This window comes from Lagopus leucura, unplaced genomic scaffold (genome assembly GCF_019238085.1).
Source record: "Lagopus leucura isolate 7727_CA_CO unplaced genomic scaffold, USGS_WTPT01 Super-Scaffold_100015, whole genome shotgun sequence".
Classification (NCBI taxonomy): Eukaryota; Metazoa; Chordata; class Aves; order Galliformes; family Phasianidae; genus Lagopus; species Lagopus leucura.
Genome location: NW_024962269.1, coordinates 5,340,037 through 5,628,394, shown reverse-complemented (window position 1 = coordinate 5,628,394; position 288,358 = coordinate 5,340,037). Strand labels below are relative to the sequence as shown.

At 36.4% G+C, this 288,358-nt stretch overlaps 1 protein-coding gene across 3 annotated transcripts; it reads left to right on the top strand.

Moving 5' to 3' along the window:
• Positions 1 to 50,663: 50,663 nt before the first annotated feature.
• On the top strand, positions 50,664 to 171,270 carry UNC13C (unc-13 homolog C). Of its 3 annotated transcripts, none has more exons than XM_042875885.1 (32): positions 50,676 to 53,655; positions 65,014 to 65,036; positions 65,556 to 65,620; positions 75,400 to 75,478; positions 77,296 to 77,301; positions 81,064 to 81,135; positions 87,128 to 87,347; positions 93,025 to 93,252; positions 95,261 to 95,402; positions 101,779 to 101,948; positions 103,077 to 103,192; positions 104,574 to 104,737; positions 110,380 to 110,530; positions 112,878 to 112,946; positions 114,265 to 114,354; positions 115,679 to 115,807; positions 122,981 to 123,114; positions 126,178 to 126,263; positions 134,990 to 135,116; positions 135,991 to 136,087; positions 136,503 to 136,646; positions 136,955 to 137,032; positions 139,714 to 139,791; positions 145,865 to 145,953; positions 147,699 to 147,848; positions 150,693 to 150,816; positions 152,703 to 152,759; positions 153,739 to 153,819; positions 154,787 to 154,934; positions 165,821 to 165,913; positions 166,918 to 167,077; positions 169,958 to 171,270. In XM_042875885.1, the coding sequence occupies exons 1-32, from the start codon at positions 50,679 to 50,681 to the stop codon at positions 170,241 to 170,243; spliced, it is 6,633 nt and encodes a 2,210-aa protein (XP_042731819.1). In that variant the 5' UTR covers positions 50,676 to 50,678; the 3' UTR covers positions 170,244 to 171,270. The 3 variants fall into 3 exon arrangements, with proteins under 3 accessions (XP_042731821.1, XP_042731819.1, XP_042731818.1); XM_042875884.1 differs by lacking the exon at positions 65,014 to 65,036 and adding an exon at positions 140,193 to 140,222 and having other exon boundaries at positions 53,525 to 53,655; XM_042875887.1 differs by lacking the exon at positions 77,296 to 77,301 and having other exon boundaries at positions 50,664 to 53,655.
• Positions 171,271 to 288,358: the final 117,088 nt, after the last annotated feature.

Genomic DNA, 288,358 nt, shown 5'->3' with positions numbered 1-288,358 from the left:
TGGGTTTTTTTATTTTGCTCCAAAAGCAAACTTCCTGCATTAAAGCTACAGTCCTTTTTAGTTCTATTTCTTGAATACTGTTTTCATGTTCAGTTACAGAAGACGTATGCTCTAAACTCAGCTCTTTTCCCAGTTTTCTGTCTGATGTACATACCACTTCATTTTACCTTTTTTTTTTTTTTTTTTGCTTATGTGTTTTTTTTATTCTTCTGTTGAAGAGAGCTTCTTTAAGTTCACTGAGTGCTTCATTCAGAAATGCTATGTTTATTGCCAACTTGGACACCAGGCTATGCAGAAACATCGTGCAGCTAGCTTCTACATCAGTGTCTTATTTTCCCAAACTGTAACTCAATTTATTATTATTATTGTAACCCAGTAACTAATTTCTCCAGCTTTATCTTCATCTCCCTAGAAGAACTTTCCCTTTTATTTGAATGAGCAGCAATGCAGCTTCTGTGAACTAAAGTATTCGTATGGTCTCATTTAGTAACCAAAGCTTGTTTTTGAGATAAATATGAGCAATTAGGGGTTAACAGCATTGACAGGTGTCATGTACCAAGGTGTGAAGCAGTTGTAGCTTAGATTGTGTTAGGACAGAGTTGTCAAGTAGTGAGAATTTATTGTATCAACAGATTTTATGTCAGCATTTCACATAATAAATGTCAAGTTTTGTAGCAACTGAGCTATTGTTTTGCTAAGGTAAGCTCTGGGTTCGTTCACCCCTCCTGGAGACTTAAGGATGCTGTTGATTAAATCAGTGCTTTTATGAGAATAAATGTGATTTCACAAATTACTATTGCATGAGCAGACAATGGAAGCTGCTACTTGTCACAGTATAGGATTAAACCAAGGCAAAGTTCAATCTCATGTCATCTCTTTTGGTTTGAAAAATGTATCTTATTGTTTCTTTCCCCCCCAGAAAATGCTTCCATCTCTAGGTCCGAAAGTATGATAGTACCGTGGTTGTTACTAATACGTGCGTTTCTGCTTGTTTGAGGTGATGGGGCATGAACTGAAATACGCTTTTTGTGACGCTAGAGGGAGCCAGGGGAGAAGATGGAGGAAAGCACTTCTGTTTAATTTTCCTGAGAAAGAGGGAACAAATTCGGTATTGTTAAACTGGTGTTTAAATAGATTAAGGCTTAAGTAGAAGCACACATCTTGCTTCTTTTATCTCAAAGCTACTTTAAAACCGTTTTGTTTGACGTATTTAGTTTTGTGTTTTCTTGAGGGAAGAATGTGAAGTTCTTATCTTTATAATAGTAAATCATAAAAGAATTTGTGGGGCCATTTTTCCCTTTAAAATTCCTCATGATGAACAACATAACTGCACCTTTCCCTGTAGTATCCCTGTAGCATCTAGTGCAATCATGTGACAAAGGCAAATATGAAAGCTATTTGTGTTACCAGGAGCTTTTCACATACTTTTCACATATTTTTGAGCAAGGAAAAGCATGGGAAAAAGACTTGTATTTCCCTTTTTCAGATGGGCAGGAAATATTAGTGCTTGTCTTTAGGGCATAAGGTGGTGTTGGAAACGAAGGCTGAAAGTGCAGATCTGTTACAGACAGATAGAAATGATGATTTTTAAAGGGAATGCTAAAAATCTAATCTCTTATGTTTGCTAAATAGAGGTATGCACAGGAGATGAACACTGATTGTTCAAATGCTTTTCTTGAATACAAGAATTCCAAAGCTAGTTGAAAAGATTGCAGTTCTGGAAAGACAAATGAAGAGGCCATGTGGTTTAAATGTGACCCCTGAGTGTCCCAAACATGGACAACTTTTGAAAGCACTAAGAGAACACACATGGAACTTACAGCACGTGCAACTAACTTTAGTCTGGTTTACAAAACATTCTGCTAAATCCCAGTATAGTCCAATTAAGGTTGTCAGACTTATCTGCCTGCTTATTTTTGTTTTCAATTGTATTTATTTTCATTGTTGCTGGAGGAGGTACCTTTTTGCACTATAATTCCACTGACACAACAGAGCAACTAGCACTCCACCTCTAATGCAGAAGGATGACTGTATAACTATATGTGTAAAAACAAAGAAAATGTCACCCACCTGAGATATATATTTAGGAGATAGACCATGTTAAAAAATGAACAAAACTGGGTGTCTGAAGACAAATCTTTTGAAAGCAGGGTACTACTTTTATGTTCGCTATTGAAAATAATTTTAAAAACAATCTAAATTTTTTTCTTCAGGATTATATTTAAATCAAAAAATCACAGAATCACAGAATTGTAGGGGTTGGAAGGGACCTCCAGAGATCATCGAGTCCAACCCCCTGCCAAAGCAGGTTCCCTACAGCAGGTAGCACAGGTAGGCATCCAAGCAGGTCTTGAACATCTCCAGAGAAGGAGACTCCACCACCTCCCTGGGCAGCCTGTTCCAGTGCTCCGTCACCTCACTGTAAAGAAGTTCTTGCGCACATTTGTGCAGAACTTCCTGTGCTCAGTTTCCAGCCGTTTCCCCTTGTCCTGTCTCCACTCACCACTGAAAAGAGTCCAAAAAAAAGAAAAGAGTCTTGAAAAGAGTTCACAAAATAATTTGGCTTTTTTTTTTTTTTTTTTTTTTCTCCCCCATGCCAGGCTTTTCACATGTTGTTTGTATTTCAGTGGTGTTTTAAGAGGAAAATAAGATGTGGAAACAATTGATGTTTGTTCTCTATCATGTTCTTGCAGTCCTCCAGAACAGATCAGGCATTCCACTAGGTGTCTGTAAATGTAAAGGAAAGGTCTAGGAAGTAGCTGTGTGTGTGCACATCAGAATGTATGAAACACCTGGAAGAGACTTGAAATGTTTCATTGGGCCTCTGGTGAGCCTGGGCCCTTTATTCCTCTGGAATGATAGTGAGCAGTTGAATTCCAGTAGGAGCAACTGGTTTTACACAGATCAAACTAATGATGAAATAAGAATTTTTTAGAAAATCAATGGTGACTGACAATAGATGCCAAAAAGCAGATATACTTTTTATTTTTTTAAATACTTTTTATTTTTTTAATTTTTTTATTTTTTAGTTTTATCTTTCTTTGTGTTAAGGCATATCTGTACCTCTACACAGACTTTCTGCAGTATGTGATTTCATATTTGTAAACAACTCCATCACTGCAGGGGCTTTCAGTCTGAAGAGTATCCAAGCTGCATAAACATAACCATCAGTATGGGATTCTCTTCTCAATCTGTACGTGGCTCAGAATAAGAATGGCTAAGAAAAGATGGCTTCATAATATTCATATAGAAATGCAGTTCAAGTATCAATTGAAACTTGGCTAAAAGTTTTTTTTTTTTTCCCCCACTGTTTTCTTATTATTTCTTATACCATGGAATTCTTAATTTTTTTGTTTTATTTTCCTTCTCTTGTGGGAACTGAGCAGTGATCTTCCAAATTCTGACACTCTCAAATATGCTTTGATCCTCATTCTCCTTATGTGACATGTTATAAATCATTTGTTTTTGACCATATTTGTTGCATTACAAATATCCTGTAGAGAAAGAACTTCCTGAGAAGAACAATGTGTGGTTCTAATGCCAAGTAGGTAATAATTAAACTGAAACCTCCTTGCTTTCAATGCTGAGCAGCTCCAAATTGTTATTATGTGCCATTTAAGTCAGTACAAAGAAATACTGTAACAAAAGTACTGCTAAAAAACAAAAAGCAACAGAACAGATTTCCATATGCTTTACAGAAGGTCACTCAGTGATGTCAAGTATCAGCTTGATATCTTAATAGGAGCATTGTACCTTGTTCTCTGTTTATACTTCTTACCCATTGTGGTTTTTACATAGTTTGACTAGAAATGCAAGGCAATTAATTCTGTACTTTTTAAAATATTTTCCTGCATTCTTGATTCTAGACACGGATCTGCATTTTGAGAACCTGTTATTTCAGGCATTAAGAAATGATAAAATGGAGGAGAATGTAGGGGAAGGAATGACTAAGTGATGAGATATTTACTTGAATGCACTGAAACTATTGACTAGTGAAACACACTTGTCACATTGCAGCTTCTGCTCTAGTCCTTCAGCCAAATGCTGTCCTGACTGCTTGTTTCTGCTCAGAGCTCTCTGCTTTGTTAAGCATAATGCTTTTTCAAAGTGAAAGGCTACCTATGCTAAACATATCTTCAATACATAGCAATGCTCTGCTTGTGTTCAGGTAGTCTCTGTGTATTTCCTGCTATGTAATCATAGCAGTTTTCCTAGTTGCTTTGACATCATGGCAAATAAACAATGACTTGGAGCTGCTGGAACCCAAGTATTCAAGAAACTAATTAGGGAACTGGAAGATTTAATTGCATGTATTTTCCATTAGTAGCTTGCTTCCATCTGTAAATGTAATCTTTCTTGTGATGGTCCTTCATGGGTGGGTTTCTTGGTCTTTTTCTGTTGTTGTTTTTGTGATTACTCACTGAAATTGAGTTATTTTCTAGGTTTTTTTTCAGTGTCAGTGCTGGCTGAGCTTTTCAAATTATATGCTTACATGCATGTTGTGCAGAAGTCAAAATGCTGGAGAACAGTGATTACACCTCTGTTTTGAGCAAATGCTTCTTAATTTGGTCCAAATTTGACATCCAAATTGGATTCTCTATTGAATGCTAGACCTAGCTGTGCTAATTTCACTGGAACTCCGTTTTTTTGCATAACGTTCACTCTGGGCAACTTATTCAAATAAACGGCATTCCAAGCAGAGAAGTGTAAGCATATTAGTCTGAAAACTAACTGTGACAGCTTTACATTATAATATAGTAGCGTAAAACTAAAGCCAGTGTTAGACACTTACATGGTACCAAAACAAAGACCAGGTACATCCTGCAGAGTGACTGCAGACTTTCATGGAGCAAGTTGTGCACCATATTTGATTGTGTCATACTTAACATAGAGTAGGCCATTGTGTTCTCGAATTGTTGAGGTTGGAAGGGAGACTTGAGATAGCTTAGTCTAGCATTTCTGCTTCCATGGGGCCAGTGAGAACAGGTTGCCCAGGATTGTGTATAGTCAGGTTCTGAGCGTCCCCAAGGATGGAGTCTGCACGTTCTCTCTGGACAAACCTCATTATTAAATTACCTTCATGATAAAATATTTGTACTGTTCAGATGAAATAATTAAAATTTGTGCTTATTATCTCCTGTCCTGTTGTTAGGGAACAATGAGAAAAGTTGGGCCCACTATCTCCTGTGTTTATAAACAGTGATAAATTTCCCCCAGTGGCTTCTTTCTCTTTTCTCAACATTCACCTTTCATTGAATTTCTCTTGAGCCTCAAACAACCTCTCAGTAGATCCTGAGCTGAAAGGTCTAAGTCTCCTTTTCTGCCCTGAGGATCTGATTTCTCTACTTAAGACCTAAGAACAAAAACCAGGTTGTATGGTACAGACTGAAAAAATTCAAGTTTTTCATCACTATATGAATATATATTAAAAAAATTTTAAAAACAAAAAACAGCACAGTTAATAACCCAATTAACAAGCACAAACAGTAAAAAATACCTCAGTTCTTGTAGTAATTTTGGTGTTTTGAGCGTGGTTTCAAAGTCAAAGATCACTGTGACAGATTATTTCTTATCAATGCAAAGTAACCGGGTATAACAATAGAATTACGAGTTCACGGGGTGCATTAAAATTAAGCTTGTCTCTGTGATATTTATTTGCTTTTTGTTTTAGTAAATTAAGCCTACTTTTACATAGCTGTAGATAATGCAGAAAAATAGAAGTTCTGACTGTGTGAACCAATGTGTAGAATACTTAGGTTTTTTCAACAAAGTATTAAAAATGAAAGTTCAAGAAATCCCAGAGTTTGTTCCTAATAAAATCATTTTGCCATGTTTGTTATTGCTGGACAGAGATGGCATTCAGAAATGTTATTTAGACTGGAGGCAGCTGTGTATGTCAGATAGACGCTAAGGAAATGAGGGAGAGGAAACAGCTGTAATTTTTCCATTCCTTTTCCATCTCTGGATGTTTATTGAAGCAGAAAGAATTTGTCACTGGTCTTTTAATTGGCTGGATTTTCTCCATGTAAAACATGGGAGGAGTGTGTAAGAAAAGTAAAACACGTAACACGCTTGTACTGAAGGAACAGGAGGTGAAGTGTAATTTCACGTTCACCCAGACAAACTGTTTAAAGTTGTCTCCTAAATTACCTTCCTTCTGGAATGGAACTTCTCTCTGTAAAAGGTAGGTTTTTCTTATCAAGCAGGCTTCTTCTCCTGTACAACAAACTTAGTAGTGGCTATTTGAGGCACCTTCAGAGACTGGGTGCACTGTTCATTTATGTGAAGGGGGGATCCTCCTTGTAGTGCTTTCTTCAAGGGAAGTCAAGCAAGTGCTGTGTGTAAATCCTGTGCTCCTGCAGTGTGATCAAACTGCTGCAGAGTTTGGAGCCCCAGTCTGCCTGTGGCTCAGTGACAGTTTGACAGTCTCTCTGTTTGCCCTGAAAGTGAAAGAAATCTTACCATGCAGAACACAGTGAAATTGTTTAGGTAGACGTTTTATAAGTAGGTAGCAATTCCACAGAGCACTTGAAGGTATTTAGGTAGATAAGCAGGTGGATGTCAAAAATAGGGCTAAGCTATGGGGACCTCAATAGTATAAAGCTAAATATTTAAAATTTGCTTTTTAAAATTTATTGGAATTAAATCAGAATTATACCATTGAAATGCATGATACAAGTGAAAATAGCAGGGCTGCAGTGTTGCTTCAGTCAAATATATCTGAACTGGCTTGCATGTGCTGATAGGGCAGGAAAAATAATGTTTATTTGGATTAAAGACTAAATTAAATGATATTTAATAGTCATATACCAGATCTGAAGTAATGAGCAGGTTTCCATGTGTAGGAAGAATCTATGTCAATTGCAGCACAATTGGTTCCAGGGAAGTGGGAGTGACACTACAGAGTGGAACTTACAGCTGTAAAATAAATGAATCAAAATTCAAGATGCAAGTTTTTAAATTGGTAAAGTGTTTGCTGCAGCATGTCTTTTCTAGCAGGCAGAATAAATACTGAATGAGAAGTACTACTTAATAGGCTGCTAGACATTAGCTTAGATTATGTGAAAGCTGTGAGCTTTATGTTAATTCTACTTAGAATTTTGAGCTGTCATTATGAAGTGAAGGGTAGTGGACAATAAAGAACAATCCAGTCTCCATTCTACCTTTATATGGGATCCATACATTTATTAAGCTCAAATAAGCTGTAAAACAAACTTTATCATTTTTTCCAAAAGTGTTTTAAGAAATGATATTACAGTGATGTTTATATGTGGAAGTGTCTACTTTGTTTTGTTTTTTTTTAAAACCATTGAAATAGCATTGTTTTCCTTAAAAAAAAAAAAAAAAAATATATTATTAATTGTATAATATCAAGGTATGAAATCTTTTTTCTTTTATAGTTAAAAAAGGAAGGTTGGATAAAGCAGCTGGTAAGTCTGAATTCCCTTTAAGTTTCTGCTGTAATTTTATTTCATATACTTCATAGTAAACTAAGTGACTGCCATGCATCTCAACAGGAGTTCAGCACAAAACAACTGAGGAAATAAAGTACTTTAAAGATAAAAATTAAAAAGCTATGGACTCTAACAATTTGTTATTTTAAGTTGCTAATGATTTTCTTTCAATCAAGTTAAGATATTCCCATTCTAAAAAGTAATTTTACTTAATTTGATCTAAACTGGTCACGAATCAAGAGAAGCTATTTAACTTCGCTTTCTTTTCTCACACAGTATTGACCAAAGGCTCCCATTTTTGATTGAGAATTGCAATAATAGATTTGTGGAAGCAGAGTTGGTTGTGTGTGAACAAAATCTGTGACTCCCTTCTTCTACTGGAGTAGCTGAGTAACAACAGTCTGTTTTGACAGTTATTCTTGAAGGAGAATGCACTGTCTGCTGTAATGTGGAAGGTGGCTCTTGTATTTTGTTACTGAACATAACCCATGAAATCTAAAGAAGACTAACTAGTAATAAAGCACTGAAAGACAGTGTCTGTATCCAGAGAAAAGCTAGAGAGGCCATGGAGCTCTTGGAGAAACAGTAGTTCTAAAGGGCAGATGACAAATTTTCAAGTAAGAAAAAATGATAATGCAGGTAGACAGATTTCTTTAGTTTTATGCTAGAAAATGAGCTGGGAAAGATAAAAGTAATCAGGATTTATCACTGTTTTCAGTGGTAATATGGTTCATTGCTCTATCTTCTCTATTGTTTCCTTTAAAGGAGATGAATTTTTATTTTGGGTGGGATTGCTGTGGAGTTGTTTCTTCCTAAGTTTAGAAATGGGTGCAGGTGTTCAAAGATGTTGGATTAAATGTTTCAGGTTGCTGTTTTTTAGCAAAATGATTTAATGGGAACTTGTTTTGAAAATTTCTCACAACTTAAGCTGCAAGCTTCCAAACCATATTTTTATTTTGCAGCTACAAAAGGTTTTGCAAATTTCACCTTTCATCTCTATTAAATGGAGTAATAGGATAGTATGGGAATCATGCATTGTTGACACCATTTCTCAAAAATAAGCTGCTGTTCTTCTACATCTGTACTGACTTTGTCAACAGTGTGTTTAAAGTAAGAATAAAATGTTTGAGAACAGTGATGTGCTACATTACAGAAAATATTGACAGCTGTTGGTTTTCTTTGGAAGAAATCGTTACTTAATACCTTTTATTCCTTTTGTCAAATATTATCAGTCCTAACTAATAAGATACACCTAGAGGGTAAGCAGACAGAGGCAAAGAGGTTGCCCTTCTCCTTCATGCGTTTTGGTAATTGCGATGTAATTTAAGACAACCCATTCAGGAGACCATTGTAGATGGAAACAGCTTCCCTCTTGCTTGGTGGCTGATTGACCTTTGTTAATACAGCCAGCTCAAAAACAACTTGTTTCTTGCCAATATTTAATGTATACCTTGACAGTAGGTTTTCTTTAAATTGCTGGTGTTCATCCATTTGTAGAATATTGGAGGCTAACAATGCTTGTTCCATGCATGCTGGCTGAAAAGACTTTCTGAACAGCTCAGCTCCATAAATCAAGACAACACAGTATGCCCTTTTACACCTTAGATTTCTGTGGGATGCCTTGTTGTGGATTTGCCTGGAGTAGAGTTAGTTTTCTTCACAGAGCTTTGTGTGGTGCTGTGTTCTGGATTTTTGATTTGAAATAGTGGTGGTAACAAAATGTTTCAGTTTTTGCAGAGCAGTGCTTACAGAGTATTTAGAGTGTTCCTACTTCTCGTGCCACAATGCTATTGAGGAGGCTGGAGTGCACGCAAGAGGTTGAGGGAACATAACCATGAGGATTCTTCCAAAGGGGCATTCCATAACTTACAATGTTGTGTTCCTCAATAAAAGCTGAGGTAAAGGCAGAGGAAATGAAGGATGTCTGGAGCTATGGCATTTTGACTTGAAAAGAAACTGTTATTAGTTGTGAATCCTGCTTTCCTGGAGGTGGCTGAACAGCTGTGTGCAGACAGGAAGAAGTGAAGAACTCCTTGTTTTGCTTTCCTTGCAGGCACAACTTTTGCTTGACCTAATAAACTGTCCTTAATCTCAATTTATAAGCTTTCTCACTATTACCTTTCTGATTCTTTTCCCTGTCCCACTATGGGAAGAAGTGAGAATGTAGCTGTTTGTACTCATCTTCCTCCTGGAGTAGGGAGCAACAGGCCCAGAATGGCAGAATAGTTCTGCTTTTCTGTCAGTGATAGTTTAAAAATTTCAGTTTTATCTGCCAGCTATTTAAGTCCCTTTTTATTATTATTTTAGAAAAGTGTTTGAGTTTCTTTGGGACAATATCTGAATCATATTTAACACTTGTAACTACACACAGAACTAGATTACCATACGAAGACATGACAGAACTGCATCATGACAAGTTTTTGGTTGTGCCTTACTTGAATATGAATGCCAAATAGTCAATCACCAATATTATTGTATCACTTGAAAATGGAAGAAAATTTGTGAAGAGTACATGCTGGTTTCATACAAAATCTGTCAGGGGAATTGGTAAATAATCTGGGAAGTCATGTCTGGAATCTGATCCCTATACAACTGCTTGCATCTAGGATTACATTATTTCCTACTTGTAATGGGATTTTTCTATTATAATATCATATATATATCATATATATAATATCATCATAAGGATTTCCTTCTTCAAGTCCATGTGTTTGAAAGCAATCACTGAACGTGTTCTATGAAGAAATAGTGAAGTCTCTGTAACCTTCAAATTGAATGTTTCTGGCTTTTAGAGTAAAAAAAAAAAAAATAAAAACAATTTAGGTCTGCAACTAATTGTTCTTGTTCTTTTACAGAGGCATTTGACACTTATGTTGTTTTGAAAGTTCAAAACCTGAAAGGCACTACAATAGAAAGAAGGGGAAGTGAACCTTGCTGGGAGCAGGACTTCATGTTGTAAGTTTCAGGCAGTCCTTACCAACTGACTGCATCTTTGGTGTTTTTTGTCTGAGCTATTGATATTGTGTGAGACAACTTACAACCTGTGAAAGCAGAGGAAAAATTACTCTAGTAGAATAGGCTACTTACTAGGAAGGCTACTGACAGCTGGAAATCGTCCCACATTTTTTTTTCAAGCATCAGTTTGAGGGGAAAAAAAAAAGCATTTGGGAACAATGACAATTTGACTGGCTTTTCCAGTCTGGTGCTTATATTATGCCTGGTATTTTGTATTCTGGGTATACTGAATATGAACCTCCTCTGAATGTGCTGTAAGACACTAACTGAAGGTACTATGATAAAGAGCCACCATTTTCAGTTTAATGGTTTGTGTATTCATTTTATTTTATTTAGTGAAATTGGTGCTGGTGAAAAAGGCTTCACTGTAGAACTGTGGAAGAAGGGTTTGCTCTGGGATAGCATGTTAGGAGTTTTATGGATTCCTCTTTTATCTGTGGAACACGCAACAGATGTAAGTTGACTCTGTGACAATACAAAAGAGTAAAATCCAATGAATTTCTTGGGTTTTTTAGTCTCAGACTAATGTAATGACATAATTGATGTAAATTTATAGTCTGCTTGCTTCAGTCTCTAATACTGAGGGTATAGAGCAAATGTGACTCAGTAACAGCTGATATCCATTAGCTGTTCATACCCTGGAGAACAGGCTCTCATACAGAATCAGGTGTAATTCAGTAAGTGGGTTAGAGTTCATTTGTACTCTAATTATTAGGCAGGAGCACTTTGGACTGTGGGATTTGAGCAAGGGAATTTCAAATTGCTGTTCCTGGCCTGACTTTTCACTGTGTGACCTGGAATAAGAATCTGTTAAAATGGCCAGAAAAACCCTGTTATGCTGTCCTGTGGGAATCGACTGCTGTGTCATAGAGGGGAAGAGAAATTTGCTCTATGGTAATAAGGAAGGAAATATTATAATGAGGACATAAAGAAATGTAAGTGGAGAAAACCCATCAGTCCCAGAAGTTAAGTATCTAGCACAGTCACAATTAGCCACTGGAGTAACCATGCTTGCTCTCAGGCTGGAAAATCAAGAGAAAGATTTCAAGGAGCAAGTAAATATTGAAGCAAACTGCAAGTGCTGTGAAATTGTCTGAAAGGAATAAAAGTAAGCAGAGATGCCTTATGCTAATACTCCTCAATTCTCACACCCATGCATCTCTTCTATGTAGTCTGTGGGGTCTGTTTTCTAAAAAGAAAGTAACCCTGAATTAGGGAAGATGGATTAAGTTCAGCACCTGAGCTGCCCTTCACCTGTTCCTTGCACATAAAAATAATTTGGCCTAGTAATTACTCTGTCCCTCAGTATAAGCTTTGTTCTTCCTTTTTTTTTTTTTTTTTTTTCCTGTGAAGAGTTAAGTGATAAGTTAAAGGAGAGTAAACCAGAAAAGCTTTCTTACAGCATCCCCCCAATAAGTTTCATAGCCATCTCTCCATAGGAAATAACATCTATACAAACTGACATTTTGATGATTCTACTTAAAGAATAAGGGCGGGGGGAAGGGGAAGTAAGGTGTCATAAAGGTATTCACATTGAATTAAGGGCAACTGGATGGAAAATGCTTAAAATCCTCTGTAGGCATATTTTTTGAATATTTTTCTTAGGAAGGTCCAGGTGCCTGGTGGACGCTGCATTCCAAAGTAATAAAAAATGGAATTGATATTCAAGGCACAAGAACCCCAACTTCACATGAGCTCTTACTGGACATCTACTTTGCAATACCATTTGGTGAGTTAAAGACTGGGAAGGATGGAAGGGAAGCATCTGCAAATACCATTGTAAAAAAAATTTATATGGAGATACTGAGAAGTACCTTTCAATGCCAGTTCTTAAACCATTCTGTTCTACTTTAAATTCCTAAAATAGAGTCAAATGGTAACTTTTCTATAGATTTTTAAATGGTTATTTGTCATGAAAGCATCATATAGCATTTCAAAAGCTAAGTCAAGTCATCTTAACATTGTGTTTTTTGTGGTTTTTCTGTTTGTTTTTTTCCCCATTGACCTTCCACAATTTTCAGTGTAGGATTTCCTTCCTTGCTCTTTGGTTATGCTTCTTTGTGACTGTATCTCTGTGTATCTCTGTGTATCTCTGTGTATCTCTGTGTATATATCAAACAAACAAAAAACAAACAAACAAAAAAAACCAAATCACTAGTGAAAAGCAATAGTGGGCTATAAAGATGATTGCAGAAAAAGACAGTATGCTCAATATCAGTAAAATACCTATTATACAAGGAGAGAAACTGGTACAACTGGAATTTATTATGTATATTGCATACTTGTTGAAATCTCCTTTGTATAAGTACAGCTTTCCTATGTAGAAACCTGATGGATGTCTTTGGGGGGGGGGGGGGCAACCAACAATCTCTAATTGTGTTTGCAAGCTCCAAATTCATGTTGTTAATGATTTCAGGCCGCTCTTAAGCAGGAATGTCAGTGTACTGCTACCAAATAAATAAATTTGAAAGAAATAGGGTTTTAGACTGTCCCCAGTACTGTAGATAGAGTGCTGAGGAAATCCTGTAGAGGTCACTCTTACACCACAGTTCTCCTTGCAGAGGGTGCACTTAGAAGCATTCTGTCTGGTACTGAGAAAGCTAGATGTTAATTTTCACCCCCCTACCTGGAGTTTAAATGAATTCATTACATTTTGATTACTTATTCTGTCGAATGACTTTAGTTCAGCTATCATCAACTGAGAATCTGTCTTTGACTTTGAGAATGTCAGTACTTCATCTGTGGAAGAAAAAATAATGTTCAGTAGAAATAAGAGCCCTCCAATGCTTTTCTTAACTTGTGATTTTGTGGAATTGAATTACTGCTTTTAGTATTGAATAACTTTTATTAATGGGTGCTTTTTTTCCATAAGTTAATGCTACTCTTGGTAGTAACAAGTGATCATTTCATCTTATTCTGTAAAAGCACTAAGTAAAATGGGAATCTCAAATTTGAATTTTGCATTCAAATTCACAGTAAGAAGCCTCTTATTTTTCTCTAACTGGACCTGCATTCTTTAAGTATAAAAATATAAGGAATTTTTTTGTTTACACCCAAGAGCAGGCCGTAATGTCTTAGAAAAGCATGATCTTGTAAAACAGCATGGGTCTGTGTATAGCTGAAAATACAATGAATGTGAAGTGCCAAGCATATGAAGCAATTGGTTTTTTGATAACAAATTATAGAAACATTAGGTCAAAGATGAACTTGTGATTGTTTAAATACATTTAAACAAGTTTTGCTGTTTCATTATATTACTTTAGGCTGAACACTGAACATCTTTACCTAGAAACTCAGCAGTTGTGTTGAGCTCATACTTAAGAAATGTTTTTGTCTTGTGAGTAGGAATACAAGCATGAGCAAGGACCTCCGGAAAATCAGTTAAACCTGCAAGTTTCCCTTAAGGGTTTGATCTCCGAAGCACTCCGTGTATATAGAGTAAAGTGGAGTGTATCTTCCAAAAGATTTAACGTGGCACAATACAAACAGAAGAGGATGGAGATAATTTCATTTAAATGAAATGGATTTGGCAATAGCTATAATTCTTGAAGTCATTTGTGTGACAAGTAGCCTACTGAACATCCCCTGGGCTGTAACCTCATGAGTTATCACCAAGGAATTAACAGGCAAAACAGATTTTTTCATAGTGTTTTTTTTATTTGCTTAAAGCGTGGTCCTGAAAAAATCAATGTTTGTGAAAACTCTTGCCTCAAAGCATGAAATTCCAAATATGAAATGCCTCAGTTTCTGCTTTAATTCATATGTGCGTAACCAGCCTAAAAGTTGGCGTTAATTTATGCAGTTGGAAAGCCACAGGATCTCATTGTTTTCCAGAGTGTTTTCTTCAACTTACCTTTGTTTCACGATGGTGTTGCTTTTATTATGAGCAAAATATTACTTAAATATTATCATCTTTGGCAGGTAATGAAATAAACTGTGAGAAGAAATGGATCAAAATACAGTACCTAGCACACAAAAAAAAAGTATCAAAAAATGGAAGAGAAGGGCACAGGAATTTTTCTAAGCATTATGAAAGTGAAACTTTTCAGGTTTGGATCAGATGGAATTTTTTTATTCACTAAAGCTCGTATGATGGTTAATGGAATAAAAAGCAGGAAATAACAGATTCTCATTGCAGTTGAGACTTAATAGGTTCCTCCAAAGGAATAACTAGAAACAAGGATGGTTCTAGGCCAATAGCAAATAGAGTTAAAGAAAAATATGATGTTTTTTTCTAAAAATAAAAATAAAAAAATTGGAATGCTATGCATGGACACAGAAGAGGTATAAGGACAGTTAAAGAGCAGTACTGGAAGATTAAGGTTTTGACTTCTTTCATTATCAACACTAATTCTCTTTTCAGTTTTGGAATAATCCTTTCCTAAGATTGTGTGTCATAAAGGGAACTAGCTTAGGTTAAGGTTAGGTAATGTTTTCAGAGCAACAGACAGAAGATGATTATTGTTGTAGGTCTTGAAAGCATTTCTGCTTTTCTTGAGAAAATTGAATTTAATTATAGTAGTATTTTGTTATCAACTTCATTGATTCTCAACTATCAAGTTTATTGTTTATGGGTAAATATTCACTTATTTTAGAAGCTCCTTCATTTCTTAAGATGGACGGAAATATTTCTATATTTCTCCTCCTCAGATGTGCATGAAGATTTAGATTACAGAGGCTGCAATAGGGGGATGTTACTTCAAGGAACAAAACATTCACATAAAGATGCATATGATGGTCTGTCATTGCTGGAAAGTGGTCTCAGCAAACAAGAAAACAAGTTAAGGTATGTTAATTTGTTATATCAAGCAAGTATCATATTTCTTTTTAATTTGAGTGACATTCAGTGATACACAGTTAATTTAAGCAAGTGTGTGTCTAGAAGTTTCATTAACCTATATAAAGCTATAAAAAAAACACCTTTTTATCTTTATGGTAGGACAGAGTATAATATCTTTATATTTTATTGGAAGTGTGAAGAATACAGTTTCCTGCTGTATTCTCTCATTGAATCACAGGTTGTCAGGAAAGGGGATTTTAGCCTGATAAAAATATAGGCATTAGAAGTGCATAAGAAATACTTATTTGGGAAATCCTTATAAAACAGTCCTCTGTTACTGATACAAAAGCAGTAAACACTTTAGAATCTGTGCAAGAGACTCTATACATGCTTATGTACAGATAGCTTCAGAAGCACAAATTTGTTAACCTTAATTTATGGTGATGCTTTTAAAGGACACTATTTTAAAGACAATATAGTCAGTCATTAGATTTTTAATGATAAATATATAGTAATTTTCTTTCAAATTAAGGAACATCTCACTAGAACTGGAAGTCATTCTCATGACCCATCCCTCTTTCCAACTCCTCCTACTCTTGCATTTCCTTCTAGTTGTCACCAGGTGGTTAATCCCATTTCCTGATCTTCATCACTTCTGGAACTGTTGTTTGTTGGAATGGACTCAGCCTTTTTCTGAATCAAAAAACAAGCAGCACCATTTCTCACTTGATTAAGTTTTTTTTGCCTGTCTAGTGAATCAAGTAGGTTCAGAGATGACTGGAATCTTTTTCTCCTCTCTGCCAGTGATTACCACTGTTCCTTGTTTTGCTCTCCTTTCTCCAGGTCATCACAACAGTTTATATAGCCAGTCAATAAAGCAGCCTGGGGAACCATTCTGTATGTAAATGGAGCATGTTTTGCCAGGTTAATTTTCATTCAGCCCAGCTCTGTAGCCCATTTGACTTGGCAGATGCTCAAATGTTTTGTGGCAGCATGAAGAAACAATAGGAATGAGCAGGGGCAGACATTGCTTACTCCAGCGTTTTGTCAGAGGCTCAACAAGTCTAAATAATGAGATGCACACTGAAGCACGGAACAGGTAAAGTTTCTCACAGAACTGTGAACCGATCTCTCTTGCAACAGGAGGAATTAAACAGTCTGTTACTGCTGTTTGCATTATCCTTATTTTCTGGTTCGTGGTTCAGAAGCAGTGTGCTGCCTGCATGATGCTTAATTTTAAAGTGTAGAAGGTGTTAAAGCTGATAACTGTAGGAAAAATGTAAGTATTTCTAAGAGTGCTTAAGTGGGACAGCAAAGTCAACAGACAGTTGATTTTTATTATGCTCTGGTGCAAAGTTCTATGTGGCTAAACATTGAGGTTACTTCAGTGGTGTTAAAAATTCAGAAACTTGCAGTGTTTGCTGTCAGAGAGAAGACAAAAGCTACTGTATTATTAAGGGATGTATTCTCTGAAGGTATAACGTGTACATACTTAAGACCTCTTCATGTATGGTAAAAGCTGTAGTTCTGATGTAGGTTCAAGCACGAGTTAGTAAAAATGTGATCAAGCTCATCAGTAGAAAGTATACATACGCAGGGTGCTACAGCATTATTTTTCTGGTTGTTATCTTTTCTTTTTGCATTTACCAGCAAACTCCTGCAGCATATTAGTGGATAAGTACAACTGCATCCTTAGTGTGAGGAATGTCAGTAATTCAAGAGCAGTTTCACTTTGTTTTTCTAAGAACGTGTGCAGTCATTAGCATATTGTCTGGGCTGATGCATCTTTTTCAACAGATCTGAGCCCTGAGCAGATTAATCTAAATGAAAGTAACTTAATCTGTCCTGATAACGAAATTGTTTCCTTAGCCTTTTTGTCCCAGATGATCTTTTTTGAATTAGCTTTTGTGTTACTAAATTAAGAATTATCAGTAAATTACAAGGTAATAATTTAAAACGGAAATGTTTTCATATACTTAGAGGCATCTTTCAAAGATTATCCAGAAAGGTTATACTAGTTTTAAAGATTAAAATAGCTGTGATTTATATATATATAAAAAAAAAAACCCTACATTTGTACTAATGAAATACATCAGATAACCCTGTGGTGAGTAATTAAATTAGATTTTGTTGTGAATGCACCAAATTGATTGTATCCTGTAAATACTTAAGGTTTTCTGTGTATAAAGCTCACTTTCTATTCTTTATATTAGTCCATTCTTTACCCTGGTTTGTCAGTCCTCTGGACTTCCATGCATACAGTGTTTATGGCTGTTGACTCTGGATATAGACTGCTAATTTAGTGTAACTGATCAGCTTTTTCCTGAAAGTCATAAACTAAACACATTTGGCTGTGTATAGTTACCATATGAGAAATCAATGTTTTCATTTTGTCTGTGGGGTTAGTATCTATTGCTCAATTCTGGTGCTAGCCAGAATATGGATATCATGGTAATTATTTTTCTGTCATTGAGATACATTGCGATGTTCTACATATATTTCTAGCCATGTGTTTTTTACAACAGAATGTCTGGAAAACAGCATATAATTTTAAAATACAAATTCTGGAGAACATCATAGTGAATAAGCTTTTCATGTAATTGTCTGCTGATACTTCAGGGAAGATACGTGTGTAAGTATGAGTTACTCTTCAATTATGCTGAATATACAATTCAGTGCAATTACACATATACAATATGTATGCTTCCTTTGTGTACTTAACATATAAATCTGTTATATTAACAGTATGTGATGATGTTACCCTAAGGAGGGGAGTTAGTACTGTAGATAATTGACTTAAGTACGTACCAGATTGAAAGATTGAATTCCTAAAGATCTTTACATCAAAGCTATACGTTCTATGCACAGAGGAGGTATACTGGGATAAAAAACATCTGTGCAGTACTGGGATCCTTGCAACCTAAAACATATGAAGGCTAAAAATTGCACGAGAGATGTTTGTATGTGCTAAGTTTATGGTGTCTCTTCAGGAGGCGCTTCATTTAACTGATGCTCTAGAATGGAAATATTCTTAGTAATTGAAATGAATCCTTTAATCAATTCATAATGCAGAATAATCAGAACAGTCTGTTTCTTACACTGTATGACTACTGTTTGAAACAAAAGAACTACAGTGAAGAGGTACACTAAATAAATGCTGAGCAATAAATAGGCCTTTGTCCTATTTACGAAAGAACTTAGTTATTCAGATTTAGGAAGTGTTAAACATGCAGTATTTTGAAAATAATAATCTAATATGTTAGATAGTGTTAATGCTGGGGTCAACAGCTAATCAGTTGAACAAAAGTACAGCACAGTTGTGAATCACAAACTGAAACAAAAGGCATTGCATTGACAAGGTGCATGTCCAAACCAACAAAAATTAAATGAAGTCTAAAGCATTAGAGTAACACAGATGAATATTATTGTAAAACAAAAATCTTTAACGTGTTCTCAATGCAGAAGTATAAATCACATGACAATGAAAAGGACTTGCTGATTTACATATAAGAAATAAAAAAAAAAGTTGTTCTTCAGGTTTATTATTCCACCTGCACAGACATCTGGGTAGATGTATGCATATCCTTTATTTCCATTATGAATATATGAATGCATAACAAAACCACAGCAGGCCTATGTAAACCTGATGGACAAAGTTGGGCCTGAGTATTTGGTTCTACAGCATTTGGTTTTCTGATTTTGTGTTTTCTGAACTAATGTGTATGAGATGAACTGCTGAGTGTTAGAGAGGTGTACTACCAAAACTGGGCGTCATTATCTCTGTGTTGATTTAAACGAGAACTTTGTTAAAATAGTATTCATTAAGCCAAGGTGATTAGATAGTAACATACTGATTATTTATAACATAGTTGAAAACTGAAAAGAATGCTTAAATGTGATAAATTCAAACTTAAAAAAAACTTTTAAAACTCAAACATCCTGAAAGGCATGCAGTCTCTTAAACATATTTAAAAATAAGGAAGACTTGCTTCTATGGGATTAGTATTTACTAAGGTCTGAATTCATTTGAAGTGATTGCTTTACATGCTTTACAGCCATTTGTCCAGTAAGCTGCTTAGTTATTCACATACAGATGACAAAATAATGCAGAGCAGGCAGAAAATTGTTGATAAACTGTGAAAATTTCTGCTTCTACTTCTTTGCTACACGTAAGGAACTTCTGAGATGAAAGCCATGTTTCCACTATGTACCCACAGCTGTTTAAACAGATGTTTGTCCACATAGCTTTTCTGTTGTGATCTTGTTCCTCAGAGTTACAGTTACAGAGTATACAGCTAAGAATAACTGTTATTCCATGATGCGTATTGTTTCATTTCATGTTTACTGCCAAAAAGGAGTAAGCCCTCATGCACCTACCCCTTACTGCCCCCCACTTCCCGCCCGGCTGCCCCCCCCCCCCCCCCCCCAAGAAAAAAAGGGCAGCTGATATCTTTAAGTGTATTTTGGTGATTGTTTTTTTTGCATTTAATTGCTATTCTGAGGCAGCTTTTCTAAAATCAAGGTGTGTTGTGATTGCATTCCACGTGCACTGCATTGCTCCAGTTGGATCATTGAGCTTTGCTTTCTTAGGACTGATGCTGTATTATTTTCAACACACTTAAAGAACAAAGCCATCACATCCAAGGACAACAGCTTCATCTGTTCTGGAGGGTTGTGAAAGGCATCTTATAACATGAGATTTTGTGGAAGACTTTAGTCTTTCTAAACAAGTGTTATTTAATATTCCCCGTGGTAACACAGTTCCATGTATAGCAGATGTTTCATATGGCCTTTAAAACGCCTGGGCTCATCTCAAGCGGCGTCTGAAGGCCACTGAATCTGAATTGGATTCTTTCTGCCTGTTTCAGAGATATATATCCACCATTTCAGTTGTCTTGGACACAACTTCTTGGAAAACGTCCTAGGAAAGCACATTGCTGTTCCAAAAACAAAAGATTTGAAAGAGACTTTATCCAGTAAGCATGTTTGCAGCCTACTTCTACTTTAAAGTGTTTGGGTAAGGTTCAGTCAGACCATGAATTGACTAGACATGCTTCTGATCCTTGAACTTTAAATATTGGATTAAAAATGACAAACTTCTTTTTAAAAGCACTTGCTTAAAATGTCCTTAGACACTGAGAAATGTCACCCAAAGGCATTCTGTCCATCAGCAATATCTGAGCAATTCAGTCAGCACTGAGATTTAATAGCCTCATGGAAAGCAATGAGATTTACTTGCTAGGTTTGTCAAGTTACAGCCTCAGGGACAAGAATTACCCAATTCTCTAAAAAAAGACAATATTAAAACTTACTCTTGCATTCCTCCTCAAAACCTCAACTAATGAGGAAAAATAATTCTAGATCTCAATTATAAATAATTGAGCTATATCAGATCTGTTTTCAGAATAGTGACTGAGCTTTGATACAGAAACTACAGTGGGCATGTGTGGAACTTCATTGTATATGGAACGAGAAAATGAGTGTCATCTTCTAGTTTACACAAACGAAACAATAGGCAGGTATTCAAGATGAAAACCAATATTTTTTTTATTTATTTCTGTAGTATTTAGCGTGGTGGGATCCGCGGTGCTTTCATAATACACTGTTATTGTGTGCTATTTTCCTTTGGCCTAAATTATTGTTTTCCAGTCGTGTTCTTCCAAATGCAAGTAGAAAATGTGATTTTCTTTTCTCATCCAGTGGGAAAGTAAGAACTGATCTGAACTTGAAGTATTGAAAACAGAAACAATGGATAGCCAGCAAAAACTCTAAGCAAGATGGCCTCAGACCAAGTATTAGTAATAGCTGTTGCATGTCTATCTTAATTGACCTTCATCTGATTTAAACTTGCATTTTTGCTCTAAGACGGTATTGCAGTATTGAATGCTTGATGGTGTTTGCTGGAAAAAAAATCATCTTTATAGAAAGTACCCTAAGAATAGAAAAACAAACCATATTGTCAGAATGGTCTGAAAGAATCAGGAATCTTGGTTAGTTATTGTTGCAGCTGTGCTTTGGCTTGCTTTTCTACTTAAGCTTTTTTTTTTCCCTAGGTAACTTTAATAGTTGTGCATTCCAATGGCAGGGTAAGATCACTGTTCACAGCTAGCTCCCACCAAGAAATCTACCCTCAATATGAGCATCTCTCACATGTTGAAAATCATTCCTCTGAGAATTTTGTCCACTTAGGCAGCGGTTTTGTACTTGAATTATAGAAAACATCGTGATTAGGAAGAGATTCTGCTTTAGGTGCTCAGTTTTGCCTTATAGAATACATTTAAAACTACATATAAATGATATTCATTTGTTTTATTACAGCAAGGTAGATCTTTTCAATATTAGATGATTGTTGTAACAGTGGCTTACACTCTTAATTTTATGAAGCCTTTTTGAGAGTACTGTAGTGCTGAGTTCATTCAATTGTTCCTCAGGCTTAATTCTCCTCTGTCACTCAAATTAGTACGCTCATTAATGGCCTTTTTGCTCTGCTGCCCTTGCAGAGTTCAGATTCAGCTTTTTTCAAAAATCTCCTTCCTTCAGTTTGCTGGAACTGTTTATCTTGAGTTAAATGTTATTTCAAAGTCTGTTTAAGAAAAAATCTTCACAGGGAATTCTAAGGAATGCTATGGTAGCTCTCCACAGCAGAGAAAGTATGGTCAATGTTCAAAATCAGAACTGGAGACTACTAACTACAGTAAAGATGGCAAATTTGAAGTTTAAGAGATGGAATTCTGTAAGATGCCCATACTTAATTTTTCTAATTGTGTTAACTGTGGGAATAAAATTACTAGCAGTTGTATATGTTGAAAGACTTTGAGTGAGAAAACTAACAAGGAAAAGAAGATAATTCACTGGGAGCTGTATGTAGAGAAAATGTACTCTGCAGCCTGAGAAAAAATGTGGGGAATTGAGCAATTATATTGAGGGAGTTAGCAATACTGTCACAACAACCAGCAGACTATATGTGAATCTGTTAATAGAAGTAGGGAACAAAAGAAATTTCCTGTGGCAAGGCAAATTGCAGATTAGAACAAATGATACTGAGTTGATATGATGTGTTGATGTATATATTTTTATGTATTTTTTTATATATTTTGAATATATTTTGATTTCTGTCTGAACTCAAAGTTATAAGTAGATTCAAAAATAGTTTTGAACAGTGCAATCATCTTTGTTGGAAGCATTTCTTTCTCTCTTGGATATCAAGGTTCAAGGTCAGAAAAGCTCTGTAGGTAGGGAGATGACAGGCAGCTCCTTTGTTCAATGGTGCAACAATTGCTAAAGGGCAAGGAAAACATCACTTAACTACAGACACTACAGGAATGGATTAAGTATGAGTTAAAACCTTCCACTTTCTGTGGTGTCAGGTTCTGTTCAAAGGGGACTGAAATATGATCAGATTACAAATAATTTGCAACAGATGTGTATTTTCCTTTTTTCAATAATTTATGCTAAAGATATCTATGACAGTTATCTATGATAGTACAGCCTTCTCATTACTCCTTATTTGTTGCAAATTGTATTGGATGGAAGGTAAACATAATAAAGAGCATTAGATTCCTAGAGTAAATCTTAGGGGATTTTTTTTTCCCCACTGATGTTATGAATCATGGTAAGACTAGTGCCCTGCTGTATTCCAACGAGTTTCTGGGAAACTTTATCTAGGTTCTGTTGCTGGATTTTTTTTTTATATTGAAAATTTTCAATTTTCAGAAAGAAACAGACAATTGTTCTTAATTCCACTCTATATTGACTGAAGAAGCTAGAGAAGATTCTTACTGAATAATGTGTATTAATGACACAGTTATGCTTTGAAGTAGAGGCTTGTTCTTATAACATTTTTGCATTGCACAATTCACATTATTGAAGACTATGTACAGCACGAAAAATAAAAAGCTGTTTTTTTTTTATGATCGTGTTTGTGGATGCAGATTTCATAAAGAAATATGCACGATTAAACTATATACTGAGAAGAGTAAAGTTGTAAAAATGTAGAGGAATTTGAAACAGATGAACTGGAGTTATAGATGTGACTGCAAATAAAATGCTTGTGCAAGAAATGGGGAAAATAAATACTTAGAGCTCTTCCATTGTTTTACTGTAAATAATGCTCTGACTTACTAATGTCCACTTGCCTAAAACTTGTGTAAAAGAATATTAAAACACCTCACTGTTACTTGTGCTAGGTGATGCTTTGTGACAATCAAGATGGACTAGAAGCTGGTGCTTCACTGGATAGTAGTAGAAAGGTGTCTTACTAGTATCCTATTCACTCTTATTATTGTATGTCTTTTCTGATTGCTTCTGGTCTTGTCCATCACTTCCTATCCTAATTGCATGTTCTTTTATTCTGATAAATGTCTTTCTCTTGAGAGAAGATGCATTATCTCTTCAGCACTGCAACAGTTATATTCATCTTGAGAGGATTTCTCAGTTAGCAAAACTGCCCTGCATTCATCAGGAAAGTTTGCAGGCAATTTGATTTACTGTCTGACATACTTTGGGGGAAAACAATACAGAATGTCTTCAAAGCTGTTATTCTACAGCTGTGTATGGGGATAGCATCAGTACTTACTGACACTGTACTAAGTACACTAAGACTGAAATTTTAAAAAGTCACCTATCGGAATGGCAGCTTTCAGGTGTTCAGTATCAATCCAAGTTTGAGTATAAACCATCTTGCCTTCTGTGGTGGTTTCTGATGGATTTCTAACTACTGAAGATTCACAAAGAGAAAATCTTTCAGCCCTTTGCTGTCAGAGTAGAATAGAATACCTCTATCATTACTGTGGACTTGTGCCCTGAAGAGTGTTTAGTTTGTCAGAACATGTAAATCGTGGCATAAATGAAGTTATGTCACAGAAGATCTAACAATAGGTCTTAACTTGCTTTAAGCCACTGCTTATTTTCATGTTAGGAAAAACAGGGAGGTGGGGATACTAAAAGCACTTACGCAAAGGTTGGAAAACTAACTGCTATCAGTTCCAGCTTAGTCCTTCCAAAATGCCATTTCCCAGTAAACGAAGTGTATGGATTATATCTCTGCTTCCTCCTTCAGTGTATCTGGTTTTTTTTTTTTTTTGGTTTTTTTTTTTTTTTTTTCAAATAATGATCACAAATATTAGTGGTAACTTCAGATTAATCCTATTCTGGCTGTTCTGAAACTTTCACCTTACCCTCTTGGAATATTTCCATCCTCCATTTTGGTTAGTGTCAAAAACGTTCATTTGAAAATGCTCAGAGCAGTAGATTCAGGGCTGATGACTGCAGGAACGTAACAAGATGCCTCAAAGAGGATTTGGAATGTTTCGAAGATCTTACTCAAAAGAAAGCAGTAAAACATGCACTAGCACTAACTTCAGTGTATCAAATCAGTGACTTTGCCACTTGCAGCAATTTAAGAAGTTATCTCCCTTCCCCAGTAACCATTTTAGCTTATTGGAAAACAGTTATTAAAATTAGCTGTGACTTCCTAAATAACAATCTGTAAACATACTGCCTTAAGGGTGAAATGCTAAGGAGAAGGAAGAAATAATCTTGCAACAAATGGTTAATTATCCCCAGGAAGAGGAGGAGTAACAAGGCTGCAGCTATTTACAGGGTACCCTTAGCAGCTGTGCTGATAATGCTGTAACTCAGGTGTTCTTTAGAACCAAGCAAGAACAAATAACTTCAGAAAAATGGAAAGATCACCATAGGGGCGAGTTGCTCCTGTGAAAATCTTAGGAAGAAGTAGAGAAAATATGTGGACTTGAGAAAAAAATATAGAAGTGAATTTTACTATAGGGATAAAAACATACCTGGGAACTTTGCTTCAGAGGTGAGTCAAAACATGAAGGCCTTGATATAAGATTTAACTTCTTAATGACTACGTAACCAACATTAAAAAAAAAAAAAGTGTGAGACAAAAATCTCTTAAATAATTAGTGAAGTTATACATATTTTTAAGTGACCTTCTTGTTTCTGTTCATGTTACTAAACGTTTGGGTTGGAATGGTTAATAGGTAGATGTCATTGCTGTACTAAGTTTTCAATTAGGCACATAGAAAAAATGATTTTGTAATCAGAAAATATTATTTCATTGGTAAAGAGAATGTTGCTTTCAAAATACAATATGGAAAATTGAAATCTGCCAACTTGTCCCAAAGTAACTCATGCTTTGAAGTTGTACATTCAATAGAAGGAAAGCCACCAAGAACCCAGAACTATAACTTTAAATTCTTGAAAGTGAATAAGGGTTCTAATATAAGCATCATGTGGGCAGATCATTAAAGATAATAGTAAAGCTTCTATAATTTGTTGATGGTGATATTAAGAAAGAAAATGCAAACAAAAAATGGTATACTCAAATTTAGAATGAAAATTTATTGTAGGAATAAGCGGCTGACCTAAGTTATTTCTCTGCTGTAACATTTGGAAATAAAATTATGAAGTGCATTTTAAGAATCTGAAAATAGAAACATGTAAAGGGATATAGATTTAGTGCTACAGGAAAGATATCTTACAGCAAAGTTTGCCTTCTGTTGTTACTAAGATGTAAGAGTAGGAATTGATATGAACTTGTACATATGCATGACATAGACAATGCTAAATCTTATGAATGTGTGGCATTTAATTTGGAAATATTTCTGTGATCTAGCTAGCTTTGGAATCCGTAGCTTTCTTCTTAATTCTCCTTTCAATAGTTTATATTTTGTCATTTCTTTTCAACATGTTGCAGCCAAGATGTGTGTGTATGACCTACAGTTCTTCACAGTGTTTTACTAAACTGTGACTCATTACACTGCTTTTTAATATTAGTGATTCTTTTAATCTGTACAGATTAGGGCATGGAAAAGCATTAAAATGAAATTATAGCTTTAAAGCATGATAATTCTTAATTCTGGGATACCATTTTTTTACAGGTTCCAAATTCTACACATGCTTTTCTACAAGAATAGTGTTCTCTTCTAAGTAGGAGAATTGTGTGAAAACTCCTGATACAAAGCACTTTGTTTTCAGCTGGAAACAATTTCGTTGTGGCCAGCTTCAGAGAAATTCTTGACAGGTGCCTTAACGAGACAAGGTTATTGAAGCCCAGGTGTGTGTGTAATTCAACTGTGTGGCAGTTGGCAGTGGAAACTGCTGGTTAAAAAGTGTCTCATAATACACATTTTTTAAGAAGGAAAAGACGTTGTAACTATTTCAATTTTTCTTCTGTTGTTCATTTCCAGTTGCATTCAGAGCTGACTGAATCAATATTAGTGATGAAAGTTAGAAATCAATGTAGGTATTTTAGGCTGTCTGCTGCAAACAAATAAGTATTCAGAGGATGTCATTATTTGTCTGGATGTGGTCATGCTGCAATTGCTCTATAATTAACTGCTTTACAACATGTTCTATTGTGAGATTTAACTTTACAGGAAATGTCATGAAAATGCAAGTTGTATTTGAAATATTAGACCACATTTAATGTACCTGGCCAACCTAATTGATAAGGGAAACATCTACTAAATAGAAGTATCAGTGTAATTTCTGTGCTCTGTTAAAAGTCCTTAGCTTTTGATTTGACTGTAAACAGCTTTTGGTTTTTATGTAGCCTGTGCATTCCAGTGTGTCTTCTGCTGGTAAATGAACTTCAGCTAGGGTGGTTGTTTTGATCCTTGCAAAATGGAAGTATGCTGTAGGAAACAGTGAAATAGTATGATTTTGGGTTTTTACTCTTTTTAAAGGATTGGTTTTTTACTAAGCTTTTTGGCTGGTCTACTAGGGGAATTCTGATTACTAGATAGGATTCCACTGTTTTCTGACTTCGTGCTCATGTAAAGATCTCCTAACTTGCTTTTTCAAAAACTATATCTATCTGGAACAAAATATGGCTCTTGTACTTAGTTCAATTAGCACTGCACATCACCTGACAACAGTTTCTGATGGTCTTTGTTACTCTGAACTTCTATAAAGTGTCACTTGTTGGCTTCATTCAGTGTTGAGAAGCTATTTCCTGCCAGGTAACTAGCTAGCTTTAATAGATCCAAACAGAAAATTACAATCACTGCTTATCTAAACTGGACCAGTATCTGTAATAGCAGGAAGAGGATGGATAAAAAAAGCTGTCTCTGCCCTGTCTCTGCTAAGATAATATCTGGCTTTTTGTGTTGGAATAAAGAGGAATGTGTTGAACAGCCTTATGTCTGCACTGTTGAGCAGCCTGGTCACAAATCAAGGACTTTGCAAAATTATCCAAAGCATCTAAATGTCTTTGTTTTCCTGCTTTTGTATGTTATTCTTCAAAACTTGAGAACAAACTTGACCCTACTTACTTTTGGTTAAGACAGTAAAAGGTGTTCCTATCTTTTCCTTCTGGAACACTGTCTGACCTTAAGGCTCATTACTTTTAAAATTCCTAATGTTATTTATTACCTAATATTTCCCATCTAGTCAACAGCTATAAGACAGTGTGGACTAATTACTAATATAACTTGGATGATTTACCTTGTAATAATAACTGAAAAAAAAAAGGTGTGTGTGGGGGGGGGGAATAAAATAGTAGATGTGAATAGAAAAAGGATTGAACCTGCAAATAGGCAGCCCCAAAGATGAGAGCAGGGTGAGACAAGCCTCTTCATACTTCATTTGCATCATGTTCACTCAGCTGTGCATATCAAAGAGAACATTTTTCTCCTCAAATAAAAGAACACTATTCCAAAAGTCCAAGATAATTATGTAGGCATAAAGCATAATATGAATACTCTGCAACCTTACTTAGTGGATAGGCTGCCATTGTCTTTTATACATTTTTTTTAATGTATGTAGGTGTATTTTACTGTATACTTTCAGTTTACTACTTAACAGAAAGTATCTTCTGAGTTAATCAGATTCTTGCCAAAGTCCTGGAGACCATACTAATGACTTTAACCTGTGCCTAACAGCCATGAACTGAATTAGCATAGGAGAACACAAACTGATGTTCTTCACAGCTGTGGTGAAACAGTTGGTTAATGGAGTTCCATTCTAATTGTCTTGTGCAGTTTCTGAATATGGGGGCATAAGATTTGTTTCAAAGATTTGTTAATAATGCTTATCTGAGCAAATGTAAGTTTTTCTTGTGCTGGCTTTCTTTTTCCATTGTAGAGGTTTAGACCATATCTCAAAAGACTTAAAAGGTAAATGGTTCCAAGGTATTTTATCAGTAACTCCTTTGCTGCAGTTCGCAAAGAGCAGATGATAGTGCTAATAATTCTGTCTTAAAAGGATTTATGTTTAGAGAGAAAATTCAGGGCATTTCTTTTAACTTTCCTCTTTTTTTCCCTTTTTCTCCCACAGTTTGATGCCAAAGGTTTTCCCATCCTGACTTATGTAGCAGTATAATGAGGAAACTTACTCCTTTGCCAATGCTTTTTTTATACCCTATTAATAATATTAGGGTTGGGATCATGTCTGCAAGCCAAGTATACTCTTAGAATTGCTGAAACTCCCTGTAATCCAAAGGAGTTATTGTGAGCCAGTTTTCTCTGCTTGAACGTAGCTTCAGAATGCCTGGATAGATAAGAATTGTTTCAGAACTGCAGTCTGATATTGCTTTACAGCAGGGAATGTCAGCGTATAGAGTTACTGGCGTGTTTGCTATGCTTGCTCTCTAGTACCTGCTTATTTTTCTCTGTGTGCTGAATCAAGTGTGCGTGTGTGTGTGTGTGTGTGTCACACAGTCACTTTACAGTTAAATCACCAGCAGATTTGAGGACTCTTCACTATAAACATTCCATTCTGTTTTATCAGCTGTCAGCACAAGTGGAGAGTGTCAGTGTAGGCAGAAATGAATAGGGAAAAGTGGAGAAAAATGTTTCCCTATCTTTATATACGATTGTAATAAAACTAAGACAATAGAAGTATTAATCATCAAGACATAATATTTTTATATGTAATGTTTCATTTTGACAATTAATATCTTTAAATATAAAGCTATTTAATAATGTTAGGTTGCTATAGATCGTTGCTTTATTTGCCTCTCAGAAAAAGCATGATAGATGATTTGTCTTTTAACCTGTTTATTGCCTGTAACAAGTATTGATCTAGTTCAAAATACATCAATCAGATATGAATAAAATAAGTATTCCAAGATGAGGGCTAAAGAGATCCTAATGAAGAGTTCCTATATTTTTAAACATAGTGTGTTTGAAATTGTAAGGGCAAAGTAAAGCTACTTATGAATCTACTCACTGATAGAATGTTTACTGTACAGGTTAATGTATTACGAAGTAGGAAGATAATGCTGTGTGATTTCAGATAAGCTCACTGCCTGCAAAGTAAAAAGTTGCCCTTACACTAATTACCAGAAAAAAAATTTATAAAATCCTTTTCAAGAATGACTTATGCAGAGTTAGTACTTTCTAGTATGTATCTAGTATATGAAAGATACTATATGCAGAAGAAATACTGGGAAAGCAAATAATAGCTGTACTTAGATTTGATCTATTTGTCCATGTCCTTCTCAGAGGTTTTTCAATTATTTCTTCTTTCTCCAGGAAAAACAACGATCAAATCGGAAGTAATTTTGCAAAAGCAATATGGGCCAGGGCTATTCAGAAGGTAAGAGCGAGCTCATCTTTAAATTATTGATGCTTCCGTGTAATTTGAAGAATTGAGGAAGAACTTAGTATAAGATTCCTTGTTTATTAGTTGCAGCAGAATTTGAGGAGCTGATTTTGGCATAGCTAATTCCTTCCATTGGTTCTCTGCATTCATGTGGTTACCTCTCCTCAGGTTTGGGTTGTTTTTTTTTTTCCTGAAACAGAAAGAAAAACATTCAGAATTAATCCAGAAATCATAACTTCATACATGTAATCCTGAGTAACTTTGATATTGGCAAAGTTCATTACTTCAGTGTTTAAAACAAATGTATTTAAGAAATGTTTAACTTATCCTAGAAAACTCTAATTTTGTACTGATTATATCATTGCCTAAACAGGTTATTTCTTCTTTACATGTAGTAATGAAGGGAAATTTTTATGACTTGCTTGGTTTCTGATCAGTAACACTCACAGTTACTAAATTGTGCAAACCGTTGCCTTGCATGAAGAGATGGGGATTTGCATATTATTTTTTTACCCAGGTTGCTTAGCAGTATTGCTTGTTGTGTCTGTTGCGTGCCTCTTGTGAATAAAGGAAAGGGAGCAATAACTTGTAACTTTTCTAACCTTTTTGTTCTCCATTAAACTGTTCTACTTTGACTGCTGGTAGTGTTTAGCATGGAGAAGTGAGCACTGTCCTTGAGTTAGTTGTGCATTCCCTCCACATAACTCTTTCTTGTAGGTCTGATTCTCTGTAGAACACAACTGTTCTAGAACTCCCCCTCCTTACTTTCAACCAGTTTTCCCAGTCTTTATGAAAGGGCTGTAGGTGCCAGGGAAGTTGTACTCTCAGTAGGAAGAGAATCTAATTGTCCTAAATTTGATAGCGCTGCCTGAACTTTTTTATTCTCATGAAGCACTTTTTTATTCTCATGAAATGGCAGAAATGGCAGTGGGATCAGTGAATATCACTGGTCAGGGCAAGAAGTTGCCTAAACTGAGCACCCCCAGAGCTCTTCGTAAGGCAATGATCATATAAAAACAATACCAACAGTAAAACTAAGTAACAAAATAATAAGGAAGCAGACAGAAATGAAAAATAATTTTACCCTTCTAGGAAAAAAAAAAAAATGTTAAAAGCAAGAAGTACTTACTGTCACTGACTGAAATCTTCTTGTAAGTATTGGGTGTATTTTCCTGTCGTTTTGTTGTTTACATTGGTTGATTGTGCTTTTTTTCTTTTCTGTATTTCCTTTTAATTACCTCCTTTTTTTTATTTCTGTAGCATAGATCTAGACTAGATAGTGGGAATAGATATTTTACTGTGAGTGTGATGAGCCACAGAACAACAGGTTACTCAAAGAAACTCTGGGTGCCTCGTCCCTGGAAGTGTTCAAGGCCATGCTTGATGGGACTTTGAGCAACCCGATCTGGTGGAGGGTGTCCCTTGCATGGCAGGATGATTGGAACTAGATGATCTTCAAGGTCTGTTCCAACTCAAATCATTCCATGACTCTTTCAAAGCAATTCTAATAAACCACAGCGCTTGAGTGAAAATTATTTCACAGAGTTTTTTCACATTGATTTGAAAGAAATTTAATATAAGCTGTGTGAGACTGTATTTTAACTTCCCTGAAGTCTAATAAAAACTTTGTTCCATTAAAATGCTTCTGCTCACTATTCACACAGTGACTGTTATGCAAGTGAAAACTACTTTGTAGATGGGAGTTGTGTGTTGAATTAGTGTAACACAGAAAAACATCGTCTGTCACCTTACAGCCTTGGCTGTACTGTAAACCTGCACCTAATAACTTCTGAGAAACACAATTTGTTTTTTGAAGTTTGTGTTGACCTAAAAATAAATTGGATTTTTTTTCCCTATCATCTGCATTTTGTGCACGTAGAAAAGCTCATGTAGCTGCCATATTGTGTGTCTTTATTGTATTGATAATAAAGGATGGTGACCAAGTCACTTCAAGACTATAACGAATTTTATAGTAAGACATATGGCAGATGTAAGGAAATACCCTGTATGCGGAACTCTTTTGTTTTAATAAATTGGAGAAATATTAAAAGGATCTTTCAGATTTTGAGATAAGCTTTCTTTGAACACCTATGTGTGATGAACTTTTGTCCTGATATGCTTCTAATTTTATGTTTAGTATGCATCTAGAGCATTGGAGGCTGTGTAAACACAGCTCCTGAATGGCTGGATCACTCTTGGAGAGAGTGATTTAGATATCTTCCTGTACTAGAAAATACATACAAGGCTTTGTAGCAATTCTGTGGAAAACCGAGTACTCTTCTGAAGGGCCTGAAGTTACATCAGGAATATTTGGGATGTATGCTTTTCTGTTAGTCTATGGAACTGAGAGATTGAGTTAGGCAGTTGTTATGATTAAATATGAGATGACAGCTAGTGTTTCACCAGAGGCATGGCAGCTAATGAATATTTACTCAAACACTGACCAGATAGGAAAATTGCCAAGCTATTGGTTTGGAGACTGACTTCTTACATTTAAAAAAAAAAAAAAAAAACCTGCCCCAGTTTCTGCTGGAAATAGCTAGGCCTTCTTGCAGTTGTTTAGAATACGGGAGTGCCAAATGTTAGGGAAATCCTTTCCATGTTGGGGAGGGAAGAGTAATTAAACACGAGGAGAAACTCTCATAAGGAGTAAGTTGCATTTTAAAAGACAGTGCAGGTTTAGATAGGGTCCTTTAACTGCTGCTCTACTTGTTGACTGGAAACAAAAATCTAAAATAGAAAACTAGGGAAAAGAAGAAAATCCTGTGTTCACTGTTTTGTGAACATAAAAATTAAAATACAGATATTAGGATGGGATTACAGAAATTCTAACAGATTTGAAATTGGTGCTTTTAAGTACTGGCAGCAATTAGGAAAAGATGTGTTTAGAAGTTTTTTTCTTGTAACTTGGTGTCAGCCTGAAGTATAGTGAAATAGATTTACCCTTTTCCTGCTTCCCACTCTCCACAGTATGTGTCACTGTGATTGTATCTTTTATTGGTAATCCTATGTACACTAGAGACACTTCTGCTTATGAAATGTAATCATCTGAATGAACAATTACTGCCTAGATTTTTTTAAAAATAAAATACTGAAAATAATAGTTGATTTCAAAAGCTAACATTAAACAGGAGACCATTGGTGTGAAGAGTTATACCTTGTACCATTCCACAGCACTGCTTATTAGTAACAGTAAGAATTTGGAAACAAAAGTTGGTGAGGTGCTGGCACTGTATTAACTGGTTCTATAACCTGCAGACGAAAAAATTGAGAGTGGCTTTGGCCAATTTTTCCTACATGCCTTATTTCTTAATTTGCAAAATGAGCATAGCATATCCAAGTGTCACAGTGTTCATACCTTTAAAATATTTAGTGTGCGTTCCACTGCTTACAAGATAGGATATAAAACTCAGTATTCACTGTGGGTTGTTTTTTTGCTGTTCTTTGTGATTTGAGGTTAACTGTGTGATAGAAGCAGTGATGTTCAGTGTGAAAATACAATAATGCTGTAGCCAGCATTATTGGTTTATTGTCTTATTCAGAAATAAAAATTGAAAACCTAATACAAAAGCAGAGCAGTGGGGGCTTGGGGCTGGGTAAGCAGACATCACTCTGTTTAGGAGCTGTGCTGCTATGAGATTAGTGGAAAGTTTCCCTCTGTAAGATTTTAACAGGCCCTAAGAACTGCAAATTAAAAAAATAAAAATAAAAAATCGTCCAACTGAACATTTTTTGCATCCCTGCATTCCATGCAGCATTTGATATATGTCTTTGAATGTGGATAAACAAATATTTCCCTTTTTAAAATTGTTAATGAATACCCATATCTCAACTTAATTAGAATGTAATTATAGTGTTTGAGTGACAATCAACATATTGATTAAGCTAAATGACTGTCAGCAAACTAGATGCATTTCTTATGTTTTGTGAATTTATTTCAAAGATCAGAATGCTTAAAATCACAAATGAAAAGACAATTTGAAAACAAAGAACTTGAAGTGTGCTTTCTTTTCAACTAACTGAACTTAGTGCAATTTCATCCATTTTAAGATTTAAACAATGGTTTAGAATGTTAACTGATGGTATGAGGTAGTTTAAAGTACTGGAGGGGATGAAAGACTCTGATGTATTTTCTTCATTAATCATTATTGATTGTGTTATTAATTGGGAAGAAAATTATTAAATAGTCATGTTAAGTAGTTTTATTTATGATAAAATCTTGAGTATCTTGTGTCAGAACTTTTTGAATGTACTTTAAGAAGGTAAAAGAGGCAACAAGAAGACATCAGACTAATGGTTCTGAGGTCACTGAATGGTTTTCTTTTGGTCTCCAAGATGAATTCAGTCAGCACAGAAAAGCTGTAGAATATTTATCACACTGATACATTTTGGCCTGTTGATAAAACTTCATCAACAAACATGCATGCAAGTGCTGAAGAATAAGGAAAATCTGGCCTTTATTGTCCAGTGTTAACTCTCAAAGAGGAAAAGGAAAGGGGGCACGAGCCTCTTGTGTTCAGCAGTTAAACACAAGAAAAATCATAAATGACAGCAGCCTGCAATATGTGATTATAAGTAGAGAAATAATGGATTAGAAATTGAGGTAATAAGTCAGGAATAACCCTCATGTCAAAAGTATGAAAGAAAGGCATGATAAGAAATAAATAGAGCAGTTGCATGGTAGTGATTGCAAATAATTTAACACAAATTACTAATATATTAATTACTAATAAAATACTAATTATAATTGGCTTATGTTTCAAATGAAATATTATTCCTTCATTTTGACGTCTGTCTCACGATTTATGTACAGTTTATATACCATCTAAAGGGGTAATTCTTTGATTTTATTTTTCCCCTTAAATCAATGTGAAACTCAAAAATTGCTGTCCTAATTTAATTGAAGGTGTTAAGAATGATAGACCCCAGGAAGAACCTTGATGAGTTGCTGTACCATTGTTCAAGATCAGTTATACAAGGATAGAAAAAGGTTGCTTTACTTTCCCCTTTTAAAAGTAAGATATAATGATTCACATCAAAAAAGAACAAGAAACCTTGTTGCTGCTCTTTTACAGAACATACTCTCTTCCACAATTAAACTTCAATTTTCTCTTTTGCTTCAGAGCTCAAGAGAAACCACTGATATTTTTTACCTTTCCCTGTTTTATCCATCTCCAGTAACCCTGTTACAGTGACATAAAGGGTGTCTTTGGACTCAGAGTAAATGATTTATTACTGGCTTTATTGATAGTCTGAGGCTAAGTTGATATACTACAGAATTATACTGCTCCTGCAGCATATTTGTAATTGAAGTGCATTTTGTGAACATGCGTGGTGATGCTTGAAAGGCTGAAATATAACAGTTCTAAGAGAAAGTTTACAGGGGAGAATGTGTTCTTCTCATAAAACAGTCAAAAATTACCTTGTTGATATGAATGAGCTGGAGTATCTTTCAGGAATACCATTCCGTGGGAGGAAAAAACTTTTGGAATGCAGTAAAGGTGAAGAAGGTGCTGAAGATGAAGTTTGGATTATTGAAGTCCAGGTTCCATTAAGTTATAAAGAGTTGGAGGTCTTAGTGATAAGAATTGGAGAAGTAGTCTCATAACAGCAATAAATGTAAGGAAGTCCAAGGGTGAGGAGGGGAGAAAAATACTGGTATGACCAGCAATTGTACCCACAGGAGATCTAGAATAGGAAAAGCATTGAAAGCATCTGAGGATGGAGCGCTGATGTAATCCTGGCAGAAGGAATGATAGGTAATAAAATCCTAATGAAAGATAACATTGGAATCTAAGCAGGTGCTTCAGAGAGAAGGATCAGGAAAAAACATCCGGGAAAAAAAATTGCTGTTTCCAGGCTTTTGTAATACATGATGCAGCCCTTTGCTCCAGCAGTCCCAGCACTGCGAGCAGGGCAGTTACAAACATTCAGCTTTTAGCATCATTGCAACTCCTGCATTAATTCCTGCCTCACTGTCACAGGTTTTCCATCTGATCTGTCTTCTCGCAATCCTTACTTATTTTCAAATGAGGCCATGTTTTAAATTCACTGCCAAATTTTTCTTGTGCAGTCTGGTGTTTGGTCTTCATTGCTGAATCTTTCCATGCTCCTATTGTTTGTGTCAAGAAGGCAAGCAAGTCTCATAAGAAAGCAAGCAAGTCTCAAGAAGACTCTTAATTACCACCATTGTTATGGATGTTGTTCATATACTTAATTTTAAGTGCATGACTGAGGCCTGCGTGGAATGGAGATACTTTCATACTAGGATTACTTTTTTTCCAAAGAGCTCTGCTCTTTGCTCTATATAAAAAGAGACTCTGCAAGCAGAATAAACATAACTTGAGAGCAAAACAACATTTTTATTTCATAATACAAATAATAGAAAGCTAGTATTAATAAATTACTAGGCTAATCACTAATATGTGCACCACCCTGATAAGACTATTTCTGTTTTGTTTTCATACTCCACTGGATGAGCAAAGTGGGGAAAGTTTGCTCTACTGCTTCTTGAAGTAGGCAGATACTTGCTGATATTGAGCTGCCATTTTCCAATTCTGTTTCCTACTGTCTCTGCCTCCCTAACCCTTAGATACCAGAAACCCCTGGCTGAAGGCAACAATCAGCTCCTCAGCTGGGACTGGAATGCATGCACTGCCAGAGCAAGGAGAGGTCTAGGAAAGGCTAATGTTATATCTCTAGTTATATTTATACTTAGTTATGTCTGTGGTAGTGCTAGCATAAAATATAGGTTATTTTGTCTGGAACTGAGTTGTAAAGAATCAATGGAAATAAATTACTTTTAAAGTAGGAATGGTAGAAAGACTTAAGTAATACGGCAGTGAGAAAAAGCAGACAAGCTTATTACTCTGAGCTCATCATTCTTTTATGCATTTGAAAAATAACTATTCAAAGATAAAAGAAAAAAATTCAAGATTGTCTCAAATATATATAAATATTTTGTGAGCCTTGGACCATTTTAAGTTAATTCCTGCAGAGATCAGCTTGTTTTTCTAAGTTTATTAAGAAGCTGCACAATTGGTAAGTTACATCACTGATATGAGCACTAATGCCAGATGTTCTGCTAACATGCTTAGTGTTTTCTTCCATAATTGGAGAGAGCTTAGTAGAGCAATGGTACAAATTCATACTTACTTTCTGTGATAATTGAAGAGATGCATGTATCAATAGTGGTATCTGAAGAGCTTAGTTACTGCAAAAAGTCTTGTAAGCACTGCAAAAAGTCTTGTAAGAACTGCAAAACTTAAAGGGATGCAGTAATAGTCAGCAAAATATCAAGCTAAAGTCAATTCCTTGCATGAAAAGTGGCAACTGAGTGGGACTTCTGGTTTTTAAATTTCTTTGGCAAGCATTCTGCTCTCTTAGGCAAGAAAGTCTAACAGTCTCTAGGGTGTCCCCTTTGCTGGAGGGAAACAGGGAGCAAGGAGAGTGCAATGCAATTGTGCTTCAAAGTGATGTACTTTATTCTTAAATGTCTACGTCTACATGTTGTCAATACCGTTATGACTTCAGGTGCTTTATATATCCAAATGGGAGAAAAATCATTTTCTCTCCTGAAATATGTTATGGTATTGGTCTATCCTGGTGTTTGCTTGTTTCTTTGGCTTACGTGCTGTGATTCTTTCAAAATAGGACCAGCTTCTGTTTAAATTGCAGTTGACCAAGAGCTGTTATGATTTAAAAAGTTTTTGCATGTTCTCTGTTAGTTTAAAAACCTCAATGAAAAGCCTTCACTTCTCTTAATGACATTTAAACTGCATAATTTCATAAATAGCATTGAAGGAACTGTGTTTGGATCTTTAGTGGAGTGTAAGTAATGGTCTGAGCCCTGTGTATTTTCAGAAACTCCAAAATACCTGACATTATATCCATCTAGGAAACTGACAGGTGGATCCCATCTACTTATGCATTATCAAGATTTGTGATTCACAAATTGCTTTCTTTTTCTTCCTAAAAGTAAGTCTTTATATCCAAATGTCAGTGAGGTTTATCATAAAGATAAAAAAAAAAAAAAACAAGCCTGTATGAGAGAACATATCTAAAACTCTGTATGTTCTCCCCAGTAAAATGGGATGTATTTAATACATTCTGTCGTATCTTGAGTGAATTAGAAATTATTTTAAGCATTGCAGACATGAGAACTTTCCATAGTTGTAAAAAAAATTATTATTATTATAAAAGCCATGTGGTACCTCCCGTAATTGTGCGGCTGTCTTAGCCCACGCAGCTACAGTGCTATTGGAAGCAAGCAGCGCCCGGCACCTGAGGGCAGCAGCGATGCAGGGCCGCCAGGCGGCCAGCAGGGGGCGCGCTGGGAGCGGCACGGCGGCTCTCGCCCCGCCCGGCGCAGCGGGCTACGTGCCGGCGGGCCGGCAGCGGCACCGAGGCGGATTGAGCAGTCAGTCCTTCCAGTGTAGAAGAAAAATCGAATCCCTCATTAGGCTTAGAACTGTATGATTTAGGAAGTGATTGATCAGATTTATTTCTAATTGACTCGGCGTAAGGATTGACACAGTTATTGCCTTTTTGTAACGAAAGAGAAGAAATATCCCTCCTCTCATCAGGCTGCGGAGGCAAAGGATGAGGCAGCTTAATTCTGTGGCAGCTTTTGCAAAGTTAGGCTAAGAGCTGTCATTAAATACAAATTGCTTCTAATTGGTTATAATTGTCATAATTTCAGTAAAAGTAGTGAGCAACAGAAGTAGTCCATTAATGCCCCCATAGGATTTATTTAACAGTGGCTTTATTACGTACAAATAGTGATGGATGTTACTGAAATATTTTCATTTGACAGACTGTTATTCCTAAGCAACAGGAATTGTTTTCTGTTGCTGAATTTTGTGCATGTCTGTGAAAATATATATATATATATATCTGTGTAGGAAAAGCTTTGTCCCATTTTCTTGGTATAATTGGGTTCCAAATATAAAACTGCTTTGTCCATGAATATTACACTATATTTCAAGTGGATTTGTTCTGCAGGCTGAGCTTGATATCCTGAAGTATAATTTAGCTTAAAGAATGTAGTAATTACTAGTATAGTTTGGGTGCAGATGGACTCAATTTTTTTATAAGCTAAGTCATAATGTAGGTTGACAAGACTAATAAATCTGCAGAAGTTTTTACTGTTTTGAATTACTAAATTCATTTTTCCCCCATAGAAGACTTCTGGAGTTAAATCTATTGAACCAGGCTCAGAGACTGCTACTACGTGTTTCCTCAACAGGATTTTGCTAAATCATAATAACTGTGAGAAAGATCACTAAATACATGGAAGCTGTGGTTTCAGAATTTTATTCATTTATAATAGTTATAATTTCACTTATATTTCAATCAAAAGAAGGGGAACAAGAATCAGGCCTTTTTCTAGAAAAAATGTGAAAGATTACATTCCCAGTGTGTCCTGCAGTTGTTGAAGTGATTTCTTTTGTCTTGGAGATGCAAAGGTGTGTGGAAGTATTCCTCAGGTTTAGCAGTCTGAGTTTCATCTGGTGAAACTCAGTGGCTACATTAGTAGTCATTTGATTAAGGAGTGTTTATAGTTTTAATCAGTTCTCCCTTTAGTAGTTGCCCATATTAGAGCTATCTTGGTACAAAGAAAATTACCTTTCTTTTATATATTCAACATTAAATGCACAACTTCAGAGTCTGCTCAGGTAGTGGTCACAGCACCGAGCTGTCAGGAGTTTGAGAAGTGTTTGGTTGATGCTCTTAGACATATGCTGTAGTTTTTAGGTATGCCTGTATGGATCAGGAGTTGGATTTGGGGAACATTTTATGTGGCTTCCAGCTCAGGGTGTTCTCTTCTGCTTTGTATGAATTAATGTTTTTACAAACCCGTGTATATGTTCCTGGAACTTTTTTTTAATCTCTTTTTCTACAAATGCAACTTAACTGGCCCTGTGTTCTTCATATCGAGAACTTTTGACCTTTGATGGATGGCTGCTTCAAGGAATTATCACTAGCAGTTGTGGTCACGAAATCCTGGAAATAGGCATACAGGGTAGCTGTTCTTTCCATGAAGTCTTTTAGATGCCTGCTGATGGTTGGATGGTTTTGTTTGTTGGTTTTGGGTGGCGTAGTGTTTTGTTGCTGTTTTTCTTCATGTGTGAGCTGGCTGGATAAAGTGGTTGCTGACACAACCAAAGTACAGGAGTTGGCTAGAATAGTGTAACAGAAATTACAACATGTGTATATAGTCTGTTAACTATACATGTGATAGCTGTTAGCAACTGGTATATTACATTACATCACTGTCAACTCTTAAAGGTGTACGTTTTAAGGCCAGCTTCATCAGTGTGTATGAACTAAGCAAATACAGATAGCCTATGTGTTAGCTAATTGAGAGTGGTATGGATGCACATCCCAGCTTTACTTCGGTCAGTACCATACAAGCAGTGTCCTAACAATGAACACCTAACAACATCCACACCCAGTGATCTCTCGAGGTCCCATTCAACCCCTATGATTCTGTGAACTTGCTCGATGCTGACTACATAAATTCACATGTTATGAGTAATGTTATTTACAAACATTTTTTATTAAATGAAAAATTATCCTTTTTTTTTTTTTTTTTTTTCTCAAAACATTCTCAGTTTCATTGCTTGTAGACACAAGAGTGTTTACTTAATCTTGATGAAAACACAGCTTATTTGTTACTGTCTTTCTATAGTTGGTGGCCATGCTTGAGTAAGCTGCCCAATTATTTATTTATTTTCACCCTAAATAAGCCATTCTATTGATTGAGGCACTATTGTTGCATCTCATGTGATTAGGACTATATTAGTGAAAATTTATATCAGATGTATATTTCCTATTGTGTGTCTATAAAGTTTTATTGTATTCCTGTTGGTATGCAACATGGTAGATCTGCAGCATCATTTTGTGTAAGTTTAGACAGAATATTAAGTAATCGCTATAGGTTAATTACTACAATAAGATTTGAATAATAAAGCTTTCATTAATCTGGTTCTTAGCTATAAATCTAATTAAAAGGAGTATTTATAGGCTGCATTCATTTCAAGAGAGCATAATAATGATCCATCATTATTTTATAATTATATGCAAAAAAAAAATCCAAACTAGTAGTTTTATCATGGGGGATGATGGTATTCTAGAACTGTTCCATCTGTAAATCATACTTCAAAAGCATTTTGTTGTAAGATCTCATTGCTAATAATACAGTGATTGCAGAAAATCCAATCTGCAACCAACAGAGCTTTAAATAACTATTACCAAAAACTGTTGAATATTTCCAAATGCTACCATTGACTCGAGGCATCATTAATGTCTCTTAGAAGCAAATAACCAAATTAGTAGTACTGTTGTTACCAGCGTGTCAACACTGACCAGAATTCTCAAATTGCATTTTTATATGGCATTTCAGTGCTGCTATCTCTCAAGATTGATGTGGTAACAATATACTTGTGGTGGTGTGCCTTTACACACGTTTAAGTAAATATTTACACTTGTTATATGGATACTGCTTTGTAAGCTGATGGTTTCATGAAAGATTGTCCTACAGTTCTTCATGTGTTAAGGTTTAGAACATACTTAATGTGCTGATTGTGACTTTACATGCACTGTTAAATCAGTTAACATTAAAAGCAATTACGTTTTGTAAAGGATAATGATTTACTCCCTGCATGAAGAACAATAATAATCTATTCTGCTGTTTGAATCCAAATAAGTGACCAAGTCCTACTGTCTAGGCATTAAATGAAAATATACAAAATACCGCGTGGGGGAAAAGGAGCAATGCTTATTATCTCAAGCATCCTTTAAATTTTAATTGTTATGAATCTGTGCAGCAGATTCCTTTATTAAATAGGAATTAAAGAAAATCAGCCCTTTGGGGAATCCCTGCTGAAGGAGAACAATTGTTTCTCTGGGCGTCGTGTCAGACTGATAAAGTGTTAGGTGAGCCATGGCCCTACCAAGCAAAAGATATGATCTGCCACTGTTATCCTTGTGGCCAGTGATGCACCTGCTGGCTCTCAGGGAACACTGCCTGTGCTGTTTCTGTGAGCGAGGGCTCTCTGTAAGCCTATTTTACTCCATCTGTGAAGCGAAGGGGCTGCCTTCCACGCAGGAAGGCTGTGGCTATTGCAGTGAATACTGCATACAGAAGCAGTGGCAGAAGAAAACAGCAATGGGTGAAGTTACTGGCACCAAAAGCACCAGGAGGATTGCTGTGCTCTCGTGTTGATGTTGTATTTGACCAGGAGTACAACGCTGACTCCCATCTTGCTATCACAGCGGAGAAATAAATCTGAATTAGTAGCTGCACTAGTAGCAGAACAAATTAGTAGCTATAAATACAACTGCTCATAGCTGTTAGAACAAGTTGTAGGAGGGTGGGGGGGGAAAAATGAGAGAGAAAGCCAGGGGATTGGGAGAAAGCGTTTAATGCTGCCTGGGGAATACGATGGAATTTTGAACAGATATTGTTGCGGACTAACAGCATGCCTGATTGCACTTGAGTTGAATCGCTGAGAAGCAGCCTCATGTCTGTACTGTACTGCTTTTAAGGCTGAAGGAAGAATGGGAAAACAGGAATGGATTTTTGCACGGTATTTCTTCATAGGAGGAAAATATAAAGATGGTGGTATGTAACTTGTATCTTATTGTTTTTAAGAAGAATTTAATCCAGGTACGTATCTTCATATTTTTGTAGTTAGTCTGCATCCGTTGGTCTGTTTCCTTTGTTTCCTTTCCTTATTTTCATTCTGAGTGTACCTCCTGCTGTTCTAGCTAATGGGATGCATTGATTTGGAACTGATTTTCTTTGTAATGCTACAATGTTGATGAAACTGTCAGGTCTGGTAAAGAATCAACAATTCTTTAGGAAGTCTGTGTGTGGGTTTGGGCAGGGGGAGTCTCATTTTGCAATGTTGGTAAGTTCACAGTGTAGAATTAGTACAGCGTTTGATTTAAAAATGAGTTGGAACATTTTAAATGATATAAAAAACTATGTTAAATAATTCAAATATGGATACGTGGTGAAAACATAGTTTGTTTTGCTTATTTCCCTTCATACTTTTTTTCCTAGTTCATCATAGGATTAGTAATAAATTGAGCTTTACAGATGCTTATGTATTTCTGGGTCTTGATTAATCTTCAAGATGAACAGCCTGCAGCTTGTCTTTGAAAAGACAGCTTGCTCAGAATACATGCTTAATTCTGCTCCAAAGCTACACCAGCCTGTTAGAATACCTTTCCTTATCTAGTGTCCAAGCCACAGGCTAAGAAAATGTAAAGCTCTTTAATACTTTTTTTGTACATCATTAAGTACACATTAATGTTCTGTTTCTGGCCATCTTAAAGGTTGATTTACAGAAACTGAAAGTGTTTTCTTACTGACAGACAGTGATACATTTTGTAGTAAGTAGGTAGAAGAACTATAAAAATATAAAAAATTCAATTGTATTAATTAAACTTCAACTTTCTTTAATCCTACGTGTCCTATTGCATTTCTGTCTAATAGACCAATTACATATAGTGAAATAGAAATACAATATAAAACAATGTCTTTAAACTAAGAACATGAATGTGTTTTAATAAATGTCTAGTAGGGAAAAAAAGCATACTAAAAATATTTAGGAATAAAATAATGCTTGTATGATTGCTTAGAAGTCCTGAGATATCTTAAAACATTCTCTCAAAGTATTCTGTTACGTTGGTAATTTGGCTGCAGGCTGTTTCAATAGTAATTTTCTATAATATCTTGATACAGAATGGGTTAATATGAGTTGTGACCTCTTAATATTGGAGTTAACCTTTAGCTGACAGGAATTATTGTGCCTTGAAAGAATTCTGTGGTGTTGCAGTAAATTGCTTTCTGATGTGAGAATTAACTGTTTATCATAAAGATCTTATCATTTTTCACAGAGGAGGTAAAGGTACAGTGCTTGTATCCTAAATGCAGCGATTACATAAAATAATGCCTTTAGTGTAATATGCAACAGTGATTTGACAATCAATAGCAAACAAATGAAATGAAAATTTGAAGTTATTTGAAACATCTGACTGTTCTGAAATTAGTGTTAATTCTTACCTTGTATACAATCAATGTACGGAGGAAAGTGTCGAGAGGACAGTGCTGAGGCTTGAAAGTGTCAAAACAATTTTTATTAACTGTTATTTTTTCATAGAGATTATGTTGAAGAATAGTCTCAAAGACACATTGCATAAAGAAACAAGCTGTAATACATATTTTTTTCAGTGGAATTTACACAACCTGCAGTTGTTTAAAGGTCTTCTGACACTACACTATTTACTTGATCCTGCACTGATGTCAACACAGCATTGTTATAATGGCTATATATGAGTGTGGGGGCACTGGGGAAGTCACAGGTGAAGCACTGAGACTCCAGAGCATTATCAAGCCGGAAGAGAAGGCAGATAGCTCAGAGTATCTCCCAGTTCATAAAAGTATCAAAGAAGGCTGAAAATTCCCAATTTTCCTTTAACTGTAGTGCTGTGAAAATCTAGGAAGAATGAAGTAGTAGATTGTCTCATGAAACCATTGCTGCAAAACTGAAGCTTTGAAGTATAAAAATTCTTTGGCACCTAAGAAGGTTATCGTGCAGGTTTTGTTTTTATCACCTATGTCATTAATTACATTCGTAGCTCTAAAGTAGGGGTGGAAATCTAACTACTGCTCTACAGATGTCAGTATTTAGAAGGAAAGGAAGAGGATATGTTCCCTTATTAATTAATTTTTGTGGCCACATTTAGAAACTTGGTTTATGTTTACCATTCCTGGTAGTGAGCATCAGATCAGGTGTTTGGCAAGCTCAGCTCATGTTTGCGTCTACTCTCTCTGGTGTATGCTAGGTAGTGTATGCTATCAACAGCAGCTGTGGTGGTTTAAGTTTGTGACCTTTTTCAAATGTAAAAAGCACAAGTGGTTGCTACTTTTCACCAAGTGAAATATCTTTATTAAAAGCTATTTCATACAGTGTATTATAAAAGTATGCCTAGTTACACTATCAGTATATTTTAGGAAATACTTAAATATTTTTGTGGTAGAAGTCAGTTTACATGTTGCATTATTTCACAGATACTTTTTGTAAGTAGCTTTAACCAGCAAGAGCAAAGGAGAAAAGAAAAAAGGAACACCAACCACCCTATGAAAAAATCCTCCAAAACAAATGAAATAAATCAGCAGTTTGAAATTATCCATACGATATGGATTGATTTAGGTCAAAGATGATCCAAAGCTCCATGGCAGAGTCTGCCCAGAAAGGGTCTAATTCACGGCAGAGAATTGCCTGTCCCAGGGCTCTTGCCTGTACAGTTAGAGGATTGAAGATCTATACCTGTGAGAAAGTGACTAATATGCCCATATTGACTTAGTAATACAGTTATTCCAATAATCTTAACAAATAACTTTCATTTTTAGGTTTTCTGTTCCTTCTGTAGCCTGCACTTAAACAGGAACAAGTTATTAAATACAATTGTCCATAAAGCTTTCCCGTTCCTGACATGAAAATATTGACTAAAATAAGATCAGGTAGGACAACATAACATTGTACAGCTGTAAAAAGGGGAGAAAGAACTTCCCGGCTCTGTTCTTCTTCTTTTTATACTATACTGTCTTTTATTATTTTTTTTTTCTACTTAAAAAAAATAAATAAATAAATTAAAGGAAAAGAGTTAGGCAGATAATATTGAAGCTGTGTTCCAATCATGTGCAGTCTACTTCTTAACTCTTGTGTGCATTAATATGTTCAACTACACTAAAATAAGTAGTCTACTTTCCTCCAGATGGAGCCCATTTTAACTTCAGGAATGTGTTCAGCATCTTTTTTACATTTAAACATTATTCTATCATATTGCATAAATCTTTCTTTTGTAGGTGTAGTTAAGTCATTGTGTTGTAATGAAGTAGTTTTGAATATATATTGATTCAAACATCATTTTCATGTTTGTGATATGAATACCATACTACACATTTCTTTCTCAGAAGAAAACTTATTAGAGAAATGCAAAAAAAATGAATACACAAAGCTGTGGAGAAAAGTGCAACTTAAAAGCAAAATAAAAATCCCACCTCTTTGGATGAGTTTCATACTTAATTGTATTGGTTACATGTCCTGTAATAGAATAGTAACGTGGCTGGTTAGATGGTGATTAGATACAGAGATAGCTGGATCCATAAAGAAATATCCGTGGATAAACAATATATGGTGAATTTCAAAATGGTATAAAGGACAAGAGGAATAGCTTTTTAGCCAAATGAAGTGAGTGCGACTCTTTGCCATTATTGATATTAGAATATTATTATGTATTTCACATTATCCAGCTAGCTTTCTAATGTTCGTAGAAGGATGTTGTGAAGCTTCAAGCCAAGGTATATATGGCATACATCACAGCTTCTGTGGCTGCTTTCTGACAGCCAGTTCGTTTTCTTTCTACTCCATTAGGACTGATGTTGTGATTAAGATTGATATTGTCCAGCTAAGATTATTTTGTCAGTATTGCTATAGGATAAGCAAGTCTGCATCCAGCTGAGGCATAAATTTTGTGTTCTGGTACCAATCCACACTCTCATTTGAATAGTGGGGAGAAAATCTCTGGGCTGAACGCTGCTGAGAAATTCCTGAAACGAAGGAGAGTAATCCAAAAGATTTATTGTTGTTAAGCCTCTCTTTGCCAGGGTGTGCATGCAGGTCAGCTACATATCATACAGCATTAGCATCCGTATTGCTTTATCTTGAGAGATTCACCAATAACACAAATCATAAATGTCAGTATTTAAGAAGAATATACGAAGAATTTAGAAGGAATATAATGCAGCAAATAATAGTTTCAAATTAAATTCTTACAAATTGTCATCTGAGATGCTTTTCAGTGCAATGTTATGGTTATTGTAAATTAATAAAACAATCTGGTGGCTATAAAATTTTTAGTGTAGGTTTCACCTAGCAGACATAAATACATTGATTGAAGTACAGTTATGTCAGAGTAGCCTTATTCCCAGGAGACTACTAAAAACCATACTTGATAAATCTGTAGGTCTGAACTACAGTTATCCTGCTACTGATTTCTTGTGTTCCTGAAAGTAACAAAGACTGCTTTGACCTTAGTTTCTGTAGCTAAAAAGGTAATATTTCCAGATTTTGTTTGTGATTATTTCTTAGAAGCATTTTATGTATCCCCAATGGATACCTTGGCCTATAGGCAATACTGACTGACTGCTTTGTTAGCAATGCAAACTGGCATTGCTGCCAAAAAGGGTTTTTGTTTTATTTTTTGCCTCTACTGTCTCAGTGTTGTGATCACCAACTGCTATGTGCCTTTTTAAAGAGGAGAGTTACTACTTCTCTGCCCACTTCCAAATACGTGCAGGCCCCTTGTAGCTGTGTAAAGCTGTAAAAGTTAAGTAGAGCTAAGGTCTTGTCTGTTTCTTGCTTCTAGTGTTCCTAATCCACAAACCTATCTCTGATTGGAAGAGGGATGCTACTGTACGTCTTCATTTATTGTAATGCAGCAGAATGTCAGCAGTGTTCTACTTATTTGTTTTGATTTGATAAAAATGGAAAAGTAAATCTCATAATCTATGAGGTTCTCATGTTTGGACTTGTGACCAAATACACTGCTTGCATTCTTTAATACTGTTATTTTAACTGATCCCCTGTGTCTCTTCAATCTGATGCATAAGTTTTAGCTTTGGGAATAAGACTGTTTATACCTGATGCTTCCAGCTGAAGAGCTGGACATTACTTTGCTATTAACAATGTTCTTAGAATCAATTCAATTTTCAAAATCTAGATGAATGATAAAAGCTTAAATTCAGACTTTCTAAAGGGAAAATATGGAAGAAAATGTCCTTGTCCTTTTTTTTTTGCTGTTGTTACTGAAGGAACACATTAATGACTTCATTTCTAATATCACAGTCTATATAAATTTCCAGTTTCCTGATCTAGCATTGTTGTTATACTTCTGTTAACTAACTTTACTGCTATAATGATTAAACATCTGAGAATGAATTCTTCTGGCTGGACTGATTTAATGGAACCCCTCTGTGATCAACTTTATCATATATGTTGGTTTATTGTAGTAACAAGCAGAAAGAGACTGAAAAATAGATTCATGTTGATTCATTAGAAAATTACTGAATGACAATTTGCCGCTCTTCCAAACAATTCTTTGTTCTACATGCCTCACAAATGACTGTTCCTTATTTCTCAGTGTTAACCTCCCTTAGTGCACTCATTTAAAATAGAAGTATGGTAATCTTTTCTTGACTAAAATAAATCTTGATTCAATGTAGGGAAACCTTTTTAGAAAACTAGTATTTAACAGAGCAGTGATAGGTTGTAAACTGAAAAATGGATCATATGACTAATAAAAGTGAGAACAAATGCAACTTGCATGAGGGAACATAAGTCTGCTCAATTTAGCAGATTTATGTGCATAACAGTACAACGTTTAATTTACAAGTATTTTAAATTGTCTCTGATAAAGAGTATAGGTCAGGCATTGGATAAAAGTGTGGCTGGCTATGAAAGCAAGGTTCTTCTACGAAGGAGTGATTAAACCTCATTTAAAATGAGCAAAATGTTTCAAATTACAATGATTACTTCATTGCTTCTTGTTGCTTTCTAGGGCGAGACAATAAGTAAGCTTGCTAGCTTGTTTATACGTTGTTGATATCTTTTCAAGGAAGTCTGAGTGACCTGAGAGAATTTTCTATGAGTGCACTTAAAATGATGTCAGTTGTTTGGGTGGAGGAGGCAGGCAGTCACTTCCAATCTTGTTCAAGAAATGGTTAGAAAAATTCAGTGTAAACTTGACTTTTTCTACTTCTAGAATTATGCCTTTGAGAAGTGTCCCAGGATAGTTCAACCCTCTAATAATATGTGAAAGCTAGAGAGGATTAGCCATAGAGAGGGAAGAGTTATCATATTCTGAGATGCCATTTGCATGCCTTAAAAGTTGTACGCAGCTGCACTGAGCCAGCACTTCTCTTCCAAACATTTATTGCCCTTATATGACTTTTAATACTTGGAAATCAGGCATAAACCTGAAAGAAGAAAAAAGTCATCAAAGCTATGTATGTTGAAGGATACTTCATTTTCCACAAATATTTTAGCTTTCATGAAACAAAAGTCAGCAACTTTAGAAAGGGTGAAGACTATTGTATATTATTTGTTTGCTTTTGCTCTGCTTCGTAATTTAGTTATTAACTGGATAAGAAATATCTTCTTACATCAACTGTTCTAGCACTCTGTATACCAACCAGACTTTTATCAGTTTGGTTTATCAGCTTGAATCAATTAAACACAATGCATCTTCCTGTTACTGCTTGAATAACTAGCTAAGGTACCATAAGGAATATAATTAATAATAAGCTCCATGAAGACAAGGCTTGTAATAAAGATGCTGTATACTAAGGCATGTGAACGCTCTGTAATGCTTCGTACATTACCATGCCATTTGCAGACTTGAAGGAGAATTCATGACTTGTATCCTGTACCCCTACTATGCTGCCACAAAATAAGTTTCAAACTTTGCGTAGCCTGCATTTATATAAACTTCTTATTCTGCCAAAGAATTTTTAGCTGGTTAAGAAACTGAAATAATCATTTTAAGAATTACTATTTTGAATTTTTCTAAGCTACTTGTCTTGATTTATCCTGAAGCTATGAGTATTATATGCTGAACAAAAAAGCAAACAAAAAAATACAACACAAGAACATCTGTAGGTCCATCTATAGGTCATTAAAATGTACTGACTGCATTTTTTATGGAATAGTAACTTCTCTGCAATAGGAAAGCAAGCCTCCAGGTATCTTCTTGAATCTTTTCTAATGTTTCTTCAGAACAAACTGCTTTCCTGCTATAATGCCACCTGTTTTTATCATGAGACTTGTGAACCACGTTTGTTTCTCTCTTACTTACTTATACGTACTTAATTATTTTTCCCCCATGACCAGTGCAGTTTAAAACTTAGTAACTAAATGAGACTGTTCCATCAGTTCAGCTTACTATTGTCTTTTACTTTCTTTTGTGGATTCTTTTCTTCCTTCTTGTCGAAAAGAAACCTAGAATGCAAACGCATTCAAAGTTCTGGCCTACTGTGACACATTAGTTTGGCAAAAAGCACAAGGCAACCATTTCTCAGACCATGTATGTGTACACACCAACCTAAAAAGAAAACAGTACTAAAAGGAATTTTTTCTATTTTCTATTTTACTGGCTAGGAACAACTTATTAACCTGTCTTTTTTTTTTTTTTTTTTTTTTTTTTTTTTTACCTTGCTGTTCATCATATAGCTATAAATTGAAATGTCATTACTCTGGGAAAAAAGCAGACAACATTAACATCAATTATCTCAGTAAATCACTGCAGAAATGTCTATAAACATACCTAATTCATTTATTTTAAACTCATTTGCTAAGAACCACTTTCAGCTTCAATATTTAAGTTATTTTCAGACAATTGTGGAGAAAGTATAGATAAATACTTACTTGCATTGTAGCCCAGTTAACGTTAGTGTTATTGAATGCTACTTGTGTGGCAGCCATAGTAACATAATTCCCTCCTTTTTAGACACTTCAAGATGCCACGTGCAGGAGAGTGAGATTATACAAGACAGACAAAAGGCCCTCAGGACTTTGTTTCTAACAAGAACATATGGCTTTTTGGTTGGGGGTTGTTGTAATTCTTGTTGGTTTCCTTTTCCTGTGAAGTGATACCAAAGCATCAGTAGTCTACAAGTCTAAAGTCTCTGTTGATGAAATACTGATGTTCCTGCTGGAGATGCAAATATTTGGCTGGATCAATAATTATGTTTTGTGGAAACGTATTTATATAAATTACACTCCATGGTTTCCTCCTGCTTAAAGAGCCTGATCTCATCTTACATATATAAGATTTGCAAAGGAATGTTTACAAAGAAATTGGGAAATAGTACAAAAAGGAAAGAGAGTTGTCAGAGCAAAAGGGAACAAGATTTAACTCCAACTGGACAAACAAAGAATCCAAAATTTTCAAATACTTTAAAAAGCACCGTTAAAAAGATTGCTAAGTGTCCATCTGCTCGCAACTTATCAACTGAAGAAGAGGAAAGTAATAGAGAATTTTCTCTTTCTCCGACATTCAGTTACAGAGTTGCTATTGCCAATGGACTGCAAAAGCATGTTTTTGTAACAAACAATAATAATGAAGATTTAACACAAGATCTGTCTTCAAATGATAGTTCATATTCTGATTCATTAAGTGAGGTAAAAAGTAATAGCAAGAAAAACGAGTACTTTTCACACACAATGCCTGTGAGACGCAACAGAAAGAGTTTAAGCAGCCTTGCGGCATCTGATGGAAGTTCTGATGGAGAACGTACTTTACATACACTGAAGCTTGGAGCTCTACGCAAACTGAGGAAATGGAAGAAGAGTCAAGAATGTGTCTCATCAGACTCTGAACTAAGTACATGGAAGAAAACATGGGGCTTGAGAAGTAAATCTCTAGATAGAACTGGCCGTCACCAGAAATCAAATACTCTTGAACCTGGCTTCAGTTCAACGGGTTGTATTAGCCAAACCCATGATGTCATGGAAATGATCTTTAAAGAGCTTCAGGGAATAAGCCAAATAGAAACAGAACTTTCTGAATTACGAGGGCATGTAAATGCTCTGAAACAATCAATTGATGAAATTTCCAGTAGCGTAGAAGTGGTGCAAAATGAAATTGAACAATTGCGAACTGGATTTGTACAATCCAGAAGAGAAACTCGAGACATACATGATTACATTAAGCAGATAGGCCATCCCGGAAACAAAGCAAGTCTTAGGTTTCTAAACGTGCCTGAAGAGAGACTTGAAAAAACTGAAAATATAGTTTATAAAATACTAATAGAAAAAATGGGGTTCTCAGAGGCACAAAGCACTATTAAAATTGAGTTTGCCCAGAGACTGGGGCAACAAAGAGACTGTCCAAATGCAAAGCCAAGACCCATTCTTGTTTACTTTGAGTCATCACAACAGAGGGATTTGCTTTTAAAAAAGTCTTATAAACTTAAGGGAACTGGTATTGGAATTTCTACAGATGTTTTTTCGCATGACATAAAAGAGAAAAAAGAAAGAGGGTTGCCTTCTTCTCAAACTTACGAGAGTATGGATATGAAGATTTTACCTGTGGAGACAAAAACTAAAATGCATGACTGGGAGTCACCTGACAGCGATAAAGACATGGAATCAGATATAAATAAGAACAGTTATGCAAAGGTATCTAAATCAGCACTTCAAATAAAAGCAAGCACTACAAAGGGGAATGTTGAGTCCCCAGATCATAAAGACATTAATAGAACTGCTGATAATAACACTTTTTCAAACAGAAGAAATTATGACAGTCAGTCACCAGAATTTGACAATGTGGAAAAGCAACCAAAGATGTATTATTCAGACATGACTCCTCTATGGCATTTGCAGAATGACTTTGCTGCACCTAAACTTAGCCGTTCAGAGTCAGATTTCTCAAAATTGTGTCAGTCCTACTCTGAAGATTTTTCAGAAAATCAGTATTTTAGCAAAACAAACGGTAGTTCATTGTTGTCTTCCTCAGATCGAGAACTTTGGCAGCGAAGGCAAGATGATTCTGCCAACTGGTATGGCAGTTCTCAGGAACAGACTTTTGCACAGGATGCACAACAGTATCCAGGGCAAAATGAAGTAGAGAATACAGAAACTGTTGACAGCGGATTAAGCAATGGAATAATGTGTGTATCTAGAGACAGAAGCCACTATAGTGATTCTCAGCTTTCTTTACATGATGACTTTTCACCGTGGAAGGATTGGAATCAGTTGGAACAAGGGGCAGATTTGGGCCTAGACTCATCTACACAAGAAGTTTTTGTGTATGATATGAGCAGCCCTTCAGATCAGCAGACAGATTTTGGAAAGTGCCAAAGTTCTGACCTACAGTATGATACTGAAAGCTATGATTATACCCTTGACGGAACTTCCCCATCATGTGCAGGCCTTGATAGTGAATCACAAAGTCAGTGGACTGGTCAATATGACGATTATCAGGAAACAAATTCTAAATCACCTTATCAGAATCAAAATCGATTGCCTATGATGTACCGAAGTCAGAGTGAACTACCAAGTGATGACTCAGAAGAAGCAGCCCCTAAGTCGTGGCACAGTAGATTAAGCATAGACCTTTCTGATAAGACTTTTAGCTTTCCTAAATTTGGATCTACACTTCAACGTGCTAAGTCAGCATTAGAAGTTGTCTGGAATAAAAGTACACAAAGTTTAAGTGGATACGAAGACAGTGGATCGTCTTTCATGGGAAGATTTAGAACTTTGTCTCAGTCTACTGCAAATGAATCTAGCACAACACTAGATTCTGATGTTTATGCTGAGCCTTATTACTACAAAGCAGATTATGAAGAAGATTTAATTGAACCACCTGGTGAAAATGAAACAGACTATGTTGAAGTAATGGAACAAGTCCTTGCTAAACTAGAAAATAGAACAAACAGTAGTGAAACAAGTGAGCAGGTCCAAGAATATGAACTGGGACAACCTCCACATGAAAGTCCTTATACAATACTTCCAGAGGAACAATATGATGGACAGTTTGATGGTTTGGTCATCGAAGAAGTTCTGGAAGTTGAAAGTGAGATGGATGCTCAAATGGATGCTCACGTGGAAATAAGGGAAGATGAAAATCAGAATGTCCAAGAGATGCTTACTGAAGCTCCAAAGAAAAAAAGAATACGACCGTCATTCAAAGAAGCTGCTTTAAAAGCATACAAGAGACAAATGAATGACTTGGAAGACCAAATTCTTTCTGGAGGTAAATTTAATATTTTTTATATTGTATTTTAGCAAAATGTTAGAATTGGTTATTAATTTCCGTATGGTATCCAATCCTGCTTCAGTTGACATTTGTGACAGAAGTTCTGCTTATTTCTGGTTTGGTTTATAAGGTGAAGCAGTCCCATGGAATTCAAAAAGCTATAATTATCCAATTTTCAGAGTACATTTATTCAAACATATATTTATGAGCAATTGCAGTGCTTCTAATTTGCTACTTGAAAATAAAAATTTCGCAAGACTTACAAAAAGAACCAAACAGTTTAGTATTCTTGATACAATTGCAGTCACAGGAGCAAAACATAGCATTCAGTGTTTCTTAACAGTTTTAAGATGCGTCTGTTTCTATATTCATCCTGATAAGTAGTGGTCCTCATTCTGTATGCAACATGTGCTCTCCAAAGCACATAACAAGGTACAAGTCAAATCTGATTTAAGTTCTGTCCTTAATTATACTGGCAAAATACCCTTAAATGAGTGATTTGTCCTGAAAGAAAAAAGGGGGGGGTGGGGGGGAGGAGAAAGGATTTGAAAGAGGGAGGAAGCATAACAGGTATCCATGTATAAGAATGTGTGCAGGAAATGAATTTAACTTATGGAGGCTGATAGAGATATTCGTTACAATCTTAACTTCCCTGTGAACAGACTTCAAAGCAGACAGCCATATGCATAATTTTAACACTTCTAGTAATACGCAAGTATAATGATCTTCAGTGTTAGCCTACACAAATTGTAATGTTATAATATTACTTGCTCTTTTAATTGGAATCACATAATTACTATAGCTAGCCAGATGGTAGTTGTCATCATGTCTGAATCTTTGCTTTCTTTATCAACCTTGCAAAAATATTCATCTGATACATTCATATTAAAGATGAAGAATTCTGCTTCTGGCTAAAGATTGTCGTAGTAGTAATTAGCATCCAAATCTTGAGGTACCATGGCATTTATTTTGTAAATGAACAAGCACTTCATGATAAAATTAGAGTGAAATTGGAAGTGTGTTCTACAAAAAATGACTAATTTGAAAGTCTATATTAAAGTCTGTTTTTATATTCAAACAGTGTAACAAAATTGTTAGGTATGTGTTTTGTGGATGCAGCTTTATGGTATTGTATATATATGTATATATGTATATATAGTATTATATAATATATACAGTATGATATTATGTCTTGTGTGGCCAGTACTTTTTTAATTCCTTTAACCCAGCAAGTGAAAAATTCTTTCAGTCTCTTACTCTACTGTCATTTTTTTCTTCTGAACTACTGAAGTTTTTCTTACACTATACTTACAGAGAAGACAACCAACCCCAAATCCTGTTCATAAAAGTGCACTGTTAGATATACGCTATAGGATTGAGTTTTTGCAGTGTTATAAGTTGTCATACTAGAACCTGAACCTTTTTTCCACTGAAATAAAGGTTAAAGGGAATTTACTGAAAGACAAGCTACAATAGTACTTCTGAGATTATCCAGACAATGACATGCATTGATTTTTTTATTTTATTTTGTTTTATTTAGTGGCAGGTCTGTTTTCTCTTCACGCTTTATTTTCCTGACAATTTTTTTCGACTCACTGGTCTCTGACTGGTTTGTTAAAAATATACTTTCATGTCTTGTAGTATGCATGGTGATGCTTACTAACAGTATAGTCTGACATGTTTTATGCCTAAATACACAAACTGTACAGTTTGTAGCCTCTAAGGTTTTCTACTCTGTCCACTCTCTTTGCAAGTGGGTTCATGCCTTTGGAGGTAGAATTGGAGAGTAAAAGGGCTAGATGACAGTGAACAATACCAGAACTGTTTAGTGGTGTGATTTAATTTTTGTTGAAAATTATTGCCTATTTTTTTAGTGACTTGTTTCATTCATTCATGTAGGCAAGGAAGGGAGGGTAGTAAGCAATCTGGACAATAAGAAGCATAGCTTGATAATATCATAGTTTCATTTCTCCAATCTAGTATTAAAAAAAAAAATTAGAATCTTTTCATCTTGTAACACTTGAGGTAAGGTCAATTAAACTTTGGTACGTAAATAATGTATGAGTGCACTAGAGTCCTATTGGATATCCCTCATCTGTGCTGCTAGCAGAAGAGAAAAAATATGCTATGGGCTGATTGCTTATGTATTATTTATTGCAACTTGGTTTTGGAGGCATACTGGAGTAAGTAATAGGATATGAGGGTGAGAGGAAACATGAGCAACATAGAAATAAACCTAGGATTTAAAGTTTTGTAAGGACATAGGAACATTGTAATTGTGTGAATATTAATTTTAGAAAAGAATATCAGAAATATTTGTAAGTGGTCTGGTTTTCTGTGCACCATAATCAAGAAAAACCTTTTTTTTATTCGTTCCAGTCTTCGCTTGTTACTTTCTCTCTTTTTAGTTTTTTCCCTACTAGTTTCTTTCATTCCATTTCTATTTTGTTCTCCTTATCTTTTGTAGATGCCTTAGATAAGTTTATCTCCTGATGAAACTATCATTCTGGCTAAGCTTCCTGACTCTTGCAAGTCACTTCCAATGACAATACAGACTTCTGTCTGTGAAGGGTAATTTACAACTAGTAGCTTCATGATCTTGTTGATGAAGATCTTGTTAATCATCTGGTGGCAGGACAGGTTTTTGTAAGCCTTTGGTCTAGATGTTTGTTTATTATTTTAAGATGGGTGAATGCATCCTACCCTATGCATACATATATTAGCAAGTCAGATTGCAGTGGCCAGGAACAGGAGTTCTCTTAAAATTGTATGACAGCTGCTTTTCTTGTTGTTTTATAGGAAGAGATTTGCATTATCTTTTTTGGTCTCTTACTAGAAAACTGAATTTACAGAAATTAGGATCAATAAGAGCCTCATTTTGTATAGAGAAGGGTGCTTATATTTTTCCTCCTTCCTTTGTAGAAGGAAATGTTAAGGCTTGAAACAAAACCACAGTGTGGTCATTTGGTTGCAGATTAAGAAAAGCTGTCAGTAAAAGAAGTATGTAACTTATACACATTCCAAACTCTGGCAATTTCAACTACGCTATCTGGAAACAAGTGTATTCTTTCTTATTTGGAAATATGAACAGAATGTATCAGATTATTTTCCCAAACAGTGTAGGCTTTAGAAAAATAATCTAGTCTCGTCGTACTCTGTGCTTTTTTTTTTTTTTTTTCCTTTTCCATCTTACCTCCACTTATTTTTATTGTACTTGTGAAGGTGCACACATTTATTATTAACTGACAATGTTAATGTATCAGTTTTGCTGTATGAATATGAATCTTGGATTTGGACTTCACAAGATCACTGCTGTGATTCACATGAAAATGAGTTAAAATACTGTTAATTGTTTGAACTTTTTGTGCGTGTTTTCTTGATTGTTTTGTTTGGTTTAAGAATAAAGTTTATTCTCAGTCAACTGATGTAGATTGTGTAGGAGAAGGCTTTCTAGTAGGATGGAGAAATTCTGGTTTGGTGTATAAAATAACACAACAATCAATGCTAATAGAATGTCTTTATCTGTGTGTATTATGCCAAAATGAGCTGCTAATTCTTTGACCAGCAGAAAGTTTAAGTACCATCAGTATTGTTGATACCATAGTGAAACAAGTGTCATTTGTGGGGGACTTTTGTCCATTTTACTCAGTCTTTTTTTGCTGTAACAGAAGTAACAGTTTGGAATCTTCAAAATCTTTCAGTTGCTCTGTTGTTATTACCTTCTCATCTCTTCAAGTATTTTGTTGCTTAAAAATATAAATATAAATAATAATATAACCTTGAGTTTATAGCTATCCTGTTTAGTTAAAGGTGTTGAGATGCCACTGAAGACTTAGATGTAATTAAATCCAAACAAGCTGCATTGAGCTAATCTCCGCTACCGTAAATCTTACAAGAACAGAAGATAATTTAACATTATTTTTACCAACTTTAGAATTGATGTAGATTGATTAGTATTTGTGAAATTTCCCTGCATTTTTATTTAAACTGATTCAAAATAAAATTTTTAAGAGCTCAGAGAAAATCTAAGCATAAATACCAGTTCAAGCATTTGTTTACATTGATTCTGCTGAGGAAATGAGGACAAATTAATATTTTATTATCCAGATTAAGAAATAGTTTCTCTTTTTCTCTAAAATATTTTAACTTTTTTTTTAGAGAACTGTATTTTAGAAGCAAAAAACTGCATACTTCTATAAAACAATGGTAGGATAAAGGAATTTTGTTAAAACAACTGACTGAAAAGTATCTAGATGTATATTTTGAAAAAGTATAATGTCTTGGAAGTCATCAGTTCATAAATATGCTCAAACCTTTTTCTGACCTATTGAGAAAGCAGAATATTGCAATAAAGTAAAAAGCTGGAGAGGTTTTCTCTTTTGCTGCCTAAGAATTTTGACTACTTTCATGCAAGAGGTGCCCAGCTTTCTCTTTATTCACATTTCCAGGTGATCTGTAGAAAATCCACAGAATTTCTCTTTGTACCTGCCTTGATGTGCAGACAGTATTCAAAAGATGGCTCGCATGATCAGAAATTTTGGTAAACTTAAAAATAAGGATAGAGTTTACCAATAAACATATGTGGGGTAAAAACAAGGTGCACGTACACTTCTTAATTTTTACAAATTTATTTCCTGTACTGGCCTAGCATGAAGTTCTTATTCATTCTGCTTCAATTTTACTAATTTTCATATTAAAATCCACAAAAATAACAGATTTTTCAGGTAGCCCTGAAAAATAGCCTTGTCTTCTATAGTTGTGTTGCTGATAGGGATGTTTATGAATGTCTTTGACACTCTCTATAATTAAGTGAATGGTGTATACAATATTAAATAGAGGAGGGAGGAAGAAAAAAGAGACCCTTGTAAATGGAGGTCTAATCAAGTAGTAGCAGACAACAAGCTACCAACTGGTAGCTTCTCTGCAGTTGACTAATGAAGGTAGTTATATTTAAATTTTTTCTTTTTCTGGCTCTCCAATTTTGTTTACTCATACTGTGATTCCAAATACAAGGAAAACCATTTCAGCTGATGTTTTTACAGGACTAGTGCCAAAGCACGTGAAGCATGCAAAGAATATTTTGAATTCTTTCAAATGTTTGAAACCTATTCCAGTTCAATATCTCCTACAGCCTGTATAAACTTCTGTTCAATTAAGTTGCTACTGAGAACGTAGCCTGAAATTTTCTTACATGATATAGTTTAATAATTCATAGATTTCTTCTACCCAAAGAATTATTCCCAAATATCACAGTGCAACTAAACATTATTTTCTATAATTTTTATCTTCACTCCATTTATCTTGTATGATAAACCGTATTAGCATTGAAGTAGTTCAAGTCTTTTTCTTCTCTCATTACTAGTTAAACAATGTTCCCACCAACAAATGAGCTTTCTTTGTCTTATGTCAGTAAACAAAAATGGCTGATGTCACCACCTTATTCTGCTGGTGCTTGTACATTCACTCACGTTTTCTGCCTCTACTAAGTCTTGAAATTATTCTGACTTATCTAAAGTTTTCCACTTGGTTTCAAACTTTTAAGGGTCATTTTTTTAGACATTTGAGACTATTTTAAAAGCACTCTTAAACTAAGCTAGGAAGCAAATACAAACACATAGGAGAAGAAACAATCAACAACACCTATGAACGCCGTAGCCTGTGGAGTACACAAGATTGTTATATAGTATTCCAAGTCAAATATATTGTGAATATGTTGGCTCTGTAGAATAATCAATTCTATATCAATATATAATCAATACATAATATCAATATTATATCAATACATAACCAGTGTTGATTTAATAGACTTGGTTCCTTTTACAGTTTTGATTTGTATTAAAAGAGATAAAATATTGCTTCTTATTCTCCACAGATTTTGTTTTACAATCCCTCTGCTTTTTGGATTTGGAAGAGTTCCTAAATGCACTCTGTATTTTACTGTAAGATCACTCTGACAAGAAGGAAACTGTCACGAAAGCCCAGCTGAGGGCTTTCTTGTTTGAGAACACCAAATATTTAGAAACAGTAATATCATTCCACATATCACTATCAAGTAGTTCTTGACAAAGATTTATTCAAGAGATAAATTTGAGAATAAATAGATGTATCCAGTAGCTCTTTGAGGATAAGTGAAGACAAGAGCCATTGTAAGTCTAACGCAACTCTATTTCTAAACACCAGAGATGTTTTTAAATCATGTCTTCTTGTTTCAAATTTTCAGACCAGCTTGTTTGTAAAGACACAGATGCAGTTTTTATCTTCACCAAGCTGACCTCCTGTTTTTGCTCTCAATGTACATGCTAGTAATTTTTCTACATCACTGCTAGTAAAGTGCTAGCAGCAATTCTTCCATTTCTCCTGTCAACCAAGTTTTATTCAAGTGTGACCTTCTCTCTGTCAGACAAGCATCACTCATCTCATGTGATGTGTTAGCTTTAAGACTACCTTTCAAACATTGCACAGTATCTCTTCCTCAAATATACCTTAGCAATACAGCATTCTCTAGGATCAGATTCTGTAATATTCTGTTCTGTACTGATAATTTCAGCTTTTCATTACTGTATTTACTGTATCAGCTTATCTTAATTTGTGTTATTATTTCAGACAACGTAGTGCACATCTTTTATTTTTGACACATCTTTTGCACATTTTTGCACATCTTTTATATTTTATTTGGACTTAGTTTTCATCATTAGTTTCCCTTTCTTAGCAGTTATATGCTACTTAGAATTGTCCAACTCAGACTATGCACTGCTTCTGACTGGGTGATTTTAGACATGTTATTTCCACGGACCAGCTGTGTTGGTTTTTTTTTTTTATCTATTTGAAGTATTTTGTCCAAAGGGTTTCCTTCCAGGAATTGCATAATTATCAGTCAGTTTGATGTTCTTGGAACAGTTTGCTAGAATTAAAGATTAAAATGTTACTTAAAAAGAATAATGAACTTTGTCATCTTCCAATTTAGTGTCATACAATTAAGCATAATTACAAGAGAGAAAAATTAAGATTGTATGCATAATAACATCTTGATCTTTCCTAATATTTTGATTTTTTTATGACCTTACTGCTGTTTTTGCGCTAGAGGGAGGAAGTTAAACTACATTTTTGCAGTCATGAAAGTGTATTATGATATTCCACTGCTCAGAAAAGTGCAAAAATTAAATAATGCCACAAGGCTTGAAGGATCAATATGACTTAAATAATAATATAATCTTTTATAATTATAAATAATAATAATAATCTTTTAAACATTTTTAATGGAATTATCGCTAAAGGCAAACTGATCAGGTTGTTGTCTTGGGTGTATGTTTGATTTTCTGATTGTCTCATAAAAGATGAGTTTTAGATTAGAAATAAGGAAAAAATATTTATAGTGAGGGTAGTTGATGCTGGAATAGTTAAACTAGAAATGTTGCAATTCAGATCACTTGTTAATTTGAAAACAATTGATTACTGGAAAGCTCAGCATTTATAAGATCTGTTGTTTTTCACACTGAGCTTGTATAGTAATTATGCAGCACTCAGACACTTTTTGAAAGTTTTACCTGACCTGCTTCAAACAGTGCAAACAGATGTATAGGCAGAAAGACACTTGTGGCCTCTTTTGAAGGAAAACCAAAAAGCTATTCTCACTTTCCCCTGTCATGGGAATAGCTTACCACAATGGTACATTTTCAACAGAAATCAGTATTTGGTGGAGATGATGAAAATTATGCAGCCTTTCAGTATTTTCTTATTGGCAGGATTTTAGCAAGTGATTATTCTGAATTTCTTGTTTACCCAAATGTTTGAGTCTGCTTGAGAAGCCTATGGAGTGATAGAGACAGAAGAAGGAATGAAGAATTAGATGAGATTGAGAGGGTTAGAGATTGCGGTAGAGCTGTAGAGAATATTCTACCTCAGCAAGAGTAGCACCTGAAAATATGGATTGCAAAGTATTCCTTAAGAGTATCCCCTCCTTTTTTTTGTTGTTGTTGTTATCAGCTATTAGGAATGCTGCATAGATCTGTGATAACAGATTGTGTATTCTCTGCTGCAGTTAGTGATATTTTCCCTTCTTTGTGTTAATTAAATTGTTGTCATTAGATAAATTTAAATGAAAAAGAGGGGCACTGTAGCACTGCAGTACCCTTAACCGAAGTTAAAGTAGGTTTTTCCTCTTGTTACCTAATTTACCTAATTATTATTGAGTTTGAAACTGTTAGACTAACAGAAATATGAAGAAATGTTTTTTTGCCTTTTCTGTTTCACGTTTGTAAATGTAATTTTCACTAGTAAGTAGTTGGATGACCATTCTACTGCACAGTTGTATGTATATGGAATATACTGGGCAGAAATAACGTATTTTGAAACTGTTACTCCCTGAATTTCCAAACTTGGTAAAATTCCCTGCATAAATAACAGAGTGTATAACAAGAAGTGTATATTTGGGTATATAGTGAATCTTCACATAAAACTTAGTATCAGTAGAGAGAAGCTAATTTAAATGAATTAAGAAACATCCCATAGGGTTAGCTAAATAAACCAGTGTCACACTGTTCTTAATACATTCATAAATTCTTTAATGTTTCTTGTTTGCCATGGGATGGGTAGGTGGAAGAGATGAGTTACATGAAGATAAGCTCTTTTAAGTAAATCACTGTCATTCTGCAGTATAATCAGAGATGTCTGCTTTCGTACCCTGAGACAAAAGTACATTCAGTGGTCTCTTACATAATCACAATTCACTTCCTATCTACATCAAAGTCTGTTCTGGCAGTCTAATGACTACCAAAGTGAATTGCTTAGTGATTGCACACTTCTTAACTTGGTGCTCTTACACATAGAAAACATTTCCTTAGCTCAGGGTGAGTTCAGAAGAAGCAATAAATGCTGAACTTTTCAGATCAATTTTATCTCTGAAGTTGCAGTCAATTCTCAAAATAAAATAAAAAGATGTCCTCAAAAGTTGTTTTGAGGAACTTTGTGCCAGTTGCCTGCTTCACAAAATTATTGTTGAAAAAGGAAATAGAAATGTATTTGAATTGAGAAATAAATACATCTTTTCTAAGTACCAACTGCAAAGAAGAACAAGTTAAAAAAACATTGTAGTACCTTGTTTCCCTTTCTAATTGTTGATTGTTACTCTCCTTCCTAGTTTTAGGAAAAAGCAAAATTAGGTTCCAGTAAAGGAAGTGTAGTGGATTTAGATGAAGCTGGCTGAAACCAAGGAGAGGTAAAGAAAATTTCCTATGTCCATCTCATGTTCCAAAACACAATATTCCATTTAATGTGGAATGCAAGTCTAAATATTTTTTTATTCTTAATATAACTTTCTGAACAAAAGCCATCTGAATTAAGCATAGAACTCATCATGATTCTTTAGGCGGCTAGTAACAAAATTTCTGCGAACTGCAAACTCCTTAAGCAACTGCAAATTATTTAAAAGTTCCCTTTTCCACACACAATCCTAAAATTTATTATGAGTAGTTAAATATGAATATTTAGTTATTATTAGATATTCTAGGAGGAAAATACAGATTGCATGAACAAATTATGCTGAGATTTCTTACCTTCCAAGTGTCTAGAACTTCCTGTCTTCTGTCTAAAACTTCCCTCAGTCCCAAAATTTCTCTTCACCTTCTGCACCATGCCTTTTCTAAGTTTGAGAATTACTTCCTTTTCTCTGATTCACCTGTCCAGATGCTGTTCCAATGCTTTGATGTAATTCTTCTTTTATTTAGTCCCCATAATCACATATCCCCCTCGCCCCCCCCCCCCCCCCAGATATATTTTTCTAAAAAAATAGAACTAAGAAATGATGCTGTGTCCCCAGTTGTATTTGGAAGAATGAATTTAGAAGGAATCACTTAATGGAAAGAAGATGCCATTTCTACATAAAGAACTTACTCTATTTTTACTAAATTACGGAAGATTTTAATGCTAGTAATAGTTATAATTTAATATTCTTTATAATTCATATTGGTTTTTCTTTAAGACAGTAAGCAGTTCATTCTCTTAGACATGCTCTTTCTAAATGGATTGCTCACAACAGATGTGAAAGAAAAGCTAATATCTGCAGGCAAGCATAAGAAAAGGGAAATTTTCTGGTGTCGCAATGGAGAAGGTCTGCTGCACAGTTAAATTTTCTGTGGGTTCATGTTTGGTGTTGGCACACTGATAATATGTAGTAGCCTGATCTCTCAATTTTTTTTTTAATAACATAAAATCAGATATATCTATCTGGTAAAAACACATTTCAAACAACTAACGTCCAGTTTCTATTCTGCCCATTCTTGTGTACATGGCTAGCCTTGACCATAAAGGTAGACTTTCAGATTAGTAGCACTACAATAGGCAGTGCTGGTGGCACAACAGTGGCCTTTGATTTTGCTGGATTGTCAATGCTTTTAGGAGTATACACTTTCAAATCTGACAATACCTTTTAAATAAATATATATATGAATGTGTTGTTTCCTTATAGATAAATTGTTCTAAACCATAAAACGTGATGTGATTAACACAAAAATAATCATTATGTAACATACATATTTTGGGGTATCTCCAAATATCTAAAAATAGTTGAACTATTTTGAGAGCCTGTAGAAAATATGTACTCTGCTTGTGGAAGAAAAATGGAAAGCTCAGTAAAGTGACAAAACAATGAGGTTTTGCATACGTACTGTTCTGTCTAAACAGAAGAGACAATTTATTGATGGAATACCGTACATAAAAACAATTTTAAATTTTCCTGTATTTCAAAATTGACAAGACAAAGTAAGGCCATGCATCCCTGTCAATAAGCACTTTTTATGTGATAAGAAATGTGAATGCCTCGCAATTTATATTAAACAGTTCATATACGTCATATCTTAAACTTGCACTGTTGTAATTCTTATGCAGTAAATTATAGCCTTTTTCATGGTAATTTTTATATCATTAAATGAGTAGTTGTATTAGAACAAAGTGAAATTCAGGAGATATGTATATCCTTTCAGAGAAAGTCTTTACTTAATTTTGAAAATAGAGCATCATTTTTTAACACTTCCAGAGTATTTTCTTATTGGTACTAAGCACATATATATATTTTAAAAAGCTAAAAATGCTTTGGAGAGGTGAGATTACAGAGATCATATGTTCTTTATACAGTCCTGCAGTATCCAACAGTGTCAGCAGGTCTTAGCTGCAGAAAATATCTTTGAATTTCTTTACAATGTAGAGAGAGTGATTGGACTACACTGAAACAGCTGAATAAGGTGTTCATGCAGTTTGTTTCTGCACTAGCAGATAAAAACTATGACAGTTTTTTGTAGCATTAGATACTTTTTCAGAATCTGTTTTGTCTAACCTATATTTCCCTTCTCAATTCTCTTTCAGATAGCGGTTCTGTGGATGAAAAGGTTTAAAATCATGTATTTGTGATAGGGATCATGCATTTTGTTGATACGTGTTTGTGACTTAGCTGAGCTGTTTTGTTCCTTCATTGTGAATTCAGTTGTGAAATTTGCATGTTTTTTTCCATCTTTTCACTGTTTTGTTTTCCTTTGAGTGTATTGCATTATGAGCAGGATATCCCTCGCTGTTGTGCTTGTTGTAATTGTGAACATAGGGGTCTGCTACTGTCAAACATTATATCTGAGATTTTTGCCTCAAATTATCATCTATGTTGCATACACTGTAAGACATGAAGAACAAGAATATTTGGGAAGTAATAGAAAATATTGCAGGTTCTCCCACTGTATGTCATTAAATGTTGAATGTGACTAAAATGTATTGAAAAGCAAGAGTTAAAATAGCTTTGGCCTGGAGCTGACCCATCTAAACATATTTTCACAGTAGATGTTAATGTTTGTCACAGTTAAATTTTGTCCAAGACTGAGAGCAACTGAGTAACTGTGATTTTCTGCTTTTCTTTAAAGGCTCGGATAGTAAGTGGAAGTTCCTTGGATGCTTCCAAGCTATATGCAATCCAGGCATTTAGTGGGTAAGTACTATATGAAGCTAGCTTGGGAGGGATATGAAGGATAGCTTGTGATATTTTTTACAAGTTTATATCTGCAAAATAGTCTCATAACATTACTGTAATTTTTTAAGATTTGTTCTTATAAGAAAATTGTTTGTTTGTTTGTTTTAAATTCTCTGAAGTCAAAATAAATTAATGAAATAATTCAACTGCAGAGGTCTATTTGAGGACAAAGGTTTTTGCCTCTTTGCTTACAAAGCTGTAGATTGATTTTGTGTCCTCATTTCAGTAAATGGGCCATAATGTAACAACATAGTCTAGTGTTTGAAATTTGAATGGAAAAATGAAAAAAAAACTCTTTCAGTGGCTGAAAGAGAATGAATGTGCAAGCTTTTGTTGTCTCCAGAAAGTTATCTTGAAGTCAGTCCTAGGGATCACTTCCTTCGTATTTGGCACACCTTTTTATCATTTAATTTGGAGGGGTGTGTGTGTGTGTGTGTGTGTGTGTAAACTTATTGATAAAATTTACCTAATTTATTTAACTATCTAAAAGAGATATTATGTTTATTGGTGTGCTGTTTGCTGTAGTTAAGTTACGTTACGAAGAGAACATGATATCACATTATATAATTTATTTTTTTTCACTTGAACATCTTAAAGACTTAGTCAACAGAATTATACAACAGCATCTAGATACTCTGATGTGTTTCCACTTTGATTGCTATGGCTTTTTTTTCTCCAAAAAGTTCTTGATGGTGTTTATGTGCTTAATATAATTTGCAAGATGTGGTATAGTCACGGTAACTTTTGTACTTCTGACTAGATAACTTCGGGCAAGCCTAGGAGCACTGTCCAGTGGCTTAAATAGTTCTGCATAGCTTGTCATATCTCCAAGCATTGCAATTTTACCTTTTCCAGACTGTAGAAACTTCTGGTGCCAGAGGTGACATTGTTCAGGATTAATGACTGAACTCGGTGCGAAAAAAATTTAAATATTGTGAGAGATAATTGCTGATTTTTTTGATTAACTTGCTTTTTGACATTGGAAAAAAGTTGTAGCGTACTTTTTTGGCTTGCAAAATGCACAGCCTGTTTGTTTTCACTTTCCTCAGCTGCAGTTTTCTCATAAGGCTGGAGAGAAGTCTGTCACAATTAGAACTATAGATTTTCACCTTATATATTGTCCAGCATTATTTATTACTGTGCCAAAACTACTCCTTTTCTAAGTACTGTACTATTCTGAATCCTCACAGCTCCCTTCATTTCAAAAACAGAAAAATATAACAGAAAAAACAAACCAGTGTATGTGAATTTTTTTCCTGACTTCTAAATAAAAACTTTTGGTGTTCATATTCAAGCGATATTGTCCATCAACAAGAAACTAGCAACATCGGAAACAGCTTTCTCTTGTTTAGACTACTGATTTGAAGACTTATTCATTAATGTATTAGCCTTGAAAACATTTACTAAAACTCGCTCTGTGTCAGTGTTCATCTAATTCTTGCAATAGGATGTTCCGTGGCTTTTAAGAGATTGCAGTTATGACAACAAATTGTGATGCTGAACTTTCAGTTTGATGTATGTCTGTATATCTGGTGGCTTCTTTGTTCAAGCATCACACAAGCAGCTTGTGATATTTGTTACAAGTTTTTTCTTTTCACGTCAACAGAAAAAGGTATATCTTTTTCTTTTTTTTTGCTATCCCACATCACTTTTTTTTCACTTGTTAGCCTCTGATTGGAGTAACTGAGGATATGAGGCACTACAAAAAGTATTATACCTCACTAATGAGAAGCAGGAATCTTACATCTTGACTAAAGTAAGCTGTGGCTTAGTTAAACTAAGACAATTTGAAGCATTAGTTTATAAGCCTAGCAAAAATGTTTTAGTCTGAAAAAAAATATTGCTGCTTATTACTTTCAGCAGTTGGTTCTGAGAAGTTTGATGTGTAGGTCACAGCATAGCTTTGAGAACTGGAAGGAGAATATTTACTACCAAAACCAGTTCAAATTAAGGGAACAGAACTGAGAAACTGTCATTTATAGATAATTTAATCAATGCTGTTCAGTGCAGAATTGTTTGTTACGTCCAATGCTACAGTTCAAGAATGAGTAGAAATGGTGTTGTTTTGTTTCCCTGTGAAAAAATCAGATGAAAATTGTAATAACAAAGCTGGTTCCTAACTGTCTTGGATTTCTTGTCCATGCTTTTTAATGTCCCAGTTTAATCACTGCATGTGATTGGACTTCCATTGCTTAAGTTGTTCATTGTTTCTTAATATAACCAAAACCTTAATGAGAAAAAGTTCTATTTCATATGAACTTTCATTGTTTTTTCTTCTATAAGCCACTTCTAGTTACTGTATTGCTTTTTATATATTGCCCCCTACATGAGCTAACTTAATAAGAACTAGCTCGTTCTCTCATGTTGCTTGCAACCTGCAAAAATGGTTTTTCCTTGTTCTTTGTTGGTTTAAAGGTTTAACACCTTGTTACTGTGTAGATTAGGAATGGCGTTTCATAAGCAGACTCTGTCAGTGCAGATACTGACAATGAAACATTGATTTTATGGCTGCAGAAAGCTCTGTGACCATGCAGTTTAGCTACGTGTTCCATTTTCTATTGCCAGTTACTTAATTTATTTGGGCAACTGTAATTATGTTGTAGGACATAGAAAACTAACATACAAGAATGTATAGAATCTGTATTCTAAAGTGTGTTGCACATTTGTAAAGCTAATGAAAGGACAAATATCCATCTTGTATGAATGACCTTCTGTCATTGACATGGACTTTTTAAATATAAATTGTTTTGTTTTTATTCACTCTGTTTCATTCGTAGGTGAAAAAGTTCAAACTATGAATCCTCTGAGGATAAAGTGTGTCAATTTCTTGTGTAGGCATCCTGTAACCAGAGCATAGGACCCCTTCAAATGACTGACAGTAGCTCAATACTAGATCATGTTCTTAGATTAAACTTTGCATCTTTTTCTGATAAAAATTTAGACTGGGCCTCTACTCCTTCTGCAAACCTATTTCATCAGGCCCCCTGAAAATGATAATACAATTTTCATTTAAGTTCTCATCAGGAGAAGAGTCACTGCAGTGGCTCTCTTTTAATTATACTTCCCATTCTACTCCTGCATTGAAAAATGAATCCTAAATGCTAGCATCCCTCAACCTGTTCACTGCTAGCATAACTGGCTGTAGCCATAGCTGTAATTTGTTTTTTTCCTTCCCACTGACTTCAGCCAGAAAAGTGAAGTGAGGGGAGATGGTAATGTCAGAAGCTGATCGTTTTACCAGATGGCCTAATTCATTCTGAAATTTGCTAATGGTGCACAGATGATTCTGCATATAAATGGTTACTCTTCTCCTTCAGTAATGTGTTGGCTATGGCAGCACTTGCTATGCACTATGCTTGCATTTTCTGACAAACTCAAATAAATTATAAAAGTTAGATATAAGACTTTGTTAGATTACACTTTGTCTCACAGCAGTAAAAGAACAAGATAATTTTGTGGGGTCAATATGAACTCATGGCATAATTAGGGTTAAAGTACACACAGAAATAAAAGCTATGAAGTACACATAATCACCTTTTCAACATTAGAAACCAAAACCAGTGGAAGTTGTTAGAATCTCAACTTTTTTTTAATAATCTTGACTATGCAACGGCTACATGTTGGGCAAAGAAGAAATAGAAAAAGTTGTCATCTGATATTCATTCTTATGTTCTGTGTTTGTCTTGTCACTGATTCATTGCTTAAAATGCAGATATTTTCCTTTCAAAATTGCTTTTCCCTAAGTTCAGGGTAGTTTCTTGAGTCTTTTAGTAGTATTCAGATATGAAGTATACTCTTATAATTTCTTATATATATGCAACTCTCTGACATTCCCATATTTAAGAAATTATAAGAGTTGCAAAGAAATTGCAGAACCTGTTGATAGAATACATATACTTCTGGTAGCTGCAGTACTGCACCAGTGCTGTTGGAGGAGATGGTGAAGTTCCTCCTACACTAAACATCTTTAGTATTTTTCAGATGAAAATGGAACTGATTCTTTGAAATAATTTTTAGAAATAATGAGGTGTGAATATCTTCACCATTTTTAACTTTTATGCAAATATTTTCAACATTGCATAGATGCACAGAAAGGAAATCAGATGCAGATATTTTTGCTTAGCTGAATTTGAGAAATCGTAATGAAAAGATTAGCAGAGGGAGAAAAAATACAGAGTGGGGAGAAAAGCAGTGATTTAAAGAGAAGAGGATTTGAATTATGGCAAATTTATGACTGATTAAGCGTGAATTACACCACTCATAACAAAATCTCCTTGTCCTATGAAACCATCAGTCTTGATTCTGTCAAGTCACATTATCAGTCTTACTGTTCCCTCAAAGTCTGTGTCATCTGTTTCTTACTTTGTCAACATCATCAGCATTCTTAATTCAGACATAATTTTTTCTCCTGGGAAATACTATTATTCATTATTGAATTTCAAGCATTTCTTTTCTTTGCTATAGGCTAGTCCTTAGTGATCAGTAAAGGAAGTTCAGTAAGGGCCTTGGTTTTAATCAGGTTTTGTGTTACAGAGCAGAATAAGAGATGGGAGTGAATTTAGAGCCATTTCTTCTCCAAAGTAGCCTTTTCTAGCATAAGAATGAATAAAACTCGTCATGTGTATAAAGCATTGGCAAATAATAGAGCCCTGAGAATCTCATGTATGTTCAATTTTCACAGCTTCAGAATGTTCTTTTAATTGCATCATGCTTCTGCTGAGATTTATGGACGTGTCTGGAAGGTGAATTTGGGGGGATCTACTTTGATCTTTATGTTCTTAACAGAAAAGAATTCTAAGATCAAAACTCATAAATCAAAGACTCCTGGTGTGAAAATATAGAAGAAAATCATAAGCAGTCCATGAATCCCTTTTCCTTTCTTACAGAGTGGTGGAGGTGCATCAGTAGGAGATATGGGAGAAACAGATTGTCTCCCAGATTTGTAGGATAAGAATTAGGATACTGCTTTGGAACACTGTGATGTTTGTAAGGTTAAAATGAACTCTTCTGTACTTTGGATAAGTTTTTACTCCACTTAACTAACAGAAGAGATTACTATTTTTTGCACTTGTAACCAGAAGGAATTCTAGGAACATAAATGGGATGCTTTGGGAATTTTGATGTGCCTAAAATTTTGGAATTTTTTGTGGGGAAAAAAAAAAAAAAAGTCACCTTATACAGTGCATTAGAAGAATAAGATGGCAATCCAGAATAATGTATTTTTAAAAAGAAATGTCCAAATTATTCAAATGGATATAAACTGGATATGAATTAAACTCTTAGAAAAATCAGCACTCCTTGTTTATCTGAAGAATTTCAGTAATAGCTTGAAGTCATTAAAACTACTTCCTTCTTCTTATCTTTCCAAGATTTTTTTTTCAAATTTTACAGGCCAAGAATGATTTGTTTAGAATTACTCTGATGTTCAAGTCTCTTATAGCCCGCTTACTAGCCACTGCCAAATCTTGTTAAAGTCTTCCTCTTTATTTTCAAGATTTTGTTCTTATCCTGTCTCAGATATCATCTCTGTTGCTCTCTACTTACATTTCACCCTTCATCTTAACTCAGGTAAATCGTGCTTTGTTTGTCAATCACACCCATTTGGAACTCTCAATCTCCCAGATTCCAAATATTTTCAGTGCTCTTCAGATTTACTCAATTCTCCTTATTTCTTGCTTAACTGTTCCATGAAGGACTTTCTAACCCAGCATTTGGTGTAAAAATAAATTTTCTTCATTTTATTGGCAAAGCTTTAATTTGGACGCCACCAGATGCAGATGTGTGTGAAGTTGGGAAATAATTGTAGTTGGTTGAGTTTTGTTTGTATGTTTGTTTGCTTTTAGGTTTAGGTTTTGCATTGGTTTGTGGTTTTTTGGATTTTGTGTTGCTTTTTTTTTTTCCCCCATAGTGCAGAGAGAGGAAAGGAAAAGAGTTTACAATTTGAAGTCTTGCTACTTTGAGGCTGCGTTGCCCAAAATCTGCCAGCATCAGCTTGCTGTTATGTGACTAGAAGCATAACAGGAGGAAATAAGGTTGGAACTCCTTTACAAGCAACACTATTTTTTCCAATAGCTCAACTGTCTCAAGAAACTGTTCCAAGTAATGTGTAAAGATGGTACCAAGGGACACGGTGTAGTGGGCAATTATTGGTGGTAGGTGGGTGGTTGTGTTAGATGATCTTAGAAGCCTTTTCCAACCTTAATGATTCTATGATTTAAGAGGACAGGGAATGTGTGCAGCAGTTTCTGTTTACCAGCTCAGTTCATTTCAGAAGCTCTTAAGAATGTACAGAAAATGAGAATTCTTTGTAAAAGTGATTTATAGCCTAGAATAAAATCAACCTCAGTGTCTGTGAGTTTTTCATTGCCTTCTTATACCTTTGATGGCCTTTTTATTAAGGCCGATATGTCTCAGAACTAGCTAAATAATATGAATGGAGTTCGGTGATAATGTTTTCAGTATAAGACAACCAGAACAACTTTGAGATGCTTATTGTTTTGTTGGGTTTTGTTGTTGTTGTTTTGTTTTAACAATGAAGAAATGGTGAGTACTTGTTTAACCAGAATTTGCAAGGGGAATATAAGTGTACACCAAAATGAAGGAGAGAGGCAAGAATCAAGAGGTTATATATACAGAATTACTCCAGAAAGCACTGCAGGGAGAGAAGTAAGATGTAAGAAAACTAGAGGAACTCTTTAAGGACTGCAATTTTTAGGTATTAATAAATAAAATACATAAAGAATAATAAGAAAAAAAAAATCAACAGAGATTCTGTCTATTGGTTCTGCAAATACATAGGTAAGAATTCTGCTAATCTTCCATGCAGACTTAGTACCTGTTTGACACATTATCTATGTAGGTCACACTGAAAGTAATGCCTCCTATTTATTTCCATGGAAACTACAACTGGTACAAAGAGAATAATAACACGGTTTGATAGAGCAAATTCTTAGCTACAAAACACTATTCTTTTACCAGTCACAACCGCTAGCTCATTTGGACAGATGAGCTGATTGGGGTGCTCTTAATTTCTTGGTGTGACAGCGGTGCATGGCTGTCAAGAACATGGCTTGTTTTTCACATTGTCACCACTGATGAAATGCACCACACACTGCCTCGCCATGCTCACATCCACTGTTTCATCTCCATAAACATTCAGCAAGTATAAATGAATGTCAGTGAGTCCCAATTTTTTCTGCATGAATGAATTCATTTCCACTCCTTTGCTTCCTCTGCACTTCCACGTTACACACCGTTCTGTCAGACTGTCCCTTGGCTGTCATTTGCCTCACAGCAACAAAGGGTGGAAAGGTTCAACCTCTACTGCCGTACCACCACCATCTGCCTCTGATGTCATGAGTCAACGTAACAAAATAAGAGACATTACTTTCAGAGCAACCCCTGAATGTCTTCTGCTTAGTGACATATTTTTTCAAAGATAATTAAAACAAGTTTGGTATTGTACAGGCACTGTATGTCATATTTTTAACTATAGCTCTTCTTTTTTATAGTTTTAGCCTGTTTCTCTTTGTTTTAAACATTGCCCTTGCACTTGCCTTCAGCATAATCTTTACTGGCTAGCAAGCATTTACTTAAAGATGGGTATTTTGTTCCCTCAAGGTGATACACATCTTTGCACTAGCAGACAATAACTTGCATGTTCCTGTATGCTGTCAGGGTTATTTTTCTTTTACTCAATTCGAGGGTCATAGATGGAAATTAGAATTAGAGAATGCTTCTCTGGGATTTCAGTCATAATGATTCTTTAGGGTAAAAGTAAATAGCTTTAAAATCCCATAATCTTCTATGCTCCCTATGACTCCAGAAATTGTTATTTCTTCACTAAAATTATGAAATATTAAGCATATGCCTGGTTCTAACAAATGCTGGTTTCCAAGGAAATGAGTTTGCATTCATTTTCACTGTCAGTGAAGTTCCTCTTACCAACTGACTGTTTGATCTTTATAATACATATTACTGTATCCCAGCTGAATCAAGATATTCAGATGAATGTCACTTAGAATAGAATTGCTTCATATTATTTTCTGTATGGGTTACGGATATTAAAGTAAAAAAGTGAGAATTTCTATTTCTGAGAACCATTTAGTAAATATAAGGTGAATCAAAATGCTAAATCGAGATGATGTGGGATGTGGTTCCAGCCTCCCAGTTCACCCAAAGCTGCTTCTAGACAATTAAATGTATCAAGTATACTACAGAGGATAACATACAGAGATACAGTTTCCAATTATAGTCTAGTTGCTGATTTCTCTGTTTATACGTTCTGAAAGGAAAATACATTTGAGCAAATAGTCATCAACGAAAAATGATATCTGTTTACATAAACATACATATCATCTGTCATCTTCTTCCCCCAGACAGGCTACTTACCAGTTACACAACAGAAGGTATTACGTGTTTCACTACCAGGATGCGTATCTGTATAAAATTGCCAGTCTCAGAGAAAAAATCAGATTTTATTGGAAGATATTGTTTTCATAAGAGTTCATTTTAGGTGCTTTGATTATAGCTTTCCAGTCCTATGTTTATCAGCAATAAAGAAGAAAGAATAATTTCACTTGAATGAACAGCATGGACCTGATGAAAGCTGGCAGCATCAGACTTAAATGGGATATTGTTGTTGCTGCTGTGACTAAATGAAAAGGATTTATTCTAATGTTTTAAAGTCATTCACGTGACTGACTTTAGCCTCTATCACAATCTTACTGAAAGCTTTTATCTCTGGGGAAATTTTTTCTTCATAACCTAAGTACAGATAGGCATGATCTTATTTTAAAATGTCATGTGACACCAAGAATAAGGCAGATCCAGTTCTTTCCAAAATCTTACTCCAGATCTGCACTCTCCTTCCATTAAAAATGTATTTATGCTTTTCTCTACTCTTCGTACTCTTGTCCCTTGGGTGGCATTTTGGACTTCAGAATTCTCCAGCTTCCAATTTAGTTTAATAAAAATAATAATAATAGTAGTAAAGAAAAAATATTATGTCCAAGTAGGAGAACCTTGGGTTGGTAAGACTAGAATAATCAGTTTTTTGTTGTCCTGTGTCTGGTGGATTTGAAGTGAAACCAGTTGATTGCATAGAAAGATACTTCACTGATGATTATTGGTGTGAGCTGAATGCATTGCTGTATTTTGAACAATATGTAAGAAAGGGGAAGTGGTTCTATACTAAAGACTGTGAAGCAATAGCTCAGGTAGAAGATATTATTCCACTGCAAGGCCATTGGTAGGAAGGCAGCTGGTAGTCATCCATTCCTTACTGCACTGTTGAATAATAATGTGACCTTCTAACATCAAAATATGACTAAAATGGTACAACTTCAGCCTTTGTTCCCTTAAAAGTCAAATAGATATATTTTCTAATCACCAGGCTACTTTAAAACAAAAACTTAAGTTCTTGTGATGAACTATTACAAATACTAACAATTTAGAGCAGAACTCTTCTGAAAGAACATTCTGAATTCTCTTCTGGTTATAGGGCTCTCATCAAGATAAGTGGCTGACAATTTTGTCAACTATTTGTTAGTGTTGGGGAAATTATTGGTCTCTCTTTTGTAAAGACTGCTTGCTAAACATTAATGTTCATAAGAATTACCAGTTTCCAGCTATAGGAAGTTATCTAATTTTAACTATGCACACTGATACTGTATGCACAACTTAAGAATGTAAGCATTTAAGCTCTAGATTTTTATTCACATTTTCATCTCCTACAGATCTGGCCGTGGACTATATGGAATTGACAGTATGCCAGACCTTCGCAGAAAGAAATCTTTCCCCATTGTTCGAGATGTGGTAAGTGACTTCTGATAACATGAAAGTGTCCGTTCTTTTTTCCCTTTGTCTAGATCTTACTTTTAATTACTGTTGTGCGAGGTGCATATCTGTCTACAATTGATTGTTTTTTTGGGGAAGAACTATCTTGAGAGAATGGATTGAGACTAGGAAAACTCAATGTTACTTTGTTATAGTGTAGTCTGAGTACTGTATACTGTAGTTGTTAGACTGTAGTCTTGAGTCTATCTCAGTGAGTGTTCAAGTAAAGCTTGTGGAGCCATGCAATGTGCATGTTTTGAAATAATAACTAATTTTAATGTTGAACTAGCTTATGTGAAAAGGCTGTTCTTGAGTGCTTGAGCTATTGACTGATTGATTTATTATGATACTGAAAGAGGAAAAACATTCTTCTTAAAACGTAACACTGACTTCAATATGAATATTTTAAAGATGTTTTCAGTGCAAGATGGATATGTTATTTTAGCAGTCACTGTAGGCAATAATGATCTAGGCAAATACATTTCAGAAAGTAGAAAGGAATGGAAGTTGCTTTAAGATTTATTTTGACTTATAGTCTAAACAAAATTTAGTAATATCTCTCTGAGCTGAAGAACTTTAAGTGCCATTCACATTTCCTTTTTTGATTTTCTGAAGTACAGAATTCATAATTCCATAAAATAAATATTTAGTCTCTGGCAGCAGCAAGCTCTCAAACCAGTTACTCATGGTAGAGAAATGAAGGAGAGTCAGCTAAAGTAAATTATAAATGTTTGTCTTCATCCTTTCCCAAGCTATCGCTTAGTTTTTTCTCAATCTCTCAGTTGATCTGCTCTGAGATATCATACAATCTGCAAGACAACAAGAAAGCATAGCAACAGTCTTAGAGTAGAATTCTTTCTGAAATCAATCGAAAGTTAAAATTGGTGGCATAGCAGAGCCTGTAATCATTGAAACCATCTTTTTTACAGTGGCTACTATGCTGCAAGTTGTGTTACACAAGTGTAATCTACAGCTGCATTGGAATGCATTTATAAGTAATATTTATAAATAAATAAAGCACTTTGCTTTATTTTTAATTGTTGGAAGTATTTACAGAAATTTTTCTCATTATAAGCTAGGGTATCAGAATCTTGAATATCCTTGTCTTTGAAAAACGTAATCGAAAACATCAAAATGGAATTAAAAAATGGCATTGTGTAAAAATGGAATAGAACCTGCATTTGATTGTTCTAATATAATTACAGGTATTGTTTACTGTTTTGGTGTCCAGTCATTCAAGGATAATTATTCCTGGAGAAATTCCATCTTGTAATTCTGACTGGAAGTAAGATTCGTAAAACTGCAACTTATTCTGGAATTCAATAATTATGAACATATAATTGCCTTTTAACAATGTGTTATCTAGCTGTATGTTATTTTAAAACAGCAACTCATTGTACATCTCAGTTTTTGCTGCTGTAAATCTAAAATAAATTTACCAAGTTATGAGAAACTTATTTCAGATCTAGGGTGAAATATTGAGATATTGCTTATATTTGAAAATACATGCATTACAAGCAAACTCCTTTTCAGCTTTGAGGTTTCATTAGTTTTATTTGAAAATAACTCATTTAATTTAGTAAATTAATTCTTGAGTTTTTCTAGGATGTGATACACTGTAAATGGTCTTTATGTTCACTTATGACTATTTCAGAGATATAAAAATAATACTGCTTGAAATGAATGCTAGTCTCTTCTGACAGTGAATGGGATAAATACCATTTGATATTTTATAATAAATTAGACAAATTATTAATGTTCTCTTATTTCTTTCCTATCACGTCTGGATTTTTCAGGCTATGGTAAGTGCTTTTATACTGATAAATATTCTAACATATAATAGGTCTCAGGAATTTCATGCATGTCCTTCTTTATGCTGGCCATTTATTGCAAAATAGAGTACCTATTTTATGACCAAGCATTTAATCCAAGTGAAATTATGGCTTATGTAGGTGTCTTGTCCTCCACATCATATATGCTAAAATTAGTAGGTAAAGTTCACATTTATCTATGTAATCCAAATATGCTTTCTGATAACGTAGGAAGATTGTTTGAAACCCAGTCATGTCCCTCTGGAACTGAACAACATTATTGAATGGCTAGAGGTTAGAAGTGTTCCCTAATTTGTAATACTTTTGTTTCAATCCATTGGATTATTTGTTCTCTCTTGTAAAATATATATTTCCCACCAGAGATAGACTCTTAGGTGTTATGGCTTAATTTAGTCTGACAACTAATTAATTGCACATGGAAATATTTTTTTTCCATTGACTTTTGTGTCTGTAAAGGTCCTTCCCTTTTCTCCTATTCCCTTTGCACTTTCTGTTCCTCTGCATAGTTTCCACGTTCTCAGCATATTATCTACGTTTTCAAAATAGTGTACAATTTCTTAAGACAATATCTTCTGCTCCTGCCTGCCTTTCCAAATAATGGAATCTAGATCTTTAGGGAAATGAACTTCCTCTACTTGCTCAAACAGACACAGTTATGAAATAGTGCAGCTTTTAAATGTTGAAAATGGAGTTTTGTGACACTCTTCTCCAGTGGATAGCTTCTGCTTTACATTAAAAAAGAAAAACAGTATTTGTAAAGCATTATCAAATATTTTGTTGTAAGTATGTTGATTCTTGGTGCAAATGATCTATAGATTCTGTTGAAGAAAAAGCTCGTGAAGGAAAAGATGAGCAGCAAAATTGAAATCAATTTCAAAAACAGAGGAATGAGTTTTGCATGGCACAGCCTACATATGTGAATAGCTGAAGAATGTTAGCTTGCCTTCTTCTTCCTCCCTGTTACTTTAGCTTTTCAAAACGCAGCTTTCTTCTATTTAGTCAAGACAGGTGGCTCTTTTTTCACCCACACAATTTTCATTTAACACTTAATTGTAGCTTTAGTCTAATCTTCTCGTGCTTATAGTTACAATTTTCAAAGAATTTGGTAGAATGATTTCTAGTCTATTAATTTATTTATTTAATCTGCTAAGGCAAATTTAGAGGTAATACATAAGATAGTGTAGTTATAAGTTTTTAGGAGGCGTGAAATTCATGAGCGCAAAGGGGAGCATAAGCTATTTTAAATTCTGTAGCAGGGATTTGTAAGAACATAAAAATTAAACAGATTATGTTCTCTTTTATAACCACCTTATTGTTTTGGGCTATTTGATCATTGGGTTTTTTTTTTTCCTTTATATATTTCTGGCAATATTCTCATGATGAAATAGTACCTACATAGACATTTTTTACTCTGTTAAACTCAAATTGTCATATAGACATGAGACGTGGTATCTGAACCATTTGATGGGGTTAGCAACTGTAAACTGCTGGACCAGTGTTATCTCCTTTCAAAGGAAAATAGTGTTTCTAACCCTGTTCTTCTGATATTCTGGCAATTTGGCCCTCTTCCCTGGAGGCTTGAAATGACTAGCTACAGGAACCTTTAATCCTTGCTTGTATTTGGGGAAGGGTATGGTGAAATATATTCTTTTTGGTACATTCTGTATCTGTCACCTTATTTCCCACAAGTGAATCTGGCAGCATCTTTCCATCCCTCTTTGGAAAATAGTCTCTTCTTGTTTCATTGCCTGCTTAAGAAAAGTCACCTAGCTATTTCAGTTTTGTACTTTAGCTGTTGATTTATTACCACCTAAAGCATTTGAGAACATAAACATTTTGTGTGCCTTCTCTTAAAGATGTATTTAATTCTGACAGAGATGTATAAATAGAAACAATCCCTTTTTAATCCATAATGGCTGTTAACTTTTCTGCTTTCTCACAAATCCTCTATTTTCTTTTATGCCCCAGCATTGCAAACTTCATTAAGAACAATCTAGTAATCTGTTTGTGTATAGGACATACAGGACACTGTACTGTGATTTTAGGCACACTTCGATTAAAGAGTAAAACTGTGAGTTACATGATTCCAGGCACAGCTCTTGGAGATTGAGACCTCGCAGACATGTGAAAGGATCAAAATTACTTCCCTAATTTGATTATTTTCTTACAGAAAAATAGCATGTAACTGTTGCTGTGTTGCTGGCTCACATACATTAACAGATAGATTGCTGAGAGCACAACGTAGTATGATTCACTGCTCTATATTCAAGATTAATGTTCTTATGCCTCTTATATTCCTGCCCTGATATGTAGTCCACACTGTCCTATAGGCCCCAGAATGGGTATCACTGTGTTTTTAGAACTAAAAGGATCAAATCACTTTCTGAGCGTACGGGATATGAATATTAGAGATAAAAACCATAGAAGCAATATACTTCAGGGAAGTAAATATAAATGGCTACTTTCCAAGACTTTGAGAAGAAACATATGCTTCAAGAGGGTTGGGGAGATAGTTATCTTTAATATTAGTCATTATTTTTAACCCAAACTTCTAATCATTATGAAAATTTTCTTTTCCTCTTGATGATCCTGTTTTGCTTGCCGTTCATCGCTTTGATATCTAGGTACTGTAGAGTTTGGTATTGTCACAGAAAGTCTGAAAAAGCAAGGTGAGAGTTTTCTCTCCTGTAATTTTTTTGATCTTGCTGGCCCAAACTGATAAGATTTGCCATATTTGCAGAAATAAAATCAAGAGATGGACATACAAGCAGAATTCTTTAGTCCTTAAGAATGATCTGGCTAAAGTGATAATAATTTAATATCATAGGTTTAGTTAACCCATTAACAGTTTAGCAGAAAAAAAGGCGTTCTACACATGTCATATTAACCATAATAGGACAACAAGGTTATAATCTTTGTACCAGAAATGAGCTGGCAGATATTAATATACTTGTCTTGTGATCAAGGGAATAGAGTCCGAGCCTTTTTCCTCCTAAGTTTAAGTTAGTTAAAGTTAGTTAAAGTTAACTAACTTAACTTTTGTTAAGTTTCTGCTAAACTTAACTAAACCTATGAAGAAATAACCTGAGTATTTCTTTGGATACCTACTCAGAGCACTGAATGAATGAGTGTGCCTATGAGGAAAAAAGTTTTAGGTTTCATTAAGACTTTTTTATTTAAGGCAGATAGAAATTTATACATATCTATGCTGTTTAAAAAAAGTGCTGACTGAATTACAAGATATTATCTGGAGTGACAACCTGAAATGTAACACTTGCAAAATGATCTCCCATGTTGCTGCAAGCACAGACAGATTCCAAATTAGGGCAGGATGCCTATCTTTTTACTTGACTTGACTGGTAAAGCAGAAAAAGTGACAGCCTGTGATTTAGGGAAAAAAAAACAAAAAAAAAACAAAAAAAAAACAAAAAAAAGTTTAAAAAAAAAAATGGAGCCAGAAACCCTGTATAACAGGTTAACAGGTTTTATATTAGAACTGGCAGCTCAGCTAGGCACTGCTGAAAGAAACAGTGATGATGTGAAGCACGCTTCCACTGTGTACTGAAAACTCAGAAGTTGTGCACTACAAACATTAGCTAAAAGTGTCTGTAATTCCTGCAGTTATGCTTAAGTATGATTAGTTTAGCATAATCTAATCTGCTTACCTTTCATTAGATTCCAAAGTTTATGTTGTAGTATAATTTTTAACTGTTTTTCATTTGCATTATACAGACGCTTGCAGCTCGAAAATCTGGTATTTCTATGGCCATGCTCATCCGGACATCAATAAACAATGAGGAAATGGTAAGTGCTTTCAGTGGCAGGTTTAATTCATTTAAATAATGGAGGTGTTTTTGTTCAGAGCTTCTTAGAAATTATTTCATTCTTAAACAGGGTAAAACTGCATGCATGTGCATTTCCTTAATTGTGCATGGACTTCTGGGGACCTTAATGGCACGAAGCTGCACCAATGGAGTTTCAGATTGACCATTAGGAAAAAGTTGCTTACTTTGAAGGTAGTCAAACACTGGAGCAGGATTTTGAGAGAGGTGGTTGTGTTCAACCATGCCTGTGTTCAAAAGTCATTTGAATAATGCACTTGATAACATGCTTTAATGTTTAGATCTTCCTAAAGAAGTTGGGAAGTTGGACTAGAAGGACTTTGAAGGTTCTCTACAACTGAATTTTTCTATTCTATTTACTATCTTGATCCACTGTGACAGAAATTGATTTTCATTTGTCAATTTGTCTTCTGCAAATGCCCCCATGTGCTGTGATATTTGCATTTCCCTCTCTAACTGCTGTTCAGAATCCTTCGCATTTAGAAATTCTGATCCTCAAAACTGAAGCCAAATGCAAAGAATTGCATGGAAATTCAGAGCATTAAATGGTGAGGCTATAGCATTTGGTGTCTCTGGTTGAAAATTAACACATGAGGAAAGAAATGTAATTAGCTGTTCAATCATGCAGTTTGTCTATTACTATTATCAGCACCATAAAAAATATATATATCTTGTTGTGGTTAGAGATACGTGTCTGAAAAGATAATTTAGTACCGAAGGCAAGTCAAAAAGACAAACAGAATGTTAAGAATTGATGGAAATGAACAGGAATATCCTAGGATTCATTATGCTGCTGCAGAGCCCATTGCATAGCTCAAAACACAATGCTAAGAATCACAAAAAGTATACTCAAGACATAAAAAATGCAGATGTAATCACATGCAAGAAAAGAACAAACAAATGAGGTCTGTTCTACATGGAGAGGAGAAGGCTAAGAGAAGACCTATGAATTCTGAATGATACAGTGAAAATATACCTGTAAAAGTTATTCACTGTTTCTCTTAACATAGAAATTTGTAGGTGTAAAACAGAAAAATAAAGTTGTCCTTAAATAACATGTTACTTTTTTGTTGCCAGAGTTAGCAGAAAGCATGAAAGTATTGAAAAATGTGGGGGGGAAACGGGGGGGAAAATGTGGGGGTTAGAAAAACTCCTGAATTAAAAACCTTTCATTGAGAATGAAATATGGGGATTTCTATGTCACCTTCTGCTAAGAAGTCTGGGAAAACAGTCTATTGTTTGTACAAATTCAACTCTTTGACCCAGACTTGTTTTTGAATGTTATTGTAAACCTTATACTGCAATCTGCCCCACGGTGATGATGGCTGAATTACTTCCAAGGTTTGCTTCTGCTGATGTGCATCCATGACAGTCAGAAATGACTGTGCAAAAAACCTTTGTTTCACAAAATAGTTTGGTGAAATTCGTAATTTTAGGGTGTCCAGTTTCACCATCCTTTTTACCTGCCTGCTATTAACATCTAAAGAGATCACGCCGTCAGTAAGAGTGAGATGACTCTGCAGTGTTTCTGTGCAGGCTTCTTTAAGTCCTTATGGATGACAGACATTCTTTGAATTTTGTTAATGTAATTCTTCTCAATAAAAAATGTGGTCCTAGTCAAAGATTTTACTTCATACAAGAGCTTACCTGGATTACTTTCTGAAAAAATCATGTTCTCATAGGTAGTAAAACCTAGCTGTTGTTATCCAATTTTTACTTCACTTAGATTTTGCAGAAGAGAATTATTTTGAACAAAAACAAGGCAGATGATATTTAGGGAATTTTTTGATTGTGATGCTTGCAAATTTATATGGCTGAGCTCATCATGCTTAAGAAGGGAAGTTGCTAATTTGAAGGAACAAAGGCTTCTTTTGTGTTCCTCAAAATCCTTATGCAAATAGAATCTTCTAGAACATACCTTACACTGAAAAAAATAATTAAAAAGAATAATTTTTCTCTTATTGTTGTTAATGTCCATAGCAGAATGAAAAAGCAGACTGAAACACACAGTGCAAGTGCAAGCACATTCATCAGGCCTCCCTGATTTGTTGTGAAACTTTTATGCTTATATGGTAATCGTAAAGGAATGGTTTGCTGATGCTCAGGGGTGGATTGTTGAGAGAGGAAGCAACTGTTGTTTGAGATGATTTTTCAGTGGAAACATTATTCATTTTGTTCTGTAATCTCAAAATAGCAAGAAAGGTTGATGGAACAAACTGCTGTGGGATCTTAAGAAGCAGCGGGAAGCAGAGGGAAAATTGTAGAAAACAGACTTCTGTCTAGGAATCAGCGGAAAAGAAAAGTTTTTCCAGCCGTGTTGTAGCTGACACAGAACTACCTGAGTTCAGTGGGAAGACCCTAGGATATTTCATATGTTTTACTAAATAATATCTACAAAGCGAGCAGATATCATTCATGAATATTACAATTTTTTTGCAGTAAGTTCAGGTTCAACTACTCACATACGTGTCAGCCCTCATGCAAAAGCTGTCATATTTAGATGCTAGGGGACTGAAAGTGTAAATTAATGGAGCCACTATAAATTGCTAGCAAGATACACTTGTAGATTCTGAATTAAGATGTACTATTCAGGAGAAAAAAAAGAAAAAACAACAGAAAATCTCAGGGGACAGCTCAGTGCAAAGATTTCTCCACTGCTTACTGTCAATCAGGAAAAACTAACGTACTGTGATCTATGATAGATGAAACTGAAAGGGAAAATATGCTGAATTTGTCTTTATGCTATTATTCTCTTCTAATTTCAGTCTGAGCCAGTCCACATGAAAAATTGTTTCAGAAACAGAAATTTCTTAAGAAATCTTTAAAGCATTAGTGGAGAAACAGACTACAAATATAATTTAGAAACAGAAATGTTTAAGAAGAAAAATATAAAAGGTTACCTCACAGAAGAGGTGAATAAGAAAAATCAGTCTTGTGCTATCCCTCTCTAAACATACTGAAATGCTCGTTCTACAGTAAATGTAATGATACAGATAAAACTGGCTTCAACATTGAAAGCAGGTGAAAATTAATATTTTTCTGCTTAGTCTGCAAATAGGCAGCAGAACTCAGTGCCCTAAGGCCCAATCAAAACAAAGTAGAGCAAGATACAGAAACAGAAAGATACTTTCAGAGATAAAACAACTCTTCAGATAATGTCCATGAAACCAGATGAAGCAGCATCCACTGCTGAACTTTAAGGAGGAAGGCTCTCTTCAGGCAAAGTATACTTCTAATTATGGCTTTTCTGTTTTGTTTTGTTTTGTTTTTTGTTTTTTTACTTTTCGACTTTTTCCAGAGGGAATGCTAGTGTCACTAATGAAAACAGGTTGTTTGGCTGGTGAAAATCATTATCAAAATGCCTTCAGTATAGGAATTACTGGAACTAATATTTTTTTTTTATATTTTATTTTAAAAAGATCCAATGTCACTTACTTAAAACATTAATAGATGAGGATAAATGCTGAGCCTTGCTGCCATACACCATTATCCTTCTAATGTAGCATATTAGTGAGCGCGTCAGTCTTAACACATTGAGTTTGTGTTTCCAAGCACTGATCCAAAGGCCTTTTAAACACTGTCAAAGTATTAAGTGAAACTGAAGCACGTGTTTGCTGTTCAGCATCCATTTAATTACTTTGCTGAGCAAAGAGGAGTGAAGAGATGGAGCAACAAGTTTGTGAAAATAATATGTTGGGTGACACTGATAAATCATCTGAAGTAAAATACAACAAAAATAAACATCACTTGGAAAGATAGATACATAGAGAATCCTCCTCAATGTGCTGTTACCATGCTTAGAGTTCAGTGAATGCACATGGTACATACTTTAAAATAGAACAGAGTATTAGGAAAGAAAGCCTCTGAACAAAAATATAAATAGAATTTTCCTTTACAACCATACTTTGTTTTATTAACAATAATTAGAAAGGGAAAGATCATGTTCAGCAGCAAAACTCATCTAAAGACTGTGTCTTTCAGCTGAAAACATCATTTACCTTCAGATGTTTATTTCAAGGCTGGTTCAGCTGTTGAGCTGTGCTATTTCATTACCTGCTGCCCTTTCAGAAGCAGATGAAAGTTGCTGGCAAAATTCCAAAATGACTTATATTTTATGAAAAAATCAGTGAAGTTAACAGGGTGAAAGCATAAGATTTATTCTCATATTACCAGAGTTCAGATGGGTAAGATTGATCTACACATGAATCTTCAAAGATGTGATGGCTTCTGATTCGCAAGAAACACAATTCCTCAGCAAGTGGAATAAATTAACTTTGGGTCATTTTTGAAGTTTTCTTTTTGGTCTCCACAGCCTCCATGGGAGGTGGGGATGGATACATGTACAAAGAAGTTGGATGGTTTGTGGCTACCCCAGTCCTTGCTAGAGTATTCCAAACTGAACCAAAGTGGACTTTGCTTGCTTTTTGAGAAGTTATTAGATGGCTGATGTTTTAGGAAAGGCTAAAGTTAAAATGCAGCTTTTGGTCATTCCTGTTGTATGTTCATGTCTTCTTAGTTTTACAGTGTTCTCAGGTGCTAGGATCAATGAAATGTCTGACATCACAGGATAGAAGCTGTTATTAGTACGTAACTAGCAATGTTAATCAGAGCTCTTGTAGCCTAAGCTACTTAACAACATTTGCTTTTATTACTTCTAGTGCTTGAACCTATGAAGTTCTGATTTATGATTGCAAGGCAGTAAATTCATTGTTTCATGGCTATGAATGTGCAATATTATGCAGATATATTTTTATAAGTTATTTTTAGCACGTTATCCCACATTTGAGGTGAGATGTAGCCATATAAATAGAAGAATTAAGTGCAAGAACATGTCAACATACTATTAGAGAGAGTAATACCTTGTACTTGAAATGCACTTCCCACTGCTGAGAAAATGTTAAAATTATGAGTGTTAATGAGCACTTAACAGAGTATAATCAATTGAAAACAACTGCAGCTACAACACTTCTTATGGAAGAAATACACAGTTCACAGAATAATTGTTGCACTTCATTGGCTCTAGTTTAAATTCTTTTTCTGTTTCTCTAGCTCCACAGTAAAGCTGTTTGTTGTTTCTTAAACTCAAGCTTTTGAATTCTGTTAATTCCCCTGAATTGGTATTCTGATCTAACCTTGCCTTTTTTATACTTATTATCAGAACTGTAAAAGTAGGGATAAAACACGCTGACAAATAATACCCATTCCAAAGTGCTTTTCCCTAGTTTGCTACAGCCATGCAGCCAGCATATGGCTGCCTTGGGTTATATCTGCAGAAGATGAATTGATGGCAGAACAGATGTTCTGAAATATCTTGTGCTGAAATATCTTTTACTAAGAGAGACAATTAACAGGTCTAGAGCTTCTAAAACATTTGTAGCAGGCACCTGTACATTTAATGAAAAAAAGAACCGGTCATATTTGTGTGTGGAGTCCAGTTTCTACTTATATACTGCTGAGTTTTTCTCATCTTCAACAAATCAATTGGATTTGAAAGGAAAAAAAAAGTGGCGGATCTGTGTTGCTGGAAAACCTTGAACAAGTAAATCAGATCACTGTTTCTCAGTGACTTTTTTTTTCTTTTTCTTTTTTTTTCTAGTTTTTAGCTCATTAAGCACTGTGGAGCTGATTTAGATCGTTTGTAATTCTAATCGGCAAATAACTGACTGTTCTCCTGCTAGAACTGAACATGGCTGCTAAGCCAAAGAAGAAGTCCAAAAAATGGGTGTATATTTTTAAGAGTATGAACCATTCTAGTTTATTAGGTAAAAAGAGTCAATAACAATAATGGAAGAATAAAATGAGAAAATTAGTATTTCAGAGATAAGTTCATACTTCAATGTCTATGACATTGTAAATGTAATAACATATACTTAATAAGATACAGTTTAACTTCAGTTCACTTGCATGAAGCAGTACTTCAGCTCAAGTCCTGATATATTTTTCTCACTCAACAGAAAATACATGTTTTCAAGAAGACATTACAGGCCTTGATCTACCCAATTTCATCAACTACACCTCATAACTTTGAAGTTTGGACAGCAACAACTCCTACATATTGTTACGAATGTGAAGGTCTACTTTGGGGCATAGCCAGGCAAGGAATGAAATGCACAGAATGTGGTGTTAAATGTCATGAAAAGTGCCAAGACCTCCTAAATGCTGACTGTTTGCAGAGTGAGTATTTTGTGGACAGCTAACACTTTGCAGTACTTGACACTGTTATTTTATCTGTACGATCAGATATTTCTTGAAGTGAAGGGCCAAATCATCAGATACTAGTGAAGGCATGTTGATTTTCAATGGCTTAGGATCTAGCCAGAAACTGTGAATGTTATTTTTGTCCTTGGAATGTATTGAATGTTGCTGGTCAGTAACAAAATTCTGTAGCATCAGTATATTATCTACTTTGCATTGCAAATGGCAACATCCAGGGGAATTTATTGTATGAGGTAACTCCTTGTTTCAACTCAAGATATAAGAAATGTCAGGGCAAAGGTAAAGGAAACAGTAGTGTGGTATTCATTGTAGTCATAGTAATGTGCTTTCAGTAATAAAAACACAAAAGTAAGAGTAAATTAGATCTTCCTCTTACCAAACAGTAATACAGGAACTTCTCTGGGACTAGAATTCAGATAAAATAGCCCCCTTTTTAAAATCTTTTTCTCCAGTCTCTAAGATTGGGAAACTATAAACAAGTCAATACAATTACAGTGTGATACCTTTTGTATTTGTGTTTACGTGACCTCCAATTTGGTCATATTTTACTTTGTGTTTTTCAAGGATACAGGAGCTGATTCTGAGTATTCATGTTGAAACCCATCTGTGGAGGGGCTAAGATCTTAGTATCACTCAAAACTGGTAATCCTTTACTTGGATATGCCACAACACCTTGAGTTAGTATTTTCATGCTGATCACAATTCTTCCTGCTCCACCTTTCCCACTGCTTACAAACTGATAACAGCTGAACTGCTTTTCTAGGTGCAACAAACTTGTTGGAATGAGATGTATCCATTCCTGTACTACTTAAAGCTTAGCCAAAAACATTGTGTAATATTAACTTTTTTTTTTTTTTTTTTGTACATTTCACTTCTTTGAAGCAAACCTCACCCCAGTTTTTTACTGGCTCACTGACTATTGCCAGCACTCAGCACAAAAATGGAAGTAATACTTCAGAGAGCCATACTGCCTTTTTACAATCTTTACAAATATGTTGGATGAGAACCTACAAAAATTTTAAAAAAGAACTGCTAGATTTTTGTGATAATAAGTCTGGAAACAGTGAACAATTTAGTTTTAAAAGAGTTTGTCTTCTGTAGAAGACAAACTGCACACCAAAAAAAATTGACACACCTGAAGGATCCTGGTCTTCACATCAGCACACAATAGTTTTTGAGCATCCTGTCATTGTGCATGCTTTTAACATCATCATCATTTTGGACATCGCATAATCACCAGGACATATTGGCCCCCAAACTTGTGGAGTTTTTTTGTTTGGGGGCTTTTTTGTCTGGTTAATTGATTTTTTTTTCTTGTTATTGTTGTGTTGTTTGGTGTTTTTTTTTTAATGTGTAGCTACTGGTAATATACACCATAGAAACAAATTACCATCATAAGCTCTGTAAGATCAATACCTTGTTTTAAATTAGGTTTAAAAAAATCAGTGCTATGTTCATTAGAGTTCTCTTATTCAACAAGATGCACCTTTCTAACAGTAGCTGCAATATTAAATCAGAATTGATTCTAATCTTGCTGTTTTTGTATTAGTCCCTAAGGTGGAAGGGGCTTGTTACCTTATTGTGCAGTGCAAGTTATATTGCCTCAATTAGTCTGATCAATAGTGCACAAATAAAGACGTTGCTAGCTGTCAGCAACATAAGATATAAAAGCTGTTGCAGTAAAAGTCTTGGTAGAAATTGAAAGATATGTTGATTTATTTATTTATTTTGACTATAACTTAAAACTTGCATTTTGAAGCATATTCCGATTTTATCTACAATGTCTCTAAAATCGGAAGATTTTCTGTGAGAATACACCGTTGCCATTCAGGACGTGTCCATGGTTCATGATGAGATATCCATGCTTTTTAAAGGACTGGAAGAGAAGATAGAAAATGTTGATTTCCTTCATCTTTCAGGAATGACTTGTCACAGTTTCCATATCAGCCCAGTGATCGTCTCTTGACATAAAATTACTAGATAGTTCTCCATCTGGTATTTAATTTCATGGTAGTATTAAGTTCTTTTTGTATTAATTCCTAATTTTTCAGTGTCCTGAATCTCCTCGTGGCTTATAAGAGTCTGAGGATACTTCATTTGTTTAGTCTGGAAAAAGTACTGCATTTGTTTAGTCCTGAGAAAGGGAAGCAGAGAGGGAGGTGCTGGTCTCTTTTCCCTGGAAACCCATAACAGTACACATGCGAATGTCACAAAGCTGCAGCAGTTGAGTTGAGTTGCAGGAGGTTGACTGGATATAAGGAAGCATTTATCTATTGTGAGAATGGCAAAACTGTGGAACAGGTTTCCTAGTGACATGTCTGAAGTTCCATGCTTGTCAGTGTTCAAGAGGTATTTGGATAATGCCTCCAGTAATATGGTTTAACTTTTTTATTAGCCCTGAAGTGGTCAGGTAGTTGGACTTCGTGATCTTTAAAGGTCACTTCCAACTAAACTATTCTATTCTATCACTTAAACATCAATTTATTTATTTATTTATTTATTTTAATTTAAGTGAATTAGACCAACAGATTTCCAGGATGTCTTGAGACTTACTGGCTATGGAAAATACTTTGACAGCCTTTTGGCTATTTGATATCATAAGTATCTGGAATCTCATCCTACATTTTTTCAATCTTATGAATTTATGCCATTCTCCTTTACTTTTTATATATATATATCTCTTTTTGCACATCAGAGGACATTTAAAAAAAAGAGAGAGAAGTGATGCTTCAGACACAATGAAAACAATAAAGAGAGCAAATTATAAGATTGCAGTTATTTAAGATTTTGCTGAGATCTTATGCTGAAAGATAATCTTTTCCAACTGTAGATGTATTGATAATTGATTCGGTACTCATTGCAAGCTGTGAGAATCTCAAAAAAGGCCATAAAAAAAAATTGTTGGTATTGTAGGAAGTGAACTGAGATCCTCTAAATTGAATAAAGCATTGAAATATCTGAATTGTAATTGAAGAGCAAGATGTTTAACATATCTTTGTCATAATTTGACTATCCGTTCAAAAGGAGCCATAATCCTTTGTACCTTTCATGAGCTGTGTTTAGAATGCTAACTAGGTAGTTTTTACAAACTTTTTGAAAAATGCTTGATGCTAATAGTGATAGTGATGATGATTATGATGCTCACTGCCACATATTCTGGAACAGCGTCTAAAACCATGAGCTAGAATTCAGTACTACTTTGGTCAAATGACAATATGACATTAATTATTATTATTTATTATTCTTGTATCTGGCCTTAGATTTCTATCAAGAATTGGAATAGCCAGCTTAGTATGGTGGGGGTTTCAGCTTATGCTTCAGCAGTTTGTAATACTATTCTGGCCAAATGTCTGAGTTCCTTTCCTCATACTCACCTGCAAAATAAGTATTGACACTTTTTTTCAAGAGCACACAAGTTAGTCCAATACAATATGTATTGCAGAGGCATTGATTGGGAACACTTAATCTGACAGAGAAATGACACTTTACAAGGAGAACTTTCTTTTGGCTTTAAAGTGACTCTGATATGGGTTATAATTTCAAGGCAGAAATCTCTCCAGAAATCTCCTGGGAAGAATAATGGATCAAACCCATAACAACAGGGTCTCCTTGTACAACACTGAAATACTGTTATATAGCACTAAAATCTGAAGTGGTTGGTCTGGGACTTCAAAACCAGCAAATTGCTTGACTATTTTTATTTCCTTTCTGGAATTATTTTATAGACTAAACCTGACATACCACCATAGATTAATATAGTCTAAAAGTTATTCTCATTTGGATAACATACTTCTATCTCCTCATATATTCACTGAAATTACCAATAACAAAAATGTTACTGAGAAATGGAATCTCTGTTCCATACTTGTAGTATATTCTTTGGCTGGGTGGTCACTCAGTAAGTGTTTTCCAAAGGACCATGAATTTTGATAGCACACAAGCTCAGGTATTGTGTTGACTGAGTTTTAATATCAAAATTTAGTGCTTGCCATTAAGTTTTGTTCCCATGTTTTTGACATTTGTTAGTGTTGTGAAAGCAACATGTGCCGTTATGATATACTCCAGACAAGACATGAATAATTACCAGGTATCAACACATAACGAGCAAGTGTTGTTCTGTCTTAAAACTGACAGTTCCATCATTGTAGTTTCTCTGTACTTGACACATGCCTTTGCAGCAACGCAATGCATATTGTTGCAAATATATTGATTTTAGTTTGAAGATTCTCTGCTTTCTTCTGCCCTGGTGTTTTTATCTATTAATACATCTGTATCTTTCTACTTATACTAGGAAGGAGACTACAAATCTCTCCCTTGAATCCTACCCCTGGCCTGCAGCTGTTAAGAGCAGGGTAATGGAGATTCACATAATTCTTAGTATGCAAAACTAGACTTCATAAAATTCTTTAACTCCATCTCATTTTTTCCTGATTCTCATTTTTCTATTAGACACAGTGTTCCTTCCCTGGATGGTCACAGTGTTGAAACTCTTGGAAAAACATTTCCTTTAATCTATTCAGCAGAAACGTGAAGGTCACATTCGCTCTGTTAGAGGCTGGACATGGAAGGATGGCTTCAATAGCTGCCAGAATTTCCTCTATTAGCATAGAGCTTGGTGAAACTCCTTTGCTCACTCATGGTGTTTAAAAAAAGGGAAACAATGTTTTGCACTCTGCTCTGGAGTGAGGATGTCAAGTCACGACTACTGACCTGTTTTGGCAGTTAGGGTAGTCTCAAGCTAATCTAAATGTTTAAGTTCAATGGATTCTGAATGCCTTAGTTAAAAGGATTTATGTGATAATTACAGTATCTACATATAAGCATATATATGAACGCTGTAAAAGGAGGGAATGAAAAACTTTCTATGAGCGTCAGCAAATGAGATGTATTTGGAAGTGGTCAAATAAGCAGCTATGGCTGGTTTTTTGTGTTTTTTTGTTTTGTTTTGTTTTGTTTTTCATTTTTTCATTAGATTTCCACTGCTGGAGAGCATAGTAGGAGTCCAGAGTAATCTTCTTACTGTCAAACTTAAATTCTCTGAAAAATGAAATAGGAACATTAGCAGTTTTAAATATTATTTTTGCTATTAATATTTTTGTTGTAATAGAACAAATATGTTTCCTGTATCATCCTGTTCTAGAAGGAGAAAGGGATGAAAATACTGCACTGTGCTGACTTAGAGAAAAAAGTACACGCAATTTGAAGAAGAAATTTTAAACACATTATGGCATTTCTGCTAATAACAAAGGCAAGATCAGAGCAAATAGACCCAGATACTGAACACTTCTGTACATGCTTCTGTAAGAATCAGCATGCCTAACCATATAAAAACCATTAGATATTCTGATGTTTTGACTACTGATCAGTACTGAATAGTACTGGTTCTACAAATATTTCTGCATATAACGTGTAACTGAATGAGGGTGTATATTAACTTCTCATGTTAAACTTAGGCAATTGCTAATTTTTAGATATTTCAAAGAATAATTATAAGTAGCTTGGTATTCCCATATGAAACATATACCTGCTTTGGATGCTGCAGTACCAAAAGAAAAGTTGGCTGAAGACTCTAAATGGGAGAAAGAACTAAGAGAGCAGTATTTTAAGAAATGTGTTGATCTTTTTCTCCTTTTAGGAGCTGCTGAGAAAAGTTCCAAACATGGTGCAGAAGATAAGACGCAGAACATTATTAGTGCTATGAAGGAAAGAATGAAGATCAGAGAGAAAAATAGACCAGAGGTGTTTGAAGTGATCCAGGAAATGTTTGATATTTCCAAAGAAGATTTTGTACAGTATACAAAAGCAGCAAAGCAAAGTGTTTTGGATGGGACATCCAAATGGTCAGCAAAAATAACTATCACAGGTAAATATTCTGAATCGTTTGCTGTCAGAGTTTTCTCCTTCCTGTTTTTCTTTGTTCAGGAATAGCATTTATTATAATTAGAATGGGATCTGCATGATAAATGGCATACTTGGTACATCTGTGAATGTCTGAACTTGTATCATCCAAACCTGGAAGAGTTTTAAGTTACAGCTATTAGCAAAACTATTTTATATTCCTCTGCTCTAGTTAGTACACTGGTCTAGATTATAAGGTAAGTAAAAGCTTTTATTCAGTTTCTTCTGCCTCCCACCAATAACTCTTGTGCTTGAGAAAATTTTTACCAAGTGTTGATAAGTTGCAAATGTTAAAGGTTGCCATGACTGACATGATATAAATGCTGCAGTGCACAATTCCTTGACCCTGCTGATCATGGGACTTATCCATTTTTATTTCTTGACTAAGGGTCAAGCAACTTCTCAATGCTTCATAGCAACCTTGCTAAAATGTATGTTTAAATCAATTCTGACTGTAGCTGGTGTTTCAGACCTGTCTGTAGGGTAATCTTCCCAACAGATTTTATAAGATATTTTTGAAACATTGTTTGTATGATCAAACATTCACAGCATTAAAAATTACAGGATTGTCCTCTATTGCTCTTTATAAACCAAGCAATTAGAATACTCAGGCATATGAAGGGCAATCTTAGCAAGTTACTCAGAAAATATACAAATACTTTGTCTGTCTATCTGCTGAGTAAATACCAGTTTACTACTGTTGGTTCGAAACTCGCATTGTTGAATGTTTGGTTCATCTCTTTTTAAAAGAAAAACCCATTGCTATTTTAGTTTTGCAGATTCAGGGCCTAATTATGGAATCACAGAGTAACATATGAAGTAATTTTAGAAGGGTAATCTCCAGTATATTCAAACCCTCTATTAAAAGTAGAACTAACTTGGAAGTTACACAGCTAAGGGCTTTGTCCAAACTAGATTTGAAAGAATGCAGATTCTGGGCAACCAGTTCAGTGATTCACCACTCACAGTGTGTTTGTTTTGTTGTTTCTTAACACTGAGCTAAGCAGGTATGGCTGATCTCCCACAGGGAGATGATGTGCTGAGTAAGAATACTCAGCCGTTTTTGTGTATCTGGTTTTCTGAGCACACTGAGGGAGCTTCATTATCCAAAATGATTGACATCAGAAAATATTTACTAAATGCTTCTGCTGAGACATTTTAAACAGTATGTGCAAAATAATGAAACCTAGCTCTGCAGATGTTAGGAGGCAACCACAAGTGTTCTAGCTGCAGCTTTCTGGGTTTGATGAGTTGCTTTTTGAGAATTTTGCTTTCTCCTGAGTTTTCCAGGAAATGATATGGATTTATGCTTGCCACAAAATGTGTATATACAACATTAATTAGCATAAATGCTGAAAAATACATAAACAGTTAAAGAAAAATGAATACAACTGTCACCCTGTTTATGGTAGAATGGAAATATTCTGAAAACCATCATAATTTGTCTTTCAAGTGAGAAAGAGAAATGGCAATCACATTACTGATGACTAGTTTCATAATCAACCATGCAGATTTTTGGAAGTTTGGGGGTTTAAAGTTTCCATATATCTTTTGCATATTTGCAGATAAAAAGAATTTATTTTGAATTTTGAAAAAGAAATTTTATGATTTGAGGTATCATAATATTGAAGCCCAATTATGCAACAGTATTATGTTGCCATGCTGATTAAATCAAAGTTTGAGTATCTGAATTATGCATGGAAAGAAAAATACTTGTTTTTGTGCTTTCTACTGACTCATTCAATTATTCTTCTATCAAACTATTTTTGTAGATTTTATTCAGTCCAACAAAGTAGTTAGAAAAATCTTATTTATCTCCGGAGGAACAGAAGCTGGGAAAAATGACCTAGAAATTTTTGTTTCAGCAGCCCTCATTCTGAGGGCTTTGTTTCCTGTTGCTGCTGTCACTATCTCATTTATTTATTTGCAATAAAGGCTATGAGGGCTAAAGTACATCTCTCCTTTTGTTGCAGTGCTTTGTGCTCAGGGCTTACAAGCTAAGGACAAAACTGGCTCAAGTGACCCATATGTTACTGTGCAAGTTGGCAAAACCAAACGGAGAACAAAGACTATTTTTGGAAACTTGAATCCAGTATGGGATGAGAAATTCTATTTGTAAGTATAGAACATCACATTGTTTCTTACTTTTCTATGTTACATTTAGGTAATATAATGCTGCCAAGTGGAAAACTTACTTAATTTGAAAGCATTTGTTGTCTGTACCATGCATGTGCGTGATACCATGTATTAATAAACTAGCTTTAAATGGGGAGAGCATAGGAGTTTTTACAGATGTATCTACAGAATACATACAACTTGTATCTGTTGGGGAATCTATTGATGGTGTCTATTTGGTTCCTTATTTTATAAGGAACTTTGATAACAAGTTATTCAGACTTTCACCTTAGGTGCTAAAAGATGTAAATGCATTCCTGGGCCTCGGGCACTGGCTATGAGAGTTAAAACATGGCTTTATTGGACATCATGATTACCCTAGGTGAAACTGGGGCATTGACCTTACATAGTACACTTCAGAGACTGGGCTGAGTTGTTCATAATGGTTATCCTTTCCAAGGCTGGGTGTTGTCTAGAGGTCAGTTCTGAAGAGTCTGATAGGACCCGTCTGTCTCCTTTCCTTGGCTACAGCCCTGGAACTGATAATGGTGTCGTTTGTTGTCAGCACATTACTGAAGTTCAACCCTGACCACAAAGTAGATGTTCCAATCTGTAATAGGTTGACTAAGGTTTCAGTATGACTTTGTGCCAGTTGTAATTTTGGCAGCATTCCCAGAGCCTCTTTCAGAAAGGGATGTTACAGTAGAGGAAATTCCAATTCACATGTACTGTATTGTCCCTTTCCTTGAAACGTTGTTTTAGGGCACAGCACGTTCCTGACTGAGAACTGTACCGATCTGATGACAGTATCAGTTTGCTTAGTGTTCTTCCTCTGCATGGATCAGAAGTGTTTCAGCAATTATTTTTTTCTCAGTTCGTCTACTATGTGCCACTGTATTTGATGTGCACTTAATTACTCTTAATTACTCAAAGTCAGCGAGGGATTCTGAAAGGCTAAAATAAGCTCTAGCTTTGTTTAGAAAATTTTATGTGAAAGGGAAATGTTCGTTTTGACAGATGTATAAATTTTCAGTAAAGTTCTTGTCAACTCTGAAAGCACCTATAATAATATCATATAAAATTAGTAGATAATTTGTGGAATAAACACAGTAGTAAATTATGGAAAGATAAAATCATAATAATTTTTGAAATGATATGAAATTCCAGTCTTTGTTAAATAAAAAACAATCTTATTTGTGTTCTTACTGAGAGTATACTCAAACAGGTAATACATTATAATAGTCTATGTTATAGAAACCTATTGTACTTTTCAAAACTGGATGTTAATTTGGTACCACTTACCCAATGAAACCCTGTACCAGTGATTATAAAAGCAATGTATCATCTTTATAAGCATCTGTGAATTTATTAAACAGTTTACAGGACTGCTAAGGATCCTGCACACTGACCAGTGAGGATTATGAACCACTAGTTTCTCAACATATGCAATATACAATTTCACAATTGCCACTCACCACAATGAAAAGTAACTGTCTTCAGGCTGTAATGTTGTTTAATTTCTTCTCCCTTCCTTTCTGAAGATCAGTTCTCATTATTTCTGTCCATATAAAACATGGAGGGAAAAATCTGAACAAAAAATGTTCAGGTTCTTGAACATTAAAAGGATCTGGAAAAAAAAATTTTGTTTTCTTCAAGAAGGTGCAGTGTTGTCATGTAGCACAACAACGATTTTATCTCCTCTGCTCTTTGACTAAAATCTTTTGCCTTAGGTTGGGGAGATCATCATTCCACTTGTGAGTTTGAAAGACATATGACCCAAGGTGCCACTTTTACTTCTCAGAGAAAAGTCCATCTGTGTTAAACAGTGTATGCCCCTTCCTTGCACAGATTCAAAGGCCAATATTAGAAATCAAAAATTAATTCAGAGCACATTCACACTCAGAAGCTTTTTACCAGCTACTTGTATATCGACAGTGTTTTCTTTATGGGGATTTCACGACTCCAATAGCTGTTCAAGTATCATATCTTATTGAATGACTGTAATATAAGGTAGAAGAATAATTACTTTCTTGTATTTAAATATATGAATTGTGTAATATCTAGAACTGGATGAGCTACTTGATATGAAATTCTGAATTTATTTTCTCAAATATGTAAGCAGAGCTACCAGAAAATCACTGGAAACTTGAAATTGTTATTTTTTTTTCCACCCAGAAATTATAATCTGCTGCCCTAGTAATAATGTTAAAATAACAACAACAAAGCTACTACAGCTTAAATCTCCTGAATTTGAACTATATACATTTGAACTGATTTGAACTTATATGCATTTTCAATCATTTTTGACAGTTGCATTTTCTACAAGGGTTATCACTCTGACTTATTTAATTTCAATTAAGGGAATACCTGAAGTGTATTAAGCACACTATAAATATTTAATCATAAGATTTAAATTTGAAGTAGTCAGTATAACCATTTAATTGACTCAGGATTTTTCACTTAAAATTGGCTTTATTTGTGGTCTTTGTCAGTCCTGAATATAATTGAACACTAATCATCCTTACAATTCCTAAATGCTGAATTCAGAGATTAAACATATCACAAAATCTTACCACTGCGTATTTAATCATAACACCGAGACATTCATTTAAATTTCCCAGTGTGTGCTAAAACAAGGAGTTGGAACAAATGTTGGCTCCCCAGCGCTCATTTGCTCTATCATAGCAGAGTGAGGGCAGTATTCAAGCTTGTAGAATTACACATAATCCTAACATAATTGTATGGTTAGCAGAGAGTGAACGTTTCTAACAGCATATTCAATAGAGCTCTGCTAAACAACCATGATGCAGAAATATGGGATAGATTTAAGTGTGAGGACTCATAGATTATGATTAAAGGGGAGCATGTGTACACCTGCATGCAATTCAGCAAACAACCAACTAAAGACTATCAGAGGAAGAATCTTTCCTTGGAATGTGTGTTTTTTGTACACAAGCTAAGAAAGTAAATAGACCTATAGACGCCCCTTTAAATAATGTATTATAGGCAGCAATGGCTTTTTATTATCTTAATGAGTAACAAAGCATCGTGATTGGTAATTTTTTCAACCTTAGAACAAATGAAGAATCCTACAGCTGTCTGCTTTCTACCTTCTTCTGATGGTGTTGAACAAAACAAACAAGAAAAGGTTGCGTTTTTTTCTCAGTTACAGGGGAGAAAAATATTTTGGCTGTATAGTTTTCAACTTTTTACAGACCTCTAGGTCTGTCAATATTTTACCTGCATCCAACACTCTAATGGAGTCTTCTCCACTCTTATGATTTTCTTGACTATTTTCAACAGTTGATTCAGATTGTTAAAATCTTCCTCTGACAGTGTTAGCTAGCAAAACTACCTCCCCAGACAGCCTTGCAGACTCTGCAGGGATCGTGTTCCTCTGATCTCTCATTAAGTTAACACCTCAGCTATGATTGTATGTTCCAAAAGCTTTTCGTATAACTGGATGATTATTTTATATTACTAATTCTATTTTGGTTTTCACTAGACTACCATTTGTCTCCAGTAAACAGTTTTGTTGGGTATCTGTTACCCTATTCAATGCACGAATACATATGCTATTTGACTTAGATCAGTGAAAAGGTTTTTGTGAAGACAACAATTACCATCTGGACAAGATCTTGGTCATCACTAAACAGTTACAATTTGTCTAATGTCTGATATTGTTGAGATTTCCTCCTGGTATACTGCAAATGCTATTGAAGATACAAAATCCAATTGATTGTGTCTGGGAAGATTTCCAACAACTCTTAAGGGAGAAAAATTTATCTTTGTTCGAACTAGATTGTTCCTGAGTTTTCTTATTGCTGTATGGCCAATCGTAATGAGAAAAAGTATCTTCTTGCCCTGAATGGCATTCAGGTAGGTTAGATGCAATGATAGTTGGTCTCCATTTTAGTCAGAGAAGCTGTTCAACTGCTTCATATTTCAGATATTTCATTCTAGAGTTACTGATGAACTGAGACATTTAGGCAATTTCAGGCCTCCAGTTCGATGTTGTTTAGAATTCCCCTAAAGAGCAGTATTTGCACAGTTTAATAGATACAGCCAAAATTTCTGTGCTGATTGCTTGCAGAATTTCACTGTGATAGAATATTGGAAAGTTATAGCAGTATCACTTTAGAATGGGGAAAAAAACTCTCTTAACAGAAAGTCTAAAGCATGTTCATCTCATTATATAGTGCTATACCTGAGAGGGTGCTTCTTTACAGGTAAGCAAATTATACAGAGAAAGCTCTGTAAGCTTAATGGTAAACCTTTCTGGAATCTAACTGTTGCGGGGTAGGCCAGTAGAAATAGGTGTTTATCCACCCAGCCTCTTTTTGCATCACAAGTCTATACAAGTTTGCAGGCCTTGCATATGAAGTTTGCAAAAAAACATAGAAGCAAAGCTGATTGATTAATAAAGGTTTAGAGAAGATGAACTTGTGAGCAAACATATAGGTAGCAATAGGTATCATCATGCTTCAATGATGGAAAAAAAATGTGATAAGGATGAAAGGATATCGAGGAAAAGTACATGATTCCTGACCATCTGAAATTCCTTAATCAGCTAAGTGTACATCAGAGGGAAATATATGCTGTAGCAGGAGAATAAAATATATTATTTGTAATGCCATTTAATGACTTTCTATGTGTGTTACCTCCCCAAGAAACAAAATGGGAGCAAAACCTACTCATGAGCATAGATGTGGTGATTAGAGTCACATAAGTGCCTCACCAGTGTTAGATCTCCCTATATCACAGAAAATTCCTGTTTAAAGTTTAAACTGGATGCATAATTAAATGTGGTTCTGGACTGTGTCAATCAGTAATTCAAGGCTACACGTGAGGAACATCAGATGGTTTGATTCTGGGATTAGTCTGATTTCTTAACGTAAAAATGTTTAATTGATCCATCTTCATCTGATTTTCCTATCTTACTCTGTCCTTGTTAATAACTTCTGAATTTTTGCAGTCAGAAAAATTTTAGATTGCCTAACAGTGGTTCTGTCACATTCTCAGAAAAGCAAAAGACAGTCTAAGAGATGAGGTCCTAAGAGTGTCCTCAGTATGAACTCACCCTATAATAGACCCTAGGGAGTCCATATGAAGGGATAATTTATGAAAACCCCAATTATGGGAGAAGATTCAGTTTATGATTGCAGTTTGTTAGATGTCAGGAAAGGCAGTCATAAGACAAAAGGAAACCAGGCTTCATTAGTCTTGCTAATCACAGAATAATGTATTTTTTAATTACCAGAGATATCTTTAGTGTTAAAATTTGGAATATGGACAGGCACAAGTATTTCTGTGATTCTGAATGATGTCATAGTGAGATGTGAATACCATTTTTAGTGACTGATCAGCCCTGACAGTAATAATGACATTTAAAGCACTTTGTACTTCTAAAGCCTGTTACTACTGCTAATTAATTCTTAGAACAAACCCTAAGGGGTGCCAGTTGGGAGATAAGTTATAGTATTACTGTTTTAATGCTGATATTGCTGAAATAGATCATTAAGCAGTGTTAGAATTCAAACAAGAGCTCAAACTAATATCATGAAGGTAGGTCTGAAAAAGTTTGTCCATTTGGGAACTCTTGATGACAAGTGAACCACCTCACTCATCCAGAAGTCCAGAAATTTCTAACATCAGCTTAACTCATGGGAGTTTAATAAGCCACTTGAATTTGCAATTCTTTACTATACAACAGTCTGTCACTGTCTCCTGATGATGGAAATGGAGACCTAGGATGACAGTAACATATCTTTTAAATAAAGCAGTGGTGGCGGTGGTTTGGGGTTGGTTGTTGGGTTGGTTTTTTTTTTTTGCTTGGTTGGTTTAGTTTTTGGTGGGTTTTGCTGTTTTTTTTTTCCTTTGTCTTTAGCCAAATTCATGCATGCTTTTTGGGCTTTTTCATTGCAAATTCAAAAGTATTGTGCTGCGTATTAAAAATATTAGGATTTTCTCACATTTTTTATTATTACATTATAGGCTACTACTTTTCTGGCCTACTAGAAGGACCACATAACATTTGTAAATAAATAAACCCTATCTGACTTTAACATTCAGAAGGTGTTTTTAAAAGTATTGAGAAGTACATATTGTAAACATGCTAATAATTTCAACAAGAAGTTCATGACATTCATAAATGCAATCCTTATGTATATGTGATTCATTCAAGTTAATCTCTTTACTTTCTACATGTAGTAATTCTACCTTTTTCCCTAGCAGTGTGCTATGGCCATCTGTTTTGCTGAATATTGCACATGTAGGTATTCTATCACTTAAAATGTTTCTACAGAAGTCAAGCTCAATGAATAGCAGTACAAAAGTAATAACTGACTTATAGATTTTATTTTGTTATTTTTTACAGTGAATGCCATAATTCTACAGATAGAATAAAAGTGAGAGTATGGGATGAAGATGATGACATCAAATCTAGAGTAAAACAACATTTCAAAAAGGAGTCCGATGACTTCCTTGGGCAAACAATCATTGAAGTAAGAACACTGAGTGGAGAAATGGATGTGTGGTATAATTTAGGTATGATTCTTTTTGATTATTATTTTTTTAAACAAATTTAGTACAATCTCAGCATCTGTGCCTTAGGGAATTCAAAATACACAGCTTTAGTACTGATATGCATGTTTTTAAATCCCAGATGTTACAGGTCACTTTGAAAATTGTGGATCTTCTCTGAGTTTTGGTGAATTACAGAAATTGAGCTAGTCACAGCAACACCAAAGACAAATATTTGGTTTTAATAAAAGAGCAAAACTGTGTAAGAAAAGCCATCACTCCAGTCTAGTCTATTCACAGCAGCATTGGCAAACATACGGTAAACAGTTCCATCAAGACGCATAGAAAATCCTAGCAAGTATTTTCCTTCTGCACATTATTTTCCTTGTGCACTTTATTACATTTTTTATGCCTAAGTAAAGTAAATAAATAAATAGGGATGTATCTGGAAATGTTTTTGTCTTCTTTACAATTACAGAAAAGTCTTGCTTTATTTCCTTTTTTATAATGAGGTTTGTTTTTATTAGAAACGTGTCATCACGTTTTCCAAATGTTAACACTTCAAACATTTTGTTGGATTAAGCTGTTGTAAAGATTTATATAAATAATAACACTTAGAAAAAGTCAATCAGTATCTAAAAAGAAATATCAGTAAATGGAATTTAACACTCTGAAAAAGACTGACAACTTTTAATCTGATACATGCACCTATTGACACACAAGCAGTATATTAGTATCACATCACTCAGAGCGAAGAGGCGTGATTTTGTTTTTGACCATTTCAGATTTAGTCTTCAAAATTGGTGGCAGATATTAATAACTACAGTTGTTATTATTATTAGTTCATATACGAAATAGGCAATGGAAAATTGTTTGTATTGAAAAGACAAATGTGTTGCTTAACGTGGTATGCAGCCTGCTTTGAATTTGTCAAATAAAAGAAGAAAAGATTCTTAATAACTTAATGTCCTGCTTTGTGGCTTGAAATCTATGGGACATACTTAAAAGGTATTCTCTGTTCTCAACAGCAGTACTTTTTAGCTTTGAAATGAGTGTATTTTGTGTGACTGTATGATATATAGGTGTATATATATGACTGTATGACATATATGTGTGACTTGGTGGTTACTAACATCATTTTTCTGCTTTCAGAAAAACGGACAGACAAATCAGCTGTCTCTGGTGCTCTTAGATTGAAAATCAATGTTGAAATAGAAGGAGAGGAGAAAGTTGCCCCATACCATGTGCAGTACACCTGTTTACATGAGGTATGTTGCAGAAGTTAAAGGAAGCAAGCTAAATAGAAGTTAGTATTCAGTTGTTGCAGAGATAAGGAAAAAAAAGAGGTGAGAAAATATTAGAGCGCTGATGCAAATAACTGCTCCTTCAGGACAAGTTCATTTTTGGTTTCTCTTTTTGTATCACTGATGGCATATCAAGGTTTGGAGTCAAAGATGGTGCAATGTAACACTGTCAGATCATTCTGGCTAAAAGGAGTCAGAAGAGGAGATGAAGTCATGGAATTTTCTTATAACAAACATGATTGCTAACATCAAGATGATACAACCATTTCTGCATACTACTGAGATATTACTATTAATTGAAAAGGACATAATTCCTGCTACAGTTATCCATAATTTGGAGATGGGGGGAATGAAGAAAAAAAACAAACAAACAAACAAGGAAGCACAGAAATTTGAATATTTGTTCACTGGCATAAATTGCTTTTATCAATAATGAAAAGCAAATCTTAACTGATTTGTATCTTTTAGAGATTCTCTTTGTATTTGATTCCTCTTCCCTTAAGCAGTGGTCCACACTGAAGTTTTATTCTAAATTTTCTGAGAACTTACAGCTAAAAGTTCATCCCTAGTATGCATCTGCAAAATGCTGTTGTTCACCATGTGTAAAACTGAATTTTTACAGCATTTGTGCCCACAGATATTCTTGTTCTTGTAGAATAATCCCCAAAACTCTTATGAACTAATTTGAACATTTTAAATTATTTCAGAGTTTTAAGACTTGGTTTGTTGTTTGGGGTTTGTTTGTTTTCCAGTGAAAGCAGACAGGAAATCGAATCTGCAGTTTATGGATACTTACAGAGTTCAGTAATCTGAAAAGCATTCCATGACTTTGCCTCTAAATAAAATAACAGGTTTGGCTTACAGTTTGCTAAACTTGAACATTATTGCACATGTTTCAGTGCTTCAGTGGCTTCTTCCATATTTCTAATTGTTTCCCTGCAGCATATTTTTTTAAATTGTGAATTTGAAATTTAAAGTTACAAATCCAATTCCTGTTGAAAGACTCCCCAGTGAGCATTATAACATCAGGATTAGCAAGAGAATTTAGGAGAGGAGTTTCTGCACTATTTTATGTTGCAGTCTCTCTGTGCCAGTTCTCTGAGGTGACCTTATGTCAAGAAGATAGATCAAAGTGCTGAATCATGGGCCTGCACTACTAGAGTTCAACAAAAGCATTTAGTATCTTGGGTATTTTGTTTGCCAGATGATGGTTCATTGATGCCAGCCTTCAAAGGAAAAAAATAAAAATTTAAGTGAATGAGCATATGGCTGATTATATAAAATATACTTATAGAATGTCATTTAAAAACTTCATATTCCTATTTGAAAAATTTCTTGCATTTAGAATCTATTCCACTACTTGACAGAAGTTAAATCTAATGGTGTGGTAAAAATCCCTGAAGTTAAAGGTGATGATGCCTGGAAGGTGTACTTCGATGCTGCTGCACAAGAAATTGTAGATGAATTTGCGATGCGTTATGGAATTGAATATATTTATCAAGCTATGACGTAAGTATTTTCATGTTTGTCTTTTTTTTCGTTTTACTCTACTGTCAAGAACGTGTTTGAGGGAACTGATGAGTTCCAAGACTTTGTGACTCTGTTGTCCATTTCACACTTGCTCTTGAATCTGAATTCTGACTGTCCTTTGTGCCCCTCTGACTCACTGAAGGGCTGCTTAGCTGCACCAGCATTGCGATGTTTTATAAACATTTTATAAACTATTACTGGTATTATCACTAATGCATTACTTAATCCTTATGATATTGAGCAAGGATCAGGGACACTTCACCTTCCTTAACTGGGGTTGGGTTACTTTGCTAGCTAGAACAGAGTCTAACAAGCTGTGTACCCCTCCCCAGGAATACAGAAATTATTTACAGAATGCCAGCAATGGATATAGTAACCTTCCATATCAAATGTAAATAACTAATGCAAGCTGCTTTTAATGGTATTAGAACATATCTCTACATCCTTCACATTGAAGTAGCTATGATTACTTTAGAACACAGCACTTCTGAGCTTAGTTGGAAGCCTGGGGATACAAAAGCTATATCATACAATCTTGACTTGTCCAGAGGAGAGTTTTCTGGTGAAAAGGACTATGTTCTGCTCCTATTGCAACTGTAGGAAAGCAGAGGGCTCCAAATGAGTACATTATGACTTCAGAAAGCTGACAAGGAACTTTTAATCGGAATATTTATTTTGTTTCTTCCATCGCTTTACAGTCCAACCTAAAAATATGATCCTCTTCTGTAGAATGAAGGTACATAAACACAGAAAGTTTTCTTTTTATTGCAAGATGTAAGGACAAAATCTGGTATTGCAACAAACGTGTCCTTCACTTCATTGTGAGTTACTGTATTGTGCATCTAATAGGAAAGTAGAGGTGTCTTTGCAATATATACTTGTTTAATGGTATTCCTCCAAAGACCTCAAACAACTTTTCACAGAAGAATTTAATTAAGCCTAACTCTTCTTGTGTGGTACTGTATATTCACACTACATATGGAGGAACACATGCAATAAGTTTCGTGAATAGAAATTGGAATTTCCAATTCCATTTTCTTTGCTTTGTTTGATTTTTCATGTTTGCCTTTCCATCAGGCGTGTATGTCTTTATATCTTATATTTGTAGATTACTGGACTGTGCAAATCAATCCAAAATATATCTCAATTATGTTGATGTTCTCCTTTGGACACTGTACCCCAGTAATACCTTAGGATGAATTGAAGTATGATTGAATCCTGGTGTTAGAGACAGACAATCCACATTTTTACCAGAAAAAATGCAGACAGTTCTTTCCTGAAGGATGCCCAATTAGAAAGGCTTATTCTCATTTCAAGATATAGCTATCAAGATATATAACTATTCCCTTTCTAAACAAGGGAATCCAAATGTGGAATTCATGTGAAAGAAAAAAACAATCATTAACCCAAACCAAAAACTAAGGTAAAACAAAAAGGCTGTTTGTGTTGCTACAACTGAAGCTCTTTGAAAAAAATTGACTTTATAGGTTCTATAATTCACCTTTTATTTTTAAAATTAGTTTATTTTTTTTCAGTTGGATAAAGAGATGATAAATGATTGGGTTGGAAGAGGAAGAAAATTTATTTATTCTTCTAGCAGCCAAATAAGAATAGTTAGCTATGCTAATGTTATGCATATACATGAATTCAGAAGAAAATGAAAATAGGTACAAAAAAAAAACAGATGAAAAAAGCAACATATCAGTGATCCAAATGGCCTTTGTTTTGATGACTCCAGTGATGGGTGTAATTTATGTTGTGATTATAATGTCTTGAAGGAGTCATACTGGAAGTTTTTTTACCTACTCATATTAAGTAACGTCCCCATCAGCAAGGAAGAATTTATTTTCTATCATTCCTCTTCCAGTGTAATTTATTTCTCTTTGGAAGACAAGAAATAGGGCACATACTGAAATGGTTTTGACTAGATAATGAAAGTATACATAGCATCACCATCCTAGATCTACTCTGTAGTAGAGTCAAGTGCAGTGAAAGCTCAATTTTATCTTGCTGGCAAGTCACTACAGGAAGCTTCAGTGCTTCTGAATCAGCAACATTTTTCTTATTCTGGAAAGTTGATAGGCATTAACTATGCCATCTTGTTTTCCAAAAGGCACACAAATCATCAGTTGAAGTAATTTTCATTGATAGCTTTTGCTTACAAGCAGTGTGTGTTAATGAGCCTTCTTTCTTTGCCTGTTCACACTACCAGAAGTACTGGAAGACTCCCAGGCAGTGAGGGATCATCAGGAATCGACATAGTAAGAAAGTTGCAAGATAAAGCTGGCAGACCTGAATTAAAATATATGACTCTGGGTTAAACAATGCAATATAAACTCTAAAATATGTGATGCTTGGTAATGTTTGCTGTGATATACGTGCCCATTGGAAAGAGTTATTACTCATGCTACTGGTTGCTGTTTTCAGGGATCGACAAAGACAAGCAAGGAATTTCCTTGATATATTTTTTAATTTATTTCAGCAAGCAGAAACAAGCTTTCAGATTTCTTACCTGGTTTACCAGCACTCTCAGAGTTATGGCCATTCTTAAGTGTGATAAATGTAATAGGCTCTGTGAACTTTACAGATTTTATTTAATGACACAAATAAAAAATTCACGTAACCTTGACAGTGATGTTGTCATCAACATCACTAATCAAATTACTGGTGGAATGGAGTAGTGATCTAAATAATGATGTTTATAAACAAAATTATATTTATGGGTTTAATTTTTCCTTACAACAAATAAATATAATTTGATTCTATTTTCAAGATAGGAGCTCAAACCAGGTGTTGGATAGTTCAGTGTGTGTATTCATTAGAAGAACCTGCAGAAGTGACCTCACTAAACTCAAATTTTGACACAATTTTTCCACAGTCTGTCTTGTCTCCTGTGGACAGTTATCATAATGGATTTTCCTATAGCAACTGCTGGTGATTCCCTTGAGCAGAGCATATGCTAGAAGTACGATTCCTAAGGGTGAATAATGACTGCCTTCATATCTCCAGCTTAAGGTTTTTCATGTACTGTGGATCTTTAGGTCTATTACAAAATTTTTTGAAATTGTAAGTCAGTTTTAAAATCATATGTTAATTATTTTGGTGTCAATTAAAAAAAAAAAAAAAGAAAAGAAAAAAAAAAAGATCATCAAAGGATTGTAGCAGTTGGAAGGGACCTCTGGAGATTATCTAGTCCAATCTGCCAAAGCGGGTTCCCTACAGTGGGTTCCACAGGAAAACATCCAGGCAAGTTCTGAGTGTCTCCAGAGAAGCAGACTCCACAATCTCCATAGACAGCCTGTTCCAGTGCTCTGTCACCCTTGAAGTAAAGAAGTTTTTCCTTGTGTTCATATGGAACTACTTATGTTCCACTTTGTGCCAATTTCCCCTTATCAGCATCGCTGAAATGAGCCTGGCCCCATCCACTTCATTCCAGTCCACTGCGTATTTATAAGCACTGATAAGACCCCTTCTCATCCTTCCCCAGGCTGAACAGCCCCAAGTCTCTCAGCCTTTCCTCATAAGGGAGATGCTTCCAAGCCCCTCATAATCTCTGTTGCCATTTACTGCACTCTCTAGAAGTTTCCTATCTTTCGTGAACTGAGGAGCCCAGAACTGAATGCAGTACTCCAGATGTGGCATCACCAGGGCAGAGTGGAGGTGGGGGAATCACCTCCCTTGACGTGCTGGCCATGATTTTTTTATGCACCCCAGGATACTATTGGCCACAAAGGCACACTGCTGGCTCATGGTCAACTTTTTGTCCCCAGTACATCCAGGTCCTTCTCAGCAGAGCTCCTTTCCAGAAGGTCAGCCCCTAAACTGTACTGACGCATGCAGTTATTCTTCCTCCAGTATAGGACTCTGCACTTGCTCTTGTTGAACTCCATAAAATTCCTTTCCAACCTGTTCAGGTCCCTTGGAATGGCAGCACAGCCTTATGTGTCAGCCACTCCTCCCAGTTTTGTATCATCAGCAAGCTTGCTGGGGGTGAAGCATGTGTCGCTACGTGTATTTCTCAAAATTCATGTGATGAATAGATCTGGTGACATTTCTTTTACCTTTAATTTTACCTGCAACTGGGGAATATCACCTAGTATCACTATTTTATACAAAGGAAATTGTTTTTCCAATTGTTTATAGTAAACATGTGATCTGCTGAAAGATTTTCTTAATTAGATAGCTGGGTTCCTTTTTTAAAGATTCATACTACAGTATTTAAAAGCACTTCAGAAAAGCACTGGCAATTAATGAAATGGTATTATTCCAGTCAGCTGGGAATGTTGACTTCTATTACCTGCTCATGTGATTGATTTGTTGTGGAGATGAGCAGTTCCCTGGAATTTCATAAAATTTGGGTAATAGCAGCTAAAGATATACCTTAAAGGAATGCTGAGAAATGTTTGCAAAACACTTTGAATGTGACCAGGACGATATGAAATTTACACATCAATACAGATCACCATATTGATATAATTCTGAGCCTGTGATCTATAAGCTGAACATGAAAGTATTCCAGTGAGTCTAATGCTAGAGAAAGCCCAGGGAGTTGGTCTCCTGTCTTGGCCTCAAAATGTTTCAGATAGAAAGGAACCTCTCAAACACACACTGAAGCTGTAGATTCTCTTACATATGAAGCCTGCCTCTTCTACCTCCCAGTTGGAGCTCTTTCCTTCCAGACTCTTTGCCCAGTCAGATAAACTAGAAAATCCAGCAATTATTCACCTTCTTAGTCTAGCTTTGGGAGGGATTAAGGCCTTGATTCATCACACTATCCCTTTCTGCTGTAATCTTATTTCCTTAACCATTCCAAGATTTTGGACAAAAATGAATATGAATACTTGGATTTTCTTTAGATGTTTGTATATATGTAATTAATGACTCATTCTTTTTTCTTGAAACTTGATTTAAATTATAAGAGGATTTATCGTGAGATGCAAAAATGTTTGAAAATTACAATTTTCCAGCCAGTTGCATTTCAATTACAGAATAAATTGCTTTCATCTTTACAGTAAATTACCTCATGGATCACACATGCTCTTAAGTACTCATTGGTTATTACATCCAGAATGAGTTCAAGACTTGTCCTATATTGAGCACAGTGATCGTCGAGCTGTAGTGATGGATGGATGCGTTTAGCATCACTTTTATCTTGCCAGTAGTTGATTATACCTAGAATGTCTTTGTATGTCTTCAGATATACAAGTTCTGTTAGAGGTCCCATTGACAAAGAGTATTGTGGAGAATAGGTTGACCAGTGATTTTATAGAGCCCATTTATCTAGGTACTGAATGGAAGATAGCAGCTATCAGGTTTATTAATGAAGGTTGATTCATGAGCCTGGACATCTGCAGAGTTTTGGAATTTTCTTTTTTTTTAATGGGTATGTGACCTAGCACAGATTTCTGAAGTAAAATTTGCAATTTAGATGTCTCATTTATGAAGTAAATGGAAGTGTTGGAGAGGGCTTAGTTTAGAGCAATGTGAGGTACTGGCAGCCCAGAGCATATTTTTAAGCTCATTTCTGAATCTGTAATGAATGCAACTGAAAAGAAATTATAATGACAGAAAGTGCAGACTCCTTGCCACCTTTAATAACTGTCAGTTTGTTTGAATTATAGGCACTTCTCCTGCCTGTCTTCTAAATATATGTGCCCTGGTGTTCCAGCAGTTATGAGTACATTGTTGGCCAATATAAATGCTTTCTATGCTCATACTACAGCAACAACAAATGTATCTGCCTCAGACAGGTTTGCAGCTACTAACTTTGGGGTAAGTAGACTTCTTTTTTAATAGAATAGTACCCCTTACTTTCCAATATATGATAAAATAACAATTTCTGAATTCTAATTTTAAAAAAGTTGATCATTTAAAAGAATGAGTTGCTGTACGCTTTCAAAGATTTTACCAAGTCTTTACAATCAATCACTATTAAATCTGTGGAAGGTAGGGTATAAATCATCTACTGTATATGTATAGAACTAAAATGTTTATAAATCAGTTTTACTTTTTTATTGCAGTGGGTCCTACAGACTATAGAAACTGCATAAGCTAAGTACAGTTTGCAGTTGCTTGCTGGGTATGTCATTAGCAAATTCATTAACCTAAAAGACCCAGGCATAAATAATTGTAGACAATAACTTATATATAGATAGATAGATAGACAGACAGATAGATATCCACTGTTACAGACATATATTTTATGAAATAGTGCTGAATTGACCAAGCCCTGGCTTTATGCATCAGAATTTTAGGCAGAATTTCAGACTCTAACGTGGTAGCACTTTGTTGTCATTGTTAACTCTCCTTGTGTGGACTTATATCTCACACTGGAAATATAAATGATTTTTAAAAAAGAAATTCACAGTATATTCTAATCTACTTCCCTCCCTTCACTGTGGGTGTGAGAGCAGGAAGGGGGAGGATTATGAATGTTTATGAACATAAAACCAAATACTAAGCAGTTAAAAATAACTGAGTACGAATTATAGTGATATGAAGTAGTGTCAGAGGTAGTGAAGCTCTTTTATATTTTAAGGTTCGCTATGAAATGTGAGTATTAAGTTTCCTTTATATGTATTATGAAAATCAGAATATTTATGATTTAATTACTGGAATATTGCTCTGTACTTATTCTAGTTTGTATAAACTAATTGATGGCATACTGTGGAATGAAACTACATCTTTTTGAAACAAGACAACTCGCTCCATGCTTGAGCCCTATTCGACTTGACTTTTATCCAGCTTTTGAAATGTAGACTGTTTCATTGTGTTTTCCATTCTTTCCTTCCATTTTGCTAATGATCTGAATTACTTTTTTTCATCCTCAGATTGGAGAGAGATTAAATCCTCTCTGACGTTAATGCCAGTGTTTACCTTTGACACAATTTCCAATGCAATTCATGGTTCAGCAGATGGATAGAAAGACAGAGTAGTAAGCATCACTAACAGAGATTTTTGAGATCTTTCTTTAAAAAATTGGCTTATAAGCAAAAAGTTATTTTACTGTCTTGTTCAAAAGGCGTTTGTTAGTGGATAGCTGCACATCATTCATCAAGAACATCTCATTTCAAGACCTTAGGCTACAGCTGGGAAGGACTTGGCTGACGGAATACTTTAATGCAGATTTATAGCATGACAGAAAAAAGTCCTTTTGATTGATCCCTTAAGGGAACCATGCCACATTGGTGGCTTTAGGTGTAGGTTAGTGTTCCACTGAGGGATAGGAGATAGTGCACAAAGGGCTCTGTTTTATTATTAGTGCATATCCTATTTCACAGGTAGCATTATGAGAGCTATTGGATTTCGCTACTTCCAACATTCTGCTGCTTTTGCATATGTTGGTAAGAATTTATGCACTGCATTGGTGTATGTTCTAATATGAAGAACAGCAATTAAAAACTCTCATTAACATTGCTTGGGAATGGCACAGATTAGCTGATTATCTCATAGCAAAATGCTTTCACTACAACTCATCTATGACAATGACAAGGTAATCTTAATGTTTAAAATGTAACGGCATAGATTACTTGGTTTATTCTTCCAAAAGCCACTGTTTCTGAATTGTTTATTTTCAATCATACTTTTACATCAAATTCTGTTGTAAATGAACATCATTTCTTCAAGAGTATGAGTAATTGCAAGGCAAATATAAAAAGTTTAAGAAGCTCATCTGTTTCAGTAAGCCCTGATAACATAGCTGAAAACTTTGGATTTTTGTCACAGACAGCAGATGACATTTTTCAGTTCTTAGGTGGTTTGTCTGGGTTATTTAACAGTGTGTCAGAAAGGTAAATACTGTACAGGAAATCCTCCATCATCTCTGTAATGCATTGCATGGCAGCACAGTGTTGAATGCGTACAAGGTAAATGGCAATACAAAATAAAAGCAAAAGCACAGTAGTAAAAGATGCATTGCCTGCCTCAAAGCCCAGATATCTTGGACAGTACTCTTATATGAAAGAATGGAAAATAATCTATCTTTCAAATGAATTAAGAATATAAACAGATTAAATGATTTCTTAGAAATTTGAAAAGAAAAAAATTGAGTTGTAATTTTACCCTTGTTTACAAAAATGTGCTAGTTCTTATGCAAAGTATTCTCGTTTTCATTTTACAGAGGGAAAAGTTCATTAAACTTCTGGATCAATTGCATAATTCTCTGAGGATTGATTTATCTAAATATAGGGTAAGTTTATCATATTTTACCTAGATGACCCAAATGTGTTTTCCTACAAACATCCTTGTGCACTTTATCTGCTTTAAAGAGGTTTTAGAGATTAATTCTTCCTGTGGTATAGAAGCTGTAAAAGAGTGCTAATAGAAGACCCCAAATCCTTAAGATCAAAACCTGCGGTGTTTAAGCATTTTAACTATTTTTCCAATTTGATTTTTTTTTTTCCCCAAAAGCTACTAAAGAAAGTCAGGGGATGAGCAGACATTCAGGAAAGTATAGGATTCAATGACTTCAGTAAGTTAATTCACCATTTAATTCAACTGGGATTTACCTTTCACTGATGTACTGTAAATTGCAGTTATTGATGGATCTATTTTGAGAGGTGCTACAGCCACTGAGATTAGATCCTAGGAATGCTGAGAGTTGACTCTTCATTTTTCTAGATGATAGGAATTCTAATTTTACTTATGCCATATAGAAGTTCTTTCCACTGAGTCGTGCCCAAACCCATCCTTCTCTGGAAAGAGGCATGCATGAAAACCAGCCACTTATCATACCATTCTCTCTCTATCTCCATTTCACTGGATCATGATGTTTTTTAATGAACAGTAATTAATAAGGACTCCACCAGCTTTAGCTCTCCTTTCAAATTCTAGGAATGGCAGCACAAAGCTCAGGATTGTCTTTGTTCAATCTGGCTTGCTTTTAAAATGGAAAGATGGAGAGAATATTTAAAAGAACCCTAAGGCATGAGAGATCACAGAAGCTGCATATACTCTGTGTTTAAGACCTAACCCTTTGCAGTTAACTGAGTTATTTTAATGTTGAAGAATGTTATTCAGGTTATACCGGGGCATAAAGATGTTTGGCTGATGTTTCATTATCATGAATCCTTTTAAGTAACAGTACTTACCATCAATCTTCCTGCAAACCTAAAGATCACAGCATAAATTTCATGAATGATTCCTTCAGTAAGCTTACTGAATCTATGGTCACCAGTGAATTGTGTGCTGCAGAAAATGCGTGAATGATTTTCATTAGCAACACTTCCCCAGATTTCTTGTTGTATTTTTATTATTAATGTTTTGAAATCATCACAGTAATTTAAATAATTCATATTACAGACCCAGTAGTACTATCAGAAGTGCTCCTATTCATGTGAAAGGAGATATTTATTCCTAGCTTCCTCATAGGCAGAATTAAGGCAGCAGTGAACATTTCTAATCCTTCCAAGCATCACTTTTCTTTTTCCAGATAATTTTTTTCCTAGTTTTTCAATTATCTTACCTTCAACTTCCATTTCACAATTCCTCTTTTCCTCACTCACCAGGATAACTTTCCTGCCAGCAATTCTGAAAGACTTCAAGATCTGAAATCAACTGTGGACCTTCTTACCAGCATCACTTTCTTTCGAATGAAGGTATTGTCCTTTATTTGCACTTCAATTATCTAGGAAGCTAGTATTATAATTCTCTTGATCATTTCTTAATCAGTTCATCTCCTGCAGTTTTTCAGTCTCTAGATTTCCCAAGATCACTGTTGTAAACATTAGCAGATCACACTAACAATGTGGTAAAAATAAACCCATTCTCTTTGAAAAATTTTCAGCTACCTTTTCCCTTCCTAATAATTACTTTACATGTTCTGAAGGAAACAAAACCAACAACAATTAAAAACAACATTTTAATTAAAGTCAAGACAAATAAAGGAAAATCAATTTCCTTAAGAACATGAATTATCCAGACTGTGCTCCTAGTAATATCACATGTGAAATAGAAAAACATATCTGATAACTCTTATTTCTTTCATCAATCTAGAGATTCAGATCTAAGTGATAGAGTTTAGAATGAAGAGTGTCAAATTGATATTACTGGATGGGAATACTGAAACACTAAATGGAGTTTGTAACAACAGATTGTGATTTCACTGTGTTAGGCACAACATAAAGAGAATTAAAATGACTAATTAAATTGGAATTCAGATTAATGTTTCCTAAAGTGGAGTAAAAAGCTAGAGTTTTTGCTGTAAAAAATGAAAAGCAATTGGGCTGGTATTCAGAGAAAATCACATAATCAAAGGCCTAATGTTATCTTAAAGAGGAAAATTTTAAGGGAAAGAAGGAAAAATCAATCAAAAAGAGGAAAATCAAGGGAGCACATAAACAGGAGGGGGAATGGCTGTTTACAAGGGTGTATAGTGACAGGACAAGAGGGAATGGTTTTAAACTGAGACGGGGAGGTTTAGGCTAGATATTAGGAGAAGGTTTTTCACACAGAGGGTGGTGAGGCACTGGAACAGGTTGCCCAAGGAGGTTTGTGCATGCCTGGAGGCATTCAAGGCCAAGCTGGATGTGGCTCTGGGCAGCAGAGTTTGGTGGTTGGTTTGGTGGTTGGCAACCCTGCACATAGCAGGGGGTTGGAACTAGGTGGTCATTGTGGTCCTTTTCAACCCAAGCCATTCTATGATGATATTGTGATGTTTAACCTTGGGTATGGATGTTTCTTCCATTCTATGAATAATTTCATTTAAATAACATGTGGTGATATCACTTATTTGCTTAGCTGAAGTATGCTTTAATGCATCTTTAAATTTAGATCAGTGTGAAGTCAATGTGAGTTAATACATTATCATTACTGTATTTCAACACTTGTGTTCTTGTATTTCAAAACCACATTCATTGCAACATTTGGATTTTCTCTATTCCACCTGATTCTGAAATTGTCATTTATGAAATGTTTTCTTAGGTCCTTGAATTACAGAGCCCACCTCGAGCCAGTACTGTGGTGAAAGACTGTGTGAGAGCCTGCCTGGACTCAACATACAAATACATATTTGACAATTGCTATGATCTTTATTCCCAATTAATAGACCAGGTAAGGCTCCATGCTTCACTCAGTCGTTCCAGTTGGCTTGCAGTAAGTAAATACACAAAATCCCTGCATTGTCTGATATGAAAGCACTTGAGTTATTTTATTTTCATGAAAAAGAGCATAATATAATAAATAAATCCGCAGACAAATGTGAACTCCTAAATGGTTCGCAAGATGAGTTTCAAAATGAAAATGTCAGCCTATAAATTAGACTTCCCATTGGACACAGCAATAAAATCGTCCAATGACTTTAGGGAAGATGAAATTTAATTGCTTACTGTTCATTTATGATTCGTAATTGGAAAATAATTTTTAAAAATTCAATATTGCACTTCAGTGGTTGTAGGAAAGAGGTATTATACTCTGTGGAAAATAATATACTGCCGTTCCAGGTTAGTATTTTATCACCTGTGATGCATACTTTGATTCAGGCTTTAGAAGCAGAGGATAATCATGTAACATTTCTAAATAATAGTCTATCAGGGTGAGCTTTCCATGCAAAGTAATTACAGCATTTGTCATGTTCAAATGTTATGCAAAAGCCTCAAAAATGCTTTTTTTTTCTATAACACCGACAGAATTTATTCTATAAATAATGCTAAAATAAGGAAATTTGCAGAATTAAGCTACTGTCTAAAAGGAGCATCACTGCTTTATCACATTACCTCCTGTTCACTAGCTTTGCCTTCTGGGTGATACATTGGAAAAAATGGTATTTTGGTGACTACTGTCCTGGAAATGATGAGTTATGTTCTTAGGCAAATACATATTTGCTGTGTAGTGTATCATAAATATAAACATTTATACTACATGATATGAGACATGAAATTTAATTTGAAAGCACATCTCAACTGAATTAAAAAGCTGAATACCTGCATTCTAGAAGAGGAAATATATCCATTCTACTTTATCAAATGAAAATGTTTTTTCTAATGTTGGATTCCGAACACATGAGAAGCTTATCTCTAGTTTTCAAACTTTTAGTGTAAGAAACTCCAACCAACACCTGTAGGCAGAACTCTTCTAGGAAATCAATTGTATTTATTCAGCTGTAGCAATGACTGTCCAATAAATACAAAATTCAGTAACTTTAAGGCTTTGTGATTCTGCAGAAGCATCAAATCACAGTAAATAAGAAATCTCTGAAAGGTGATTTGTCGTAGGCTCATATTGATTTTTGCTGATGGGTAACAGGAAACAGTTAAATTATTTGAATTTCTAAGTGCCTGAAATTTATCTTGCTGCAGCTACCTTGATACTACTGAAAACAGATGCATATTGTAGGTATTAAACAATGTAAAGTACAAACTATATGTATTGCTTTTATAACAGTACAAATGATTACACAGGTGATTTGTCTTTTTCCCCTATTTTTCATACAGCTTTATTTTCATATTGTGGTTAATGAATTATTGCAGAAGGAAGTTTTCTACAGAATTCCTTGGGGGCTTTTTATTTGTTTGTTTGTACAGAGATGAATTACATTTATTCAATTTTCTGGAGAAGAAAAGTTAAATAAACATAGGAGGAGAAAGGGATTGTGTAAAGAAAGTCTGTAGGGAGAAGGGGGGGGAAATGATAGTCAGGCTCTCCTGAAACTAACCTGACTTAGCACGTTTTCATTAGCTTTATCTTTGAGAAGAAGGGATGTGTAAGGCTTCCCAATTTCCTGCATGCATTTTTGTTGCTTTTATACTTCTGCATTTCATTTCTTCTCCATGAGACACCATTTTTTCTTGTTCTTATGTTACACTTTCATCATGCAGAATTGTTTTAAAATTGTTGTTGTCTGTTTTCTTCTAAAGGATGTTTGTTCTTTGTTCCTGTGATAACCTTGAAAAAGAGCATGTTTAGTCAAAGAGCACTAACCTGCTAATTATGAGCACAGGCTGGTGATTTTAATTTTATCCATTTTACTCACATGGCTGCAGGTAGCACAACACCCATTTCTGCAGGCAACTTTTACCCCCAAATAATCAAGAAGCACACTCTGAAGGGTTCATGTATACATTTATTCTCCAACAGAACGTACTGCAAGCTGAAGACCATTGTGAATCAGTGGGAGCAGCAACTTCAAGCATCACATCATTTGCTTTACCAACAGCTCTGATGTTGTTTTGTTTGGGGTTTTTTTGCAAACATTTACGTTGCAGGAATTTGAATTTGTTTGTTAAACATAGTATGGGCAATTGCTAGCCTGGATATTGATAAGTCTGCAGAGCTTATCAGCAAAAACTTGAGTTAACAGGTAAATGTGGAATACGATATAATCTTCTGCACAGCACTGCAAAACCTACAGTAGCAGATAGTCTAAAATGCAAGGATGTTGTAGACTGCTTTGGTGGAGAATGTAAAGCAGGTTTAAATTGATGTGTCTCTCCAGATTAGCTTTTTAGAACAGAAGGATGAGTGAGGCCTTGTTACATTATTCATGTCTTACATAATTATTTTGACATCCTGTACTTACTGATAGAATGGTATGAAGTCCTTAAAATAATAATAATAGTCTGCAAATATTCACTCAGCTGCAAAAACAAATTAACTGCAGCTTCCTCATAGTGACATACCTTGTCTGCTCCCTTTCAGCAAGCATCCAGCAGGTGAGTTTCTATGTCAAAAATTTTTGAAGGCAAGTGTCAAACTATAAACTGATAATAACCTAGCAAATGTGGGAATTTTAGTGAAAATTAGAAGAAAGTACAATAGAAATTGTATAAATAGACAATATACAAAATAACTCATCAGAAATCAATCGCATGCAATCTTAACTGAGGGGAAAAGTTTCTGTTTCATGGCAGGTGGTAGGTAACTGAGGAAATATAATTAATTAGCTTTAGTAAAGAAATTAATAAGATGATTCAGATTAGAGCCTAAATTCTGCATCAGCTCTAGAGTAGTACTCATTGTCCTCTTACTGTTTGCCATCAATACATCTGCACACAGAACAGCTGCTAAATACAGTTTGTTGGAATCCAGAGCTTTGAAGGATTTCTGGTGAATCAAGGCATATTGCAGACAGATTTGTGGCAATGCAAATATCATCATGAAGCAGAAAACAATAATGTAATTAATATTTTATTAGCATTATTTCAAAAACCTTTATTCCAGTTACCATAGATTTCATCATTGAGCCTTCTTCATTAACCATTCTCTTATCTCTGCTTGCTTTCCTGTTCAATGGAGGCCTCCTCCAAAAGGAAACTGAGTTCATGGTAGCATGGTGGGGAGCAAAGGAGGCTCACGTTTTAGCTGCACAGCTGAGATTTGAGCTGTGAGGAGTGAGAGCTGAAACCAATGAACCCCAAAGCAACAAGACATGGTTTGTATATAGGCCACCACCTGCTCTCACTCAGGGGAAAGACTGGCAGCTGCTGTCTTGCTGAAGCCCACTGCAGGCTTGGAGCTTTACAGTGCTTCACTTCTTGCCTGAATCATCCTGTAGACGGCATTACCGTTACTTAAACAGTAGTATTTCCATCTGCACAGAAGTGGTAGGTTCCTGCACATTATACTACTATGTGTGCAACCCATGTTAATCACCTCCTACATTTCCCCTTCTCTACAACCTGAAATTCTCAAAGGCACTTCCACAGTATTACTAGAAAATATGCTGTCTGAACATGTGTAATTCTCTGATTGTAGAATGAAAATGAAATAAATGTTGTAAAAGAGGATGGTTAGGGTGGAGATTGGAGAGTTTCCACTGCAAGAGGAATGAGCAGAAAATCACTGAATATGCTCAGCAATCTTTGCTTCCTCTTTTTATTACCTTCATGTCAGACAGCCAGCCACAGTTGGAAAGCAAATGTCTTGCAGCAAAATATCACTCTCCGGGAATAACAGTATTTCCTGGAGTGAAGCATGGCAAATGCTAACAGTATGCAAAAATGTCACCCTACCTTTTCATAGCAAGATAAAAAAAACAGCTGATTAAGAATAAAATAAATAAACAACAACAAACGAATACGAGAGAAAGTAGAACATGACACTGACAATCTTACAAATATTTATTACAGTTTTCATTATTTGAGACAGCATTTCAATGAGGAACTGTCTAATTCCTTATGCAGCAGATGTAGTATCTTCTGTTGACACTGAGCTCAGGGAAGAGCTAGATGTCTTATGCTGAAAAAAATAATGCTGTCAAAAGCCAGTTTAGGAAGAATATTGCTAACTTTCTGCCTTAGTTTACAAATATGTTGCTGTTTCTACTTTAAGGAAACAAGTAAAAATTTCCAGAATTTTTTTTATGTTCTCAATAAATGAAGTTCCTTCAGGAATCCTCTTGCAGTTTTGTCCTGAGAGAACGTATGCAATGTAAGTGTGAAAGTATGAAACAGAAAATAAAGTTATGCAGTAGCAAAAACTGTTTTCCTCTCTGAATGCCACTTTTCAGGAGAACCATTTCAGTGTAATAAGGCTGTGAGGGATTCATCCTATTTACACACTGATTTAGACAGTATGTAAATACTGCACGGATACTGTTACACTGTAAAGGTACTAAGTTTTCTTCTAATTTCCTTTTCCCTGAAACTGATCAAAATTTTAACCCAAACCTCTTAGTAAGCTTGATACAATGTGAGTGATTTTATTTTGCATTAATCCTATGATGCTTTTTTAGATTTTCTTTTCCAGTAGGTGTGAGATCACTGCTCAAGTCAGTGTCAGCCTTGGCTCTGCCTGCTGTTAGGACTTTCTCCCATTTCATGGCTTCCAAATAAGTTGTCATGCTTCTAATTAGTGTTAATATACTGTTGTGGAAATTTATTCTGCTAATTGATTCATGACAGCATTACTGCCCAGTGTGAGAGCAATCCTTGATTTCAGCTTGTTCAGTGAATTATGCATCCACCAAAAATGAAAAAGAAACTTCAGAAAATGACTTTTGAAAAGTAATGAATCATGAACAGTAGCTGTTAACTGCTGACTTTTCTTCTTTATATACTTGAGAATTTGTTTTCCTTGACTTTTTAAATGTATTCTTAAAAATCTCCTTATGACTACTATCCTCTACAACAATAGGCAGTATTCATTGGCTTATGTATCTTTTCACTGTATTTGTGCATTTGTGTGTAAACTGAGTACACTGGGTATTTGGTTCACATTTTTATACTACTTTTTTCTTGATGTACATAACTTGAGTGAATGGATTACTGATATTGAGATAATAATGGCAGCAACCATTACAGTGCAAAAATAACTTGAATGGCTTTGATCCTTTCTAACCTATCTGTCAGATTTTAGGATTCAGAATGGAAATTAAAACTGGGTGTGTGCAAAGCATATGCTTTTATTTCAGAGCATAAAATACATATCTTAATATCAGACTGCTTAAAAAATTACTCTTTGGGGCAATTTTGTAGAGGTCATCTTTACTTTTAGAAGATTTCTGCACTCGAGCTTTTGTGGAAAGCACTTCTTGTGCTACTCAGACTTTGTGAACTAGATATATTTTTCTACCTATAATAAAGCATAGAATTTCACATTCTGTGATTAATTTTCACAGTCCCAAAACGTAGTTTCAGCTGCATGGCATGGTAGATTTTTGCTGTGAAATGCAACTTTTGGATAGGATGTTGGACTAAACGTGAACCAGCTTTATCTTATCCAAGTACCTCTCAGTTATCTTGCCTGAAATATTATCTAGCTTCTGAGAAACATATATAAATACTATTTGAAAAATATCTTTCTTATGGAAACAAAATCTTAATGTACACCAGGGAAAGGCCTTGTGAGTGACACTAATGCTCCAATATTCATTTCTGTTTTGAAAAACTTCTCTGTTTGCAGAGGTGGTTGCTGATATTAGTCATACCCCACTCACTGTAACTGCTTCTGAGCCTTACCATTATTTCAGCTGTGTTAGACACTGAAGCTGCAGTATTTGTAGATGAACTCAGTTTGCAGCGCGGTTATCTGAGATTCTCCAGAGGCTGCAAAAACACTTTCAGTTATGTGTTGTTGAAATTCCCTTTTTGACACTCTAGATATTGTTAACAGATAAAAGTTAATTGAGGTTAAGATAACGTTTAATTAATTCACTATGACACTAATAGAGGTCTAACCAAAGAGAAAAAGGATTCACTGAAAAGGTCTTATTTGGACTACAAGTGAGAAGTACAGAGAATGCATTCTTAAAGTTAATGCAAATTTCAGTGAGGTGAAAATTAATAAATTCTCAGGCAAAGTTTCTAAGTGGTGAGTATTAATACATACTTACAGCAATATTAAAAGGTGCAAAGGGCAGGCTTTCAGTCAAAAAGCATATAAAACACTGCATTACTTGCCAAATTTTTATCAATGATTGGAGAGTTCTGTTGGTAATTCATCTGACATGTCAGTATCTCATGTCCTTACGTGGTCCTTACAGAAATATAATGTGGCTCCTCAGGCTGTTTTGGATGCAAGCCTAGTTGTGGTTCTTTTCATTTACAAAAGCATACAAAATTCCATTTCCCCAAAATAAAAAAGGAATAAACTACGTGTCTGGGTTTGCTCATGTTTATAAATCCCTGGAGAGATAACATCCTTCTTGAATATTCTGAGGTACCTTTTCCTAGTGTATCTCCAGGTTGTTTTTTTCTTCCTACTCTGCACTGTTTTCCTTTGCTTGTCTTAAATGCACATGTTGTGGTTCTTGTCAATCTATCAGACCCTGTAAAAATGTCTGTGCAAAATACATTGGGCAATAGCTTTTGTTATTTTTGTTACTGCAAAATAAATTAAAGTGTAACTGTTTCTTTATTTAGAGTGAAGAGCACAGACAGTATTAGACCCAATAACTTTGGCATAGTTTAATCCACAACAAAACAAGAAATATTTCTCATTATTAATTTATTCAGTGTTTATTATTTAGAGTATAAAAGTTCTATTTCAGCAGATCATTTTACCTACACTCTGTTTCCGCACAACAAAAACTTGAAGAATGAATTTAATGAAAGTATGGATATGCACAAAATGTAAAATCTGCTCTTGGCTGACTTGGATGCCTTAGTACTATGCCTGCAGCCACGTACAGGCTATTATGCAGTTTACTTTAGTCTGGTTAGGTTGAAGACAGTGTTTATCCAATTTTTTTAGGATTCTTAATATGTCTAAGTAATAAGCTGTAGGTGGAAATTACCTAATAGTTTCTCTTTTTCTAATATATGCTATATTAAAATCTTGTTTTAACAGGGTAAGAAACAAGAAGTTCCTAAAGAAGAACAGGGACCAACAACAAAGAATTTGGATTTCTGGGCACAGCTTATTACTCTGATGGTCACTATTATAGATGAAGATAAAACAGCATACACACCTGTCTTGAACCAGTAAGTAACTACTTTCCCTATAAAAAGTAGGAATCGTTGATTTATTAAGAACAGGAAAAATACACCAAAACAGTTGTATTTTAAACATTATTTGATTATGGAGTTTTTAAATTTTTTTTTAAAGCCTATAGAATTGATTGTTTGCATTCTAGTCACTGGAAAGAAAGTCTTTTGTTTTAGGAACACCGGAGGCACGTGGTATGTGCACCATCCCAAAAAGTCAAAAAAGTATTACGCAAGAGAACTAAACAGGTAGACAGAAAGCAAAGATCACTGAAACAGTGTGAGTGCATTTGTTATCAAATGTCTTGGTACATAAGTTGTTTAAACGATGACGAGACTTCTCTTAGGAATTGTAACAGAGTTTTCTGAAAGGGGGAAAAAAGTACTGAACTTCAAAAAAGGGACACTCTGAATTTATGACTGGTTGGAGAGAAAGCTTAACTTAACTGACTTGAAAGTTCTAGAAACAGAGCAGTATCTTGAGCTTGCCACAGGTGGAAGTTAGTTTCTCAGAACTCAAGATATAATATGCAAGGAAGGAACAATCAGTAACCAAGACAAATGGAATAACTAATCACTGGCATACTTGTAGAGAAGAGCAAGCCAATCGATTGACATGAGAGAGGAAAGGTTTTGAAAATGAAATATATGGAGAATGTCAAAGAACATGCCTCACATATCAAGACTGAAAAAATGTAATGGTGGTAGTTGAAATGTGTCATGGCCTACAGAAGTGTTTTAGCTCTTTTAGCTCCTTAGGGATATCTTGCAGAGTCTACAGATTCTGAGCATCATCTCATTGTGATGATTTATACTAAAAGTTAAAATTGCATCTTAGACCTGTGTTACAGCTAAACCTTTAACAGAGGCATCTGCAGTGGCAGAAGAAATTTAATAGAATGGTCTGAAAGGGAGCAAGAATGACTCTTTCTTTCAGACAACATTTGACAGATACTGAAAAGCACTCTATACAGGTAGATGTACTTGTCTGCAGACCCAGAGAGTTCAGACTTACTCTTCAGTGTAATTACCAAAGAAACCTCCAGGTCATAACCACAAACTGGAAAATTTTTACCTTCTCATTCCAGTAATTCCTTTAAATAAATGAAGAATTGTCTCAGCCCTGGGGAATAAGCAGCTCTGAGCAATCATTTCCTTCACTGACCTTATTAAGGAACAGCTTTCTATCCAGAAGAAGAAACAAAATATTTTTCCTGCTTACTCCATTTACACAGTCTAGTGTGAAATTCCTGGTATCTACTTGTTTCTCATGAATCTTCATGAGATGAGATGAGATGTCTTCATGACATGTATCTCACACAGTAAAACCAGATTAGCTAGACAGATTGTATAAATGGCTAATTTATTTGTCGTGAAAACCTAGCATATTCTATTTATTAAGAAGTCTCACAAATAGCACTGTTTGGCTGATTTATGACTTGAGGATAAGAGACTGTCATGTGGTGTGGAAGTTGATTTTGACAGCGATGTTTTAGATAAACTGTGATTTTACAGTATTCCTTGAAGAATGACAGAAACTGGGAAAATTAGGACCTACAAGATAGAAATAACTGTAGCAAGAAAAACAAAGTGACTCATTGAACATCCTCCTGGTTGTCCTTTTGCTTCCCTAAGAAATGTGGAGATCATGGCTTTTACAAAGACTAGAAATGTGATATGTAGAGTTTTGCTTGGGAAATTTCTCTGACATTTTGTTGCTTAGGGATTAATTTCTGAAATTGTTCAGAAAAAATATTTCAACATAGCAATAAAATAGAAATAGTACAAAATTCCTTATGTGCACAGGTGCTTTAGAATTTAACCTTTAATTATCAACTGCCACTGTTACAATTTACCTTCAACATAAGGATTTCTTTTACAATTCTTTTGTATGTTAAACCTTGTTAGCTTCTCCCAGATTTGCAGCACTGAAACAATGGTATTTGCATAATTCCTATGACAGCTGCATAATGCCCACCAGTCTCTAATTGCTTTAAGTATGGAAACAAGAGTAAGTTTTGGAAAGGAAGTTCAGAGAGAACTGGGAATTAAGCATTCATCTTCCACAGCCATTTTTTTCTTATTACAAATTTTGAAATTCCAGCACAGTAATCTCTTAAACCTATTAGAAGCTTCTAAGTGCAACAGTAGTGTAAACAATAAGCTACTCTGACAGGAGTAATCTTAGAAATATGAGTAACCAAATGAACATTAAATGTGGCTATTCACATGTAAAGCTATCTCTGAGGGTAAATTGTGGCTGGAGTGGTGCATGCCTTAGTGATACCAGCTACTGCTTCCCACAGGAAAAAAGGAGAGCACGTGTATGTACAGCTTACCTGCAGAAAGTCTTGGTCAGTTTGTTGAAGTCTCAAGTTTTGTATATGCCCTTATTTCTTAAATGAATGCTCAAATGGTATTATGGGGTAGATTGTTTAAAATACATGTTAGGAAGATTGAAAACAGGTATATTTGTTTAAATTAGGACCTAGATATGACACAATTTTTAGCCATTCCATAACCTTAAGTATTATAGATTTTATTGCTAGTTCTATCAAATTTTCCTTTGTTCCCAATCTTTCTTTGACAGTGAGAACTTTACAATTCTGAAGTTTTACTTTAAAAATTACAACATATTTTCTGAATTTGATTAGTGCTTCAATAAAAATACTTTAGATCAAATTCTTTGCTAGCATCAAGTGGTGTAGCAAACTCAAGACAAAAGGCACACAGCTCTGCATGTTTCTGCATGAATTTGGTCTTTGATTTTATAAATTTATGGTGAACTGCTAGTGCATCCTCACTGCACCACAGCAGTGTTAAGGATTGTTTTATTACTCCAAGGTTCTGTGCAGTACTTCCAGCTCTTTAGCTGGGTGCCCCACTTAGGTCTGCTTCTGTGCCCAGACAATCATACAGAACAGAGAATACAGTGACTGCGTCGTAAGGGAGTTATTTAGCAGAAAATAATTTCCTTGTGGAAATATTTGCCTTTCTGTTGTGCAGCTGTAAGAATAATTTCTAGCAACAGGCTAACTGATGTAATGTGATTAATTGTAGGTTCCCTCAGGAGCTGAACATGGGAAAAGTTAGTGCTGAAATCATGTGGACTCTGTTTGCCCAGGACATGAAGTATGCTCTGGAAGGTAACTGTAAAAAAAATTATGAATTATACTAGAGAGTTCACCCAATGATCTCCATTACAAATCACACCTGTCACTGCATTTTCACAGGTGGAAAGAGTTTTCTGATATACTTGAAATTATTCACATGGTAGCAGGAATACATTGTAAAGGAAGAGATTTACTGATGCTATATGAAGTAAACTCTGCAACCAGGAGGCAAAAGAACTGTAAACTGGAATGCAAATTCTAATTATCCAAATATCCAAAAATCATCTTCAATGTCCAAAGAATCAAAAATATGCCATTATAGGTATTCCCAATTTTCTTACCAGCTGAAAGTCATTTGCTTGGCCCTAAGAAATATTTACAGAATGAAGTAATGGAAAAAGTGCATACAGGTAGAAAAACTGTCTTCAGAATGTGAAAACAGTTTTGTTATTCCCAACAGGATCAGATGCAGTTCTCTTTCACTCTTTAGGATAGTAAACCACAGGTGAAATATATATTTTTCTCCACAAGAGTTAAAATCCAGACAATCTGCAGACTCATTAAAGTATGATTATTGCAGAAATCCCAAGTAAAAATTACTGCATGAAACATTAAAAATACTGAAGAGATGGTATTAAGGGAATAGGCTTAATAAATAATGGAAATATTGCCAGCCGAAGTACACATAATCATTCTTTTAGGTAATTGTTAAAGCCATCTCTTCAGCACAAATTTTTCAAACTGTAATGTGTTTCTCCAGAACAGCAACAACAAAAAGCGTTAAATTAATTTCACTCTTAAACAGAGCTCAGATTTAAATCTGGAGTATCTGCAAGCAGATTCCAAATAAATTGAAATGAAATGGATCAAAACGGGATTTGACCAGAAAAACAGTTTTTTGCAATATAATGCAATGATATGTAATGGAATGTATTCCATTCGTCTTGACCCCTTTTTTTTTTTTTTACTTGCACTCTAACGAAAGTAGCTGATTAGAATAAGCCAGATGCTGTGACTTTTAGGAAAGTAAACTCATACATTGTCTTCAGCCAAGCCTGCTGCTGACTACAGGGCATCTCTTCCAGGGTGAAATTATGAGGTCAGACTTTAAGGAAAAAGCAGTGTTTGAAGATTAATTTCTGCAGTATTTTCTCCAGAATGTGATAATGGGATACTATGGTGATGATACAGACTTTCATCATGATGAGCAGAGAAAAAACAAGTGACTAAAGCATTTATTAATGGAAGAATTAATTTGTTCATCTTCTGTGGTATTGCTTAGTTATTTGAATTCTGGAATTTGCACACTAATCAGAAAAAAAAAACCAACACATTAAAAATGGGAAGGAAGGAAGGAATTACAGGAGCAGTGATTATAATATGTATAATGTCACAAGAAGATATAAAAAAAAAAATCTAGAATGTGGGTAAGAGAAGATTTGAAAACTATTATTAGAAGCCAATGTTCTATAGGCATTTTAGAGAATCAAAAGGACTAGACTGAGAAAGCTACTGTCAGGCAGAAGATAACCCTTTAAGAGTGATCAATGAAGCTGAAAGCCACCAGAAACTGAGAAGCAGGAAGACCAAATGAAAGCCATGATTTTGGGTTAGAACACGTTCCTGGAAACATGAGTGGTAATAGCCTTCTATCTCAACAAGCTATAAATCAGGAGTAGGTATCAACAGAAGAGTGTACAGCAACTGAATTTTCTGATCATAACATCACAAAGATTCATAAGAATTTCTAATAGCCATTATATATTGTCAGGCTCCCATAATTTTGAATGTATAGTTGGTGCACAGATAGCCATAAGCACCTCCCATTCTTGTAGAGTTTTAGTCATTCAACTACAAACATTTCCTACAACAGAAAGTCTATTCACCCGAGATCACTCTACTTGCCAGGCAGAGTGTATCTGATCCCACAAAAGCAGCTCTAGATCAAGTAAGGGTTTGTATTCCGGTTGTGAAGAACAGGACAAGAAGTTCTTGAGGAATACAGGAAGTACAGAAGGTTTGAGTGGGTCAGGACTTGAAAACAAATATTAATGTCTAAACATGATTAATATATTATGTATGTCCTAACTGTTCAGAAAGAGGTACAGAGGATTAATTAGGAGGCATGTGACTTTTAAAATCTATTCCAAACCAGACCCTGTGTTTGGCCTTGTCTCTGTGCTGCTATGGATACTCTCTGAGAGGAGCAAATGCCATTTTTCTAATGAAACATCTCAAATCATTCCCAGAATCAACAGTGAAATAATTTCTGTACGTAAAGAATAAGTAAAGGAAACTGAGTTTAATTACAAATTAATTAATTAATTACAAATAAATGTATATAATTTCCATCCTGCAGCAGAATCTTGATAAATGTAGTCACAGAATATAGATCAACATGCTCCTCTATCCAAATTTACTGTTCTTTAAATCAGTATTTCCCCAAATCCTCTATAAACTGAATTCAATTCTGCAATTGTTAATGGCAGGAAGACCTTTTAGTGTGAATTCTGCAAAATTACAAGTAAACCATTAAATATGGTCAACCTCGATCCATACAGTTTTTTAATGGTATTTATCATTAAAATGTATCATATTCAGCTATGCAAGTCTAGCTTTCCAAATTATTAACACAGGCTGCCATCTGCTCAAATGTAGAGTAGTCCAGGGTTGTTGCAAACTCAGCTGGATCCAATTTAGTATTAATCTTCTCAAGCATCATCTTTATTGTAAAGTTGATTCCTTCCTGTGTCTGATCAAGAAGCTATGACATAGTCCAGCATCATTTGAAAAAGGATCACTGATGTGGTTAAAAAAAAAAAAAAAAAAAAAAGCCACCTAAGATCCTGTTTCTGTTCTTTTTCTCACTTCATTAGTTCTTACCCACTAACTCCCATAAACGTAAATTCAGGGAATCAGTATGTCCTATCTCTGTTCTCTAACAGAAGATGAATACTGAAACATCTAGCATCTGTTTTCACTTTTTCCTGAGAGCAGAGAGAATGGCTGTCCAGGGCCTGTCCTCTGACTGCACAGCTGAATGCTTCATCTGTCCACTCGGGGATGCAGGGAGCTGCACCTGCTGGTGTTGCTCGTCAGTAGTGCTGTCTGACCCCATTGCAATGAGAACCAGTGGGTGCTAGGAGGCGGGAAGCAGTCACTACACCTCTCCATCTTGTCTTTCCCTCAGTTCTTGCATAGGAACAATCCAGCCCTTTGTGATGGGAAGGAAGGGACCTTGAAAGCTGCTGCTGTGTAACTGAGAAGACAGAACAGCAGCCTCCACAGCAGTGGCCTTTTGCTCAGTTGCAGTGGCTGCATGATGGTACAAATGCTAAGGTAGCATATCAGCGTGACAGGATAGATTTTTGCTGTCAGTTCAGTCAGTTCAGTCAGCTCTCTTTATGGGTGAGGGGAAAAGGGCATCCCAAAGGACAGATCCAGACTCCACGGCTGCTGAGACCAGCGCTGCACTGTTCCAGGTTGACATGACTTGCAAACAAGAGACTGCAATAATATCTAGCATTGAGCTAATTGTTTTATTCTAGATTTTCTTCCATTTCAGATTAATAACAATGTTTAGTCTTTGGCTAGTATTAAAAGTTCTATACAAACTTGAGCAGATTCATCCCACTCCAGTTCTTATTTTTTTTCTAATCTGAAGCTATTGGGATTATTTTCACGTACTGATGCTGCATGGAGAAGGTATCAGATATTTCTCTTTGAGAACTCACTGCGTTAGGTTTGGCTTTTTTTCTTCTTTGTGAGTTATCTTTGAGAGGTAGGAGTGATTTGCAAGATTGATTGTATGTTGTTGTTTGGCATTTAGTTTATACAAGCCCATCTGAGTTCACAAGATGTTTAAATTTGTTCTGTCTGGTCATTGAAATATTCTTTATTTATGGTATGAACAAAAGAGAACACAGAGAATTCCAGCAGCAGTGCAAGTGATTTGTTACTGACTTCATATGTTAACAAATCTTTTTTTTTCTAAGCAGGAAGGCATAAAGGTTGGAAGATGATAAGAGACTAACCGCTGAAATGTGACATACAATTTGAAAAGTATCTTTTTTAACCTATGTCCTCAGAAATGTCTTTCTCTCATAGTTTGCATCTCTGAATTTTGAATAGATCAGATCAAATGTCCAAAGCTATCCAGACTGTCAGAAATAGAGCACTCTAATTGCTGTTATTATGATTATCTAATTCTGATAGTGGCCAGAAGTCAAGATCAGGATCAGGCCAGAAATTGGCGCCTGTGTAGATACAGCAGGAGATCACCTCAGTTCTGCAGAGATGATATTCTGAGTTGTCAGACCTTAAAAATATAGAAGCGGAGAGAGAGTGTTTCACCATTTTATGCACTACATATAGGTTTCATATAGGATATTTCAGAAGTAATGCCTCCTATACATTTCCATGGAAACTACACCAGATACAAAAAGCAAAAATAACACCATCTGATAGAGCAAATTCTCAGCTACAAAACACTCTTTCTTAACACAGTCACCACCATCTCCACACAGAGAAACTCAATTCTACTCCTTTTTTGCATCCACACTTCCACGTCAGACACCATTCTGTCAGACTGCTCCTCTGCTGCCATCTGTCACACAGCAACAAAATGTAATGGAATATTGGTGCAAAGGTTTACCCTCTACTGCTCTATCACCATCTACCTCTGACATTAGAGACAAACATCTAAAAAAAAAAAAAAAATAGGAGGCATTACTTTTGGAGTGGCCTTGCAGAATGCTGTTGTCCTCAGTGCACAAGTAAATATCTTTTTGTTTCTCTGACAGATTCCTTGTTCATTAGAGAAACTGATAAATGATGTGAAAGAGGCAGTTAGTGAGTCGATTCCAAGCACGGTGCCAGCATAGACAAAAATAATAATGCTGCCCACAGAAAGGTCACACCACTTCATGGCAGATTTCAAATTAGTTTTCACATCAGCTTAATTTACAAATTTCCCCTTAAGACAGGATATACCCTTGTCTTAGATGAAGACTACATAGCAGATTTGGGGTGAGGAGGGTAGTGAGGGCAGGTTATTGGAAGAAAAAGAAAGTTGGCACCCTCCAGAACGCTGCATTTCATCAGGGTATCCATCAAACTATTGAACTTCTTGATTTTAGTAAATCCTGTTCTGTATTCAGGTACTTCAGCAAATGCGTCTTCTATCCTCATTTCTCCTAAGACCTTAGGAATGAGGAGTCTAATGCAGCCTCATGGGGAAATCAGAGAGAAAGGGCAAAGAGGAGCAGATTACTACTGGGGTTAATTAACAATTTTCCTTTGGTAGATAATCAGTTAAATTGAATATGTCATGATCAGAAGATCAAGGAACTTAGAAATGTTATTTGGTCAGCATAATTGGCAATGATGACAATAACAGCAGCAACATTCTGTGCGTACTGGAGGGGTGCCTGAGCTTTTTGAGTACAGCAATCCAGTTGATTATTGATCTCAAACGACACAAAGATCCCAATTCTTGTCTAAAAAGCACTGTAGCCATACTAAATGGCACTACTTTGTTGAAGTTAATTAGACACACTAATTAAGACAGATAAAGTGAACAGAACTGTTCCCAGGGGCTAATTTAATACTTCTTCATGGCATCATATTGTGCTGTATCATTGTGTGATCTTACTTGCCATTATATCTCAGAGATGGCTAGTATGGCACTATCTTACTACTTGGAGATATATCTACTGTATCTCTGGGTCATTCCCTAAGCCATTTTCTTCAATTTTGCAAACTGAACCATAATTAGAACTAGAAGTTCTACTGTTCAGCTGAATGCTTCATCTGTCCATAGTTCATATTAACTTGTTTTAAAGCTTCATGTGCAATTTCTGAACATCTCTGTTTCTCCCTTTGCTACAGAGGCAGATCTGGATACAATGCTATTAATAATTAAAGTCTTGCATTTATCTTTCTGCCTGATTCCTCCAGTTCTGAAGTTTTTTCCACTAATTGCTTATAAAATACTACCATGAGTGTTTTATACTCAACTTGCACTCTTGTGGTAAATCAAAGAGGAGTGCATCAAGTCCAGGTGTTTCCTTCATGGAAGGAGGTATTTAAAATTGCTGTTGGAAATGTTAAGCTGAAATGATATACAACACAATTAAAACTACCTTTATTACCTTTATTCTCTATTTCCTCCCAAACTGAAGCATTATAGTATCGCATTTAATGAGGTAAGGGTTTCCAAAACGTGAATATATGCTCTACTTGTTTCACAAGTATTGGCATGTATTAGAGATCTATGAAAGCCTAATAACTGTAAAGGGAATTCCTATACCAGCATTAATTTTCCTCCTACATGTAATTACTATGTAATTATATGATTACTTTGCAACAATGTTGAAGCTTCGGTATTTGCAATTTCCATCATATGTTTCACAACCAGAGCTTTAATCATTGTCATGGATCTCGCACCTGATAGAATGGACGATTTCTTCAGGTCCATTCACAGTCTGCCTTCCTTAGGCCTTCTATGATCAATTCATGTACAAAGAATCCCACTAACAGTAAAAAAGGACAATTCAAATTATTTAGCTTCTTGGAAACAAGTGCTTATTTCCTTTTGTAGTCAATATTAGCTGTGTATACCCAACGGCAGAATTTTGTGTTTGAGTGCTTGTTCTTTGGATTTTATCGATCAGTTTGGCTTTATAGTGCAGATTTTAATCTGATGTGATACTGAAGGGCAGAAGCTATATTGAGGTTGATTATTTGCTATACTGGTATTTTTATTTTATTCTTCTATTTTAGTTGCAAGCAGTGCAGAGCAAGCTTGTGCTTCGTCTGTTTTGTATCTTTGAATTGTTCTGTTATGACTCACCTATCCACTTCTGGTACTTTTTGAGAAGTATTTGATGTTGAATAAGTAATTAACTGATGCGACTAATAAGCTAAATTTTCAGTAAGGGGTAACAAAGGAGTTCAGTAACATTGGGAAGATATCAAAGTTCACTTGTCAAAAGTAATTTGAAATGTTTCAAGTATCAGTGTAACACAGCAGGGATCAAATGACAAACACAATGTTTTATAGTTCAAAATAAACTGTTTTTTGCAGCAGATTCACACATCCCCACATGGTATCACATGTTATGTCCCTTAGATATTATGCAACATTATTGTTTTATGCCCTTGAAGTCCCCATAAGCAGTTTATCTCTCCAGGAAAATAATGCACATCTCTGTCTTTTCGGATGCTAGGCAGCTGGCCCTAAAGTCACTCCTACCTCTTGTGAAACCTGAAGCAAAGTAGAGCTCTCTGACAAACAGATTCTCCTTTTGAAAGCTCCTCCTCTACCATAAAGGGCAATGTCAAATCAAATATAAAGCACTCTGTGTTGTCAAGGATTGACTATTTCACTTCTGCTGCTGCTAAGAGAAAAAAAAAAAAAAAATTGTAAATCTTTTTTTCCTCTCCTACTTTCTGTTCAGTGAGGAAATACGACTCTGTGGTTAAGAAATCTATGAACAAAATCTATGCTGCTGTTTCATATTTTATGTACATTCCCTTAGTAAAATGTATGGTTCCCCATCTGTAAATTGTGAATAGCACTACTTAATCATCTTATAGAAATGTTGAAAGTGGAATCCTTTACATTAGTGAAGTGTTCAAAGATATTTTGATGAAAATGTCCGAGCAAATACAGTGGTAAGACTGAACACCTAGAAGCCTCTTGTGAAAGGATATATTTTTAACAGTACTAGAAAATGTTCCTTTTCTTAGCTGCAAATCAGTTGTAGTAAATGAAAAAAAAAAAAAAAAAAAGGCAGAACAAGTTTTTCAGGGTTAGTTTTCAGTTTATTTCATTTACCCTGACACAAAGAGCCCTTTCAGAAAGGTCAGTAGTATTTCACATTATCAAAATAAATGTAAATTACACATAATTATCAATTAGTTGGCTTTCTTTGTATTTCAGATAATAACTGCTGACTTCCATTGCCTTTAGCAAAGTATAAAAATACTGGGGTGAGATGTGAAGTAGTACATAAATACGTCCTTCTAAATCAGTGATGAACTTTGCATTTTTCTTCATTTGTGGCCTGATCCAATATATTGCATTCAATCATACTATTTCATTTCACTTCAATGTTACAGGGATTAAGAGTAGACACTGAAAATACACTGCCTGAGCTGATTCACATTTGCAATGACTTGTGCAAATTTTTTTAGAAAGTATCTATAGGTTCAAATCTCAATTAGAACACCAACAGTGATGTTCTTGTGTTTTCTCACCTACATTCATGGTGGATAGTGCCATCTTGATCTTCTCATAGGTTAATATTAGGAACTTAGGATGTATTTTTCAGCTACATGTAGCTGCAAGTTACAGCTGAGAGATTTGTGAAAGATTCTTTCCCTTACAAAAAAGGGAAAAAAAAATTAAAAAAAAAAAAAAAAAAGAAACTGCTCATGAAATACTTTCATGTTCATTTCTAATATGTTAGATCTTAACTTCAAAAACAAACTTTAAAGGGATGGAATTGTATAAATGGTGCCCTCCTGCAAACATCTGCCCATCATTTGGCAGCAGCTCATTTCTAGAAGTGACCTGCTCTTTGGTTTGTATTTCCTAAGGATATTCAGAAACTGCAGTTGCTCCTGCCTGTAAATAATCAAACCGATTCTCCTTCAAAATGCAAGTATTGTATCACTACTTCACTGAGGCAGAATAATGTCATTTACTGTTAAAATGTTATTAAATGCTTTTATTTCCACTCCTTTTATTACAGAACATGAAAATCAACGGTTATGCAAGAGCACAGATTATATGAATTTGCACTTCAAAGTGAAATGGTTTTATAATGAATATGTGCGAGAGCTCCATGCTTTCAAGGATGCAGTGCCTGAATATTCTCTGTAAGTAGTGTGTAGGGAAGGCTTCCATGAGTTTGGGCTTGGTATAAGGTTTATTTCCTTCAAAAAATGTATGCTTAAGTTTATGCAAGATATCAATATACACAGCACTAATGTTAAATACATATTTTATACTTCATCCTCTTTAATTCTACAATTTGTAAAGTAATTACTAAAACTGTTATTAGTTGTTTCATATAACAGTATATCTGCCTGCTATAGCAGCTGTCATTTTCACAGATTACAGAATATTTTGATCAGAAAATATGTGAAAAAATAGGAAATGTTGGAAGAACAGCAATGTTGATCATTGGTGAACATATTATTTCATACATTTTTCTTATTTCTGGATCAAGGCACAATGCCAATGAGACACATTACTGAAATGAATCTTAGTGCATTGGGTTAATGTTCTTTTGATGTTTTAAATTTCAGTTTTTCTTATGCAATCAATACATTCAATTCTATCCTTTTGTATGAGAAATCTTTATTCACATCTTTAATCTACAAGTTCTGCAGATTTTCCAAACTGGTTTGGTGGATGTCATTGCTTCAAAAAAAAATCTAAATAAACGGAAGGATTAAACATCTGATATTTTATTAAAGAAAAGCAAGTAAATATTAAAAAGGAACCAATAATGGAAAATAAATATAAATAAACACATAAATATGAATAAGATCCTCTGCAAAACATGAGTGTATTTCTCTGATGGCACTGCAATCTCTACATCACTGGGGAAGACCAGATTGAATAGCACAGTTAAGCTGAAATCTGTTTTGTTAGCCACAGTATCTTACAGCAACTAGAATAGACATGAAGACACAGTGACAAATCTTTAAGGAATATACTTACTTTAGAAAACTTTTTAACTTTCAGATGGTTTGAACCATTTGTCATTCAGTGGCTGGATGAAAATGAGGATGTCTCAATGGAGTTTCTTCATGGAGCACTGGAAAGAGACAAAAAAGATGGGGTAAGTGCATATTTTTTAAAACAAAAAGTACTAAGGCAAGGCAGTTAATTAGTGTTGCAAAACAAGAAGTACACTTGATCCCGCAGTATCCTCATTAAGACCTCCCAAGATGCACAGTAAATAACAGTATAAAAAAATAACCCTGTGCACAAATTCCTGCTCTAATTTCACCTGTCTAAGCTCCCCACTGACTTCCATCTCGAGTTTTGTTAAACTCTGATGTGGTTCTGATGTCACGAAAGAGAATTTTTCTTTTATTTCTATGGGGACTCAAAGTCATATCAAGGTGAAAAGTCTCTGTATTAGCAGTAAGATTTTAATACTTTTTCTGTCTCTAGAAAGAATGTTAAAAGTAGGAAAATGAGTTTATACAGTTTGGACAAGTATTAACTATTTGAATGTTTTCTTTCTCTAGTTTCAGCAAACATCAGACCATGCCCTTTTTTCGTGTTCAGTGGTTGATGTCTTCACACAGCTCAATCAAAGCTTTGAGATTATCAGGAAACTGGAGTGTCCTAATCCAGAAGCACTGTCTCATTTAATGAGAAGATTTGCAAAGGTAGATTAAAATTAATGCATTTCAACTAAATTTCAGAGAGTGACATTCTGTTGCCATTGTACTTAGATGCTAATTCCAGTGTTGTTCAGAAGCAATATCTCTGCTATTGAAAACTGCACTCCATTAAGAATAGCGTAGAGACTTTACTGCATGGATTTGAAAGTATGTTCACAGGATAGTTTACATGAAAGTAAAATAAGATACACAAAATGTGTAAGCACCTGTAAAACCTACAGTTAAAAAACCTTTGCTCTTTTTTTTTGTTTGTTTTACACGATGAAATTTATTAGTTTCTTCTCTTCTCCTAGACTATCAACAAAGTGCTGCTTCAGTATGCTGCAATTATTTCAAGTTACTTCAGTTCATACTGTGACAAAGAAAATGTGGTGAGTACAAAGCTGTGTTTTGTTTCTACCTACATGTCTTACACAGTGGTATACTCCAAATATGAGAGTCATCAATATGCCGTCCCACATTTTATCTCCAATTTTCCAGCAAAAAAAAAAATATATATTTTCTTTATCTCAGCTTTCATTCTGTATTGGCTTGCTTCTTTTTATGAATGATATTCCTGGAAGTTTTCTATGCAAAGAATATGTGCTGACTTTTCTGCTAATGCCAATCTCCATGCAGCAGTGAGAAAGACATGTGCTGTTCTGTTGCCTCACTGCCTGCAAGGGCTGGTGAACCAGTATGAGCCGTAACTATTCTATAAATTTAATGTAAAATGAACTAAAACTTGTAGCTGTATTTTCTACTTCTTCCATTTTAATACTAAAAGTAAATCTAATTTACCATTTTCTGTAAGAAATGAGCTTTAAGGCATAGAGTTCTGTCACTGAGTCCCACTGTCTGTGTAGACTTTTGGCCTGTACAACAGGATTTTTTTAATAGTAGCTGATTTCTGAAACCAATCTAGGATGCCAAACTTTTCTGTGGATTTAGATGGAAGAAATACAATTATGTTATCGTAATATTTTTTTTAAAAAAAGCTTAAAGCATTATAAAAATGCCTTTAGGGGAGATAACTTTTAATAGAATCTGTTTTTTTAAAACACATGCTTCTAGTTTAATAAAGGATCATTTGATCTGGTGAGTTCAGTTATATTAAAAGTCCATCTTCTCCTTTTGGTTTGACAGAAGAGATTTGAACAAATATTTCTCATAATTATAATTAGATTCAAGTCAGTATTTTTACTGTTTTTACTATGCACTATTACATGTATGTGTCAATTGTTTAGATGAAAATATACCAGAGGTGTTTTTCATAAAGAAGTATATAATGTAAAAAGATCCCCTCATCTTCCACCTCTTGCCAGAGTTTACAAACAAACCTGATTTTTATGCATTGTAGTCACTATTCTCTTTTGCATGTTGTTGCACCTGTCTGATTCCTACAATTCACTGCAAAGGGTATTCTGAAGGACATAACATATTGAAGTAAAAAATCAGTTTTTGAGCTCTAGTTCTGTTATTTACTAACAGCAATAGATATTTTGCATTGGTCTGAGGTAGGTTTAGGCTCTGAGAGAGCCATCTTTGTCAGCCTGAAAGAAAATGTTTAAAATGCCGCATTAACAAAGTATCTATCTCATAGCTTCTCTATATTGGCAGACATTTCCATTTGCTTTGAACAAAAAGAACCCTGACATTTTGTTCAACTGTTCTTTCTCTCATCAGAAATCATTATCAATGGTGCATCAATATACTGCATATAGTCTAGAATAATGACTACGGTAGAGAGGAAGAGTATGATAGAAACTAAGGAGAGACAGACACAATTTTAGTCATTTGAAATGATCAGAAGGTAGATAAGAAACTAGAAGTGGGGTTTGTGGATTTCTGAAGAGACTGGAAAGAGGCAGTATTTCAACCATTACATTCCACCCACTGTTTTTAGGTGGAGGGCAAATAGCATGTTTTACTGAGAAACAGTAATGCAAGTTTAAGAAGTTAGATCAGATTTCTCTTTTTACTTCAATTGAGAAGAGCTTACGACCCTGAGTTCCTCTGAGTATAATTGCAGACGATAGTTAAAGCTAAATTTTGTACCTGATTTTTTCAGTACGAAATATAATCCTACCACATTTCAGCGCTACGCTGCAACATGCTACTAGCTAGAAAGGTACGGATGATTATCCGTTGCTCAAATTGTTACTTTATCTTCTTGTTTGGAAAAGTGTGTATCTATTTCATTAAAATATATTACTTCAGTGTCTCAGTTATCCAAGTTAAGCGCTAGAACACACTGTCCTTGGCCAAGAGAATTACTTTAACAGGTGCTGTCTTGTTGCTCCTCCCACACAATTCCAAACTTGCTTATAATGTCATCCAAATAACTAAAAATCTATCAAGAGGTCATTTCTTCCATGTTTTTGTAATAAGATGCTTAATCTCATCCACGCTTTACTGTTTACCTTCTATTTATCAAACAATTGCCATCTTTTACACTGTGATTTTGTTATGCCTTAATTAGTTTAAGCAGCAATATTTTTAGACTAAAGTGTTTACTAAATTGTATTGCCTATTCACTGAATTTTGGGCCAAGAGAAGTAGTACTCTTCTGGAATAATATTCTGTTCTTGAAAGTATTGCCTGTTGATTTATTCATATACTTGTGCATCAGCCTTTTTCTGAGTTACAGTGCTGTCACAGCTTTCTGCAAAGACTGCATCTAGAAAGTAATCTAGTACTCCCTCTCTTCTCATCTATTTTCACTCCCAAAGTACTTTGGCCATTATCGCATCTGTTCTCAAATAGATAACAATGCAGTTCTTGGTTAATTGTACTTAATTGAATGCAGTTGATGAAATCTGAAAACTGTCCAACTGCTTGGGAGAAGGGATTCAGTCTCCTGTGGGGCAACATTTTCTTAAAGGCACAATGGGCAGTCACTGTCAGAGTGGGTGTACTGACTGGGCAAGTGTGAAATAAAGCAGGAAGCAAAAGTTGCAGATGTCAAGAGAAACAGATCCTTTTCTAAAAGCACAGCTGCATGAAAATAACACACCTATTTCTCATATCCTTTTTTTTTTTTTTTTTTTTTTTTTTTTTTTTTTTTTTGTAGCCCTGTATCTTGATGAACAACATTCAACAGTTACGAGTGCAGCTTGAGAAAATGTTTGAGTCCATGGGAGGGAAGGAGGTGAGTGGTAACTTTTCCTGGTTCATTCGATGTTCCTTAGAGATCATTAGCACCATGTTTTCAATCCAGCAACAGCCTTCGCTTCTGCTTGCAAAGAAAATCAAAATTTAGAAAGCAGTATAAGCAATAACTGTTTAATGTTCTGACAATGCCAGAAAGACCTAACATTATTTCACAGAAACATGCTAATGATCTGTAAAGTTCTACCAGCAGTGGGTGTTCTGTGTTGCAGTGTGTAGTGCCAGCTTTACTTTAATGTTTGTATTGGATCATAATTTGCCTCTTTATGTATCAGTATGTTTTGCCCATATCTGAATATTGTGCAGAATATGTGCCTTGTGCTTTGTCTGTAATGTGTCATGTCTTTGTCTAATGCCTTTAACCTGCAATCCACTGAGCAGAAGAAAGAAGGAGAGAGATTCTCTTATGAGGTTTGTGATAGTAAGCATCTTTTATTATTCCTGACCATATTTTCTAAAACTAAGAACAGTCACATTTCCTACTAATCTTCATTGATGCATTTGTGTAATTCCCTATCAACTAAAATCAAAAAGAGCTATGCTTGGGCATTCGAGACTCTACACTGAAATGTTTTGCTAGGCAGATAGTGTGAAGACTTTCAGAATTTCTAAAAAGCTATAAAACATTCTTCTAAGTGCTCTTCTAAGTATCTCTGAGGGCTTACTTGTATCCAAGATTAGACACTTATTTCAGCAAGAGCAACAGCTATTCAGTATTCCAGTATATGCTTAGCTTTATCTCCTTTCATATTTAAGAAGACTTTATAAGTATCTCAAGTCTACTCAACAGTAAAGCAACATAAATGTGTGTTTCAATATTTCACTAATCTTAGCCTTTAGTTCTCATGTCAAATGATCGTAGGGATGAGTAAAAAATTAGTTCTGCACCTGTTAGGAATTATTTTTAGCTAATTAGAATAAACACTGATTTATTCCTTTTCAAAGTAATGCCATTTTGGTGATGACAGAATTGACTTTGAAAGCCTAGCTGTTGGTTTCATTCATTTTAGTTAAATAGCACAAAAACCAAGGTAACAATTGCTTCCCTGGCCCCCTGCTAGTCTGCTATGTAAACACTTCAAAAGGTGCCATATGTGTTTATTTTAATAAGATCATGTTTACTTGACTAATGTGTTGGAAAGCATTCTGAAATTATGAGGATCGCAGACTGATTTTTGCAATTCATCTTCCACAGATAAGTACATGAGTATGCAGTTGGTAGTCACAAATGTGTTACTGTTTTGAACTACTTGTTTTGAAAGCTTATGAAGAAATTGACATCTTTTCAAGGCATTGAAACCTGTCTTGTTAAAATGTAGTATTTGGATAATGAATATACTAAGTATTGAAGAGTACAGAGACATGAATTGTAGCAGTTGGGTTTGTTTGTTTGGTACTTTTTAAATTAAAAAACAGAAACAACAACAGCAACAACAACAAAAACTTGAAAGCAAGTTATGTGCAACAATATAACATCCAAGTCTTTGATTTGATGACAATGGTCCAGACCCACAAAGGATTCAGGCCAAACAGTTCTGAAGCATCCAAATTAGATTCACTGTACCTAGGACAATCAGCTGGGTGGTCATGGTAGAGAAAGGATGAGGATGAGGTCTGTTACAGACAAAAAGAACCACTGAAGTGCCAGATTTGATAAATACCCGTCACTTCCCTGTTTGTAACTATTTTATGTAACATTTTTTTTCTGAATTGAAGTAACAAGTTAGTCTCATTAGGAAAGCATAAACAAGCTATTCAATCTGTGAAATTACAGATAAATGCAGTAAAATGGAATTCAAATTAGAGAGGTTCCACTTAGCACATGCAAAAGTAACTTGCACATCTGTATTTTCCTTTGGAAGCTGTAAAAATAAAAGAAAGAAAGAAAAAAAAAATTGCAGTTAGCAAGATTTTCTGTGCATTAAATTACAGCATAGAATAGCTCAATCTAACACTTTAGATAGAAAGCAGTCCAATTCATCAGAACTTTAACTCATTTACAGTATTTAAAAAAGATTTTTAAACAGCATTTGGAAGCAATGGTATAAAAACATATTTTTAGCTGTTCATTGAAAGTATTCTACACTTTTGGGTGGTGCGTTTCAGTAGTGGTGACAGGGCCAGTGGATGAGTTCCACTGGCGCAGATTGTTATGAGAGTGGTGTGCTGGCCCTTGTTCATAGCTGGCAAACATGTAGCTGATGGTGGTGACTGTGTTAAAAAATAATATTCTGTGGCCGAGACCTTGTTCTATCACACAGTGCTGTTGTGCTCTTTGTATCTCTTTTAGTTTTCATGGAAATAAACAGGAGACATTACTGTCAGAGCAGCCTCACATTTTAAGGCTAGACTGCACATTCATGTCACAAATTGTAAATGCAACCCAAGAAAATAAGATAAATGGTCTTTCTGCTCTTTCAATTCTTAGATTAGTTATGGCATATTATTTACAAACCTTTTTCCCTCAACAATTATCTATTCAGTTAGTTTTTATTTTCCTGAAAAAAATATATTCAGGTTGTTGGCTGTTATTTGATTGGCTTTTATTATTTATCAGATACCATGAGAATACATAAGGCTTGAAGAATAACAGTCCCAAATACTGCAGATGCTTCATCTACATCCCCATATAAAGTAATCTCAGACCATGATCACCATATTATTTTGCCTCCCTTTCATCATTTTTTTCATTCTAGTTGATTGCAAAGTAGGGTAATGTTAGGGCTAGATTAGACTTAACATTCATCATCTGACTGTGGTTGAGATTTCTGCAGCTGAATATATTTCTCTCAGTTTTCTTAGATTGCTACTAATAAAAACTAGGAATGAGGAATTCAATTTCTCACAGACTTCCCTTTGCATAATAACTGCACTGTCAGATGTGGAGTAATCTAGCAGCAGATCAGCACATGAAACAGATGGTAGTTTTCATCGTTACTTTCTAGTGAGATAGCAATGGCAGGCCACAAAGCTCAGAACTTCTCCTGTTTACTGGAAAGCCTTGGATAAATGTCTCTGCTTCATAGTAGTTTTACATAGTAATAGCTATGTGTTTCTATCTCAAGTAATGTTGTGATGTCAACCTATGTAAGTTTTGCAGCATGCCAACTTCATTAAGCTAAATTGCACATCTCTGTGCATTTCCCACATGATGCTTTCCTGTGAACAAGCAAATTTGGTTTAAAAATTAAAAAAAAAAAAAAAAAAAAAAGCAGGAACTGCATGCATAATTGCTAAAATACTGTCTTCTTCAAAAGCAAAAGCACACACCAAAAATGTCCCTATTGAGATGTTTGTGACTTTCTGCTGTCAGCATTGTGTCATTTTTGAAGTGCAGATAGGCTCTGATCAGCGGATTTATAGATTATTTTAGAGGGAAACAGTAACACTTTCTGTGTGTGGACAACAATCCATAGTAATTAGTGTGCAATGTGCAGTAGCACCAGAAGTTGCTGCATCTTATTTCCATTGTGTAAGACCATTCCAAACCATCTTCACCAGTAGGGTATTCCCCAAAGATTTTAAGTATAGAAGTATCACAATTGATCCCATGTCAGCTCTACCATATCAGAGAAAATGTGGCTTAAAGGTGAGGTATATTTGCATTATACTAGTCAAGGACTCTCTGATTCGCCCTTGGAATGCACGGGCATTTACCAGGACACCTGGTAAAGAAAAGTGCACATTTTACTTTTGATGAAGCACTCAAGCTATCACATTGTCCTGTAGTTAAACAAAATTAATAACAGCACTTAGAAGTATTGCTGAAATATTCTCAGTCATCACAGCACCACCAGGTATTCATCACCCAAACAGTCAGCCTGCATACCTCTTTATTCCACTCCTCCCTGCGATGCTGCACTACTAAGCATGAGCATGTGCATACCCAAGGCTGGATGTCCTGCCAACTGCCTCTAGCTGTGCTCACAAATGCGTTTGTGCAATTTTTGAGCATAGTGCTCACTTCAGGCACTTGCATGCACTTCCTACAATGTGTTTTGTTCACAATCCAATATCAGTAAATGACAAAAAGTTGAGTAAGTCCAATTTCAGGTGAATTTAACAAATGTACTACTGGGGTTTCACAACAACCTCTGATAGGATGTTCCTACATTTGTAGTCCTACTAAGAAGATTCTCTAGCTTGTGCGTAACATAAGAAATTTTGAGACTTCTGCCTGCACAGCATTCTGTGTTTTCTCCAAAGTGTACCATATTCAGTGTGAATGCTTTTGTGTTCTGTTGTTTGTTAAACATGCTAACGTTCTAGTGGAGTTCCTCAGTTTGTATTCCATACACATCTTACCAAAGGGGTGGCACAATTCCATAGAGAATTGCACTTCTAGTAAAAACCAGTGCCTTTGTTAGTCAACTCTAACTTTGCTAATACAGATATTTACGTAAAATTCACTTTTTAATCTCTGCTTTTCACATGATGGAAAGCAATCACTTTAAGTGTCTGAACTGTCAGAGCTTATCTACCAGGGAAATTACTAGGACATAAAGTGGAGAAGCAACAGAACGTCTCAAAATGCAAAAACTAAATCGCTGAGTATTCACAGGGTTAAAATAGCAGCTTCTCAGATTAGAAAAGTACTGCACATCACTGGGTATTTACTAAAGGATGTATGCTAATTACACTGTTCATCTATTTCAGATTTTTGTTGAACTGTAATTGAAAAGTCAGATTTTTCTAAGCTTTTAAACCACAAGTAATCTTTAAGGAGAGAAGGAATACCCTGATCCTAGAACACAGTCGATCTCTGGGGGTGTTTCAGGATTTGTGCTTTCCTAATTTTGCCTTAGAATTTCTGTGTAGTCTTATGTAAGCCATCCAATGTGCTGTGGCACAGCTTCCCCTGTGGCTGAAGTATGATTAAAAATGCTGACCTATTAAACCACAGCACTCTGAAGCATCAGATAAAGAGCAAGCACTAAACACTCATGGAGTTGAAAGATATGAAAAAGCAAATACAAACATGATTATGTATTCCAAAGGCAAAATTTTCTTTGAATTTGTCTGAAAATCTCTATCTGACATTACTGCAGAAATGAGCCTAGAATTTGAAGATTATAACTGAAAATCACCCCCCCTCTAACGTTGTTATATAGGTAGCTCAAAGATGAGGAACGTCACCTATTAAATTATATTCAATTGTTGATCCTGATGACCACCAATCATACCCTACAATGGACTGTAATTATTTTCCTAAACACTCAAGTAGGAAAACAAAAGTCATTGTGATTTGGAAAAGAATGCATAGCAAAAAAAACCAAGCTGCTGATCAATATCAAGAGTACCTTTTTGATTAAATATACATGCATGGATCCTCACCCTTGTAAATGTAAAGTTACATTTCTTCCCTGCATTTTCTCTTTTCCTATGTTTAGAAAACCTGTATCAAAGATACAGGAGCTACTCTCCCTGTACATCAGAATGTGTTGCGCTGAGCTTGAATTACCGATGTCTTAATGGCTTTTAGATATAGAAACACTGAAATACAGTGGATCCCTTTCCTTCATACCGTGTCAACAGAAGCAGCATGGATAGTCTTCAAGCCATCTTTTCCAGTGCAAGCTGTCCACTTTCATGCTGCATTAATGGGAAAATGGAAACATCTTCCAAGGGAATCACAAAAGTAATTAATAAAAATGCCATAGGTAAAATATATACACAAATTAAAAATAATAACAATAACATAAGCACTGATTCCTCATGCATCTTTGTTTCGATGTGCTTTGTAAATACTGCTGGCCTGATACGGTAATTCTATTCTGACACAACCTGCACTATCTCACAGAAAGTCATTGCACAGTGGAACTGTTTGATTTCCAACATTATAATCTTTTCACTACTGCAACCAAATGTTTTACTCTAATTGGCAATTGGATTTTTAGGTTCATTAAATAATCCTGTGTTGTAACAGGTGTTTCCATATTTGGTTTTCCATAGTGCAGTATATCATTGCATATAATTCCAAGTGTGCTAATTTAACAGAAAACCCAAGACATATTTTATTAAAAAAAAATATAGCATTACTTCTCTCTTTGCAGTTGGATCAAGAAGCTAGTACTGTTCTAAAAGAACTTCAAGCAAAACTTAGCAACGTATTGGATGAACTCAGTGTAACGTATGCCACAAGGTAGTCACTTACTTTACTTCAAATCTTAGAGACATATTTCTGTTCATAAGCCTGCCTCATTGCCTGTCTTGATGGCTGTTTGTACTTCCTGAGATACAGTTCATTCCTATCCTGATCAAGTAGTGTGCATTTGTGTATGTGTGTGTGTGTCAGACACTGACACATGCAGCGGTAATCTCTCTGCAAGGAAAAGTGAAAATGGTCTGTGGGCATAAATGTGTTACAGAAGTGAGGCTCTGAAATTTGGTTCTGCATTTTAGAAAACAGAAAGTGCTGGTCTGTGCTTGCGTGATGCTGTGTTAAACTTTTCTCTCTGGCCATGTTCATGTTACCCCCAAAGCTGAAAACTTTTTCTACATGGTCTGTGAAAACCAGAGATATCTGCCTGTGTTGAGCCTGCTTCAAATGGTCACTGTAATTGGGCAGACCCATGGCTCTGCAAGAACTAATTCTCAAAATCTTTGATTACTCAGTGTGAACTCTTGAATGAGCGTGGTCCTGCGTCAGTAGTGCGCCTCTGCTATGAGAAACTGCAAGTTATTTTTGCTTCAAATTAGAAAAGAATTTAACAGAGAGTGATTAGTGCTGTAATCTAAAAAAAAAAAAAGTCTGTTTCTATTGGAGGGACTGGTCCCAAGTATTTACATGAGCAGCTTCAATAGCACATTTATAGTTAATCTTTGCCATTTATCTTTTCCTGTTTAAATGCTCAGTATATTTATGGCCTCTGTTTTGCAGTTCTGTTCACAAACTAATTCTAAAACAAATTACTACATGTGCAAAGGCCTTATTCAGCCTCTGAACTGCTGATTCTGAATAACTTGTTCTGCAGTGTTTAAATGTATTGACTGAAGCCTGCATCACATCAGTGATACTAGAACATAACCCAGATTTGTCTGCTACGTTGATTAGGAAACTGAATGGTTTGCACATAAGCTGAAATGACCCAAACCTGAGGAGCAACAACTTGTTCACACACACCTTCAAGTAGAAAAGATTATTTCAAAAGGTGTCTGTATCAACTTCTAAATGTTGTTGGGTTTTTTTTGTTAAAAGATGATTTTAAACAGTTTAAATGTTTCAACTGTGCCAACTTGCTGCAAAGAAGTAAAGTTTCTGGTAGTACTGACTGTGTGAAACCTAGGAAAATGGCCAATGAGCCAAGTAGGGCAAAATCAACAGAAGTTTTCTACTTGTCCTCAAGAAAAATATCAAAGCTTGTTTCATATTAGCCATTAAAAAAAAAAAAAAAAAAATTCTGGTCTCCTTTTCCTACTGTGCTTTCACACACACACAAAAAAAAAAGCCTGGAGTTGTTGCCAGCTTGTAGTCTACCGTATCCTAAATTGCAGATTCTAATACATCTATTGCTTCCAGAAAATAACTACTTAACATCACCACAAGGGCATGAAAAGCGTAATGACAGAACTGAAACAAGAGAAATAAATCAAAATAATAGTTGCATTAATTACACAATGCACAGGAGGTGGAGTTTTCAGACTGTAGCACCTGAAGTATGTAGTGTTTGGGAAAATATTCATTTTCACTGTAGAAGAAAGATTCTTGTTGAAGAACCTGATGCAAAAAGGTAAATCACAGAACAGTAGGAGTTGGAAGGAATCTTTGGAGATCATCCAGTCCAACCTCCCTGCTAACGTAGGTTCCTTAGAGTAGTTTACTGTCTTGTCTTCTCTCCCAGAATTCTTCCATTCTCTTTTTTTTTTTTTTTTCCCTTTCTCCTATAGTTTCCAATCTATTATAGAAGATTGCATAAGACAAATGAGCTCTGAACTCAGTCAAATGAGAGGAAATGGGACTGCAGCAGCCAATAAGAACAGCGCAGCCATTGATGCAGAGATTGTACTTCGGCCCCTCATGGATTTCCTGGACAAAACGTAAGTGTGACACATTAATGTGTGTGTGGCATGTTAGAAATATCATGCTAGTCAAGGATATATACTTGGCCGTACCCTGAAGCATGGATAATACTAGAAACTGTTTGCAGTATTTTTAATATTTGTAGTTCACATGTGGACAGGATGCTATACTTATCGTGTTTATTTACACTAAGAAACTTTCCCATAAATAATATATATATGTCTATTTCTAGTCGTGTTCTGAGGCACTGTAACAGAGCTAGTGTCTGCTCTGTGCTCCATGAGCAGTTGTATAAAGAAAATTGTGCTGAAAATAGTATATTCTCTATCTTGAAATGTCTTAGCATGTTGACTAGGCTGGCACCCAGGGTCTCCTGCTTATTTATAAGTACTTCCACAATGTTAAAAGCTTAGCCACTATTGAAAGATTTCCAGAATAGCTTAATTTTTATACTTATATATACTTTATTTAGCATGTCTCTTTTCCTCACCATCCAGTAGTGACAGGATCAGCTGTTCAGAAAGGCACGTGCCTGAGCTGTCTGTAAGCACCCTGCTGTCCTTGGTCATAACAGACACAAACTGGAGCATAGAAAGTTCCATATGAACAAGAGGAAAGTTCAGAGGAAAGAAGGAAACTTCTTTACTGAGAGGTTTACAGAGCATTGGAAGAGGCTGCTCAGAGAGGTGGTGGATTCTCCTTCTCTGGAGACATTTAAAACCTACCTGGATGCTTTCCTGTGTAACCTGCTCCAGGGAACCTGCTTTAGCAGAGGGCTTGGACTGGTGGATCTTCAGAAGTCCCTTCCAACCCCTAAAATTCCGTGATTCTACATATTACTAGCATTTGTGAAACAGCAGTGGCCTAGAGACCAAGCAACATGACACTGATCCTGAGCTTCATACCCTGAGTTGCATAAGTACACGTGAACCTTTAAGCATAGGAGTTAGTTAGTTACCCTTTTAACACTTAGGTTCTTTATGTATATTTCTCCAAGGCAGAAATTTTCAAAGTGAAGGTGGAAAAAGGTGTGCTTAGGAGTGAGTATCATTCTTGCTTAAAGTAGAACAAGAAGCATAACCAGGAGGAATTGGTTGGATAGAATTGGTGTTAAAGTTGGAGCTGTGCTGAGAAGATTTGAGAAAGGCGCCGAGCAAAGAACGGGCTCAAGGAAGCCAGTGGCTTCCAGAAGTCATTATGTGAGATAAAAAGCCCTTGTTTGTAGGATGCCTGCTAAGTCTATCCTGTTAAGTCCTTGTCTGGAGAGACTGAGGCAGTAGAACAGGTTCAGTATTCCTGCCAGCTTCTGGGGTCTGTTTCTTCTCAGGCTCTGCACTCTCTCATCCCTGAACATTTTTTTTTTTGCTCTGACCAGCTCTGCATGTTCTCTGCAGAACACATGTACAGCGGCAAGGAGTGCTTCTTTGTTTTCTGCACTGGAAGTTAGTCTGTTTCCATTATTTGTAGAGCTCTATGCTCAAGGCAGCGACTGGGATTCCAAAATACTTCCCTGGGTTACTAGTAAGAGCTGAATCAAACACATTTAAGAATACATTTAGAACTGGCTTTTCTCTCTCTGTTAAGTAGTAAGGTTACTACTTAACAGTTACTAAAAATGGGACAGATGGGGTTGCTGTCTTGTAGTCATGACTGGAAATCACTGCTCCCAATTGTAATATGCATAGCCAAAATATAAAGTGGACCACAAAGGGTGGGGGAGGGAATTAAAAGAGATATAGATTTGTATTTCAGGGTTTCTTTCTTCTAGGCTTCATTTTTGAGGGCTTTACAAGTTATGTGAGTTTTATGTGAATTTCATTGCCAAAAGGCAATGGGCAAGGACTTATTTAAAGTGTTTATGATAAGAGTTGACTATTGCTGTAATGCTGTTGAGGACAGCACACAATTTCCTGACTTGGCAAAAAAAAATTGTAGCTTATAAATTTATATGCTAGCCTTTTACCTTTGGCAGTCTACCCAGCTCTACAAGCTAATTTAGCCAAGGGTTATGTGCTAGTAGAGGGCTATATATACAATAAGATTATAAACATTTATTAATATGATTTAGTTTTTAGTAATTTTGTGATTCTTTTGATTACATACTTGCTAGTGATTTGGTGATTTGATATATCTAATGACTTTACAGTAATTCTTTTTAATGTGAATAGATCAGAAATTGTTCTGTGAAAATTCACCCATGTTTGCAATGCATAGTTTTCAAATGTTTTCTTACACCTGTGAACTGCTGCACTTTATTCGTGAAAATACTCACGATGGTATCATTATATATGATAGTTTCAGACCATATTCTTAAAGAGACAAATGTACTCAAAGATGCAAAGCCTCTAAAAACTTAGCTTGACCATCTAAGTAATAGACAGTATGATTGCACAGGTATGCTGAGATGTAGAAATTAATGCTGCCAAGTGGTAGCCCTGGATTTGTATCAGAACAACATCTTGTCCTATGTCAAACTGTATACACAGAACAACCTTTCTTTCTTTTGTACTTTAGGGCTCAACATTATATGTCAAAACATAAAGCTAGGGACTTAAGAGGTGTTAAATCACTTCACCCATCAAATCTCACACGTCATTGCACATGTGCATTTTCAGTCAATACATACTGGTAATATATTAAGCAATAAAAAGGATAGTCTGGATTTACACAAATCCAGAAAACCTTTTATTAACCAAAAGTATTTATTTATAAAAGTATGAAATAACTAAACTTTTGAGAAACAATTCTTGGTACAGAAATGCTTAACCACAACGGCCATTAATCTGAAGATACAGTGGCACAGCACCTCTGAAGTCTTGATGCTGGTTTTGGAGACCTGTCCATGTTTTCTTTTGTTCCAGTTTAAGCCTCTCTGCAAAAATCTGTGAGAAGACAGTCCTGAAAAGGGTTCTAAAAGAGCTATGGAAGATAGTATTGAACAGAATAGAAAAACAAATTGTACTTCCACCGCTGACAGACCAAACTGTAAGTGTATACAGTATATAAAGGGTTCCAGTAAATCAGTATGAAATCTAATTGCTGAAGGGCGGGAGGGGGGGTGGAGTGGAATTTAACATGGTATGGGAAGATTGTGCTAAGGTAGAAGTTAAATATAAGCTTTTAGTAATTTTGGAGTAAAGCTGATTCCACCAGCCCAGCCAGGCCTCTGTTTATTAACAAATTCAGCAGTTATTACACGTGCACAATCAGAAACAGGCTGTCTTTCACTGGCTATGTCAATTTTTTATTTCAGATATTTTGAACTTGCTTTTCTAAAATTTCAGTGCAAAACTTTTTTACTTCTGTATAAGTAGTGCTTAAATGTGGAAACATTTTCAAACAGGAGTTTTGCTATTGTTTGTTTGCTTTATGCAACACCAGTTGTTACACAATGAATCACAGAACAGTATGGTTCAGTGTTGAGGAGTTTTTTTGCTGCTCTTCTTAATCGGTTGCCAAGAATGCAGATTTACCAATCTAAGGCTGAGTAAGCCCACTGGGGTAACAGGATGTATCAGTTAGTTAGGATTATAAAACAACATTTTTGGACAGATATCCCCTGAACAGCTTGAAAATTGACCTCTATTTAAAAATTAATTATTTGTCCACTAACTACAGCAAAAAGAACCTCTCACTGCCACCTGAACTCACATTTCTGTTTATCTTTTGCAATTTGTGAGTACTGCTGTTGTCTTTACTGATGTTCAGAATCACACTAAGCAGTAACTTGTGATGCTAGTTACATCCCATTTCGGAACAGCTTGTTTAGCAAACTGATACTTTATTAAGCTGTGGGTGGACATCTGGAAAACAGAACATAGGAGGAGTAGTGCAGAAGCAGACTGGCAAAGGCAGAGACTGTTCCATTTGTTTTGCTACTTCTAGATACAAGTGAGTACACAGTTAAAATCAGTGAAAGGTAGGATACTGTAAAAGAGATTTTCCTTTTTGCAGACTTGAGTATTACTCTCTCTCTGAAGGTGAAAGGCATTCAGAAACTAGAGTTTATTTTTTAATTTTCTCATTTACCTTACTATTCTCCCTACTAATAAATAATGAAAAATTGAGATGTAGCTCTATAGCTGTAATCCTATATTGCATATGTACAGTGAAACAAGATCTGGAAACAGAAACCTTTAGGAACAGAAAATGAAAAATTGCTTTATATTACACCATGTAATTTGTACTGGAAACCAGACATCCAGAGCTATGTCCTGTTCAGCTGCCAAGTAACCGCAGTATTTATTATGTTTCCTGGAGTACTTGTGATAAAATTGTGATCACAAAATTGTAGTAGGATACTGTTTATTTCATGCAAAAAGTTAGTGACTAACAAGAGTTAGTTTGGTATCACGCCAGCATTTGGCTTTGTAATAATACAGGTTTAAATTCACAACAGTACAGTACCCTTAAAAAAGTAGCTTTGGCATGATGCTAGATCATTATCTTATGTGTTTCACAGTAAGGATTTCACTTTAACTCTGAGTTAAGCTTTTGCAGGTTCTTCAGTTTGTTCCCTTCCATTGCGATTATCTACATTAGCATAGCACTTACTTATGGACATATTGACACTGACACACTGCATAAAATAATCCCAGCTTTAGTTTAAAAATATTAGACAAAACTAGATAGCAGACAGAAGCAGAAGAAACTGCTATCAGAAAGTCAATATTTGTATCAAGTATCGTGCTGAAGGGATTCAGCTACTTCTTATCAAAATTATAAATATGTCTTCTGTGTAATTTAAGTTTTCATTTAGCTTTGCAAAACAGTGATTTTGGCTAACATCCTAGCAGAAAACAAGATCTGTTGCCATACAAAGCAACTACACTGTATTGATTCTGGTTCCTGAACTTTCAATGTGATTGCAGGGGCCCCAGATGATATTCAGTGCAGCCAAAGATCTTGGACAACTCTCAAAACTCAAGGTAATGTAGCCAAATGAAGCAGTGAATGGCTTGCTCTAACAGAAAACCAGATGAAATATTGGTGACTGTGAGGCCAAAATTCTTACTCTTATTTACTGTAGTAAACTTGAATGTAGCAGTAGCTGTTCATAGACTAGTAATGATTTTACAGTCTTATCCAAATAGATTAAGAATAAATGATGATATGCTTATGTGATAAAGTGATGATCACTAGCTGGGTCAAGATGATACAACTCCCATGCTGCACAACTTGGCCTTATATGCATTAAATATCACAGAATAACAAATTGAGATTTCTGTGTTCCCTCCTGGAACAGTTCCCTTCTAGAACTTCTGGAAGCAATTTTAAGAAAAGATCTGAGTACTTGTATATTTGTTCTGCATATTACTGAAAATAGGCCTTGAAAAAGGACCTCTGCAATAAAGTCATTGGCACCACATCACTGAAGTCCATATTGTCATGTCACAGAGACCTTAGATGTGCGATACTAATGTCAGTTGTTTACTAATCAGTTTTCCCAACTTCACTTCAGATAAAGTTCACAGGCATATAGTTTCTTTATGACTATTTAACCGGTTTTGTAGTAAGAACCCTTTTTAATATGGGGCATTAACCAACATTAGTTAACATTTCAAGTTTTTTAATACGATGAATTGTTTCAGTAACATCGAATATAATTTTTTGAACTTGAAACCTATTCACCTGTCTCACAGAACACAAAAATATTCCAGTAATTAAAGAAAGTGATACAGGTATTGAGTATTAAGAATTGGATCTTTTTCCCTACAGTCTATGTTTTCAAGGAACAGCACAATTGTTTTAGGTTATAATTTGGTCTAAAATAATCCTGAAGTTGAATTAATCCCTGTTAAACATGGAAGTTTGGAGAGTACCTGGAAGTTCTGCTTTTCCAAAGTTAGACAGGTCACAATGCTGTCTCTCTTCCATAATGAGCTACGTTCTTAACTCCTTTTGCAGGACCATGTGATTCGAGATGATGCCAAAAGCCTGACACTGAGGCAGTGCGCAATAATGGAAGTAGCACTAGCTACTATAAAGGTACAGCTTTACATGTTTTTCCATTCAGTGTTGGAATGAACAAGTATGTAATTACATAACAGTAGATTCCAATGTAGAATGGTCCCCTAGAACCGTGAAGATTACTGTAATATAGCAAGAGCCATTTGATCCTAAGCTCTTCATAGTGACTTGAAAGCAAACGTCAGGTAGTGATTGCAGCAAAAGCTATAAAAATTATTCAACCCAAAATTAATTCACTGAGCAACTTACAAACATAATCTATTATATTTTAACTGCATTACTGTTTAGGAGAGAGTAAAATAAAAGGATAAACTTTTACCTTAAGTATAACATATTATCATTTTGTAAAAAAAAAAAAAAAAAAAAAAATCTTAGCAAATAGGTTACCAAAAATGAAACTCTTTCTGGCCTCGATTATCTCTTCTATCTTATTATCTGAACTTACAGATGATTTTCATTCATTATATCATTCTAGTCTAGTTCCCATTTTGCAGGGGTTTTTTTGTTTTTTGTTTTTTGTTTTTTGCAAGAACTGTGTGTAGGAAATTTACAAAGTAAAAATACCATTCAATGTGACTTACATTTGTCAAGTTTTGACTGAGACCGCAGCATTGATTTCCATATTGGTGACATTGTACTTGTGTTTGCACACTTCACTTGTCAGTGTGACTGACTTTTAAGAATATATTCCTTACCCGTGGAGTAAACTGTGCCTTAATTTTAGATATTTTTTTAGATAGAAAAAAGTTAAAAACTAATTCTGTATTCTACAACCTAAAAGAACCTTACACATGTAATTTTTCCAGCAATCTTAAATTTTCCCTTTCAGAAAGAAAAACAATTGCAGAAATGATAATAGTTCACTGCAACAATCACAAATCTAACTGGCTCTGCCAATGTTATTTTTAAAGGCAAGTTGGAATTTTACTTTTTTTCTTCTTTTTTTTTTTTCTTTCTTTTTTTTTTTTTTTTAAATACTTTTTAGCAATACTTCCACGCTGGAGGAAGTGGGCTGAAAAAGAACTTCCTGGAAAAGAGCCCAGACCTACACTCTCTGAAATATGCTCTTAGTCTTTACACGCAAACTACTGATGCCTTGATAAAGAAATTCATAGACACGCAGAAGTCTCAAAGTAAGTGATCTTTAAGAATAATGCAGATCTATCAAACTTTAGCAACCAGTCATTTAGAACATTTAATCACAGTCTCCAAACACCAGTATTTTAGAATTTATTGCCACAAATCTGCCCAGGTGATGTTATCCTACATCAATCACTGATTTCAAACAGTGGAGGTCTGATTACCATCTGTAGCTATCATCACATGATCAATTAAGCAAAGACTGTCACTTGTGACTAGATCCCATAGCTCTACATGACCACTGCATATCAAGGTTACTTACAGAAGCACTCCATATGCAAGCAGGGTTGCAAAGGACATAGCAGAGTGAATGTTATAATTCCATAAACAGAACAAATTCAAAGAGAATATTAGTATCTTGCAGAACTGATTGCTATTAATTACTTACCTCAGGTAATTGCAAAAAAGCATGGCATATCCCTTAAGGTTTCCTTTTTGAATTAAGAACAAGGGACTGTAAGTAATGCGGCCTTACTGTAGTACAATGATTCTGTATTACAGAACCCTCACTTCTCCCTCTAGAAGGCCATCTATGGCTTCCAAAAGAATAGAAGGTTTCAGGAGGCTAACAGTACAGCATTATCCTCCCTAATTGTGTGCATGCATATTTCAGAATATAGACTTAAAACCATTCTGGCTGAGAACATCACATCATTTTCCATGCCTGCTTATCAAAGGTCAGTTCTGGCCCCCTCCCAAAAGCCAGCAAACGTGAAAGGATGTTGTATCAAGTTAACTGTGAAATCTGAACATCACCAGCATAGAAGCTCCTGTTTTCTGCTCTGGAAATTTGGTGTAGTGCACCCTAAAAACCTGAAACATACATATACCATTCATTAATGGTGTATTTGCAGAAGAGGACTTACATTTCAATAAGAGGAGAAGTGTTTAGGTTGTTCTTTTAGGCAAAGATGCTTTCTTTCTGTCAAAAAGAAGCAATTATTTACCTTTTTCGGTATTGATATAGGTTAGTGTTTTCATATCTCTACAGTACATATAGGAACTGGTTTTATATGGATAACATGCATTATATTCCAAACCAAACAGTTGTTATTTCATTTTAGGAAGTGTAAAGTTTTGCAATTTTTAAATGCAATGGACATCTTTTAAAACAGACTGCCATTTAGCAACTTTGACAAATAACGCGGTTTGATCGTACAGACATATCTACCCTGCTCCTGCTCATTAGAACTGTAGAAGTTTTAATTGCACAGCTAAGCTAGAAATTGATTACTTTCACCTCCGACACACATTATGTCACGTTATAAAAAGCAAGAAACACTTACTTTGCAGCTGGCCTCAAAGATTAATTATAAAGAATGAGTTTCTGGACAACTCCCATATTAGACTGAGGATCTTTGTTAATAATTCATATAAAGTTGTACAGCTATTTTCTCAGTTATAAGGAGTAGACATTTTTCCCCCTTTCAGAAATGATTAACAATATGGATTTAGGCTGAACATTATTAATCACTAATATGTTTTGCTTTTTCTCTTGCATTTTCATTGTAACAAAAGGAAATTATCCAGGTTGTAGCCATAAGCTACATAAGCTAAGATATCCTTTATGATCTCTGAATGGCAAACATAAATTTTCTGATTTTCATCACGGTTTCTCTCTCAGGTCTGTGCTCATTTCTATACAGGTCTATATTTGCACACCAGTGTTATTAAAGATATAGCCATTGGGAATGAAAGCTAAGGAAAAGCAACTCAAAGCTTTTCATCATCTTTTAACATTTCATTAAAAGAACTAACAAATGTATCTATAACAACTTCCAGTCTCACAACTGTAGCTGTACCATTACCATGCAGTTACAATGAATGAGCCTTTGTAGATTTAGAAACTGAAGTTGTATATAAAATTAAAAAGCTAGAGAGAAGGAGTTCAGCTGGCTCATCAAAATTTTCATGCAGAAGTTCCATGGTAACAGAGCAAGAGTGGACTTGCAATTTACCTGTAATAACTCATGCACATACCTGAGGTGAAAGACATATTCTACCATCTATTCATTTGCATACTATCAATCTACCTATTAAATATATTAAGACATTGCAATATATGATGCAAGGGATACATTTTAACTAGATTTTAGCTTCACTGATTAGATTATCTAACATTCACAGTATAGCCAGTGATTCTTTCCTGAAGCATTTCTTGCAGTCAGATCCTGCTATATGCCACCCAGAATTAGATGGCTAGAGAAAATTGATGATAAGAACTCTACTGTCATATCAATATACAAGAGTCAACTATTTTTCTAGTCCCTGTTGAACCAGCCTTTACAAGCTCCAGCACCATCGCCAACATGTTAAGTGTTGCCTTCTCTCTTTACATACAGCTGTGTTTCAATTTAACTTAAATATGACCTCTGTACAAGGAAACACATTCACTGGTCATCTACCAACTACAAAATAAAAATACATAAGTAGCTCCAGAAATAACAAGAGTGCAGCATCCACTAGTGTTACGCTATGACAACTCATCCTGGAGAGACATCCATTACAATGAAAATAACACCTCTACCCACAGTAGTTATACTAGAAATGCACAACTGTCACATGAGAATAGCTGTTTGAGAAGTGTTTCTTCTTTAAAAATCCATGACTGCTTTTAGATCTGATTTCAATACGGTAATAAAGCATTTTCAAAATAACATCCAGCCACTCAATAATTTATGTGCACTGATCACACTTGCTGTGCCCTCTCAGTATTTACTGTACACTATCACTAAACTATAAGTGAATAAAAATCAGGCTTACCTTTTAACCACAGATAATTTTTTCTCCACTTGCCATGATGAAGCTGCACGATTCTCAGGAAGAAAAAAAAAAAGACATTCAATCAGTACAAGAAGCAGAAATTAGACTTTTTCCCTACAAAGGGCAAGACTTATGTTAAATTTGTATGCTCTGGCACCTGATATTATCTTCTTGTATATGCAGGGTTATTAAATTCAGTAGGAACATTCAAATACACCAACCAATAAGCATGCTTTTGCACCAATTCTGAACAAGAATCTGTAGTTTTGATTCCAACACTTTGTGTCTACACATTCCCAAAGAGCTTCCTGGAAACAAGGTTCCTATGGGCAATACTAATAAAAACATTCCTAAGTTGCAGAATAACCACCCAGTGATATTTGTAGTTATTCATGTGTTTTCCATGTACTTCACTAAGTACTTGAAAGCTAACCTCTTTCCCTACTGCTGTCTCCAAATATGCCACAAGACTAGACTGTTACTAATCCATGCTTTAAAAGCAAACTATCAAGAAAGTGAGACAAATAAATTAACTCCCACAATCTTAATCTGATGGATTTTCCTTTTCAAAGTGCTTCTATAGCCTCAAGAGCATACTCAAAACAATGAGACAATTCTGAACACAAAGCAGCAGCAGCTTTTTGAATAACTAATGATATCTCAGTATATTTATATATTTTTTTTTCCACTATTTTATGGGATTATTGAGATAAATATCATAAATTCAGTCCTCACTCAATGTTGTGAAAACAAGTCTTTAACTACACCATGAAAATGGAAAATGAAAATGTTTTCTGAAGCAACTTTATTTGTTAGATGTACAGATACCAAGATCAGCATACTGGCATATCTTAAATTCAGTCAGATGCTACCTTATGAAACATCTGTCTTTCTGCGTGGCACAGGAGGAGAGAGAGATTTCTCTAACTACATCTATGCTGCTATCTCACACCTGCCACATGCTTTCACATGTTTGGAAATTAAATACTACTGAGATTCAGATTATTATGAATTTTAGCATTGGTATTAATAAGATAAGGAGGGAGATAATTACCTACATTTGCCCCATAGTATAAACAATTTTTTTTTTTTTTAAGGAATTCTATTTCCAGAAAAATGAACAAAACCTGCCAGCATCTAAACTACTTCAATCTCAACTCCCAAACGCAAGACTAATAGAGCGGTATTCTCTTTTGCAAATAAATTATTGGTTGGTAGAAACACTTCTACAGTTTAACATGCAACAAAATAGAAACTGCTAAAGAAATTTAGTTACACTTTTCTGAAACTCAGGTGCAATATCAGGTAACTGCAGCACGAGACACCCTGTTGTAAGCACGTTCTCCTGATACTAGAGTTAACACTGCCAAAAGCCATTTTCTGAAGCAGGTAGCATTCAGGGTCTCTGTTAAAAAGATAAAAGAACGTCTACACAGAACTAACAGACTTTGAAGACCTGATATTAGTTTAGTGAAGAAGTGTGCCTCTTCAGCATCAGTACAAGACTACACCCTGAGGTTCAGAGCTCTGATTCCGCTTCCATTGGACTTTGATCTCCTGGGGATTACCATCTTTGGATTGGACACCTTAATATATTCCCCCCCCCTTCCTGATTCTTATAAACTCAGCTATAGGGTAACATTTCTTTATCAATTCAGACTAAAACTCAGATATATGTATTTTATTTTTTTTTAAATCACCTTTTGCCACCAAACATAATCAAATGTGCATAATAGACCTGTGCCAAGCATTAATCAGTTCTAGAACTGCAGTACACTGTCCAGCCTGAACTGCAAAACCCTTCTCAGATGCAAGACTTGGAGTTCAGTGCTGTATGACTAAAACACACCACAGTGGCTGATAGCTATGTGGGGGTCAGTAGGTCAGCACAGAATAGCATGAAGAAAAGCCCCGAGGTTTCCACGAAATAAAAAGACATATATATATATATATATATATATATATATGCACATACACAAGAGATAGCTTAACATTACTATACATTAGCTATCTTAATTTTGTAAACTACATAACAAGACCTCACCTCAAATATTCTGGTGTCCTGAATTTGATCCTGTTTCTTACCAGTAATTTCTCCAAAGTAAATGCCAGTGTTGTAGGTGCCAGTTGTTGTTGTAGCAACAGGTACATATCAGAAATACCCATTGTACTATAATTTTTATACATATACAGCAGGTTCACTTTATAAGCCTCAAAAGGGAATGCTAGCATTATTGCAAAAGTTCCGTAAAGATGAAAGAACTGCAATATGTTTTTTAGCTTGACTTTAAAGAGTTTGTACTGCTTAAGGAGAAAAATCAATACTCATTTAGTAACACAGAACTACATTCCCACTTGAGTGTTTAAATGGCTGCAGAAAAAGGTATTCTTTCACATCAGTTGATTTGTATTGAATTTCTTTGTTCTCATGATAAACAACTGAAAGCTGAAAGAGGAAGAAGCATCCGAAGATGTGAAATGATTATATGTAGAAAGGAAAATATTTATCTAATTAGAATGAACAACTGTAACTCCTCTTGCAAAGCCACCAACACTGGGAAGGAAATTACATGCTCAAAAATAAAGAGAAATGATTTCCAAATACCAAGCAACTGTGCTCCTCTGCAGAAACTATTCTCTTTAAACATATGGAATCAAGTTCAAATACTAATTCAAAAATTAACACAGACAGTAGTAAACTTAATACAAACTGAAATAGCTTAGAGAAGCAGTTAAGCATCATCACAAACTACAGTAAAGAAAAAAATAACTTAGCAGTCCTTATATGTGGAAAAAGAGAAGTTTGCCTGCCCCTTTCCATTTCAAAACTGCTGCATTATCAATTTTTGAAAATTGTTCTGGTATTTCATTATGAACTTTAATTCCTGTACAATTCCAGTTCTGCCATAACCTGCAATGTAATGGAATGTAATGGAATGCAATCCTTGCTTCATCCATTGTATTTTCAAATCAAGGCTTCAATCACATGCTAAACAAATTACATAAAAGAAAAAAAAAGTGCTTGAAAAGAGAACTTGAATCAAGATCAAAAAGATTAATTATTGCTTACTAAAAGGACTTAATATCACAAACTTTTGCTGCAACATCTGTTACAAACACTTATTACAGTTGGAAAGCTGCAGAATTTCAGACTAATATCACAAAGAATAGACAGTAAATTACAACAGAAAAAAATGAGCACAATATTGAGGCTTATAGAATGACAACTAACAGAAGTACTGCAGTGTGTTTTTATAGCAAAATAAATGCATTCAGAAACAAGAAAATTAATACTTTAAAAGTTCAAATAATGGAGCTGCTGGTAAAGTGTAACTACTTCTACAAAGCATTTACCTGACAGCCTGTTGTGACAGAAAAATTCTTCAGGTGTTCTTTAACTGAAATAAGTGCACCTTTCTAAATATGTAATTTATACATTACAATTTTTCTTAAGTCTTCAAGAAAATGAAAAAAAGTATTCAAAAGGTATCAATGTTTTGTTAATAATGTGTAACAAAGTCATCATTTATACGTCATCATCTTAAAAAAGGATGTTTTAGTGTCATCAGTGGTCTGTAGAATACAAATGAAGACCTATAAAGAGGCTACACGCCTCTGTGCAGCACTGCTTGAGACACACAGATACATCTGGATGTTGCTAAATGAACTTCCCAGACAAAAGCTGGTTCATCCATGTTTTCTCATTGATCAAACTCACAGAGGGCTAAATAAAACACAGGGACATAGCAGGGTTACACATTTTCCAGCCCCTCTCTCATCATGCATTCAGAAGGATGGCCTATATTAGGCAGAGATGAAGCAGCTGGTTCCAGCCTGGTGCTCAAACGACTACCTTATGCTTAAACCTATAATGGCATGCTTTGTATTATTTTCCTCAGAATTCTTCACCATGTGACATTACAAAATATCAAACGGGTAAGAACGTATTTAATAGCATGGCTTCAAACAGTTGGGAAATGTACAAACACTGCAGAATCTTCCGTCAACCTTAATACCTTCACACAAAATAATCCTTAGGATAAATTATTTATGTCTTCTAGTCAAATACGACCTCCTAAATCCTTTCAATCCTTTCGTGGAAGCCTGGTTAAAGAATGGCTGCTTAAAGTCAGTCATCACATAAATAAGAATTCTCCCCATAAGTCATCAATTAGCAATAGTTTATAAAAACAGCTTAAATTCAACCAAAGCATGTTTTATAGTTAGCCTGGTTATCATTACCAATTCATGTGCGATGAAGAATGCAGCCCTGGACAGGGCTATAACAGTAAAATGTACATGTCCTTAAGTTACCTGAAAAGCCTTTCCCAGACTGTGCAACAACAACTAAAAGCTTTCTGCCCTTCCTGCAACCATCAGCCCAGTAGCTACTCAGACCTCATAAAGTAGCGTTTGCTGCTCACAGCCAAGTGCTGTATGTGGTTTCATAGTCACAAACAGCACAGCTTCTTCATCTCGCATTCAGTAGCATAGATGAAATCTCTCTCCTTTTTCATTTGTGCACTGAGAGTACGGGTATAACCGTTCTCTCACCAGTCCCATGCTTTCTTGCATTAGGAGTAAGCCATCTTCCTCCACAGTACACTAGGAGAAAAAACATGCTCACTGATTGCCTTCTTCCTCTCTATATATACAGAAAAAAAAAAAAAAAAAAAAAAAAATCTTTCAGCTTCCTACATCCAGAGAATTCATCTTTAATTTACTCTTTGTATTACATAAAAAATTTTAAAACAGGCACTCCAGATTTTCTTCCAAATTATTCAGCCTTCGGATTCCATGAAAAATAAAACAATAGAATGACTATCCAAGCTGAATACATCATCTAAGAAATTAGGAGAACAACCTTAGGAAAATATAATGGCTGCTCCAGAAGTAATGTATCATTGCGTTCTTTGCATCTGTTGTAGTTCACATGGAAACAATTAGGAGGCATTATTGTTAGAGATCTACATGTACATAGTTTTTGGCATTAATCAGAAGAAGCCCAGTGTATGTCTAATTAATGTGTTGGTTTCACAGCTTATATAATTCCTGTAGCATCACGCTCTGAGGAACCCTGAAGATATGTCCAACTTTTTCCTTACAACTTATACAATAAACGAGGTGAAAACCTTGGTACGGTATTTCATTAAATAGTGAGATTTATGCTGAACAGGCCTGTTAGGCAAATGGGGTAGGATAGGGTTACCACAGAGTAATGCTGCTAGTTCAGCTGTTTTTATTGCCTGACTCCCAGTGCTTAGAGAGCTTTTCTGTCTCAGGTACTTAAAACATATCATGCATGATGATTAGCTTGTAGCTAGTTGTTTTTCTTTTAAACTAGATTTCTAATCCCTAGAGAGATAAAGACCTGAAAACCAGAGTAAAATAAATAAATACATGTGAACCATCATAAATTTAAGACCTTTTAGCATATTTTTGAAGACTATTTCAGAGCCTAGCTTATTATCTTTAACTGTTTTGAAGCCAAGGCACTACAAAATTCACCAACTTTTGTGACTGGATGGGAGGAGGAAAATGTCAAGAAGCCACAAAACTCCAGAAGTTTTTAAAAGAGCATCTAGCTCCAGAACTACAAACTGCCCACAGACAGAAGAAGGAGGCATTATAGGCAGAGGAGGACTTACCAAATAAAGTTAAAGGAAAAGCTGAAAAATCTCAGTAAGAAAGGACCACCTTTCATTTGGGATGCAAGATCGGGAAATCAGAGAGCCAGGATGCTCAAGTAGAGCAGGAAGTTATAGCCTGAATAATTCAAAGTTGAGTATAGATCCATTGAAGACAAGTAACAAACACCTGCATGGTAATGCAGAATGAGACAACTGTGAAATTTCAGATGAACAGAAGAGAAAAACAGTTTTTGTCAAATCCCATCTTAATTTGGGCACAAAAAACGGTCACAAGTATTTAGTACATGAGTTTCTGCTTTAGCTGCAGAAAACATAAGTGGGTCTCTTTCCTCCTTATGTTCTGTCAGATATTCTCTACCAGAGTCCACAAGTCCCCATTTTTCCAAAGGTACCTGCTAAAGACTAGACTTAGTTGTCCACTGAGGAGCAACCTGGAGGAAGTGCACCTTACAGCCTTTTGTTGCAATGGAACGACTGCAGTCTAAATGAACATAGGTGATCGTTTTAAAACCCACCAATGTGAGGATGTTGTCTTTTACTTCATTTATATTGGGAAGCAAATAAATTCTAAAGCACAGTTTAGAGCTGGAGCAGTAGCAGATAAGCAATCGTAATGTTTTCCAACATAAAATAGAATTATTTGTATATTTGTTAAGTCTCTAAAGTACAGTACTAAGGAAAGAAAACTGCAGTTGTCCTCTGTGGTACAGGGCTAGATTTTTTTAGTGTTAAATCGATCTTAAGTGTAGGAGGAGGAAAGGACCTTTCTTTAGAGCAATCAGAATCATTAATCGCTGCTATGACAAAGGCTGGTAGCAAGGAGAAAATGCAAAACAGCAGACAGATCTGAGACTTCAAAATGAAGTTTCAGAGTTCCTCAATATCAACAAAAACTGATATAAGCAAATAGTGAATGTTCTGGAATTGTAACTTTAGTTTGTTCAGGAGATCAGTGAGAGCAAACATGCAAAATGGACGTACTGGTAAACTACAGGAAACAAAGCTCATATTCTGAATTCCATTAGAAGCTGCCTCTACTAGCTGAGATGTTCTGCTGCACAAATTTTATAGGGTCATTTAACATCAGCTGCTTTCAATATAAAACTATGACATTTCACACAGATTTCTTTATAACCATATCAAACAGTACTGCACACAAGACTGATCCCAATATATATTTGCAGTATTGCTTAGAGCACTGCTGTGAATTATACACCACTAAGAAAAAGGAAGAAAAGGATCAATTAGAAGCTGTTTGCAAGGAAATACTTTGCACAGTTAAAAAAAAAAAAAAAAAAAAAAAACAACTTTAAAAGCAAAGACTCATCTCTTAAATTCATAGATTTGATATTGGTAGCATCTAATGAGCCTTACTAACAGCGTGCTCTCCATTATTAACACCACCCATAGGTTGCTGCACATCCAACCTAATGAAAATGCTAACCATTTTCTTCCAAAGCATTCCTGATTCCTGCACGTAGGGTTAAAGCTAAAGCTAAATCAATTAATTGACACTTGCTGATATTTTCAGTGATCCTCAGGATCACCTTGGCTCACCTTCCACTGCACTCAGGGTAAATTGTTTACCTCTTTGAATGGGAGAATTTGGAAAGATCATTATTTGCTCCAACTGTAATTAACATTACAGTTTCTTTTTAAATAATAAATAAAATTTCAAGAAGCAGAAATTTCTATTAGTCCTATACTACTCAAAGATACAAGTTTCAATGATAACACGCAAGGAAAAAAAAAAAAAAAAACATCATCTCAGAATTACTTTACCTGGTTGATACTGGAATCATTTAGCTGCAAATTTTTTTTCAGGTAACCTGCAATTCAGTAGCTGCAGCTATGACCGGATTAAGACACTACGTTGTGCATTTTTGCTAAAACACTCAAATTCTAAAAGTTAATTTGTGGCAATTCTGTGCAAAATTCACTTGAAAGCAGAAAACACGGAGCTATATTCAAGGATTCCAAACAACTTAATTGAGCACTGAATTTCTTCACCTTGATGTGTCAGGAAGAAATCTTGTTCTCTGAAGCGGTAACACGGGCTTAGAGTATTTAATTGACCTTGCAATGTTCAACCACTGTAGAGAATGTCATTACAGATTACACCAAAAGGATTCATCGATAGCAATGCAGAGATGTTTGCAGCAGGGTTCGTGAAAGAAAATATTTACAACACCACAAACTTTTGTGTATCAGGATGCATGCGCATCTAATGGCAACAAGAGCAGATAGTTCCTAATGAACGATTTTTCTTGTTTTACTGAGACATTTCATAGAAACCTTCAATTGCTAGAGGCACTTCTGTGGCAAAATCACTTATCAATAGCCGATTCCCATCTGAATATGAAAGGCATGTCAAATTCCTTACAAATATCATTCATCTTTCACTTTCTGTTTCTCTTGATATGCCAAGAAGCCAAGCATGCTAACCTACGCATTATTATTTTCAGGCCAAACCACTAATAATTCAGTGGGTGAAATATCTGTACAGGTGGATCTTTCTACGCATCCTGGAACTGGTGAGCATAAAGTTACTGTAAAAGGTAAGTTTCAAACAGCTAATTTTAGAAGTAAAGCAAAAACATCTAAAATTCCCAGGCATTAAATCCTAATTAAAACACACCAACAGTGAAATAATAAGTGATAAGTGTTGCAGTACTTGTAAAGCTGTGAGTATGCTTCAAGTGATTAGGTTTGTACTTCCTTGCTCAACATCAGCACAAGCCAAGTAGCACTGCCTATGCTTCCCAGTGTAGACAAGATCTGTTATACAAAGTTACGCAGTTATAAATTCTAATTTGACAAATTACATCTCTGAATTACTTGTATATAATTTTCCAAAATATACTTCTGAATAAGTTGTACATGGTTTAATTCTCCACAAGCTCTAGGAGAGGTGGGTGGTAACTCACTGCATAATATTTAAAGCACTGCCTTTTTAACAAACAAAATTCTTTTGTTCTGCACAATACAAACTCCAAATCAAACCCAGCATCACAGAGATTATTGAAGGTTGATTTTTGAGTTACAGCGAACGTAGCAGAGAAGAGAGCCGTTGATGTAAATTATTCATAAAATGGTCATTTGTCTTAGCTGCTGCTATAACTGGAAACATACACATATAAATATATATGTGTTTATGCAGTTACATGTAACAGTCAGGAGTTGGCAGAGAACAGGCAAAAGTTCTCCGAGGCTTGCCAGGCAGAATCATAGAATATCCTGAGTCAGAAGGGATTCATAAGGAAAATCAAGTCCAACTCCTGGCTTCACAGAAGACCACCCAAAATTCAAACACCATGTCTGAGAGCACTGTCCTAATACTCCTTGAACTCCATCAGCTTGGTGCCCTGGGATGCCTGTTCTATGCCTGATCACTCTGTTCATGAAGAACCTTTTCCTAACACCAACATGATCCTTCCCTGATGCAGCTTCCTGCAGAAGAAAAGCTCTCAGGTCACCTTTTGCTAGGTACACAGTCATACTGAATAATTAATTGAAGTCCTTCTAATGGACTTTCATTTTCCTTGTTTCTTCCCCCCTCTAGTTGTAGCAATTAATAATCTCAACTGGCAAACAACAGCTATGTTCCGGCCATTTGTGGAAGTCTGTGTATTAGGTCCTAACCTAAGTGACAAGAAAAGGAAACATGGAACCAAGACAAAAAGCAACACCTGGTCACCAAAATACAATGAGACTTTCCAATTGTAAGTTTTTTGGTTTGTCGCTTTTTTGTTGTTGTTGTCTGTTAATCCATATTTCCTGCAAATTTTGTTTGAATTTCTTGCAATTTTACACAAAAATAACCTTAAGGGTAAGGCTGTATATCACAGTCCATAAAGACAAGAATCACTTAAAAACTATTTATTAATTTATAACTGTTCTACATAAAGACAAATAACAACCACTGCGCTTTCAATCTTCTAAAAGCTGCTTAAAAGGTGCAATTCATTTTCACATGTAGGAATAAGTATCTGTGTTCCTAGGAAATGATTTACCTAAATAGTTATCTGGACTGATGTATTAACTCTTACAGCTAGGCCGTTATCTCTATTGATATACCTAAATATTTAAAATGTTGTGTATGCTTTTGTGAATGGTTTTATCTTTACTTAATGCCCAAAGCTCTAAATACCTGAAGTTTTAAATTTAGTATTTCCTCACAGTGCATCCCTTTAACCTGTCCACTCATCCCCCTATTTATTAACTGAAACTGATTCATTTTCCAAGCACTGAATTCCCACACACACAGTGGGGGGACAGAGCTCACTTTCTTGTGTATGACCATGAAGCTGTTTTTCAGGCTGGTTGCCAATAATTTTATTTCTCCCAGTGCTTTATCTGTGACAGTAAATGACCTATAAGGATACTGAGCAGCAAGCAGGCTGAGACTGCTTTTATGTGAACATAAAAGGACAAGGTGAAGAAGAAAGCCCTAGGAAAAATGTGAGCAAAGTAGGGTTCGTGTCCAAGCTCTCCAGTCAAATATTTCTCACAACCTCTTCAGAACAGTTTCCCAGACTAGCTGGGAACCTCAGCTCCTCAGAGCTGCCTGGGAAGAATGAGGGGCATCACCTGCAATCACACTGTATGATTCAAACAATTTTTTTTTTCCAGAAAAATGATATTAAATGCACTGAGATTGCAAATGGAAGTAGCAACCTATGAAACGTAGAGAAAGAAAGTGTTTCCTTTACTTGTTTGTGGCTATTAAAATCGCACAAAATTTACAATGTCGAGTTTCATATACAACTACATGGATAGAAGCAACTAAAAATTAGATTAAATGGGAATAGTTGCAAAAATCCAAATGAAATTACAGTAAATTATGTACAGCCTTCTTCGTTCTTATGAATACTGCTCTCTCCTAAAAGCTAAACACACATTCACCTTTATGATGAGCTGGGTCTTCTTTCTGAAGCTTATGACAGCCTTATTTTATAGATATGCACAGATCTTTCCTATGATTACAGCTTAAATATTTATTTTCACATAAATCAAAACCTGAAATCCCATTTGAATGACTGTGTTGCACAAGGGTTAACACTGTCTATCAAATACCTTTATATTTACATTAAATCAAATGATATTGTAAACCTGCTGTCTCAGAGATACCCTGTCCTGCTCATGTGATTCAGAACAGAGTAAAGGACGTGAAGAATTAAAATAAAATACTTGCTGATTGTTAGGAAACAAGCCCCCTTCGTATCTATGGCAGCAAGCATAACTGCTCTCCTTTGTAAGGGATTGCAGCGACCTGCAAAATGAGCTCTGACTTCAGACAGGATGAAGACATAAGCAGGCCATGGTAGAATTCCCACTGCAGCAATTGCGTAACAGGGAAAATTCTCCCCAGTTTGCTTTGGTTTTTCAGTAGGTACAATTCTAATTAAATGTAACTAGCCCCTAAGCTCATGGGGATATCTGCTGTCTCACATGTGCTATATATAGCTTTCAGGCCAGATTTTAATACAGCATAGAGGATCCCTAATAGTCTTGGAAGGGAATAAATTTTACTTTTAAAAACAAGCTTGCAGAGCTTCTTGTTTGGTTGGGCTTTTAAAATCCTCCATTAAACTTTAAAAACATCTCAGATGTATTGGATGAAAGATGCTAAAAGCAGGTTCTTGCAGTCATTTCAAAATTACTGTGATAGTTTAAGTTTCTTTCTTTTCTATCTAGGAGCTACAACACTGGCAGTAAGTAAATACAAAGTGTGAGACTGGTACGTAAAACAGTTGTGATAAGATGGCAGTTATTTAAATCAACTGACACCAAAGGAAATGCTTCCTATTAATTTCTCAGTGCAACATCTGTGTTACATTAGGAATCATATTGATAGATACTAAATACAGAACTTCGAGCAAACAGAAGTGTACATCCTCAAGCCAATTTGGTCCTGACAAAACAAAAAGAAACAGAAGATCAGCTCAGATACATTTTGTGAGCACAGAACTCACTTTAAGGAGACTGAAAAAATCCAGGTGCCAACTCACAGCAGGGGGAAGACAGCAAGGACAGAAGCAGCAGCAAAAAGTGGTGTAGGACTTTACACTGCAGGCATAGAATTTACATTCAGAAAATAATACATGATAGCAGAGAAACTGCTTCTCCCTGGTTGCACAATTCAGAACTACTCAGCTGGGAAAAATAATGAGCGAAATCTTTAAGTAAAAAAATTTATTCCTACCTATGAAGAAGGTAATCCCCCTAAACAGAAGCCATCTATGATTTAAGGATGCCTGTGTAAGTATTTTTATATTTATGATAGTTGAGGAAATAGTTGCACATTTGAGGTGTTTTCTGGGGAAAGGTAACAGCAGTACAGATGCTGAAGGAACTGCTAAATTCCTTCCATTTCTGTTCAGCCCTGTGGGAAAAAGGACTGCATGATCAGCAGCACATGAGATATTAATGTGCAGAAGGTTCAAAACTATATGATAATCTGTTGTAAAAAAAAAAAAAATGAACCACAAAAAAAGCCGCCACCACCATTTTCATAGTGACAACACTTCTAGAGCACACTCATCTCTCAGGGGAATGAAACTAAACTTCTTGTTCCAACTTTGTGTTCTTATTTCTTGCAGCACTTTGAGTAATGAAGATAAACCAGGAGCCTATGAACTTCATCTGTCAGTGAAAGATTACTGCTTTGCTAGAGAAGATCGCATCATAGGAATGACGGTTATTCAGCTGCAAAAAATAGCAGAGAAAGGTAGTTGTGCATCCTGGTATCCTTTGCTGAGAAACATCTTTGTAGATGAGACTGGGTTGACGATTCTTAGGATACTTTCTCAGAGGACCAATGATGAAGTTGCTAAAGAATTTGTAAGACTTAAATCAGAAACAAGATCTGCCGAAGAAACAGCCTAAATTAGTCAAGTAATGCAAGACTATCACTGTAAGAACATAGATTCAGTGCTGTTGTCTGAATAGTGCATGCATGTGCAAATTTGTGGGAATGTTTAACCATGTTTTCAGTGTTTGCCAGTACTTCTGTACTATACTTGCAAAGTATGTCAAGGAGCTGTATATCTTTTCTACATATTTTGGTCTTTGTTAAAGTAATTGTTCCAATGAAGTGCCAAAACTAAAACTAACATTAAGAGTAAATGATATAGTATATATTTTAAAACGCTGATTTTGCCTCATCTCGATCCCTTTATTTTATAACATTTATAAATAAATAGCTTTTTGAATTGATTACTAGTCTGTCTCTCTTAAACCACTGTGTTGCATATTTTAACTTAATTTATGTCCCATTACTTAAAGAAATAGCTAATTTACTTCAAATCATCATTTTATGCTAGCCTCATTTTAGGTATCTTACTGATAACTTTTTCTATCATTACTACAGATGCAGTTACTTATAGAAGTGTTTGTAATTTTATAATTACCAGTATAAAGTAATGATTTTTGCATAAAAATGAAAAAGGATGGAAATATTTTATGCTAATCTTTTTCCAACCTTTCATAAATATCACTGTGAAGAAATGCTGTTTAAGCAAGTTCTCAAGAAGCTGTGCTTATTAGAGTTTGTTACTGATGTTTGATATCTTGAAATAACTTTGTTCTTCAAAACTGCCAAGGTAATATCATATTTCTATTAAAGGGGTATCTGTAGAATAAGACTGTCATACAGTACAGTATATGTGCATTCAAAAACCATTTTTAAATGATAAGGTACTGCAGAAGGGTTAATAGTTTGGAATACAAAGCTGGTTTGTGGTTTGTTTCCAGGAATTGTTTCTGAAAAGTAACAATGCAGGTAGCATTTTCACTCAGTTACTAACATTGCTTTACATACTTAGCTGTAACTTCAGTTAAATGCTGTATTTCTTTTGTTTTGGAGACTTTTTAGCTTTGGCTTTTTTTTTTTGTTGTTTTGTTTTGCTTTGGTTCAGGGTTTTATGTTGGGTTTTGGGTGTTTTTTCTTGGTTGTTTTTTTTTTTTTTTTTTTTTTTTAAGAGAAGTTCAACAGTTTGTACTTATGCAACATTACTATGTATTGCACTAATCAAACTCTGTGTCCTGTAAATATATTTAGTGATAAATTGTAAAATAAAGTATGAAGAAACCGCTTCTAGTCATATTATTTGATACTGTTTGTGTTCCTATAGATTTAAATACCAGTGAAGCCGGCGGACAGGTTACAATACAGCACATCACAGTACGATGTCTAGTGCTTAGCATTTGGCTCTTTTCTAAGCGTAAGATGCATGTCAAGGTCACAGAAATTCATGATCAGTGATGCACACATTTTGTTAATGTACATGGACATAACATTCTGTAATAATGCAACACACAGCATTCTGCAGTATACTATGTGTATTATGACTGAACATTATATGCACGTCATTATTGCTAGCTACAAGTTTCCAACCCAAGTTGGAGTTTTCAGCTCAGAATAAAAATAAACAAATGGAATGAAGGATATAGAGCTAGTACAGACTTGATTCCAGTCATTTAAAACACAGTATGTGACTTCACATAGGTAAAACAAAAATTCTTGCCAGGATATGCTCCCGTGACATATTAGCATGAAAGAGCAATTTAAGAACATTTTTTTTTAACCCTACATCCTCCTGAAAGCTAAGAATTAGATTTCCCAGAAATATATTTACACCTTTAGAAAAGACAGGTTAAGTTTATCAGCACTGATCGCTATGTATTGCAGAATTTGTACGACAGATTTTGATGAGTATATTTTTTCCTCATCACTTCAAAAAGGCATTTCTCTATATGAAGAGAAATGATAATTTTACAAAAAGCAGTTCATAATTTTAGGCATTAAATGATTCCCAAAATGTTTCTAAGAATGCTACCTCAATAATACCTACTAAAAATAGGTTTCACGTAATCGCAAATACTTGCAAAACTCTCAAAAATTTGGAACAAATTCAAGAACCTAATATTTCAGGTGTGTTTTGTGCGTTACTTGAAAGCAATGTCCATAGGTAGGCATCAGTAACATGAACAAAATTAAAGATCTTGAGTCCGCATAATACCTCCTCCACAGCAATAGCCACTTGTGTGTGCAAGTCACACCACTCCTCAGCTGTATCTCTGCACAGTACAGATCAAAGCTTCTACAGTGGACGACACTTAAAATACACGATCTATTAACAGTTAAGAATTAATGCAAGAAATCATCAGCAGATTTGGTCTCAAAAAAAAAAAAAAAAAAAAAAAAAAAGAGGGAGGGAGGGAATTCTCAAGGGATGAGGTTATTCCTGCAGCATAAGAACAAACATTATAGAATCAAAGAAAGATCTAGGTTGGAAAAGACCTTCAAGATCATCTAAGTCATCTAATCATCACCTAACACTGCCAAGTCCACAACTAAATCACATTCCTTACTGCCACATCTACATATCCCTAAAATACATCCACTGTTGGGGACTCCACCACTTCTCTGGGCAAAATTATTGTAGAAACTACCAAATTTTTAACATACCTTCCAAACTAAATCATCCTATGATCACAGAGCAGATCCTCCTGGATAACATGTTAAGGCACATACAAGATGTGGAGGCAATCTAAGACAGCCACAGCTTCCCCAGTGGCAGATCATGCCTGACCAACTGGGTGGCTTTCTATAATGCAGCAAACAAAGTAAGATGCCATTCACCTGGATTTGTGCAAGGGCTTTGACATGGTCCCACACCACATCCTTATCTCAGAGAAATATGGATTTAAAGGCTGGATTATTCTGTGGATAAAGAGTTGGTCAGATGGCCGCAGTCCAATTGCAGTTGTGCTCAACAGCCCTATGCCCAATTAGACAGAAGTGATGTCTTCCAGGGACGAGTCTTGGGATCAATATTCTTTAACACCTTTATCAATGACAGACTGTGAGATTGAGTTTACCTTCAGAAAGTTTGCTGATGACACCAAGCTGAGTTGTGTAGTTGACAGAGTAGAAGGGAGGGGATGCCATCCGGAGCAACCTGGACAGGTTTGAAAAGTGAGCCCGCATGAATAGAATGAGGATCAACAAGGCAATCCCAAGTATGAGTACAGACTGGGAAAAGAAATCTTTGAGAGCAGCCCTGCTGAGAAGGACTTGGGTGTCCTGGTGGATGAAAAGCTAGACATGATCCAGCAGTGTGCAACTGCAGCCCTGAAAGTCACCTGCACCCTAGACTGCACCAAAACAGAACTGGCTAGCAGGGTGAGGGAGGTGATTGTCCCCCTCTACTCTGCCCTTGTGAGGCCCCATCTGGAGTACTGCACCAAGGCTCAGGGCCCACAGCAGGAGGATGTAGAGCTGTTGGAATGGGTCCAGAGGAGGGCTATAGGGACAATTAGAGGGCTAGAGCACTTCTCCTATGGAGAAAGGCTGAGGGAGTTGGGCTTGTTTAACTCAGAGAAGAGAAGGCTCCAGGGAGGCCTTGGTTCAGTCTTCCAATACCTGAAGGGAGCTTATAAAAAAGAGGGATACGAGAAGGAATAGCTTTAAAACTAAAACAAAGGAGATTTAGGTTAGAAGTTAAGAAGAAATCTTTTACTCAGAGAGTGATGAGAGGCTGCCCAGAGAACCTGTGGATGCCTGATCCCTAGAGGTGCTCAAGGCAAGGATGGTTGGGGCTGTGAGCAGTCCCACCAGGTAGCTGGAACTAGCTGGGCTTTCAGGTCCCTTCCAACCTAAGCCATTCCAGAATTCTATGACTGTAGATAACATGAAAAATTATTACACAGTAAATAATGTCTGGTTCCATTATTTAAAAATGATAAGGCTAGGGAACGTGACTTGTGTTTCATTTTTGCATTAAGCACTTAGCACATTTCTGTTGTTTATTCTACTATAAAACAGCATGCATTTTGGTCTGCAATATATTCAGCATCCACTTAGCACTCATACACACCAATACAGAAATAGCAACCGAACTTGTCAAGGAAGTCAGTCGCTGTCCACAGTGATAAATAGTCTGGTCTCAGCTGCACACACCAGAAGCAATCAGACAACCTGGCAAAATAAACCCTTATAACTAACAGCTTTAAAAACTAGGCACTAATATTGCACTATTTTTAACAGATTATTATTTACTTCCTGCATCTACTCTTCTGAAAGATGAAAAGAATATTGTAACATATCACAGGACAGTTACAAATGGAAACGCAAGTAAATGCAATGGTGTAACACAACTAGGTAAATTCAAACATTCTAAGTTGTGAAAGTCCATTGATGTGGAAAAGTCTCTAGCACTATTTTATAAGAAATTATGTTATCTTTTTACTTAAAAAAAAAAATATAACTTTTCTAATCCCTGAATTTTTATTTACAAGAACATTTTCTGAACTCTAATGAACTAATGTAAGTGCAGTGACAGCTATTTATTTCCATTTCACCTCTCGGTGACAGTTGAACTGATGTAATCAGAACTCAAGTTGGAGCTCCATTTGTGTTTGTTACTATAGAGAGCAACTTATACACATTGGGAAATAAAAAGAATGAAAGAGGAAAAAGGCAAAATTGATTTAAGCACAGGTTTTCTATTCTGTTTTCTATCCCATTCTTTTACTACATGGAAACTACCTGACATGCACCTAGAAAAACAAATACATTTATAGAAGCCTGAGCTATGACAAAACTTCAAATTAACCAGCATAGAAACAGCATGATAACTCAGTTCACCACAGCTTAAAAGAGACTTCTTTAAATTTAGTTTTATGAGATGGAAACATATTAGCCAATTATAAGGAACTGCATTAAATTTTCCTCAGTGAGCTTCACTGCTAATATCTGACAAAAAAAAAAAAATTAGCAGCACTTCAATTAAATACATAAATATTCAGTAAAGGAAACATTCTTAAACTTAAAGGAGCAGATTTAAAACAATTTTATTTAGCAAGGAGCACAGGCTACAGCACCACCTTCAACCTCCAACTCCTATGAAATATATCACAGGCCCTAAAACTCCACATAGATAAACATCAAGCAGGATCTGTCTAATGCCATTTTTCAAATGTACCCGTGTTAAGATGACAGCATTTGAACTATAGCATTTGGCCTTTCATGTGGGACTCTATACCCAGGAAACTGAACATACGAAGGGAAACATCTACCAGATAGAACTTCACATGCATGGTTCTTCATATGCTGTATCTCTATGGGAGAGTTATTAGCATCAGAATAATAAAAACATAGTTGTTGGATTATCAAAGTCTAAGCACTGAACTATGAAACTATTTTTCACATTACTTCCTCCCTACTGGTTGTTATCTAGGTTTTGATTGTGCTCTTTACTCTGTCTAGATGTATTGGCAATGAAAGATTTTAGTTTCCTTTCAGGTCTTGTACGTTCCATCACTGAAGATTCCCCTAAGACTAGACTGTAAATGATTGTAACAAAAAAAAAAAAAAAAAAAAAATATTTGCACCCTTGAACAGTATCCAATCAGGAGATCCCTTATGAAAAATTCAGAAAGTATTTCTCTCATTCTGTAAACTGTAATTCTCTCATTTTGGTCTGGCCTACAAGAGGACACCTATCAGCAATTTAATTGTTGTTTGTTTGTTTAATGTAGAATTTCAGTATCACACCATTTTATCTTGGAATCTCATCTGGAATTGTACAACAAATGATCGTTTCTTGTTTTGGTGGTCCTGTGTGGAGCCAGGAGTTGGACTCAACGTTCCTCATGGTCCTTCCCAACTCACAATATTCTACTGTCCTAGAACCACATTTCACATGCAGTTTCTGATAAACGCACTTACTACTCATGAGCTTATGCACCACACCTGTCCTCAACCTAGAAATGAACATATCTAGGACAGCCACCTCAGCCATGGCCCGACCAATCACACAGTTCATTAAGGTGCAGACAGTGGGAACAGCTCTACAGAAACAAATGCCATCCCTCAGAGCTCTGCTAACCCACACAATTGCAAGTGCTCTCCAAGGTACAAACAAGGCATTATCTTCTAAATTGCTTTCACACTCTTGGCAAGCACTAAATGTCACTGTCAAAAGAGACTTGATTTGCATTCTAATCCACCCTATCAAATGGTAGTTCTTCTGTATTTTTTAAATACACCAAAAGGCCTAAACCACCCTAAGAATTGAATTTAGCCAAACACTTGAACACCAAGCACTCACCACCTTCCTGCATAATAGCAGCAATCACAACTTTCCCTACAGAGCTTCACTGCCAAAAGTAGTGAACTCCATTCTTCATTACACACATAGTCCATTCACAATCAGCTTTTTTTATGCAATAGGGAAGTTAGTCTTTATTCAGGAAGCTAGTGAATCCATCCATGAAGCCAGTCAGCCATATCTAGAAAAGCCAATATAAAAATCATGCTATAAACCCATTTCCTCACATATTGTGCCACGCACATTGGTTGGATTCAATATACTTAATTGAACTAGTCTGTTCTGGCAAGTTCTATTTGCATTTTCTCTGTAAAGCCAGGACATTGCTGTTACAGGGTGCAAATTCACTGAATTCATTTGATTTCCCTTCCTTAGGAGCTGGGTATGTTTTATTGTCCATCACTGCTCCCCAGTAACTAGGAGTGACAGAGAACAGATTTAGTTTTGATCATATGTAAGGAAAAAAAAAACTTCCCAAAAATCATATGCTGCTATCTGAATTTCTACATTATCTACTACATTCATTCTAATACTAAACTTCTATACTTACACTTCCAGCAGCAAAACAATTCCAAAATTTTTAATTGCAGTTGACTGTAACCTCTCCAGCAAACAGCACAGCTGATCAACAACCAAACAGAAGATTTTGAGAACAAAAATCTGTTCTTTCAGCACTTCATTTGAGTTGAGCCATTTAGCTCAAGTTACTTCTACCATCCTGGATCTGCTTTTCCAGTTTGTGGGCAGAAGGTTACTTGTTGAATGGGACTCTGAATTTCAGCAAAAAAGAAGATGCACCAAATCAAAAACATTCAGAGGAAACATAAACTTCTCTTTTGAGGTATTGACATTTTTTAGAATAAAAGATGTCTTGTCAAGACTTCTTGTATTACTAGCTAAGATTTACACAGAAGGGACAAAGGTACCAAATGCATGTTTTAGAATCACAAAATAAGTTGGGAGAGAACTTCAGAGAGCACCCAGTCCTACCCATCCCTAACACTGAGACAACAAAAACAAGCTGTTACCACAGAGAACTGCAGAAGCAGATAGATGTACCTTCAGGTTTCACAACAAGCATAGTTAAGAGGGTAGACTAAGACATAGCTAACAAATAGCTCGGTTGTAGCTGCGAAAAAAATGCAAATAGGTCTTATGAATAGTAGCTTCCATGGCACTGCAATTAACTCGAATTGGAGTGGGCCTCAAAATTAGCATCTTTGTTTTTTAATATTGATAATTACATAATCTTTACTGGGTCTTCGCATAAAGATCCTTGATTACTAAAACATGTTAATAAAATGAGAACACTTGTACATGTAATCATTACAGTTAACACTAGGATATAATTATTATTTTGGTTTAAAACTCCCTAATAACTCACAGCTGTCCAGAGACAGCTACAAAATGGCACATCTACTATTTTACAGTGAAAAGAGATAACACTTTTTTGTAGAGACATTTCATCCTTTCTGCATGCCCTTTGTCCTGTGGATGCTTATTTACATGGCATAGTCAGCCAGAAAGTTACTGCATCAAAAGAAAGAGACATGATTCAAGTTCTCACCTCCCTTTCAAATTGAGAAGAAAAAAAAAAAAAACCATATCAGATGTGTGTGACAGGAGACTAGATCTTGACATCTAAAATGGCAAATCTGGGGAGATGGCAATCTACCATACCGAAAAAGAAAAGAAGTATTTTTTCCTGAGCAAGAGAAACCCAACTTCAACTTTTGGAGTCAGTATCAGCAAGAAGTTCTGGACCACGCAGTGTCCCAGCATTTAGTTGGCCCACTAATTTTCCACACTAATATAAAATGAGAAAAAAATCCAAGAGATTATCAACAACATCAATTGAGAAACTTAACAATAAATAATAAAACAAATATTTTCATGGTTTCACTTCTCTTAATCTATTTTACTGGTTTTCATCAATATTCTCATGCAGTAACTGCAGAAATAAAAATCTGTAGGCAAACACTGAAGACAAAGGGATAATTTACTGTTACTTCATTAGTCTAAATTAAAATACCCATTTCATGCAAATCCCTTGAAAACTAAATAAAACAGCTGAACAAATGTGACAAACATAAAGTTATTGTATTAATTTAAATTCAACTGACAGACATAATTAACATAAATGGATTCAGTATTATTTACAGACACAGCTGGGCATGTCTTGGAAAGTATTCTGTGAACACCATTCAGTTGTTTAGACCTGCTTATTTCAATAGCATTTTCCTATCATCTATGTGCACCTTTTGGTAATGTGTACACATTATGGAGTTGCACTACCAAAAATTCAAGAAAATGACTTCACAGGAAAAAAATCCTAAGTTACTTCAGAAGTAACAATCAACTTCAGATTGCTACCAATGAGTAGAACTGGAATACAACAAAAAGATGTCGCTGAAGGTATCAGTTGATACATAGAAACATTAGAACATGTACTTGGAGAATATACCTGTGCACATAGAGTATAAGTTAATTTCTAAGAGATTCATCTATAAATTCCTACAAAATCTAATTTGAGGACAAACCTCAGTCAAGAAGATGACAAACAAAAGGATCTTCCCAAAATGATTCTATAGCTCAAAGCTCATTTACACAAACTGCTCTGAAACACCTTATGGTTTTCAACTGATTTGAAGGGCAGCTTTGAAAATCAACTACACTCCCAAACTCAGGAATGTTAATGCATAAGGTTCATGATTTAATTCAACAACATAACAGACAGAGTATAGTGTTGGATACTACAAATAAAGATTTGAAGCTCTGAAGTTATCAACAAGAAAAAAAATCTGCTCAGACAATAGGAAAGCATGTTTTCTATTGATGGTAACAAATTCAGTTCACCTTATTCCTTGATACAGTATAACACTGCCTGCAAACAGCATGCTGTATGCCAGATCACAGAGCTCTCAATTCACATTAACCGTAAGTATTAAGCCCTGGCTGTAAAAGACTGCCCAAGACAGCCATGCTGGGCCTTACTTTCCAGACTCCATGCAAGAACGACTCAAAATCCTGAAGGTGACACATGCCATACACTAAATGCCCACTGTAAAGATTTGCACGAGGACTAAGAGAAACTTCAGTGATGCTACATTAACTTGGGACCCCCAACAAATACTCTTCTCTCTAAGTGGTCTTCAGTTTCACAGGGAAAGAGAGCAATCCAGAGAGAACTACTGGCCATAGAAACCACTCACAGCTTTGCTCTGTAAGCTGTGTACATGCTCTTGTTTGACTGGACACAGTGTATAAAACATACACTGGTGAGTGCAACCGACTTTATCAGAATTGCAACCGAACAGTCTCAGGCAGAAATCAGAAGTGTCTTCACTTGCACTTCACTTACTGGAGTTTGCTAACAGTGCTCTTGTTCTTGGCAATTCCTCTGATGGTCAATGAAGCGGCTCTATCTTTCATTCTTCTGATGATTAGGAGGCCCCACACATTTTATTCAACAATGCTTATCCATTTAAGCAGAAGTTTTTTTTGTTACTGAGTGATGACAGTTGACTGCAATGTGAGTTAAGCCTTAGGCCTGAGGTTACAGCACTATGAAAACAAATGTCAGTGACTGACTAGCAGCACACAAAAAAAAAGGAATTGCCAAAATACACGCTGAATAGTACAACACTAATGGAAAATTACTGCACACTGAATAAGCTCCCTTCCCCTAGATAACAGTCTCCTATGTTTCTTCTGAGTAAAGAAGTCACTGTAGCTACACCATGCCTGCTAGCTTGATTTTAGCTTTTAAGTAGATGGCAGGGCTTTGTCCGTAAAACCATACAATTCATACACAACAGCCACACATCAGCTGTAATATACATGTAAGCTGAATAAATACAATAGCTGCACTGTTTTGTAATTCCCTGTGACCACTATTTTAAGATTTGAAAGAGAGAAACAAATGCAAGCCATCAGTTTGCCTTGCTTTTGCAATTGAAATGACATAGTACAGATAGTTCGAATATGTAACTGTGATCATCAGCAGTGGGGTAGAAGGACAAACCTTGGAAGACCAATTGGTTTCTGAGGAAGAGTGAAGAGCTTCAGCAAGAGAGATGATCAATATAGGCAAAATGGCATAAGAGGATATTTTACAGAGATGGTAGAGGGAAATATGATCACCTCCATAATCCAATCACCCACTTAGGTATCTTTTTACCTGGTAGCCTTCACTGCATTTTCTCCCAGCAATAGGGAGAGAGATTCAGAAGAAAGAAAAGCAGGACAAGAGGGATAGATATAGAGTCGGGCTGACGTGCCATCCAGCCTTAGACTGTATTCCTTAACTGAGAGCAGAACCAGAATACAATAGGTGTGACACTGATACAACAGATAAAGACAGGTAGAGCTCTCTATTTTTGTCATGTTCTACTCTAGTTCAAGTTTCCTTCTGTTGACTGCCACTTCATTAGTGGTAGATTTTGATCTGGGTCTCCTCACTCCTCTTGTACCAAGTGAAGCCTGAGTACATGGGCTCTGTACTTCACTATCCTTTGTTTGTTACAAGATGATAAATATTTTCCCAGCCTGGAAAAAACAAATTCAAACTAAGGATTCTGAGAGATCATTTCCCTGACTAATGCACAGGCAAGAGACAATACCATTAACTAGGTAGAATGTTCTCCTGAGGAGCTTGAGAAACAACAGCAATTTTCATCTAATGATGCATCAATGTATCAACATGCTAATTTGCACCTAGGTGGCAATATTAAATCAATACACATTTTAAATGGTATCACCTTTCCCTATGTAATTTGTGAGAATAAGCTCACATCAGACTAAGCTTTCCCTGTACCCTGACTGCTAGGAAACTGAATTAAGGCTCTCGTTCTTCCTTACACAGCTTGACATTAGAAACAAAACATTGCAGGAGCCACTGAAGTCAACAGCAGACGTGAACTTAACTCCTATCAACAACTGTGCTCTATAATGTTCAATAGCCCATATAATTACAGCACATCTCTCTAATGCAGAGGATTTCATTTCTGATCAGGGAGACACTGCACAGCAGAAAAAAGAAAAGAAACCTGTAACACTGCTTACATTTACTATTGGCTTACTGCATTTTTTGCTAGTTGGAAACAGTGAAGAGTATTATTCTGAATCTATATCCTTCACTGTCACACACAAAGTAAACAAAGCTTACGTACAACATTTATTGTAAGTATCAAATCTCTTCTCTATTTACAAAGTGCTTATATGCAGCTTGCAATTTTGATAGGTCTTATTATTTAAGACTGACTACCTAAATCTGTGAGAAGTGGTTAAACCTTTGTTATTAGCCATTTAGGCTAGCTCCAACCAAAAGAGTCCTATTTGGATGAACGTAATAGTTACACTTAGCTTATTGAAACAGAAGTGGTCTAAAATCCACTGCTTCGGATAATGTTTTTACCAGCAAACACAATTAACTGGAACAGCCAGAGCACATCTGTCTATGCAGAAGACAAGCGAGCAAGCACATCAGGAAATAAAACTTACCACTAGAGGAGAAAAGCTTGGCAAGGTAATTGATATTTCAAGGAACGGTTTGCATCTAGATGACAGTATCAAATAAAGTATCACTGAAAAAGGGGATACCTCAAACAAGATATATTGCCACAAAACAGAGAAAAAAGGGCAAAATTGAAAGAGAAAGGCCTTTTTTTTTTTTTTTTGTGCAACACAGACTGCACTTCTCTAAATCAGACCTGTCAGCTGGAGAGTCCTTTGAGATTGTTACAATGTAAATTATTTAGACAACTGACTGGCAGAGAATAATTAGCAGATATCTGTGCCAAGGTGACCATAACAACAAAACCCCACAACTCTTCAGAGCAGATTGTGAAGGAGATCGAGCAGGAGGGGTGAAGCTCTAGATGCACTTGGAGAGTCCATGACAGGAACAAAATTGATTAGATATAAATCAAGTACCAAATATACTTTCAGTGATCCTTTTGTTAACACTCAACAGTGGAACAACTGGCTTTTCCTACTCTTCCTGCCCACAGCTCATGCTCCCAGAAGGTTTGTTATCTGAGCACTGAATGAAATTTAGAAAACTATTGAAATCAGGAATAACAAATGCCGCGCTCTGCAATGCATTTTACACTACTTAAAAATCAGTCAGCCAATACCATAACATCAAAAAAACCAAGATACACTGCACACAAATTAAACACTGATCTACTAACGTGGGTTGGACTCAGTTCTGCCATAGTTGAGAGCGAAACAAATGCACTATCTGTTAAGATTATTAAACTGCTGAACCAGCACTATTGCAGTTTTGGGCTTATGCAGCTTTCTAACCTGGGAATGCAAAGGGTCATGCCCTCATTTCCAAGCAAGCTTGAAGAAGGCTCGGTTTGTGTTATTCTTCTTTCATTATTAATGCAAAGAAAATAGTCCAGCTGGTGAGGCCAATTGCACAGCAGAGGTTTGCAGCAGCCCTAAGGCTTGAGAAGGAATCATTGTGGCACAGCAGTCCACTTATCAAACCAAATTTAAATTATAAAGACAAAGTGAGAGCTCAATTTTTTCTCTAGTGTTATAACTTCAACAGTTTATGATTAAACCCATGCTACTACAGTAGTACTCATGGAGCAGTCACAATCAGGTAACCACCAAAAAAGGTTCAGCAGCAAAACTGACCTTGGACCAAAGCTGGAATTGAGCAACTATTTTTCAAAAGTCTAGTAAAGCAGATGTAGAGGACCATTAAAACAAAAGAACATACCAAAAAGCTTGATAAAATTAACTGTAAGGTATTTATCCAGAACATAATTTCATTAACAAATGTGATTTACAAGAAGAAAGCATTCTCAATGAGATTTGTGAACTGAACTATAGTGGAATAAGCTCTGTAAGATTCTGTCATTAAGGACAAATTGGTGCTAAAAATAGAGGAAGAAAAAAATTAGAGTCCAATAAACTCAAGGGGTTAAAATGACCTTTGGCTGCCAGCTTATATCAGATTGTTTTAAATAATTCTGATATCACATTTCAGTGTTAATTTATTTAAATAACATCAAATTCTATTGCAGTTTGCCAAAAAAAAAAAAAAAAAAAAAGCTGTTTCTTTGTTTTTAATTCTGAAGCATCAGATTTTTTTAAAAAACAATAATATTACATTGCTATCCAGCAGCTTTGTTATAAAGCCAAAAAAGGTGATCCATCTGCAGCAAATTAAATTTTCCTCCTTTGAAAGGCATCAGATTTCAGAATTTTCCATGTCTTTTTCTTCCTTAGGCCTGATTCATAAACCACTGAAAACAATAGGAGTTTTTACATGTGGAATTCCATGTACTTTACAGTTCTCCCTACAGAAATAGACGCGCCAAGCACAATGCACAGGAATGCTTGCATAAAAGCACGTCTTCAGAGAACAAGATTACACACAGTCCCAAGTGCACATTAATTCACTTGTAGTCTCCACTACAAATGCATGCATTGCTCTAGAAACAGGAATTAAAAAAAAAAAAAAAAAAGAAGGAGACTGCCTGTTTCTTGGTGGTATTTAAGAACGGATTTCTGAGTGGGCAATCAGCCAAAGCTGACAAGTCAGCATTGGAAGAACAGCCCCTCGGTATTCATCTTGTGCTGCTGATCTACTCCATTGCAAGCCTCTGAGGAATGATTCTCATCATAGTTACTCACACACAGAGAACTGAGAAAGCAGGATTCAATGATTTGTTTAAACTACAGAGGGCCAGTGACAGAATGAGAATTGCTGTTCAGGCAGCCAGATTTGCTCCCTGTTGCACTTTGTGTTTTTCCCAAGGCACAACATGGGGCACATCCCTGCCTGTGATTCTGGGTGCTTCAAAGTGTCTCACTGATTTTATTAGACCAAGAAGGAAGATTTCAACAGACTTTTCAACTCAGCTGGCCCTCTGGTAATTGCAGGTAGTAAATGGAGGGGAAAAAAAGGCACATGAAGAATCCAACTTTCTAAAATTTCTGGAGATATCAGTGTGAAAAGGAAATCTATTTTCATTGTGCTGAAGGATATCAATATGCACAGGCAGAAGAATTATTAATTCACAGCTTAAAGTCACTTGCTGAAAGTGTTTCCAAGTGCTATTTGCCTATGTATCCCATACTTGCTTAAAAAATAAAAAAAAAAAATTTTCAAGAGCTATAAATAAACAAACAATCCAGGCAAATTAAGCAGGTAAGTTAGCAAAGTCAAACCTTAAAGTCACTTGTAATTCAGTAACTTCCACAGCTGCCACTTGCAGCCAGAATCATCTTTGCCAACTGAAAACTACTAAGCTTCACTTAGAACTAGGGCTTGGAAATTGTACACCCACAGCCAACGATTCATAAATCTTTGCTAACTACTAGTAAAACTGCCTGAGATCTGATCATATTAGGACTCAGAAGAAGAAACAACACCAGCATTCTGTCACTTGTGCCCATTACAGTGCCCTGTGGGTTTAAATATAATCATTTCTCCTTCATATTAATTTTTCTGTTGACTTGATTTATATATGAATTCATGTGCTCACTGTCAGTATCCTTCAGTAAGGTATTAACAGGACTTCTCAAGTTTTCACCATTAAAATAGTAGGCATCTTTTATGCTTTCAGAAATGCTATGTATTTATTTATCTGAAAAATATGTCACATCATCTGAAATTATTTGAATTTCTCTCACAGTTTTTGTTTTTGTTTTTCCAAAAGGGGTTCCTCAGTAATTTCCTACCTTTTCCCAGCTAAAAAAACGCAGCTGTTGCTAGGAACTAAAAGGTGTTAAATGCACTGAAGCAATCAACAATTCTGCAAGACACTTAGCCAGTTAATAACTTTCTGTTAATCTGTGAATAACAAGATTACACAAGTGCCTAATTATTTCAAAATAAGATCTCATTACACCTCAAGAAGTGAGAGTTGTTCCCAGAACTAATGAAGTCCACAAAAAAGGAACATCACAAAACAAGATGTTCAGACCCTTTTCAGATATTATTGCATCTGAAATCCTAATGTCTCTATGTTTACTAACAGTAGTTATCAAAAAGGCAAGTCCAAAGCAAAAATCCAAATATCCCAGAAGACTGAGTACTCTCCACATTTAAGGGGCTATTAATTCATGAATCTAGAAGTGCAAACTGAGATACAAATTTAAAATTCAAAGCTGGCAAGCTTTTAATTCAGACTTAACATACTGCCTGTTCTATGATTATACTGAATTTACAATTAAGTTACAAAAAACTATGTAAAGAATCTTCCTCTAAGAAAAAGTAGGAAAAGTAGGAAAAAGTTATCTGCTTACATTTGCATTTTATTAGACTGTTTTATACTATATCTGGCACAGATGTTCTTTTTAAATTCCAATTGTTATCTCAAAAAAATACAGTCAGGAGCAGATACTTCTTGCTGCAAACAGATTATCAGAACAGATACAGCACACTGGGAAAAGGGAAAACAAAGCAGAGACAGCTGTCTAAGGTCATATGATATGTCCATGCCAGAACAGGGAACAGAGCCAGGCTTCGTATGTGCCAATTAGGTAATTTACCTGCAGGCTTCATTCCTCACATTTCTACAGTATTATTTTGAATAACTAATTAGGATCTCAAGAAGCAGAGGTTTTTGATTTACTGGCAACTGGCTGCACTATATGTAAACTATTAATCGTGATGTTCCTAAAACTATTCAGAAATGTGAAGAGGCAGAGAATCAAGGGTCATTTGGAAATACCACTGTGAACTACAAGCTGCTCACAGTCACACAGCTTTTTTATTAAATAAATCTGTGCCTGCATTGAAAGTGTAAAATTAGGACTTGAAATCTCATTAGCCTCAATTTTTCCCAAACCAATTTCATCACTCTTGATGAAACCACCCAACATATGCATATCTTACACCATCCTTTAGCTCAGTCAATTTTTATTAATTAATAAAAGACAATTTTTATTATTAATCTTGGATTTGCTCAGTGATTAAAAGATAACAGAGATGGACACAGGATTCAACAGAAGACATTCTAAATAAAAATATACAATTTTTAAGTTATTAGCCAGGAACTGTTTTTATGTTATGAATTAAACTTCACAGAGAATGGCTTAGATTAGATATAAGATTTCTTCAATCATCAGTGAAGTAATTAATTCCTATCAGATGGTCCCAGGATAGCACAATACATATGTATGAGAAAGGAGCAAAGGCTACTACTTAAGTGCTATCAAGGTTGTTCCAGTAGCTAGCATGGAGCGATAAAAGCAAAAGATGTTTTTGAGAAGAATTTTATTTGAACTTACTTCCCTTAAATTTACAAAAACTTCTGCATTTGTAAGACTGACACAACTACTGTTTGAGTATTTAGGTTCTTCTAGTAAAATGTATTTAACATACAACTTGAAAAAATCTTTACATAAAGTAGATGGGGCCCTGAGCAATCTAATCTAGTACTTGATGTAGAGGCTGGCAACTCACCCTGTAGCAGGGTGGTTGGAGCTTAATGATCCTTAAGGTTTCTACCAACTCAAGCCTTCCTATGATTCTAACTCCTAACTAACATTTTAAAAGGTATGTGTTGGTAACGTAGAGTTTATGTATACATTTCCTAAATGTGAAGGAGAAATAAATATTGGAAGAGAAATATTTTAAGCAAAGGTCAACCCAAGCACTTGAGAACGATGACAAGAAACTAAGCTCAATTTGAAGCTTGTTATCAAGGATACTATGCAGAAGGAATTCTAAAGATGCCTCATTTCCAAATATACTGAATTATTTAGTAGCTAGATCTTGTGTCTTCTTCTTTAGTAGATAAAAGAAAATACAAAATCTATTGCAGCATTTTAGAAGGTATTACACTGTCACCCTTCCTCCTCCATCACTACCAGAATTAGACAAGTAAACATTCCCATTGTGAGGGAAAACCTTGTTTGCTGTCTTTCAGATTGCCAAGTTTCCATTCCACCACATACAACTGGCCTTACAAATCTAATATCACAAATAGCATTAGAAGAGAAACACCTGGTCTCTAATGAACTTTCTTACACAAAGTTACTATCAGTTAAGCACAGCTTCACAACTTCATTTTTTGCCTCTGCCCATAAAAACCGTACCCAGCCAGGCATTCCTGCTCCTTTCCTGTGATAGCAGCAGTGCTTGCAGAGCCTATGGTGAGTTAGTTACATTAGCTCTTAGTTCAGTATTTCTTCCTATTAAATGAGCTGTCATTAAGTCATGCATCAGTTTCTTTTAATCACAACAACACAACGTTCCCATGTTTTCACAAGAGCTTTTAGTTCTGGCTCAGATGCACAAAAGCTCTTAACAGACACTTAAAAGCAATAAATGAGTCAATACAGACTATCAGTCTCTTAAGTAATTATGCTTACCATCCTTTTGCTAACAGTTGGAATCTACAGAGCTTAGCAGTGCTGAGTAAGACTGCGTACAGCAGAAAACTCATTCATAATCATTCACCACTGCTTACACAGTTTCACCTCTCCTGACTTTGGGATCAGTAGGTAAATTTTGCATTTCCAACTCATACAAGTCATATATGAGATGACATTACGGAGTTACATTCTGAATTCATGCTCTTCAGAACACATGCACGAAAAATGCAAAAATACTCAGAATCAAAGCATTATTTTTACCCTTTAACAAATAAACACAAACTAAATGTCTGTGTATGAAGTTCACAAGACACAACCAAGTTCAACTGTGGAAAAAAACTATCACCTGATCAGCCAGCAGACATTTGTACACCACTGAGAGGTTGCTCTGAATCCATACACCAAATCTCCAAGGAGCACAGAGAAGCCCCTGCACTCAGCTACTAGGCGTTCTCAGCACTTGCTCAGTGAAGACCAACTGGATGTTACCCTCCATCCATCTTGTTAAAGACCATACAGCTAGGATTTTTTTTATTTTTTATTTTTTTAAATATACATGGCCATACCAGTTGCTAGTAAAACATTAACAGGAAATTTTAAAAAGTCTCTTGAAAAGAGATTCAGTTCTTTTTTCTTTTGTCTTTAAGATCTCCACTCCAAGAAATACATTTTCCCAAATCAACATTTCTCAATAAATGTTCTCAAGAATTCTCAAAAACTAAAAATCTCTGGGATTAGAGCAAGTTATTTCTGTAAAACACAAAGGTGCTTTTTCAGTCAGTAGAAGACAGGAAAAAAAAAAAAAATGAAACATCTAAGATAAAAATACAAAGATCAACACCTTTCCCTTTCTCCTTTGTATTTCCTGACTGAAGAAGATGCACTGAATAGCATTCAGTTAGAAAAATGCAATAGAAACTGACTTGGTAGTACTTCTTAATGCTTTTAGCACTAAAGCTCTGCACAGTGTAGCCCTTAGAGAGAAGGGCAGCTATTTATAGAGAAATGTGGATTTCAGAAGGTGGGTTGGTGTCTTGCTCTGACTTCTGGGGCACAGGAAAAACACAACTCTTCCATTTGCTCACTCACTGAAATGAGATTATGATCCCTGTCATCACAAACTGCTCTCTGCTAGATCGCTGACACGCCACTAAACCACTTCTAAGCATCCAGCGCTTAATACAGCCCGATTCTTCCCACTTCAGAAATCTAGCATCAGTACCAATAAGCGTAAGAGAATATTTACTGAATTCTTAGACTTTGCACTTCACACAGCTAAGGGTAACTGTGTAAGAGAGAAAAGCAAAAACATACAGTCACGTCACTGTCATAAAGCTGGCTTTCTAACTTTAGCAGCTGCCTATTGGCATATCTGGCAGTGATATTTCCTGTCTATTTCATTTTGAACACTTCCTATGCTAAAAATGTAACTCATGTACTACACCTTTTCAAGAGATCTGAGAACTGTTGCTTCCTTGCTCAATCTCCCAACATTACTCAGTTTCACCCCCACTGTTACCCTGGAAAACCAAGGCACTCACCAGGAAACAATAAGTAGGTTGAGCCAAAAAGAGCATTAACAGTACTGCTGAGCATCCTGCAAGCTGGGTGAATTCATGCTGTGGTCTAAATAGTGCCAGAAGCAAATGTCACATTCCACCTACAGTAATGACAGTTATAAAGGTAACAGAAACCTGAGTTCAGTAATTAAACCACAGGAAGATGAAAGAACCTAAGAAGGACTTGAAACAAATGCCTTTTATCTTACTGAATTCATGCTAAGACATTCTCCAGTTAGCTCTCCTTGAATCTCTCCTATCATGCTCTTAACAGGCCATGAATATGCTCTCCTATGACTGAAGTGAGACAAGTGGCAGAACAGAATGAATTTGGAAGTGCAATAAGCTTTTACTTCTATTGTTTGACATTCATCTAATCATCACTCTTACTACTTGACATCATCACCTTAGTTGTTTGACCTGCCTTAGTACTTCAGACACAACCTCTCTTAAGTTGAATCTTCCCATTAGAAAAAACACTGAATTTCAGCTCTGAGATCAAAGTGCACTTTGAGACCACAGTTTCACATTACAGATCCTTCACTGTTAATGATTTAGGAATTCCTAATCGGTAGAGACTGCATGAATAAGAAGATAAAGTGTGGGTGTACTCCTTCCAATAAGTCACTCACACATTGTGAGCCCTTTCAGTCCTTGTCTGTTCATTACCACGTCACTACAGAGCAGATCTGAATGCGTTACAATGCTTCTAGGTTCAAAGCACCACCTTAAAGTGAAGATAATTAATTTACTTTTCACCCCTTAACCAGACCCTATTTGTGGGAAATTACACCCACAAAAAAAACCACCCAGAAACACTGCTGTGTATCACAACACAGAATCTCTGCATATGCAAGTAAATTTCTGGAATTTAAGTGGATAATATACAGAAAGTATGTTTTAGTTATTGATGCTGCTGTATGGTGTTACACTACAAAGAATGATAATGAAATGGAACGCTATTGTCCTGATGTTCAGAGAAAGTCAGAACATGAATAGAAGTCACATACCATCTCAAGTGGTTTCCCCTTCATTCCTGACACAGTACTCACTACTTCATACCTGACAAAAGCAGCTCCAGCCATTTATTGAACAGACAACTTGTTGCTTATTGCTGTGACAAATCTTTATCCTCTACACTCCCTATGTGCTGTGATAACACACACATGCTTAAGAATTCCTCCTTCTGCAATGTGTTATCACAATGTCCTGGAGGGGGAAAAAAAAAAAAAAAAAAAAAAAAACACCACCACACACTTGTGAGGTTTTGAAATTTGTGATTCTCATATTTTAAGAAGCAGGTTAGAAATACAGCAAGGGCAGCAATCTTGTGCCTTTCGATATTGTGCACTACAACACTTTTTAGATGTCAAGGACATTATCAAGGACAATGGAAACTTATGCAGAAATTTTTATAGTGTTTTTCAATTAAAAAATAAAGAAAAACATACACTTGTAGTAGTAACATCCCAAAGCCATACACTTATCTGCCAAAACAAACACTAGATTTGTTTGGATGCAGGAGCCTTTAATCAAAGATGTAATCAATTAATTTTCTATATAATTTTCTATAATCAGACCTCACGTGGAAGTCAAAGGATCAAGAGTTCAGGACTGTCCTTCCACTTGGCATTCTCATCATTTGATTTATGATCTAACCAATCCTGGCAAACACCTGCCACAATAGATTATCTTAGGCATTCTTGAAATCACAGCAATAGAACCAATTCTTAATTAGGTTCACCACAGTTTGAGAATTTCACTGTCATTTGATATTCATTCAGCCTTGAAGTCTGTCCACAGAGAATGAGATTTGCAGCACCAGGTCAGTTACCAGCTTGGAAGAAACCTGAATACACAGCACCTTCTCTCCCCCACTGCTCCTTGTCCCCCCTGTCTCTTCTTTTAATCTTATTTTGCATGATTAATCAGACTCATAGTACATGGCTTTCTACAGACTGCAAAGCAAAGCCTTAGCTACCATAAAGTCTTAGTTTTGCAGAATCACAGCACAACACTTCACGTGCCATTTGTCTTCACTATGCAGCTGATAAGCGTGCATGCTGACTGACCATTACAAAAATAAGTTTTGGAGCATCCAAGTATATTGATATAAATAATTTGTTTTATATTTAAAGTCTTATTTATAATATATTAGTCTGTTTTGTGATAGTATATACCCTGAAAACATACACCAGAAGCAGCACAACTTGCACATTTTTTCATCTGATCCAAAGCCATCAAATAAAGTTAAAAATACTTTGTTTAACCACTTTATTTCATCTTTCTTCATGTAGGATTTTTATCAGTATATAGTTCATCATACAAGTGGTTCCTGAGATTTCTGGTGGCACCTGTATCTTTCACGAATATTTATACACTATTTCCACTAATGATGTTTGAGAACCTGATCAATCTACATCCATACTTTCTCACTTTCTTTTATCCTCTCAGAATTGCTTTGTAATTTTCCAATATCCTCTCAAGAACACCCTTGCAATGCTCTGTGTAGCAACTCCACAGAAACAGATTTAGCTGTTGCTGTACACCTAACTTTACGTAAACTAGCAAAATTAATTATCCATACACTTGAACTGAATAACAGGATGAACCAACAAGCTCTTCTCTGCCATAATGAACAGCTAAAGAAAGTGAGCTAAAAAAGAAATAATTTCACATTTATTTTCTGCACTAGAGTCAGGGGATGCAGAAAAGATGGTAAAGACAAACTCAGCAGAGCCAGAGCTGCGATTAAAACATACGACACCGATCAAACACTTGTGAGGGAGTTGCTATGAATCAGATATTCTACATTACACTAGTACAGCCCTTCGCAGTTGGGTTGGGGAGATTACATGCTAATTTCGTTGACATTTAAATGCTACGCAGCCTCCAGATCACAGAGAACCAAATACAATGTCAGTTTCTAACTATTCAATATGGGCAACATTTTACAAAAAGCTCTGGCAGAAGCACACTGCATTTACCATTTACTGGTATGAAAATCTGGTTATGAGGTTCCCCAAGGAAGAAGCACCTATTAGATGGTGACACTATGATATCCTGCAGGGCCTGCTTAGACACAAAGCCTTCTGAAGTAAACATAGTTCTTCCTGAGTACAGAATCCTATTTAATCAACCATCAGGTATTCACAGAGTGAATTCAGTAATCACAGATTACTTATAGCTGAGTAGAGGGGAGGACTGAAGTAATTCAAAAGGTGACAACAATTAAATATCCCTTCAAAATTAAAACCAGCCTCAGGGAGGGGGCAGGAGGTAGAATGCCCCACAACTGAACTGAATCACTGCCAGATCTCTCACTTCCCAACTGAAAGAAATATTGTGGTAGTAATGAAACTGTATTTCCATCTTGCATTTCTTGACAGTATTACATAATGTTGCACAGAAAAAATGGTTGGCTGAACAAGTTTTCATGCAATTTATTCAAAATCTGTGAACATTTAGCACCCTCTTAAGATAACTGCTTCTCAGAATCTGAAACATTCCTAAATGTACAATCGAGCAGGCAGACAAGGGATTTAATGCTTCTGAAGAACTCAGAAAGAAGAATTTACAATTAAATCACCAATCTGAATGGGGCTTCCAAGACTTCAATTTAGAAAAGTATAAATCCAAAGCACCTCTAAGAAGCAATCATCACTACCAGTCTCAGCAAAATCCCTTCATCTGAACATGACAAATTTACTACTGATGACTGCCTGTTCTGAGACTCCCTAGAACCCATTATCAAAGAAAAGAGGATTGTAGTGCTGATAGGGACACTGGTCCCTATCAGCACTAAAAAGCTGAAAAAGACAGCTTTTATTTTGCTTTCAGCATAATAGATGAATCAGTTGTTTGTGGTTTTTGTTCTGATGGTTTTGTTTTGTTTTCCTGCTTCACAGTTTTGAATTATAATTCGTTCCTTTTTGGATTTTGTCCTCGCAGCACTTGTGAACATTCATCTCAACTCCCCAGGTACCCATTACCCACACCGAGCTTCCCTTCCTGAGCTTTACTCTTCTGCAAGCTTCAGACTTTAGCCTCAGGAGCTAGGTAAACTTAAACAGTCACACTCCATCTGCGACTTTCAGCCTGCGAGTTCGTGTTCCAGATAGTAATTTTAAACCTCAGCTGATGTACCGTATTACCACAGAGAAGGAGAGGGCATAAGGCTGAAACAGCAGCAACGTGTAGGGTAAAAATCAGAAACCATCATTACACAACACAAAATGAGTAAGAAGAGAAATATACATGCTTTACTCTTTTGTCTCAGGAACATGCGCTACCTTCATTTCTTCCCAAGGCTGATTTTGTGACCCACTCCCAGAATGCCTTTTGTTTGTAAGCATAGTTTTAATCAGCACATTTTTCAAAGCGAGAGAACTTGTGGCACACTTCTTCCCTAATACCTACACATCTTAACCAAGAAGTTCTATTTGCCTGTATTGCCAAGCCATTCTATAAACATAAAAAAGTTAGCTCTCCAGAAAATACATCTGTACAGCTGCTTATCTTTCTTCATTTTCTCTATTTACAAAAAAAAAAAAAAATAAGCTCCATGAAATTTGTCAAACACATCATTTGAATGAAATACCATCCACAAGCGTATGCAGAAGTAAGAAATACTTTGTTCCATTTCCCTTTCCCCCCCACAGCAGCATCCATCCTGACACTACCCTTCTGTATGATGGCGTATGTCTGGGGCCTTTCACATTAGCTTCTAATGGGGAAAAAAAAAAAAAAAAAAAAAAAACAATGACATCAAATCTAGGTATAACTTTAACGTAATTTGTTCTATTTCTGCAGAACCTTTGTTCAAATTTGGAAGAGAAAAGATCAGATAGCCTAGAGGCAGTCTCTTCAATAACATGCTCAATAGCAGCAGGAAGTTCTCAAGGAGCAGCTCTGCCTCGAGAATTTAATCTAATCAGAAGCAAGGACAGAGTTAGTTCCACTGCTCTCATACGCCCTCTCCAAAAGACCTGCCATTATACTGAGACTTGCATAACCAAAGCTGACAGCAACACAGCACGTCTTCCCAAGACTGAACATATGTTCGTAAGCTAAGAAAAAAAAAACACTACTCGAAAGACTGCATGTAGTTGTACCATCTGCTGACACCTACCATTTACAAGAGACGACACCTACAGGTCAGTAAGTTTGAAGCTTTGTTGTGCTAGGCTTCCTGCAATTATAAGAAAAACAACAACCTCGCTGAACAGTCATCCGTAACACAGAAGTGCCAGCAATTAGTGGAAAAAAAAGGGCAATCCTGCAAATTCTGCATCAAGAAGTTCTGAAAATGTATTTTCAGAAGCAGCATTTTATGTTTCTAAGCCCTTAATGTTCAGGTTAAAATTCCAAATGAACAAAACTAGAACTCCTCTCTTTTGACAAGCTCATAATAAATGAGAGAAATAATATTTATAGCAAGATCACCAGCCAGTATCGGAGCTAAAGTCACAGCAGGCATCCATTGAAGATCGTCATCTACCAAGCTATGTCAAATGAGGACAAAGCAGGTGGAAAACATGCAACCACAGAGGCAGAAACACAGCTGAGGAATGACGCTGGCTACGCTGAGAAAAATTATTCTCCCTGCAGAATGAGAGCATCAGGCTGGAGCACTATGCTAATAACAGCAGCTCCTATCAAAAAACAATCAAAATATTTGAGCCCAAGTGGAAAAGAGAAAGGAAATCAAGTATATCTAATAGACTTTGCTAATCTGAAAATTTAAAAGCATAAAAATAGTATTTAAAAAAGATACATTAACTCAAAAATTACACCAAGAATTATAGTCAAATGCTTACAGACTGACTCTAACAGTCCAACACCTTTCCACACTTCATACCTTCATGAATTGGACTTCAAAATTTAAATTTCTCCACAATAATCTGAAGACTAAGAGTGGTCCATAAAAAGCAATCAATGAATATATTTCTGTTTTTGCCTCATTATCCAGCATAACCTAGCCCCATTCCTCAAGCATTAATTATTGTTGAGTATCTTATTTTATTATGGAGCTTATCGATAAGTAAGATTGCACTGAGAAATAAACAAGATCCTGACCATCTGTAGATATCTGACATAGGAAATACATTTCCAAAGGGGGAAAAGGGAGATTGGAGGGAACATAGTACCTGTAAAACGTCACAAAGAGGAATGAGGAAAACGTTACCTTCTCAGTCATTCTACTGAGAATTACAACTGCGCACTAAAATCAGTAATGTCAGATAAAACTAGAATCCTTGTTTCTAATCTCATCCAAAGGATTTACATAAACACACGACATTAACATTACAGGAGCCTCTAGTTACCAGCCTTCCCATATTTCAGGGGAAATACATTTACAGATAAAGACACAGGACAACAAGAGAGGCTAGAATGACATACAAATCCTCATGCATAAAAGTTACCTAGAAAAACCTGTAAACTTCGGGGTAAGAGTATTTGAGTATTTCATCAAGATCCCTTTATGTATAGAGATCAGTTGTCTAGAGAGAAAACATGCTTAAGCAAAAAAAAAAAAAAAAAAAAATATTACTTAAAACAGAGTTGTTTTTTCTTTTCTTATCAGCTTTAGAAAAACAGGGATGTTCTATGGCAATCAGCTGAAATCCCCAGTATCACTGCAGCAACTTTAGGTTCAAAGCGCTCAGGTAAACATATAAAAATACATTGACTCATGGTCTGTTTATAGGATATATACTTTTTTTTAAATAAAAAAAGTACACAGAAAAGGTCCTCCCCCCATTAAAAAAACAACTCAGTTTATATTTGGGGTTTGTCTCAGAATCACTAGTGCTAAAAATAGTAATATAATGTATTAAAAAATAACAGTGGTGTGTTTAAATATACTTCCTTTAGCTGCATTCACTGTTTGACACACTTTGAAAGAAAAAAACAACCATACGTTTCACTGAATCAACCATCTGACAGAAATAAGGCACAGATGGAGAACAAGACTGTTTCAGTGCGCTCACAGATGGGGGGGGATTTTAAATGATATATCCAAGATATTATACAGCACTCTCTGTTTTTAGTAAACAATGAGATAAGACACCAAAAGGCTATCACTGCTGTTGGAATAAGCAACAATTTCTATCTGCAGCACTGCAGTACTCAGAACACCTCACCCTGAAATAGTTTTAAATTACAAAAAGCCTTCCTTCTTCACTTACAAAAGATTGGTTTTCAATAACTACTGGATATAATAGCTTAACCTTAATCAACACCAGATGAATTAGTAATAGATTCCTAGAAGTGTCTCATTAACTGTCAGATGAAGCAATGTCAGCAGTACTAGCCAAATAATTGGATATTTTCAAAATTTTCATAGAAAGACTTCCTACTTTAAGTGATGAGATTATGTGACCCCAGGTGGAAAAAGATTGAAATAATTGAATGAATTTAATTCAGCTACAAAACAAACCACTAACTTGAGTTTCACCAACTTCAGATTTTTTATGTAATATTACTGTCATATTACTTGTGAGTGAGAAACAGCATGCAGAAATTTCCTCTCACAAATCAAACAGAAGCAATTGCAGCTCAAGTGAGACTAGTAATAATGGCTCATTCCAACCATAATTTTAACTTGCTTCTTCATGAGATAAAATAGCTTTATAAATGCAAACATTTAATGTTTTGTTGTAGATAGTAATAGTGTCAAAATTCTAAGCACCAAAATGGAGATACTATCTAATATGAAGACTTTTTCTTTTAAAAAAAAAAAAGGAAGAATCTTTTCCCATTACTGTGTAAAAATGCAAAATGATGGAGCTCCGAATAAAGATTAAGTTCCATTACAGTTCTAATCTATTCAGATTTAATAACAGTCTCCATTCACTATTAAAGGAGTATTATTCAGTTTCATAATGAAATACACTATAAAGAGATGGTACTAAAAAAGATAATTGGTGGTCCTCCCGATTTCTAAGTATGAAGTGCTAGCTCTTGTTCATACCTTTACTACAGAAATCCAGTTCCACGATTAAATGTACACTTCCCAGAAACAAGGAGATAACTGGTCCAGCTAAACATGGCATTCTGCTGGGCAGTGTTTGAGGATTCACCAATACTGACATCCTATACTATAGTCCTATTCATACTTCCCTGGAATAGCCACACAAGTAATCTCTGAGTAGTCATGTTTCTACGTATCAAGTAAAAAGCTGAGTACTCGATGATGTTTACGAGGAAGAGAGAATATTCAGGCAAATAGAAGCAGAATTAAATTGGATGATATCCTGAAAGTTTCATATAAAAATTCTTTCCTCTTCCCACTGAGTAATCTGAGTAACAGTAAAGATTCCATACACAATTGACAGATCATGCTTAAGTAATAAAAACACATTTATGTAGCACAGCTATACTAAAATCTGCTTTAGTTTAGACTTCTCTCACTTTTTGAGCATATTCTCAATGGAACTCTAAGAACCTACAGTTGGAGTCCAGAACAGATGACCATTAACACTCCACTTAAACAAGTCTCTGAGTTGCGGTGCAGACATGAACTGCTGATTCCCAGATGCACACGGGGAAGAAAAAAAAAAAGCCAGTAAATCAGTCTGGGGCCAGATCAGTGTGTAGGTTTACATGGTACAGCTGCACCTATCTCACATTCAGACGTGAGTACAAAGAGAGAATTAGAAGTTTTCAGTAGTCTCCTATGTCATACAGCAGATAGTCTCCTTACCAGTCTGGGTGCTACAAGAAGAGTGATAGTACAGAACCACTGTCACATGCTTATTTCAAGGTATAAAACACTTTGGTGTATGCTCAAAAATAGAGACCCGTGCACAGATCATCCAAATTCATGACGCCCTGGACACACTTTAAGAACAGCACAATATCACAAAACTCAGTATGTCCTTGAAAGGACAGTATATGGAGTGAAAGAAATACATATTTAGAAAAATACATACAGTCAAGCTAAATATAAATAATGTCACATAATACAAATAAGGATACAGTCACTTTCTAAATTCATCACCTAAATTTCAGATCCAGGGTTATAATAGATCATTTCTTCAAATTGCCAAATAACTGTTCAATGGCAGTCAAAAAAGCACATTTAATTCTTGGGCAGTATTGTGAAACGAACAAAACCCAAAACATTTACATGCAGTCCAAAGTGGACTTAGTCTTACATGCCATTAACCTTTGATCTTATTGTCCTCAGAAATAATAAAATAGAAGGTACAAGAAGGAGTGACAAAGATTACCCAAACTATAGAGGTGTTCTGTATTAGAATCAACAAGGACTTCTCAGCCTTTAAAGAGCAATGGAAAATTTTTATGGGGATGTTAAAAAAAAAAAAAAAAAAAAAAAAAAAAAAAAACCCAACACAAAAACAGCTTGGAAAATAAAGCATGCCAAATGACACAGGCAGATGGCAGCTTGCAAACAAAGTATGTGGTCATTCACAATATTCAGTAATTACACTAAGAAGGAAAAAAAAAAAAAAGTGTTTCTTCAGTTATATATGCTCAATATGTTGAGTAAACCTCAGAGAAAACTGAATCAAGCAAGACATGAGCAAATTCAACAGGAAATAATAGATCAGTAAAATTAGAAGGATTTATTAAAAAAAAAAAAAAAAAACAGACTAGCTTCTATTGCAGTATTAATCCTCTTCTAAGTATGAGTTGCTTTATCTACATTTTGCTTTCTTTCGTTACAAAGGTCTTCAAGTATCATGTATTGTTTCATGCAAAAAAAAAAAAAAAAAAAAAAAAAAAAAAAAAAAAAACCACATATTATTGTCTAAGTAGTCCAAACAACACAGAGCTGTATTCCAGCATTGGAAGGTTTTCTCAAACAATGAAAAAGGACACACATGTGTACATACAGACACACACACTTCATAGGGAGTCACTGATGAAGCAGAACAAATGGGTCACACGGCATTTTTAAAAGTCTATTACTGTGAAAGTACATGCACACTAATGGGATGTAAAACCAGGTTCTCAGTAAGTAGGTCACACAGCATTTTTATAGTCTATTAGAATACACACATGCATACTAATGGATACGAAACAGGCTTCAGTAAAAGTAAGAAGATTAGAGAGACCAGAAAAATCCCATGACATGGACAGGGTCTGAGGAGGTTGCTCTATTAGACAGCTGTATACATTTGTCAGGGATAATCTGTTTCCCAAAATATTTCTGTCTTTTTTCTTACCAAGTTGCTTGCAACAGCCTCTAGGGGAATCATGCTTTTCTGTTAGCCCACAGCCATAAAAACACAGCTCAGTTTTATAACTTGATGTTAGAAAATAATGCTGCCTCCAGAGAACTTTATATTAAGCAGCCCAAAGTTTGATAAAAGGAAGCGATAAAATGACAGAAACAAGCCTAAGCATAAAGTTGTTTTTAAAGATAGCACTCATCCTCCACTTGTATGATTTTCTTGAAAGACTAAGTGAGCTTAGTCAAAAAAAGTGGGAATAACTTTACTACATATTAGACATAACAAGTACATAACAAATTATATATACTATAGAAAGGATGAAAAAAAAAAAAAAAAAACAGAGGGCCTAAAAATACAGAAGAATGGATGGTTATATTTTAATCTAAGAATGCAAAATATTTAACGCTTATATCAATTTATTTTGTATCAAAATATCTTTGAAAACTACAAGACCAACTCCCTCTTAATTCCTACTCCTAAACATAATTTATCACAACAAAATCAAGATCTGGGGAAGAGACTTTGGAGAAGTACAGCCCCATTTTCAGAAGCACACCGTGCACCTCAGCAGCCAACACAACGCACTGATCTGAAACTCACACCTTTACGCTCTAGGCAGCAGCTGCACTGTGATCATAACTACATGAGCACCAAAATACATTCACTACTTAAACATAGTTGCAGCAGACAAGTTTCATGCCTTCATCTCACACAATTTTTTTTTTATTATTATTATTTTATTTTGAAGCGGGTTGCTCTGAACATAAGAAATAAGTAATACAGCACATTCTTTTTCCTTCCACACAGGAGGCTTGGTGAGGCCCCAACAAGAGATCAGAGGAAGAAACCCTAAGTTTCCTACTATAGAGGCTATTTTTTTTTTTTTTTTAATCCCAAAGCTATCTTCCTCATTAAGAAGAGGAAAAAAAAAAAAAAAAAAAGAAGAAAAAGCCATACCAGATTCCAAAAGAAGATGGCTGTCTCTTCCTTCATGCCACCATTTTCCTCAGCTCCTCACCACCCTACTGCTGGCAGTTCCTCCCCACACACCTTTTATCCTGCTCTCAGAGCAGGTGCTACCCACCACCAATTAACACTTCCAGACCCCCCCTATTGTATGGGGCCTCAGGTGTTCGGCAGTGGGTCAGCTGACGTCTTCTCCTTCATCAAGTCCCTGAGATAAAGGAGACTTTGCATTTTAAGCAAAGATTCAGAGGAACTAAGGCCAACCACTGAAGATTCAAGTCTTACTAATAGACAGTATAGGGACCGACCTGCAGCTCTGATGAGCCATCTGCCCCTGCTACAGCTCCCAGCCACACCCTACAAGCTCTAGAACCTGCTCCTGGCTCTAGAACCTGCTCCTCAGCCCTGCTGTTCTCCTCCTGCCCCCTCTGAGGGAGCCACCTCTCACAACTCTGTTCCCCACTCAGCAGAGCTCACCTCGCTGCCCCCAGCTGCCTGACTGGCACTGCTGAACTTGTCCCAGTGCACTGGGCCCCACACACACAGGTGTTTCACATGTACAGTTGAGTTCAGCTGCAAACAAAATTAGGCATCCATGGACCCTGTAGCAGCTAGACATACCTCGCACAGCTTCGTAGCTAGAAAGCAAAAGAAAAGAGTCCAGATGCTTTTGGTTTAGGGAGATTATGCTTTCATTTGTTTTTAAACTCTTAATGTGTTAGCAAGGTGGATAATATTCCGTTCTGCCTTGGTGTGAAGTTTTTATGCTGCTGTGAGGCAATTAATCATTTGTATTTCTTTAACCTAAAACAGTAAATCTTGTTTCCAGTTTACCTTCTTGTTCTGATTCATACATTCTTCTAAGTGCCATCAGTGCTATTTAGCAGCATCAGGCTTCTAACTTGTTTCTTTAGTTGTTTTACTTTTTGAGGATTTTTTTAAGTATGGAAGTCAGAGTGAAGACTAATGCAATGCAATTGTAAAAGCTTTAAAAAATTCAAATAACATAGAAAGATTTATATAATTATAACATGAAGGGAGCAATAACTGAGGAAATTGACTACAAACAAAATGCAGATTGTATCTACTGATGTATACTGAGGTTTGGGTTCAACTTCGGTTACTACCACCAGCCACAGGGAAAATTTGCAGCATGCAACACCATTTGTTTAAAGCAAACACACAAAAAAGGAAAAAAAAAAAAAAAAAAAAAAAAAAAAAAAAAAAGCTTTCTGTTCTGTACCTTGATTTTGATTTTTGAGAAGGGCTTCATGTACTGCTTGGCAGCGTAGGGCCCTTTCAATTTTCTCCTACAAGTCTGATTTCAATAGAATTCCCCAAATAAATACCTTCACAAGAGTTCTGACTTTCCACAGCTACAAAAGTGAGTTTTAGTGTTGACATCAATAGAATAGAAAGTTTTCATCAGAAATGACCTTCTAATTTCTTTAAGCCTTCATCCTGAGCAGCACGCCTTAGCTACAGAAGAATATTAGTATCCACTCAAAAATCTTTTGAATTTGTACTTTTGTTTTGGTCTGACAGAGGTTTTGAGATGCCAAGAAATACCAATTTCCATGTTACCTCTAGTTCTAAGGATAACAGAATAATTAAGGAAATAATAATATTTAATTAAAATTCAAGAAGTTATTTTGAAATTCACATCAGGTTGTCTTTTTATTCTGCTGCTAAACAGTGGCTAAAATAATACATCTCAAATAACATTAAAATTGCAGCTGTTGACTGGAAATAAAGTTGTCTGAATAGTATATGAAAGCTTGCTAGTGTTTTTTGTACTGCCTGTGGTTTCTCACTCATGCTGGAGATATTTCAGTATCAGCTGTGTCACAGAAGAGCAGAAAGCATTCTGGAAGCTACAGAGTCTAAATGTGCCATTTCTTTTTTATACTAGAGAATCAGAGAAAATTCCTCTAAGAAATAATTTGTACATAAATCCTATTAGTTGACCCTTATGGAGTCATCTTACTCACACCCTATGAGTTTTCCAGAAGAGTTCAGGCCATCTAAAGCATATAGTTATAAAAGGCTTTGGTTTTCTTTCTGGACTGTAGTTGATTCCCAACCTTCCTGCCTGAAGGTGACCCTGAGGCTAAATAGCAACAGCTGCCCAACTCCTAATTCTCACAGGCGTACTTTAGAAATGCAGCAGAAATATAGCCTGTGTGAAAAACTTGTTATACTCCTTAAGTCATTTCTCAAAGGAATGTAATGACTCCTAATGCAATAGCACCCTTAAAAATCAACAATATTCTTATAGGCGCACAGCATTACTACATAATTCCCAAGTAGGCTGACTGGAAAATAATTTTTAACAAATATTGACTTTTGATCAGATAGCATTTACATTAAGCAACATTTCCAGTATCTCACTATAATTTATGCTGCCTACCAAAAGTTGTTTCTTTAGAGAAGTTTTTGATTGACTTTTGGTTTGCTTTTTCAGTCTGTCTTGACAACAAACATCTTTGTGAGGCAAATATCATTTATGCACATTTAATGCTAAAACTCTTTCCAAGAGTAAAATACAAGATAAAGTCAAAGTTACACCTGAGTAGAGAATAAAACAACATTCAGTACAAAATACGAAAGAAAAAAACCAACCATATTCAGCCCAATCAGTTTTCAAAATTCTCATTCATGGCATAAATACCAACCAGATTTCTAAATGTTTTTGTACTACTTCGCTTAGGATAGTTGAAGCAAGGAATAGAGGATTTGGGTTTTGGTTTAAAGGAGAATTCTCATTTATTTATTATTGATTTATTATTTATTAAGTAACATCTGAAAAACACAAGGTCAATTTAAAAATAATTTTAAAAGTTACTATTCCTGTGAACCTAAAGTAATGACCTGAGTTTTTGGAAAAAGTGAATTCCACAAAGACTTCCTGTATCATCACAAATATCCATTTCAACATTTAAATCTCTGAAGTTGCTAACCAAGAATGATTACATTGGTCTTAAATTTGTAACAAGTGATTATAAGAATACAAGATTATTCAAATTATGTTTAATAAGAAGTTCCCACTGACCTCATTAACTCAATTACCAAGAAATGGCCTCCAGTTCATATTGATTTAAACAAGGAGGTGGGTGCCTGTCCATCTGGTTCCTCAGCATGATATTATTTGCCAAAGAGCCCAGTTCACAATAGTCACTCTATCACAGGAAAATTCCACACACATTTTGTGAACTAGAAATATAGCAAATTTTGAATGTGACTGCTCAAATCCAACTTTAGTAAGTGCAAATGCAAGGTACAAAAACCTGAAACATTGTACAAAGCAGACATCACAGAATATGCAGCAAAGAAAGAACATTCATATTTTAAATAGCTTACTAAGAAAGAAATGAAAAACAGAAGGTGTAGACTGACAGCAAAGGAAATTGGTCATGATGGGAGTCCTAACACAAAACTGCATTGGCTTTTGCTCAGATGAAAAAAGAATATTCATGCTCGTTTATAATGTCGAAGAGTGATATTGGAGAAAGTTGCAAGGAATAATCGTACTGGTTACTTCCAGTTGAAATGTTTACAAGTGTATATGATGAAGAGTAATCTGTCATTCCCTCTCAAAAGAAAAAGGCGGTTTGTAAACAGCATTTCTAACACCAGGTATTATAGTGCCAGAAGAAAGCAGAAAATTTGAAGCCAGGCATTACACCTTGCAGAGCCACAGGCTGCCAAACACTACAGCAACTATCAGAGATCCCAGGAGAAAAGCTGGCCGGCTAAGTGGAAGAAATTAGCCCAGAGCAAAAGCCTTTCAACAAAACATGTATAAACAGAAGAGATCATCTTGTATTCATTTTCTTATCAACAATGGTGAGGAGTGTGGAGAAGGAAGGAAAGCTTTTCTCTGAAAGACAAGAAGGAAACACAAAGCTCAGTACTGAACGAACTGTACATACACGTGACATTTCAGTGGGTATGTCAAAATCATGTCTTTCAATAGGAAATCCAAAAAATATAGATGATCCCACAAACTTGAGAACAGTTTCCAGTATCTCTGCTTACTGTGTTCATCTCTCCAGTGTGTGCTGGGGCAATCTCAGGAAACAGCCCTTCCTTAATGCTCCGTTCACAAACATGTGAGACTATTGTCCAGTAAAGTAGAAATTTAAACAGCACTCTGAAAGTGTCACAGTACTCTTCTTCACTGAATGTGTCACAGTACATTCAGTAACCTATACCTTAATCTAGGTATAGATTAGGAAAGAATTATGTAGAAGGAAAGAGAATGGTCTCACCATAAGACCCAAATCTTACTACTGTCCGAGAACAACCCAGTAAGCTGAACTGAAACACGCACTGCACATTTCCAGAGACTTAGCATTATCTGAAACAATCCCCAATTGCTATTGATTACAATGAAACATATATACAAATATATGTGTGTGTTTCTGACTCTTTGACTTCAAGACAAAAGCAGACTATGAGCACAATGAAGTGGCTAGCAAATATCCTTTGCCAGGGGCCATAAATCTAAATACCAAACACAGATTTCAGAAACACTTGAACACAAAATGAAAAAGGCAATAATAATTTTCACTATTTCCTCAGCCATTGATTTTTCATTAGTAATATTTAAGACCAGTATCATTCAAGTATGAATTGCAAGGAAATTAGATGTGCCAAGAAATGCAGTTTTTCCTTGCAGGCTTTAAGATCTGTTTAAAAATTAATTTGATGTTCCTGACAAGATTTTAACAGATGGGGCTCTCTTGTGGCAGACAAGGAATATGTTGAAAATAGTTTGTAGTGCTTTGTATGCTTCCCAGTTATATATGGAGAGCTTCTTTCTGTTTTTTTCTAACAGAGAATTAATGAAAGTCTTTTAAAGACACACTCTGGACTTGTTTTTCAGCTATTTTTAGTTTTCACTGCTTATCAGTATGAACAGCCATGTCACGTAGGATTTATACAATACTCTTTGGAAATGCCCTCACAAAGTTTTGAAGCTTTTTTCTTAATCTAATCTGCTACTGTGCTACAGAGATCAATAACAGCATACTTTTATACTTGTAGTTATGGTAGCAGTATGAGTTAGCACAGTGGCATACAGAACTATCTGGCCTACTTCAAACATGCTTTTTCTGACAACAGAAATATATCTGCATTTTCCTGGCTGTTTATGTCCCTCCCCCCTTGTAGATCTCTTTTCCCTTTCTATCCTGAGGAGAAGCATATAAATTCTTAGCATCAAGAAGGAAAAGAAAACAGAAAAATAATAATAATAGTAATAAAATAAGACACTAATATGAAGCAAGAAACAAATTATCATTTCTTTGTTCAAGATTAGTCCCTTGTCACCTGGAAGCACAGCCACAACATTTAATGGCATTTTCTGGACATTCTACTCTCCTACTGAGTTTCCTCAAATAACTTCGACAATTCTTCTCCCCCAAACAAAGCCTGATGAACAATCTGGGTTGGCAAAAAATCCCAACCATCTACACCTATGACCACCAAAACCAACCGCTGCAATGCTTCTATACAGAAACTTATTAAACCTGTTTCAGGACTCCAGCTATATGTTTGAACAAAGCTAAGTTACATGCTCTCAAGTTCATTTGTTTGTTTTTTGAAGAAAAAAATAAACGCTTAGAGAAATAAGCTCTTTGACATTAATTTTGTAAGTGCTTTCTTTCAGCTACATCTTCAGCTAATTGAGTTGTACACTAATAATGGAATACAATAGTTATAGTAATGCATTTTGAAAATTACCTTTAGTAGTTGTCATGCATTTATAGATCATTAAATACTAGTAAATAAGGAGAGAGAAAATTGTGAAAATATCTCAGTGGTCACACCTCAGTCAATTAATAGAAAATCTGTCTGGTAAGCAATATATACCATGAAAAATCCATTTTCCTTCTGAGCTTTTCAACTGTTCTTTGTGCTACAAGTATTAGAAATGTCATCCAATGAAATTCTAGGAACTGAATTTTCCCCGTGGTCAGTACACCTGGCTTTAAAGCCTGAATAAATGTTTTCCATGAAAACATTGACTTAATTCTTGGCATCACTCTCTTTTAATTTTCTATGAACCAGGAATGATGAGAAAATTCTGCCCTGAGAACACTGAGAGTAATATTCTGAAAACTAACATCTTAAGGTCATAGCAAGATAACAAGACAACGTTGCCTGTAGAACCAATGAAGCACAGGAGGCCCTGCACAGCATAGGGCTCCTCTTACACTGTTGCCTGGGCAGAGGACAGTGCTCTGCATAAGATGAACCCTAGGACTGCAAGGGGCCAGGATCCTTGCAGCCCAACCTTACCATGATTCACTGCAAATGACAGCAGGATTCAGACAGTACCCTTTATCCCTTTATTCCCTGACAACAGGATTCAGCACATTCAGAGACCAAACCTCTGGAGAGTACTTATCATGGGAAATTTCTATAGTCCATATATATACTATACTGTAGACTTGAAGTTCCCACGGTCCATCAGTGAGACGACCCACTAGACTCATGTAGTGAAGGAAATACCTAATGTTTGGTAACTACTAGGAAGTTTTCCAATAAGATAATACAGCCTCTGGTTCTTGTAGCCAATTACCTCCCAAGCGATAGACAAATTCAAAGAAAAACAGCCCTATAACTGCAAGCCACTGCAGCCGTTCTAGTTAATGCACAGTCTGTCTAAGATGAGGCAGCCTACGCACCATTCATTAGCCCCATCTGGGAGCTCACACAAAGGCTCTGACAGCAGAACACCAGCTACGAGACTGCCCCAGGCAGAACATTTGGATCCTTTCTTGAATAGAGGGGATCTGTAATCAGCTTTTTGTCAGAAGCCAGTGGTGTATCAGGCATGGAAATCAATAACAATTTCCTACTGCTGCCCAAGCCCTTATTACATTTATATTTTAAATGAAATAGAACTTCATCTGAATTGCTGCCTACAACTATGTTCTGGTATATAACATCATTTGAGAATCTGTCTTTTGCATCTCAGTGGGATGCCATGTAGCATGTAGAGAGACTATACTCCTACACTGAAAATGCTTTTGTTGTGCAGGCACAATAAAACACATTATTTGCATATAAAAGTTCATGGAAATCAAATAATACCTTGAATTGAATTTTTTTCTAATCAGTGAAAAACAAGTTAAACCTAATCATCCATTTCCAAAGGTGATTTAGAAGCATTTTAATATAACTAGGTATAGCCCACTGGTGTCTTTCACTTCTGCTTCTTGGGGTCTGAAAACTCAATAGAGTATTTCTCCTGGCCATGCACTGAGATATCAAAATAAAAACATGTTTTCTATTCCTAGACTTCCATTTCAGTAGGGATCAATTTAGACTGTGCACATGCATTTATTAAAAGTCAGATTGAATCAGAGATAATCTAAAAGTAAAAGCTTCTAATGCAGTTTTAAACTTTAAAGTACCTCAAAAAAATGCATTTGTCTTAAGCTGAAAGATGTGTAATCTTTTTATTTGTGTACGTTAATCTGTCTTATGAAAACACACAGGAATTTTTGTAATTATCTGCTCCGGGAAACTTTCACATTCACTTTAGTGGAAATAGAAGAGGAGCTTTACCTCAAATTATTTTCTTAGAAAAAACTTCAGTGCTTTTTCAACAGGTTGAGTTCCAGAGGCCTTAATGCTGATGCCAGAGCCAGTGAGTGATACTCATGGTGATGTATGCTGGAGTCCACAGAGCCGCTCTTCACAAAGCACTGCAAGGTCCATCATTTTATTGAGGTGTTTTCAAATATAAGACCAAAAACAAAATACTCACCTGAACTGTGTGTATGGACATCTGGACACCATCATGTTTACACACTAAAAAAATAAATTTGGAAAAAAAAAAGGCATTACTGTAAGTCTCCATATAAATTGCATTCACTTTACCTTTTTTTGGATTCATACTTAGCATTAAATCCAATGTTATAAGAAAACGTTGCCTTTACTGGTTTGGGGTCTTATCTGCAGTACTAATATATATCATCAGCAAATTTACGTTTACATCAGAAATATGCTTTGAATTCAAGTCATCCCTCAGAGATACAACAGATAAATGTCATTACTTTTGCTGTACACTACATATTCCTAGTACTAAATATACCTATAGGTCATTTCTGTGCAATTAGGTGAAATTAAAAATTATTTCATTTGAACATGACACCTGAGAGACAGAGAAAGGTTTCATCTAGGACAAAATTAGGTGACAAATCTAACTCTAGTTCTTCTAGTATTTTAATAACACATCATTCATAATGCAGTTGGGGTTGGATGCAAGGAGTGATAAGCAGCTGCTACAAACTGCTTTCCTTGGCCTTGGCACTGGACAAGGTAAAAGCTCACTGAGAGTAATTCACTGTTATAGACAGGAAGACAAACACACATCCATTATTTTATACTTGGTTTGCAATACATGTTCAGTACAATATTTTCCATATTAAAAAAAAAAAAAACAATGTTGAAGGGCCTGGAAAGTTGAATAACAAAAAACTCTATATTTTTTATTCAATAAAAATACACTGTAAGATAGAAACCTGAAAGTTTAAATGTTCTGAGGAAATTAATTGAGTTACAGAAGGATTTAGATAAAGAAATGTTCAGGTGGAAAGACTAGAAGAGTTTTTTTGGTTTGTTTTTTTTTTTTTATAGTGAAGCCTCTTAGCAATGAGATCATATCACCATTACTGCTTTTGGAACATTGCCATATTGATTACTTCTCACTAGAATGCATTAGTAGTGTCTGATAAGGAACAATTTTACTTGAGAGGTGAGATTAGACATTTTTCCAACTTAAATCTGTAATTTAAAAATGATGGACATCTTCTTGTCTTAATGCTGAAGATGAATTACAGTGAATTTCTATTGCATTCTCTGTATCTAAATTATATACATAAATCAGATGAAAAAAAATTTCTCGCTTAATGGAACACCCAGCTCAGTATGGACTACGCCAAGGCAGAAGACTGAACCACCAGACATGGCTCCATTGTATTAATGATGTTAAATATCATTTCTTAGTTTGTAACTTCAATACAGTAGTTGTACGTATTTGTGTAATTTTGAGTACAAGTAATGAAATACGATAGCTGTGTATTTATCCTATTGGGCTTGGATGTCAAATCAAAGCCAAAGAACCAACTCCTCTACTTAAAGGTTCAAATAGAGTAATTCTACAGCATTTCCCTGCATAAAACGTATTCCAGAATGAAAAAATAAATAAATAAAAAAATAAAAATCAGAAGAATAGTACATCACTAATTTTCACTCAGAAGTGCTTCATTCCCTTTCAGTGTCAGTAACTTTTTTGCCGAACTTCTTTTCCAAATTGATTAGGCTTTCAATCAGTCATTTTTAAGTATGGTTCAGTTCTTAAAAGGATTTTGAAGATAGTTTTGGGTGTATAATTTCACCGAATGTTTCTTCTTGTTATGTACATTAGTTTCTTTAAATTTGAAATCTTTACTGAAAAATACCCTTGTATAACCTCATTAGGAATATGCTTACACTATCTTCCCAGCTGAATGACAAATCCGTAAAACTTTCATGAGCATTTCATTGTATCAATAAGGGCTTCATATCCTTCATATACATCTTGCATCATCAAATTACAGCATATTTATGAAGCAGACATGATCTCATATTGTAGCATTCCATCACACTCATGGAACTAGAAATAACATATTATTTCATTTACAGACTTTGAATAAAATCTCAGAGCTCCTTGCTCTACAAAACATACATGCACTTTCAAGCCTCTTCTCGTTATTCAAAGTTACCAAAAAAACCTCTGCACCTAAGGATCTGCTAAATATTTCAGGCAATGCCCCCAAAAGCCTGAAAATTCTTCCTAAAAGCTGAAACATTCAGTAAATTAGATTATATTCAGTGTCCTAAAGTAGATTACAGTAAATTTCAGTGTCCTATATATTGCAAAACAGATTGCTATATGGTTAGAGAGCAGATGGTATATTCTTAAATGAATAGTTTTCAGGAGAAAACTACTTGGTGTTATGATTTTCAGACAGTAATACAGTTAAATTTTTTAAATTATTTAACAGGAGACATTTTTAAGGTTTTTTTTTTTTTTGTTTATAATATGAAGATTTAGATTGAGGAAGAAAAATATATTTCTTTTTAAATTATTCAGTTTGAACAGTAACATAACATAAAAAAAGAGATGATGTGTGCTGTGATATGGAATGTTCTCAAGGCAACATGCTAGCATGATCAATTGTTACAATGTTAATCTACATTAACATTACCATTTCATTACTTTAACAATATTAAAACAATACTTGGGTTAGCTTCCCTTCTCAGTGCCTAATCCAGGTCAGACACTACCACCTTGACAAGTGTATGGCCTATAGTCTCCTACCCATCACTGATTTCCAGCCATTGCTCCAATGTCAATAGCTTTTCTGGGCCTCTTACAAATTCTGGACATGAAACCAGAATACAAATTTCTGATACTGGCTAATTCTTGTGGGAACCCTCAAGTGTAGAATCCTACTCACTTAAGGAAATCAATATGAGTACAACCTATTTTAACAGGTTTGGGGCTCTGAGAATTCTCAACTTTCCATGCTCATGCTCTCAAAGCAGTGAATCATCAGTTTCCCATCAGCAAGTTCTGTATGAAAAACCCAGCTCACAAGTTTATCCTGGGCTTGATCTTACATGAGTTGGGCACATAACCTGGAGGAAGGCACTAAGCACCCCACACACTGAGTGAGGGAAATGCACGAGAGAGAAAACTAAAACTGACCAATAATACTCCAGTTTCTGGTACAGACTGTAGTAGATATACAGTCCTGACACGTGGGGGGGGGGGTCCCGCCCCCCCGCCAAGTCTGAAGATTTCACTTCTTGAGGAAAATAATGATAAACTCTGTACCATTAAATGCTGCTACAATAGAATGAGGATGCAGATGGTATTTTATAGCTTAAAGAACTTCCCTATGTTACATGTTTTCAAAGCAATGGGCATCACTGAAATTTTATGTCCTAAAAAATTATATTCCTTGGTGTATATTAAAATGAGTGAAGAAAAAATTTTGGAAAAGTATGTTGGATAGCCAAAGTAGAAGTCTTGTTCTGCTATAGATCTTCTGCATTTTTACTTTGTTATAAAGAATGCACAGAGGAATCTTTTCAGCCTTCTCCATAACAGCTAGAACTTTTGCAAAGATTTAAGAATTTGATTATATACTTACAATGCAGCCAAAATCACGACTTATCCATTATTATTTTGCTGATCTAACTCTGAATATTTTAGAATATAGAAATCTTAAAACACATATTTATATATCTTTGCTACTGCATTCAGCTCTGAAAACTTAAAATTGAAGGCATCAGGTTATAAAGATAGAATTGGTGGGTAGACTATGAAATTGATATTGTGATGATACAGTCCTCCACATATTATACTTTAACATAGCTATCATGAAAATCTACTGTCACCACCTTACAAGGGAAAAACTCAGCCATGGCTCTAAGTGAAAACTAGTTTTCAGCATCATTATCTGTTATTGTAATTTACCCTTCATTTTCACTTAGCAAATACAATTTTCTAACATAAAATTGACATGTTTCATAACATCGTGCAGCCTGAGTAACTGTACCATTTATTTGTTCGTGCTTGTATGTGCTTACACACTTTTTTAAAAATTAAACAAATAGCACCAATTTCTATGTGACTTCAATACCAAAGTATCCCAGCAGAACTGTAATGAAAACAAATGCATATGAAGATTGGCCATTAGTTAGTCAAAATAATCACAAACGACTTTTCTTTACGCAGAAACTGTGAGCAAGTCAGTAGTTAGAATGGAAATTTCTAGATAGAAACAGTTCATGAGATGTAAAGGGTTACAGAAGGTAAAAGAGAGCACTGATTATCTCACAGGATGACATCAAGAAATGAAAAACAGATGTTCAGAATCGCCTGTGTGGAGCTCAGCCAGTGTTAATCGCAGTTCAGTACCGCGTGAGATGGGCATGTAATTAATGCTCCCAGCATTCAGTCGCCAAGTGAGTCCTTGTAACTCTCCCCTTGCTTTGGCCTTGTACTCATGTCTTACATTGCATGTTTTTGGTAGCTATTTACAGTGCTTTGAGGAGAGATATTTCAAAAGCTGACATGAACTGAATTTCAGCCCACAACTGAATCAAACCATTGCCTAATGTTAAAGAGAAGAGTTAATTGCAATTGATATGTTATTCTTTTGTGACCAGTTTGGAAAACAGCTATTTAAAATGTCCAAACGGTCACTAGGAAACAACATTTTGGCAAGAATCTGTTACCCAAAGCTGGGAAAAGTTTACCCTTCAAAGATTTATTTATTTAAAACTGGATAACTGGAAATAAAAGTCTTCAATTTACAACTTATTTAATATAAAAATACATTACTTTGAAGAGGACATGATCTATTCTAGGAAATTCAGCTCGTCTAAAACCAACTAGTGCTCCCTGGGTGCTTGAGTTTACTGCTTACCTTTTAGGCATTCTTTTTTGAAAATGCTGAGAGTGGTTGTAAATGAGCAAATGTACCTGTGGTACAGAAATCAATCTACAGCCCATCAGGCAATTTGGAGACCTGCAGAGAAAAGAGAAAATCTCAGTCTCAGAGAGATTGAAAAATGTTTGGAAACAGAGAAGAGGAATAAGATTGCTTTTAAATAAGGTAAAAATCAAAGAACAGTTGTGTAGAATTGGTTGCACTTTGAGTTGCTTCTATTTTATCAAGAAATTCTCACATCTTGACATATCTGCTGCTAAAAGTTGATGACCAGATGGATTTATACCTACTCATTACTTATTAGATGTAAAAACAGGATATATATAAAAAACTATTTTTATTTGATCATTCATATATACAAGTACTGGTGGGAGAAATGCTATTTCAGGTGTCCAACTGCAAGGAAGTGTTAATAGTAAATCGAATAAGATCTATTATTTTAACCTGTTCAGATATCAGTGACTGTAGTGTTTTCTTGATATGTGGTTGTCCTTAAAAAATGACATCAGACTGTGTCCCTGGTCACTCATCTGCCCTGATCTTATTGGTTCAACTAAAACACTGAGTGCAGCAGAATTTGGCCCTAGCAAGAAAGGAAATGCAGTGACTTAAATGGCACCTTGTTTGTAGATACTGAAACTACAACTGAAGTAAAGCTGATTTAAAAAAAAATACATTTGTTTTGTGAGCCCCACATAGCGTGTCTGATCCAGTGCTACTTCTATCACAGCAAAGACACTTTATATAAAAGGGACATATCTAAAAATATCTTATCATGAACTCCATTCAATATGAAAAAGAGCCTCAGAACACACCTTACTTTTCTTTAACTATTATTTTTTTCTAAATATTAGTTCTTTCAAGTCAAAGAATATTACACTTAAAGGCCACAGATTAAACCTTAAGCCCATAATGTTCACAGAAATTCTAGAGTCATAATAAAAGGTATCTGATGTGATGAGTGCAATTATTAAATGTGAAAATATTTAATATTCGTACACCCATATATATATTTCAAAAAAGTCCAATTTTAAGATGTAACCTTACCAAACCTCTGCTTACTGCTTCAGTCTGACAGTGTCTTCATCAAAATTTCCATTGAAATCATTAGAAATATTTTTATTGTTAATGTATGTTTAAATTAGAGCTGAATAAATCATTAACAAACTTTTTCAGTTATGATTATCTCTGTAAGAAGGCAGCAAATTCATTGGTTCATTTTAGCTTAAAGCATTCAAAAACTTTTGCAAATGATTGTAAATGTTCTGAGTATGATCTGTTGTCCTTGGAGACGAAAACAGCAATTATCAAGGAAAATAATTACACCAGCATTTAACTACAACCATTGATTATATTCATTTATTTAAAAAGCCTCGTTTGTCCAGACACCCATCTATTAAAATACTGGGCCTATTTCAATATTATTTTAGATTAAATTTGATATTGTGCTACAAAATGTGTTTTCTAGTGACTGATTTCTGAGTGTTGCTGTATTCTTTTTTAGATCACAGGGAACCACTTATAATTCATTGCAATACCACTAAAATGGCTGACAAAATCCTACTTGTAGAATCCAGGTTTTAGTACCTGTGCTGTTCTCAGACTGAACATGACTGCAACTGACTTTCCATTCAGACAGAGTCTTAACCTTCTGTTAAAAAGACATACATGAATTCAGAATGAAGGTGTATATACAATAACAGTTGATCAAAGTTAACCACTGCTTTGTAGAAGTCTTCTTTTCAGAAGATCTCACTTTGTTGTGAGATTTCTGGAAGCAGCCATGTTACAAATGTCACTAATCATAAAATTACACTATTTCCCATTTAAAGTTCCCTGTTATGGTACATTGTTCAGGAGGTTATTTTAAATTTGGCTTGCTTTGGCTTTGACAAAATACACAAATTATAAATCAGGCATTTTGTCACTGTTTGCAGCTTCAAAGTCCTTCCATTTCAGACAGGAGAACTACCCTGTAATGCAATCTCTCTCTGCCACTCTGATGGATTTTCACCAGATTTCATCTTCAAATACCTCTCTGTGGTTTCCAGGTAAGCTTCAATTTCATTTCTCATCTTGACAGACAATGAAAAGAACATTTCTTGGAGGTTTTGGGATGCTTTTTTGGTTTTCAACATTTGGGGGGGGGTTGGTGGGGAATCTTAGGAAGAACAGGTTCACAGTGCTTGTTCAGCCAATTGGTGATTCTTCCACTTTGTTCTAAATAAACATATAGTGCTTCTCAAATATTAACTTGAAGTAAAAGTGAATAAATCTTCAGCTTGAAAGACTCTTCAAAATCATTCAAGCAGTGAAGCCATTTTGTAATATGAGACTCACAAACTATTAAAATTGACTGTATTCCCATCTTGCTTATTAAAAGGCATCAATGCTTTTAATGCCTACAAAGGGATAGAAAAGAGACATGTCTGTAAGAAAAATACTTCAAAAGAAAATAATTTATATACATCCAAATGAGACTTAGGCACATCTGCCTCCTGAGATGCACAAAGGCTGCTGACAGGTTGCTTTCCTTTCTATCCAGCTGCAATTTATCCCTTTTCCACTTTCAAACCTATTCCCTAGCATTATGCAGCTGGTGGTGGCAGTAGGCAGCTTTATTCTTTAACCCCTAGCCAAGGCATGCAGGGTTTGTATTAAACCATTATTTTTAATATTTACTTTAGAAAAGCACAGCTTTTTAGCTGATGCAGTCTATTCTAAGAACATTAAGGTACTTCTATATAACCAAGATAGTCCATGAAAATTTTGGTTACATTCTGCACTTAGAAAACATTTTCTCACCATTAAACTTAATCTCAAAAGAATAAATGTGTTAAAGTCATTTGTAAACCACTAACATACATAAGCCTACGTGAAAGACATTACAGAGGGACAACTAAATAAATGGCTACTATTTATTATCCTTCCGTTCTTCAATATCCATGACAAGCATTCTCTGCATCCCATAGAGAAAATCACAAGAGATGTCACTTTAGAGACTCAGAGAGAGGGGTAGGAAATATATAAACAGGCAGTATTATCCATCAGTGACAATTATGAAGGTTCATGAATATATATGCTCCTCAGTCTTAAGACTACTGAAATTCATAGTTGCTTTCGCATATTTACAGCCTGAAAAATTCACAGCAGAGGACAATCTTTTCTTAGGAATGTTAGAAACAAAATGTTAATCAGTTGTCATTTTCATTCAAACATTATTTTCGCCAAAAAAAATCAAACACTATGAGCACTAAAAGGTTTCAGTTATGACTGATTAATCAAATCTGACTTTCTTAAGGTCTCACTGGTGTACTTCAATTATTTGCACGATTAACTTTACATACATATTGTTTAAGGATTTGGTGTGTAGCTGGAACTCTGTTAGAAAGTAATACTTTGTTTTATTGGAGGTGTGGAAAAAATACCAACATAGAAAATCAAAGAAGATAGTCCTAGAGATCAGCTGAGGAGTTTCAGATCTTACACAGGAAAAGGTTAAGTGTAATCTCTTAATTTACAATTATTGGAGCAGTCAGAGAACAAGGAAACCTCACCTCCCCCATTTCAGAGCATGGACAACTTGCACCTTTCTCAGGTATGCAAGCTTTCATAAATCTCCTACTTCACTGGTAGATGATAAATCAAATTACTAACATCTCTGCTTAGACAGAAACAAGGCAAAGATGTGCAGTGCTAACAGACACTCTGAAACCCAACTCCAAATGTGCTACCAAAGACTGCTCAGAGTCAATGAAAGAAATGGTATGGAGGGACCATGTGCTACAACACCCATGGGAAAGCAACTAATAGGGAGTAAGTAATTCTGGAGTGGGTAGTTCTTAAACAATCTTCCATCTTTGCAGTTTAAATAATATGCAGTTTTAAAAATGAATGAAGAAATACATAAAATTAGCCTACGTTCATAGACTGTAATTGTCATCTTTCTTTTACTCCTTTCCGAAATGTGTTTTAGCCTACATCTTTTTTTTTCTAGACACAAACACACAGAAAATGTTATAATGAGAAAATTTCCTTACCAAAACTATTCAATTAGCACTTGTAGCACTGAAACTTTAGGCAAAAAGTTACATATGTGCTCAGTTAATATATGGCAAATGACATATTTTAATGACAGAAACTGCTTATGCTGCATAAAATGAGCCACATAAGCGCACAATTGCAAGACCAAGTAGCAGATGGTAAAAACAGATTGTTCTCTCCCTTTCCATTTCTATAGCACATAATATAGTAGAACTTTGTCTCCAAGCAAGGTACTTAGGAGTGAATGGAATACAAAATAAGTAATTGATTAAACAAAGACTTGATAAATGTTAAATTTAATTCAGAACTTTGGAGATCACTATATAAATTAATAAAAAATTCAAATCAAATATTTACCTTCATGCTTTTTTCCCATTTTCATTTCAATAAAAAACAGTAAATTTCATGAGCTGAAATGAAATAACGGACCAACAAGACAGCCTCTCTTACTTGCACACACAGACTGTACTAAAGATCATTTTAGTACAGAAGTAAATATACTCCTCATGTAAATTAGTCCAACAGGCTTTAAAAAGCTGATACTGAAATCTCAAGAGTTTGTAGTAAAATAGGTGATTTGTGGTGTCTGCTTTCAGGCAGATGCTAAAATTGATTTGTTTAGACCAAATCTCATGGTGGAAAAAAAAAATGGATTTCAATGAATGAAGCAATTTGGTAAAGTTTCATATCTCACAATCTAAAAATCAAAGTAGTGTGGATAAGAATCCACTCTTAACTATCTATGCTGAACAATACTATTTGATACTTATTCAATGGTTTTAATATCATGGAGATGAATACTTCAAAGTTTTGCACTTCAGGGATCAACATCGTATAAATCAGCACAGCCCACTCTATTGTCATCCAGGGATACACTGTGCCGATTTTAATGGTTTTATTTTAGATTCCAGTGCTTGCACACCACTTCAGGATGAAAATGGAGATGAAAATGCATGTGACCAATGCCTTGATCTGCCTTCCTTATATTACTGCAAGCCTTGTTTGCTTTAATAATATCCAAAACATGCAGTTGCCCAATAACAAAGTGTCTAATGAGACAGGCAACAGAATTTTGAATTACCCTCTGTAAGAACCATACTGCTCCAGGTTCAAACTAACCCCTGGGAGCTCCCTTGAGTTGTCATCAGTGCAGAGAAATCTGGGACGCGGTGGTTTACAGGTGTCCAAGACAGTGTTCTGGTCTGAAGGATCTTTTTATGTAAACCGCTCATTCCTAGTGGAAGATGTGATCAGTGAGGGGCTGTGAGGATTGGGATCAGTGATGCAGAGTTTAGTTAGGGGGTTGTAGCTAGCAGCATTCCCCAGGCATCAGTACTGGGTCCAGTCTTGTTCAACATCTTTATCAATGACCTGGATGGTGAGATAGAATGGATCCTCATCAAATCTGCTGATGATACAAGCTGGGAGGAGTGGCTGACACACCAGAAAGCTGTGCTGTCCAGTGAGACCAGGACAGGCTGGAGGGATGTGGAGAGCAGAACTTTATAAAGTTCAACAAGAGCAAATGTAGAGTTCTACACCCAGGGAGGAATAACCTCATGCATCAGCACAGGTTAGGGGCTGACCAGTTGGAAAGTAGCACTGCAGAGGAGGACCTGAGTGTCCTGGTGGACAAAAGGGTTGACCACGATGCATGTCCAAGAAGGCTAATCATAACTCGGTGCGCATTTAAAAGATCGTGGCCAGTAGGTCAAGGGAGGTGATCCTCCTCCTCTCTTCTGCCCAGGTGAGGCCACATCTGAAGTACTGTGTCCAGTCCTGGGCTCCTCAGGTCAAGAAAGTGCTCAGGATAGAGTCCAGTGGGCTACAGAGATGAAGAGAGGCCTGGAGCATCTCACTTTTGAGGAAAGCCTGAGAAACCTGGGGCTGTTCAGCCTGGAGAACACAGAGGGGATCTTATCAGTGCTTATAAATATCTAATGAATGAGTCAGGTGGTTCCAGTTTCTTTCCAGTGATGCCCAGTTACAGAACAAAGGGCATTTCACTGAATTATGCCTCCAAGACGAAGTAATAGTTTACCTTACTCCTGCAAAGTAATCTTATTGCAAAGACATTCCAGACTATCTTTTCTCCAACATTTAAATACACATACACAGTTTATCTTTCATTCAAATGCTTAAAGATCCATCCCAGTCAAAAAAGAAGGAAAATATCTAGCAAATTACTTCAATGACTAAGATTTGGGATGAGAAAAATGTGTAAAAGAAGAAGAAAGGACATTGCTAAACCATTAAAACAGATCACAAGTCTGCTATGTTGTAGATCTTTATCCCCCCGCACTGTTTCATAGAAGAGAAATTACTACTGCAGTCTCACTAAAGCCATCCTTTTAACTCAGGCCTTCTTTTTAGCATTATTAAACAAGCCTCACTTGCAATTTAAGCAGAAGGTCATGTTCAATAGGTTCTGCTAGTTCCTTGAAAAGTACTTGAGTTGCACTGGTGTCATCCTTCTCCTGTCATACCTTGTAACACAGAGATCTTCTCTGAACAAATTTCTTCTCTGAGGATGCTCTTAGCTTACACTGTTTTGTTCTGTTTTGAATTCTCCTTATACAATGCAAACCTCCATGAAGATTTCACTGGATACAAAATTTTCCAGCTAAATTCAGAGTGACTTTTCTACATTCTGATTACTCAATTTGTGATTTCTTTTGAAGTTAGTCACCACATTTGAATACCCATCTTAAAATTTATATAAAAGTATTTATAAAATTTGCTCATCCAAACTAGAAGTAATCCTTCAAAAATGGCAATGTTACTATTTCACGCATTCAATCGTTAACTGGGGGAAAAGCAGTTCTAGAAGTGAATCAGAACATCATCTTGCATTTTCTGTGTTACAAAAATACTGTATGGCTATGTCATTATGCTTTACCCTAGAAATAGGCTTATGAAACAATCACACTATTGTCACTGGTTTTCAGAGCGGCCCACAGCTTATTAAAAAAAAAAAAAAAAGAATCATATTCATGAGTGAAGCTGTTTGGGAGCATCTTTAAATGCTTATAATATGCAATATAAAAAAATAAACTGCCTGTTTTTTCTAACTGTTACCACCACTATGACCTTAGGCCATTTTCAGTGTCTCTGTTTCCACATTATATTGTCCCTGAAATAACTCTAGCATCATGGAAGCATAAGAAATGAGTAACTACTGTAATATCAGTTTTGCTGCTGCTACCCAGAGTACATGCCTAACTAAGCTTTAAGGTGGAATTTTTGATCCAAATATCCATATTTGAAATTCAGCACTGTTTATCCCGGAACAGGAATGATAGTATTCTATTCTGTGATGGGCAATCAGAGTTTTTGGTTTTATGAAATCACGTCATTAAGCTCAATCCCCTTGAACAAGATCAGAAGAGCTGTCAATTTCCAAGCAGAGAGGCCAATGGCACAACCATATGATCATGTCCCTCTGCTGTAGGGGTTATCATATCTGTAATTATCATGTCTCTAATTATGTTTTGTAACTCCAGTTAAAGTTAGCCTTATTGGATACAACTCCGCCACCCCACTGGAGCTCATTTATACCAGCATGTGCAAGCCAGATCAAGCATACAATACATTGCAGACCAGTTACAGCACAAGAGGTGTTCACAACACAACTAGGCTCATGAGGTTTTGGACAAAACAAATAAACAACCCCACTGACAATAATTAAACAAAGAATTTTGCAAGGGAGAGCTATCATAGTTACTTGCATTTGTGGAGTTATTTTTGTATCTTACATTAAGCTAAGGAGTAGATATGCTAAACTTATATGTACTTGATAGTGTACACAAGGGGATCAATGTATATAAAATTGTTCTTCTTATATTTGACATTGTTTTACTGCTGTGATTTTCCAGACAATAACCTGGATAGTTGGACTGCTAATATAAATAAAGGTGACTATTTTTATTGCTAAATTCAAATTTTTCCTATTTATTAATGTAGTATATTTTTCTCCTAAATAAAATGAGTAAGAAGAATGAATGTCAGAAGTTTACTTAAAAAAAAAAAAAAAAAAAAAAAAAAAAAAAAGGAGCTTTTTTTAGGTTTGGTTTACATTTTCTATTTGATCATATCTTAAATTGGAAAATTTTCCCCAAGCAGCTTCCTTCCTTAGCTTGTAAAAGTTCAGAACATTGATATTCTAGCCACCAAAATTCAAGCCTGCCAATCAGAAATGTTTAAAGTTAGAAAAACCCATAATTTCTGTGAGGATCTGAGTAAGTAGGTTACTAAAAATGTAGCATTTCTGGGCTACGTGAGACTGATCATTCAAGGGTTTAAAACCTATTTTTTCATTAAATGGAGACTCATATAAATTGAAAATGACTCCATAACAATGCTGGCAAAGAATGGCTCTCTGCTACCTTCCACACAGGTGCACTGGAGGAGAGGTGTTGGAAGTTGTCCAGTATTGCACAACAATCTGCCTCCATCTGCAGTTTCCAGAAAATGATTGTGAGCTTCTGTGGTGTGCAGACAAGGTGCCTTTCACACATACAAAAATCTTCTCCACCGTTTTAACTGCTGAGGAAAAAGGAAGTTTTATTCAAAAACTGGTTTGCTTGGGCTAGCCAGCTAAACAATTTTACCTTTTGTGGAGGCTTATAATTTATCAAAGCCAGGGGAGAAAATTATGTAAAATTCAATCCCTGTTTGAAGTTCAAATTATTTAAATTTCAACATACTAAAGACAACTTCTAAACTGAGAAATCTCTGCATTTAACTGAGAATTAAGAATTGGTTCATAGCTCCTGGAAACCTGAGGCCTGAATGACCAATCTCATAGGGAGTTAATTAGGCACTATAAAGATAAATATAGACTCAGGATTTTATTATTCAGTGCAAGCGTTCCAATTAGAAGAGTTTAATGTATTTAACAGCTAGTCCAGCAAGTTTGCACTGTGACTTTTTTCTATCTACAGTAGACATTACGTGACCAGCATTGCAATCATCTTGCAGGGGGCAGATACAGACTTACAAAGGCTCCCCGCAGAGAGTCCCAATTATGTATATTTGAGTAGAGGCCCCCCAGCTAAAACATCCTCCTCAATTATTGCAGACATGCTGATGGATGGGCTTAACAGGATGGAGAAGTACTGTGAAGACATACGTTCATCATTTCCACAGGATCTCTCAGCAGAAAGTACAGACCCTTTAGGGTTATGCTGACAAGGTGTGCACAGTCACCCCTAGCAGATAACTGGGACAGAGATTCAGCGCTGGATGGACCTCAGTATCTGTGAGATTTAGAAGCAAGTCCATCAAAGGGCAACAGAAATTCAGCTGAGAGAGCATCAAGGAGATAGCTGTGCTAGGGAAAGGAATTACCATGGATTGTTCCTCTCCCGAGTTTTTTAGTGCAAATTGAGAAAAAAAAGTGAGAGCAGTACTAATTATGCCCTTCCAGCTTACCACTAAGCCAACAAACCTTCTCAACATCCAATTGAGACAGTCATTCTATAGGGGGGGATGCTGAAGTGCAGGAAATTAAAAGTCATACTTCAAAAATACCTCATATTTAATTACTTGATTCTTGATTTTCAGCTGTTTGGTTTTTTTTTCTAGAAATCTCAAATATGTTTTTAAGTAGTAGTTGATAGAAAAAATCAGGTATTGAATCCTCTTGAATTCAGAAAAAGCCAATGACTATTGTTCGATATGTATGTGTCGAGGACCTAAAATTGGAAGCCATATTTGAAAACAGAAACTTCAGTCATTTGCCCAAAGGCCAGTGTTAAGCTTATAATTGAGAAGATTTTTGTTTCCCATAGCTTCTGTACATACATCTTAATATCATCATACATATATGATATGTATCATACATATATGATATGATATGATATATTATGACTTTGCCAGAGATGTAAATGGCAGAGGTAGTTCAGTAATGGACTTTCCTGGCTGCACCAACCAGGCAGGACTTTTCAATTGATTAATGTGTACTTTTTGGTTGAACTTCATTTCCTTTGTCTGAAGAATGCAGACACGTTTACCAGGCTCTTAAAAGTTACCACTCTTGCACTGTAAAATGACCACCACTTTCCAGTCACTTCCAAACCAGTCAGACATTCCTGGTTCACATCTAAGACAGAAGCTTTCCCTTGGCTGAAAATGATCAGTACAGTTATCTCTCCATAGATGATGTGACAAAACTCATTTTGTACAGCTTGTGATATATGCATTGCTGTCAGTCAGCACATTGGTATCTCCTGGGATAACTAAAGTGTTCCTTATGTGCCAAAGGAAATACCAACTAAGCAACAGAACATTGAATCTGTAGGAGGCTTTACAGTTGCAGTGCCATACATGCATTTCCATCACAAGAGAAGCTGTAATCGTAATTCAGCATCAGCTTTACATTGCTAAGGGGACTTGAATCAGCTAATTTAACCAGAGGCTATATAAATGACTTAGAACAATTCTGTTCCTCAAACAATGGAGGATTTTCTTGCTCCAGAAAATCCTCAGTTTTGCCATCCTAATTCAAGCGAAAGCAATGATATTCATTACATTGCTAAATGTTAATAAACTGTTTTCTTTAAAACAGTAATCATTCCAATGGCATATTTTCATGGGCCAGATGGCATTCCTTATGCTTTTATTTCTCAGAGATAATACCTATTCCAAACAAACAGCCCAAGCTCTATTTCAGTTATCCTGTACTAATTTTCACAAAATTACAGACGGGTTGAGCTTCAGGTTGGAAGGGACTGATGGAGGCCATCTGGTCAAAACCCTTTGCTAAAGCAGGCTGCCCGGTTTTCAAAAAATTTCCTGTCCTGAGACAACTGCAAACATACCAATCTAGTACTGAAATGTATGAGGTTATTGCAGAACATTACATCTGAAAGGTTTCTAGCAAATGGAGTTGTTTTCCACTGAGTTTTTCGAAGCATATTTTGTGATGGCGGCTCTCATGAGACAATGAGCAATGAGACACAAAGACAGCTATTTGCAATAACAGAATGAGCAGTGTTGCTGTCACACTGTAAACCTTCACATTACTTAGCAATTTGGAGATGTTTTACACATGGATTGTTTCCAAAATTAGACATAAAAAACCTTCAGTCACAATATGAGTGAAGTTAGAAGATAAATAAGTCACAAACATTTCCAAGAGGATAGGGCCACTCTTTAGCAGTGCCCAGTGACAGGACAAGGGACGACAGGCACAAACACAGGAAGTTCCATACAAACAAGAGAAAGAACTTCTTTCCTGTGAGGGTGACAGAGCACTGGAACAGGCTGCCTGGAGAGGTTGTGGAGTCTCCTTCTCTGGAGACATTCAAAACTGACCTGAATACTTTCCTGTGTAGGGAACATAAGAAGATTACAGTTTCAAGGACGTCCTGACCTTAAGTATTCATCACTGTCTACCCTGAACTATATAGACTCTTCTTTTTTTGTGCTCCAAGTCAAGTGGATGGGAGAAAGAGACGGGAGTCAGCTTCGATGCACTCATGGTGTAATGCAGCTGCATTAGCAGGACACTGAGATAATATACAGTGCCTCTTGTCAGCTTATTAACGTTACTCTAACAAGGCCAGCAGCTTTCTACACCAGACTTGGTTCACATCTGTACAGTCTAGAGAAAGGCAGACACAAGCAGCGTGTTTACAGCCCTTTTAACAGTAAGCTTCAGACTCCTTAATTCTGAAGGCTTCAAAATGCCAAAGGGGATTGTTCTTTTTTCTCCAAACATGCTTGAGAACAAGCACTCACCATCTGAGTTTCAGTAGATGTACAGTACTATTTCTAGACTGGATCACCACTGTGACTCTGGATATAAAACTCTCAAAATGCAGCTGTAAAATTTCATGCCAGTTTTTGAGTCCAGTCATTTCTCTGTGACACTGTGGCAGTGATTTGCAACTCCGTGTATGGTGGGATGCACGCTCATGACTTTTTACAAGGGTGGGGTAGCAGCTGATCAGAAACAAAACAAGAAAGCCAGATTGACATGCACGTAGCAGAGAAAACAAGTTATCTGGGTTGCTGTTCAGAGCAGCGAACATCTGGAGGGTTCCTATGACAGTACTATTCTTTGAAAGGGAGGAACATGAGAAATTGCATCAGAATTAATGCACAGGAAAAAAAATGCTAAAAAGTGTATGTGTGCAGAGGGAGGGTAGAATCACTGGGACCAAAAAACATTCCCCCAAAAGATTTTTTAAAAAGGCGTAACTTATGGTGTAAGTCTTCCAACCAGAACAGTAGAGACGAGATTGGCCAGTATTAATGTTCAAGGAATAGAATTTAAATTCTAGACAGATATGATGAGAGGACAGAATAGAGTGGAAATACAAGAACAGACATTCCAATGCAGAGAAAACTGCATATGTGGTACTGAGAAGGTTTACAGGAAGTGACTTAACAATGCAAGCCAGAAAGCAGGTTAAAAAGTGCACAGTTTTGTACAGTGAGGATATATACAGTGCACAATTAAACAAGTTTTAATGGTCTGAACGAGGCCAGGTATATTCTACAGACAAAAAGAGTAATGAGATAAGTTACTAAAATGGGTTTGTTAGCTGTATTACTTACAGAAGACGATACAGAACTGCAGCTCAGGAAGACCAAAATGTTTTCCAAGAAGTGCAGTTACCTGCTATTGTTTTCTCTTGGACACAACAGACAGAGCTTTCAGTCTGGCTAATACATTACTTATGCTCCTGCATCATACTCTAAGTACCTTGCATTGCCATCTGTACCATACACGTGCAGTGAAAGTTTGCTGCTATTGCATATTCTACAACTTAAACTAAGTTTCCTTTTTGCAAAACTTCAACTGGTAATTCTGCTAAAAGCATTAGATCTCGTCAAGTCAAAATTTCCTTCCAATCTTAGTCAACAGACATAATTAGCAAGTGCTGCTCTCCACAGATCTCAAATCACAAAACAGCAATCCATGCAGTAAATTCAATCTGGTCAGCTCTCAATCAGATGACATTGTCTTTACTGTCTCTAAGCTGTATCACAATGTCATAAATAGAACAAACAATTTTAATATCAGCTAGAACTTTTTTCCACTGCAAGTTCAGAAACTGAGAAACCTTATTTAATACACTTGAAAGGGATTCTGTATTAATCAGTTCCTTGAATTCCCTCCTGATTCTAAGATGAGAATACAGTTTCACTTTCAAAGGAGTCAGTTGCTTCACCTTTTTCTAATTTCCATGACTCTGTGCTTAGTTGGGAAGTTAAAAGTTAAAAAGTAAAATCATAGTCCTGAATTCACTCTTTTCATCCAGAGTAAAATCTCTGTTGTATAACCAGCCAATTTTTCAAAGTTTATTTATGTAAGTTGTTTCTTCTTGGTTTCATATGTTTTTGCATTAGTTTTATTTATTACTACAGCCAATGTACTTTTAAGTTCTCTCTTTAGGAAAGAAAAAAAAAAAGAAAAGAAAAGAAATAGTTCTCTCTTAAAAAAAAAAAGAAAAAAAAGAAAATATTTATAAAGCACAGATCTCCTGAAATCTTTCTCTTTTTCAACTCTCATGTGTATGTAATAGCAAAAGCAATATCACCCTTGAGAGCACCATATTTCAAATTGAAAACCCGAGTAAAATTCCTTCTGGATGTCAAAAAAAACACGCTTTCACAAACTGAAAAATGTGCCATATTTAAAAACAAGGGGAATGAAACATACTTCCAGTTACATCATCAGTAAAACAAACTAGCATAAAAAAGGAAAGATGCACAAGGAAAAATGCTAATAGCCATGTTATAAAGTTTACAGTGCAAATGAATATGGTACAAGTAGCAAGTGAGGTCACAGATGATGAAAACCTACTCTTAGAAACAATTTCTGAAAAAGAGGAACTCATCAGCAAGGCACATCGTGCTTTATACAGTTAATAAAATCAAATACCAATTCATGGAAGGAAGATAAGTCTCTTAATTCATTGTCCTATATTTAAAAGAGTGCAGTAAAACACATTTATCTTACCTGACTGTGACTAAATCAGAAATGTATGACCTGTAATAAAAGACAAAAGGTAGCATCTGAGGAAGTGTCATAGTTTCAAATCAACAGGCCAAGATAATTAGCTGGGAATCTCTCTGAACCACTGATAACTTTTTGACATATCTGAAAATCAAAGGAAATTCTCAAGCACAGAATATTCCCAATATATTTGCAGTGTTTACAAGCAATAAAAGGGATGACAGTGAAATTAGACCGGAAACTGGTCAGCCCAGTGGGAAGCCCAAAGCAATTAGCTAGTAACTCACAACGGAGATTCAAATATCATCAATGTCAGTCAGCAGCCTACCCATTACAACTGATGTTTTCTAAGTAAGCTGGTCTTGTTAAAAGAACCTCTTAGCTTGTTCAGAAAGATGCAAAGGAGCCTGATAAAGAGAACTGTGTCAATACCGTCCCTTTGGGCTTCTCCAAGGTATTCGTCTTAAAATGGAAATTTACATGTGGGAGGTTGCAAAGATGCTATTGAAAGTTTTTATAGTTTACTTAAGAGATCTCCCAGAGTGTAAGTAAGGGCAGACCACTGACTGTAAAATCTGCACAGGAATACTTTTGAAAATGGATAAGATTTTTAGGAATGGTAGAAGATTTTTCAGAAATTCACAGATCTTTGGTTGGATGGTAAGTGATGGTTTATGAAAGAAGACATTCAACTGTTAGAGCTAGCTGGGTGATCGCAATCTAATCAAAGGAATCTTAATCACGCAAATGCAAATTGACACACCTGGGAATAAAGAGCTCAAAGAGGTCAAGAGCTTGCATTTCACAGCAGTGACTCAGAAATGAACACAGAAATCACTGAAAATTCATGCCTCAATGTGTGCCTGGTGCTATGCTGAGAAAAGGGATATATGAAACATTGGAACGTTAAGAACATTGCCTTGGAACTACAACTCTTTGCACCAACAGAACTTGTACAGCTCCCACCACTCACGTTCCTACAGCGACTCAGAAATACTGGAAAGAAGATCACAAAAATAACGCAGGACTGAAATAAATAAATGACTTCAATCTTAAGGATGATGGAACTCAAACAATTCAAATTACTGAAAAGGGAGTTGTCAAGAGACTTGATCTCTGCATCAGTGAACAATTGCAGGAATAATATATCTGACTGCATGACAAGTTATCTGCATTGTGAATAACATCACTAGACAGAGGTGAAATTGTAGAAGCTTAGCTTTGAAATATGACACAATTCCATTGGATAAGGTTAATGACATACTAGAAGAGACAAGACTGTAAACACTCCCTTGGTTATAATTTTCTTATCTTAATTAAATGCACTTCTAAATATGTATATATATATATATATATATATATATATTATTCTTACTTCCATGAAAACTTACAGGATCTACACATTCCCAAGGTTAAAGATTAATACAGAAGCTCTGCCACTACAAGGAAGGCATTGTTTTCATCCATAGTAACTTTAAAATGATTTTTAAATTGACAGGGAGCAGTTGAGTTTCTAAAAAGATACATTTGACAGAAAATCTTTCTGGTTGCACTACTGTAGGTTAAAACAACCTTCTGTTGAAATAAGAAGTATTAATAAGAAGAAATATACACTTTTGAGAAAATTTATTGCTTTCTTATTACGTAAGCAAAACACTGTTTAGTGCAGTGCTCAGAAAAAGGAAGTCAGTTATGACATATTTCTAGAAGCAGCACAGAAAATCGATACCCAAATCACTTTTGTGCTGGAAAATTCATTTTTTGTATTCCTACCTGTAGTAATTTCAGCGTGTCTCTAGATTCATGATTTACATTTCAGCAACAGGAGAAAGCGAACAGATATTTGGTTCAGTGCTCCAACATATGGATTTTTTGTTAAACAGCTTAGTCTATGTCATGTTCTACTAGCATAAAACCCAACGGTAAATTCTACCGCTAGCAGTAGTGATTGAGCAGGGAGCCTTACTTCTTTCTTCAGGTAACTTCCATTCAAGGGTGTGATCTCTCAAGCACTGCCCATAATTCACAGTGCTTTTAACAGAGATATAATGAGCGACTCAAAAGAAACCAGAACACTGTGAAATGAAAATATGTATTCAATTGCCATAGCAATTTCCATGGAAAAAATACTTTCTTTTTTAATGTTGTCTTTTTTTTTTTTCTTTTTTTTCTTTTTTTTTTTTTTTTTTATGGGGGGGAAGAAATACTTTTTTGCTGTGGTTTTTTTTTTACTGTTTTTTTTTCTTTTTGTTAATATAAATTGCACTTAATAACAAACACAGTGTAATGTAATCTGCTGTAATTCAATCACTCTCCTCAGCAAACTGAGGCAAGGTCCTCATCAGCAGACTCTAGGGATTTAAAGATCTTGTTACAGCCATTCTCAGTTGCTCTCATTTCTGGAAAAGCCCAGTTTTGCTTTTTCCCAGCTCTTGGTGTAAGATAGAATTAGGCTGTTTCATATATACAGTGTCTTCCCATCACTCTTGCAGAGACTTTTACCAGCACAGCATACAATGAATTAGCAATTTCAGAACATCTTCTAGTCCATGACAGGCACTCAAAATCAGAACAAAACCCAACGTACCAAGAACATGAAAGAAGGTAGTCTTTGAGCGTCGTATTTATTATACCCCTCCCACAGATTCCCAAAAGAGAAGATTCCAGCTGCCTATTTCCAGTAGTTATCCTGTTTTTAGTTGTAGGAAAGGGTTAGATCAAGTGTTGCTAATTTGTCCAAAACACATAATGAGCCATATGTAAACAGCAAATATTATGTTCATCTAGAAGTCCGTTCTCAGCTCAGTCAGAATGGTGTTCTGACAAACCTTTAAGTCAGAAGGATGTTTTTTTCTAGCTACTTGGGAAAAGTTGTTTTGAAACAACAGAGCAAGCAAGTAAACAAACAGACCCACTATAGATGTAAATTCTCATGTCTCAAAAGTCTTTGTCAGTAGATGGTATCACTGCGACAAAACTCAAATACTGATGTGTTCAATCCCCAGACATTAACAGTCATACCAAAGAAATCATCTTGTAGTGTCTGGAAACACTACACAAAAAAACTGTAATGATAAAACACTAAAGGAAATTGCAGAAGTTGCCTACATCACCAGGAAAATGACTTCATCTGCAGGAAAAATGAGCTGGTTTTCTATTTGATGCATTCTCTCATTAACAACATCCCTGCATTTCCATAGTCATAATAATGCTCTGCTTGCTGTCAAATAAGTAACACAGATCAGTCCCATTTTCCTTTTCTAGCTAGTGCTGTCTTTGTAAATCTCAACTTTAATCCGCTTTATTGACCTGCTTCTGTTATTCAAGCACAGCAAGTAAAGATGGTTTAATATTGCCATGTAATGTGCAGTGTCACACTATAAAAACTATGTTGCTCTTATAGAACAGTCCAGGAACTGAGCTTTAATAACAACCAGATTGACTTGAGAAACTAACACATTCACTGGGTTCTTAGAAATAACACCCTCTAACAGTCAGCACCAGAACAGAAACAGCAAAAGATCCATTCACCCATTTCACTTAGTCTAAATGCTATTTAAAATGCCTGTGATCTTTCTTGTTCCACTTTTTTTTTTTTTACAGTCTTTCTGCACTCTCTCATTATACATTAACATGACAATAATAATATAGTAAAATCCCAGAAGGTCTGAATTTAATGGATGAGGATGCAAAGAAGGGTGAGGGTAAATGTGCCTTTTTTCTGCTAATGTGCTGCTGAACTACCAGCTCAAAGGGATACAGTTCTGACTTTCGAAAGAATTGAATTTTTCTTCTGATCTCTCAATATGTAAACGTGTGATTAACTTGCACTGCTTTTTTAAAGAGAAAGAATACATCTGGGCTGTAATGTGTTGAACAGGAGAACAACAAGGGTCAAGCAGGAAGCTGTGCGTTTGCGGAACCTTATATAAAAGTGCACCAGAAAGTGCAATGGGAGGCCTGTAACTGCTGCAGCTGCTGTGAGCAAAGAAGCAGTGCAGAAGAAACTGCCAAGAGGTCTGAGAACTGTCAATGGATCTAAAATATATTTTCAAGTTAATAGTAGTTGCTCGTGTACTATTAAAAGATAACTGAATATCTGGATTCCTAAGAATTTTGCTGTCCCCAAAATTTGGGTTCATAGACACAGCCACAATTTAAATCCTTTACATTAAATTTATATTGATTAGCATACCAAGCTGAGCAAATCACACTGTGCAGAATGTTCAAAAAAACAAAGGATCTTCATAAAGCTTGAGAAACAAAAAATCCAGCAGGCAAATTAAGAGGCAGTGTTAGAACATGTATATGGAATGAGATCCAAAACAATATTACTAAAGTATCAGTTTATAATTTATTATGTTGAATGCAAACAACTTTAGAATTAAGATGGTTATTTTCTTCATGTTGGATTTTCTCTGCAGATTTCTTTAAGTGTCAGTAGAAATGTAAGTCTGAAGAAAATCATTTTGCTAATTTTAAGTTCCAAATACTTAAAGCAGCAAATCCTGGGTCTGTGTTGAATCAAAGGGATAAATGCAAAGCTAGAGCCTCCAAATCTCAGCATGTTAAATAGCTTTAGCTTTAACTGATTCTAACAATGCTACATGTACACTAATGTAAAAAGGGTGTAGTCTGAAAACACTGGGTCATATATGAATAGTTAAAATTCAAATTACATTAAGTGGCCAAAAAAAAAAAAAAAAAAGACAATCTTTCAGACATCTAGGTAATATTTGTAAAATTAAGTATTTAAAACTGCTAGGCAAGTCCAGTAAAAGAACAGATACATAACAGTGTAAGTAAATGATCAAAAATAAATCACTGTCACATACACACGCTTTTCATTTCAATTTAAACTTAATTAAAATCAACATTTTTTTCCACCCAAAAGAATACTGGTGGTCCTCAGCCTGCCTATTTTTGCAATAGCTTTGTCTAGAAGAAAATGGGAATGTATTTTTTTTCTAATAAGGAATAATATATTCTTTCATCTCAAATTAATTCAGAATTGATTGATGAGAAAATTAAACCTTGGACAGAAAGCAATTGTGGGGTTCTTTTTAGCCAATAGGAAAACACTCTGCAAAATTGTGGTGTGCAGACAGCAGTTGCTATGGAAACTGTTTTGCAACCTTAAATGTGACAGCAAGTACCAGGTGTCTGCTGTAATGAGGCTTTAAGGTAATTATGAAATGTAAATAAAGTTTGCTGCCAAAGGGATTTAGCAATAAGGATGTACCGAAATCAGGTATTGCCTCCGGGCCTGAAGGACAAACCCCTCTGGTTCTCTGTGCTGGGAAGGAGGCACAGCATGACGGTGGCCCAGGCACAGCTCCCAGCCCCTGCCCCTACCTCCCAGTGCCCAGGGACAGAGCTGTGTTGGGTTGTGTGGTGGGAGTTACAGAGCATGAGTGATGGTCAGCAAAATAGGACATGTTCGTGGGAGAATCAAGATGCAAAACAGCCCTTAGACCTCAATTGTGGTCCCTCACCATCTGCAGCACCTGCCTAGCTCCAGCCTCCTGGAAAGGCCTCCTTTGCTCTCTCTGCACTTTGGAGGTCCCGCATTCACTACTGGCTGGCAATCAGAGATGATGTAGGAGGGAGAAGCTGAGGATCTGCAACGTGTTTAGGTGTAGTTCTTGCTATACTGTTTTCTGCAACATTAGAGCTGGGACATGGCTGACACAAATCTTGAGGAGTCCATGCAAAAGCACAAAGATCCTTAGACAGAGCTGTGAATTAAGTGATTACTGTAGAAAAGATTACCTTAATGACAGCACATCTCATACAGGACGTGGGAATGCAGAAGTAAAGCTTAGTAAGGAGCATGGTGTTACTGTGGCAGAGGAATTTTGAAGGCACCATTAGATTTATAAGGTGAGGAGAGTTGTGTAAGCCAACTTACACAGAAATAAATTGAAGAAGATTTTTAGAATGTGCTAGGAAATCAAAGGAACAAACAGATTTTGGATACATGAAGACTAAGCAATTAAAGTACCCAGAGACCTTTGATTGTGTCAAAGGATTGTGTCCATGTCCATGAACAAAATCTCCCAGTGAGAAAATGCAGGGCCCTTCGGAAAGGGCATCTGTCTTCAAGGGCAGATAAAGGTCTGGAAAGCTGGGGCTCAGGAGATAGCTGTGGCAAATAGTAGATGTGAATTAGTTGTGTGAGCCCCAGCTTTCCAGACCCAAAGCAAGTCCGCAAGCAGCTAATTGGCTCATCAGGCACAGAGGGCCCTTAAGCTAGAGAAATAACGGATTTATACTCTACTTTTTAACACAAAGGGAAATACAGAATGAAACTGTCAAATGCATACACTGGAACAAACACAAAAAAAATTGGTCTATTATAACCTGGCCATCTGGAAAACAATTCCTTTTTGTAAGCATACGAAACTAAACTGCAGCAATTCCATACTTTTTTCAATATCAACACATGGTCATGCTAGATTCTTCATGGTTCATTTGTAACATTGGAAATCTGAATGATTTATTATTGCTTCTGCTTTACAACGTTTATCACAACACGATTCGTCTTAAACACCTTTTTATTGCTAAAAGTCTTACTGCATGCCACTTCTGTTGTGTTAACTGAGGTCTTCATACAAGCCTGAATTCTTACAGATGCTGAGAAATGGGAACAGCTAGCTTTACCGTGTGTCCCATCAGGATTACATATAAAAATTAACTTGACTGCTTTTCCAAAGCGTTTTAGAAGATATTTGATGTGTTTGTTTGCTTTGAATTTAAGTGATGCACTTCAATCTCCAAGGCTTAAAATGCACTTCAGTAACAGGCTTGGTGGAAGTCAGCATTACTGAGTCAGAATTGAAATTTGGCAATGCTGAGAAGCCAAGTAAATTTTCTCTAAATCCACGCTTTTTGGTAGAAAAATCTTTACAATTTTTTCTTCCCTGGAATACTCTAGAAAGTTTCTCTTCTGAAGTTTAGCTGTGCTTCTTTAGATACCTCTGCATTCACTATCTATTCAAATCAGTGCTTGGAAATTTTGGACACATACATTAAAAACCACCACAGAGCCACTTCTTACACTCTAGAGGAAGGAGGTTTCCTGTAACACAGCCTTCATCTCTGTCAAGGGCATCCTACTCTAGGCAGTTCACTGAATGGGAAGCTCAGTCCCATAAGCACTTACTCTCCATGAAGCACAAAATGATCATTTTAACCAGCCTGAACACTACATCAGTGCATAGCTTCTCAGATGACAGCAATTGCAATCTCCTTGTTTTGCTCAGATATTTCTAAACCAAATCTCACAATATTGATGAGCTAACACTGGAAGAGAACCTTTGTAAAAAAAAACAAATTCACTTATAACTCACACAAGAAATAAAGCTATTCTCCAATAGGATGTTTTCCCAGCATTGCCACTTGCTATAGACAGTCTGTGTTTGCTGCCTGCATAAATTTATTTCTTATTTCAATCACACAACCTCCAAGCCACACAAGAGATTGCATTTATTGAAATAGATGCAGCTGCTTCCAGGAGGGTAGTGCATGTTTCCAAGTCTATGTCTTGTATTCCAGAAAGGCATTTTGCAGCAAAGTATCAGAAGGCCAAGTAATGGTAACCTTGACAAAGAGCCAACGCTGAAAAAAGTGGAAAGCACATTTATATGTCCTTTTATTGCTGGGGGGGAGTGGGAGGAGGATATGCAATAGAGAGTATTCATTTATTTCAATTATTGTCTGCTTTTCCTAAATCAGTTTTGACAAGAATTGCATTTCATAATATCCATTATTATGTCAACATTGTTGCTTTTGGTTCTCTCTCTCTCTCTCCACATTAACGTGTTCATCAATGTCTCTGTAAACCACATCTCCTGCTGCCACTGACAAAGGCTGGGCAGAGCATCAACCTTCACCCATGTTCTCACTAGAGAGCAACTAGATGCTTTTTCCATGGAGCATGGGAGTGCTCCAAAGGGCAGGTGTTTTTTCCTCATGTTTTTTCCTCAGGAGTTCATAGGCACGGAGAGCACAGCAGCTCATGTGTGACAAGGAGGCTTTGGGTGCAAATGATCCCCATGACTTTAACACTGCTTAAATGTATAGCAGTAAAAAAGCAGGAAGGGGTCAGAGATAATTTCTTCCAAGGTGGTTGTCTTTAAAGGGTTAAAAGTATGTTTTTGAATAGCAAGTATAAATTGTTTAAAAGTTTCACTTACCTCGAATACATGGTGATCCTTTCCTGATATCTTCCCCTATTGCAAGAGTTACAGGACTCAAATCTATCGCTGATTTGATTGCTCCCCTATATAAAGCAATAAAACATTTTATGTTTTCAATATCTATAAATGACAGAACTCTGACCTAAAGAGAATTACTCATGAATCAGGCTATTTTGCTGAGAGAACTTACCTTTCTGCTGTGACGCTATCAGGAATGTAGCAATGAGAAACTGATTTCACACTGGAAAGAAAAAAAAAAACAGACTTAATAAGTTCGCTTCGAAAAGAGAACAACAATCTGAGCAGAATGTGTATTCTAGACATTCCTTGAAGATACCATTTGAATGCAGCTATTACAGGTGCTTTTTTTTTAATCTTCTTTCTCTTTCATTTTCTTACTCTGTAACGGTCTATCGTTAATAAAAAATATTAACAATAGTAACAACAGTCATTCCAGAAATTGCTTTGCCTTTAACCTTACAACATTTTGCAACAGAGAAAAAAAAATACACTTACTGTAGCTTTTCTGTGACTATCTCAAATGATCATAACAGCTTCCATAGCAATTTATTTTGCGAGTTGAAACTTAGCCTCTACAAGGAAGAGACTTCCCTGGGTTTTACATCTGTACAGACAGGACATGGCATGATGTCCAACAAGTGGAATGAGCACTGATTTCTCCTATCTGCATCTGCATGTTCCACTGAACAAGTGCAAATATTTTTCATTTATGTGACAGTTTTCCATTAGTTTTATCCTCATCTTCATAATTCAATAGATCTCCAAAGTTTTAAAGAACAAGAACCAAAATACTGTAATTGAAGCAAAATGAATTATGGACATACTTGCCTTTGTTTCAAGGCTTTTTAGAGAGTGCTTAATATTTGATTTTCATAACCAGTATCATCCAGTCTCAAAATATACACTGCTTTAATGGAATTTAGTTATCCAATTAATTCATTTTATGCATTTAAGATTAAACTGAGAGAGATGAAAGTTTTATTCAACAATAGAGAATGAGAAAAGATTTTTTATGCTGTCCAAAGCCTTATGAGTCTTATGACAGGTTCGTACTGATGAAAATCATTCATATAGCATAATTAATTCAGCAAGTAGGATATTGTCTGTGCATTAGCTCAAGTTTCCCTGAAAGGGAAAGCAGAAATCTGGATAATACAGAAAAGAAATAATAACATAGAAGAACAGCAACAAAGTGGCCAAACCTGATAGCAAAAAAAAAAAAAAGATATTGGGAACACTAAAATAACAAAAGATCACAGACAAAGTTGAAGAGCATAAGGAAAGGAAGATTAAAACTGGATTTACAAGAGGAAAATCACAATTACTTTTTCTTCTCCCTCACTATTACTGAAATGGTAAGCATAATGCTACAAGAGAAACGTACCAGAATATCTGGAAAGCATCTGGTGCTGTTTCACCTGACAGAATCATTTCAGAAGCCATCAAGTGAAAGACGAAATTTGGAAATGCATGAATTATATCTAATGAGAAAAACTGTCATAAATCACAAAGCACACAAAACAATTAACTGGATCTGTGTTGAGCACAGCTGATGTGATACCAAAAATAATTTCCTCTATAAGTGAACAAACCATGATACTGTGCAGTTCTCCAAAAGAAACAATTTCTTCATTTAGAAGATGTCTCAAAGTTCTTAGGCCATACTTCAACATTTCCTTACTGTCAATTAGACACTCAACATTTTCATGGCACTGAACAAATGGAGATAAACAATTTTCATTTGCAGTCATGTTTTCCTGCATCCTTATTAGCTCTTATGAGCCATTTCAAGCTACTTTTGAAAAGATCACGTAGTTCAAAATCTGATCTTTCCCTTGGGATATTTCTGCCACTTACTTTTGAGACAATTCTCTAATTTAATTAATTTTGCCTGAGGACACTTAGATTTGTGTATCTCAGCCCATGTAAATTTTAAAAATATAAATAGCAAAACACTGTGGCATTGTTTGTACCCTCCAGCTCATCTCTCTTCATTGCCTTTCTGTAAGTCAGAATTCTCTGCTAGTGCTGAAGGTTCCCACATGGACTGCAGTTTCCTCCCAAATATTCCAGCATCAGCTCATGTCCTCAACTCTCCGTGGTTCATCAGATTGAGGCTTGAACTAAGTTTAATATTAGTACAGATTGTATTTCTTAAAAATTTGCTCCTTAGAAACACTTTTATTCCATTATTTCCATCACAGGAAGATATGGCAGTGCAAGGAAAAGCCTGCCAAGTACAAAAAGCAAAAATCTATCTGGAAATCAAAACTATTTTTGTTACACAATGCGAGTATAAAAACCTCAAATCCAGATACTAAACATATCAATATCATAACAATAGCATCTGTTTCAGTAGTACAGAAGTCTCGACAAGGAACTTGGTATAAAGCAGTACCTTTCCCAGACTGCCTCGCCACGCTTCAGAAATCATTATGTCACAGTATTCAGACATTGTGAGTTTTGTTACGGAAGAAAATGTTCCGAAAAGCACACGCATCATGTATTTTTCTCACTTGCACAATACAGTGGTTCTCACTGTTGTTATTCACGATTCCCAAGAGAGAACTATTACAACAGTCAGATTTCAAGATGTCTGTAAAAATCCATGTCCATATCACATTTGCCAATCGGAGCCAAATAAGCAGAAATTATACTGAATTGGTTTTAGCAAATCAACCAGTTAGTATTATTTCATGCAGCAGAATTCTGGCTCACCAGGAAGAAGGAAAGACATCCAAAGTCATTGAGAAAACACCAGAAAAACCGAATAAATAATTTTAAATAATTGTTTGACTCCTAGTTTTGCTTTTTGTGTCCAGATGTGTGGAAGGTACTGCCAGTGGCATGGATAAAATAAAAAGCATCTTATATCAGCTGCTAATTCAACTCCACTGAAGCCAATTAGTAAAACCAATCTGAATTTGCTCCAAGGTATCATTTCAGACTTGTTGGGGTTTTTTCAAAATAAATCAAATAATATTGGATTTTAATAAAATTACAATGGGATGATTTAGGATACAGTAGAAAAAAAATCATGAGACCAAAAGATGACAGCTCACGCTTGTCCTAACACTTAAGAAACAGGAGGGCTGCTCCAAAAGTAATGCCTCCTTTTTTATTACATTGGCCCACAGCATCAGAGTTGGATGTTGGTGGTGCGGCAGCAGAGGCTGAACCTTCTCACCAATATTCCATCACATGTTGCTGTGTAACAGATGGCAGCAGAGGGGCAGTCTGACAGAATGGCGTCTGACATGGAAGAGTAGATGAAGCAAAGGGGTGGAACTGAATTCCTCTATGTGGAAAAAATGGCACCCACTGACATTCATCACTGTTTGCTGAATGTTTACAGAGAACAAGCAGTGGATGTGAGCATAGTGAGGTGGTGGGTGGTGCATTTCAGCAGTGGTGACAGTGACAGTGGGGCACCTCCGCTGGTGCAGATTGTTACAAGCATGACATGCAGGCTCTCATTCATCTCTGATGGTGGTGACTATGTTGAAAAAGAGTGTTTTGTAGCTGAGAATTTGCTTTATCAAACAGTGTTATTGTGCTCTTTGTATCTGTTGTAATGTTTACAGAAATAAACAGAAGGCATTACTTTCAGAGCAACATACATCCTCCAGCCAATGAAACATGGGTGAGAGAAAACTCAAGGCATTTTATTTGAATTCACAGATTTGCAAAGTTTATGAAATAGATGTTAAGAAAACCAAAAGTTCTTGGGTTTTTGAATGAACTGCCACATAGCAAACATAGTAATTATTTTTATAAGGTTACGATTCTGACAAACTGTGTAGAACACTTGAAAACATTAAATTAGCAAAATTATTCTTTCTATTCTGTCTGTTAAAGACTGATCACAAAGATGTAAACTAACCTATTCTTCTCTGATAAATTAAAAGGAAAAGGAATCCACCTGAAAAACTACTATGAATAGGACACAAACATTCAAAATGCAGGCTTTGCTGTAATTGCAGTTTTCCTAGACTGGTGGATGCTGGACAGAGAGAGGAAAACACAAAGTCTCTTGGAAACATAAATCTATCCCTAGGAAATTTGAGACCAGAGATGTGTTGAAAGCTTATTTTGCTTTTACGTACAATAAGATTTTGTGTGCAATGCAAAAGCTTCTTATAGACCATATTATCAGTGATCTGAACTGGTTGTGTTTACTGACTCTTCAAACCTGGCATCCACAAAATTGATAACTCGAGAATTCAAATTTGTCTCTTCACTGCTTGTTCTCTTACATCTCTGTCAGTAATGTGATGAGAGGCAGCTAGTGTGTACGTAAATGGAAATCTTTATTAATGGTCATCAAAATAAGTCTTCGGCTGTTATTTCTAAGTTTTAGGAAGATTTCTGAGTTCAGATCTCATTACTGTTCTCACACTCTGAGAGATTCATTGAAAGGAGAAAATTCAGCCATGAGGTCTTTGACCCAAATTGCTAGCTGGTAATTAGGAGAACAGATGACACAATGAGAGGTGCAGTGCTGTACTTCTCAAAGAGAACCTCACAATTAATGTTTAATGGAGTCCACAGCTCTAACTGAAAAGTTCAGCATGAGGACTATTTCTGCTTCTAAGACTGACCCTAGTCTGTACTACCATTGGGGTATGTGGGTGGGAAGGGAAGAGCTTCAATATTATTTCGGTTGCAATGAATAGCAATGAGTTTAGCCTCCTGCAAGCAGATAAGCTCATTAGTCAGAATCGCTGAGCAAAATGATACCATTTTAAAGCTCAGTAACAGGAAGGGCCAAGACATTGGTTAATCATAACAATAATAAAGAAGGAGAGGCTGACTGAAGCATGCCTAGACAACCTTTCATAAGCTCACCCACCTGAACAAGTCAGTCACTCTGCCAAGTGGCACGGAGCGATCTATGGGCGGCAGCATCTCCTACAGAGAGGCTGCTTTAGATCTCTGCAGGTCTGGTCATCTTAGCCCAGGCTTTACTGACATTCATCGATCAACTCTGTTGACTGATGAGAATAACCAGAAGTTGGATTTTCTCTGATCATTAACGTATAACATCTCTCAATGCCTTCAGTGAAGAACTTCCATTTATAATAATTGCAACTTATATATGTATGCAAGTATGTAAGTATATATATATATTTATATATATAAAACAGATTTCTTTGGAGTGATTCTTCATTTCCCAGTTCTGTATTCTCACTGAGAGCATCCACTGAGGAGCTCAGTTTTCACTAGTTCTGCTCTGCAAACAGGGCGTGCACCTGCAACTCCTTTCTCCTACATGTCCAAAGCATTTAGGTAGGAGCTCAAACTAAGATTATTCAAACTGTAATAATGTTTCTGCTGAATACTTCCTAAGTTTCCTGCAGTCAGTTCCTTCACCTATATAAATGGTTTTCCCACCCAAACAACTCCACAACTACCCAGTTTGTGTCATTCAGCAGTGACTGTCTGCCTGACCTTTCTTACTGCATTAACTTCTCCTCTGCATTTTCATACACCTAGGAGGTACACAGCAGCAGCTATAAATAGCCATTTCCAATTATTCTTCCTTTGACCTTTCTGTCTCGCATTCTCACCAGTGTTCCCTTTCAGGGCAGACAAATGACAATTTTGTCAGTGGTAGTTTGGATGCATTCTCTTCTCTCATTTGTACTCTTTCCCAGGCAAAAATAACTCAGTAAACATTTCCAATTAAATTAAGCACTTTCTTTTTGTTCAGAGCTAGTGCTGCACATGCATCTTCCAAATTATATCTTATGTATGTATCTACCAACACAGCTGCATGCAGTTCCTCCATCTTTGCTCTTATTTAACCCTGATACACTGTCATATCTTTCTGACCTAGTTTTCTACAGCCAGAAAGATATTCAAGATCCTCCTGTAACATTTGAAAGTATCTATTCATTAACTACCATTAGCGTTTGCTGATTTATTTTAAATGCTCCCTACTTTCCAGATTAAAAAAAGGTATTTTAGAGCTAAACAGACAAATGCATAGGACACTTAAGTGTGCTACTTCAAAAAATTCAATGCATATAAAACCTTCATATTAACCAGCGATTTCCACTGCAAGCAGTGTCCACTTCTTCTGCCAGCTCCTGCATGATAAAAAGTAATGGTGCAATATTTTTGAATCAGAGCTTGAAAACAGACGAGTAAAGCTATTTGCAAGTGTTTGTACACAGTAGCTATAAAACTCAGCTCTTGCAAACTTAACTATCAAAACACATCTCTACTATAAAACTATACTACGTGCAGTTATGTTTTTTAGTGGAAAGCTTATTCAACATTTGAAGCACAAAGGAGACACAATTTCCTTTCCATTTAACACGTCTGCAAGAGCCTATGGAAGCTGAGGTCAGAAACGTGCATCACAGGTTGTTCTGGGTGATGATGTAAGATGAGAAATTTTACAGGTTTTGCTTGAAAAATTTTACAAATTCACTAATGCTTCACACGCTCACCCAAACAGCTGCTAAACAGTCATATCCATCCAACCAAAGATGACATCTATACAGCACAAGTAAAAGTCTCCTGTTAGTGTAAACCAGAGGTTTTAATCTTATGATCTATGGATTCCTGGCGGGGAATCAGCAGGACGTATTAAAGATCCACAACATGTAACTAAGAGCAGCAAATCGTATCTCAATCCATTTAAACTTGCAACACAAGAGAGTAAATTCCACCTTAAAAACATCAGTTGTCCTCCAGTGGAAAAAGTTCGTAAGTCACTCTCATGTCAAGCAAGACTCATTAACTGGATCACAATTCTTCAAACAGAACCTTTTATCCACTGATATTATAACAGCAGGCTGTACAGAGATGATAGGCCAGAATTTGTCTATACAACTCTTCTTATTCTTTGGCAGTATGTACCGAACACTTCAAACCACATAAACCACATTCTAACCTCCATTACTGCTGTTTAAGCACACGTGTAATCTGAAAGACTAAATATACAATACAGCTAACACAGCGTATTTGTTGGGAAAAAAAAGTGACAGAAATTAAATAAGATCAATAATATTTTTTAAAGCCCTGGGTAAAGCTGCAACTGACATCGTGAAAAAATTTGTTGCAGTTGTTTGAGTTAATTTTATTTTTTTCAGCTCAATTTTTCATCTCCAAATTCCTGATCTAAACAAAAATTTCTACACTCTGAACTTCTTTAATGATTGCCTTCAGCATTCTTCCAAGGGCCAGTTTTTGCCCCTAGGAGCACGGTTTGTTGAACAATCACATTTTTACTTTACAGTGCTATTGAACATCAAGTCTGTTCGTAGAGGATGTATCAGGAAAGTCAGGGCTGGCTTCCCTTCTCAGTTGTTAACAGACATAGCAAGAGGTCAGTTTGCAACCCAAGTTCACCTTAGAGAACACCACCAAATCTTATGCTTTCTGCAAAACTGTTCTAAGGCCACTTTATAACGAAGCCAGGATCTTTATTTCTTCAGTTCTGGAATACTTTTAAATTCACATCTTCAGATATTGTACGACTTTTGGAAGTCTCTTATTTAAAGTTCTGTAACAGTGCAGCAATCTGAATGGGAGAACTTTAATAAAAAAAAAAAGAAAAAGAAAAAGAAAAAGAAAAAACAGAGGTATTACATGAGTTTATTAAAGTGATTCATAGTAAAGGTTTCTTTTATTGAGGACTGAGCAAACAGCCAAAAAAGACCTCAGGGAATACATGCAGGAGATGACATTCTGCTCAAGAAGTAAAGTCTGAGGCACTGACATTTTCTTGTAATTAAGATTTCATGGAGCTGTTTGAGTCAAGGATATCAGACTTTGCATGCTGGCCCAGCTCCAACTTTTGTAAATTTTCCCTGACAGCTTAAATTCCCCTGTGACTTTGAAATATGTTCTTGTTTAAAAAAAAAAAAAAAATCTTTGTGAGAAATCCCTGCCACGTTTTCTTTCATTATGATCTCTGCTATTTTGTGGAGATTCAGACCTCTGTACCTTGACTTGGAGATCAAAACTAAGCTTTATTGCTCTATACCCCTCTCTGCTGGAAAAGCCATAGCATCAGACGATGTACAGCTTGCACTGGTTTCTCATAAAGGATGGCATACAGAGTGCCAGTGAAAGGAAAAGCCACTCGGTCACACCCAAAAGATTTCAGTTAAAGCAGTGGGTTACATTTACTCCTAATCACTCAGCCCAGGGAAGCAAGAGTCCAAAATGCAGGTGACAAAAGCCATAAGGAAAACAAAGTTTCTGAAGATTATTTCACAGAGTAGGAAGTCATAAGAAGGACTTGAGAAGACGTACTCCAAAACAGAGGGAGAGAAGATCACACTTAATTCAGTCCCTGTAGGTTTGTAGGGAAGCAAACAGATTCTCAATGAATGTTAACACATGAACTCAAATTACAAGTCACAGTTGAGCAATGTAACCTAAACAGGCTGGTAATAGGCTATGAACTGCAAATACAGTTGTTCCTATTACCATTTTGAAATCTACATATCCTCCATTCACTCTTCATATAGCATATATAGAATCATAGAATCATAGAATCACTAAGGTTGGAAAAGACCTAAAAGATCACCCAGTCCAACCGTTCACCTATTCCCAATAGCTCCTACTAAACCATGTCCCTCAACACAACATCCAGTCTTTCCTTGAACACCCCCAGGGTCGGTGATTCCACCACCTCCCTGGGCAGTCCATTCCAGTGCCTGACCACCCTTTCTGAAAAGTAATACTTCCTCATGTCCAGCCTGAATCTCCTCTGCCGTAGCTTGAAACCATTCCCCCTGGTCCTATCACTGATGACACGAGAGAAGAGGCCGACCCCCAGCTCACTACAACCTCCCTTCAGGAAGTTATAGAGAGCAATAAGGTCTCCCCTGAGCCTCCTCTTCTCCAGGCTGAACATTCCCAGCTCCTTCAGCCTCTCCTCATATGGCCTGTGTTCCAGACCCCTCACCAGCTTTGTTGCCCTTCTTTGAACACGTTCCAGGGCCTCAATGTGACAAATATGTGAAAATATAAATAATTGATATTGATATAAATATATTGATAAAAATATATTATAAAAATATTGATATAAATAATTGATATTGATATTGATAAATATATTGATATTCAATATATTTGAATATGTGACAAAAATGGGCAGATGGTCCAAACCTCTTTCAGCTCCTTCCTCCCACACTTAAATTTGTGAACTACACCTCTTCTCGCTGTAATTTTCAAAGTCTTCAGGAGCTCTTGAAAATATTGATATAGTACATTAATTTCTAAAATATTTCAGGTCATATACATTGTAAAATGGTATTCATATAAAATATGAGTCATAACAAGAAGACAGAGAATACAGTCATATGGAGCACTGAAGCTGGGAACCAGACGATAGTTTAATAGCCAGCTCTGTACTGCAGCTTAGCCTCAGAATGCTCTGGCAAAGCAATTAGACCAAAGGGAGGGAACTCCAGAAGAACTGCACTAGCCCTACACACAGCTAGGGAAGCACATATGCACTCACAGAGGCAGTGTGTGGAACTCACAGCTCACGTGTCTCTCTGTATAAGTCACACATTATTTTTAAAGTATACTCACTGACTAAATATTGTATTGAATGTATATAGTTATAAAGAAAAATTCTTAAATAAATATTTTTAATGTTCTTGAGTACTGAATTTAGAGCTCTCTGGTGGTAGGGACATACTTACTTGTTCCCCTTGAAGTGCCAGTCTGCTTCTGTCGCAGTTTGATGCTTTGGTTGGTGACCAAAGCTTCAGATTTCTGTCTGCTTCATTCACAGTTCGCATCTCAGCTTTTCACCTTTTAACCTCCCTTATTCCCCTGTACCAATAACTTCAAAGAATGTCTCTCTGCAACATCCGGCACTGAAGTAATCTTCAGATTTCTTGCAAGTGGCATTTCTTGGAGTGTCACTCCCTACCTGGGATAAACATGTCACATAGCCCTCACCTCCACATTCAAACTGCAACATCAAGTGAAGATCACAACATGCAGAATTTTAACAGCCCAAATCCCTCTTTCTGGAATCTGGAGGCAAGAAGAGAAGGCTCTCACAGAGTGCATGGCTGCTAAGCCAGAACTATTGCAATAACATTTTTATTCCTATTGCTGAAAGATGAAGGATTCTGAACATTTTTTGTCTCAGAGAACACAAGAGCTAAATCAGAGTGCCAAAAAACCTGTCAGCGTAGCTGACCTAAACCATCTTTGCAGAACAAGTCTGTCTCTTCACATCTCCCTGTGTTGGCAGTGAATGCAAAGAAGTTCTCACATTTTTGTCACCAAGGGCTGCAATGTGGGAAAACACAAGGAACGTTACTCAAGATATCTCTATGGGCTGCCAGAACTGAAAAGGGCAATGCTGTTGTCTGTCATTGGATTTCTAGCATCACCCTTGTTTAATCATTTTTTGGGTGGTAACAGAAACAGAACATCTGAGAGAATTAATTACCTGCTGGTACTTTTAGTTGTTCTTGGGTGTGCTGTCCACGTGACTTCATGTCCTCTGCTGACTCCACAAGCTAGACACATCCATCCCACTCCCACACACAAACACAGGAGACTTTTTGCATATCTGAAGAGAGTTTCACTCCAGGACTTTGTCTCCAGAGGCTATTCTCTTCTGTAGCCTTATACAGCTAAGAAGATTTTTCAACTGAAATACCATTGAAATGTACAGCCTTCCTCAGCCATCAGTTTGTTTGCCTCTGTCTCTGCACACTGCCACACAAACCAGAATAGGAGAATATTTCTGTGACACTCAGCAGCAGAACTAGTACAGTGATGGGTAACTTGAAGAACACTGGTGTGCTCCTGTTAATCTGACTCATACAACTGATTGATCACACAGTGAATTAGAGGCACGCACAATTGGGCTTCTTAATTAATGTTGGCACCTGCAGCAAACAGCTCCCACATTGTGTATTCCTCATTCATTTACAGCCCTTTGGCCTTCATAAAATAGAAGTCACCATGATACGATCTCTATGAGCAATAAAGCAAGCTAGCTTGCAGCATCAGGAGTTAAAATCAAATCTTTCAGGCTATAGCATAAGCAGAGCTCACATCAGCCATGCAGCCAGCTTATTGGTGTGTCTCTTTGATTACAGCTGTTTTATTTCAGAAAATAGCCAATAAATATAGAAGTCTCCTGGCAAAGTAATAGTAATAAGAATAAAGATTGATACTCAAACATGAAACTGAAATAAATGTACCTGTTTCACCATTACTCAGAAACAGAAAAACAAATCAAAGGTTTGGTTAAATTAGCATTTAATCAGATTTCATTTTTTTATTTGAAATAGCATGACTGTTGGCTATGTTCAACATAACTCAATACATTAATTATTAATTTAATAAACTCAGAATAACAGTCTCCAAATGGGTTAGTAATTTAGCAACTCAATTTGAGCAAAAATTAAGCAAAACAATGAAATGCCATAGTTTAGAACAAAAGATGCTCATGCATTGAAGCGATCTGCGCTTGCAGGGCTGTGCCAGGCACTGCATTCTGAACGGCATCATTATGGCACAACGCGGGCTGCTCACCTGCCAGGGAGCAAACCACCAGAAGGAAGCTTTGGGAACAATCAGTCATGATAAATATACAAGACCACTAATTACATATTTTTTCTGTAGCATACTCCTAGACATATGGATCGTGGCTGCTGCCTTGGAGCAGGCTGCAGTACACCACAGCACATACCAGTGCAGCAAGTCAAAGCAACTGCCTCCAGAAAATAGGACTGTTTATGTTATTTTCCTTTTCTTTCTGAATATTTATAAGCATGCCACTAGCGCACTGTAGTGTGAATGAACGATCTGTACTCCGTATTGATCTTAGGGAACTCAGCAAAGGTTTCCTTTAATCTATAATTAAAAATTAAAACCTTTAGGGGAGCTATTCATCTGACAGCCATTTCTCTTCCTGCTGCCCTCTGCCAGCAATTAATTTCTAGCACTTTCCATTTTTATAAAGGCTTGCTTTATTATGATTTTCTTCAAATTTGTTGCCACAAAACACCAGAGGTTCATGTGCCAACTGCCATTTTAACAAATCCTGCACAGTGATACTGATAATGTATTTCAAGTGTTTATTATTGCTGAGACATATTCTCTAAAAATTTCTACTATTCATCCATCTGTCTGTAAACTCCATTACACATAATCTATCCAAGCTACAGTTTGCAGAAAGAAAAATATAGATTTTGCTGTTCTGAATTCCCTTGTGGTAGTTTAAAACTGCCTGTCTTTAACCAGTAAACTCAATCCACCAATTGCTAATTAGGATTGGTAGCACAAAGAGACACGCAGTTATCATCCTGTAGTCAGAGAGATGGGCTGATCGAGTCCCTTTGTGTTTTGTGCAGGAGCGTTCTTTCTGTGCTGCCCCAGGTGGGACTGCTGCTGACCTTCCTATTAACTGCAATACTTCCATCCAAAGAGCTCAGAGCCCTTCACTAGGGCTGAGCACAATGTCCCACTTTCCCAGCTGGGTCAGGCACTCCCATGATGGGCCAAAGACCTGGTCTAAGGCAACCAATGTTTCTCTAGATTCACACCAAACCTTTTACATTAGACTCCGTAATACACAGAAACACCATCAGCAAAATGCCTCAGTAATGTCAAACAAGCAAGGTACTGAACTTCCTCGCTGTCTAAAGATTATTTGACTTTTGTCTCTGCTTGTCAGAAATCATTCATTTACAGTAAAGAAATAAAGTCTGGCACTTGATACTTTCCTCATTAGAATGGATTAGCAGGAAAATGAGGTCAGCACAGCTCTGCAGCAGAGAGGCCCTGTGAAGAGGGCAGTGGCATGCAGTGCCTGATGCCACAAGTCTTGCTGGAAGGAAACACTACAAAGCAGCTGCCAGCTTTCCCTAAACCTTCATTGATACTAACAGTAAGACCTCAGAATTACTAGTAAAGATAGGATCCAAACAACCTCCTGCTGTGATACACAGCTTCTCCAAAACCTTCTCTATTACTGGTCTGCAATATACAATAGGAGACAAAAATGGTTTCAAACAGCCAGGGAAACACAAAGGATCTGAGCTGATGCAAGAAATCACTGTGTGCCACTGCACTTCAGGGACCATTTAGAATTTCAGCTTATGCTACTTTTTTTTTTTTTTTTTTTTTTTTTTTTTTTTTGTCAGTACAAATAAAAAAACATTCAAGAGTTTAGATTTTAGCCAGATTTAGAGTGTCAAACCCTGAAGCTAAAACGTCCAATCTCATCAATACTCTTCATGCTTTTATAACATTTATTCAAAATAAAGCTAAGGGCTCTAATAGGCATTCAAACATGAGAAAATGAGTATTTAAAAAAAATTGTTGGCAAAACTTTTCATACCACACTAAGATGCCAAAGTTATATTGAAATACACATGGTGCACTGTGCTATGTTTTACTTTTCTGGACTGAAGAAGCAGTGTTGTCTTGATCCTTGCTCTATCACATATCAGTACAGTCATCAAACAAAAGGCCCCTCTATCCAGTGCGCCTTCTTGTACACGCTGACAAAATTAGAGTGGTGTCAGTGCCATCTTGGCTGTTGGGGGCTTTTATTGGAGGCTGCTTTTCTTCTTTACCATTCCTTTTCCAAGAACAATTTTTTTAATTTCTATACATATTGGGATATATTCTTCTCCACTGATTGCCATGTGTTACAAGACATGCACTAGACTGTATCTCAAGATAGAACTGCTTCACTGCTTCAAAGCCAAAAGGCACCAAAGTTTTCCAAGCTGCAAAGCCAGGTTTCATTAAAATGAAATGTATGGAAAGCAAGACCAAGGTAACCTTTTAAAGCAGGAAAGCATCCCAGACTTGCTGGGATGGACAGATTAAAATTAAACGACCAGAGAATAAATCTTTTTCCCTTCCTACTGTGTCCTTGCACAGTGTTTCTTTTCCCTGCTCAGCACTTTTCAGCTGCTTTGCAGAAAACTCCTCAGACCCATAAACAGCCCCAGTAGAGGTGTCTTTTCTCTCAGCCAACGTACTGCCTTTGAGCTGCTCTCCTGCTGCAGGTTTCCAGTGGGCTTTGACTGTCTCAAGAGCTGCTTGCATGGCAACAACTCGTGGCCCTTGCAGCTCAGGGCCATGCAGCGTCTGGTGGGCAGAATTTCCACTACCATTCAGCTGCTGCTTGGACAGAACAAATGCCACAGCTGGAACACAGCTCTGTCATCTCCTGCAGCACAAAAAGATTACTTCTGTCTTTCACGTGATTTGTGAACCAACATATTCCCATTCGCCCAGTGAGGAAACACTCCATCCCCACTAACAAATTAGTACAAGTGCTAACTGCCTACATCTCTCCCAGCTGCAGCCCAGGGAAAAGGCCAGACCTGCACAGCCACATGAAAACATACCATGATGAAAAAGTAGGAGCGCAACACTTATTCCTATATAGGCCACACAGAAATTAACACAAGCTTCATAGGGGACATTACTGCTTGAAATACCATACAGCCCCTAATCCCAGCTACAGTAAGCAGCATTCTATTCTGACCAAATTATGTTTATTCATGACAAATGCAACCAGTGACTTAGCATTGCATCCCACACTGCTTCATTCCCCTGCACCTAGCAATGCAGCTCTCAGGAAGGAACAACCATAAAATTGCAGAGGATAGTGTGTGTGCTGACCCTGTGGATGGCAGGAGAGTAAATCTCTGTGTTTTCATGTTTCTTCAAGAGAACTCCTAATTTCTGTTTCTTCAGTGTCTCTGTATGATTCAAAGATCCTTGATACCAGGGGGATGTGAAGTTTGCAGTTTTATTTTCTGTTGTTTCTTTCTTTTGTATTAGCTATTGGTGTGGAAATATTGGACGGTGGATATCTTTGATCCTGTAGAAGAAAATCAGTCTGCCTGGAGAAAAGAAAAATACAGAACAGACTTGGCTACTGACATTGCTATCCATTTGACTTTTCCTACTACCTTTTTTTTTCTTGAATGCTGAAAATTCATTTTGCTGCAATACTGTTTTAACACCAAGTATTGCCACAAGGTTTTCTATTTCACTGCTTAAGCTGCAAGATTTCATTTTCCATTATTCAGGCTCCGAAGAGGTTGCACTATCCACGAAAATAAACACTGCAGGTCTTCTCTCCAGTGATTAAGACATGACCAACCTATCAACTAGACTTCAAATGGACGGGAGCACAAAATCTTTTCTTACAGGTAAGACTTAAAAAACTATAAACTTCAAAGTTTCATCTTACATCAAATCTCAGCCATTCCTCCTTGTGTCCTTCAAAGCACAACCTGACCCATATACCTGCCTTGGATAAGCAGCACACCATGGCATCACCATAGTTTGTATAGCTCCATTGATGCTGGAGCACAACCTGTTGAGAAATAAGTAGAGGAGATTTTCCTTATATTATTGCCTTCGCCTGTTCGTCCAAGCAAAGTTTTCAGATCTTACATTTCTACCTGATGATTTGCTGCTTCTCATTAGCAGTCAGTACCAAATAAGTTAGAAAGTGTTGAAAATTAATTTCATCAGGTTAATAACCCAAATTTCAATTAACAAACTGGGAAAAAGGGATTAAGTAAATCACGATGAAAAAAAAAATCTGCACTGCAAAATTTGAGGACATCAATATATTGTCAATAAGCTTTTTCACATGAATATGTAAACCTCTCCCTAAATGAAGGAGGGAAAAACAATCAGCAATAACAAAAATAAGGAAAGCAAGTCATTTTCAGTCATCATACTTGCATTGGTTTTTCCCCTGGATTCAAAGGGAAGTTGATTTTAAATTCTGTTCATCTGACTGTATTAAGGGCTACCAACAAAACAATTGATTTCTGTCAAATGCATTCCCTTTCGCTAGGCCCTCTGAAGAGTGCACAGGAAGGAATTATAACCAATGTCAACAATACTGGAAATGATTTTAATACTTCAGAGGTGACAAGGACATAATTGAAATTCTATGCTCAAACAGCAAGGCAAAGGAAGCAAGAGGGCTGTTACAATGAGATCTGCCTTAAATACATGAATAGGTAGATAGGTGAACAAAAGCAACTTCTGCTGGGGGGAAAAAAAAGGATATAAGTAGCTACATGGCAAGACGTGCTTCATTAATGGTGGCAGCAATGGCATAACATGTAACAGTAGATACCACTCATTCTGGCTACTTGCAAGATAAAAGCAAGGTGAGCATTTTGAGGGGCTTATCAATTCCTCACTCTAAAATTTAATGGAATAATGTTACATTGAGGCATGTTTTAATTTTTTTTTAATTTAAATTTTTCCACTTAATTCAGGCATTTTCAGATTTAAATACTGTAGTGTAACTAGGGCTGGCTGAGAATACTTCTGGATCCCATAGTTGCTTTTTGACTACACGAGTTTCCTGGGGCAAGACTCCCAGGGTCTTAGTGAAGGTACCAGGAGTGCCGGAGACACTGCCCTGCCCCACCAAAGCAGAGTGCCTGGTCTGCAGCCCCTGCTCTGGGCCTGCACTCCTATTCGAACAACATGGGAACGAAGGGGATGCACGCAGCCTGGCAGAGATAGTGCTCTTTGTTCAAAGATGGCACTGTTCCTCAACTGAAATAGATAGAAATTTTCCATCAGAAAAATGCCAAAACAGCAAAATCCTGCAAGGACAAGCCAGTTTAGTGGAAATGTCCTGACAAGTCTTCTGGCTCTTTGCCCACTCTCCTGCTTCCTTGCTGTCCCAGCTCCTCTGTGCATTTCCAGCCAAAAAAGTGGCAGCCTGAGAGAGCCACCTGAGCTGAGGCTCCCAAGGGATCACGTGGATACTGCAGAGAAGGCACATGCTGGAGGTCCCCACCCTGTTGTCATTAATTTAATAGAAACATGCCTTCAGAAAAGCTTACTAAGAACAAGCTGAATATTTAGGGGTCTTCAGTGATGCTTATGTTTCCCATCACTTTGCATAACATTAAAGCCCAGAACTTCAGTGTAAGCAGCCAAGGGAATGACTCCTATCAAGAATATCATTCATGTCCTCACTAGACATGTTTGCAATTAGAAGGCTTGCTTACAGCTTAATTAGCTAATGTCAGGACTTTATTAACCCCTGTCAAAAACAACCAGAGAAAATTGAAAGTGCTGATGTTTCAAGTAGTGCTTTGCAAGTATTTTCTTTCATGGAAAAGAGAGTATTTTCTAGTAAGATGACATGGATTGGCACAGCTAAGTGAAAGGGAGATGAGAGGAGAAGAAAAGAAAGGAGAGGAGGGGATAGGAGAGAAATTTAATTCAGAGGGATAAATCAGTGCTTTTCCTCCATAAATGAAGATGCTTCATAATTGTCATAAGACACAGTCATGGTTTACTGTACATACAAAGCTTCAGTTCACGTCAAATAAGATGCTGCCAAGCTACAGAAAATTAAGAATCTTCCTGTGCTTCATATCATAGCAGGGAATCTAGAGGCAATGCAATCGAGAGGGACTGTGGCAGTTTACAGAACTAGTGCCCTTTTTGGGGGGCTGATTTGGTAAAATAAAGTGTATAAAATGTATATATTTGGAGAAAATATCTCCGAATAAATTTATATTAGATATGGTGCTGGCTTGACAGTGAACACCCATTTCATTGGGTTTTGTTGTTGCTCATTTTATCATAGACATAGACTCATGTTTTCTCCAGTTTCAGTGTATGCCTTCCTGCCCCGATGACCAACACTGACAGCTGTTATCCTGGCTTTTCGTGCATCTTGCAAAAAATCAAAATGGAAAAATATTTGAAACACCCTGCAAACTGTAGGTAAAAACAATATTTTGTTCCTGTTAATTTTTAGCTTGAAAAATCTTTGGGAAACTCTAATTTTTTGTTATAGAAAAATTCATTCTGGAAGAAAGCTCTGTAGATCTCATTCATTTCCTTGCTCAAAGCATGGCTAACATTAATGGAAGTGCTTTTCCATTAATGCCACTGGCATATACAACAAAGGTAAAATATCAACAAATTCCAGAAACGAGGAAAAAAATAAAATGATACATAAAGATCAGCTATTCCTACATGGACATCCAGACTTTCACATAAATGAAAAGGTTCCACTTGGAGTAATTTGCCCTTTGAATATTGTTTGTTCCTCTCCCCCACAGCTATAAGCAGTCTCTTTCCCAAGAAGGATTCTTCCGTGGAAGGAGGGTCCTGCATTGGTATTCCTCCCAAACAACATGTGCCCTCTTATATCACTATTTTAACTCCATTTGAAAGGTAGGAACTTCTAATGCGTGTTTTTACAATCAACCTAATTAGGTAACTGCAATAATTTATCCATTTACTCTCTCATTTATTTCTAAAGCTGTTAATGTTTTCAGCACTTCAGTGACTGCACAAAACATTTAAAGAGAACCTAGGGATATTCTGGTGCAACTATTTATTTGCCTGGCTACAGACTTTCCATGACTTTGGGATATTGATTTATGTTGAAAGGGCTATTTTCACTGTAAGAACTGCAAACCTTCTGAGAGCAGCCAGGTTGTTTGTTCTGTGACAGAGAAGCTGACAATCTCACTGAGATCTGCACCAAGATTTCTGTAGGAGCAAAAGCAGAGCCTTGATGATTTAATCAAGAACAGTGCTATTCTAATAGTGCAGGGCAAACATTAATTTTAATGATTTATAGAGCACCCATGCTGTCATCTTACCTCTTGCAAAAGAGCCATAAATTACCAAATAGCAGTTGCTTGAAAATAACTCCTAGCTTAATTGCAGATGCATTTCTAACTTTCTCTGAATCCAGACACTTGAAACTTTATGGTGTACTTAGTCATTTATCTTATCTTTCATGTGAGGAAGGGAAGGAAACAAGTTCACAAAGTCCAGCATTTTCCCAGTGCTTACATGACTGAATCTCATTATCATCTCAGAAAAAAGTGCGACAAATCCACCCAAAACAACACAAACAGCAATAGAGGACTGAGGTCTAACTCAGATCACTTGATCAAACACCAGTTTATTTGCAAGCACTACTGCTTCAACATAAAAGGTGGCTTTTCTCTGTTTCGTCTTTACTACAGGTGAGAGAAGCCTAATTAAGCATCATTTAAATTCTGCTCTGTAATAGCTATCAAGATATTAACAATAAGGAAAATAAAAATAAAGTTTATATAAGCATCTGAATTCAAGCTCTTCATGTCATCCATATTCTGGAGACTGGTTTTTTCATATTCTCTTGGATAAATAAAAAAATAATAATTACAATGAAAAGAATCTAAATCTAAAATATTCAGTCTAAATATTTCAATTCAATCCTCGGCAGAAACTGAGGAAACCTCCAGAAATGTTCCAAATCTTTTCAAACTTCATTCTGTCACAGTCCTTTACAGTTTTATTATTTCAGAAGTGCAACAAAAGAACCTTCAGTGGAAGATGAAAGAGCAAATATATGTTGTACAGAGAAAACTAGATGTATGTAACATAGATCTTATCTCAGCAGAGTATCGAACACGTATGTAAAACTCTAAAGAGCTCAAAACTCTTTAGAGATGGTGAAACAGAAAGAAAGTGAGCTCTGTGAGCAGTAGAGCAATGCTGTTCTCCCTAGGTTTTCACTCTGTGTCCTCTTAGAAAACTAACCGCCCAGAGAGCCATCGTTAAAGTTTTTAACTCCTTTCTTTAGAGGCTGTCTATGCAGAACCACTTCAGATTTCTGACTGCTTTGGAGCCCCATCACAGCAAAAATTAAATCAGGAAATTATCATATATCCTGTACTACAATAGTGAAGGAATGCATTCAGGGCAGGAATTTGTTTCATCGTCTGTAAGTGAAGTTTAGGAAGGAGAAAGAATGTCACAGAAACGCCCGTTTTTTACCATTATTTGTTTCCTACAAAGTCCTTTCTTAGCAAGCCTCTCTCCCCCACTATATAACAATTCCAGAGTGGCAGCTACAAATTGGTGAGAATAGTTTGCAGCAAGGAAAGGCATTAGATGTCAGTCAGAGCAATAAGGTACACAGAGAGGGATTGGCCTTGCTGCTGAAAGGTGATACAGGCGATAGCCAGAAAGCACGGAAAATTGCGGAAGGAGAACTCAGTGCTGCAGTAGGTCACAGCAAAGTGTTGGATTTGTTGAGGCTGGCCTGGCCTAGAGCCACCCCACTAATTGTTACTTGCTGTGAGAACCCACCCTTCTTCCCATTACTGCTGCCTGGGAGCAGAACAGCAGGGCTGTGTGAATTGCAGCTGCAGCAGCTGCTCTGAGCGTTCAGGAAAAAGACAGTAAAATATTGACCAGGGATCTGTCACAAACACAGACTTTTCCCCAAGTGAGTTCTTGTATCAGCTTACGGTTGTCAGAGCTGTATCTTTATGTGTAGACAGAAATAACGTCAGACAATTAATATTAAGGAGTTATGGCTTCCTGGAACCTTTCATTCAAAAATCACTCCCCAGCCAAAGCTGAATTTGGTTGTGTGAAAACACAAATCACGCCACAGCACGTGGTGCGAATGCAGCCTGTGTCATTTATAACTGTCACTAGCTCCACTTTAGCTCTACTAGAGACAGTCAGAAGCTTGACAAACACTGTATGCTATTTTTCATAACTTGAAGTGTTTGGGGTGGGATGAAAAATCCCCTTTTGCTATCATTCAGTTAATCCAGAAACAAAACATATAGCTTCTCTGACTATTTAATTTTATCTTCTCTTTCACCAGAAAAAAAAAATGCATTTGTTTTGGTTACTGAGTCCCACAAGGTTCCTTATCATTTGTAACTAAAGTAATTTAGCAAAATTGCAAACTAATGGGTGTAATTTGTATTGTGACTGCGCATTGGGAACTCCTTGGGGTGTGAACAAAGTAAAGAGTTTGCATGAAACAATACCTTTTCTGGAGATGAAGAAATATTTTCACTGGAGCCCACAACGATCACAGAACAAAGAATTCCTTACCAAAAATCTCTATTTTGAAAGGGAAAATGAATTACAACATGTTGAAACCATGAAAGACCAAAAGAAAAAAATCATAAACTGCTTTGCTTCTTGCTTTGCTTGGTATCATATGCTGCTACCTAAGGAAGTACAAAGTATTCCATCACAGGGGTAGTTTAATCAACACAAACTGACCTCACTTTCATGCATACAACAGCCATCTGGAAACAAAGCAACTAACAAAAATGACTTATTAGTCAGTGCTTAGTTCAAATGCTCCATTGTTTTTCTGGAAAGACTGATTCAGTGACTGACTGCCTTCGAGGCACTATTAAACACGTCTGCCCATGGTTGTTCAAAAGCTCAAGGAGATGTTATATAATTACTGCCCCACTGGCCACGTCCCCATTACTCACAAGCCAAATGAACTCCAGCACCAGTTTAGGTTTTCTTCTGACATGACTCATTATTTCAGTCAATTTCATTACAGTGGAATGAAGACATTATTTAGAAGTAACCAAGAGTTATAAGCATATTTTGTGGCATAAAAATCAGAGAACCTCAGCTGAGCTGAAAACTGTCCCCAAAAATTGTTACATGGTCAGCATGACTGCTTACTGGGAAGCAAAAAAATAACATAAAACACCTTATCTAGATGTTTGACATGCCTATTTTCTATGTTTACGTTATGTTTTATACAGAATTGTTCTCAAATGCACACTTAGAATATACCAAACCAGAGTTTCCCAAGTGCTGAACTAGAAAAGCGGCAGGCTACAGAGAACTTGCTGGTGCTTCCTGAAAAATTATTGACTGCATGGTGCAATCTTCCCTATTTTGATTATAAACTGAGCCAAAAAGCAGAAGAGCAAATACTAGAACTAGTATTTAATGATGTTCCTACGCATGGAGTTACCAAAACAGCACACCCGGGTAAATATCAGAAATTTCTAAGGATGTGCGGCAAATCCTTTGAACTTGCTTTTAATACCATAGCAAAAACAATGAAAAAAAAAAATCCCAGAAGTTTAAATAGAAGATCCTACTGATCATAAATCTCTGGGTTTTAATATGTATCCTAGTCATTCCCTGTGAAAATTTCTCACTTCTATTTTTTTTCCTTCAATACAGTAGTGATACAAGCTTCATTCTCTTTAGATCAAATCTATATGGTTTAGTAAAACTTTACTCCTGAATCTAAAGATCTGCTTTATTCTTTAATGTTTCCAGGAGATAAATGAATAGGGCTATTGGGGATTAATGCTGTCAATATTGAATAATATTTGGTTTAGTGTAGAAACCCAAGTGATGAATATCTAGACCTCAGAGACACCTTCAATCTTTTATAATGTAGCCACAGAAAGGAGAGGATGAAGGAAGGAAAGGAAGGAGTCTAATACTTTGTGTCTGATATGAGTGAGACACATCCCTTTACCATATGCAGTTACGCTCACTCTACAGCATAAAGATTTCTTCTTAATGTTACCAGCCAGCCTGCAACACATAGTAGTGAAAAGCTTGGGTTTCGCATTCTTTAGTGCCTAACAGAATTGCAAAAATAAATTACAGCCCTGAATGCATTCCTTCAGTATAACAGTATAGAGCAAATTACTAATTAGCTCTACTACTAGAGCCATACTGAATAGATCAGCAGACATTTTACCTAGCATCTCCTTAGCACACAATTAGAGGCAGCGGATCACAGAACAGTTTGGAGGAGACCACCTGGTCCATCTTCCCTGTTCAAGCAGGGCCACCCAGGGCAGGCTCCCCAGGACCACATCCAAGCGACTTTAGAGGATCTTCAAAAGTTCTCCAGGCAACCTGTGTCAGTGTCCCATCACCCACACATTACAGAAGTGTTCCTGATGTTTATATGCAACCCGTTGTGTTCCAGCTTGTGCCCATTGCCTTTTGTCCTGGCACTGGGCAACACTGGGGGGAGCCTGGCTCTATATTATTTGCATGACCCCAGATACACCCAAAGAAGCCCGTTCTCCATCAGTCATTCATTACTGTTACGTTTCCATCCTTAAATATCTGTTTATAAGACTACTCTCGATGCAGCTTTCAAGATCACCACTGTCAGTTTTTTTCAACATGAATTTTAAGGTAAGAAGATTCTCATTTCCCCAGTGAAAAGTTTAACATAACAGGAAACACAACAAAATTCATGATAACAGTGCGTGGACTCCGTTTTACCCAACGAAGAATATTTTGCCTAAGGGACAGTAAAAGGCAGCACTAACATTTGCCTCCTTGGATAAAAAGGTTTTAGAAAAATGAATCCTTCAAAAACTGTGACACTGTCCAGTGGATTGGACTTAAAACTGAATAATCTACCTGAGAGACATCGAACACTAAGAAAACCTTTGCATAATAGCTCTAAGAATTTTGAGAAGAAAAAAACTGAACTTGTATTGACGAGAGATACTAAATAATATTCAATATATCTGCTGCTGTTTACTTGCAAAGGGTGTTAAAAAAATTAAATCAAGTCACTGAAGCTACAAGACTCTAAGATAGAGTTTTGTCTTTTCTATATTTTATGAGTATAAAATCTCAAGGATGTCCTACACTAGGAAGCAGAATATAGAAACTTATCCATGCTAGAACACATCAGAGGCATCAGTTCCCAGGCCCAGCCCAGAGTCACTGCTGTGTGAACACAGCAGGAACAATCTGTGTCAGGCATTTGGTCATCAACACCAAACTACATACTGTGTTTTACAAAGCACATTCCAAACCAGAGAATGCATGGATAGATTGGAAGGAAAGTTGTCATTGTATTAATTTGAAAATATTCAGTATGAATTGTTATTACTGTTATCGAATTCACCTTGATATAATCATTTGAAAATACTGAATAAATATAGTTTCTTTATAATACTCTCCAGATGTATTTATCAGACAGAATGAATAAACAAGTGAGAAGGAAGGCAGAAGTATGCAGTTCCAGATAAAGATTTTAAATTTGTAATTATGGCCTCAGACAAGTTTAAAAGAGGCAGATCTCAGGGAGAGAAAATAGTATTTTAAGCAACATTTTAAAAAGCAAAGTATTTTTCCAATTCCTGGAAGAAAATGTGAGCCTTGTTTGCATACACAGCTGGGTTAAAGGCAACCAGGAGAAGATAAAAAAAGAATATGACAAAACAGTCTAAAAGTATTTGCAAGTTTGGCTTCCCTACGTTTCTCTGTATGTCAGTTAGCTGAAGGTGAGTTGACAGACTGCTGCACGCACCTCTAATTTGGCAGCGTGCTATCGATACTCCCAGCAGGTTCCTATAGGGTTTGTTATTTCAAACAGTCACATTACATTGTCACTAGGTGAAATTTACTATATTAAAAGCTTTTCCGATGAAACAATAATTACTGTTTGCTGAGGCAGTCTCCCACATGAATCATCACAGAATAGAGACAAACATGCTCGCCTTACTCCAATCTTCTTTAAATTGCCCTATAGTCTGCCACCTAAATCAATACACCAGAACAGACAGTGCCTGTTTTTCACCCCAACATATACATAGAGATGGATGCAGAGTATGCCTGTTCCTACTCATTAAGAGGAGCCATTTGCAGTAGTACAGTTATGGATCTACTGGTTCATTAGAGAATTCTAATTACAGAGGTTTATAAATACACAACAGAAATAATCTTCAGCTTAAAAGGTGCAGATTTGTTTTTCAGGGGTTTAAAAATAAATAAATAAATAAAAGTTGGGGGGGGGAGTAATCTTGCTCCATAATTCCTGGATCCAGTGCCGAATAGAAACAGTGAGGAAATGGATCAGTTTTCTGACTTCATGGACTTTGATTTCTCAGATAAAATGGGCATTCTAGAGTATCCATGATTATTACGGATCCCGTGGCAGGTTTTATTACTGTTAAGAGGTATTCTGGCGGTGACATGTCCTAGTTCTGATCAAAGGGATTATACCCTGCACACATGATCTTTTTGGACAGTTTCATTTGACCGTAGAGCTCATGCTCTCCTGTATTTCAACCTACAGTATTATGGACTTAATTAATTAGAAAGAGCTATGGCAAAATGCTCATCCTTCCCTTACTACATTCTGATAAGAACATGGCACTCAGAGGCCAACCATGCCACACAGCAGATCCATCTGGATTACAGCCCCAGGGAAGAGGCATGCAGGCTGAGGTTTGTGCTCAGGTTTGCTGGAGTCGGTGGGCGCTGATAGATCCGGGGCACTGGCACAGGTTACCGATAGCCCTCTGATTTTGATGTCAGAAAGTTTAATCAGAAAGCTTGCAAGAGTTTTAGAAGAAATACAAGCACTCTTTAAGTCAGCCTGATGGTTCCAACTTTGCTTTGCCTGCATAGCTCCACTTTAAATACAGTGCATATCCAGAATTCCCAATTTTAGAGAAAGAATGTTCAAAATTAGGAGTATGCCTGAACCTTGACTTGAAATGCTTAAGGGTTGGACAGAACATCCACTTAATTTAATCTTTAGTATCTGGGCTGCCTTTATCAGACAGAACAGCAAGCCAGAGCAACTATCTGATAGATTTTCTTCAATTCCTAATTCACCCTTGTACCAGGATGACATCCTCTCCAGATTTAATACAAGCCCAAACCAAATACATGTTATTGCCATTCATCTCTCAGAGAGTAATTACTTTCAGGCAATAGTCTGGAGGTGCTTTCAAGAAAAGGCTATTGAAAGGCCCAGGCCATCTTCTGAATGATCTGAACAAGTCTGTCTTCTCCAGCCTCTTCAGTATTGTGTTGCCTTCTACAGGATGTGAATTAAATGTGCTCTCTTGCAGTGGAAGTATAAAGCTGCACAGAATTCTTAGCCACCATTCTGTAGAGCTGCTAATAACTTCCCCTCTCATAATGCCTCACAGGAATTTGGGGACAGAAGGCATGCATCAAGGAGACAGGCTGCATTGGCAGTAACAAACAACCACAGAATTTTTGCATTTTCTTTCTTGTCATACTTGCCACAGTGCTAAAAAGGCAGTTAGGTATTGCAACGACTCTTAGCTTTTTTCAAGACTTTACAGCTCACTCCAACTTAAATCTACAGATCAAGATGAACAGATGGATAGAACATTATTTTGCATCATGGGCAAAAAATCAGGTTCCTGATTTTTAAACTTTTCTTTTTGTGACAACTCCCCCACATTCTGAGAGGTTGAGCCCTATGGCGTTGAAGGAAGCACAAAAGCCCCAGCAAAACCTCCAGTGAATGTGGAGGCAGAGAATAGAACTACAGGACTGGTACCAAGCCTTCCTGTTTCTGTCACAGTCCTCAGACACAGGGGCCTGCCATATCTCTCCTGTACAATCATTGATGTCTTTAAAAAAAAAACAAACATACAATTTCCAACTGAGAGCTTGCAGGGCCTGCCAGAAAAACCAGCCCCCCTTCATTTGGAAGTTACCAGTCTAATGAACCTTGCTAAGGCTTGAACAGGAGCTATCCCATGCCAAGTGAATTTCCTTGGTGCTTGAATAATTCTACTTTATTGCAGACAGCAATCTGCTGGCTTGTCTTGACTCCCCTTGACTGAACTGCGTAAGGACAGCAGTGTTTTTTAAGCTTCCTGCTGAGCTGAAGGAAGGTCTGCTCACACAGCAAGTGTCTGCTTCCCTCCTGCACACTGGGAGGGCTGCTCAGATTCGAGCTTGGCAGCAAATGATGAAAGTTTGGCCAAATGCCTAAAAAGATAAGAATCATTTGCAGCCCCTTAAAAGCAAGATCAGAATCCAGATTTCTGAGCTCTTCCCTGTCTGCTGCTTTTCTACTTATTTTTTTTTCCCTCCTCTGCTCTGAAGCACTACCTGTGTCTGATTTTGCAGGTAGGAGCGGCTGCTAAACTGCAGTGGAAATCCTGGGTGCCAGGCAGACAGAGGCTCTGGAATGCTTCGTTCACAATCTCACAGTATCCCTCAATTACAGAACTAGATGATAAATGGTTCAAACTGATAAGCTGGAAGATCCAAGGTACAAATCAAAGCAGACTGCAACCTGTATTTTGTTAGCTGAGCATCACAAGCTATGGAAGTCTTCGTCATTGCTGACCATTCTCTATATGCACCACCTTTCAGTGAGAACCAATCCTGAGTTTGTTAATGGTGCATCTGAAGCAATTAGAACTAGTTTTATTATGCAGTAACAGATAAAAGACACGACAGCATTTTGGACACAAATCAAAATACTAGCAGAAACGATACCAAAAAATAAGTTCTACTAAATTGGAATTTTCCTCTGCAGAAGACAGACAAGGCAGGCTGCAGCAATGCTGAGGAACCAGCTGGCTCACAGGGAAACACTTTGCCTAAGCAAAACTGTCAAGAAGACTCGAAAGGACATGCAGTAACTTGTAGTCTTATTTTAAAACCTTTAAAAATTAATTTAAACCCACTTTTCAAGCACACAGTGGGACACAGTAGTTTGAACACTTTCCTACATCCGTCAAAATATTTTCTCCCGTAGAAACGGAGTGGAGTGATTGTTACTTTCTGGAATAACACAAACAAAAATTTCCACTCATGAATCACTTTATACAGAGCTGTCCTGTATTTTTCTCCTGATGAGGAGAGAGAGCTCATATTTGGAGTGAGCCTATTTTAATGGAAGGACAACTTTGCACACTTTGTATCAGACACTTGGCATTTGCAGTTCCTACCCTAATAAGGTGCATTAATTTCCCAATTACCTGAACAGCTGAAATACTCAATCACTGCTGAAGAAAAGAAGGTGAGGACAAGAATTGCATTATTTCTGGTTTATATCCTTTCATCTCAAAAGCATAAGAAACAGAAATTTCATCTTCTTGCCTAATCACGAACTCCACTTATCACTTCAAGGAAGCTTTCTGTATGGACAAATCACTTTCTAATTAGAAATTCACCGAACTGCAGAAGTCTGGAAAATCCTGCATCCACCACGTCCACGCTGTCTGAAGCCCTTCAAGCTTATCTAAGACAATAGAGTGCCCTCTGCAGGTTTTCCTCTCATATTACATCTCCAGAAAGTAGAAGCATCTTCATAATCTACAAACAAAATTGATTTTTAAAGTAAAATTCTGTCTACTAATCTTTGAAATAACACTAACTGATGTAAACTTAAAGGAATAAATAAATTAAATGGAGATAGTACCTTTTAAAAGTAATAATAATGCTGTCAAATTATCCACTACCTTGGAATGACAATATGCATTTTAAACGAATTTTAAAATGATGAAATCCAATAAAAGCATAGAAAATGCGTAATGTATTCTCAAGAAAAGTCTGCTAGCAGTTTCTACAGGAATTCCACAAGTGCTTTAATTGTTATTATTTTCAGCAAAGGTAAGTACCATTACAAAGCCAATTAGTGCTTAGATAATCAGAAAGAAAATTAAATTCCATCCCCCAGATTCATACAGAGCTTTTCCTTCCTGGCAGGCTAAACACTTAAAGCCATAATCACTTTGGCCATAACACTTAAAAACCAGCCATAAGCTCAGAGAGGGTGATGCTTCCCATTCACATGTAGTCTAACACTACTTACTCTTCAGCCTACTTTTCCCCATAACAAAGGCACAAGCGTGAATTATTTTTCATTAGCTCCATGATAAATATATATATAAATATTCATGAGAGGTATTTGGCATTTTGTTTAGGGATTTACCAGTAGTCCATCAAATGCTGAGTACAAAACCAAAGCTTAACTGAACTTTGGTACTTGCATTGAACTGAGCTGTGTTGCAGCAACATATCACGGTAACTTGATAGAAAACAAACTGATGGCAGTGACAGGAGTTATTTTGCTTCTGAACATATAAAATCCAAGCAGAAAAACAGAGGTTTTTATAAGAGGAAGCGAGAAATAAAGATTAATAATGTTGTCATTTTTCTTCCTTTGTACAGAATGCTTCAGAGGCATGAAAACCCTTTTAAGCATATTGCTGAGCAAAGAGAAATGGTAATGAAAGCTAGTTTTAAGTCTGCAAAAAAGTATTTTGAGATAATCATCTCCCGTATGAGAATCGTGGCAAAGGGATATATAGATTTCATGCCAGTGCATGCCTACATGTGTAGTCAACAAACATGATGCCCAGTTTGCTTTCTGTAGCAATCCTTTCTAAGCTATGATAAAGTTCTAGAAATATACCCAAACTGTTTCACTAGACCCTCATAGCTCAGGAAGAGCATAGCAAGCACCTGCTAGCTTATCAGCTGTAACCACAAACTGAACCAAGACACCCTAACAATCCACACAGCAAAATGGAGTTAATAACCCAAGCAGCAGTGCTCCTAAAGCAGACCTGGAGAAGCTGTTTATAACCTCACAATACCAGCAGACTCTGGCTTTTGCAGGCAAGACTAAGACAAATACTACAGTTATTAATATGCAGCCCTTCAACACCAATAGCAGTAGTATTTCATTGGTATTTAGCTAACATAAAAGTACGCAAGCACATTTTCTCTTCAGAAAAACCTTTGATGTTTCTGCCTCATGACAAAACGCTACAGATCCCGGGCAGCATATATAGTTTCTCTCCTCCACTTCTGCTAATATAACGGAAAGAACAAGCAAGGAATCTTAGAGGGAAGAGAGCCTGGGTTATGCCAGCAGATCTCGTTACCAGCTGAGTGCTGCAAACTCTTCTTCTGAGCATGGACATCCAAAAGATGCCAGTGCCATGAGACTGATAACTAGAACATTATTGCTGACCGCTAGTAGAGAAGATGCACACCGACTACTTGTTGTCTTTAGAGATAGGCAAGAGCAGAGAACTGTAACACCTCTCCTCATGGTTGCCCTCACAGCCAGCAGCAGCACAGGAAGGAGAAATCATGTCCAGTAGTGGTGTCTCCCCTTAGATTAAATCGGAGGGCAAACAGCACTCTGCTGCACAAAGATCAGCTCAGATGTATTTTTTAAAAAAAAGCAGAACTGGCCTCATTGTCCCATTGGATAAAATTATGTCAAGGAGAGAGAAATAAAAAGCAAATTGTTAGCTCATGTGAGAGGATAAAGTCACAAGGATTGCTGTTCTGAGAGGGAGCCAAAGCACAGACCTGCTTCTTAGCTGCAGCAATAAGAGGATTCAGCTCCAGCAGCAAAATAAACCTGGGTTACACAGTGACATTCCTGCAGTGCTGCTGATGCAGAGCAGTCTCACACATTGCTTTACAATAGAAAAGTAAGTGATGTTTCACCTAAAACCTACCAGCATTAAATGGCATGTTTTGGTTTCAAATATTCATTAAGCAGGAAGTTGTCCATTAAATAAACGAGACACTGACACAGTTCAGACTTCCCCCTGTGTTTTTATTGCTCCTTCTTGGCAGTGGGTTATTTCAGGGTACTAGCTGTCTTCTGTGATTACTGTTTACTGCAGGGTAATATCCTCCAGGGCCTCTTGCCCTGTGACAGGAGTAAGATTCAGGATTTAAACAACTGCTCTGATGCTCAGGTTGATGTTTACAGGGAAGGCAGTTTTTTCCTGCTTTACTTGAGAGCAAGCTTTCATTATTTTGTTAGCATTGTATGCATTGAGCCGTGTGGCCCCAGATCCCCTCAATTTATACATAAATATTGAAGAAAATATAATATCTTATCCTCTAGCTTTCAAAATCTGGGCACAGCAACGCAGATATAACTCCTGCAATTGTATAATTACGTTCCCACAAGCGTGCGTCTGTAATTAGGAGCACAGCTTGTAGTTTACCAAGCAAACTGCTCAAAGTCAATTTCTCCATTGCAGCTGATTAACATTCCCAGCCAAGTCCCTGGTCAGAGGAGGTACTCCAAAACGGGTCATCAGGCAGCAGCCACAGAATCACATTAGTTGGGTGCCAAGCAGAGAAGTTCATTGGGATTTAGCCGTGTGTTGGAAAACAGACCCAAGTCCATTTGGAAATGAAACGAATGCTTTCATTCTTGGTAAGCAGTGAAATATCTATTAGTCTGGTGGAACTGCAGATTTATATATTTTTTAATGCATCCCAGGTGATTTCTTCATTGTTATCTCAGGAGCACAGGGATGTACGCCCTCAAAAGAGCTGCTAAGGATACCACAGAGGTGTTGCTTTTTCCCCGCAGCCCACACTTTGCACACAGAACTGGTTTCCCAAGAGAGAAACTAAAGATGACTCTCCCCATCACTGAGCATCCAGAGCATCATGGTTTTATGTTTTTTGGTTTTCAGCATTCTGCATCATAACATCATGTAGTGCACTGGGAGTTAAAGTGTTAATGCTGCAGTTCCAGGTGCCTATCCCTATACATTCCAGAAGTCATGGGATCTGGCCCTTCTGGGTGGGACGGTCTCTTACTGCCTTGCAGTGGGTGCTGGAGGGTGCTTTCCTAGCCATTCAAAGTTTTTCAGGTTTGATTCGGTCTCAGGAACTCTCCTTCTCCTATCTTATTTGATTTGTTAGTCTCAATTTCAATTAGATTGTATTATATTGTGTTAGCTTGCATTCCGATATCATAGTTAGTAACATAAGTTTTCATCCATAGATCATTGTCGGTGTTTTTTAATTCCTTCCTTGAGCCCAGCTCCCATCCCTCTATCCCTTTTCTCTTCCCATTTTGTAGGGCTGGAAGGGAGGGGGAACCTGGGGCCTACTGCCCCCCTGTCATGGGCATAGACTGATCTAGTTGACTCACAGAGCAGAGCAGCATGCCACAGAGGGGCTCAGGGCAGAGCTGCGGCTGCTGAAAGCCTCATGCACTCGATGGCAACTGGCCTTGCCATAAATTAAATCTGAGCATCTCACATAACAGTTTGGTTCATAATCTCACTAGGAATCTGTTTGTAATGCGCTCCATAAAGATACTTTAAAAACAAAGATTTTAAAAGTCTCAAGCTATAGCTGCTTGTGTTCTCCTTATGGCTTCATAATTTAACCCAATTACATTGCAGCCAGTCGCTGGAAGGGTTTTATTTAGGGCTCTATACTTTAACATTACAGCACACAACTGTATTCACACAACTGTGTGATGTATTGTGTCTACAACACAATAGATCTGTGCATCACACAGAAATTGTTGTTACCATGTATTAGGTGAGGAGATCAATACGCCGTACAAAATTCAAGACACCAGCCATTTAGTCTTGATGCTAATGAAGCACGCACATCTATTTCATATATCCAGTGGGTTGTTTTTGTTTTTTTTTTTTTTATCTTGTTTGGCTGTATCTTAAGAAACACCTGAAAGATTAAAAGGAAAAAATGTTTCTCCTAGTTTTTACCTTGTAGTTACTATCTCTGTCCTGATCCATTAGCTGTTCCATCAATACCGGTGGGGGTCCCAGCGATGTGCCCAGGACTCCACATGAGCACACGAAGGTACAAACGGCCCTCCTGGGATGGGAGGCACTGGGCTGTAAACCATGCACAATAACACAGCTAATCCCTAAGCAGGTCTGTTGCTGTGAGTAGCCTGCAGCCCCTGCAGTCATAAGACTACTTTTACTAAGGCAAAAAGAAACTAAAGTAAAACTTTATGTAAATACAAATATATACAGCATGGTACAGAAATACTGATAATGTAACTGAATTAATTACAAGTCAAAGCTTAAGAAGCAATTTTTATCTAAGTAGTACTATTCATATGACATTCCCATCTCCTCAAATGCCCTCACTTTCTTCTGTCATCTCTAGTGCTCTCCAAATTATCCAGCTAAATAAGTAGTGAGCCAGCTAACAAGTGAAACTGGCATCATGCTGAAAGGGAGTGAATGTGATAAGGCTGACTGAATAGAGAGGTGGGGATGCTCAGAAGGGGAACGGCAGAAGTAGCTAATACAAGGTGAAATCAAGAAGAGCAAAGGATGTTATGGTACCAGAGGAAATGAGTATGGCGATTTTGATCTGAAGACTGCCAAAATGTTTGGAGAAGGTGAAGCTTCTTGCCATATGCTTGAGAACAGCAGGCTTTGGTGAGCAGCCTGACCAAGGAGCACAGCAGGGACACACAGACTACACCATGGATACTAAAGTCCAGCAAACTAACAGCCACAAAACAATATAGCAGCAAGGGACATGAGCTGCACCTTATTCACTACAAATATGGACATGGATTAGGCTCAAATATTTGCAAAAATATTACGTTAGCACTAGCTAAGGAAGAGTTTAATCCTGTTTCATCATTCTCTGAAGTTAAGAACAGTCCAGACTGAAGACAGTGACTTCATGTCTGGATGCAACAGACAGCAGCTGACATGCAAATACAGAAAAGAAATCACCATACATCAGAAATACAAAAAGAAATAAAAGACAACTTGTTTGTGTCTACAGCTTTACGCAGACAGGAAATAGATAACTCATTCCAGAATAACCGTCCTGTTGTTCCAGGCTTTCATACATCACTATTATTTGTAGCAGTTCTGTGCTCAAGGAGCCAAGAGCTGACTGTCTCTGAGCACTTAGTGCTTGAAATACAGGAGTCCCACAGCATAAAACAACTGCTGCAGTTTTCAGCCAGAACTGGTAGACTCTTCTTCAGAATCAATTTATATGCTTTCCTTCGAGTACAACAAATACACATTTTGAAGTTTGGCTTCGCTATGGATGCTGACAGCACATACTGACCATGAAGCAGAGCCGACCTCCCTTTCAAGAGGCATCACTTTTTGTAGCTATTAAAATCTGGTTTGCCCTCGCACAGCACAATGTACTGTTTCACTCGTACTGTTCAACAGTAAAACCCTCTGAGCCTAAACAGGACCAACCATTCAGGCCTACACCTTGCCCACAAAAACACAGAATAGAATCACAGCATCATTTGGGGTAGAAAAGACAACTAAGTCCATCTAGTCCAACCACCACCCCATCTCCACCATGCCCACCAGCCATGTCCCTCAGTGTGACCTCTACTCTTTCCTAGGAAACACGCAGGTGTCCATCATCTCCCTGGGCAGCTTGCTCCAGTGCCTCACTAAATGAGTCGCATTATCCTGAGGAAAGTGTGATTAGTTTTAACAAAGATAATTACGTCAGTAAAGAAGACTTTAGAAGTCAGTTAGGAATGTGCTAATTCTAAATCAATGGGAGTCTCAAACAAAGAGTTTTCAACCAAATGAAATAAATCAAAGCAACTTTAATTACAGGAAGTCATAGGAAGGACAATACAAAGGGTAATAATTTGTTTCAATTATTTTAGCAGATATAGCAATTTCACAGCAACTATAATTTTAAAAATGCTTTAAAGGAGCACAGATAGTTCAACATTCAGGTGCTCTTTTTCCTACCTAAGGCTGAAGGGCAGCACAATGACACACGAGAAGCTTTTTTCCCCACAAATACACAGAAACAACTCCAGTGTAGGAAGATATTCTCCCACGTACATAACATCACTTTAACTTAAAAAAATCCATCCGCAGATTTAATTACAAATGCCAAAGATGAAAGCAAATCTGCTCTTAAGGCTAAGATCGCCAGCACACAGAAGCTCCACTGCCTCTCTTCCCCAGGCAACTGAACACAATTTATATTCTGCTAGTGAAAAGTTGTTTCATAAACCCTCAGTTTTTAGTGCAATGTGTACTAATTAACACAGTCTCCTGATTTAATGAGAACAGCTTTGAAATTTAAACAAATCACACTTAAGGGTGTTATCATGGACAAAATCCTGCTGCAATGCCAATGAAGAAAAAGTAACAAAACCAGAACTCAGTTGTATATACAATCCTATCCCTTGGAGTGAAGACACAGCCACAAAGGCAGGACTTGGACACTTCACAGATGAGAACACTTAGATCTACATCAAGACCTTAAAGCCAATTAAAGAGATTTATTTATTTCAAGTTCTTCCTATTTAATTATGAACATCATAACTAATCTTCAAGGATCTCTAACGTATGAAAAGGCAGGTAACACACCAGCTAGGGAAAAAGGCTGAGGGAAAGTGCTTGCCAAAAACTAAATAAATAAATACAATTTTTAAGTTATTTTAAGCAAGTAATTTCCTTTGCAGATTCCTGATGCGTTCACTGACTAGAAAGAAAGAGAAGACATCTATCAACTGCTAATTGCTAATAGCTTCCCTACTACGTTCACACAACTGCAAAATTTACATTCCATGAAATACGAGAGCTTAAGTCTCAAAGAGCCTCCCTGGCTTTGTAATTTTGTCTCTTGTGGTGATGACAGTCAGAATCTCATGGCACTCGTGAATGTTTTATTCAGCTTTCAGTAGAAAACAATTTTGGCTCCTGTTTGGTTCCTGCCACTTTAGCAATTCCACATGTAGTCCTTCTCACAAGAGATTATAATTTATCAAAAATTGAAGGAAGCTCGAACTTCTGAGTACCAGATGCTGGGTAGTAGTTTGATTTCTGCTACTCAGTAAGTGTTTAACAAGCCTCAGCAAAAAAAATGCAGGTAATGAAAATAAACTCTTGACAAGGAAACAAGTGAGAAAAACTGCAAGATAGTTAGAAACATCACCTAATGACTAAAACCAGAAGTGACACAGGGGAGAAGACTGAAGGATTGGTAAGATGGAAATGAGCTGTGGGAGTCTCACAAAACCAGACCTCCCCATAGACAATCTTCACAGTATCTATTTACCTGACATTGATTTCCAGCGTGTCACCAGCAGATTGCTGCAAAGTGGTCACAGCAAAGTGTCTCCTCTCTTTGCCCAAGCAATTTTTGCTGCTGTGGCAACGGCATTTCAATGTTCCCTCTTAATGAAGAATGACTGTAGCAATGGCACATCCAGCGACAGCAAGGGCACAGGCACGTCCTGGCTGGTAGGAAAGACCTTGGCTGGGTACGGTTTGCAGTGTAAAAACCAGCATCCAAAGATGAACAGTTCCTCAGCTGTGTATGTAATGTTCTTGCTCAGATGCTCAGCCAGATATTTTCCAATACATTCTGCACAGTCATGAGGGAGTTCTGATGATTTGGACAAGTGACCATACAATCTCATGTTCAATTTTCAGAGTTGAAAATTGGAGACGTTTCTATAATTATCAATCATGTTGTAATTTTGAAGCCCATCTATAAAGATGTATTTAATTATTACCCCTAGATTTTTTGTATAACCACTGCACCAAAAAAGAAAGAAATATTCACAAATGCACACGCTTAAAAATGTTGCTCTTCACTTCTCCTCTTTCTGCAGCTATAGATACATTTTCCAAGTGTTTTACTCCTCTCAAAGTTTTTATTTCCAATCCAAATTTACTTCCTTCCAGTTTGTGCTCATTATTTGTGCCAATGTTTAGCTTGCAAAAATCCTCCTCTGGTATTTGTTCTTTAGGCATATTTATAGAGCCATTCTCAGGCTTTGTTCTCCTGAGCTAACCAGAGTTTCCTAATAATATATATGCTCTGTTACTCTTGTAATTCCTTCTGCACCTGCTCCACCATAGGGACTGTACGTACCTCACTGGTAAGGGCTCGCCGTGGCCCTCACCCCTGGGGTCTTTAGTAGCTCTGCCCACACACCCACCTGCAGAGCCACTGCCGCACAGCCCCGGCATTGGGATCAGCAGGGACTCAAAGGCACAAACACATCCACACCCAGCACTAGCGGAGCCCTGAGACAGCCAGCAGGGTTGAAACCATCCATAAACCTAAACCACACACATCTGACCATCCCCCTTAGCTCAAACCTGCCACAGCAGCCATACAGCCAAGCCCAGGCAGTGCAAGGCCTGGCAGACAGATCCTGACAGAGCGAGCTGGATCTGGGCAGGCTAACCCAGGTATCTCCAGCAGCGTGACCCCATCCGCTGCAGGTGAGGTAATTCACCCATGAATAACAGAGAAATATCAGCAGATCAGCTATGCCTCCAGAAATGTCTCTGGATGTATTTGCAGCTACGTCACGCTGCTGTCTCATAATCAGCCTGTGCTGCTGCAGAGCAGAAATCAAAACCATTCGGTGTTCCTGTAGTATGTGGCCATCACTAAACTTTTTTGCTGATTTGTCAGTCAAAAAAAAAAAAAAAAAAAAAAAGAAGATATGGAATGCAGAAATAAATGCCTTTCAAATCAACAAGTGATTTTTCAAGATGCTTGTTTCCGGACAGTAGCCAGCCCCACACTGCCTGTAGGGTTTGAAGTGGGTGCCAGCAGACATCTTCCATGCCGCTCCAATGCTAGAAATGAGAGCAACACCAGGCTCCAGCAGCCCAGCTGGAAGGAGAACTTCACCACCACCACTCTGCTCTGCCAGACCCGAAAACCCAGTTACCTCAGTTATGCTTTTACACTGTATCCATCGTTTGCTCTCTCAAATAGAGACAATGCATTATACAAGCTGCACTCTAAAGTGCTAGATTTTGAAATCGTTTAGCAGCTGTTGCAATAGACATTAATGCCATAATGCATCAACGTGTTGAAACAGTAGTGTGTACCTATATGTCCCTACGGCAAAATCCATCTGGTGTGACATTTCCCTTGCTAGATCACTCAGTCTAGAAGAAAAGTCATTCTCTCAGCGATACTGTGTCAGTGAAAACCTGTGCTGAAGAAACTAAGCCATCAGAAGCTAAAGCAGAGACAGGAGGAAGCTGAGACCAGCTACATGCTGCACAGAACTCCCTGCCATAACAAAAGCCACAAATGAGTCTGCCACTCCGTAAGGATGGATCAGTAGAAGGTATTCTGGATAAAGGAAGGAGATAGCACTCCAGTGATGGGGTATAGAAAAGAATAAATAGGGGAAGACTGCAGAATGGAAATAGGAAAACAGACTAGGACAAACAACAATGGGAGAAAAGAATGAGTGAGGAAAGTAACAGAAGAACAACAAAGAAAAGAACATGGAAGAAAAGTGAAATTTGATGAAAAGGAAAAATGAAAGTGGCTTTATAAACAAAGAGCATGAGTCAGAGAAGATTCCTGATCTCATCTGCAGTCAGTTCATTTGCAATCTAATGACTCACAAAGATGAACAGGCTTTGGCAGCTGTGTAATTTCCCTCACTCCTGAGTATAGTGGGGAAGAGATTCTTTACAATGTCTGGATAGAAATTTTTGCAAGAAGAAAGGTGTGTTCTCAGAGGCATCAAAAGTCATGCTTGTTTTGCTAAGACTTTGAGAAATTGATTACCATTTAGAAATGACTGAAAGAGAAGACCCTACTGCTGCTGCATAGGTGTTAAATGTGATTGCATTTTTTTTCAGTGGCAGTTCCAGTGTAAGCAGTTCCCACCCCATCTCCATCCTGGCGACTGCTCACCCTCCCTCTGGTTTCAGCTCCTGTTCTTCTGGGACAGCAGTTCGTGAGATCCCCATTGCAAAACACACTCAGAAAACAAACCTGCCCTCAAATTCATCATTGCTGTCAGAAGAAATGGGCACGTATCTGAACTCAGTTCAAACCTTGAAACAATTCAAAAAAGATAAAAGTTAGTAGGAAAATTAAGAATTTATCCTTGACATAGCAAGGAAAACAGCTTCATGGCTAAAATGGTCCCAGTTCCCAGTTCTGCCAATGAATCCTCTATGACCCTGTTACTGTCCTCTGTGCCCCATTCTGCCATCTGCATACTAAAAGGGCGATTAAAGTTTGAGACATTCAAACTCTAATCACGATAGCTAGAGAGGCATCTTAAAACAAGTTGAATTATTAAGGGACAAGCACATCAAGCTTTCAAATAGAAGGAAACAATCTGGGAATGAAAATCCAATGGCCAAGCACTCAGATCAGAGCGATTTTTCATTGCGTTGGAGCATTTCAGTAGCTGAAGGGGAACTATAAGTAATAAGGGGACAGACTCTTGAGCAGGGTCTGTTGTGATAGGACAGGGGGAAATGGTTTCAAACTAAAAGACAGGAGATGTAGATTGGATATAAGGAAGAAGTTTGTGCATTTGTTTTTTTACAGTATATGTGGTGAGGCACTGGCATGGGTTGCCCAGAGAGTTGGTGGTGCCCCATCTCTGGACACTCTTGAATGTCAGGCTGGATGGGCTCTGAGCACCTGATGGAGCTGTAGGTGCCCCTGTTCATTGCAGAGGAGTTGACTAGACAGCATTTAATGTCTCTTCAAACTCAATTCTATGATTCAGTGTCAAACAAGGCAACAGACATGCACAGATGAAACAACAAGTTGGTTTAAGATATAATAACAAAGTGCTATAAAAGAAATTTTTGCCAGTATGGTGGATAATACAGAAAATGTTAAAAGTCTTTCAGAACAGAGACTGCTATTTTTATTCACAATTTTTTTTTTTTTCAAAATCACCAGCTGCTAGCAGTGTATAATATAAGCCAGTTAACAACAACAACAACAGTGCTCTGTAAGACATAATTTATGTCAGCCGGGGAACAAAAAACAAAATCATTACAAGCCCAGAGATAACAGGATCTATCCTTTCTTGATTAGTACAGTTCCCTTTGTTTCAAGTCCAGTTTATGCCAGTTGGCTCTTTAGCCAGTGACACCACAAAACTGTGCAAACGTAACACTGTGTGTGATCAAAACAGTCAATTAGAGGCACTTGTTTGTTCTACTGAGAACCAGAAAAACAGGGCAATATGTGAAACGTTCACCCTGTACAAGTCTACATGAGAAAAGTGGAATGGTACAGATTTATAGGTATAATCTGGAGATGGTAGAATTACATTAGCACATTTTTTCCACTTCTGTAGGAGTGTCTGTGCAGGACTAGAGTGCAAGCCCTGAAGGGGAATATCTGGGAATTAATTTGTGAAGCGAGATGTAGGTGCCTCACTGGAGATTTTACCTGCCTGACCTTTACCGTCTCAAGTTGAATTCAGACAAGAGGGTTTCTCTTGGCATCACGGCCAATCTTTCCACATTTTTCCTACCACTGACATTTATCCACTTGCTCTAATGAGATTTTCAAACCAGTAGAGCAATTCTGCTATAAAGGATCTTAACTTCAACCTGGGGAAAAGTAAAACAGAAGCATGCAATGCAATACACATCTGCTTTGGCAGAGCTACATTGTTACTTCACAGATGCAAATATCTTCTTAAATACATCATGACACTAAGTTCTGCTTTGCAATCAAACTCACCTCAAAACTGGATTTCAGCTATATGTCAAAACAAAAGAGTACATACATGAAACTGCTCACAGAACTGCAGTTTCCAGAGCTTTCAAACCACATCCCCAAAGAAAATGACCATTTCTCTCCCTTTATGTTCTTCTGGTTGTGATTCTGATTTTACTCTTTCTTTAACATCATCAGCATATTTTTCTCAGGCAAGATACATGAGGAGGGTTGTGCTGTCCTAGAGAAGGTCCATGAGCAATCACACTATTTATTCTAATAAAAATCACTGGTCCAACCAAAGTGTTTCTAATTAAATTGCACGTTTCTCCGATAAACCTCTTTCTATTATTTTTATCAGGATTTTCCACACAGCTGAATTTGGTTGATATTACTGTAATTGACAACTTGTCACAAGTCAGTGCCTATTCCAAATATTAAACATACTGACTACTTCTTACAAATGTAACACTACAAATTAGAATAATAATTTCCCCCTCTTCTCCTCCCCTCAAAAATCAAAGAGGCAATGTCAAGATTTTTAGGCTGGATTTTCAGCTACAGCAATATTTAAACTAAAGGGGGCTTTCTAAACCTGATGTCTTATAGGCAAATATCCCACAGATACAGCCAGGAGGTGGTAACACTAAATGGTTTAGTCAGCAGGATCAAGCTGTCAAAGATTACTCACATTTTCCATATTTATCATCAAATTACATCAATATTTTCTCCCAAGACATAGGACAAATTGCTTTGTTCCCTAGCTCCCTGGCAGATAAGACCACTCCTCACATGGGTAGAATTCCCAGGGTGAGTGAAAGATTTTACAGAGAACATGAAAGCAGCCAACACTAAAGACAAAATACCAATACAAGTAGTATTTATTGCACTTTTCCAGTTGCCATTTATCAGTGGACAAGTTCTCTCTTCTCATGCCCTCACCGCAACGCTTTCAGGAGTGTGTAGTAAACAACCAGTCAGGGCTTTTTTTGGCTGTGTAATTAGAAGCCATTGCCTCTCAGTTTAATTTCTCTTTCTGTAGTATAGCTCCCAGTCATCTCCAGATGGCTATTCTTATTACTGACTCTACTACTGTCTAGATACATACTTACACTCATTATCCACTCTCGTTTTTACAAATAAGGACCTTAGTGAGGACAAGCACCATCATTATATCTACAATCAGGTATTGAATATTTCAACTTTAAAATTCAGATTGCAAACACTGAAGAGAGCATATGTTGTGGGAAAAAAATCAGAAGAAATATGCTTCTATTTGTACACTGTCAAGTGATTCAAATACCAATTACATTTATACAGTCACTATAATGCTGATGTCTTATAACCTCTACTTTAGTCACTGCACAAGGTTTATTACCTTGGCTTTGCTTCAAAAAGTCTTCTGGTTAAAAAGGTGCTGTTTAAAAGAGAGAGAGAAAGAGAGATGAATCCTGGCTTAGATCTAGAAATGTGTTCAGATCTTCAGCTTCTTTCTTAAGGTTTGCTATTCCTTTTGACTGATTAAAATTCTATATGGAATGTAATTTCTTTCTCCCACTAGCTCCTCTTATTTGTAGAAGATATTCTGATCTTGTTTCTGTCAATGTCACAGGGATGTAGAGGATCCTAAACCAAAAAAATAACAATAGCAGTAAATCACCTCATTACTTTCAGTGCTCATGACTTCCATCTAGGTTGCCCCTGCTGCATCAGCCAAAAGAAACGCATCACTTCTCTCCACCCACCAGCACCATCCATCAGTGCCCTCCCTGCCTTGTTTGCCTATCCCTTTCGTAAACTTTGCACTTCAGCATTTTAATATCTGGAGGTGACTCTGAAGAGCTCAGTGCTCTCAGGTACCTCCAGCACCAGAACAAGGGGGTAGTTAAAGCAATTGCCCACTGCTCCTGCCAGGGCTAGCATGGACCTAGGATCTATACACACCAAAACTCCTGCTTAACAGAGGCACCTGATCCTTCAGGGAAAACAATTTGATGCACATGCATGATCTGCTTTTGTAGCTACTCAGTACCAGCTGTTTTACCAGCGTACAGAATGAGATGGAAGCTGTAATTTCGTGCTCCTTCTTGAAGCTAGGGATACAAATCTTAAGAATGTGCTCATAGCTTGAATGAACATGCCATGCTAGTAACATTAACATTTCATTTGGGTTTTGTCCTAGAATTTTTCTTCTGTTTTTAAACAGACATTCTTTGCAAAAAGCATCTACCATATGCTGCCCTTTCATATAAAGGGGAACATAGCAGCCACACGGTGAAATAACCACTTCACGTTCATGGCAGGCTTTAATCAGCCAATACTAACAAGCACCATTTTCTGTTTTGCACACTGCCATCCCCCAGCATTGGCCTGGGGAATTTAGGAGATAATTGAATTTATTGTCCACCAGAGCCCACGCTGAGCAGGTTCTAATTAGTTATGGAGATGCAGGTGTCTGAGCTGTAATAGCATCTTGTAAAGGCCGCCGTATAATTCTAACTCGGTGAAACCTCTTGAAGGCAGCTCATTTGAAACTTGCATCGGCAACACAAATTGGATTACAAAAAAAGATTGTCAGTGATACCTGAATCATTATCCCCCAAAGTTTATACTTCCTTTCCTCTACAAGTGCACCACTTATTCTGCCTGCATGCCACAACTCGTCAGAATGATGAATTATTTCAAGACACTCCTAAATTCTCCTCCCCATCCTCATTTAACCTAAATTATTTATACTGTGCATCACCAGCAGCTGCACCAATTCTGCTATATTTTTTCTTCAGCTACAAAAGTATTTTCTAGAGTCATACCAGGACATGGTGTGAATACTAATTAAAAGATTTATTAGCTTAAACAGGTACATTTATAGATTCATTTGTTTTTGTCAGAACAATTTGCAGCATTTATTCTAATTCCTAACCTGGGTGACGCTTTGCTGACTCAGAAGCTGTTTTTGCATCATTTTCCTGATTGGTGCTGTGGGGAAAACATATACCTGCCCTGCCTTGAAAAACAAAACCAAAAAATCCCAATCAGCCACACCCTCTACATCTATAGAAGTTTCTCCAGCTTATGAAACCCCACACCAAAGAAGCCAAAGCATGTGCACCATACAATCCCTTTACAGTGGCACTGACACACAGAAAGCATCAATTGAGCTTTGGGACCAAGCTTTATCCTCTCACCTCCTAAAGCTCTTCCAATGTTTGGGAAACACTGCTTGAGGGTGGTGGCCCACAGTGAGCAGCACCCCAGGCACACAGAGACCACCTGCCACCACCCACAGCCCAGGGCCAGCAGGGCAAGCACCCTGACACAGCAGAAAGCTCTGCAGAGAAAATTGATTTATGCCTTCATTCATTACCCAATGCAACAGAAAGGCAGAACTGAGATGAAAGGAAAACAAATCCAGACTTTCTTGCCACATTTTAAATTTCTTCCCTGATATCAGGGAACCAGCAGTTGTAGAAGAAATTTCCTGTCAAAAACAAACAAACAAACAAACAACAAAAAAAAAAACCACATACTTCAGTACATCAGGGCTAAAAAACACTAACCAGGACAGTTTAGAACATGTGAAAGACTCCAGCCCATAAAACTGAGCTCTTGCTGTAATGTCAGCTCCTAGAGAATAACAGTCATACTTCAAAAGCCACTAACAGAGACATTCCACTTCCCCAACCCCACTGTGTGTTGGCAGGAAGGTATCACCCTCCAGCAATTCAACCCCTCCTGTCCCCTCCCAGTCTTACGGTCCTGACCCTGGGCATCAGCAGCAGCACTTCCAGAGGCCTCAGAGCCAGGCCAAGTGCTCTCTGACAGCTTCACTGCATAGGGTAGCATCCACTGCTCCTTATATCCTGAATAAATTCATTCTAGACCCAATTTGCCCACAGCAATTCTAAAGGAACAATAACTCCCTATCCTAGTCCACCTCTGGACAAGCCTTTAATATGCAGTCACAACCCGTGCATGCAGGCTTTGCTCTTTGGTCTTCAATTTAGTGCTGCTATAGATGTTATTGACTCCTTTTTCTTTCCAAGTGCTCAGAATGGAGAATAAAGCAGAACGAGTTATTGATAAACTTTAGGGGATTTTTGTCCCAGCAAATAGCAGAACTGCTTTGAGACACTGGGGTCTCTTCCCTCCTGTATCTTTTGAGGCAATAGAGATCCATGGATTGAGATGAGCTGAGTGAGCACTTGACAACCTGAAAACTGTGTGTATCCAACCGACAGACACTTTCCATACCAAAACTCTTCATTTTCAATTCCAACATGGCCTACCCTGAACACTACTCAATGGAAAATAGAGAAAGCAATTATTCAGATGGGCCTTCTCATTTATCAAAGCAAGAAGCCATAGGTTTCAGCATGCATTAGGTTGGAAGGTGGGACCACAGAGAGCTTTCAGCTCCTTCCAGCTACCCAAACTGTGAATTAAGTATCCGTGCCCACTTTTCTCACACAGCTGGGTGCCTGGCAATTACAGACCCCCTGCAGAAAGTCCACATCCCTCAGCTTATCTCCAAAGAGCAGTTACGCACACATAGCATTAGCTACTCCTACTGGGCTGCATGCTGTTAGCAGGCTGTTTAAAGCCACAACCACTGTCCGAGCGATAATCGCTTGCTGTTCAGTCCCCCACTTCTCTCATCTTGTCTGTATAATTAAAAATCTGTTACCTTCTCTGGCTTGGAGGCTGTCTCACAATAGTGCTCAGCGACACAGGGCTTTAACAGATGGCAAGACAATGACACAATTCAAAACCTAAATGTGATGCCACAAGATCAGATCACTGCAGATTCAGTAGCAAATAAAATGAAAGACATAGACAAAAAAAATAAATTCACTGTAGCCCATAGAAAAGGGAGTGGGTGTGATTGGTTGAAGGATAGAAATTAGTCTTGTATTTGTGGAATGTTGCAGTATCTCTAGAGTCTCTTTATGTGTTTCCTGTTTTCCTACTAATGTTGCTGCAAAGCAATATTAACCAGCAAAATAACTCTTCACACTGAAAAACCCAGGTACTGAGAATGACAAGACATAGCACATATTTCTTTCAAGCTGTCATATCCTGTACTCTTTCAGAGGTAACATACCACAGTTGAAAACACAGACTGAAACACTCTTAAAAATGCTCTAATTTTGCACCTTGCTGCAAGATTAAATCATGGCATCTCTCGTTTTCATCTGTTACTACCAATAATTGAGAAATGACGAAAATAAAAGTGGTAGGAAATCTCTGAGATCAAATCAGGATAAGTTAAAAGAAATGCTCAAGAAGCAATGCAAAAAGTAATGTCAGGAATGCACTTTCCTTCCCTAATATGAGCCTACATGAAAGTATACCTTCATTCCCCATGCTTTCTGATAGACAAGAATTGTGCCATGCGATGGATGAGTACCTAAGAACAATGTGGATGATTCCCATAAATACACTAAAACCGCATTTCATATTTCAGCACTTAAACCGAGCATTAGGTTTCTCTCTTTTGGAATTAGAGCTACAAGCATCAGAGCACTTATTTCACATCTAGCTCCCAGGGCCTTTCTGCTGCTATCACCACATGAGAGTGGCATTAAATCACTCAATAACAGTATGTTATCACATGCCATTTATTATCTACATACTCACGACTTCTGGCCTGTCCATACGTGAAGTGACTTGGTAAGAGGGCAGACGTAGAGATTCAGACAAGTAGAGCATTGCGTCCTTGCCCCAAGGGAAGGCCACATCATGCTATTTTAGGTCGTTTTAGTTCATTGAAGTAGCTAATATGCTTCCTTAGAACAAAAACATCAGGACAGAAAACACGAACTTCGGCTTCATATGAATGTGCTTTATATGAAGCTTGCAAAATGCAGCTGAATTATTTACTGTCTGTTACTACTGCCCCAGACATGGCTGCACCTCAACACCAAAAAAAGGACCCAGCACCTCCGTACAGAGACAGATGACAGGTACAGAGGGTGCTGCGGGGGATGACAGAGATGGCTGAAGCTAACAGCTGCTGGGCAGTAAGAAACGCCTCACGTATCAAACGCTGCTGCTTTGGTGGCTGCACTGCCTGCACAAAAGCTGCTGTGGGGTCAGTCTCCCCAGAACAAGGGGAAGCCTCAGATCCAGTTTGCTTCTTTCTTAGCCCAAGGCAGAATGGATATTATCACTGCAAAATATTTAGCTTTAATTTTGCAGATGGAAAAATACCAGACGGCAGCAGGGAACCCATGTTGCACAGAACCCCACAGTTGTGCCACTCGTGGCATCAGGAGAGCTTCTTCCCTTCTCTGTGGCTCACCTCTACACAGGGACCAACTGCATGTGTGATCATTAGTGATTTTCAAGATCTTGAAATTGATTTCTGACAAACAATGATGCCCCAGATTACTGACATTAGCCAGGCCACCATCAGAGTAGTTCTCACCTCATCTTCCTGTTGCAGATTAACCCAGCAGCAGCTCTTTCAGCAACAACCAAACCACAGTGTGCTACTAACTCTGAAACCAGGGCACCTCTATATCTGCAAAACTTGAATAAGTTAAAGCTTCTTTTTTTTTTTTTTTTTTTTTTTCCTGAGGTCCCTGCCCAAGCGCTCTTTTCTCCCAGGGCAGCGGGCTCCCAGATCCTTTCCGCACCCTTCTCAGTAGAGCCAGTGTGACACTGTATTGTGATGGAAAGCATGGCAATGACTGCATAGTAACAAAGTCCCAGCCTACAGCAAGTTATGATATGCTCACATGTAGCAGCTGCTGACACAGAAACAAAGGAAAGAATCTACTTACCCTTAGAAGGCCTCGGGTATCCAGGGATCTCCAGTGAGATACCCCTTCCCCCGCTGACAACCCTTAAATGAGGTGTGGGAAGGGGTGGATCCTTGCTGCACCCCTTCTAGTCACTCAGGTGCATTGAATTACACACACCTGAGCTCCCCTGAGTTGGCTCTGCCTTCCCACCAGGTGCTCAATCACTTGTTCAAACCATGACTTAGCATTTCCACCATAGCCAGCCTTGCTCAAAGGCTTCTGGAGTACTGATAGTGCTAGGCTGCAAAAGAACCAGTAATTGAAATTGATTTTTGGAATGCTGTGTGAAATCTATCTCTAATTGTAGAGTGGCAACCTCCAAAGGTCAACGTGTGAAGTAGGTGAAAAATCCTTACCTCCTGAAAAGCCATTAAAATGGATTGCAAAAGATTAGAGGAGAAAAAAAATGGTTTAGATCTGTTTCAACAGAACTTCCTCAACTCCCTCCTCACAAAGCATCTAGGGCAGTTGACACTGTAACTGTCTCAAGTTCATCAAGCATTGACTTCTGCTGTTTGGAGCTCTTCCCCCTACATTTCTCTGTCTCCAGAATTCAGATTTGTTGCACAAGACTGTAAATCCATGGAAAAGAATGCTTGTTCAGGGCATTATTCTCCGACCTATCATGAGGATGTCTTGTATCCTCTCACCAGCAGAAGCTTTAGAATATTGCAAGGGGAAAAGATACACAGGAAAAAAAAAAAAAATTAAGTGCTCTTTTAACTCCTGGAATCAAAATAAACACCCCAATACGTGCTTAACTCCAGAGAAGGAGAAAGACTTCATTAGTGTACGAGATTGATTGTTACACAACTCCAGCTCAGCAGCAATTGAGGGTTTATTAATATTTTACAGTAAATCCCCAGGTTAGGTTGTGTGGTCAGTAGCACTTAAGAGTTTTTGCCCAGAGAGGTGGTGGAGTCTCCTTCTATGGAAATATTCAAGACATGTGGGCACCCACCTGTGTGACCTGTTGTAGGGTACCTGCTTTAGCAGGGGGTTGGACTCAGTGATCTCTTGAGGTCCTTTCCAACCCCTGCAATTCTGTGATTCTGTAACCATTAGCCAGTTTAACAAAATGATTCAATGGAATTTACTAAAATAAAATAGAGAGACTTAGTTAAATGAATGGCTTTCACCTGAAAGCACTACAAGCAGCTATTTGAAGTCTTTGCTAAGTCAAAGTTCTACACAAACAGCATTTCTCCCTTTCCTTTTCGGAACTTTAAGCAACTTTTCTAAAGTTCTGCAAGCGCCTTTAAAGAAATGCTCAGCAGAAAAGATTCAGATCACAAGGCAAGCTGAAATAGCATCAGCAAGCTCAAGCTTTTGATAATGTTTACCTCTCTTTCATTTTCAAAGTACACAGAATACCAAATCCCGCTCGCTTTTTCATATGCAGTTAATCCCACCAAAATCCTTTGGGACTACTTCTGAAAATAAAACAAGCAGGATTTAGTTCATAATCCAACATTGACAGGAAGGGAAAATATGATATTGTGTTTTATCCCTAGCAAAGAACCCTGGCACTAAATCCTCAGGAGGGAGTGAGCGTTAGCACGTATTCTGCAGCTAATCTGGCAACGGGGCAATTTCCTGTTTGTAGTGTATATTTTTGCCCAAACGACTGCGTAGAGACAGATGGCCACACCAGAGGAAGCAGCTTTGGAAAGAACAGTCTCCTTCCCTCAGGAATGCTTCACAAGATCAGCCCAGGAGCTGCCAAAGCAAGGTCTTCTGCCAGGCAGCAGAACCACAATGCACTGAACACCTTCAGGTTCTGGCCTCTGTTTTAAATATACATATCTAATATATACAACCTTGGGGAATGAAGAGCAAAGGGACCCCTCAGTGACTGGTTAGGGTTTCTAATGCCAATGAGTGGCTGTTAATAAAAAGTCTTGAAATGAGTGTTTATTTTTAAATCCTAGAAAGGAAACTTTGACTGCATTTTCTGCAACCTTCAGAGCTCGCCTGAGGTTACTGATTATCTGGGATCCCATCATCAAGTTTTCAAGAAAGATAATTGTTTCCCTCAGGCTACAATGGCTCAAGCAGATAAAGTTTCTAAAACACAGGTCATATAAATCTGATTTCAGTAAAGAGTTTTATTCTCCCTCATAATTTTCATCCGTGATTCTTGGGCACTAATTAACTGGTCCTTTCTTGTTTTGTTTCAAAGAGAAAATGAAGACTTTTAAGAATTATCCATGAAACTACTGAATGCATTTAGTATTACAGCCCATGTGTTGTTTCTTCAGATGCTATATTTGCATTCCTTTGAATTTTCAGTAAGCCAAAAAGACTTTTACCATCAGTAACAGCTTCACCTTAAAAACCTTCAGGACTGTCAGGTAGCAAGACATTTTTGAGTAGCGAGATGAAACCAAATGCTGCTGTATTGTAACAAACTGAAGAGATAGCAGTTTTGATTTTGATCAGCCTGAGTTTCAGAATTGAAACTCGATTTAGAATAGTGGAAATGTGTCTCATCCTTTATCTCCATTTTCCTTGTGTGCAGACAAAGACATCGCCTCTTTAGGGCACTCATAGTTGGCTGAAATGCTCTTCTTAAGCTTAAAGGCTAAGGAAAAGGGGTTTAAATTACATTTTAAAATACTGGATTATATTTCAGGTATAAATCAAAGCCTGCAACCCTGGAATCATAAAATATCCATGGATACATCCTCTGTGAATACACTGGGATTATTTCAGCTCTTTTCAGTGCTAAATTTGATTGCTCACTAGACTTATACTGGTCTATTAGGATTTCCAAATTACATAAGCAGAGAGTTTCTGAAACAAGGCTAAAAGGAACATCATACGTAGCACAGAACGTCACAAGATCTAAGAAGTGTCAGAATGCTTAATTTTTTAACTTCAGAAGCAGCAGAAATAAGTAAGATGTCCCACACCCTGGCATTTGCCTAATAAAATAACAGCCGATTTCTCATTCTCACGGGAGTTTCCTGATTCTCAGTCAGGTACACGGAGTCATCACTGAATGGCACTGCATCTGGCCTGTTAGACTCATTTGGATCGTGCACGCACATCAACAGCCCCATCTGACTTCCACCATAACCACTAATGCTGTCCCATTGACTGAACCTGGCACTAAGGGCTCCAGCTGGTGACCCAAATCTATCAAAAAAGATGGAAAGAATGAATGAAAGGAACTTAAGCACTTTCAGAGCTGGTGAAGCAAGATAGATTGAAATGACATAAAGATGTCCTGTAGGCTTCTATGATAAAATTAATTGTTGGGGTAAGTCCTGCTTCAGTCCCTTATTAAACAGGAAAAAGTTGAAAGTGAGGGGATGTACTCGTTGGGATCAGATAGACCCATTTAAGGCAGGTCTTATAAAAGCTGAGCAACTTGAATACAGTTACAGAGATGGGAATAAAACTCAGCTCTGCAGAGCTGTAGCTATTCACCTCCCAGCTATTACATGTAATGTGTGGGAAGTGAAATAGCGTACTGCATTCAGGATGTCAGAAATTACTTTCAAAAAGGTAAATGATTCATAAAACTCCATACTGGTGAACACTTCCCTGCATCTATGATCAACTCAGAAGCTGCTCAAGCATTTAGGGCATCTGTGCTGCTTCCAAGTCACGGTTCTCATGAACAAAGAGCATTCAAGGTGATACTCTTGGCTCGTTAAGAGCAGCAGATGCCCTTCTGTTGAGATCTGTTTTGACAGAATTTAATCCCTTTGCAATTTTTTGTGTGTCTTTGATTATTTTTTTATAATGTTGTCTACCTTGCTTCTCTTAAAAGCAAAGTCCTAAACATGATGTCTGGTGCATGCACAGGTAGTCATGGACATGTCTGTTCACTAAAATAACCAACGCTCCACATAGAATCATAGAATCATAGAATCACCAAGGTTGGAAAAGACCTAAAAGATCACCCAGTCCAACCGTTCACCTATTCCCAATAGCTCCTACTAAACCATGTCCCTCAACACAGCATCCAGCCTTTCCTTGAACACCCCCAGGGTCGGTGACTCCACCACCTCCCTGGGCAGTCCATTCCAGTGCCTGACCACCCTTTCTGAAAAGTAATACTTCCTCATGTCCAGCCTGAATCTCCCCTGCCGTATGTAACCCATGCAACACGTTACAGAGAGAGCAAGACCAGAATCATTATTCAGCTTCCCATAATGCCAGAACTATGGAAAACTCAGCAGTACCCAACCTAAAACATGAATAAATTTGTCCCCACAATAAGCAATTAAAGCACAGTTCACAGCCACATCATATTTGAGAGATGAAAGTACAGAATGTCTCAAAATTAGACTGGCTCACAAGTGATTTCCCAAGAGATATCCCTAAATTACTGACTGCATGGGATGATTAAATACAAAAAAGATCACTTGGATGTATGACTGATTGTTATTCTCCAAAAAGATCTGTCACCCCACCACTATCAGTAGTACTAGGTTAAACGGGCTTTGGAAACCAGCACGAAACTTCCTGTATTTCCAGCCTAAAAGCTTTGAAGGTTTCCAAAATTGGAATCAACTTGATTGCTGTGGAAAATGAAAAACTATTAGCAAGATTTGGACAGACAATGAAACTCACATATTAAAGTGGATTCAAATGACTATCTGAAAAAATAAAGGAAAAATAAGGGGGAAAAAGGGGGAGAAGGGGGAGAAAAAACAGTCTGTGAGAAGTAATTCAGCAAAATTTAGCACATGCTCAGAAAGTGAGGAGAATACAGTTTGGATGTTCCTTGTATTACCAGGTGAATATAGATAATGACATAAGGTACAATTACAAAACAAATTAATCTAAGAGCAGACTACTACGATCACTAGGAAAGCTGTATGATTGTAGCAAATTCTACTGAATCATTGTGTTAATTTGGCTAATAATTAAAAGCTACTAAGAGTCATACAATATAACCTTGGATTTACCACACAAATGTAAATAAATGCTAAACTGGTGCTAAAACAAGAGTGGTGTACAACGAATCCACAACAGCTTGCTTTCAGCATTGATACCTGCAGGCGCTACTTTCTAGAAACAAAGTGGATAAATTTATGATGAGGGATGTAGGTTTATACCCTGCTCAAGCACCTCCAGTTTGACCTAAGAATGGCTCCTCTGTTCATATGTTCAAATAGAACCTGAACTTGTATGTCTGAGGCAGAGAGATTTCAGCAGTCACTGAACGCAATTTTCAGAGCGCTGTCCCCTTCCCTTTGGAAACAAATGAATCTGCATCAGCTGTAGAAAGTGAAAAATGCTTCTTGTCACCTCTGCATCATCTCTGTGAAAGTGCCAGTGACAAAATCTCCTCCCAGGTCAACACCAAGCACAGAGACAGGCATCCATGAAGAAAAAGCCCAATTTCTTTGAAAGCAGTGTCACAATCTTTCCCAGATATCCCCAGGGACCCCCGCTCCATATGAGACACCCCAGGCAGTAACGAGGCCAAGCCACAAGGAACCGTGGATTAGAGCATAGATTGCTATAAATTTATCCCTTGCTCAAGGGTAACTGCTGCTTCTTACTAAGTATCACACATGAACTAGGATCACATTATGATATTTGTATCTTCTATTTCAAAGGAAAAATATCCCTTAGAGATTATTCTCATGCTCAGTGGAGCTAATCGAATTAACCTTGAATGACTTTCCATCTGTAACCAGACACAACTAACCAGGGAAGTCAGGAGCAGCCCAGGGGCCAGCATGGCTGGTTCTGCCTTTCAAGCCTAGCATCAGTTCATTAGGTTTGTTAGGAGAGCTGTCTTCATAGCTGAGTATGAGGACAAATAAGTTTGGGTCTGCCAACTTTATGAACAGATCTCAATCTGCATGGCCTTTGTCACTCTATCCCCAGGTTCTGCATCAGAGAGTACGTCAAGCCTTAATACATGAGGATTTGAAGCACAAACTTGAACTTGCTCAGTGCTGGGAATGACAGCATTGGTCATGGTATGACAGAAAATCATTTGATGTTTCCACCGCTCACCTTACCTGGTCCTGTTTCTTATGGTGAATTGCCATAGTATTGCTTAAAAAAAAAAAAAAAAAACATTAACCTGGGCAACATCTTACATGAAGAGAGATGTTGTAAACGATGCTATCTCCAACACAGAATTTATGACAGCTTTTTATTTTGATAAGAACTAAGAAAGCTCTCAAATTCTCGGCTCAGAAATCAATGTGGATTATTCAAGCAATTCTCTTAATCAGCAAGTTTAGCACAGAGTGGACCTTCACAGAAAACAGCTTACATTAACAGTAAACAGTAAGTTTTTTTTTCCAATTATGCAGAGATCCCTGCTTCAGTTCCAGGTGGTAAGCCATGGCAGCACAGTATTAATGCCTGATAAAAGACACATCTATTGCTGTTCTGGAGTCCTGTCTGAAACAACATCACTAAAAAATTGTGCTACCCA

What these genes read in the sequence shown, in the direction of transcription:
- UNC13C (XM_042875885.1), top strand. Translation starts at nt 50,679, where the DNA reads ATGGTTTCCTCCTGCTTAAAGAGCCTGATCTCATCTTACATATATAAG. An exon ending in AGCAAAAATAACTATCACAG is followed by an intron (nt 93,253 to 95,260) that starts GTAAATATTCTG and finishes CTTTTGTTGCAG; the next exon opens with TGCTTTGTGCTCAGGGCTTA. An exon ending in ATGGATTTCCTGGACAAAAC is followed by an intron (nt 147,849 to 150,692) that starts GTAAGTGTGACA and finishes CTTTTGTTCCAG; the next exon opens with TTTAAGCCTCTCTGCAAAAA.